Source organism: Tenrec ecaudatus, chromosome 6 (assembly GCF_050624435.1).
Source record: "Tenrec ecaudatus isolate mTenEca1 chromosome 6, mTenEca1.hap1, whole genome shotgun sequence".
Lineage (NCBI taxonomy): Eukaryota > Metazoa > Chordata > Mammalia > Afrosoricida > Tenrecidae > Tenrec > Tenrec ecaudatus.
The window spans coordinates 3,763,602-4,019,809 of NC_134535.1; the positions used below are offsets into that span (position 1 = coordinate 3,763,602).

Here is a 256,208-nt window from a genome sequence, read left to right on the forward strand (position 1 = left end):
TGGTGAACCTTCCCCCATGGCCTCTCAATAAACACCCAGCCCCCAGACCCCTCAGAGGCAGAGGGAGATCTCTATTTCAGATGCACTCCCGTGGGAAGCCCGAGGACTGGGTGATGGCCATCGGTGGGCAGATTCTGCCATGGCCCGCTCTGCGCAGTGCACCTCTGTGGGCCAGGTGTTTACTTGAAATGAGCTCCAGAGAGGAACAGAGAACAGAGGAAGAGCACAGCGTGGGAGCTACAGGAGGCCAGCCCTGACCACGCTGGACAAGAGGGTCTCTCATTGCCCCCACGGTTCCTCATCCTCCCCGCAACACCCTCAAGTGACCCTCAGCGGTGGGCCATGCATTGGTTGCACCACAGAGGATGCCAGTGGAGCTCAGAAAGGCAGGGCCCCCCCCACCCAAGTGCCCATCCAAGTCCAGGGCTGGGGTCAGAATCAGAGCCAGTTCTGCCTGAAGAGGGTTGGAGCTGGGTGACCAGAAGGAGGGTGCTCCAGCTGCAATGGATTTCCTAGTGGGACGGCGGCGGGGGTGGGGGGGGGAGGGTTCAGGGGGCATTCGGGCCACTTCTATGTGCACATTCAATAAGAAAATGGACTTTTTTCTGCCCCCTTCTTGCCAAGATTCAACCCCATGGCCCCTAATTCTCCCCAAGAAAAGGCTGGGGGGAGAGAGACACAGAGGGGCTGCCTGGAAGTGAGCGGGCCCACCAGCTGTCCCGTAGCCCCAGGACTAAGCTACTGATTCTTCCTCCTGCTCAGCAGGGAACTACAGCAGCGGCCCCAATGGGGTCAAGTGACCAGGCAGCCCAGTGAGCCTCCCATCCTTGCACACGATACCGTCCATGAGAGCCAGGCGGCTTGATGGACCTGCTTGAGCTGATTCCAGGAACGTATGAGGAAGGCGAATTTTGAGAATGATGAGGGCAAGGAATGTATAAGGGTGCTTTACTCAATTGATGTATGTATGGATTGTGATAAGAGTTGTATGAGCCCCAATAAAATGATTTTTTAAATAATAAATAAATATTAAAAAGAAAATGCTCCAGCACTCGGGAGGCTGCGTCCACATCAGGAGTTAGTTCAGGCCGTGGAATGAAGGCGCGTTTTCCCAACTAACTCTGCTAGGGTCCCTAAAATCCAGAGGGACACACTCCCCCAGGTGTCCTTGCTGGATGTGCAAGGACCCTCCTCCCCTGCCTTCCCTTGACACCCAACCACCCACCTGGTAATTAATGAGTCCAATGGGTGCTTCATCCTGCAGACTTTTCCTGGGCTCGCCAGGCCTTTGCTTACAGTGTGTCCCTCCTGCGAGCAGGGTCCTCAGGGAGAATGGTCACTGGGACGAGGAGGATGGTCACTGATGAGAAGGAGGATGGTCACAAGAGCAGCCACCAGTGGCCCCCTCACCAAGGAAGAGGAGGTGCGGGGAGCTCACAGAACTGGGGGTGATGTGGAGCAGCACATCAGGAAACGGACCCAGCAAAGCAGCATGAGATTCCTCTCTGAGCTGTACAGCTGAGAGCCTGCGGGTGAGGTTTGTCCCGTGACTCTCCCTTTCATCAGGAAAGCACACACCTGAGGCAGGTGGGAAGTGGTCTGGGCACACAGAAATAGCAGGGTCACATTTGCTGCAGCTGAGCTTCCACCCCCAGCTGCTCTAAAGCCGGGGTCATGCCCTCTCCGTGCTCATGCTGGGATGGAGGGTTGAGGGAATGAGTGGGACACACGATTGGATGGATGGATGGATGGATGGATGGATGGATGGATGGATGGATGGATGGATGGGTGGGTGGGTGGATGGATGGAAGGATGGATGGATGGATGGATGGATGGATGGATGGATGATGGATGGATGGATGGATGGAAAGCATGAAGAAGAGTTATACTGATTGGAATCAATGGATGGATGGATGGATGGATGGATGGATGGATGGATGGATGGATGGATGATGGATGGATGGATGGATGGATGATGGATGGATGGATGGATGGATGGATGATGGATGGATGGATGGATGGATGGATGGACGGACGGACGGACGGATGGATGGATGGATGGATGATGGATGGACGGACGGACGGACGGACGGATGGATGGATGGGTGGATGATGGATGGATGGATGGAAGGATGGATGGATGGATGGATGATGGATGGATGGATAGATGGATGGATGGATGGATGATGGATGGATGGATGGATGGAAGGATGGATGGATGGATGGATGGATGGATGATGGATGGATGATGGACGGACGGACGGACGGACGGACGGATGGATGGATGGGTGGATGATGGATGGATGGATGGATGGATGGATGATGGATGGATGGATGGATGGATGGATGGATAGCACAAAGAATAATTAGGTTGATTGGAATAAGTAACTAAAGAATGGATGGAAAATAACACGCAGAGGAGTTAGATGGGTTGACTGGGCTAGATGAATTCATATACTAGGTATTAAACGTGGGAAGATGGTTGAGGAGATGGATGCAGAGAAGGACGAAGGTACTCGGTTGACCTGGGCGGGGTCAGCGAAGGTGCAGGGTGCTGATCTGAGACCCTGGATGTGCAGATCAAATAAGGAGCTTAACGACCAGGGACGCTTCTTTACAGAGGAGCGCCTTGAGGTCACCGAAGAAAAGTAGCCCCTGGGCAGGCGCCCTCGTTCCCTGCACGCTGGCCCTGGCCAATCACATGCAGGCACTGAACCACCACGGTCCCTGCTGTGAGAGCCAGAGGCGACCTCGCGGGGGGCCAGGCCTCCCTGCGCACTGGAGGAGCTGACTAAGCTGGAGCAGCTTCCACTGACCGAACCGCTGGAGGCCGCCTAAATAGAACCCGCGCATCACAGCTGGGCTTCGCAGCAGGTGAGACGTTCAACATGGCGGCAGGAAGAGGACATGTGGGGTGGGGCCGCAAAACACCTGGGTCTCCTCCCAGACAACAACCCATTTGAGAGCAGCTGTCATCAGAATGCCCTCTGTGACCTCCATGGCCTTGGTTGAAATCCTTCAGTCTCACCAGGGCCGCGTTCCCGCTCCCTCTCCTCACCACGCTCCCTCCCCCCCCCACCCCCCGTCCTGCCAGACTCCCCAGGCCCTTCCCAAGCAGATTCCTCTGCTCACAGAGATAGCCTTCCTGCTCCTGAGGCTGAGGAGCACCCACTTCTTCTAGGTCCCCACCAAAGCCAGCTCTTCCCCAGATCCCTTCCTGAGGCCCTTCACCTGCCTGCCAGTGTGCCCTGTTCTTCTCCAAAGGACCCGTTAGCACCTCATTGTTAGTATAGGAATGAGCCACCCCAACCCACCTGCAGGCTTCAGGGGTCAAGGGCTGCTCTCCTTATGCATCAGGCACAGGTCCAGCCAGGGACCCCAATGTCGAGCATGAAAGGAGCCCAGCAGCCCAGCAGGGCCTACCCCAAGGGTGACTCCTTGGCCCCCCTGGAAGTATCCTTAGGTCACCGAGGTTGCCAGCTGGGGACTGATGGTCATTGTCTCCGGACAGTCTGCTTCCCCAGGGCCAGGCCGGTGTGTTTTCTGCTGAGCCAGGTCAGCTGTGAGGCTCCGGCTGCCTCAGGCCTAAAGGCCACAGAGCACGCGGTCCTTCTCCGGCAGGGCTTGGTCTCCCATGGGTGGACTGCCTGGTGGTCTCAGAGACTGGGCACTAACCGTGAGTATTCATCAGGGCCCCCATCCATCACACACCTACAACCTGCAGACCCAGGCAAGGACCCCTCTGCCCTCCTTCTCCAGCCATCGATCATCCGTAAACACTGCCTTTGCTGGACTGTGACCAGAGCTGTGGGGACAGGTGAGAGTCCAAGGTGAGTCTTCCCAGCCAGCAGCTCCATCCAATGCCAAGGTCCCAAGGGTCAGGCAGCTCTTCTCCAGAGAAGTACCATGGACTAGGACGGGCTCTGAGGTGACTCCCGCCGGCATCACCGGGGAAGGAACAGAAGGGCCTTCCGGAGCTGTGTATAGCGGAACCTGGAGAAATGTCCCCAGCGTCCTGGGAGCTTCAGTGTCAGCGCAAATGCATGCTTGGTAGATGCCGGGTAGGTGGGAGCAGCTGGCTGGGCTCAACAAGACCTTACCATAGGATTCTGCTCCCTGTGGGTGAGACAAAGACAGAGACAGAGACAGAGAGGGTGAGAAAGGTAAAGGGGCACAGGGAAAGCAAGAGACAGAGAGAGACAAGGGAGAGAGACAGGGAGAGAGGACGAGAGAGGGAGAAAGACACACAGAAGGAATGAGAGAGATAAAGAAAGACTACAGTGGCAAAGACACATAGAGAGAGGCATGGAGAGACAGAGACACGGAGATGAAGAGACAGAGAGAAGCATACACGAAGACAGGGAGACAAAGATAGAATGAGAAAGAGAGCTCTAGTGAGAGACAGAAAGGAGAGAGACAGCGAGAACCAGAGAGACAAAGATTGAGACAGAGACAGAGGAGAGGCACATCTGCCCCCCCCCACCCCACCCCTCGCCCGCTTTGGAATCAGCAGGTCTTCTCTCCATGTGTTCAACCCTGACCACTGTCTCCCCAAGGACCCCTGGAGCATGGCCCCCCGTGGACATCACCGCCCACAGGCCAGCAGGGCTGGGTCCTGGAAAATGGTGTCTGCTCCCAGGGCCAGTGGAGGCCAGGAGGCAGACACATCCGCATCCCAGAGAGCGGCCAGCCCCAGGGCAGAAGTGGGAGCCCTTTGGGGTCTGCCTTTGGAGCTCAGTTCCCAGCCTGGCCCCACCCCCACCCAGCCAGCTCCTGGGGCTCCCTTCACATAGGCAGAGCCAGCTGACTGGGATTTTAATGCTGGTTCCGGGGACTTAGAGAGGCTGGGCCTCCGGCCAGGTGAGGCGGGGACAGCAATGGATGCGTGGGCGGCAGCCTTGGGCACCAGCAGGGCTGTGGGAAAGATCTCTGATGAGAAATTGGAGAGGCCCACAAAGTACTGTGATAGGTCATCGTCGGGAGGTGAATTTCTCTCCGGGAAAATCCATTCACCCCGAGCAATCAGTCCGAGAAAACTGGCCAAGTTTCATTTTCAGGCGGATGACAGAGGAAGGAGGAGGGGCCTTTCACGGAAGGCTGAGCGGTCCTCGGGGTCTGCTCAGTCTCTCCTCAGGGTGGACATCCCCGCTGGCATCCTGCACCAGGCAGAAGGGGCAGCTGGGCCCCAGTCATCCAGCTCTGCTGCTGGCGTGAGCTTGGGAGCTGGCTTGCTTCTGAGGCAGGCCCCCCGACGTGGACAGTGGCCATCCGAGGAAAAGAAAGGAAGTTGTGGTCGTTGCTGCTGGAAGACACACAGCAAAGCACACACCACGCTGGCCGTTTCTTCGTGGGCGATGGCCGACATTCTCCAAGGCACACGTCGTTCCGGCTGTCTCTCAGTGGGGAGCGTGCCTTCCCCGTTACCTGCGCTCACTGCCCCTCAGCCCCGTCTCATCTTCTGACCCCTGTGTGCTGTCCTCAGGGGCCGTCCAGTGGGTTCCGAGCCACGGCGGCGGCAGCGCTGCCAACAGAAGGAAACACTGCCCGGCCTCTGCGCCATCCTCAGCGTGGTCCCTGTATCGGAGCCCATCACTGCAGCCACGGCGTCCACCTGTCTCTTTTCTGCTGCCACTCCACTTGACCGAACACGATGTCCTTCTCCAGGGCTGGGCCCTCCTGACAATGTGCCCAAAGTCTGTGAGACGCGTCTCTCCATCCTCCGCGGAGTGTGTGGCTTCCATCACCGCTGACCCGCACGTCCCCTCCCCGCTGCTTGCCCCTGGTCACCACTGCTCTCCAGACACCCAGCCTGTCTTGCCTGTTTTGTTTTATTTGGTTTGTTTTTATCGACGATATTGTCTATTCGGGGTCTGACCAGGAACCAGTGTCGTCTGGCGGCAATGATGATTGTTTCTTTAAATGTTAACAGTTCTGCTGTCGTATAATTCACATATGATACAATTCAGTGGTTTGCATTTATTAAAAGAGAGCTTTGGAATCATCGCCCCCATCAGTTTCAGAACGGTTTCTGCTCCCTTGTGCTGGTCACCATCAGCCCCCCTCCTTCACCGCCCCCCAAGAAACCAGTCATCCAGGGACCGTCTCTATGGATTTACTTACCCTGGATTTCATACAGAGGAAAAAAAACACACAAAAGCAAAAAGAAAGAGGGGGAAAAAACCCTCTACTGAAAATCAGAAAATAATAAAATTGAAAACAAATTCAAAATGGGTCAAAAGCGAAACAGACGATGAGGCATTAACTTTTAACCTAACTGCATCGGTGGCCATCCACTTTCCAAGGTCCTCTGCCTGATAGCAGGCCCGATTGCATCCCTGGTCACAGGTCAGAGGGCATTCTCCAAGGCTGACCCTATTGGGGGCCCTGCCAATGGGTTTCGTGCTCCCACGGTCACCCCCTAGCCTTCCGTAAGCAGGGTGCTACCTGGTCTTGCCTTTCTGTATGTCAGGCTTCTGTCCTGCTCTGATGACTCACTTCTCCCACAGCAGTGTCCTAGATTTCAAGACTTTGCTTCCCCTGGGGGGTGTTGTTGCTGTTGGGGTCCGGCAAGTCAGTTCCAATCCAAAGCAGCCCCAAGCACCGCAGAACCAAACCCTGCTGGGCCCCGAGCCCTCCGCACTGCTGTTCCCAGACCCGAGGCCGTGGTGGCAGCCACGGGTCCGTCCATCTCCCTGAGGGTCTTCCGTCCTCTGCCCCTCCACTTTCCCAAGTGTGATGTCCTTCTCTCCTGGCAACAGGTACAAAGTACATGGGAGGAAGGCTCCCCACTCTCCCCTCTAAGACGCATCCAACAGCCCTGCTCCTAAACAGACTTGCTGGCTCTTTCGTCAGTCTGTGGGACTGCCAATAGTCTTTCTTCTTCAGCTCCACAATCCAAATGCGTCAATTTTTCTTGGGTCGTCCTTCTTCGATGTCCAGCCTTCACACGAAAATACCATGGCTTGTGGCCAGCCCCAATCACGGTTATGTTGACCCCCTCCCCAAAGGGATGTCCTACAGAGGACAGCCCTGAAGATAGAGCCCAGGGAGAGTGGCGGGTCTTCCCAGACCACACGGGAGCAAACTAACAGGGAGAGAGAGAGAGGGAGAGAGAGAGAGAGAACTGCACCCTGGCCCACCAAGTCCCAAGGATGACATTCCTGCTCAGAGCAGCCAATACACAGAGAGGACTGTAGCACAGGTCCCACCTTGAGACACGACGTCCCCTCACTGCCTCAGGGCACTGCAGGGACACCACTGGAGGCAGTGCAGGGACTGTGCCCAGTTGGATCCCCACACCAGGCGTAACATGAAGGGCGCACAGCAGAGCGGCAACGGGAGCAGAACAATGAAGTCCCCGAGGAATTCTGAAAATAGACTTCAGACCTGCGGGCAGGGCTTGGCACTGCATCAGACCTGATCAGAAAACATTCCCAAGGGTCAGCAGACAGACCTAGAACTATTTATAGGGGTGTTTTTTCATGTCTATCTGTATAAGATAGGCAGGATTGTTTACAATCTTGAGGAGAAAACTATGGGACTGATCATTCCAGGGGAGAGATGGGAGAGGGGGAGGAAAGGGAAAGGGAGGGGCAGCCAACAAACTCAGGGACAAGGGAACAATAAGAGATCTAAAAATGGTGCCTGAGAGAGCACAGAATGTCTGGTAGGGTTTGATCAAGTGCAATGGAGCCGAGGGGAAGTACTGAGCGCCGAATAAAGGCTGAGCATGACAGTGGGACAGGAGGAAAGCAAAAATAAATAGAGGGGAAAACTAGGAGGCAAAAGACATTTATAGAGGTCTAAATACAGGCAGATACTTATGTAAATATATTAATATTTAACGATAGGGATATAAGTCTACATGCATATTTTATAAGGTAAGTATTAAGGTAGCAGATGAACATTGGACCTCTACTCAAGTCCTTCCGCAATGCAAGAACACTTTGTTCTAATAACTCGGCATTCTGTGATGCTCACATTCACTACACGGTCACTGAAGACAAAATGGGTGCATAAGAAAATGTGGTAAAGAAAGCTGATGGTGCCCAGCTATCAAAAGATACAGCATTTGGGGTCTTAAAGGATTGAAGTTAAACAAGCAGCTATCTAGCTGAAAAACAACAAAGTCCACATGGAAGCACACCAGCCTGAATGATCATGAAGTGTCAACAGGATCAGGTATCAGACATCAGAAGACCCAAAACAAACAATTCAATCTTATCGATGCAAATGAGGGGGGTCAGAGTGGAGACCCAAAGCCCATATGTAGACAACTAGGCATCCCCTCACAGAAGGGTCACAAGGAAGGGACAAATCAGCCAGGGTGCAGTATAGCACCAACAGAACACACAGTCTTCCCACTCTTTAATGCTTCCTCCCTCCACTATCATGACCCCGTTCTACCTTACAAACCCAGCTAGACCAGAGCACGTGCACTGGTACAGATAAGAGCTCTCGACACACAGAATCCAGGACCGATAAACCCCTCGAGAACAGCAATGGGAGTAGTGATACCATGAGGGGGGAGAAAGGTGGGGAGAAGGTGTGGGGAGAAAGGGGAAACCGATCACAATGGCCAACTATAACCCCTGCCCCCGAGGGGAACGAACAACAGAAACATGGGAGAAGGAGGAGAGCAGATGGTGTAAGATATGAAAATAATAATTTATAATTCATCAAGGGTTCACAGGGTGGGAGGGAAGGGGATGGAGGGGGAGAGGAGCTGATACCAAGGGCTGAAGTAGAAAGAAAATGTTTGAAAAGGATTATGGCAACCTATGTACAAATGTGCTTGATACACTTGATTGTTTTAAGAGCTGGACGGGCCCAAGTAAAATGATTTATTTTAAAAAGAAGAAGCAGAAAGAAAGAAAAGACCATGACTTGGGTCCTTAAAGCTGCGTCCTTGCTTCCCGATGGTTCTTCTCTGCAGGGGCCCCACGCAGCTGGCTTGCCCAGGGCGGTTCTGATGGAGTAGCCGTCCATCGCAGGCAGGACCAGAGTCTGTCGGTCACACCTTGTTGATGGGCATTTAGCTGGTTTCCACCTTCTGGCTTCTCAGAAGAGGACGTTTCTAGAGCTTCTGCTTTGAGGGTAAGGTAAGGCAGGGCCCTGGTTTCCTGTAGAGGGTGGGCAGGAGCTCAGGAGACTGGCTCCATCCCAGGACTGAGATGATGTTTGCTTGAATTGCAGCTCCCAGGCAGGTATGACCAAGTCGAAGAGCCTGGGACTGGAAACAGGAGCTGGTCTGGAGAAAGGCGTTTGTGGAGGATTTCACCTTGAGATTAAATCATCCCTAAAATCAACAACGAATATCCCAATAAAAGACAGAAGAGGACAAACAGAAGATGAGGGCAACACGGAGGCAGAAGATGGAGTGATGCAGCCACAAGCCAAGGGATGCCAAGTCACCACAGGGAGCTGGAAGAGGTGAGGGGTCTATGGCACTGACATCATCTCCTGTCAACTTGAGGAAGGGGTGAAGTCTAGCCTGTCAATCAGGTGATAGCCAATGAGGCCTCTGTGTGGGTATGGCCTGCTCCTGAGGATTCTGGGAACTCCTGACTTCCTCCCTGGAGGCAGGACACACACACATTCCCTGTGAGACATTCCTGTTGACAAGCCACGTGGAGCTACGCTGATGGCAGCCAGAGCCTTAAAACTGGGGGTGAGGGGGGAACCACGTGGAGACCCATGCCAGTGCTGAGATGCTTCCACCACCAATGGGTCCACGAGACTTGCCACCCACCAGCCTGTGATCATCTTGCATCATTGCGTGGCCGCATGAGTCTGAAGAGGAATTTATAGATTGGTATCAGACCTATAGGCTAATATCAGACATATGGAATTGATCTGGACTGGGCCCCAATGTTTTCTTAATATACAATTGCTCTTTTATATAAGCTCTTTCTCATAACATACGAGTGTCTATGAATTTGTTTCTCTAGGCCACCCAGACTGACACAGGGTCCCTCCCCCAGGTCTCTAGGCATGTGGCCCTGATGCCCAGTTTCAGACTCCTGGCCTCCAGGGCTGTGAGTGAATGGGATGAGTGACTGTGATCTGAAGCCCCCAGTTTGTGGCACCCCGTGATGGAAACCCTGAGGACCTGGTTCAGACAGGGACCCTTCCTACCTTCCTCCAAAATCCCCTGCTTTGTGCCAGGCACCTTTGGGTGCAGGCAGGGTGTGGAAAGATGTGCCTGTTGCCTGTCAACACCCAGGATGTCGCTGGATGCATGTTGTAGTTTGCTGCCCTACTGTGGTGTTCCACGCCTTCCAGTCGGTTCTGACCCACAGGATCCCACGTAGAACACAAGGAAACACCGCCGACCCCGTGTCATCCTCACAATGGTTGTGATGTCTGAGCCCATGTGTCCCTCTATCCCCTCAAGAGCCTCCCTCTTTCTCACTGCCCCTCTACCAGGCATGACGTCCTTCCCCAGGGGCTGTCTCCTCCTGTCAGTGTGTCCAGCATACGTGAGACTGAGACCAAGTCTCGCCTGCCTCATTTCTAAGGAGCATTCTGGCTGCACTTCGCCCAAGATATCCGTCCGTCTGTCCTTCTGGTAGCCCATGTAGATTCAGTACTCTGTGCCAGCATCTGAATTCAAACCCATCCATTCTTCTTTGCCCTCCCTGCGTCACCGGCCAGTTGTCTTCAGCTCGCACGCGGTGATTGAAAGACACCGTGGCCTGGGGCGGGCACCGTGGTCCTCAGCGTGACATCTCTGCTCTGTTAAAAGCTGTTGGGCCCCAGATCATCTTCGTCACCCACCTAGTGGCTGCCTAAGCAGCCCTACCACAAAGGGGCAGCTTTGTCCAATAGAATCGTGCCCTCTCGTGGGCCCGGGGCTGCAAGTCTGAACTCGGGGGACAGCTCTTGGGGAAGGCTTCCCCTGGGTGAGCTTTGGGGACTGCCCTGGTCTCTCTTTGGCTTCTCGGACATCACCGTCCCTGCTCTGTGCAGAGTGGCTCCTCTTGGGGCTCAGAAGCCCACACGCCCACCATGCGCCACTCTGGCCTCGTTAGCAAAACATAGGAGCCTCCGTGCACCCGTGGGATTGCATCCACAGGCACAGGGGTGAGGGTGTGGGGACAGTGAAACGCCTCCCAGGAATGCAAACCCCCACCCTGCAGGAACAGAGGCCCCTGGGGGAGGAGGCCGGGGGCAGGGGGCCGGTGGGAAAGGGGAATGGAGCGTGACCCCCGGTGACATGTGTCCTTAGACTCTTAGGGACCCCAAGATGAAAGTGCTCTCCTGTAAATGGAGAGATCACCCATTCCAACTCACCGACACCCCCGAAAGAGATGGCCACCGTGGAAACCCCGCATGGCAGTTCTATGGGGTCCCTGTGAGTCGAAATCGATCCCAGCGCAGCGGGTGTGGTTGGAATTAGGAGCAGCTATTAATTCGTCTTCAAAGAGCCATTGCCTAATTTTTAAAGACTGTTTGGGACAAGCGGGACAAAGACCACCAGATTGCCCTAACGCCCTGTGTGCTGTGTTACCCAGAGGGCCGGCCGGCCAGAAGACAGCCTAGCCTCTGCTCAGCTCTCCTGGAGGGACCCCTCCGAGCTGGCGGGCTCAGCACGCACCTAGAGCCCCCCAGGCCCCTGCCACAGGGCAGCCCATTGGACAGGATGAATCCAGATGCAGGACATCGAGGGGAATTGTGGGAGCCAACAGGCCAGGCCCTGACCTCCCCGCCCAGGCTGGCTCCCTGGCCTCCTCCCATCCAGAGCCCTCTGGTCCCCCCCACCCCAGTCTCTGGGGGGCTCTCCTGCCCGCCTCGGTCTCTCTTACCAGAATAACAATTGCTCACTATTCTCCCAAGCTTCTCAGGGTTCACCCAGCCGTGAAATCACAGGGCTGTGAGCCTGCCGATGAACTGACCGCTTCTTCGAACTGCCCCGAGACTGCAGCACCCCTGTGGAACCCCGCAGGGAGAGCCAGGAGGGGTCCAGCAGTCACTGTCCTCCCTCTCTTCGAGGCTTAAGCTCCTCGTTGGACCCTCCCTCGCCTCGAGTGGAGTGGCGTTTAAAGCCATTTTATCAACTCTCTCTCCAGCGGGGATTGCCTTGATCCAAAAGCTAATTGTATTGACATTAACCTGTTTTAACAGGTCTACAGTATCAATAAATCATTTTTTAGTAGGTCTTCTTATTACAGCACTCCGTTAATGTATTGCACTTGAAGTGACAAGTAGCCCGAGAAATCATTGCTTTCCTGTAATATACTTTGTCTTTTTAAGTCTCGGCTTTCCCCCTGGTAGTTCCAGATACTTCTAGGGTCGATTTAGCTGTGAGTATAAGCCAAGGACTGACCGACGCTGCAAGCTGCACGGACATCCCCAGGCATCCACCCGCTGGTATCCCGCCACTTCCAGAAGCATCCAGGGAGGGAAGAAGGACAAATCAGTCTTGGAAGGAGTACAGCCAGAGGGTCCCTTCGAGGCAAAGATGGGGAGACTTTGTCTGCTGTGCTGTGGGCAGGCTGAAAGGAGAGACCAGTTCCTGGTGAAAGACATGACACTTGGTAAAGCAGGGGGGCAGCGAGAGGGTACAAAGGAAGACCTCAACCAGATGGATGGACACAGGGGGACAACAAAGGACTCCGGCGTAGGAATGATTCTGAGGTGGCTCAGGACCGGGCTGTGTTCTGTCCTGCTGTCTGTAGGGTTGCTATGGGTCAGGACCGACTCACTGGCACCTGATCACCGCAGCCACAAATGGGGATGGTCCGGTAAGGTGCGGAGTCAAGGGCATCCATGTAGCACTCAAGGCAGCTGAGTGGTAAAGAATGCATCTTCACTTGGGCCGTGGCAGTGACATCATCTGGTGTCAACTTGCAGAGGGGCGGAGTCTAGCCTGTCAATCCGGTGGCAGCATGATGACCTCATTTGGAGGCGCCACGGAGATAAATAGCTCACAGAGGCCAGCTACACACAGACTCTCTGCTTGGTATTCCTGATGACAAGACACGTGGAACTATGCTAGTGCCCTGGAGCTGGAGGAGGCTTAGGAAGACCCACGACGCCAGCGCTGAGATGCTTCCACTACCACTGGATCCACAAGACCTTCCTCCCACTGCTCTGTGATCTCCCTGCATTCGTCATCATTGCATGTATTGCAGGAGTCTGAAGAGGAATTTATAGATTGGTATTGGACATGTGGTCTAATATCAGACTTATGGACACAATCTGGACTGGGCTGGGATGTTTTCTCAACATATAATTGCTCTTGTCTATAAATGTCTTTGTTATCACATGTACGTGTCTATGAATTTGTTTCTCTAGTCCACCCAGACTAACACATGGGCTCTGAAACACTGTCGAAATCCAGAGGCAGGTAAAGTAATAAAATAAAGGCCCTCAAATCGTCAGCTCCTCTAGAAGGAGGTGGGGGCATCCCACTAACGGCATCTATACTCACTAGCATCACACACCTTACTGAGCAGAAGCATGGCCAGCCAGCACATTCTCAAAAGGAAAAGCAAAATTTCACACCCTGCCATTGATTGAATCCCGGCTCAGAGAGACACCCCCCCCCAACCCCCCAGAGAAGGAAAGCACTGCTGGGTGGGTTGCCGGGACTGTAATTCTTGACTGGAGTAGAAGCCTAGTCTTTCTTCCTTGGAGGGGCTGATGGTTTCAAACTGCTGACCTTGAGGCTAGCAGCCCAATGCATAACCACTAGGCCACAAAGGCTCCTAGCTAGCATCCCCCACCTCACCAAAGGGAAGTCATGCCAACCATCGCATTAGGGATGAGTTAATCAAGTGTTTGGCCAAATTTGTTGTTGCTGTTAGGTGCCAGGGAGATGGTGCAGGCCCATAGTGACCCTGTGCACACCCTGCACCATCCTCGGTGTTCCCAGACTTGAGCCCATTGTTGCAGCTGCTATGTCCATCCATCTCCTGAGGCCCGCCCTCTTTTTCTCTGTTCCCCCACTTTATGAAACACGGTGTCCTTCTCCAGGGACCGGTCTCTCCTGACAGCACGCCCCAAATAATCCTCTCTGTCTAACGATCACTCTGGCCATACTTCTTCCAAGACAGATCCGTTTGTCTTTTGGCAGTCCATGATACTTTCAGTGCTGCTTTCGCCAGCACCCAAGTTCAAACGCACTAATTCTTCTTCGGTCTTCCTTATTCAATGTCCAATGTTCACCTGCATGTGAGGCCATTGAAAATATCATGGCTTGAGGACGCCACATCAAAGTGTGGTGAAGAAAGCAGATGGTGCCCGGCTATCCATTGGAATAGTGTCTGGGGTCTTAAAGGATTGTATCCAAACTAGCAGCTAACTAAGTGAAATGTCAACCAATTCCACATTAAAGAAGTACTCCACCCTGTGTGAGCCAAAGATGACAATAACAAAACCCAACTATGACAACAGGAAAACTGTCAGAACCTAAATTGTGAACACCCGAATTGTAGAAGGCTGTGGAGGACAGTGGGAGCCTAAACTCCAGTTTTAGACTGTCTAATTGGATTGAGCCTCTGGCAGATCCCCTCTAGCCACAGCCTAGGGACTAAAACAGCCTTATGATCAGACAGATCATTATAAACTTGACAATGATGCATCATGTCAGTGTTGTGTCCCCCAGGCCACATTTCTGTTATTCGACCTCGTTGGGGCTGGGAGGCTATAGCCAACCTTATGATGGGTTCCCTCTTTCTCCCCCTAGCCCCTACCCACCATGCCCCTATCCTCGTGATATTGTTGCTCCCACTACTGTTCCTGAGGTTCTCAATGTGTCCTGAATTCCATGTATAGAGAGCACTTTTCTGTACCAGTCTAGCCGATCCATAAGGTGGAACTGGGGCATGGTAGTGGGGTGGCAGGGGAGGGGGACGGCATTCAGGAACTAGAGGAATGATGTGTGGTTCTTCAGCATTATCCCACTGCACCCTGGTTGAATCGTCCCTTCCTTGTAACCGTTCTTGGGCAGGGGGGATACCCAATTGTCTACAGATAGGCTTTAGGTCTCCATTCCAACCCTCCTCTTTCTCATGATATAGTTATTTGTTTTGGATCTTTTGATACCTGATGCCCGATCCTGCTGACACCTCATGATCACACAGGCTGGTGTGCTTCTTCCATGTGGGCTTATTTGCTAACCTGCTAGATGGCTGCTTGTTTAACATCAAGCCTTTAGGACCGCATGGAGGGGTTTCAGTTTGCTTGTTTGTTTTTGCCCAGAAAAAAGAAAATGCTGTGGCTTGGGTCAGGTGCACCTTACTCCTCAAAGTCACACCCTAGCTTCCAACACGCTGAAGAGGCCGTGGGCAGCAGATCAACCGAGGGCAGCGCACCTTTTCATCGCTTGGCTGCAGCTTCTGTGAGCATTGGTTGTGAATCCAAGCAGAACAAAATCCTAGGCAACTTCAGACGTCTCTCCATTTACCACGGTGTTACCTATCGGTCCAGTGGTGAGGATTTCTGTCTTCCGTACATTGAGTTATCATCCACACTGAAGGCTACAATCCTTCTTCTTCACCAGCAAGTGCATCAAGTCCTCCTCATTTCAGCAAGCAAGGCCGTGTCCTCTGCACAGGGCAGGTGGTTCATAAACCTTCGATGCCACATGCTTCTCCATAGAATCCAGTGTCTCTAGTGATGTGCTCAGCCTACTCCCTGAATAAGTATGGTGAGAGGATCCAACAGCTTTCCTGACTGCAAGCCATGTAGCATTCCCTTGTTCTGTTCTCACAACCTCCCCTTGATCCATGTACAAGTGTCGCAGGAGCACAATGGAATTCCCATGTTTCTCAGGGTGAGCCATCATCTGTTATGACCCACACAGTCGAGTGCTGTGGCGCAGCCAATAAAACACCAGTACACATCTCTCTGGTACTCTCTGCTTTCAGCCAAGACCCATCTGACATCAGCAATGATAGCCCTTGTTCCAAGCCCTCTTCCGAATCCGGCCTGTACTCTGGCAGCTCCCTGCCACTGCCCTGCTGCCACCATTGTTGGAGGATCTTCAGAAAGGTTTGTCGACATGTGACTCAGAGATCGCATTCTATAATATGAGCATTCCGTTGGGTCGCTTCCCTTGGAAGGGGTGCAAATGTGGATCTCGTCCAGTCAGTTGGCCAGGTAGCTGTCTTCCAAATTCCCTGGCATCGACGAGTGAGTGCTTTGTCAGTTTGTTGAAACATTTCAATTGGTGTTCCATCCATTCCTCGTTTGGGGAAAATGCTTTCAGTGCAGCTTAAACCTCTCCATTAGCACCCTTGGTTCTTTCTTTTTTTGCCTTTTTAAATCATTTTATTGGGGGCTGTTACAAATCTTATAACGACGGTGGGCTGCTGGCCAGCTCTGCGTGGCACCGTGACTCTGGATTCTGTCCATCTTCTGATGCTTATCGCACCAGTCAGTATCTTGCCCGTAAAATCTTTCAAAATCGCAACTAGCGTGCCTTTCGTATGGCCACGGTTGCAGTATTGCCGCCGAATGTTCGTTCTTGAGTTCGTTCATTAAGAGATATGCTGCGCGTGTTCTTCCTCTTCGATGTTCCAACTCTCGGTAGTTGCACGTTTCGTTAGAGCATTTGACGTTTGGTCTTCTCGAGCTGCCCTCTGAAATGTTCTGTTCAGACCTTTCACCTCATCATTCCTTCCAAGCGCCTTCGCTGCTCTGCCAGTGAGAGAGAGCGAGTTTCAGAGTCTCGTCTGACATCCGCCGTGATCTTTTTTCTTTCCTGTCTCTTTAATGACCCCTTGCTTTCTTCAGGAACGACGGTCTTGATGTCTCCCCGCGGCTCAGCAGGTCCTCTGCCATTAGTGTTCAGAGCATCACATCTCTTCTTGAGGTGTTCTCGAATTCCAGGTGGGATAGTCAAGGTCATATTTCGGCTCCTGTGGACCCGTTTTCATCTTCTTCGGCTTCCACTGGCACTTACATCTCAGCAGCTGATGGGCTGCTACACAGTTAGTCGCTGGCCCGGGCTCAGCGGCTGATAGTGAGCAGCTCCATCATCTCCTCCACCAGATGGAGTCCGTTTGATTCCTACTTATTCCATGTGGAGAAGTCTGTGTGCGTGTAGGCGCCTTTTGTGTTGTTGGGAAAAGGTACTTGTTGTAACAAGTTGTTGATTTTGCAAAAATTCTATCATGCGCTCTCCAGCTTTGTTTCTATTGCCAAGTCTGTATTTTCCAACTACTGTTCCTTTCTCTGGTCTCCAACTTTGCATTCCGATAGCCAATAATTATCAAGGCATCCCGATTGCGTGTTTGCTCCGTTTCCGTTGGTAAAATGCTTCCATTTCTTCATCACTAGCTTCAGTGGGCTGTGCGCAAATTTTATTAATAGTTGTCGCGATTGAATTTCCTTGAAGGGACAGATGGCACGGTGCTTCCTCATAGACTTTGCAATGTTCCCCTTGACCGTGAGTGCCCCTCCGTTCCCCTTGACCGTGTTCTTCCCGGCAGAGTAAATCATGTGGTTTTTCTGATTCTAAATGGTCGATGCCAGCCCACTTCAGCTCACTGGCACCTGGGATTTTGGTCTTTAAGCGTTCCATTTCAATTTTTTTCCGGACTTGTGATTTTCCTAGATTCAGGATTCGTACATTTCAAGTTGTGATGATGTGCAGATTTGTGCAGCTGGTTTGCCTCACCTGGATTGAGTCCCATCAGCAACTGAAGATCCTAAAGATTTCACTCTCTCAACCTTCACGCCCTGCACATCCCCAGGATCGACTCTACTTTGAGAAAGCAGCCCCTCCTCCATCTCATCTCAAGTGCCTTCTTCCTATGGGGACGGACCCTCCTCCGGCCTGGTCTCAGACCACGTGCTTCCATCCATTCGGCCCTCCGTATCTGACAATGTCCCCATGCTATGCATAAGGTTTTCGGTGGCCACTTCCTCCAAAGTGGGACAGCGAGTCATTCTTCACAGTCTGTTCTTAGTCTGGAAGCTCCCCGAAGTGAGCTCATTCGGGGTGCCCTTGCTGGCATTTGAACTATCCATATCATAGCTTCCTGTATCACAGCAACATTGTATGTCAGACCGCAGTACAACAGACCGGCAGACATGGGGTGGACCCATCCTATAGGGTCTCAGAACTGGGACTTCCATCCAGGACATCCGGTGTGAATCCACCAAGGGGGTTTGGGAGAGGGTAGAAGTCAGTAATAAGGGTCTGCTCTAGGAGGGTTGGAACAGGCAGACCCCTGGAAAGTGGCAAAGGTGGGTGACTGTCTGTTAGCTGGAGTTATGGGACCCAAGAGACATGAAGATGGAGACCCCGGCCAGTCGCTGGCATGATGCCATCCTTTTCACGAGAGACCACATGCCAGGTGACACTGGCCCCCAGGTGTGACCAGTCTGGGCTTGGGTTGGCCTCTGAGCACCTCCACCCACAGCGAAAAGGTCAGGTCTCACCCCACCCCACAGAAAGGTTCTGCTCTGACCTGTTCCTGACATCCTAGGACCCCAACGACACCACCAGCACCCCCAGATACTGAAAAGAGGGGAGAGCCCTGGGCTCCCAGTTCAGAATTTCTCCATGGGCTTCTCCAAAAGGGGCTCTTGAAAAACCCCCATGAAGCTGGAACCCCAAACCTCTTAACCTCAGTCTTCTCCCATGTCCCCTGTCTCCCGAGACAGCATTGCCCTTTCTCATGCCATCAGGGCTGGGCTGCCCCTCAGTTTCCAGCAGGGCACCCCACGGCATAACCAGGATAAGCAAGGAGGTGACTGAGACAAATGAGGCAGGGAGTTGCCTCTGCAGGACTAGGATCCCCACTCCACTTATAGAGCCCTGCATATCCTAAGCTCTCACCACCCATCAGCCAGGTGGCTGTACTGGGGTGCCCTGCCCTGCAGGTTGCTGTCTGGAAACCATGCCACCAGGATTTCAAATCTCAGCAGGGCCACCTCAGGTGGATGGACAGGTTTAAGCAGAGTTTCCAGACAAAGACAGACTAGGAAGAAAGGCCTGGTGAGCTACATCTGAAAATCAGCCAATGAAGACCCACTGGACCCCCACCGCACATTGTCTGATGCCACCCAGGGCGGGAGAGCACTCTGACCGCAGCGCCTGCTCCACAGGCTCCATCCAGCATCCTGGTGGCTGTGGCATGGTGCAGGGCCAGCAGCCGGCGTCCCATTGCCCAACAGCATGTTATAAACACACCACAGAAGGAACCCCTTAAAGCCCCGGTGAGGCAGCAGTTACGCCGTGGGCTGCTAACTGCAAGGTCAGCAGTTCAAAACCACCAGCCGCTCTGAGGGAGAAAGACGGGGCGTCCTGCTCCCCTCAAGAGTACTGAATTGTACATGTAGAAGTTGTTGGATTGAAGGACGTTGTGTTATGTATATATTTACCCCGATTAAAAATAATAATTATACGAATAATGAGCACAAGGAAGAAGAAAATGTTCTGACATTGACTGTGGCCGCGATCGCCCAACTCTCCTTGATGTGAGTGGGTTGTATGGTGTGTGGATGAAGCACCAATTTAAAATGTTTTTAAAAGTTACAGTCTCGGACACCCGCAGGGAGAGTTCTCTGTCCTGTTGGGTCCCTGTGAGCTGGCATCCACTCGCTGGCAGTGAGCTTGGTTTGGGTTTGGGATCCTGGTCTCCCTTATGGCCCAGCGAGATCTGTGCCCTAATTACCAGAGAATCCCTCTGCGCCGCCCCGCCACCTACGGGTCCCAAGTGCAGGGAAGGCTGAGGGCTGAGCTTGCTCCAGACCCGGAGGACCCTGTGCTGGGGGAAAGGGAGGGGGACAGGAAGCCCGGGGCCAGAGAAGAGGTGGAGATAGAGCTGCTTTTCCTGCAGGGTAGCAGAGTCCTGCCTGGCCCATCATTTCACACACGTCCAATTCTGCTGTCAGGAAGACAATGCCAGGAGTCCGTTTTCTGACTCAGATCCGAAAGAACTCAAAAGGGACACAGGAGGGGACTGCAGTCTTTTTATTCCATGTTTCTATGAGAGTTTGAAAGTCCCTCCTGGAAGCCAAGAGGCATTCTCCAAGGTTCCCAGTCTTTTGCCAAAGAATTGGGTGCACTGTGAGAGAGAGACTCAGCCTCCGTGGGACAGAGAAAGGTGGAACTGAACTGCCCCCTGTGAGTTTGCAAGATTGTCACTCTTTAATGGAGTAGAAGGCCCCATCTTTCTCCCTTGGAGCAGCTGGGGGTTTCGAACTAGTGACCTTGCAGACCGCAGCCCAAGGCATAACCACTATGCCACCAGGGCTCCTGATGGTAAGTAAAAGTCGTGCTTAATTCCCAGATCTATTCATTCCTTCAGTTACAATTGCCTTTGCACATCCCAAGTTCTCCACAATAAAATTAATTAAAAGGAGAAAGAAAAGAAGAAAAACTAAGGGAAAACTACAAGGACTCCAGGAAAGAGTGTCTAATTTGTCATCACTGTCAATAAAAAGTAAATTAGGTGAAAATCTTAATTACAACGACATAATGAGTGCTAGTGCTGAAATTAAGGCAAGAAACTAAATTTTATAGAGCGGGCGTGAAATCATTTAGGAATTCTGCATGCTTTTGTTTTATTACTCATCCAAGCATTATTGTCCATCAATGAAACACCCAGGCATATGCAGTAATAATTAAATTCCATTCCCTTTGATAGTTTGCCAACTTTGGGTTATCAAATAATAACCCATCATTTTGCATACCTTCCTCCATGGTGTTGCAATGAAGGTATACTTGACCAGGCTAGAGGCTATGAGATTGTGTACATATAATCAATCTATATATAGAGATTCTATAAATATATAATCAATACACACACACACACACACGAGGTATCCTGGTAGCGTAGTGATTATGAGTTAGGCTGCTCACCACGAGGTCAGCAGTTGAAAACCACCACCAGCCGCTCAGTGGGTGGGAGAAGCACCGAGCTTGCTTCTCTTGTAAAGAGTTGCCATCTCAGAAAGTCACAGGACCAGTTGGACCCCGTCCTACAGGGTCCCTACGAGTCAGAATTAACTCAATGGCGGTGAGGTTTGTTTTAGACTTGAGATTATATGAGTGTGTGTGTGTGTGTGTGTGTGTGTGTGTGTGTGTGTGTGTGTGTACATATAGATGCTGTTGTTTTACTGAAGAGTTGGTTACCTTGATTTCTGATTGTACTGAAACACATGGTGTGTGGGCCCATGCCCCACAGACATGAGGGGTGTGTCCCAGATGGAGGGCGGTTGAGAGAGTCAGGTGGGCATAGGGAGAACTTGGCCTCGTTAACTCCCCTGGGATTACATCCACAGGTGTAAACCCACTGCCTTGGACTCCATCCTCCCCTGGGATTGCATCCACAGGTGTAAACCCACTGCCTCGGACTCCATCCTCCCCTGGGATTGCATCCACAGGTGTAAACCCACTGCCCTGAAGGCATCGCAGACTCACCTCAACCCTATGGGACCAAGTGGGACTGCTCCTTACTGTCAATCTTCAGACAGCCTCGGCTTTCCCCCTCAGAGCAGCTGGTGGGTTTGAACTGCCCACCCTGAGGTTATCAACCCAGGGTTTAACCCACTGCACCACAAGAATCATCCATAGGCATCCCTCCAACTCATGGCAACCCTGCAGGACAGGGTGGACCTGCACCTTCTGCTTTGTGGGACTGCACATCTTCATTGAAGCAAGCAGCCTCTTCCGTCTCCCTCGGAGAGAAGAGAACAAAACAAGACTGCTGACATGGTGACAGCGCAGGAGCCCTTGTAGAAGAGGGGACCATGAGAATCCAGCCCCACCCTGGTGTAAAGAGGGCATAGGGGGCTGGGGGAGGGGGTGGGGCACCACTACACCTCTGCACCCATACCAGGTGCTGGGTATGCATGAAGCACCCACCAAGGGACGACTGGGGCATGCACGCACCCAGGGCACCCACTCTGGCCTGGGCCCTGGCCTCATAGGGGCATATCCTGAGGCAGGCAGGGAGCACGGATGACCACAGGAGACATGGGAGTGCAGGGTCCTGTGGGCAGCCAAAGAGGGCTTCCTGGCAGAGGTGAAGCCTTGGAGCTGGTCCTAGAGCACAGGTGGACTGCAGACACGGGGATGGGCGAGCCATGGAGGGAGGCCCTTCACTCACTCACTCATCCCTTCTCCCCTCAGGTATCCTGGGGGCCTGCCCAGTGCCCACACCTGGGGGCATGACCAAGGAAGGCTGGCTGGGCATTGTCGGGGCTCCGGCCCCACCCAGGAGCTCTCTGCCTGCTCTTGTGCCAGTTTCTGTAGACCCGATGCTTCCCAGTTCCCAGCCCCTCGGGGAGAGGCTGGCCACCCCCAAGAAGTGTCCACACCAGGGCCTGGCCAGGCCCCCACTCCTGTTCATCAAACCACTTCCTTCTGACTCATGGTGACCCCAGGGACACGGAGCAGGACTGTTCTGCGGGGAGTTTGAGCCTGGGCAGGCTGTCGGGGATGACTTTGTGTCCATAGAGAATGGAGTCGAGGAAACCTTCTGGGACAGGTCTACTCTGTCAGCTGGCTCTGAGGACACCAGCACTGCCGTGGTGACCCTGGCACTGCCCTCGGCCCTCAGGAACAGCCCCTGAGGGAGGTCCACTCCCGTATCTGCCCACAACTCCAGAGGAGAAAGCCATTGCCACCCCTCATTGGCCAGCAAAGCTTGCCGGGCTTCTCTGTTCATCTCCTCTGTCTGAGTCACCACTGCTTCCTGCTTCAACACGGGCTTGGTGTTGGGTCTTCTCCTGGCACCCCTCCAGCCAGGTGAGTGATCCCCCAAGGTGGGCATCTCTCTGATGCCACCCATATTCTCAGAGATGGCACCCGCCTCTCTCAAAGCCCCGAATTCACTGCCATCAACTCACAGTGACCCCACAAGACAGGGTAGAACTGCCCCCGTGGTAGAAAGTCCATCCTGAGGAGCACCTGGTGGTTTTGAACTGCTGACCTTGTGGTTGACAGCCCAAGAGATAACCACCTCTGTGCCATCAGGGCTGCTTCGTGGAATGAGGGGGCTTCAGAAAAGCCCATGGGGAGATGAAATCAAAAGATCGTGGAATTTTTCCCACCAATTTTTCGAAGCCCCCTGTGTGCTTTGCGCACTGCCAAGGCGGCCAGGTGGCACACTGGGTTAAGCTGGGGTGGACCTGCCAAGGGCAGTGGTTCAACCACCGCAGCTGCTCTGCCTTTCTGGGTGGACTGGCGGGCACTGAGGGAGGGAGGGAGGGAGGGAGAGAGAGAGAGAGAGAGAGAGAGAGAGAGAGAGAGAGAGAGAGAGAGAGAGAGAGAGAGAGAGAGAGAGAGAGAGAGAGGATTTATCTTTCCAAACGGCAAGAGAAAACAAGAACCACCATCTGAGAGGGGAGGCTACATGGCCCAAGCTTCATGGATAAGAGGCTCAGATTGGCACGATTTCCGCCCACCCCCCCACCCCTGCCCCTTCCCTGTGTTACAGCTTACAGCCCCAGGATGGGCAAAGGGTCTGCCGGCAACCTGCCTCTAAAGATGAGCTGTGCACATGACCCAGCAGTGCCTCTGGAGGAGTGCGGGCCACCTCCCGGCTAGGACACAGCAGCCGAGAGAATCCTGTGAGGCACGGAGTCACTCTGAGACACGGGGTGGAGTCACTCTGAGACACCACTGGGTGGCCGTGAACAGGCAGCGCTGGGGTGGCCACAGGTTGGGCAGAGGGTGGGCAGCAGAGGGTGAGCCTGAGAGAGACTTCGCAGCTTGTCACATGATAGGCTGTTGTGGAGCAAATGCTCAGGGCAGCAGCTCACAGTTGGAAGGACGACAGGGGGCTTTATTCCAAAGCGAAGATTGCTGCCTCCTTGGGCCAGGCTGGGTCTCAGGCCCCCGCCTGTGTCTAGGGCAGGGAGGCGCGGCCACCAGGAGGGGGCGGGAGGCAGGCCTGCTCCCTCTCTCTCAGATCCGTTTAATTAAAAGCAGGATGGATGCCTGGCTCCCTGGGAGACAATCATTAGACAATCAAAGTGCTTGGGTGCAAGGAAGTAATTGCATTCTGCAATGACCCTTTGCCAATCGATCAATAATTAAATAAGAAGTGGTAATGAGTTCTGGGGGCCCAACACTTACGCCCCTCTTCTCCCCGCCCCACCCCAGCAGGACACAGACCTGGAGAGACTGCCTTCCCAGCGCCCCAGGTCTCCCACCTGAGTGCAGAGAGACCGCCCGCATTGTTCCCTTCCTGGGCGGGGAGGGGCTGGTCTCCGTATCAATGGCAGTGCCCACATCACCCCCATCAACAGCACCTTGAGCCTTCATTCGGGTGGCAGCCCCGCCCACAAGAGAACACTGTCTGAGACTGACGCCGCCACCAGGCTGCTTCCACTGGAAGATGATCACCAGCCCTTTCTTCCTCCTGCGTCTGAGTCCGGCACAGCAACCAAGAGCCTCCACGGACGGGCGGCGGCGGCTGCACAGAGGTCCCCTGGCCAGGAGTCAAAGCCAGGTGTCAGGTACGGAAGGGGAGCATTCTAACATTGCCATCCCCCAAAGATACTGCAGTTGTCCGACAAGCCTCTCCAGGGTTAGGAAATGAGGTGAGCAGGAGGCCATGGCCACGATATAAATGATATCAGGAGCTCTGTGGTACGCAGTGGCCTGGTCGGCCAGGTACCCAGCAGGGGTTCGGGGGTGGGGGGCGGCCTGGCTACCTGCTCCCCTGAGGGAGAAAACCCGTAGCCCTGCAGCCGATTTCAACTCCTTTTGACCCTCTGGGACAGAAGAGAACCACCTGCAGGGGTCCCAAGACTGTAATTGTCACAGAAGCAAGTCCCTACCTGGTCTTTCTCCCAAGGAGCCACTAGTGGATCCCGCCCACTAGGCTTATCATCCAGAGTCCAGTGCTTAAGGGGATACCAGCCGGACTCCTCCCCAGAAGGACCACAGTCTAGAAACTTCTGCGGGGCAGATGGACTCTGGCCCAGAGGGTGTCCAAGTGTCAGAAATGCAGCCCCCCACCCCGCTAACAACCCAAACCTCAGGGAGCAGTTTGAACAGCAGGCAGCTATTGCGGCTGGGCTGGAGCAGCTCGGCGGGTCTTGGCTGGGTCTGCTGCCAAGGTCACAGGGGTGGGCTGGCCAGGCTGGCCAGGGCAGGAGCCTGGGCTGGGGGGGGGGGGAGGGAAGCTCACGCTCATTCTCCTTTCCGCTCCAGGCACTCAGGAGAACTTGTAAGGCCCGCTTTTATCTACACCCACCCCTCCCCTGCCTCTCAGTGCTCTTTATCTCAAAGCCACAGCCTGGCTGCCTTTGAAAGGCTCTGTGGGGGGCTGCTCTTCACAGCAGAGCAGAACATCCCTTGTCCGTGCTGCTTCCAACCGGTGAAGACACAGTGAGCACTTTGCCCAGGCTTCCTGAGCCAGAGCCCAGGCGGTGGGCAGGACCGGGGTGCAGGAACTTCCCTGGGTCTCTTGGCTCCCCCAAATAAAATCAAAATCAAACCCATTCTGACCAGCTCATGGGGGCCCACGGGGCTTTCTTGGCTGTGAGCTCAATGACATCAAGAGGCCGCAAGCTTCCCAGGCTCCAAGGGTTCAAGAGACCACATCCTGAGGGGATTTCCAAAACCAGACTCACCGCCATCGCTGACTCAGGGAGACCTTGCCAGGCAGGGTGGAACTGCCCCTGTGGGTCTCTGATACTGCCACTCCTTATGGGAGGAGAAATCTCTGTCTTTCTCTCTCAGAGCTGCTGGCAGTTTCGAACTAATGACCTTGCAGTTAGCAGCACAGTGCGTGACCACTGTGCCACCAGGGCTGCTGTGTGGCCTTAGGGGACAGAATCGCATTTTCTCTGCATTCTGGAGACGGAAAGACCAAAGCAGGGAGGCAGCCTTCTGTCGGCTTCTCCCCTGGTTCCTGATGACAGCCTGCCACAGAAGGGACGCTTTGAGGGCACTGACCAGCAGCCTCGGCCATCACGCCATCACGGGTGCTCCTGTGTGCCTGTCCCTCGCCCTGCCGGTTCTCCCCCTTTCAAAACACCACCCAGAAAGGACTCCGGTTCGAGGCCACCCTGCTCTGTCCAGACCTCGTTAACAAACCAAAAGAAGAACTCTCATGTTCATGTGCGTGGGTGCAGAAGTTAAACACTCACTCACTGCCATGAAGTTGATGTTGTCTCACAGTGACCTTATGGAACAGGGTAGAACTGCCTGCCCCTGCGGGTTTCTGAGACTGTCACTCCTTTGGGGAGTCAAAAGCCTCGTCCTTCTCCAGCCGAGCAGCTGTTGGCTTTGAAATGCTGACCTTGCACCTCCAAACTCCTTGACACGGAGTCGATGCTGACTTAGGGCAACCCCATAGAACAAGGTAGAACTAACTGCCCCCATGCGTTTCTGGACTCCTGACTGCTAATGAGAGCAGAAAGCCTGTCTTTCTCCCGCGGGGTGCCCACTGGTTTCAAACCATGGGCCTTGAGGATCAAAACCTAATGCGTAAGTGCTCCACCACCAGCGCTCCCTCGACCTTTCGGTGCAGGGCTTTATCGTTGACCTGACTGCTGGCTGTCTGCCCTCGGCAGCAGGCCCTGCAAAGGTGGAGTCACGCAGTCCGGGCTGACTCACTGCGACCCTGGGAGCCACAGCCCAAGCCCTGGCCAGGCCTGCACCAGCCTTGTCACATCGGAGCCCCTGGCTGCAGCCACGGCCTCAGTCCATCTCCTTGAGGGTTGTCCACTTTTTTGGTTTTGCTGATGTACTTCACTGAGCATGATGCCCTTCTCTGGGGGCCTGGTCGCTCTGGAAGGAAGCTGAAAGGCCCTGCGGACAGTTTTACTCCCCATCACCCGGGGTGACTGTGAGTCAGGGTGGGTTGGAAGTTGTGCAGTCTTTAGTGGAGAGGCAATTGTAGCTACAGCTGGAAGGGTTTTGTTGCCAGGAATGGAGGGGAGGGGGCTTGGTGCAGTGGAACCAACCAAGACCCCAGAACCAGATCTGTTGAGGGGAGACTAGAGATACTGGTCTCTTTTCAGGTGCTCTGCCTACTTCTAAGGTCACCTGGGTCAGGGGCCAGCCCGCCAGGGATGCCCCAGTATGACTGGCTGCATTCCCAGAGGCACAGGGCAGTGTGTGTGGCCTACAGGTGACCTGGGGCACACCTCTGTCACCAACCCTCTGAGCTCTCTGTTCAATGCACAGACCCATGGGGCCACACAGGGACTCCAGGGCCACCTGCTCTCCTGCCATCCCCAGGCTGCCTGTCCTGTCCCCAGCCTCGGCCATGCCTGCCCTGCACCTGGGAAAACACACATGGGGTTTCCCCTGCTGCTCCATACTCTCCTCACCCCTGGATGGGAGGATCTAAGATAATGAGGGAGTTTGATCAGTCGGGAGGGGGACACTGATGGTGGTGGGCTCCGGAGCCCCTCCCAGCGCTCTGGGCTGGTGTTTGGAACTCTGAAGGAGACAGAGTGACTTGGAGGACAGGCATACCTAGCCCACAACTCCTCTGTCTCCGCAGGTGGGATGGGAAGGCGGGGGGCTCCAGTAGCTCCTGGACCCTGTGAAAGTGACCAGAGCCCCACGTACACTTGCTAATAAAGACCCGGGACTTCCGTATGGATTGAAGTTCAGAGAGCAGGTGACATCAGGGTAAATGGAGGACAGACTGAAGTTGTCCAGGATTCTATCCTGCTTAGACCCACCACCCACATCACAGCTCCATTGCGATAGTTTATTGTGCCAGCCTGGCCGATAAACACAAGTAGGATTTACTGAAGGGCAGAGGGATAAATGGCTCGGTGAGCCTCGCCTTGCTTGTTCTGTGCCTCAATTTAAAGGGGTACACTACCTGTGGGATGCCTAGCCTGTGAACTGTGTCGCTGTAAGTTGAGGTCCCTTTAAACCCACGTGATTGGAATGTGCGTCTTTGGAGCTGGGGACCGACAGTTGATGACAGTTGGGGACCTGCCTTGCTATTTGCTGCCTGGATATATATAGCCCAGCTCTCTCTACAGAAGGGGACTGGCAACTGGCGGCTCTCAAGCCTTAAAGGACTGCTAGTGTCTCACTGCTTTATAATTTAACTGTGAATTTCTTGTATTATCTATCTGTATATAATTTAATGGTTCATTTCTTGTATTATATATCTATCTTTATAAATATATTTATATATAATTACTAGCAATCTGGTTTGTCTCTCTAGAGAACCCTGTCTAACATATCCACCCACCATCCACGCTTATGGATCCACCACCCACACTCAGGGATCCACACTCAGGGATCCACCACCCACACTCAGGGATCCACCACCCACACTCAGGAGACCAAAGGAGGCATTGCATTTGGTCAGTCTGCTGCACAAGACCTCTTTAGAGTGTTGCAAAGTGTGTCCGTTACATTGGGGATGAAGGTGCACCTGACCTAAACCAGGTGTTCTCAATTCCCTCACAGGCACGTGAAAGCCAGACACTGAGTAAAGAAGACCGCAGAAGAATCGATGCATCGGAATTAGTGCATAAGCAAAAATATATATTGAAAAGACCATGGACCACCGGAAGAAGGAGTAAATTTGTCTTGGAAGAATTACAGCCGGAGCTCCTTAGAGGCAGGGATGGAGGGACTCTGTCTCACATACTTTGGCTGTGTCCCGAGAGACCAGTCCCTGGGGAAGGACACCGTGTTTGGTAGAGCGGGGGGGTGGGGGGCTGGCGAAGAAGAGGAAGCCCTTCAACTAGCTAGACTGGCATGGTGGCTGCAACAATGCACTCAGCTGTGAGAGCACCCACTGCCGTGAGGCCGGTGCCAGCCCGCAGCGCTTCATCGTCTTGAGTGTGAGGTTATGATGAATCAGAGGCAAAGAGGGCACCGGACAAGAACAAAGTGTCTGTGAATGTGACCGACTGGGGACAGATGTTTCTCTGTGATACTAAGGAGGTCGTGCCTGTGCGGGCTGGGTCCCCGGCCCGGTCACTCGCTCTGGGCCCCACGGAGAAAGAGACACCAGCAGGAGAGACAGTGTCCCACGCAGATGACCACCAGCTTGCCAAGCGGAGAGCACGGCCTTCCGGCCCAACACAGAGAGAGCTAGCCCCCAGACCCAGACGTCTAGAGAACAGCAGTCTGTTCTCTGAGGCTACCAGGTGTGGTACTTCTGTCCCAGCATGCCCTGCTCTCACCTCCCAAGGGACCAGGACCAGGAGAGCAGCCGTGGGCCTTCAGCACAGTCTGTCTGAGTGCCTGCCGGAACCCGGCACGTGGCGGGCATTGAGAGACTGGCACAGAGGAGTGGACACGGCTCCTCCAGGGAGCCAACAGGGAGGTCCAAGCTGCAAGCCAGAAGGAAGCATCTGGAAGTGTCTGCAGAGTCCAGAGGCGAGATGGAGGCTGATGGAAATCCCCAGACTGGCTGGTGACCCCACATTGCAGGCCACAGGCTTGGGGCCTCCTCTGTCTGCCACGTGGAAGAGCTGAGCCAGGTGTATCTCAAAGGCCAGAGGTTCCTCCGAGGGGCTGGCAGTGAGCTGAACGGGGGAGGCCTGTTGAAACTGGAGAGGAACTCCAAATGAGCCAACCAGCAAAGCTGCCTGGCCTGGTGCAGCCTGATGGTGGAGACGATGACCCTCAGAGGCCCTTCATGCCTCACACTGAACCACCCCCGTGGGTCAGCTTACAGCCAGACGCTGGACAAGTCCACGGTGTGACCACTCACCAGGGAGGTGCCGCCCCGAGAACCAGCCACTCCACAGGATCGGTGGGCACCGTGGGCCCAGGGAGAAAGTGCCCAGCACTGGAGGGGCACAGGGGGACGCATAGGGGGAGGGAGATGGGCAACACAGGGAGGGGGTGCGGAGGGGGTGCCCATGCACTGTGGGCACTGCGGTCTGTGTCACCACGCAGTGTTGACTGGAAACCAGCTTGTTCCATAAACATTCACCCCAGTCGCAATAAAAGCAGAGGAGGAGGAGGAGGAGGAGGAAAGGGGGAGTATTTCCAAAAGAGCGAACTGCCCAAGGCCAGGGCTTGGAGGAAAGAGAAAAGAACTTCACGTGATGGAAATGGCAAGTCCAGAAGAGCCTGAATTCTAGGCAGGGAAGGACCGAGGGTGAGGGTGAGTCTGAAGAGAAGATCAGCGATCCGGGGGACCGGGGACTGGGGTGAGCCCTGAGCCTCAGAAAGACTCACTTGGACACTCAACAAACATGGCGGGGACGGGGAGGCTGTCAGCTTTCTCATCAATGAGGAGGTGTAGCATTCCACACATCAGTTATATCCAGCATATTTGTACATATGTTGCCATCATCATTTCCGCAACATTTTCACCTTGAACCCGTGGTGTAAGAGCTGTAAGAGCCCCCAATAAAATGATGTAAAAAAATTAAAAGAAAAAATAGTAACACTATATAATTTATTGAGGGTTCTCCAGGGTGAGAGGGAAAAGGAACAGATATCAAAGGGCTCAAGTAGAAAGAAAACATTTTGAAAATGATGATGGCAGTATATGTACATGTTTGCTTGATAGAATTGATTTATGGATTGTTGTGATATCTATAAAAAACCCCAGTAAAATGATTTTTTATTTAGAAGAGTGAATCCCCAAAATCCAACTATTGAATAAATCACAACACCAAACTCAAAAAATAATAATTAGGAGGCTGTCAATCAAAGCAGCCACAGCCCACCATTTTTTGCTGGTGGAACGAGGAGACAGATGCAGACTGGCAGAAACACCTGGGTTCTGCTGGGGCACTTCTTTGGGCGTAGCCACCCCGAGAGCCGGCTGGCATCGCGTGTTGGGAGGGAGACACGCATACAGTCACACAGCAATTACGGGTGTCCGTGTATACCTGCAGGGGCGCCTACAGGGCATCCGGCCCCCTCCTAGACATGCTCACCCCTACAGGAAACAGACTGTGGCGAGGCAGGCTCAGCCCCGTGGGCAGCAGCAGCAGCGCGGCAGGATGCCAGAGAGCGTTGTCAAGGTCATGGACAGAGCCGCCACAACACGCGGGATGTGGAGAGCGCAGCTGGGGCACACCGAGCAGAGGTGTGTGCACACTGGCAGGTGTGCTTGGCTTCGCACCAGCTCCTGTGATTAGAAACTCTGATCTGGTTCACAATCCCGGGCCTCTTCTCCACAGGGTAGGATAGATTCAGTTTACACATAGCATCTCTTCAGAAACCAACGCAGAGTAAACGCTTGTGAGTTGAAAAGTGTTTTCCACTTTTCCACTTTGATCCTTTCCACTGCCATAAGAAGCTCTTCCCCCAGAAACATGCTGAGAGGTACTGCCTTGTGCCTCCTTTCGAAGGCCCTTTCTGGGGCCAGCTTGTTCGTGACAAAACATGTCAAATGCATGTCTGTCGGTGAGTCTTTTGTCTGACTGTACCACAAAGCCTGGGGTCTTCTCGGTCTGGGCCCAATCAGGGCTTCATCATAAAGGTTTCCAATGAAGCACGTCAGTAGTCGTCTGTGTTGTTATTGTTGTTGTTGATGATGTTGTTGTTGTTGTTGATGTTGTTGATGATGATGCTGTTGATGCTGTTGATGTTGATGTTGATGATGATGTTGATGGTGTTGCTGTTGATGTTGTTGATGTTGATGATGCTGTTGATGCTGTTGATGTTGTTGATGTTGATGATGATGTTGATGGTGTTGTTGTTGATGTTGTTGATGTTGATGATGATGTTGATGGTGTTGTTGATGTTGTTGATGTTACTGATCTTGTTGACAGGTGCCATCAAGTCAGTTCAGACTCACAGAGGCCTGATGTACAACAGAACGAAACACTGCCCCGTCCTGCTCCATCCTCACAACCCTTGTGAAGTTTGAGCCCGTTGCTGCAGCCACCGAACCCATCCATCTTGTTGAAGACCCTCCTTTTAGCTGCCCCTCTGCTTTCCCAAGCACGATGTCCTTCTCCAGGGACTGGTCTCTCCTGATAATGTAGGACAAAGTCTCACCCTCCTTGCCTCTGAGGAGTGCTCTGGCCGTCCTTGTCAGGCAGTCCTTCTGGCGGTGCACGGTACTTTCAGTACTGCTGTCACTCAAAGGCACCCATTCTTCTCCAGTCTTCCTTACTCAGTGTCCAACTCTCACGTGCCCCCAGAAGACTGAGCCCCCGGTGCTCCAGCCCAGGGAATTGGTCAGGTTTGCCGTCCTGCTAAGCCAGAGGTCGGCAAACTTTTGAGATGGGAGAACCAATCCTGTCCTTCACAATTTAAAAATTATTCCAAAAAAAGGAAAAATAAAACTATTCGAGAGCCATGAATGTGTCTACAAACAAATGAAATCACCATTACCTGATTAATACCCTTTACATTTTTTTTAACTTCACTTCAGAGTACTCAAAGAACCGTATACGGCCCTTCAGCCAAAGTTTGCTAATCCCTCTGCCAACCCCATGGAGCTCTGGGGGTGTTACTACCATCAAGAAGAGCCTGGGCAGAGCACATTCTCTGGGGCCAGGGTCCCTGTGCTGAGAACCTCTTCCACCCGGATGGCAGGGAAAGGCAGCTACAGGAGCCTTGCCACCCACCGTGAGAGGGTAGAGCTCTTTGGCCAGGGGCTGGGTGCCCGTGGGCAAGCCAGGTGGTTCTGGGAAAGGTATAGCATTGCGGGCGTGGGCCTGACTGTGCCCCATGACCGCGCATCCCCCAGGCAGGGTGGCCAGAGACATGGGAGCTAGGGGCAGCCTGGCCTGAACCACCATGAACCTGCGCGGTGATGTAAGAAAAATTAAAAAAAACTCCTGCCATCGGGCAATGCCGACTCACAGCGACCCCACGGGACAGGGTGAGCTGCCCCTGTGAGATCCCCAGACGGTCATTTTTGGAGGGGTTAAAGGGCGTCACGGTTCCCCCACAGAAAGGCGGTGGTTTCCAACCGCTGGTCTTGCCATGACCACTCGCTACCCAGGTTCCAGTGCAAGAAGGGAATGGGCGATGGGGGAAACAGAAGTGGTCCTCATGGGGGCGGGGGAGGGGTATCCCGACTGACAAAAACAGACAGGAGGCTTGTGTTAGTCTGGGTACTTTAGAGAAACAAATCCACAGAAACTTAGGTATAAGAGAGAGTTTTATATAGTTAAGTGCACATCACGACAACATCCCAACCCTGTGCTGCCCAAGCCCAGATCCACAAAGTCCTCCTCCATCTCACAAAACACACACTATGATGCTGACTGCAGAAGGAAAGCTGAATCCGTGAACTTGTAAGCCTCTCAGCACTGGCAGAGGTCTCCACACAGCTGCTCCAGCACCCAGGGTTGCATCTGGGTAGGTCCATGTGGCTTCTTGTTGGCGATGTCTTGCAGGAAGTGAGCCTTGCCAGCTGAAGCAGGGAACTGGCTAAGGCAGCTGCACCCTGGTCCGACCATCAGAGAGCAAGAGACCCGAGAACTAGAAAGGCGCGGTTCACCGAGCCATTTATCTCTCTGCCCTTCAATTAACCCCACACGTGTTTATCGGCAGGTTGACACAATAAACCTTAACTATCTCAAGGCTCTACCAGGTTCCCAGGTCAAACACTAATAGCCGTGGATCGGACGCCGTAACTGGGGAGGAGGGACGTGGTTTGCTGTGCCGTACAAACTGCTTTGCTCTGTTTAATGCCATGTGCATGTGTGTCTGGGTGTGAACCCCTCCGGGCGCCTGTTCCTGACAGCACAGTGGACAACCATGCTGTCCTGCACCCAAATTCTACACGGCCTGGTAGTTTTTGTGTAGGGGCACAGAGGTGGGACCATTGGGGCCGGGGCTGGTGCTCGGCCCGGGAGCCCGTTGTGGTCAGCTGCTTTCTCTCTGAGGTGAGAGTGGTCAGCAGCATCAGCACTGCCAATGTGAGACCCCAGGAATGGAGGGGGCAGCGGAGCGCGTACCTGGTCCTCGTCCCCGTGCCTGGAGCAGGTGCTGGCCCAAACCGGCTCCTCTTCCTGATACACCGTCGCCTGCTGCTCTTCTGTTTAAACGCCGCCCGTTTCTTCTCGCATCCTCGCCCTTGTGTCCCACAAAGATTCCTCCCGTTCTTGGTGAGTCCGCGATCTATTGACAGGGAGCCAGCCTGGGAAGGGCACATTTGTATTCAAACGAACGCATGTTCTACCAGAACCCTTCCTTCTAGCGGAGGCCCAGGCTCGCTCCAATCCCCCTGCCTCATTCTGAGGCTGACAGCAAGTCTGGGTGCCCCTGTGGTCCCCCTGCCTGCACTGTGCGCCTCTCCCCACCCCTCGTGCTTCTGCAGAGATAAATCAAACGCCAGGCTGTGTTACAGCCTGGGCAGCACCCTCCTCCCGCCTCGGCCCTGCGTCTCCAAAGGCGGCCCCTCAAGGCTAGATTGATGCCGGCCATCTGCGCCGGCCTCGGGCCTGCCGGCTCTCCGCTGACGACCGTGGGCGGCCAGCTGACCAGCTGTCCTCGAGCACCATGTATCAGCGGGCTGCAGCCCTCCCTCTGTGTCCCACTGCCCGGAGAAAGCCACACTCCTGAGCTTCACCCTCACTCGGGGAGGACAGCTTCTGCAGGCCACCGTAACCCCCGGATCTATCTGCCCCACTCCCTCAAAGCCCCTGGATTCGGACGGAGCTGGGGCTGACCACGGCGGCAGAGAGAAACTGCTCTGGTCCCCCTTCTCTAGAGATAGCACAAGGGGGTCAGTTTAGCCGACAGAAGCATGCTCTCTCACGGTTTAGGAGAGCCGCCGTCCACTGCTGCACCAGCACCTAGTGACCCCATCGGACAGGGCAGGGCTGCCCCTGTGGACCTCTGAGGCGATCTGTCTTCCAGGGAGCAGCCCACTGGGTCAGAAGGCAGTACGGGAGCAGCTGGTTAGGTGGGGTTGGCAGTCCCTGTGTGCCCCACTGCACCAGCAAGGGTCCTGTGTCAGAGGAAGAGGTCTGAACTCAGGGCATCAGCTCTAGGGGAAGTGGGGCTCGGGTCCTCATCTTCTTCCTGCATCAGTAGACCTGACATCCCATGGAGAGCTCCTGGTGTCTTGGCAACAGTCGCCACCTGGGTCTAGGTCTCAACACGGGAGCCGTGACCCCTTTGGGGGTTGAACAGCCCTTTCACAGGGGTCGCCTAAGACCATGTTTCTGATGGTCTTAAGAACTGAAACACCGCTCCTCTATCTGTCACCAGGCGGTCTGCCCACATGCAGACACACCTACATACATGCAGATACGCCTACATTCCTCATACAGCACACGAGCAACAGTTCTAAAGGGTCACGGCATTGGGAAGGTTAAACCATTAGTCTAGGAGGTTCTGAGCATAGGGGCCCTAGGTCTGAGGGGCATGCCCTGCTCCCCGCTCTTCTTTCTGGATGGAGTGGGTCCCTTTCCTCTCTGCTGGCTTCTCTCTGGTTTGATCTCTGTGAAGGTGACAGGTGACCCAGGCCACACCCCAGAAGACGCCCCTCACATCAGATCAGTGGGTGACAGGACTGAGGGTGTCACATCCCTTACTCCTCTTACAACTGATTGGCTGATCACCTAAGATTGTATTGTGAGGGATCATTACATAACTGCCTTGTGACATCATCACATAAATGCCATGTGACATCATTACATAGCTAACTGCCTTGTGACATCATCCCATAACTGCCATGTGACATCATTGCATAATTGGCATGTGTTATTCATCATTACACAGCTGTCATGTGGCATTATGGCATAACTGCCACCTGAAATCTTCACATAGCAGCTATGTGACATCATCACATAACTGCCACGTGGCATCATTGCACAGCTGCCGCCCTGCAACTGGGAGGTGGGCAGGACCTGGCCATGTTTGCTTCTGCTGTTGCTGGGGTTACCAGGAGAGGGAGGCAACTAGATGGTACCTAACACCACCCCCACCCAGAGGAGGGCCGTGCTGCTCTCCGTGATTCACTGGAAGGTCTCCTCAAAGGTCCCGGGGCCCCTGCAGAGCTGCTGCAGGGCCTGGGGGAGGGGAGGAAGGGGTAGAACCTCTGAGTCACCAAGCACAACCTACCTGCTCTTGGGCCTAGGCTGGGGGCCTCCTGCTCCTGCTGAGAACATTCAGGCCTGGAAGCCCCACGGGCTGGCCAGACGCCCCTCTTCCGCATCTCCAAGCATGACCCACCTCCTCCCTCACCTGTCTGTGATCTGACACGCAATCTCAAAAGAATTCATGGCCAGCAAGCCATGCTGACTCATCGGGACCTCTGTGGGCTTCCCAGGCTGTAACGGCTTACAGGAGTAGAAAGCCCAGTCTTCCTCCCAAGGTCTGACACCCACACTCAACCCTAAAAGGACACAACCCCAAAACAAAGCCTCTGGGGGTGGGGCCAGAGCTGGCTGTGGGCAGGAGTATGGCAGGAGGACAGCTGGCTGCGGACTCATCCAGGGCTGCCCGCAGAATGGAACTGCCTGAGCCAGGACTTGGACCAGGCAAGCCAGCGGTAGAAGCCGTGCTGTCCACCACTGAGCGATGCAAGACAAGTGCACACCTGGGGCCTTTCCCCTGTGCTCAGCCAGCGGTTACCCACCACCACCCCAGCTGAAATGGCCTCTCTAGACACCCTCCGATCCCCAAGCCCAGGACACTGTGGTGAGCCCATCTCCACACAGCCACCTCTGTAGGGCAGAGCCAACAGGCTCCAGGGTCAAATCGTTCCTGAAGCCTGAGACCCCCACGCAGATTGAGCCTCCATTATATATCCTCGGACCGTGGACCGAGAGCACTGGGGTGTCGTGGGTAAGCATTGGGCTGCTAGCCACAAGGTCAGCAGTTCAAAGGCACCAGGGCTTCCCACTCCCATACAAAGTTACCAAAACTCACTCCCATTGCATTGCAACCAACTCGGCGACCCTGTGGGACAGGGTAGGGCTGCCCTTGTGAGCTCCTGAGACTGTGACTGTCTGACCGCTGGCTGTCAGGAACGGTGTTGAACTCCTGGACACCACGTTGGTTCCTCCTGGAAACGGGCAGATCAGCATAAACTCTAACCGGTGAGCATTCAAGGGATCCAAGCGGCACTCACTTCAGCCAGAAAGAGGCCCTGGTTGCTGGGTTTTGCAAAATCGGGTGCCCAAGCCCAGAGACAAATGGGGTGTGAAGGGGGCTGTGCCTCACAGCCCCTCTGCAAGGAGTTGATCTCCTGGTTCACAGACACTCTCCCCCAGGTCCTCATGGACTGGGTCCTAGGGGCTTAACTATGGAGTCTTCTCCCCTCCCCCAACAGATTCCCTCCCTCCCACCACGCCTCTTTCTTAAATCACCTGCTTCCCACATGCCAGACCCCAGGGCCAGGGTTAGGGACTGTATTATCAACTATCTAGTAGTGTCCTGGCTACTTAGTAACTGCTGATGCTGGTTCCTCAGTGCTGAAGGTGGACCAGCCCGGGACCTGTCTCTCATTCTGACCCGGCGATTGGATGGCAGCCCAACATGTGACCCCTGTACCGCCCACCTGGTCTCCCCGTAAAGAGTCATGAAAGGTAGCTACATATAAGGGGGTGTCCCCCACCGTCTGCAAAGGCCCCCCTAGAGGAGGTTGGAAGAAACCAGGCAACCATTAGACACCTATGAAGACCCCAAACTGGGCATGCTCACACCCAAGCCCCCAGCCAGATGGGTGGTACACCTGGACCATGGAAACTAGGCCCAGATTCATGACATCACCAGGTGGGTTCAACCCAGTCAATGGGATCATCCAGTACCTTCAACCACGCCTTCCCCCAGCCAGCAGGTGGGCCAGACTAAAGGCAGGGCGCACACACCGGCATGCTCTCTCACCCCCTCACTCTCTGTGCCCCAGTTCCGCACGTGAGGGTGCTCTTTTCCACGTGGTCATTGGGGCCCAGGTGTGAACCCCTTTGAGATTGTAAATCCTGAAACATGTCTTGGATCACAAAACGGGCTTCAACGTGAATTCTTTCCTCGTGCCGCTTGTTTTCCGTTTGGATCCACTCTCCACGGGCGCCGTGTCTGGGGCTCCTGCTCTCTTGTGGGCGGGAGGCTCCCCGACTTTTGCTTTGCTGCTGCTGTTGAGGTGTTATATGATTTCCCCTTTTACTCATTTTTAACACTTTCATTGGCGTACAATTCACATGTCATGTAATTCCGTGGTTTAGGCCGTACCTAGATTAATGGTTCCTCGGGGTTACGGCAAGGGAGGCTCAGGGGATGGAGGACGGAGGATCCAGGGTATAAAAATGAAGAAAAAGTTCTAAAACTGACCGTGGTGATGACTCTTTTAACATGTTGGAACTAGTGAGGTGCATGGGGAGCCCATGATATGCCAATGAGAAAGTTTTTATTTAATTTCTTTATTCAGTAAAAAGAAATAGGGCCGCAGACAGCCTTGTCTTTCTTGGAACAGCTGGTGGTTTGAACCCCGCTTAATCAGCTGTGCCACCATGGCTGCGTTCACCCTTCCCCTGATACCCTGCCCAGGTACCCCCTCCTCCGGAAGAAAGTGTCCGCAGGCATTTCTCACCGAATCCCATTGTCTCGTGTCTGCAGCCAGGTGGCACGCTCTAGCCCCACCGTCATCACCTGCTGTCCCAGGTCGCCGAGCCCTGGTCACGATGCTTCAGATCTCCACCCTGCGGACCACCGCCCACCCCCCACCCCCAGGCCTTGGGGACTGGACAAGAGGCTAGAAAGCCTCCGTGGGACACCCCCACCCCTCAGCCCACACTGAGGTGGGGCTCCTCTCCTCTGTGGCATGTAATCAGGTCACCGCTGTTTCAAACACCATCACGGCCACCCAAATCAAGCAGGCTTCAGCAGAGCTGCCAGGTGAAGAACAGACAACGGACGAAGCCAGTCCAGAGTCCGGACCTGTCCCTGGAGAAGGACATCACGCTCGTTAGAATGGAGGGGCGGTGAAAAAGCGGAAGGTCCTTGTGGTCGTTCCATCATCTACTGCCAACTTGAGGAAGGGGTGGAGTCTAGCCTGTCAATCAGGTCACAGCCAATGAGACCTCTGCGTGGCCTCTCCTGAGGATTCCAGGAACTCCTGTCGTCCTCCCTGGAGGTGACACACACAGTCTCCCTGGGAGACATTCCTGTTGACAAGCCACATGGAGCTACACTGATGGAGCCAGAGCCCTGGAGCTGGAGGAGCCACATAGAGACACACCGGCGCTGAGATGTTTCCACCACCACTGGATCCACAAGACTTTCCACCCACCGGCCTGTGATCTTCCTGCACTTGGTGTCATTGCATGTGTTGCATGGGTCTGAAAAAGAATCTATAGACTGGTATAGGACATATGGGCTAATATCGGACTTAAAGGCTTGATCTGGATGGGATTGGGATGTTTTTTCAATACACAATTACTCTTGGATATAAAAGTTCTTTCTTATGCACAAATGAGTGTCTATGAATTTGTTTCTATAGTCCACCAGACTAACACAGTCCTCGACAAGATGGACGGACGCAGTGGCTACAATGATTAGCTCAAAGGTCAGCACAATGGTGAGGCCGGGCGGTGTTTCCTTCAGTTGGACATGGGTCGCTATGGGTCGGAACTGACTCACTGGATAGCCGCTGACAACAATGACAAGACTATGGGAATAGAAACATTTCTCCAGTTGCTGCTGGTGGTGCCGCTGCCCTGGATTCCGGCTCACAGAGACCCCGCGTGGCTGGGAGTGGAACTGCCCCCAGGGCTTTCCTGGGAGTCCATCCAGGTCTTTGGCCGCAAAAGGGCTGTATCCTCTGCAGTCTTGCTAAGTTCATTGCGAGCAGTCTTGTTGGTAGTGCCCCTAGGATTATCACAGACTCGCCGAAACTACAAAATGCTAGTTGTCATGAAGTCGTTCCAACTCACAGCGACAGGGAAGGACGGCCCGGGTGAGTTCATGAGACCATGACTCCGAGACTGTCACTCTGGACAGGAGTAGAAAGGCCCGCCTTTCTCCCTCAGAGAGGCTGTCGGTGTTGAACTGCTGACCTTGCAGTTATCCGCCCAACAGGTAACACCCCACCCCCACCCCGGGTGCTCCTCCTGAACCCCTACGCTGCAGCTGCAGCTGCAACGGAACCGACCTGGCAGCAGTGGGTTTGGGTCACATTTCTGTGCGTTGTAGAAGCCAAAAGTCTGACCAGTGCTTGTGTCTGAACACCTACAGGGGGTGGGGTGGAAAGATGGGGAAGAGTTGTCACTGGGTCTGTTATCATTCATCGGGGTGCCCCCAGTCACCCAAAGGTGGGGAGACAGCCGGGGAGGGGTGTAGAGTGAGGTAACATTTCATGTCTTCCCTGCTGAACTCCTGACTCAGTTACAGCACCCGCTGAGCCTCCGTTTCCTGGTCTGTAAAATGGTCTGCTTCCTGGAGCCTGTGCCCAGTGTCTGCACTCTGGGCTGCTGGGGCTGATGGAGGCTCAGCGGGATGCCCACAGCAGGGGCCATGTCCAGGGGACGCGCTGGGCTGGGCGCTGGCCATGAGGCACGATGTAGGCCTCTAAGGGAAGGTCAGGCACAAAGGTGGGGCTGCTCAGGGGTCCCGTGAAGGATTCCTCCCATCCATCCTCCATTCTGCACAGGACGCAGTCAGTGTCGTGGGGGCCGGTCGGGTTGAACTTCTCGCCTCTCCTTTCCAGGACCATCAAGACCACGGGGACATCGAAGGCAAGGTCCTAGAGCAGCGAGGGTCTGGCCAGCGCCTGTCAGCTGTGAGGTGGAGGAGGACACCTGCGGGGGGCCCCACAGCTGCCCCGGGTCACCGTCTGGCGGTGGCCAGCTCCTTCTAAGGCCCTCTCCCCACTCCCCTGTGGCCCTCCCCCTCCCTGCCCCCTTCCCAGGACCTTTCTCCCCAACCCACTCTTCCTCCCATGGACATCCCCCACTCCCATGGTACCCTCCCTGCCCCAACCCTCCAATCACAGCTCTCCCTCCCCACTCCCCCTTTCCTCCTACAACCCTCCCCTGCCAAGCCCCTCCTCCCAAGCTGCTGCCACCCTTGGGCTGAGAGCTGCCTCTGAGGGAGGGAAAGGACCCAGGGTGACTGGAGAGTGACAGGTGGGCTGGCCTGGGGATTGAGGGCCACCAAGTCTGCGAGACGCTGGGCCTCCCTCCCCCCGACGTTCTTCAATGTCAGCTGACACTTCAGCTTCCTTGTAGCCTTGTAGCCAACGCAGAAAGGGGAAGAAGAGGCGGTACAGGATTGTGACCATCCTTACATCCATGACGCCATCCCCTCCGCCCATCTCTCACCTGGAGCTCCAGGGCCAGGAGATGCCTACGTAGGACACTAAGACTTGAAGGGGACAGGGACCTGACTGTCACCGCTGATCACCAGTTCGTGATCTGTCCTCCACGGTGATGGTACCCTGCGGTCACTGTCCCACAGGGACTGGCCACAGGTGCCTGTGGACCCACATAGAGCTGAGTAACTTGGAGCCCAGGCAGCTGCCCTCCTGTCTGCCCCATAAGGCCAGCCATGGCCCCTGGCCCCTGGCTCTGTGGCACCCCAGGCCTGGGGCAGTGCTTCCTTCTTTCCTGTGCAGGAAATGGGTTCACACTGAATTGTCACTAGAGTGAGGAGGTGATGGCCGGGGCAACTGGAGAGGAGGGACTGGAACAAGAGGGAGGACTGCTGGGGCCTGATCCATGGCTCTGATCTATAGAGGCCGCTGTGAAACTGTTAGAAGACAGAGTGAGGTACCTCCTGGAACTCAGCAATAAATATGGGGAATTGCCCAGATGACAGAGGGCAGGGGGCTGGGGGTGGAGGAAGATCCGGGCAGATCCCACTGGGTCCTCCTGGAAGCCTCGGGATAGCAGTGGGGACCCTCGGGGAGCAGAAACTTTCTGGGGACAATTCCTGGCCTCCTCCACCAGGGACTGGAGGGAGGAGGCCCAACGATGAGCTCTCCAAGGCACTGTTAAGTCATTCAGCAAAGCCCAGGAGTGGCCAAGCCCAGAGCAGTGCTGAGGTGGCCTAGCCCTTCCTGGTAGGCAGGTGGCCATTCAGGGGACGCCCCTCAGGGGCCAGTTCTAGGCACTGCTGTGGGAGAGGAACGAGACGCCGGGGGGCTGTTGTTGGGTGAGCAGGGGGGTGAAAGGTAAGGCAGGTTGGTCCAGGGCCAGGCAATGGGTCATGAAAATCAGGTGAAAAGCAGAGACGTCCACTTCTATCTCGGGCAGTGGAGGCATTCGTGGGGCCCTGGAGGCGTCGGGCTGCTAATCACAAGATCAGCAGTTCAAATCCTTGACCAGCTGCTCCTTGGAAGAAAGGGCCTTTCTACTCCTGTAAATCATTGCTCTTCTTCTCCGGCCTGGACACCCTCCAGGCAACAAGAAGAACATCCCTCTATCCTCAGGGTGCAAGACTCAGGCCTGGGCAAGGGCTGCGCTCAGCTGCTCCCTGGCCTTTGGCTGTCAGAGGGCCTGTGGGGGCTCTGCCTCTGAGGCCCCAGGGGCAGGAGCAGGCTGCTCAGCATCCCTGCACCGCCAACCCTCCACCTCCTTGAGCAGGGGCCCCAGGCACTGGAATGGAGCGGTGTTTCCAGGGCTGGCAGAGAGGCCCCTGAGAGAGGACGCAGATGAACCACGTTTCCAAACGAGGAAGGATCAGAAGATAAACATGTGTTCTTGCGTGTGACCCGCCGAGACCAGCAGGCACAGAGCGTGTCCCACAAAGCGAGGTAAACTCCCCCAGAGATAAAGCAGGCATGCTACTTTCAAGAGTGCGTCTTTCAAGATGAAAGCTGGAGTGGCCATACTCGGGCACACACGAGGAGAATGTGTGTGTGTGTGTGTGTGTGTGTGTGTGTGTGTGTGTGTGTGTGTGTGTGTACAGACACAAAGAGAACCGACAAAAATAAATCTGCAGCCCCCAAAAGCAAAGAAACAGGCCACCGAAGATCAAATATCTCGGAACCGACAATAAGAACATACAGACGCCCATCAGTCGCTTCATTTCTTCACCCAAAGCTGGAAACGCACCCTGGGAGGGGCTTCGCCATATTTCCCTGCTAGCTGCTCCCAGGGTGGGTTTCCCAGGACAGCAACATAAAATCTATTAGGATGTAGGGAAATAAAGGAAAGCCCAGTCTCCAAGCCGGCAGCGCGTGTCTCTCTGAGAAGGACAGCTCTGTCGGGGGCCTGGTACCGTAGTGGTTCAGCATTGGGCTGCGACCCGTCCAGAGCTCCGGTCTCGTTCCCGATGGACAGAGCAGTGTTCACAGTAGAGGTAGCACCTGTGAGTGCACAGGATGACGACCAGAAAATAAAACTCACTGCCAGCGAGTCGAAGACAAACAAGCACCCATCTAGCTCAGAAGCAACAAAGCCCACAGAGAAGAAGCACACAGCCTAAGCGAATACAAGGTGTTGAATGGACCAGGTAGCAGACACCAAGGAACAAAAACAATCATTGTGTGATCACCTTCCTCACATAAACGCTGAAGATGAATGTGTGCATAAGCAAGTGTGGTGAAGAAGGCTGACGGTGCCTGGCTATCGAGAGATATAGCATCAGGGGCCCTAAAGGCTTGAAAGTAAACAAGCGGCCATCTAGCCCAGAAGCAACAAAGCCCACATGGAAGCAGCACACCAACATGTGTGTTCATGAAGGGCCGAGGGGACCAGGTTTCAAGCACCAAAGGTGGGGTTGGGGGTGGGGGGCAGAATCATATCATCATGAATGAGGGGAGTGTGTGATGGGAACCCAGTGCCCATCTGTAGACAGCTGGACATCTCTTGCAGAGGAGTAGTGGGGAGATGAGTCACTCAGGGTTCAGTGTAGCAATAATGAAACTAACAACATTCCTCTAGTTCTTAAACGCTTCCTCCCCGCCAACTATCATGATCCCAATTCTACCTTGCAGACCTGGTTAGACCAGAGGATGCACAGCGGTACAGATGGGATCTGGAAACACATGGAATCTAGGACAGATGAACCCCTCAGGACCAAGGGTGAGAGTGGCGATACCGGGAGGGAAGAGGGGGCTAGGAAGGGGGAACCAATCTCGGGGATCTACATATAACCTCCTCTCTGGGGGATGGGCAACAGGAAAGTGGGTGAAGGGAGATGCCGGGCAGTGTAAGATAAGATAAAATAAAATAATAATTTATGTTATTAAGGGTTCGTGAGGGAGGGGGAGCGGGGAAGGAGGGGGGAGAAAGGAAAATGAGCTGATTCCAAGAACCCAAGCAGAAGGTGAATTTTGAGAATGATGAGGGCAATGAATGTATAAGTGTGCTTTACACAAATGATGTATGTACAGATTGTGATAAAAGTTGTATGAGCCCCAATAAAATTATTTAAATTAAAAAAAAGAAAGAACTTTATATAAAAAGTAATTCTACATTAAGGAAACACCCCAGCCCAATCCATAGCAAGCCCATAAGTCAGGTATTAACCCATGTGTCTAATACCAATCTATAAAGTCCTCTTCAGACTCACGAAACACATGCAGTGACACTGAATGCAGGAAGATCACAGGCCAGTAGGTGAGAAGTCTTGTGGATCCATTGGCATTATAAGCATCTCAGCATGGCAGGGGTCTCCACATGGCTTTTCCAGTTACTGGGGCACAGGGTCTATTAGCGTAGGGCCATGTGTCTTGTCAGCAGAGCGTCTCTCAGGGAGTGAGCAGAGAGAAAGAACGTGTCTGTGTCTGCCACCTCCAAGGAGGAAATACCAGATTCCCAGAATCCTCAGGAGAAGGCCACGCCCACACAGAGGCCTCATTGGCTATGACCCAATTGACAAACTAGACTCCACCCCTTCACTCTTAATCCTCTCAAGCCCCAAATCGACACCAGATATGTAACTACCACAAATTAGTTCTGACCCGACCCCATGCACAACAAAATGAAACACTGCCTGGTCCTGGGCCACCCTCACAATTGTTCCTGTGTCTGAGCCCATTGCTGCAGCCACTGTGTCAGTCCATCTCCCGAAGGGCCTTCCTCTTTGTCACCGCCCCTTCACTTGACCAAGCATGATGTCCTCCTCCAGGGACTGGTCTCTCCTGACAACGTGCCCAAAGTATGTAAGATGGAGTCTCACCACTCTTGCCTATAAGGAACATCTGGACATATTGCTTACATAAAATACGTAGTTTTGTTCCATTATCTCAATATATACATTAAAGAGTAAGTTGTGCCTGACCCAGTCATCCATCCCACCCCCCACCCCCCCGTGGCCCATGAGTCAGGCTGGGTTGTCTAGAGAAACAAACCCAGTGACGCTCATCCACGTATAAGAAAGAGCTTGGTATCCAGAAGTAATCTTATCTCAAGAAGGTGGCCCAGCCCAGCCCAGCCCAGCTCTACCCCATACACCCGATAGTAATCCATAAGTCCTTGTCTCTTCAGATTCATGACGCTGCAGGCCAGTGATGCAGGAAAGCCACGTGGGATGCAGGGAGATCCCAGCCCGGTGGGACTCAGTCTCGTGGACTCATGTTCCATGGGAACAAGACAGGGCACTGACACCTCCACTGCTCCTGGGGTCAGTGGCCCACCTGGAGCTGCCCCTGGGAAGAGACAGAAAGTTCCAGCAAGGGGTGGGGGGTGGAGGGAAGGGAGAAGTTCCCAATGTCTCTCTTATAAGAAAGCCCGGGGGGTATCAGCTATGATCTGATGGATAGGCTGCCCTCCACGCCCCTACTTCCACACAGGTGCAATTTGACAAGAAACATGACTGCCACAGGCCACAATCTTCCATTCACCCAAGTCAACGCCTGCTAAACCAAACCATTGCGTGGATTTTGACTCGTGTAGACCTGATAGGACAGGGGAGAACTGCCACTGTGGGTTTCTGAGACTGCAACTCTCTACGGGAGTAGAAAGCTCTTTCTCCCTTGGAGGGACTGGTGGTTTAGAACTGCTGACCTCGTGGTTTAGAACTGCTGACCACCACGCACGGACCCCAGTATCAGGTCGCGGTGACTTGCATGCTGCCGTGATGCTTGAAGTGCTGCCACTGGTACCCAGGACCAGCAGGGTATCTGAATGGCTTTCCGCAGAGCTTCCAGACAGAGACTGGGAAGAAAGACCTGGTGATCTACTTCAGGAATGAGCCTGTGGCAACCCTGTGGATCATGAGGGAATGCTGCCCCATAGAGGGCTGGAAGAGTGTGTCAGTCCAGGTTGACTAGAGAAACAAACCCAAGGAGACTCCTACGTGTATTGAAAATAGCTTTATATTAGAGTAATTGTATATGAAGAAGACAGTCCAGATCAAGTCTGTAAGTCCGATATTAGCCCATATGTCCAATACCAGTCCATAAATTCCTCTTCAGACTCATGCAGCACATGCAATGACATGGAATGCAGGAAGATCACAGGCCAGTGGGTGGAAAGTCTTGTGGATCCTGTGGAAATGGAAGCATCTCAGCACTGGGAGTGGGTCTCCACGCAGCTCCTCCAGCTCCAGGGTTCCGGTTCTATCATTGTAGCTCCATGTGACTTGTCAGCAGTAATGTGTATCTGGCCCCAGTGAGCTATTTATCTCCTTCATGCCTCCAAATAAGGTCATCAGGCTGCGACCTGATTGACAGGCTAGACCCCACCCCTTCCTCAAGTTGACAGGAGATGATGTAACTGCCACAGGGAGGGGCCCCCGGTCCAGAAGACACTCATAATCCCCAGTGACCACAATGGACCAGGAGTAGGCCTCAGAGTGGGTGACCTGAGGTTCTGTCCTTCACGGTCACTGGGAGCCAGGGCCTGGCTACCTGCCTGATGGGAACGAAACAGCAGTGGAGACAGGTGAAGGGAGGCGAGAAGGTGGGGGCAAGGAGGCAACCTGAAGCTTCTCATCTTCCCACGATGCCGGATACTGTGAATGCCATTCTCGGTCCTGTGGCACCTCTGGGCACAGCGAGGACGCAGGGGGTGCAGAATGCTCACACTTTCTACCTGGCTAGGCTTCCTCTAGAGAAGCCCCGGTAGTGGAGTGGGTCACGCGTTGGGCTGCTAACCACCAGGCCAGCAGTTCAAAACCACCAGCGGCTCTGCAGGAGAAAGACAGGGCTTTCTACTCCCGCAAAGAGTTACCGTTTCTGAAACCCCCAGGGCAGTTCTACCCTGTCCTGTCTGGTTGCTGTGGCTGAGAACCCACTCGATGGCAGGGAGGTTGGTTTGGGGGGTTGAGTTTGAGTCTAGAGGCTGTGCCCAAACCTGTTCAGTGTCAACACACACATGAGCCTCCAGGGACAGACGGGGTGCTGCATGAGTGGCCCGCTGCGACATCATCTACTGTGAACTTGAGGAAGGAGTGGAGTAGAGCCTGTCAATCAGGCTGAAGTTTGGTGACCTCATTTGGAGTACGAAGGAGATAAATAGCTCACTGGAGGCAAGACCCGCTCTCTCTGCTTCTTCTTCCTGCTAACGAGCCACATGGAGCTATGCTGATTGAGGAGCCATGTGGAGACACATGCCAGCACTGAGATGCTTCCACCGCCACTGGATCCACAAGACTTTCCACCCGCTGGCCTGTGGTCTTCCTGCATTCAGCGTCATTGCATATGTGTGTGAGTCTGAAGAGGACTTCATAGATTGGCATCAGACACATGGACTAGTATCGGACTTATGGACTTGAACTGGACTGGGCTGGGCTGTGTTCTCCATATACAAGTACTCTTTGATATAAAGCTCATTCTTTTTTATATTTAAATCATTTTATTGGGAGCTCATGCAACTATTATCACAATCCATCCATCCATCCATTGTGTCAAGCACATTTGTACATTTGTTGCCATCATCACTCTCTAACGCTTTCTACTTGAGCCCTTGGTATCAGCTCTTCCCTCCCCATTCCCCCCTCCCTCATGAACCCTTGGTAATTTATAAATTATTATTATTTTATCATGTCTTACACTGCCCGATGTTTCCCTTCACCCACTTTTCTGTTGTTCATCCCCCAGGGAAGAGGCTATATGTAGATCCTTATAATCGGTTCCCCCTTTCTACCCCACCTTCCCTCCACCCTCCTGGCATCACCACTCTCACCACTGGTCCTGAGGGGTTCATCTGTCCTGGATTCCCTGTGTTTCCAGTTCCTATTTGCACCAGTGTCCATCCTCTGGTCTAGCGGGATTTGCAAGGTGGAATTGAGATCATGTTAGTGTGGGGGGAGAGGAAGCATTTAAGAACTAGAGGAAAGTGTATTGCATCGCTGCTACACTGTATCCTGACTGGCTCGTCTCCTCCCCATGACCCCTCTGCAAAGGGATGTCCAGTTGCCTACAGATTGGTCTTGGGTCCCCATCCCGCACTCCCCCTCATTCACGATATGATATTTTGTACTTTGATGCTTCATACCTAATCCTTTCAACACCTCATGGTCACACAGACTGGTGTGCTTCTTCCATGTGGGCTTTGTTGCTTCTGGGCTAGATGGCCGCTTGTTTACCTTCAAGCCTTTAAGACCCCAGACGCTCTCTCTCTCGATAGCCGGGCTCTTCCTTATACCCATAGGAGTGTCTATGAATTTGTTTCTCTAGTCAAACCAGACTAACACAGGGCCAAGGCTGGCCGCCCCACCAGGAAGATAAAAGATCCACCAGGGAGCCCCCACTGCCCTCCTGTCCATACCAGACAGCGAGTAACCCTCGGCCTCTGAAGAGGTGCTGACTCACAGCGTGGAACTGTCCCTGTGGGTTTCTGAGACTGGAGCTCTTGACAGGGGCAGAAAGCCTGGTTTTTCTCCCACGGAGCAGCTGGGGAACTTCCAGCATCTGGTGAGCGGTGCATGTCACTGCCAAGACTCCTTTATATTAGGGTTGGGCTCCGGTGGCTGTCTGTGGCATAGTGGTGGGACATTGTGCTGCCAGCCATAAGGTCGGCAGTTCAAAACCACCAGCTGCTCTGAGGGAGAAAGAGGAGGCTCTGTGCTCCTGTGGAGAGTTACAGTCTAGGAGACTCACAGGGCAGCTCTAGCTTGTCCTAGAGCAGAGCTTCTCCACCTTCCTTATACCGTGACCCTTTCACACAGCTCCTCATGGGGTGACCCCCCCCCAACCATAACATTATTTTTATTGCTACTTCATCACTGTCATTTTGCTACTGTGATGAATTGGATCCCCTATGAAAGGGTCATTCAACCCCCAAAGGGTTTGCGACCCACAGGTTTAGAATCACTGTGGTGGTAAGCTTGATTTTTTTTGTTAATCTGTTTGTTTTTCTGGTCTGCTCTCAGAACCTGTAGCCAAGACCCCTGGGAGTCCCTGAGCCCCCCTACAGCACTGTTTAAAAGTAGCACCCCAAGCCTGCTTCCATCGCCATCGCCATTTTCTCATGTGGAGGCTCCCAGTCTCAATCCTGTGTGATGGTGTCATTGGCCTGACATCTAACGGAATGTGCTTGGAAATTCTAGCATGTTTAAGGTAACAGGCTTAAGGATATAAATGCGTGAAGTTTCAGTGCTTCTAACCCACTGCCACCAAGTCCGTTCAGGCTCATCGCAACCCTATGGAGGTGTCCACGGCTGTAAATCTTTATGGGAGCAGAAAACTTCATCTTTCTCCTCAGGAGAAGCTGGTAGATTTGAACCACCGACCTTGTGGTTAGCAGTCCCATACCTATCTGACAACGTCACCTGCAGGTACAAAGGCTACAGCCTCTGGAACATTGTCATCATTGGTCCCTAAGAAAACAGGGGATAAATGTGCTGTGTTGTGTCATCTTTTTAAATGTTGGACAACAACCTTTTAAAATCCTCGGGAAAATTTTCCAGGCTGTTCGATGTCATTAAAATGTTCTGTTTTCTAAGCTGATGAACCTTGATTCCAAAAGCAAACTTTCTTTCTCAACTAATTTTCTTATGTGTTGAGATAGGGGATTGGCTTCAAACAGCGGGGGTCGGGGTGGGATCAGAGAAGTCAGCTCTCAAACCACACCTCCAGCCTGGACGCTGAGGGAGAGGCCACTGTTCCCCAGGAATGAGGTGAAACTGTGGAAGTAGGGGGCAGGAGGCTGGCGGGGATCTGACAAGAGTGATTCTCTGGGCTTTATAGATGTTTATGTTTACTGACGCTTATGTTTTCAGATAGCATTGTGGTGCCAGGTAGGTCTCAGCTGCATTTGGAGAGCAATCATTGGGCAGTGTTTAGAGAAAAAGGAGGGAACCCTTTCCAGGGAGGCGTGATGCGATCTCTGAAAGCCCCAGATTGTGTGTTACAGCTCTTTAGTGTGGGTATGAGAAGCCACTGAGAAGGAGAAGTCTTCCACGCTAGGGGCTAGAGGCGGAGGGGCAGCCCAGGCGCCGTGTGCTGAGGCCCCAGAAGCCTCTGTCTCGCCGTCCCCAACTACGCGGCCCTGCGCCCCAAAAATACCTCACTGCCCCTAACCACGCAGCCCTGCACCCCAGAAATACCTCACTGTCCCTAACCACGCTTCCCTGCACCCCAGAAATACCTCACTGCCCCTAACCACGCGGCCCTGCACCCCAGAAATACCTCACTGCCCCAACCACGTTCCCACTCGCTCAGAATGGTTTAGCTGACCCAACAATGCGGAAACCCACCCCTGAAATACCTAACTGCCCCAACAACGTGGTCACTCGCTCCGATACCTCTGCCCCCAACAACACAGCCACACACCCCAGAAATACCTCACTGCAGACGCACAGCCCGAGCGACGTTTCGCCGGCGGAGTTGTTCTTCCCTGAGTGTCCGCACCCGGGAAGGACGGTCGAAAGGGCAGCATCTGCTCAGAAGCAAAGCCCCAAAGGTGGGCGAGGGTGTGGGGGTCAGGGCAAGCGGACCCCAGAGAGGAAGGGATGAGAGGGGCCGTGACCTTGAAGGGACTGTTAGCAGGGTCTGTGGGCTGTCGAGTGGGAAGTGGATGCGTCTGTTCCATAAGCTTCCATCCGTGCCCCTGGCGTGCACACCTGGAAGTGCCAAGGACTGGGGAAGAACCCACATGTCTGTCCTGGGAAAAAGTGGCGCCAGGAAGTTCCTTAGAGGCAAGGACGGAGAGACTTGGTCTCACGGATGGTGGACAAGTTGTCAGGAGAGGCCAGTGCCTGGAGAAGGACACCCTGCTAGTCAAGTCGAGGGGCAGCGAGAGAGAGAAGGCCCTTGTGGGGGCAGCGTGGGTTCAAACACAGGAACAGTTGTGAGGGTGCCGTAGGACGGGGGTCAGGGATGGGTGGTTTTGCTCTGTGGTGTGCAGGGTCGCTGTGGGTCGGACCTGACTGGATGTCACCTAAGGACGACAACAACCCAATAGCAAGGTTAGAGAGTTCACACGCACACGCGTGCACACACATGGGTGCATGCACACAAGCGGAAGTGTGCTTTTGCCTTACAGGCTTGTGAACCCCATCTTTTTCCTGCACTCCTCGGGCGTCAAGAACTCCGTGTCGCCCACGATCTGTGACCCACTGGCAGCCGCATGGGTGGGAGGGTGGGACATATCCGTGGGATAGCTCTTCCAGCTCTCGTGGCTCATCCTAGGACAACTGTAACACTGCGGGCATCTGCAGGGTGGTGTCCAGGTAAGGGCAGCTCACGGGGACACGGTCCTCAACGCTGGGGACCTAAACACCCAAGCAGTCCTTGTACCCCTTAGGGGTCCCTGAGGGGTACTGATGGGTGGCTGACTGAAGGAGGGCTCGTAGGAGCCCACCCCCATCCCACCCCCGAGAGAGCTTGGACGCAAGGTCTGGTCCCTATTCCTGAAGTCTCCAGCTGCAAGCTGACCTGCAGTCTGCAGAGGAGGGATCCTCGTCTTCTATGCAGGAGCCCCAGGTGACCCTCCAACCCTGAATCGCCTGCTCGGCCACCCCTCACCGGTCAGCAGAACCTGTATGTTCATCATGGTGTCTTGGGTACCTGCTGCCATGGTAACACGCATACCACAAGGGGTGGCTTCCAGGGAAGTCTGTTTGCTCACAGCTCAGGAGGCTGGGAGGCTGGCTTCTGGGCACCAGTTGTAAGGGAAGTTCTCTCCACTCTGTGGGCTCTGAGAAAAGGTCCTTGTGTCTGTGAGCTTCTGCTCCTGGGCGACTGTCGCCTGGCTTGGCCTCTCTGGTCCCTCAGCTCTGCTCACCCACCCACCACCCACCCCCCGCCTTCCCATTTCATCTCTTCAATAGCGCAAAAGAGCTTGGCTCCAGCACCCACTCCTGCACATAACAAAGACCAGCCGAGGGCTTACAACACGTATTTCGGGAAGTGTTGGAGGAGGGTGGGGGGTGGGCACAATCAATCCAGAATCATCCAGAGCAGGTTTCAGCAGAGCTTCCACACCAAGACAAAAGAAGTCAAACTCACTGCCATCCAGTTGACGCCCATTCACGGCAACCTTCTGGGACAGGGCAGCCTCCCGGTGGGTTTTCTGAGGCGGGAATGCCCCGTACGGGAGTAGAAAGTCCCCTTTGGCTCCCTCAGAGCAGCCAGTGACTGCGAACTGCTGTGAGCAGCCCAGTGGGGTCACCAAGGGTCTTCATGGGCAAGGGGAAAGGGCCTGGTGGTCTACTGCCCCAAACCTCACCATGGAAATCCCATGGGTCCCAATGGCCCAGCCTGCAGGTGACTGGAGATGGGGCAGAACCAGGCAGCATTTAGTACAGGGGTGCATGGGACGGGGGACAATATGATGGTGGCTACCCACAAGTCCTGTGCTTTCTTTATCCCCAGGAGGAGTTCACTAACGAAGGCCCCAGTGGGACCCCAGGGCCAACGGGCATAATGTAGCCCACAAAGACGTCAGCTCTGGATTCTACTCCAGGGGGGGCCACTGGGGCCCTAACCACTCGCCCGAGAGCAGCCATCAAGACTGCTACCACTCTCTGGATGCAGGGTCAAGAAGAGTGGAGGAAATGGAAACGATAAATCCATGGACGGAGGGGCCACGCACAGGTCGGTCCCCACGGCCCTGAGAACCAAAGCGCTAGATGGTGCCCGGCTCCCACCACCAACCGATCTCAAAAGGGCCACCTTGAAACATCTTGTGGCTCAAAGGCATAAAAGGGAGGTCAGGCTCTCTGGTCAGACAGAGACTGGTGGGACCCCAAGATTCCTCAAGCACCCCACAGGCCTGCAACCGAACTCACCTCTGTGTTAGAATCATCAACCATGTAAGATCCAAAGGGCAGCATCCACCCCAGGCCAGAGTTCAGAGGGTCAGACCAGGAGGACTGGAAACAGGAAACTCAGGAGGAAGCAGGCTGAGTCATGAAGCATACACTGAGGGGGTCGCAGGGGGCCAGTGCAGAGCTGGTCTGGAAAACAAAATGCTTCGCGGTTGGATGTGAATTGTTGGACGCACAACTAAGCCCCTGCTCTGTAAACCGTCACCTCCCTCACCAGGACAACAAGGGCCAGGGACGTGCCCAGCCTAAATTAGTCTACGAAGAGGGATGCACGTGTAACAACGACAACCCTGACTGCTGGAAAAGAACAGAAGATCCCAATGAAACCTTTTCCTGTATTCAGCCCTGACCCTTGAATCCGTGTCTTTCGAACATTCTGGGGAACCAAATGAAAATCGAAGCTACATCGAAAGCCCTTCTGCGCCCCGCCGAAGCGGGGTGTTGGTCTTGCGGGAGAACCTCCAGGCCCATTTAAAAAATCACGCTGTCTCACATTTCGGCATCATGGCAAAACTTCCCAGTTACCTACAAAGAAAATACCCCCTCTTCGCCATCACGCCTCGCTGTGCCACCTGATTTCCTCCAGCCGTCAAGCAAGCAGCACATTGCAGCTGAGCGCATGCCGAAGCCGCGACAGGGAGGTCTTCCTGAGCCTGAAAACCAGTGTGGTGAACGGAGGCCCCTCCCCTCACAGAAGAAAAGGTGTGGTCGACCCCAACTGCACCTGTGGTTGAAGAGCAAGCCGGGGTCCCTGCTGACATCGATGTGGGCTTCGTTTCCCGTCTTCGGAAGGACCTTGCACCTTCTCCGTGTGTGATACCCTCAGTGTTATCCTCGACCCATCTGGCTTTGACCGTGGGGTTCAATGCATCAAACCTACCCTTCAGGTGGTCTCCACATGGGGGTGGGATACACTCAAGCTGAACTTGTTTGTGTTTCCTTTAAGCTTCAACTTGAACTTGCAGATGAGCAATTGGCGATCTGTTCCACAGTCCCTCGCGGCCCTCTCCTGACTCATGATGCTGGGCTTCTCCATCATCGCTTCCCAGAGAGGCGGTCTGCTGGGTTCCTGTGGATGGCATCTGGTAGGTGCCATCGAATGGGCTTCAACCCCTCGGGGCCCCGTGCCCCACAGAAGGAAGCACTGTCCGGTCCTGCCCAGCCTCACAATGGTCCCCGTGCTGAGCTCATTGTTGCCCTGACTGCGTCAATCCTTCTTCGGGGCGCTCCTCTCCTCACGGCCCCTCTACTTGACCAAGCAGAAGGTCCTTCTCCAGGGAGGGGTCTCTCCAGAGACTGTGTCTAAGGTGACAAAGCCTCGCCACGCTTGCCTCTCAGGAGTGCTCTGGCAATACTTCTGCGCTTGTCCTTTGGCAGGCTGTGGGGCTTTTGATGGTCTTCTCCAGCAGCACAATTCAAATGCTCCCGTTCTTCTTCCATTGTCCTTATTAAAATCCAGCTTTCGCAAGCTTAGAAGGGAAATGAGAATGTCCTGGCTTGGGTCAGACACACCTTAGTCCTCAAAGGAACCTCCTGACTTTTCAGCGCTCTAGAGCTCTTGAGCAGCAGATTTACCCAATGCAACCGTCTTTGGATCTCGTGACTGCTGCTTCCATGAGCATTGATTGTGGATCCAAACAAGGCAAACTCATGGACAACTTCAGTCTTTGCTCCATCTATCATCACCCTACCTATTCGCCATTGTGAGGATTTGGGCCTTCTTGACATTGAGTTGCCATCCGTCCTGAACACTGGAATCCTTGATCTTCATCAGCAAGTGCTTCAAGTCCTCCTCCCTTTCAGCAAGCGAGGCCTCCGCATGCATAGCCACCATTTATGTTGTTGAGAAGGGGTGTTGGCAAAGAAAACGCCGCTGGTCTGGCAAACTTCTATCAAGTGGGTGGTGATTGCGGTCATCCGGGCCATATATTCCCTTGATGGATCCTCCTTCTGTGTGTCCAACTTTCTCATTCCCCAAACCTGGAATTACCGCTATATCTTGATTGCGTGTTTGAGCAATTTCAGGCGGCAGAAGTTAGCAGAAACCATCACTAAAAAGACAAGAAAGAAAGAAAGAAAGAAAGAAAGAAAGAAAGAAAGAAAGAAAGAAAGAAAGAAAGAAAGAAAGAAAGAAAGAAAGAAAGAACCAAGATGAATGCCAGAAGAGGCTCTGAGACGTCTCTGGGCTGTAGAGTCGCTTAAGGGACCAGAAGAGATGATGAAGCCACGGAGCTGGACTGGATGCTTCAAAGGGGCACTGGAGAAGCCAAAGGGAATCGTTGGACTGAAATCTGCAAAGACCTGGAGTTAGAAAACCAGATGGAAGAACATTCCTCAGCATTCCTTAAGCTCAAAGACCCAAAGGCAAAATTCAAGCCTCGGGTTGCAATATTAAGGAATTTGATGGGTGAAATATTGAGTGATTTGGGAAACATTAAAAGAAGATGGAAGGAACACACAGTCATTACACCCAAAAAAAAAGGAATTGGTTACCATTCAACCATTTCAGGAGGTAGAAGATGATCAAGCACCAGTGGTGTTGAAGGAAGAAATCCAACCTGCATTGAAGGCCTTGGCAGAAAGCCAGGCCTCAGGAACGGATGGAATCCCAATGGAAAATGTTCCAGCAACTGGATGCAGCCGTCAAACTACTCACTTGTCGCCGCAAAGAAATGTGGAAGACAGCTACCTGCCAAGGGACAGGAAGAGATTCGTGTTTGTTCCCATCTCAAAGAAAAGGGTCCAACGGGATGTGGGCATCGGCTGACAGCACCATGAAAATGAAACACGTACAATTTTGGTTGAAGGTGATTCGAGAACAGGTGTAGCCGTGCATCAACAGGGAACTGCCTTAAATTCAAGCTGGATTCGCACGAGCACATGGGCTGAAGGAGATCGTCGCTGACAGCAGGTGGATCTTGGCTGAAAGCAGAGAAAATCAGAAAGATGTCTGCCTGTGCTGTATTGACTATGCAAGGCCATTTGACTGTGTGGGTCAGAACATGTTATGGATACCAATGAGAAGAACTCCAGAACACGCCATGATGGGACCTGTGTGTAGGAAAAAGGGAGGGTGGTCTTCCCAACAGGACAAAGGGCTATTAAAGCATCTACTTTGCACACGTTATCAGAAGGGACCAGGCCCTGCAGAAGGACATGATGCTTGCTAAAGTAGAGGGTCAGTGGGAAAGAGGAAGACCTCAGAGCTGCAACACCGGACGCAAGCACACCGACATTTGTAAGGATGGCACAAGACACGGCAAGGCGTGATTCCATTGTATAGAGGACCGTGGGGAGTTGGCACCAACTGGAAAGAAGAAACAATACACCTTTGGTCATCATCCCATTTAGGAATGCTTTTCTTCCTTAGGTTAATGAGACTGTACGCGTGTAGGGTGTGTCTTAAAGCAGTCTCTGGGGAGATAGAATAGAGATTAAACAAGAAAGAAAGCAGAGATTGGGAGAGAGAGATCTAAACACATGAAGATCGCCCAGTGAGGAAAGGATAAACCATGAAGAGACAGGGCCCTTCCTCCGGGGAGAGAACGCCGTCCCCCACCGGCAGACGCCTGCATCTGACTTTGGAGTCTAGCCCCCTACAGTGTGAGAAAAGTAATTTCCGTTTATTAAATTCCCCCCCCCCCCGTTCCTGAGGCATTTTCGTGATAGCAATGCTAAGTAATGAAGACAACCACCTCCTTACTCAGCTTCCGTGACTTTGACAATACAGCTATTTTCATAAAAACATTATCACGAACCCACAGCATATTAATCATGCGAACACGTTATAGGTTGATTATTGTGATTCTTAAATTAAATACTATTTTGCCTGATTTCTACATTTTTCTTTTTAATGCAAGATATATTGCTAGATAAAATGGATGCCAACACAAACCTCGGGGGACTTCAGTCATTTCTAAGGGCTTAAAAGGCACCCCAAACTTTGAGCTCTGCTCATCGAAAGCTAATGGGATGACCGATGCAGACCACACACCTGGCCTTTAAAAGTTACAACCACCACTGAATGGCACGCTTAAAAATGGCGACTTTAAGTTTCATGAATTTTGCCTCCGTTATTTAAACCACGTAAAACACTGGGGGGCGGGGTTGGGGGGGGAGCTACTGAGTCCGATTCCAGATCACAGCGACCCCAGGTGGGTCGGAGGAGAATTACGCTCCATGGAGCTTCCGTTCCTTCCTGTTCTGATAAAAACAGAAACAGCAGAGCCCTTGCCCATGCAGTCATTCATGTCTGAAGGTACATCCACGTCTGCAGGTACATCCATGTCTGCAGGTACATACATCCACGTCTGCAGGTACATCCACGTCTGCATGTACATTCACGTCTGCAGGTACATTCACGTCTGCAGGTACATCCACGTCTGCAGGTACATCCACGTCTGCAGGTACATCCACGTCTGCAGGTACAGTCCTTGCAGGTCAGCATTGGTTACGACCTGAGAGACCCAGCGCTGCTTCACCTGCAGTCTCACAAGTGAGGGGACTAGCAGACAGAAACTCATTCTCCTACAGGTCAAGAGGACAGACTTCCAGGAAAGGGAGGAGGCCGGCCGGCCCGGGGCCGCAAAGAGATCATCCGCACCAGCCCCCCTCACAGGCTTCCCCACGGAGAAGCAGTTCCAGCCATCTTGCCGGCCGGGGCCGCCTCCATGGTCCAAATGCAGCAGGTTCGTCCTTCCGTTAGTAATCTCATCTGGCCTGTGAATGGCGTGGTCACTATCCGCATGGCCCTTAGCAGAAGAAATGTTCCCCACCCCAGCCCTAGGGGCACGTTTTCCCTCCCTGGGGCTGCTCTGGAGGGAACGGCCTTTCTCTCTGACCTTCTGGTCCAGGTCCTTGTCATGTGGCGGAAGCATCACCCTACTCGCCAGACCGCCTCCCTCCCTTGCTCATTCAATCTCTTTTCACTCAAAGGCGATCGGCTCACGTCGGGGACACCACGGCCGAATGGCACAGCTGTCCACCCAGATGGTGCTGTGCTTCCTCCTTTGCTAAGAGGAAGCTTCCTCCTATGCCACCCAAGGCATAGCTGCCGATCTCTCCCCAGTCAGAGTGCAGAATGATGAAAGTCAAAGATGCCTGGAAACAACGGCAGCGAGCAATGGACCACTACACATCAGCCTCCACCACAACCCGAGAGCAGAGGGACTAGATGGTGCCCGGCGACCACGACCAACCCTCTGAAAGGGATCGTATGGGAACGTCCTGGATAGAGTGGCGGGAGAGGGGGTGTAGAGCATCACAACATCATTTTTAAAAGTCCAGGTCGCAGGTCGAGTGAAGATTCATGGAACACGCCTCCCCCCCACCGCCACCCCCAAGACTGTGGCCTTCAGACACCTTTCAGGTCGGAGACTGAGTTTACTTCCCTGGCACAATGCTCAGCCAAACAACAAGCAGGTCTATAAGGTGAGCAAAACCTGAGAGGTGTGCAGTGCGTAGAACAACTAACCATTATGAGATCAAAGGGACAGAACTGACCCAAGGACAGGGTTCAGAGGCAAGAAGGATTCGGAAAGGCGCGGGAACAGAAATGGGAAACGTGCGGAGGACTGGAAGCACCAACCCTGCAGTGAACTAGCTGCAGAGCACGTTCACCGTTTTTAACCAACCAGGCTTCCTCGTGGGGAGTTACTAAATAGTAATGAGCGAAACCACTGACCTCGAGTCCATCCCAGCTCCCAAAGACCCAAGCGGACAGAGCAGAATCACTCCTTAAGGTTTCTGAGCCTCTGAGTCTGTACAGACGCAGACAACTTCGTCTCTGGCCCCCAGAAGGGCCGGTGGGCTTGAACCACCAGCCTTGAGGCTAGCAGCCCAATGCCTCAGCCACAGCGCCACCCGGTCCCTTACAGTAAAGATGGAAACCCAATGAAAAACGACAGGCAATCATATTTTGAACAGTAGCTGCAGGTAATAAAAAAAGAAAGGAGGGGTAAGCCAAAGGCCTTCCTTGTCTTACACATATATAATCTCTAGTTATATCAAAGATTTATTGTAAGCAATGGATCCCACAAAGCTATAGGAGCCCTCGTGGCGTAAGGTAACACAAAGAGCTGCTAACTGCAAGGTCCAAAGTTCTAAACCACCCGCCACTCCTCAGGAGCAAGACAGGGCTTTCTACTCTTGCAAAGAATTACAGTCTCAGAAACTCAAAGGGGATAGGTCTACCCTGCCCTATCGGATCACCATGAGTCGGCATCAACTAGAGGGCAGTGAGTTGGGTCTGGGTTTTGGTATAAGTACAATAAGGAGACTAAGGGAATTGATCTGTGTGTCTCAGACAGCTAGGTCTCCTGAGCACGCTAAAGCACGCTTACACACACACACACACACACTTATACATTTGAACACCTCTTCACAACCACACACTTACACAGACATATGCACTTAGACACACTCTCACACAACTACACACACAAACACACACACATACATGCGCAGAAAAAATTAGGGAGTCTTGGCTGTCGAAACATGTCAGCAGTGAATTTTTAAGTTTAAAAACCTCAGAAGTTGCTGTTGCCGGCTCAGGTGGTCTCAAGGAATAGGCCCCTCCAGGGCTGAATCAATAGTCCCAGTTCATTAAAAAAAAGTTTCCCAATTTGTGGTCTAACAGCATGGAACCTTGAATCTAAATGTAGCATCAGGGTCTTAAGAAACACCACAGGCCAGCCCCATTAGGAATGGAGACACAGAAGCCCACTATGTGTGGTTTTCTGGGAGACAGCAGGCAGCAGGGCTGGGCTGGTCCAGGGATAAGGTGTGGGCAGGTGGGGGAGGAGCAGGGGCCATGTGTGCCTAGGTACATGTGCAGGTGAGGGGACAGGGGCTGAGGGGATACAGCAGGGCCTTGTCCAGGAGAGAATAGGAAGGGCTGGCTGAGCCAAGGAGCCTGGACTGAGGTCAGACATGGAGCTAACCAGAGAATGGCGTGGTTCGCTCCACCAGAGGACCAGGCCAGGGCAGAACAGGAGAGGGCCTAGGGCCCCTGGCTAGTGTCCAGTGGCTGGACTCCAGCGACCCGTCCTGTGGTGTCTGCGGGATGGTTGGGGAGGATGAGGCCCTGTGGTGGCTGTTGGACCATCCATCTCCTGGGGTGTCTCCTTCATGTTCACCGACCTTCCACCGGCCTCAGGCCACAGGATGACGTGGCTGAGTGGCTATTCTTTGGTGAAGATATGGGAGGAAGTGAGCCTGAAGCTGTGTGTCCCTGGGAGGGGTTAAGTAGGGAGTCTGAGCCCAAAGGGGAGTGGGGGGTGGTGCAAAGAAGCTACAGGAAGCCTTCCAAAGGAGGTGTGGGCGAGCCTGTGGGTGCCCGTGTGGGTGCCCATGTGTGTAGGGGTGTGTGTTTCAGCATGTGTTTGTGTAGAGGTGTCTGTCTACACAGAGGTGTGTAGGGGTAAGTGTGTAGGATGTGTGCACAGGTGTGTGTTTGTGTGTGGTTGAGTGTGTCTGCCCACAGAGTGTGTGTAGGTAAGTGCGTCTGTATGTGGGACTTTGTGTATAGGATGTGTGGCATGGGGTGTAGGGCTGTGTGGAATTGAGCATGTCTGTGTGCAGGCTGTGTGTATAGGTGAGTTTTTCTGGGTAAGACTGTGTGTAGGGTGTGTGGTTGGGGTGCAGGGCTGTGTGTAGGTTGTTGGTGGGGGTGTAGGGCTGTGTTTGGTGAGCATGTCTGTGGGCAGGCTGTGTGTGTAGGTGAGTCTTTCTGTGTAAGGCTGTGTGTGTAAGGTGTGTGGTAGGGGTGTAGGGCTGTGTGTAGGATGTGTAGTCGGGGTGCAGGGCTGTGTGTAGGCTGCGTGGTAGGGGGGTAGGGCTCTGTTTGGTGAGCATGTCTGTGTGCAGGCTGTGTGTTGGGAGGATGTTTGGGGCAGGAGAACACAGGAGTGACAGGGTCAGAGTTCACAGATTTGACAGCGGTGGAGAAAACCAGGGGAGGCCAGGGCGGCTCCAGGGGGCAGGTGCTGAGGGCCCAGGCGGGAGATGATAGTGGTTTGACCGTGGAAGCCCTCCCAGGGCTGAGTGGCATCACGGGTGATGCCAAGTCCAGACCTCGGCAGACAGGCAGGGTGGACCCCGAGAGAGGCAGTGTGGTCAAGAGAAGGTGCTGGGCTTCCATCCTGTGGGTGGGGACACAGTGAAGATGTCCATGGGGAGCCTGTGCCGGCATGGGGTTGGGGGGCAAGGGGGGGCCGATCAACAAACTGAGTGAAGGTCTGGGGTCATGTTGAGTTGAGGAGCCAGCCTGTGGTGTGTCCACCTGGGTGGGCGAGCAGGCGAGTCCTCAGGGCAGATTTAGGACAGGCTGTGACTGGAGGCCCACTTTGGGGGACTACACACACTTAGCACCAAAACCATTGGCCAAGTGAGATGTGTGTGGATACAGTGATTCAGAAGGGGCCCGAGATACGGTGGAGAGGGGCTCGGGACGATCCAGTTATACAGGTAGAGGGAGATGAGCCCGTAGGTGCCAGGCCAGGGCTGCCAGGTGCTTGGCAGAGAAGCCCAGAGGCGGGGCTGGGGTTTAGTGAACGTGGAAGAGGCAAAATAATCCAAAGGCCCAGGAGCTCGATGAATAGGGCTCGAACAGGAAGCTGACAAGGAAGATAAGAAGGCAAATCAGAGGGTGGTGGGGGCTTGGCTGGACCCTCCACCACAGCAATGGTGTGGCAAGTAGTCTACGTCATGTATGGTCGGTGAGAGCAATTGTTCCAAAGAGGCTGGAGATGCCCCCACCCGGGGTGGGGGGCGAGGGGAAGCGCCTCCCATGAGTTAGAGCAGACGGTGCAGTGGCAGAGCCCTGGGCTTTTGCGGAGTTACAGCGAAAGCCACGTGTACCCCTCCCCTGGCCGGTTTGGCCGCAGCTTCACGTCACAAAGGCAAAGGGTATCAGCCGTGACAGAAACTGCGCGGCTTCAAACGCGCCGAATATTTACTGCCTGGCCTTTTGCTGGACGAAGTTTCTGGCCTTTGGGTGAGAGAAGAGCCTGGCGGCAGCTCCAGGGGCCACTTCATGAGACACAGAGGGAGAAATAGACAGGAAAAGAGGCTCCGTGGGGCAGCCGAATCCTCTAAATCACAGCTTGCCAGTGACCTGGTGGTCAGCTAATCCCTGATGAAACGGGATTAATTCTGGAAACCGAAGAGCGTGGTAAATTTCTAATTAGCACCCACAGAGTGATTTCAAAAGGATATCTAAGCCACAAAATAAGAGCAGGACACTTTTCTCTTTCTTTCTTTTGTTTTTTAAAGTAGAGGATTAGAGAACAAAAGAGGGGCCCTTGAAATTGAAACTTGATTACTGAAAGACCGAGACTCCATGGAAGCTCTGAATCACACCGCCAAAACCCAATGGTGGATTAGAGGCAAATCCATGAAGTGAGAGCAACGGACATTCTGAGCATGTGAGGTCAAGGACACGCGCAGCGGGCACCAAGGAAAGGCGCTGCCCTCCCCACGGGGCTCAGGGGTTGTGCAGAGGGAAGAGTCCTTGAAGAAACGAAAGATGAAAACTTCCCCTTCAATGGGAAAGAATTGGGCCCTCAGATCCTAGGGCAGACTTAGAAGGGATCATGGCTTACATTCTCATAAGTACCTGACTCAACATTCTTTAAACTTATGGGGCGGGGAGTGAGTGATAGAAGGAATGGAAACCCCTCCCATTGGTCCTCCTCAAGTAGAATGCAGACATGCTGGAAGGCAATGCTTGCAAACCGGCTACAAACCTCAGAGGGATCTGGAGTTCAAAGCTGCACCGAACTCCTCAGCCACGTCGTTCCATGGTGCCTTCGGTACCTGGCGCTGCAGGAAGAGAACGTGCGCCTGGGCACGGTGTAGCAAACCGAGGGGTCCTCTCTCACCGTGTAAGGGGCTGGGCTCTGAGTGCAGGGATGGCTGTCGTCCATCTTCCCCTTGTTCTAAGCGCAAGCATCCCAGGTCCATGGGAGGCACTCCACTCTGCTCTTTTTCTTGGTGGTGGCCAGGTCCCTCCCTCTCTGCTCACTTGTTTAGCCCCTTTTAGATCGCACTGGGCAAATCTGCAGCACGAGCCCTCTCCAGAGTGCTGAAAGCGAAGGTGTCACCTGACCCAAGCCGTGATCGTTTTCAGTCCCCTCCTGTGCATGGGCAAACTGGACATTGGACAGATGCTTTTGAATTGTGGTGCTGGCAGAGACTGTTGGAAGTACCCTGGACGGCCAAAAGGACAAACTACTCTGTCTTGGGAGAAGTACAGCCGGAAGGCTCCCTAGCGGCATGGATGGAGAGCCTGTCATCTCATGTATCTCTGACATGTTGTCAGGAGAGACCATCCCTGGAGAAGAATATCGTGCTTGGTAATGTAGGAGGGCATGTCACAAGAGGAAGGTCCTCAACGAGATGGAAGGACACGGTGGCCGAAGCAATGGGCTGAAGCGTAGGAACGATGTGAGGAGGGCGCAGGACCAGGGGCACTGTCTCCTTCTGTTTCTCATGGGGCCCCTCGGGGTCGTCATCCACTCAATGGCAGTGAACAAAGCAATCACAACATATTGCAATGGAGACGGACTCAAAACACAACCTAATCTCGTAAACGGTATTCTGTCTCACTAACATAATTGCCATAAATCCATTCTGCTTCGTACATATCATGGAGGAGAAGATCAACAACGCGTGCGGTAGTTACATCAGAATACAAGGTTGAGGCTAATGACACAAGCCTGAGCACCGAGGTGCGGCCACACTGATGCATATTTTGGGAGGGACACAATTCAATCTATAGTACATTGTAAACTTTGATACCTATTTTTCTTTTCTTTTTTTTCCAATCATTTTATTGGGGGTGCGTACAACTCTTATCACAATCTATATATACATCCATTGATACCTATTTTTCAAGGGCTCAGGGGACATGCTGCGCATTTTCCCTTCGTGGGGGGGTGGAAACAATTGTGTTGTGAAATTCAGTAGAATGTTAGAAAAAAAGATGACACAGGGCATGAGTAATAACAGCAAGCAAGCAGATAATTAAAATTTACAGTTCAGCCCAAACAATGGCTGAGAAAATGACGTTTAATGCAGTTGTTGGAAACTAATTCCCAAATAGATAAAACATAATGTTCCTAAAATAATTGACATAATCTGAAAGAAAATTAATAACATTCTGGAACTATGATCCCAAACTATTTTGTTGAAATTGTGCCAAATGTCTGGGCATGTTCAAGTGGTAGTTTATGAACACTCATTAGTTTTTGAAATTCATAGAAATATACAGTTTGATATTTTATCAATTACGACTATTTGGATTGCATGGGACAGAATTCAAACAACCCAACTTAGTAAATAGATATGTATAAAGACACTGAGTGTTTCATAGATTCTGAATGTGGCTGCACCCTGGGACAAGTTGAGCAAGGGATTCAGGCATCGTATGCCATTTCTGCATCACTCTCCATCTTCATATCTTCGCACCTCTGCACATAGATATCCTCCTTGCTCAAGAGATGAGCTTCCTCTCCTTCTGAGATCCACCTCTGTAGAACAGGGCCATGAGCAGCCCTTTCAACTTGCGTCTTCCTCCTACCTACACCCCTTGCTGTTGGGTCCGTTCCAACTCATAGCCACCTTGTCCAAGGGCGTTCAAAGAATGCTAGATTCTTTTCTCACTTTGAGTCCCAACATCCCGCAGGAAGACTCTCATTTTCATGGTGCCCACTCCAGAACCAACAAACTGAGGTCACCAGGCAAGATGACATTGTTTACATGACAACACAGGATAGATCAACAAAAGAAGTAGAGTCCTAGAAAATCAGTGCTGGGGTATGCACATCTGTGGTGACCACTACAGTCCGCCCCTTGACTGCCCATAACACGAGCAATCATGCACACCTACATTGACTTCTTTTCATATACAGTTCAAAAAGAACCCCATGATAAATGTACTCACCTTCTTCCCAAAATTGACAATCCCCGTTCCCATTCTGGCCTACTCTTTAGTTCACAAAGCGTCCATCCTAGATGGTCGAGCCCTGGCTTTCAGCAGCTCTTTGTTACCTGCAGGACAAGGTCACTGCTACTTCAAATGTCAACAGGATCGCCCAAGGTGAACAGGTTTCAGTCCAGCTCCCTGACTAAGACCAGGCAACAAAGAAGTCTGGGCTCCACTTCAGAGACAGGAGCTTCTGAAACCCTCAGGCAGAGCTTCGAAACACTGGCAGAGGCTTAGAGCCCAGTGAGTGGAAGGAGAACATTGTCAGAGATGGTGCTGGAAGACGGGCCCTTCGGACCGAGGGTACTTGAGAGTGCCTGAGGAGGACCTTATCTCTCAGAGTGGAGTCGTCCGTGGTGACATGAATTGGAAAAAGCCTCCGAGGTCTTCATTTGCTGATGGGACAAGATGCAAGGTAAGGAGAACAAGCTGCAAAAAACTGCTAATGATCGCAAGGTGGAAAGCATGAAGTGTGAATCTGTGAAACTGGGAAGTGGTCAGAAATGAAGCGGGACACATAAAGATCGACAGCTAGGCATTAGTGAGCTGAAATGGACCGGCATTGACCACTTTGAATCAGAAAAGCACATGATTTACTATGCTGGAAATGACACAATCAAGAGGGGTGCTGTGGCCTTCATTGTCAGAAGGACAATGTCCAACGTGATTCTGCTGTCTGTATAGGATTGCATGGGTCTGCCTTCAAGGAAATCTAATCAACACAACTATTGTTCAAGCTTATGCATCAGCCACAAAAGGTAGGAGTGAAGAAATCAAAGAATTCTACCAATGACTTCATTTGGAAATTTATCAAGCAGGTAACCAAGATGCATTGACAATTATTGGTGATTGGAATGCAAAAGTGGAAAAGAAAGAGGAAGGAAAATTCGTTGGAAAATATGGACTTGGTGATCAAAATGAAGGTGGAGATTGCATGATAGAATTTTGCAAGATCAATGACCTGTTCATAACAAATACCTTTTTTCAACAACATGAAAGGTGACAACACACATAAATTTCTCGAGGTGGAATACACAGAAATCAACTTGACTCCAATTGTGGGAAGAGATCATGGAGATGCTCAATATCAAAATACAGGAAAGAGAGAAAAGACGAACGTGAATGTCAGAAGAGACTCTGAAACTTGGTCTTCACTGTAGGGTGCCTAATGCAAGTGGAAGAAAGGATGAAGTCAAAGAACAGAATAGAACATTTTTAAAGGGCAACCCAAGAAGACAAAGGCAAATATTACAAAGAAGTGTGAAATACAAAGAATCAGAAAAACAGAAGGGGAAAATATACTCGGGATATCTTAAACTCAAGAAAAAATTCAAGCTTTACTTTGCAGTCTTGAAAGATTCTATGGGCAAGATATTGAATGATGCATCCAAAGATGATGGACAGAATACACAGCTACTGTACCAGAAAGAATTGGTCGACATTCACCATTTCTGGAGGGAACATTTGAGCAAGAACCAGTGGTGCTGAAGGAAGAAGTCCAAGCTGCACTGAAAGCATTAGACCAAAACAAGGCTCCAGGAATTATGGAATACCAATTGAAATTTTTCAATACACTAATGAAGCATTCGAAGCACTAACTTGCCTACCAGGACATTTGGAAGACAAATTCTTGGCCAACTGGCTAGAAGAGATCCATCAGTGTGCCCATCCCGAAGAAAGGTGACCCGACTGAAGGCTTTAAGTATAGGACTTTACCACGTAGCACACGCCAGTACCATTTCACCAAAGATGATACAGATGTGTAGCAGTGCTTTGACAGGGAGCTGCCAGAGGTTCAGGCTGGATTCAGAAGAGGACATGGAACAAGGTATATCATTGCTGATGTCAGATAGATTGAGGCTCGACATACGGAATACCAGAAAGATGCTTACTTGTGTCTTATTGACTATGCCAAAGCATTGAACAAACAACAACACACTGTGGATCACAACAAACTATGGATCGCCTTGAGAAGAATGAGAATTCCAGAACATGTCATTGTGCTTATGTGGAGCTTGTACATGGATGAAGAGGCAGTTGTGTGAACAGAGCAAGGATGTCCTGCATGGTTTACCATCAGGAAAGGTGTGTCTCAGGGTTGCATCCTCTCACCAAACTTATTCAATCTGTAGGCTGTGCAAATCATCAGAGAAGCTGGATTCTATGAAGAATAATGCAGCATCAGGATCAGAGAGAGGCTTATGAAGAACCCGCGGTAGGCAGACGACACAACCTTGCGTGCTGAGAGGGAGGAGGACTGGAAGCACTGACTGATGAAGGTCAAGGATGGCAGCCTTCCGTATGGATCACAAGACAATGTAGAGATCAAAACCCTCACAACTGGATCATGATCAATGGGAAAAGTCAGAGAGCTCCTTAGAGGCAAGGAGGTGAGACTTCATCATACATACTTTGGATATGTTGTCAGGAGAGACTCGTCCTTGGAGAAGGACATCATGTCTGGTCAAGCAGGAGGGCAGCAAAGAAGGGGAAGACCCTCAAGGAGATGCATAGACACCGGGACTTGAGCGTAGGAACAATGGGGAGGACGGTGCAGGCCTGGGCAGTGTTTAGTTTTGTTGTACATAAGGTCATTGTATGTTGCAACCAACTCAACTGCTCCTGACAGCAGCATCCATTTCAGCATCCTTGATGACCATGAGTGTCTGCATTCTCCTTTGAACCAAACCCACTGCATCAAGTCAGTGCCGACGCATAGGGACCCTAGAGAACAGGAAGGACAATCCCTGTGGGCTTCTGAAACTATAACTCTGTATGGGAGCAGAAAGCCTGTCTTTCTCCTGAGAAGTGCCAGTGGTTTTTGAATCTCTGACCTTGTGGCTAGCATCCCCACCCGGCACCACCAGGCCACCAGGGCTCCTCTCTCCTTTGAGCCAATCGTCATCCACTCCTCTCCGTTGTCCTTGGGTTGGTTCCAACTCACGGCAGCCGTGTAGGACAGAGTGCACCTGCCTCAGAGGGTTCCCAAGGCTACCTATAAATTTTCAGGGAAGCAGACAGCCTCATCTTTCTCCCACAGGGGAGAAAGCTGGTGTATTTGAACCACCGACTTTCAGTCAGCAGCTGGGCCCATCACCACAGAAACACCAGGTCCTTGCAATTCACACAGAGAACACACACAGTAGGTGGTTTTACAAACTGTGAGGTCCTTTCACTCATTGTTCACAGTGGGCGCGTCACATATTGAGGTCGCAGGTGGACATTGGGCCTCCACTCAAGTACTCCCTCAATACAAGAACACTTTGTTCTATTAAACTAGCATTTCATAATGTTCACCCTCCCAACACAATCGCTGAAGACAAAGCGGGTGCATAAGCAAATGTGGTGAAGAAAGCTGATGGAGCCTGGCTATCAAAAGATACAGAGTCTGGGGTCTTAAAGGCTTGAAGGTAAACAAGCGGCCATCTAGCTCAGAAACAACAAAGCCCACATGGAAGAAGCACACCAACCTGTGTGACAAAAAGGTGTTGAAGGGATCAGATATCAGGCTTCAAAGAACAAAAAAAAAATCGTATCATTGTGAATGAGGGGAAGTGCAGATTGGGGACCCAAAGCCCATCTGTAGACAAGTGGACATCCCCTTACAGAAGGGTCATAAGGAGGAGACGAGTCAGTCGGGGTGCAGTGTAGCAACGATGAAACATACAACTTTTCTCTAGTTCTTAAAAGCTGCCCCCCACCCCCATCATGCTCCCAATTCTACCTTACAAATTCTGCTAGACAAGAGGATATACACTGGTACAGATAGAAAAACAGAATCTAGGATAGATGAACCCTTCAAGACCAGTGGTGAGAGTAGCGATACGGGGAGGAAAGGTGGAGTAGAAAGGGGGAACCGATCGCAAGAATCTACATATAACCCCTCCCTGGGGGACAGACAACAGAAATTTTGGTGAAGGAAGATGTTGGACAGTATGAGACATGACAAAATAAGAATTATAAATTATTAAGGGTTCATGAGGGATGGGGGAACAGCGAAGGGGGGGATGAGGAGCTGATACCAAGGGCTCAAGTGGAAGGCAAATGTTTTGAGAATGATGAGGGCAACAAATGTACAAATGTGCTTGGCACAATGGATGGAAGTATGGTTTGTGATAGGAGTTGTATGAGCCCCCAATAAAATGATTTTTAAAAACCGCAGGACACGTGTCTTTAATGAATTGATGTTTTGTATTTGTATAAGACCAATGATTTGACCCTCTTGGTGCAGTCAACGTGTGTGAGGGGGATCCCTTGGGAGCATATAAGCACCCTCCTCCTTCTCCTCCTCCTCCTCCTCTGTTCATCCACCTGTCCAGTGGCTCCTCCCTCCCCTTATCTTCCTCCTTTCCCTATTCTCCCTCCTCCTCCTTCTCCCTGCCGGGACATCAGGGTCTGGTTCCCAGATGGCCAATCTCTCCTTCCCCAGGGTTTTCCCCGGATGGCTCCAGACTCCCTTGGCTGACCCTGGCTGACCTCAGCTCTGGAGCTAGCTGGCTTTACCACGAAGTCCCCTGGTCTGCTGCCTTCGCCACCCTCTGTCTCCTGCAGGCAGAAGACCGGCCTCACCCTCTGGGTGTGTGAAAAGCTGAGGTCACTCAGGCCAGATGACGCACACTGAACCCCACCAGGCTAATGTCCTGGCTACGGCCACCCCCCAGCCCTCAGCCCTCTCGCTCCCAGAACACCTCCCACTCTGGAGGAAGACCCACACCACAGTCCCATCACGCCACCCCAGCGAGCCAATCGGAGCCCCGGGGGCAGGGGCGAGCCCAGAGGGATGAATGTCCCCCGGTGTCCTGTCCGAGGGAAGGGCTCTGAGGCCTGTGAAAAGCACAGCGATCGTGTACTGACCGGCGCAGCGCACAGAGGCAGCCGCTCCCTCCGCTGACAAACGCTTGAGCTCGGACGCTGTGGGGCTGAAGTGGCGCTGAGGTCACACTCGCCCCACAGGCCCGGCTGCCAGCCACACGTCTCCCGCCCCCCGCCCCCCCCCGCCCCCCCCCCGGCACTGAGGATCATTCCGCAGGGGCGACCTCACTGCCTTTGGTGTGAAGGCGATCTGACAGTTAGGATCTGCCCTTCGTCACGAAGCTGTCTTGTGTGTTTGCACGGCGGGAGTGCCCATTTGGGGAACGAGTCTATTCAGGGCAGCATTTGGAAGACAGGATGAGAAGACCGACAGCCCGGCCTGCAGGCACCCCGGACTCTGAGCCCTCGGCCACCGCCCTGCCCCTCGGCTCTCAGCGTCCCCTTCGGCTGTCAGAGCCCCACTGTGGGGGAATGACAGTCCCCTCCTGCGGACGGTAAGTCCGAGGCCTTAGCCCTCGGAGACGGGATTGGACACTCGACGGCCCACAGCTGAGTCCCGCTTACCGCGCCCCGACCGGAAGGAGAGTATCCGAGGCTGCAAGTCCTTCCAGAAGCCGACAGCTGCCTCTTTCCGACTGCCTTTGGGTTAACTGCCCCACACGAAACCCACTGTGTCACTGGGCCCCTTAAGATGAGATTACTGACTCCAACCTCAGGCCCCTGGCCTCTGAGGAGGCCCACCCTGGGGGACTCCACCCAACCCACTGCTACTTACTGCCCCCACAGGCAGAGTGGGTAAGCCAGCCGCCATCGTGGCAGAGGGGAGGTGGACGGTGTGCTGAGGAAGGTTGGGGTGGGCGTCCACCGGGAGAGCTGGCACCCAGCGGTGGGTAGGGACGGACCTCTGCAAAGAGACAGACGGGTTTGCAGCACTGTGGCTGGGAGGCTGGGAGGGTCCAGGCCCTGGCTGTGCTCAACCACACCAGCAGTTCCCAACCTTACTCAGGCCGTGACCCTTTCAGACAGCTCCTCATGTGGTGGGGAACCCCCAACCATAAAATCATTTTCCTTGCTACTTCATCACTGTCATTTTGCGACTGTTACAAATCGGGCGACCCCTGTGAAAGGGTCGTTCGACCCCCAAAGGGTTCGAGACCCACAGGTTGAGAATTGCTGGTCTACACTGACCAAGGAAATCATCAAAGGATTCCCTCCCAGAGGTAAGTGGGATGTCCCGGGTTCAGCCTGGGGCCTGGCGCACCTAGCTGCTTGAGAAAGGGTCCCCACTCTTACTTCCTGTTTTGCTTGTGACCTGAGCATGAATAATGAGCCCCCACTTTGCTGCTGAGCACACTCAGCCTGAGGCAGTGGGACAAAGGAAGACCCTCAGCACGATGGCCTGCGATGTTCCGTTCCACTGGATGCCTGGGGTCGCTGTGGGTCCAGCCAGACTCGATGGCCCCTGACAACAACCGCAATGCCAGTGCCGGCGCTCAGCACCTCACAGCTCCTAGGGTCAGGGGTTCCGGAGCAGCGGAGCTGGGCACGTCTCTCAGGTGGTCTCAGGTGGAGCTGTTCCATCTAATACCTTGACTGGGGCTGGGCAGCTACAGGACAGCTGTTGGCTGGAGGCCTCTGCTTCTCTGCAGATGACTCTCTGTGACAAGCTGGGTGGACTAGAGAAACAATTCATAGACATGCTCATATGTGTATAAAAAAGAGCTTTATAGACAAGAGTGATTGAGTATTGAGAAAACATCCCAGCCCAGTCCAGAGCAAGTCCATAAGTCCAAAATTAGCCCATATGTCCAAATACCAATTTATAAAGTCCTCTTCAGACTCACAAAACACATTCAATGACGCCAAATGCAGGAAGATCACAGGCCAGTAAGTAGAAAGTCATGTGGATCCAGCGGCGGTATAAGCATCTCAACGCTGGCAGGGTTCTCCACGTGCGTGGCTCCTCCAGCTCAGGGCACTAGCGTAGCTCCGTATGTCTTGTCAGCTGCAATGTCTCCCAGGGAGGGAGCCTGTGTTCCCAAGCGAGCTATTTCCCTCCTTAGTGTCTCCAAATGAGGTCATCAAGCTGCGATCTGATCGACAGGCTGGAGGCCACCCCTTCACTCTTACTGCTCTCAAGTTGACAGCAGGTGATGTAACTACCACACGTCCCACAGTTGCAACTGGAGCGTCTTCACAGCCCGGCCGCTGGCTCAGCCCAGAGCCAGTGATCCAAGCGACGAGGCAGCCACGCCTTGTGTGATCTTGGGGACCAGGCCTTGCCACTGCTGCCCTGGCCTACGAGTTGTAAGCACAGCTGCCCTCAACAAGGGGGGACGGGACTCGGCCTTCCAGATGGGACAGCAGCGAAGAGTCATATAGACAAAGGCGTCACGTCACTGCTGGGAGATCAGGGTCCACTGCCTGGGGTGGGAAGACAAGGATGCTGTCCAGAAATGTGTGCGGAAGAATCAGGAAGAACGCGGCAGCATGGCTCTGGCTGGGCCCAGGACGCTGAGCCCGGGCTTCGCCCTCAGGTCACGTCACGAGTTTAATTGTAAGCCACCACCATCACACACACACACACACACACACACACACAACCAAAAGCACGTGCGAACTTGGCTGGGCCCTGATTCTCAGTGGGTGAGCAATTATGTAATGTGGCCATTCAGTGATGATGTGGCCACCCCCCCCCAATGATGTGGTCTGACGTGGTCAGCCCTGATCCGACACGAGGGGGGTGAGTGGGATACAACCCCCTCACTCAGATCACAGGCCTGGGCCGTGGTCTGCATCATCTTGTATCTGACCCGAGATGAGAGGCGACAAGAGTGAGCAGAGAAGGAGACGTGCTACCCTCCAGAAAGAACAGACGAGAGGAGGACTGGAGTTGCCTGCACAGAGAACCTCCTAGACCCGGGGACAACGGACGCCAAGACACATGGAGCTCTCCAAGCAATGCTGGTCCCACCGACACTGCCGGGAGACACGGACCCGCCCCTGTGACCCGCACTCAGTGTGGGCTGCTGCCCTCCAAACCGGGAGAGAGGACAGTCCTGTTTGTTCAAACTGCCTGCTCTGGCCATTCTGCTGTGGTGGAATAGAGAACTACAGCTGGGGGACAAGGTCACCCAAAACCTTCCCTAAGGCCAGCAGCCCCCTGAGCTAAGTCCACTGCTGGGTCATCCCACTCCAATGCTACCACCCGCCCAGAGCCGGAAGCCCCTTCTGACCCTCATGGGCTCCTGTCACAGAAGAGACACCCACTCTCCCTCGCAGAGTCCACGGTACACAGCCACCGGGGCTCCTGGTGGCTAGGCCTGTTGCCGGTTACAAGGCTCAGGGGCCCAGGAGGCCCTTGGAACCACACGACTGATGGTCCAGAAAGGCAGACCCATCACCGGCAGGCTGTCAGGGATGCTGCCTCTAGGGTTCCTGCCCTGAGCGCCACAGAACACTGGGGACCTTGGTGCCTGTTCCCTGCGGCCCTGCACCAACGCTATCCTGCACCCCGCCCACAACAGGGCCCCGGCCTGTTGTTAGTCTTTGTACCCAAACTCTGCTTCCTCCATTCAACCACATCTTCCCCGCCACCTGGGCCTGGCAGCAAGGTGGCCTCCTCCAGGGCTGCTCCTATCCTTCCTCCTCTCCCGGCACCACCCGAGCCTAGGCAGGGAGCACGCTCTTGTCCCCCTCTGCGTCCCCAGCACGTGGAGCAGGTTTGCAAGTGGGGAACAAGCAAGTGGACGAGGCAAAGAGAGACGAGATGCAAGCTGTCCATCCATCATACAGATGAGGACACCAAGGTCCAGAGAGGGTCAGCAAATGGTCCAAAGTCACACAGCATAGAGAGACCCATGACCTTCATCTTCAGGCTCCACCCCACCACCCCCTTATTTCGGCCACCTGCCTGGACTCTGACTTGTACTTGGTTTTAAAGGTTGTCAAAGGCAGAACGGATCCTCACGGAGATGTGTGGAACAAAGAAGTGAGCTCTTGTCGACTGCACACACATCCTAAGTGCATGTTGCCCATCTTTCCACATCTGTGCGGAGATGTGGTTGCAAAGGGGCCAACAAATTGTCCATCTTTCCTGATGTCCACTGATGGTGCTTGTCAACCAAGTACAAGGTGTTTCGTCCATCCATCCATCATACATCCATCTCTCCATCCACCATACATCCATCTCTCCATCCATTCATCATACATCCATCTCTTCATCTATCTCTCTATCCATCATTCATCCATCTCTCCATCCATCCATCTCTTCATCCATCAATCATCCATCCATCATCCATCAATCCATCCATCCATCATCCACCCAGTCCCCATCATTCATCATCTCTCTGTCCATCATATATCTATCTGTCTGTCTGGCTGACTGGCTGTCTATCCACCCAACCATCTATAAATCCCATCTATCTATTCATCTATCTATCTAAACATCTATCCAGCTATCTCTTCATTTAGCTAAACATCTATCTATTCAAATATATATATATATACACAATCATCCCTCTATCTGCCCGACTATATATCTAACCACCTGTCTATCTATCATCTATCTTAACAAACACGGTTAAAACACACTGATTCTTCTCTTTACGTGTCTATTTTTACATGGGTTGGAAACAGCCCCCTGATGGTTAAGTGGGCAGACATGAACTGTCACAGACACACACCATTGCAGTCACAAAATCACAACGCAGACTTTCCACCCCCCTCCGATCCCTGATTTCAAAATAGCCCCAGTGCGACCTTGTTCGCAAATGTTTCCCTCTTTTCACACCTTGTTAAAATGCCTGGCTTTCCTTTGAAGGGACGTGTTCAGTGAGCTTCTAGTTTTCAGATAATGCCTGTGAGGTGGCAGCTTGTCCTGACAGTGTGCCTCTGAGATCCCCACGCCTCTCCTCCTGGAGAAGGGACCCGCCTTCCTCGCTAATTTAACTCCCATCTGGGGGGCCCTGGCCCGGGCGGCAGATATTTTCAGTCACTCCTGCTCTAATTACCAGGTCTCTACAGATCTGGCCGCGCTTCCTCCTGGTGCCAGCCTCTGGCTGTTCGGCCGCTTCTGTCTGAGCTGGCCTGGATGGAGTGGACACTGATTTGCGTGTGGTGCTGTCGCCCTGGAATCCTTCCATAAGTTTCTGTCTATACATCCTTCCGGTCAGAGCTTGCCCTGGCCCATGGGGGATGGGGTGGAGGTTGTTTGTTCTATCTTGTTTTGGACAAGACATTGTTTTTAGTACAAAAACTCTTCACTCTGAGAACGTATCTTCCCTATTGCATCTGATGAGGAGTCCTGGTGGCGTAGTGGTTACATGTTGGGCTGCCAACCGCCAGGTCAGCTGTTCAAAACCACCAGCCGCTCCAAGGGAGTATGAGGTGAAAAGAAAGAGGAAAGATCTAGGAAGCAAAGCTATGAATAGTGAGTGGTATGAGCATAGGTGTGTACATATGTAAATACATTGATTGATAAAAGTAGAGATATTGGCCTATGTACATATATTTATATGGCAATACACTGAGGTAGTGGATAGACTTTGGGCCTCTGCTCAAGCCCTCCCTCAGTGCAAGAACACTTTGTTCTAACAACCTGGCATTCTGATGCTCACCCTCCTGACACAATTGCTAAAGACAAAATGAGTGCATAAGCAAATGTGGTGAAGAAAGCTGGTGGTTCCCGGCTAGCAAAAGATACACCATCTGGGATCTTAAAGGCTTGACATTAAACAAGCGGTCATCTAGCAGAGAAGCAACAAAGCCCACATGAAAGAATCACACCAGCCTATGCGATCATGAGGTGTCAACAGGATCAGGTAATGGGCATCAGAAGACCCAAAACAGACAAAGAAATCCATATTGTTGAGAACAAAGGGGGTCGGAGGAGAGACCCCGAACCTGTAGACAATGGGACATCCCCTCACAGAAGGGTCACAAGGAAGGGATGAGTCAACCAGGGCGCAGTACAGCACCGATGAAACACACAATATTCCTCTGGTTCCTTGAGGCTTCCTCAACCCCCACTATCATGACCCCAGTCCTGCCTTTCATTGGAGGTTAGCCCAGAGCATGTGCACAGGTGCAGATAAGAGATAAGAGCTCACAACACATAGAATCCAGGAACAGGAATGGGAGTAGTGGTACCAGGAGGGAAGGGAGAAGGTGGGGAGTGGAGAGGAGGGAGGGAGAACCGATCGCAGGGATCAACACATAACCACCACACACACATCCAGTGGGGATGAACAACAGAAACATGGGTGAAGGGAGACAGCAGTAAGTGTAAGATATGAAAATAATAATCATTTATAGTAGATCAAAAGGTCATGAGGGGGAGAGGAGGGAGGAAGGGAAAAAAGAGGAGCTGATACCAAGGGCTCAGATAGAACATAAATGTATAGAAAATGATGATGCCAACCTATGTACAAATATGCTTGATACAATTAATGTATGGATTGTTATAAAGGCTGTAAGAGCCGCCAATAAAATTATCTTTAAAAAAAAAAGTTACTACCTTGGGAATTCACTGGGTCAGTTCTACCCTGTCCTGTAGGGTCACTGTGAGGATTCGATGGCAGTGCCTTTGGTTTTCCTGGTTTACAGCATCGTACCTTCCCTTTCTGCTGAGGTCTGGGTGGCTGGAGACTCCAGCAGGGGTCTCTCTGTGTTAGAGTGCCTGACCTGCACCCTGCTGCCCAGCACCCCTGTCCTTCCTTGTGGCCTCCGACACTGCGTCCTGGTCTGTCTACAAGGTCACAAGGTCATTACCAGCCACCCTCCCTTTGACCAACTGTGGGTCTTCCACTGCGTCAGGAACTGCGGGTGGCTCTAAGGCCGTTCTCGATTGCAGCCATCCAGGCTGTTCTCACGCAGGGCAGCCCCAGGGGTGTGGGCACAACTCTCCCTGGGGTGCCCAAGGCTGCAAGCTGGTGGGAGCAGGTGAGGCAGCTTGGAGTGAGTTCTTGGGGTGAGGCGGCTCCAGATGCCCAGTTCACAAATTCAGAAGACGGATCAGCAGGGAGGGGGAGGCTGGTTCTGTAGGTGTCAGAGAGAGAAAGGGGGAAACCAGGTCCCAGGACAGGCGGACCCGGCTGGGGTGAGAAAGTCTGACAGCAGGAAGACTGATGCTCAGGGGTAATGGGGTGAAAGAACTAGGGGCCCTCGCTCGGGGCTGGGGGCCTACACCAGTCAGAAAGAGAAGTTAGAATTCCCGCAGCCCCCGAGGTGAGAGCATGGGGCTGACAGCACTGAGGGCTCCCTTCCCAGAAGAGCGGGCTGTCACCAGGAAACAGAGATGGGGGTGGGGGGAGCCGCTGACCCTGTCCTCCTGTCTGTTCACAAGATGACCGGCCATCCCCAAGGCCTCCATCTCTCTGCACAGAAGCGGCTGCCATCCACCTGACTGACGTTGGCGGCCGAGCACGCAGGGTCAGAGTGGAGCTGTGCCCCACAGGCCTGAGGCTCTCTGAGGGAGTGGGTGGTGGGGCAGACAGGGGGGACAGGACTCCAACATTCCGGATACCGCGGAGCGGAGCCGCTGAGTGCACTGACCATTAATTACCCCACCCGGCAACGCCCGCTCTGATTCTCTGACCTGATCAGAGTCTGGGACTACATCTGGGCGTCCTGGCCATTGTCTGTGGCCTGGGGGCTATGTCTGAGGGCCCCAGGGACTGTGTCCACGGGTCCCTACAGGTTATATTGGGGGGGTCCCAAGGGCTACATCTTGGGGTCTTGGAGGCTACGTCTGGGAGTCCTAGGAATTGTGTCTGGAGTCCCAGGGGCTACATATGGGCCCATCTGGGGCACATCTGCAGCAGTAGAGCCCTGAGCCCACACATTCCCTGGGCGTCCAGGAGGCAATGGGAGGAAACCTCGACACAGAGCTCCAGCTGCGGCAGCCCAACCACAGGGACAGAAGGCCTTGTCACCAATGGGGACGCCAGCCCGCGTGTGCACAGGGACCTGAGGAATCAGGGTGAGCCAGTGTCTCACCTTGGCCACGGCCACGGCCACAGACACCACCTGGATCCTGCATGCCTGCCCCTGCTCCTCCCTCTCCAGAACAGGGCCTGTGCCTTATGACTTATGGGCAGTGGTTTCCCTGCCTCCAGATGCTGGACCTGCCCTCAACACACACACACACACAGAGCCAGGGCTTAGTTCCTCTAGCTGCGATCCAGAGTGACCAACCCTCTTACCAGTTCATCTGATGAAGCAGCTGCCCGGCTCTGAAAACTTACCATCGTACAAACTTCACCCCGAGAAGCAGGAGGCTCAACTCCATTTCACAGATGAGAGAGTCGGGGCTCAGAGAGCAGACCTGACTTGCCCCAAGTCACACAGCTGGTCAGTGGAAAATGAGGAAAGTCAACCCTACTCTGTCCTGGCCACGGCGCATGCTCTTTGCAAACTGCTGTCCTGGGTCCATCGCCAAACTCACCGGTCAGTCCAGTTAGCCCAAGGCTCTTGGGATTTTCTACCCTGGGAAGGACAATTCTCTAAAAGTTAGGATCAAAGGTGAATTTTCTTTTAGATGTGGAGACTCTTCATGCAAATCAATTCAAAAACCCGAAGACTCTCCTGACTCTGTCCGTCTGTCCGTCAAGCGTGGCCTTCTGATCACCCTGCAAGGAGCCTGAGTCTCTGAGTGGGTCCAAGCCCTCAAGGGGGTCAGAGAACATTGATTGGCCAGATAAGTCTACAGCAAGCCTGGAGACAAAGCCTTAATGAGCAAGAGACACCTTCCCTAAAGATTAGTCCCCAAATAATTGACCAGATGCCTAAGCCGTTCTAGCGTAAAGAACTTAGTATCTCAGCAGACAATTAAGCAATCGGGGGAGGAGCGGGGCTCTCGGATCCCCACGCAGTCATCAATGCTTGGCAGTGCGACCATCTTCCTAAGTATATGACTTCATGAGGACATGCTGAAGCACAGCTTCCTGGGTGGTGGTGACCCTGGCAGGCCCAGGGGGGATCCTAGACCCAGTGACCACTGACAACTGACACACATGAGAGTGTCTCCCCAACTGCCCACATCAGGCAGGACACATGGAAGTGGAAGGCCAGGAATTGAGGACACAGGCCCAGGGAGAGGGTGAGCGTCCTGGGGACCTGAAGGTAGGTCAAACAGAATGGAGTGGGCAAAGTCTGGAAGAGGGAATGTTCACAGGGAGGGATCCCAGCCTTCAGCCACCTGAGAAATAAGGAATGGGTGGATTCTTGAGCTCCCAGCTAGCCACCTAGCCACCACCTAGCCACCTAGCCACCACCCCCAGGTGGAAATGAGCAGGGAGCAGATTTCAGGAAGTGCCTTCAGGCCATGTGTGAGCGGACTCCAGCAGCAAGAGCGACCACGGGGGTTAAGAACAAACCTGGCCGCACCAGAAAGGTTGGCTCCTGGTGATTCGGGACACTGTCTTTGAGAGTTTAGAGGGTGTCGGAGGAATAGAGCCTCAGGTAGGGGGATGGGGGCCCTCGATCGTAGACCCCAGTGAGGACTCTGTGCACCCTCTGCCTGTGCTGCCCGCTGGGCTGTTCTGGATCTAACCAAGCCAGCTGTGATAGGTAGGCCTATTGTGCCAGCCTGGCCAGTGAACACACGTGGGATTCATTGAAGGGCAGAGAGATAAATGGCTCAGGGAGCCTCACCTTTCTTGTTTCTTGCTCGCTGATGATTGGACCAGTGTGCGGCTGCCTTAGCTTGTTCTCTGCCTCAGTTTTCAAGTAACACTCCCTATGGGACACCCAACCCGTGGACTGTGTCACTGTAGTTTGAGGTTCCTTCAAGACCTGCTTCGTCATGCTACCAGTGCATACATCACTTGAGCTGGGGACTGTCGGACCCTGTCATCTGACTGTTGGCGACTTGCCTTGCTGTTTGCTGCCTGTGGCCGGAGAGCCTGAATTGCTCCACGGAGGACTCAGCTGTCTGCTTCCTTGACTTGCACCCGGCAGCCCTCAAGACTTGAAGGACTGCCGGTGTATTAGCTGTCTCATGGGAGTGAGTTGCACCGAGCCAATTGTACTGCTCTATTGACTGATACGCTGTTTATTTCTTATGTTATATAATCTATCTATATAAATATATATGAAGTCATAAGTGTCCTGGTTTTGTTTCTCTAGAGAACCCCGTCTAACATAACAGCCAAAGACATTCCAGGAGCACCTGCTGCATGCCAGGCGCTGGGCTAGGACAGTGGACAAAATGGGGAGAGAAGGAATAAGTGAGTAAATCGAGGATGTGTCCAGGGGCTGCAGGGGAATAGGGGAAGGGAGAAGGCAGATGCCAGAGAAAGGGGTCGAGAGAGGTGGAGGCAGGGGCTGCCTGAGATGGATTCATCACAGAACTCCAAACAGGGGCATTTGGACAAAGAACTTAGAGATGAGAGGGTGACCCCTGAAGGCATGTGGGGGTGTGGGCTGCAGGCAGGAGGAGCAGCATGGAGGACTGTGGGTTACAGTGACGTGAGCAGGAAGAACAAGCAGCGAATGAGTGAGGAATGAGAGCGACTGAGTGTGGCTATTGGCATCAGAGCCACCAGGGGGGCGGGGGTTCTGGTCAGAGAGCATGCCGGGACACAGGTGTTTGCACGAGCACTCACGCTAGCTGTTGGGTCACAGATTTGAGGAGCAGAGAAGAGCAGGGACAAGGGAAACATGCAGCCGTAATGCTCAGTGGGCAGGCATCGGCAGGAGTGACCATACAAACTCGATTCCTGAGACTTGATTACACTGCTCTTAACGTTGGGGGTGAAGTTCAGGAGTGTTGGAGGTGGAACATCATTTGCCTTGCTCACATAATGCAGCCATTCTCCACGGGTGTTCCACGGACTCCTGAGGGACCCTGGAGACACTTCCGGGGCAGCTGGGGGGGGTCATATCTATTTTCATATCCATCCGAAGTGTGATTTTCCCTTTTCATTGTGCTGGCATAGGCTTCGAGGCTATAAAAGCAAAGAGGTTTCGGGTGGCTGGGTCTGCGCATCTGTGGGGAGCCCTGGAGGAGGGAGCACTGGGCTGCTAACCAATCGGCGCTGTCAAAGCCCTCCGCTAGAGAAAGGTGTTTTCTACTCCCATCCACGGTTACGGCTCAAAAACCCGCAGAGGCAGTTCTAAGGGGGCGATATGAGACAAATAGAAATGACTCCATGGTTTTGAGATTTTTTCAAACTTAAGTTCAAGCAGTGTGGCCTCAAACCATCCTAGCGGCCATTAATGCTGGGTGCCGTTGAGTTGGTCCTGACTCATAAAGACCCTCCCGACGTGCTGCAGGTGGAAAAGAAATGCTGCGTGGTCCTGGGCCAACCTCCCAGTTGCTCCCAGGCTTGAGTTCAATGTTGCAGCCACTGTGTCCGTCCATCTCCTTGAGGGCTTTTTCTTCACTGCCCCTCCGCTGTACCAGGCATGATGTCCTTCTCCTGGCACTGGTCTCTCCTGATGTTATGTCCAAAGTACATGTCCACCATCCTGGCCTCTAAGGAGCATTTGGCTGCACTTCTTCCAAGACAGATGTGTTTGTTCTTTGGCAGTCCACAGTATTTTCAATATTCTTCACCACCATAATTCAAATCCATCGACTCTTCTTTGATCTTTATTCCAGGTTCAACTTTCACACACATATGAGGCCATTCAAAATACTATGGCTTGGGTCACATGCACCTTGGTCCTCAATGTAACAGCCTTGCTCTTCCACACTTTAAAGATGTCTTGTGCCGCAGATTTACCCAATGCAGTGCATCCTTGGATCGCCTGATGGCTACTTCCATGAGCACAGATTATGGATCCCAGAAAACAAAATCCTTCACAATGTCAATCTTCTCTCCATTTATCATGATGGTACCTATGGGTCCGGCTGTGAGGATTTTTGAATTCTTTACATTGGATTGTAATCCAGACTGAAGGCTGCCATCCTTGGTCTTCATCAGCAAGTGCCCTAAGTCCTCCTCACTTTCAGCAAGCAAGGTTGTTCCATCTGCATAACACAGGTTGTTAATAGCCTTCCTCCAGACCGGATACCACATTCTTCATCATATGAGCTAGCGTCTCTGATTATCTGCTCAGCATCCAGATTGAGTACGTATGATGAGAGGATGCAACCCTGACACACACCTTCCCTGATTTCAAACCATGCGATGCCCTTGTTTCATTCTGACAACTGCCTCTTGCTTCATGTCCAAATTCTGCATGCGCACAATTAGTGTTCTGGAATTCCAAGTCTTCTCAAAGTTATCCATAGTTTGTTATGAACTTGGCATAGTCAATTAAATATAAGTAAACATCTTTCTGGTATTTTCTGTGTGTTAGTCCAGGTAGACTAGAGAAACAAATTCATAGACACTCATATGTGTATAAGAAAGATATTTATATACAACAGCAATTGAGTATTGAGAAAACATCCTAGCCCAGTCCAGATCAAGTCCATAAGTCCAATAATAGCCCATATGTCCTATACCAATCTATACATTCCTCTCCGGGACTTCTGGGAAGATGTCAACGAAGTAACACATGCCAGAGGGACTTCACAGAATTCAGCTCAGGAGAGTTGTTTAGAGGGAAATTCAACACTACTGGAATGCAGAAGGAGCATCATAAAGACAAGTAGGCACAGACCCACAAGGTTTTGAGGGGCTGGGGGCTTTTGCCTTACCACAGTGGAGGCAGGCTGGCGCTTGACCTAAGCCCCGCCACTGTCTGCCAGAGCCTGGACCATTTAGAGACTTTAAGGGGGCTTAATCTTAACACAGGCACAGTTTACCGCCTGCCTTGGGGCAGGGACTAAACCCTTGCAGCTCCATGGACAGTGATGGGGTTCAGCTACATTGTTATTTTTGTTTCCCCCTCTTCTCTATATCCCCCTGACCAGGGGCATTTTCTCAACACAGCCACAGCCTGCTGCCGCTGCCTGGGGGCAAGAGCTGCCTCAGGCAAGGACTAAATGCTCTCAGGTCCACAGGCAGGGATCTGGACTCAGCTATATTGTAACTTTTATTTCCTTCTCAGTCTCTATATTCACCCCCACACAGTTTCAGCAGGCTTACTTAAAAAAAAATTTTTTTTTCTTCTTTGTCTCTTTCCTGTTCTCTCACACTCCACTTCTGACCAAAAGCCCACTCCCCTTAGCCTAGGGCATTTACACCTGTGCCACACCCAGCTAGGTGAGCTACACCCTGTGTAGATTGCCTGAGGCTTGGGAAAGCCCTGCCGACCTCCACCAGGGGATATTCTGCTCAACTTCCTACAGGATAATTCCTGCCTGTGTGCCTGGGGGCCTAAGGCAGCTCAGCCAACACTCATCAACATTCTGAGCTGCTTCAGGAACCTCTGCCCAATTCCGCAACACCAAAGCAGTCAACCCACACGCCTTCTGGGAATACCCCCTGAGAGAGAAGCCACAGGAAGACAAAGTGGTTGGTTAATTTTATAGTGGAAAAATCTGTAGGCAGTTCGAAGAGGCAATCCTACAAGTCTCACAGAGAGGGCCAGTGCTCTTCGACTCCCTGGAAAATGGCACCTGGCTCCTCTAAAACAACAAAATGCAAACAGCCATCAGCCCCAACAACCTCAAAAAAAAACAGGAGAAACAAAAGGCAATGGCAGAAGATGTCCCAAACATAATGACATGCATAGAAGAAGCAGACATTGAGCTGCCACAGAAAGAAATTTTCAGAATGTTGCTTGGAGTCATACAGGATATGAAGGAAACAATACAGAAAAGGGATGAAATGATAGAGGAGATAAAGGCCATACACCAAAGGGAAATACAGGAGCTTAGGGAGCAGATAACAAAAACCAGTAGCAGAAACACAGACCTCGAGAATCGACTGGAGGAAGCAGAGAACCGCATCAGCGACTTGTAGGACAGCCAAGCAGACTTTAACAAACACGAACAAAAATCTAATAAGATCATCAGAGAAACTGAAGAAAACCTAAGAGCTATGTCTGATGCTATGAAGCGGAACAACATAAGAATTATTGGCTTACCAGAGGAAGACACAACAAAGAAGTCATCTGCAACAATAGTGAGAGAATTCTTGGAGGAAAACTTCCCCAGCTTAATGAATGAAAACCAGGCAACCATTCAGGAGGCTGAAAGAACACCAGCTAGACTGAATCCCAAGCAGAAGTCACCAAGGCACATAATAGTTAAACTATCCAACTTTGAGGGAAAGGAGAAAATCATGAGAGCAGCTAGGGAAAAACAAGCAATCACATATAAAGGTTCCCAAATAAGAATATGTTCAGATCTATCAGCATAAACTATGAAGAAGAGGAGAGAGTGGAGTAACATATTCCAAAAATTGAAGGAAAACAGTGGAAACCCAAGAATACTCTACCCAGTCAAATTATTGATCAAGATAGATGGCGAAGTAAGAGTCATCCCAGAAAGGGAAAACTCAAAGAATGCGTTAGAAGAAACCCAGCCCTACAAAAGTTCCTTGCCGACCCAATATGGGCAGAAGAACAACACTCACCAAGCATAAATAAGAGACTGACACATAGAACAACCACACCCAGAGAGCAACAAAGCAAAAACAGACCCCAAGATAGCATTAGCTTAAGGATGGAAAGAACTCAAGAATGATACACACACACACACACACACACACACACACACACACACACACCAAAAAACACTAATGAGAAAGGAAAGTAGGAAAAACACCCAACACAAAAGGGTATAAAATGACATCACAGAGTCCGCAGATGGAGATAATAACCCTAAATATCAACGGCCTGAATACAGGCATTAAAAGACTGAGACTAGCAGACAGGCTTAGAAAACACAACCCATCAATCTGCTGCCTAGAGGAGACACATCTTAAGGCTACAGATCATGAGTCCACTGAGGTAAGCTTTTAAAAACTTCAAAGGGGGCATAGGGGAAAAGCTACTGTATACAAACATTCCTGGGGTGAGGACCAGGTAATAGGGCAGGGACCAGACCAAATACAGGAATACATATGGTAGACAACTAAAAAAGGAGGTGGGGAAAGGAAAATAATAATAATAAAGAAAAGGGTAGCGGGGGCACAGGTCACTAACCCACCCAGGGGGAGGGTATTGTTTATATCTCCAAAGGGAAAGAGGGACCAGACTTCAACCCAGTGCTCCAAGATGTGAATGCAACATGCCGGCGTGGAGCAGGGAACCAGTGGAGAGTTCTGAGGGGCCGGCCCTAATCCCAACTACTAAGTGGACACCTGCCCCTCCCCCCAGAAGAATTTATTTCAAAGGATGGCATTGAATCTGCAGCTCTGGGAGAGGGACATATCTGATTGGAGTACATGGAAGCAGATGAAGGGGGAGGAGGAGAGAGTGGAGCACATCCTGGCCCACCAGGCCTTGAGGACGATATTTCTAATTAGAGCAGCCAGTCCACAGAGAGGACCATATGGCCCACCTCACTACGAGACATGATGTCCCTCACTGACCCATAGCCCTAAAGGGGACAACACCGGAGGCACAGTGGGGGAATTGCACCCCATCTGATCCCACCACCCCGAGGCAAAACACTAAGGGGGTGCTGCAGAATAGCAAGGGAATGGAGCGATGAGGTCCCCATGGAATGCTGAAGGTGGACTCTGGGGCCAGGGCATGGTGCCCCATCAGACTGGACTGGAAAACACTCTTAAAGACCAACAAACAATCCTGGAACTAACTACAAGCTTTTCTTTCTTGTTGTGTTTTGTTTTGTTTGTTGTCATTGGTTTGTTGTTGATGATGTTTTGATGTATATTGTTGCTTGGTTTTGCTGTCTTGTTTTTGTGCATGTTATTATCTCCACAGGTCTGTCTAAATAAGATAGGCTGGATGAACAATCTGAAGGAGAAAACAATGGGATCAATAGTTTCGGGGGGACATGGGAGATGGGGAAGGTGGGGGGAAAGGTAGTGGTATTAACAAACCCAGGGACAAGGGAACAACAAGTGATCCAAATTGGTGGTGAGGAGGGTGTAGGAGGCCTGGTAGGGCATGATCAAGGGTAATGTAACCAAGAGGAATTACTGAAACCCAAATGAAGACTGAGCAAGATAGTGGGACAAGAGGAAAGTCAAAGTATATAGAGCAAAGAGCTGGGAGGCAAAGGGCATTTATAGAGGCCTAAAATAAATCATGTACATATGCAAATATATTTTTATATGAGGATGGGGAACTAGATCTATGTGCTTATATTTATAGGTTTAGTCTTAAGGTAGCAGAAGGACATAGGGCCTCCACTCAAGTACTCCCTCAATGCAAGAATATTTTCTTCTATTAAATTGCCATTCTATGATGCTCACCTTCCCGATGCAACCGATGAAGACAAAGTGGGTAAATAAGCAAATGTGGTGAAGAAAGCTGATGGTGCCCGGCTATCAAAAGATATAGCATCTGGGGTCTTAACGGCTTCAAGGTAAACGAGCGGCCATCTAGCTCAGAAACAACAAAGCCCACATAGAAGAAGCACAGCAGCCTGTGTGATCACAGGGTGTCAAAGGGATCAGGGATCAGGCATCATCAGAACAAAAAATCTTATGATAAATGGGGGGGGGGGCGGAGTGGAGACCCAAAGTCCATTTGTTGGCCACTGGACAACAGAAGGGTCTCAGGGTGGAGACAAGCCAGTCAAGGTGTGATGTAGCAAGGATGAAATATACAACTTTCCTCTAGTTCCTAAATGTTTCCTCTCTCCCTACCCGCTCCGCCCCCCCAGCTCACTATCATTATCCAAATTCTACCTTACAAATCTGGCTAGACTAGATGATGTACACTGGTACAGATAGGAACTGGAAACACAGGAAATCCAGGGCAGATGATCCCTTCAGGACCAGGGGTGTGAGTGGCGATACTCAGAGGGTAGAGAGAGAGTAGGTTGGAAAGGGGAAACCAATTACAAGGATCTACATGTGAAAAGTGGGTGAAGGGAGACGTCCGACAGGGCAAGATATGACAAAATAATAATTTATAAATGATCAAGGGTTCATGAGGGAAGGGGGAGCAGGGAGGGAGGGGAAATATGATGCCAGGGGCTGATGCCAGGGGCTTAGGTGGAGAGCAAATATTTTGAGAATGATGAGGGCAATAAATACACAAACGTGCTTTACACAACTGATGTACGCATGGATAGTTATAAGAGTTATATGAGCCCCTAATAAAATGATTTTTTAAAATTCCTCTTCAGACTCACGCAACACATGCAATGACACTAAATGCAGGGAGATCACGGGCCAGGGGATGGAAAGCCTTGTGTGTCCAGTGGCAGTATAAGCATCTCTGTGCTGGCAGGGGTCTCCATGTGGCTCCTCCAGCTCAGGGCACTAGAGTAGCTCCATGTGTCTTCGCAGCAAGCATGTCTCGCAGGGAATGAGCATGTGTCCTGCCTCCAGTGAGCTATTTATCTTCTCAGCGCCTCCAAATGGGGTCATCAAGCTGAGACCTGATTGACAGGTTAAACTCTACCCCTTCACTCTAAAACTCTCAAATTGATAACAGATTGTGTAACTAGCACACTTCTGCTTTGAGCCAGGATCCATCTGACATCAGCAACGATATCCCTTGTTCCAAGCTCTCTCCTGCATCTGGCCTGAACTTCTTACAGTACCTTGTCAATGCACTGCTACAACGGTTGTTGGAGGATCTTCAGCAACATTGGATTGGCATGTGATATCAGTGTAAAGGTTCCGTAGCTTGAGCATTCTGTTGGAATGCTTTCTTTGGAATGGGCACAAATATGGGTCTCTTCTAGTCAATTTGCCAAGTGGCTGTCATCCAAATTTCTTGGCATAGAGGAATTAGAGCTCCCAGTGCTTCTTCAGATTGTGGGAACCTTTCAGCTGGTGTTCCATCCATTCCTGGAGCCTTGTTTTGGCAATGCTTTCTGGGCAGCTTGAACTTCTGTCTTCAGCCTCACTGGCTCTTACTCATATGTAAGAAAGAACGTTATGTACAGAGCAATTGGATATTGCGAAAACATCCTGGCCCAGTTCAGACCAAGTCCATAAGTCCGATATTAGCCCATATGTCTGATACCAATCTATAAAGTCCTCTTCAGACTCACACAACACATGCAATGACGCTGAATGCAGGAAGATCCCAGTCCCGTGGGTGGAAAGTCTTGTGGATCCAGTGGCGGATCCAACATTCCTCCTGAAAGGGCGGAATGTTGACTTGCTTTTTGTGTACTTTTTCCATCTTCTCGGATGCATCATTCACGATTTTGCCCGTAGAATCTTTCAAGGTTGCAACTCGAGGCGTGAATTTTCTCTTGAGTTCTCTCCGTGTAAGATATGCTGAGCGCGATCTGCCCTTTTGGTTTTCTATGTCTAGGTGTTTGCACACTTCACTACAGTTGGCTCCATGTTCGTGTGAGCTGCCCTTTGAAAATGTTCTATTCGGCTTCTTGACTTCACCCTTTCTTCCGTTTGCTTTAGCTGCTCTATGGGAAGAGCTGCCATTGACCTTACTTTCCTGACTTTTTAAAGACCTTTTGCTTTCTTCGTGAATGATGGATGGTCTCGATGCCCTCCCACAGCCCGTCAGGCCGTCTGTCATTGGTGTTCAGTGAGTCAAGTCTGTCCTTGAGATGGTCTCAGAGCTTAGGTAGAATAGACTTAAGGCCACATTTTGGCTCCCGTGGATTTGTTTTAATTTTCTTCAGCTTTGACCTGGACTTACGTATGAGCAATTGGTGGTCTGTCCCACAGTCAGCCTCTGGCCTGGTTTTAGCTGCTGACGTCGAACCCCTCCATCATTTCTTCCCACAGAGGTCGTTGAGTTGTTTCCTGTGTGTCCCGTCTGGAGAGGTCCATGTGTGTGCAGGCACCTTTGGGGCTGTCGGAAAAGGTATTTGCGATGACCAAGTCGCTGGTTCTGCAGAATTCTGCCATGTGCTGTCCAGATTTTCCTTCCTCTCTGTTTCCTGCTTTGGCATTCCACTCGCCAATAATTATCCATCCGTCTTGATTGCATGTTTGCTCAATTTCAGACTGACGTCAGAATCCTTCCATTTTTTCATCACTAGCTTTTGTGCTTGCCTCATAAATTTGAATCGTAACTAAATTGATTGGATTTCCTTGAAGGCAGCTAGATTTAATCTTATCACAGACAGCAGTGTACGTCGTGATTGATTTTTCAATGTCCCTTCGGACAATGCATCCCTCTTGATGGTGTGGTTCCCGGCAGAGCAAATCGTGTGATTCTCTGATTCAAAGTGGCTGGTACTAGTCCAGGTCGGCTCATTAATGCCTACGATGTCGGTCTCTGTGTGTTGCACTTCATCTTTGACCACACAATCCAAGTGGCAATCAGGAGCAGATTTTTGCAGCTTTCTCCTTACTTTGAGTTTTGCCCCATTAGCAAATGCAGATCCACTAGGCCCCGCTCCCACAGGCGGAGCCTATGGCCAACTCCACTCTGAGAAAACAGCTGCTCCTCAGTCAGTTTGACTGGGCTCAGCCTGAGGGGCCCATCCCTTAACATTATCTCTGATCATCTTCATTCCCACTCGACAAACAAAACAACTCCACAACTCCCCGCCATATGGCCAAGTCAGATTCACAGTAGCCCTATAGGACAGAGTAGAACTGCCCCTGTGGGTCTCTAAGGCTGTAAATATTTATGGGAGTAGAAAGCCTGTCTTTCTCCCACAGGGCACCTGATGGTTTCAAACTGCTGACCATTCAGGTTGCAGCCCAACACATAACCACTATGCCACCAGGACCTTCAGTGTCTGGCAATGCTTCGAAGCTTCATATAATATCTCCAACAGCTATTTCTTCCAAAGTGAGTGGCCGATTCCTTCTTCATACACTACTTTCAGCCTGGAAGCCCCGCTGAGATTTGCTCACTGTGGGTGACCCTGCTGGCATGTGAAATGCCAGGGACATAGCTTGCAGCCTCCCAACAACACGCAGGTCACCACAGTACGACAAATGGACAGGCAAGCAGTCGATGAGCTTGATCACATCGCAAGATTTACAGACATTTCCAATGAGCTCATTGGTGGAAATAGGAAAACAGGTTGGAATACTGTCTAATGAAACACATCATCCTTTGGGATGTTTGCATATGTGGCGACTCAAAGAACACATTCAAATGCAAGACAGACCCATGGTTTTTAATAGAGCCGGAGGGTTATACACCATGACAACATGGAGTGTACCCCAGGACTGCATGGCTACACCAATGGAGCGCGCGCTCCCTATGAAGAGACGAAAGGAGGCGGGGGCGGGGGGAGGAGTGATTATCTCACCAGAGAAAAGGCATCTGAAAAAAATCCAACACTTGTTCATGATAAAAAACACTCAGAGTTCTAAGAATAATCAGGAATTTCTTCGACATGATAATAGGACTCTGTGAAGAACCTGTTAATATTGCACCAAATGGCAACTGAATGAGCCCTTTCCCAAGAACAGGCACCAGGCAGAGAGAGCGGTTTACTCAGCACTGGGCTGAAAGTTGTAGCCAAAGCAATTAGGCTTGGAGATGGAATGCATGCAAACTGGAAAGGAAGACGTCAAACGATATCTCTCTGAAAAGATCATGATACTATAAATAGACCATCTCAACAACAACAAAATCCACCCAACAACTACAAGAGTTCACAAACAAAACCAGCAAGATGGCAGGGTACAAGATCAACCGACAAGGGTCACCTGCGTTCCTATAGACCAGCAAAGCAGCCATGAGCCATCTGAGAGAACAACATAAAAAATAAGTGAGTCAGAAAGAATGCCTGGGAATTGATGTAAACAAGAAGTGAGCACACACACACACGGGGATTCTGAAAAATAATCAGCTGCCCGCCATGTACACTGATTGCGCTATCCCGGTGGCTAGCAGCCACCACTGCCCCCGACTCCGAGCTCCAGGTCCAGCACAGGTGGGAAAGCTTTCCCTTGGCAGGTGCTCATTTGCCATCTACCGAGGCACAGTACAGGGGCAGCATTCTCACCTGCCAGTCAGGAGGCCCAGGTTCAAACCCAGCCAGGGCCCCAGAGGCACACCCACTGGCCTGTCAGCGGGCTCTCTCATGCAGCTCTGAGGCTGAAGGGGGCAACCGAGCCTCCAGACTAAGACGGACCAGGAAGAGGGGCCTGAAGATCTTCAGTCCATAAAAGCCCTGTGGGTTTGAAATGGCCTGATCCCGAACCGATGGTGTGGACAGCCCAAGAGCGGGACCTATTTCGTTCCAGGATTCATGGCATTGCCATTGGCTGAGCGCAGACTCCATGTAAGCCAACAGTAATAGTAACTCACGGCGGCACAAGAGAAGCCCAGGACCTCTCCCACAATGAGCGTCCCCTTTCCCAAAACCACACCCACAGCGGCTCACAGGGACCCTGGAGGACAGGGCAGAAGTGCTCCTGTGGGTTTCTGAGACGGCCACTCTAGATGGGAGTGGAAAGCCCCGTCTTTCTCCCTCAGAGGGGCTGGTGGTTTTGAACTGCCGATCTTGCAGTTAGCAGCCATGGCATAATCATGTAGACAACACCAAAGTTTCGGAGCATTTGCTGTTTCTCTCTGGTATCTCTGGGTCCTCTTTTGCCACCCCAGTTTCCCCGGGGGACAGGGCGTGTTGCTGTTTACGTCAAGCTACTGGAGACGCAACAGTGGGCCTGGCGGGAGCACGGCAGCTGGAACGAGCCCCTGTGCTTGACCACTCTGGTGTCCGGGACGGGCTGAGCGATACCAAGTGCACCATCAGGGTGCGCTCCCGGGAAACCTTAGCGCCCAGCTTGTTGAGACAGATGCCACCATTCTGTCGCCATTCAGTGTGAGCGGTTAAGTCTCACGTAGGGTGGAGCTCATCAAGTAGCCTCTAACACGCAATAGGGCTGCCATGTTGGTTTCCCCAATGACTCCGCAGGTGTCCCTCAGAGACTCCCAGAAGTCATTTCCAGACAGGGGTCATGACTTCCGGACATCTGCTTAGTGTCCTCACTGAGACCGGTGCCGGGGGTGAAATCCCGGAGCTGCGGGTCGGGATGGCCTGAGCAGACACCCTGCTGTTCCCGAGCTGGACCACAGCAGCGTGGGCCCACGGGCCAGTGCAGCCACACGGGAAGACCGAGCGGAGGGACCCAGGCCTTTCTACCCACCTCTGAGCTGCCCTCCTCCCCAAGCGTCTCAGGTAGCCCTGGAGCTGAGCAGCACCCATGCGTTCTGAAGGGTGGCGGGGAGAGGTTACCCCAGGACAACAGCTCCCTGGTCTACGCTCAGTCCGCTCAGACCTTCTCCCGCTGTTTTACACACAGAAGAGTTTGTGGTTATTTCCCAACCTGCTGTGCATTTTTAAAAAATGAGTCCTTTTCCTGAGGCAAATCGAACTTGTCAGCCAACTTTCCACGGGCTGACGGGGTCATTCACATGCCTTCAGCCACCACGACGTGAGCGGCCCGGTGAGCGATGGGCGGAACCCATGCTGACTGGCATCAGGGTCCGTGAGAGTCACCTGTGACCTCACTGCTTTCCCTGGCCCGGGCAGCTGAAGGACGCTGGGTAAGGACTCCGGCACCCCCATCATGTCATCCGGAGGCTGAAGAACCAGCCTCAGCCTCTTGGTCACTGAGGAGCCTACAGCCTACCTGGTCCCAGGTCACTGGAGAACCCACACCCCACCTGGTCTGGGGTCAAGGAGGAAGCCAAGCTCACCGGTCTGGGGTCCCTTAGGAGCCCACGGCCACTCTGGTCCAGCCCATTGACAAGCCCACACTCCCCAAGAACCGCCATGCCCCCTCTGAGTGGGCCTCCAGAGGAGAGGCGAGCGTGGGCCAGCCTCTCGTACGTGACCCCAGCTCTGGCGGATGATGGCCCAGCAGGTGGCCATGGATGGAGAATAGGTGCCATGCTGCTGGTGGCCTGGTCAAACTTGGCCCTGGTGACCCCCCAGCAGAATCCGGGTGCTTTGTGCATCCTCCTGAGTGCCCTCCACTCGGGGTCTGTGCTGCCCCACCACATTCAGGAAGGACGGCTGGGGTGGGGGGCAGTGAGCTACCTAAGGATCAGGCTACATTCACAGGGCAGCCAGGTGGAGGTACCCTGTAGCCTTGGGGTCAGGGTGGGGGGAGGCTGGGGACAGAGAAGAACAACCCCTGAGACCCGGGCGCTTTCCAGACTTCGACTCTTCACAGGAGCAGATGGCCTCAACTTTCTCCCTCGGAGCCGCAGGTGGGTTTGAACAGTTGACCTTGTGGTGAGCAGCTCCATGCACCAGCATGGCTCCTCGAGGGAGCCTCTGCCCACCGGAAACATGTCCTTCAGGGCTTGAATGCAGAGGCATGGCTGGGCAGGCGGTCACCGCACCCTGGCCCTGCAGAATGTAAGGCAGGGCCTCCTTCCAGAAAACCCGGAGGCCAGCAGCTGCACAGAGCGGCCTCTCACGGCGCCTCCCAAGAGCTATGTTGGCTGAACATCTCACAGAAAGTGCCGGAAGCCTGGGGCCCACCCCCACCCCCACCTCCGCACCAGTGCTGTGGTCAGTCCCCAGGCCCCAGCGCAGGCCGAGCCGGCAGTATTTATGGTTTGCAGATGCGTTTGCACACACTCCTGCTGTCGGAGCAGCTCAGCTGCAGAAATGAATAAATAACCTGGGGCGACGCAGTCTCCTGCCAGGGGGATTCTGCAGGTCAGCAAAAATTACCGTAGAGATGCCAGGGGCCCAGGTGGGGACGGGGCTCCACCAGGCGGGGCTGCCCAGAGGCAGCCTGTCCCTGCTCCTCCCGGGCGGGGCCGAGGTGGGCCTGGATCAGAGCCTGGTCCCCACTTTTACTCTGACACTGCAGTGTCCTGGGAGTGACCTAGTGACAGGAACCTCCACGGCACACCTGTGGTCACGATGGCCTGGATAAGCTAGGGTCGGCGGTTCAGAGGAACCCATGTATCTGTCTAGAGTACCGCAGCCCGGAACCTGGCCGGTAACTTTCTCCTCCGGTTTGGTGTCTGATGGCACCACACCTGCCCAGGGGCATCTGGGGCACAAGTGTCAACCTCCCACTTCAGCCCTGCAGCATGTGGGGCCGGCCACCTGCCTGGGGCCCTCGTCCTCCCCAGCACCCGCCATGCACCCAGGGGCCAGACAGCAGCCCAGGGAGCACACCTGAGGGCCTGGCCCATCCACCACTCCCGCCCAGACCTACCTCCAGCCATACACTCCCCAGCCTACTTCAAAGGGTCAGATAAGAGCCAGGGAGGCCCAGGGGAGCAGCAGGCACACCCAGAGCTGGTTGCCACTCCTGCCCAGAGTTAGTCTGGTAGGAGGACAAAGGGAGGTTGGTCTGGGAACTGCAGGGCTGGCTAAGTCAGCTCGGTTCACCACCACCCCATCCATGATGCCACGCCCACCTGCCCTGAGGGTTCTGCCCTGCCCATCCAGCCCACTCCAGGAGCTAACTCCTCTGAGTCAGCCCCTCACATGGGCTGGGCTGCAGTGCCCACTCCCATCTCCAGTGAGACTCCAGAGCTCCTCTCCCGCTCCTGCTGTCACCACAGACCCAAAGGCGGACGGAGGCCTGAAGCCCCGGGGCTCGTCCCGACCGCAAAGCTCCCCACCCTCTGGCTAGGCCTGCTAGACCTCGAGTTGGATCCTCTCCTCCTTGTACATGCCCTGTCTCCCACCCAGCAAACTCTGCTCAGGTTCAAGGCCCAGCCAATGCCCCACCAGGGTGCATGACTCTCCAGGCCCATCATGTCACCCCACCGCTCACGAGTGACAATCTCAGAACTCGCAGGGCAGTTCCGCCCTGTCCTCTAAGGGTCACTGTGAGTTGGCACTGGGTCGATAGCAGTGAGGGCTTGGTTGGACCTGAGGGCAGAGACAGTTAATAAAGCTGATTCACCTGAGCTGAGGCAGTGAACAGTGGGCAGGCTGGCAGTAGAGGCCCAGAGTGGAGCAGGCTGGTGGCAGAGCTGATAAACACTGAGCAGGCTGGGAGCCGGACCCTTGAGAAGCAGGAAAGCACAGCCAATGGCCTGTTGGCAGACCAGCCACTGAGAGCCCGCTGACTGCTCCCTGCTGGGAGCTGGGCGGCAGAGAGCGCTGACAGGCCTGGTCAGAGCAGCCCCGCAGGAAGCGTCCACATCAGGGGCCCTCGTGCTTTCTGACCCTGACCCTAAGTGTTTCTGTAACTTCCACCGTGGTCCTGATCCCAGGTGAAGTCTGTGGCTTCCTTAGCCAGCCACATCTCTGCGGCAATGGTCCCCAGTTCTGCATGCCGCTGGGATGAGCGCAGCAGGGAAGGAGAGTGGGTCCTGCGGTACTGGCTGAGTGAGAAACCTCGAGGATGTGGGAGAGGGGAGGTGGGTCTGGCCTGCATCTCACAGGAACTAGACCTGTGCGGACCTGAGCCACATCCCCCGTGAACGTAGGCAGTTCCTAGTGTCACACTACTCCAGGGCCATGATGTCACCCCACGCCAGGGCCATGATGTCACACTACACAGGGTTACAGTGCAAGAGACAAAAAGGTTCTGAAGCTGAGGCCACACCCAAGGTGTGTGTGGGGGAGGGGGGACCCAGAGGAGATGGGGGAGGGGTCATTGCCCTTTCTTCTTCCCACTACTCTTGTTTCTAATTTTCCTTTCTGAGCCTCTACTGCTTTTGTCATGAATAAAACTCATGCACGCACACATACATACAGACACGCAGGTGAGGTACAAGTGCAAAGCACACCCCTCCCACTCAGACTGCCTCTGAGCCCAGCTAAGGGCATCTGGGGGAAGGAAGCCCCACCAAAGGCCTGTGTCCTGGGCTGCAGTGGTCCTCAGCTCTCCCTGCTTCTCTTTCTGAGCTCCAGGAAAGAGCTCAGAAATCTCCTCCTTTGGAGATGGGGCTGCTGGAAACCGCGCTGTGCAAAGTTGTGCTTCTGGGGGCTGGCTGGCCGTGGTTCCTCCCTGTCCCCACTAGCCGCCAAGGAGCTGGGAGAGGCCACATGCTGGGCCCTGCCCGTGGGGATGAGCCCAAGTCCCCACCCCCAGCGCCTGTGTGTCCCCAGGAGGGGGATGACACAGGGAGGGCAGAACAGCGGGGAGCCCTGGTGGCACTCCGGGTTGGGCAGGAGCGGTTCCGGGCACCGTCGCGCCGTGGGAGACAGCGAGGGCTGCTGCCCCTGGACAGCTGGCAGCTCAGACACTCCAGGGGCATTTCTGCTCTTCCTTTCGCCCTCTGGGGATCAGACGACTGGATGCCGTGGGAGGGTGGTTGGGCGGAGTCAGATGGGGAGGAGGGGCTCCACGTAAAATTAGGGGGACAGTTTCCCCAGGTGGGGGCTGAGGAGATGCTGCCACTGGGAGTGGGGCGGCCACTGTGGCCACCTCAGGCCGCCATCCCTCCCGCGCTCCCTCCTTCCTCCCTCTCTTCAGCCCCCGCCCCACCTTTCTCTGTCGAGAGCACAGTCATCCGCGGACTCACAAAATTAAATATCTGAAAGATGTTAGAAACTTATCTTGGTTTCTATGGCAACGTGAGCATAATTCACATCTCCCAGGCAAACTGAAGACGAACACATTTTTTCTCTGTGTATGGGTGACCAATTATTTTTAATAGCCAGGTCAGCAGTGGCCGTCCCTGGTCCCAGTCCCCATTAGCATTCCCAGGCGGCAGCCTTGTGAAGACGGTGGTCACCGAGGGTCTAATAAGGGGCTCTGGGCTGGAGAGAGGGGCAGGGACTCACCTGATGGTCTGCATCCTGCCAGGGACCTGTGGGAAACACCAAACTCACTTCCCTGGTGTAGATTCCAACTCAGTCCCCCGTGACCATACAGAACAGGGCTCAACTCCCCCAGGGGTTCTGAGACTGTAACTGTTTATGGGTGTAGGAAGCTCTGTCCTGCTCCTGTGGGGCAGCTGGTGGCTTTGAACTGTGGGCTTTGCAGGGAACAGCCCAATGTGTAACCACGAGGCCACCAGCGCTCCTGTCCAGGGACCAGTCGGTGCTCAGTAAGTGCTCATGGAGACAACAGGCTGCTGGTCAACAGCCCCCTTGTCCGGCTCCAGCCACACTGCTCCTGGGCAAAAGCATTCCTGGGCTGTTGGGGCCACAGAAGAGGGTTCAGGGGCTCACTGTTAGGAATACTGAGGCCAGAGCAGGGCCAAGGCGTCCAATGTGCTTCTTAATTTCTTGCCAGTCAGGGGTGCCCTCTGTCCCTCCAGCTGAACTTTCTGTGAGCTCACTGCCGCCCTCAGTCCAGAGCAGACCCGATCCCAGTCACCGCCCTGGCCTGGGATCACCAAATCCCAGCGGCCTGTCCCGGAAGGTGCCTTGCACCCTGGGGAGAAAGTTCTGCCCTGTCCTGCGTGTGAGACTAAAACTGACTCTGGCTGGAAGCAGAGGTGGGGTCCCTGAGCCCACCACACATATACACACGTGCACGCACACACACACACACATGCAGAGGTGGGGTGCCTGAACCCACCTCTCTCTCTCTCTCTCTGCACCCAATCCATTCTCCCTCTTAGTTTGCAAGTTACACAAGGGGCTGCAAAATGTGCATGGAAAACAGAATGGAAAGACAGTGGAATTGCCCCACAAACTTTTTGAAGCTCTCTGCCTCATATACTCTACTCTCTTAAAAGTCATTCTCTGGGTCTAAATAACTTTAGAAGGCTACTCCCCCACCCCCCAAAGAGCCTCTACAGGAAACAAAGTGAGCAGGTTGGCACACAAGTTCAAAGTACTGAGGGCGGGGCCTGAGGGCTATTCCCTGGCTCCTCTCTTCCCTCTTCCCTCCTCCTCCCTCCCCTCAACCCCCCGACCACGGATGGTCTGAAGAGTCTCCCGACTGGAAACTTATTAGGGAAAAGCATCCAGAGATGTAGATGTTAATCACAGAGCCATTTACAACGGGAGGAAAATGGAAACAACTTGATGTACAATAGGGGAATAATTAAATGGATTATGCTAATCCATCCAATAGAATATTGTGCAGTCATTAACATCGTGTATTTGAAGAGTTCTAACATGAGAAAATGCTTCTGACATTAGCACAAGAGGCCCCAAGCAGGCTCTGCCTGTGTTGGCCTTGGTGACGGTGAGGGGCCATGCTCTGAAGAGAGGGTGCACCCATGCCTGAGGTCAAGCGCAAGGGGGTCCCAGCAGGACCCCTGGAAGGAGATGGGCTGGGAACACTTCTGGGGCAGTGTGCGGTCATGTCTTAGGACTAAGAGGGTCAAAAATGACACATTGAGGGGAGGCTTCTGAGAAGCTCATGGGAGACTTTCCATTATCTTTCAATTCCATGATTCCATGAGTTTCTTTGAAGCCCCCTCATGGGTACACAGAAATGTCTGTCAAGGAAGTCACTCAGGCAACTCTGAAGATGGGTTCCCAATCCGTGGGTCAGGTGGCAGACTGGCAATCGCTGCTGGATCCTGGCATCAGGTGTCATCGGCCAGCTGCAGCTCATGGCACAACAGGAAGGAATACTGCCTGGTCCTCCCAACCACTGCCTCGGCGAGTCCATGGTTACAGCCACCGTGTCCACCCACCTCCTTCTCGCTGCCCCTCTACTTTACCAAGCATGTTGTCCTGCTCTTGGGGGCCCAACCTCCTGAAAACATGCCCAAAGCGCAGGAGAGGCAGCCTTGCCCGGCTCATTCCCAAGGAGCCCCCTGATGGCATTTTCTCTGAGATAACTTTGGGATCAAGGGGGCTGGCACATTCCAAGTGTGCAGATCCGGTGTCGGGTCGGAGGCTTCTGCAGGGGAAACTGGACTGTGCCAGACCACCTATTTATATACGAGGCAGGCCACGCCTCCAAGGAAATGCCCCACCCCACTGACTGGCAGCTCAAAGCAGACGGGACTCTACAGATGCTGCCTTAGGAATCATGCACCTGTTACCTCAATTTGAGTCTTGCTGACATTCCTCGTGGGCTATGTCAGGTCAACTGACCTTGATGTCCCCAAGACCGTGGCCCTGATCCCCCAGCCCGGTGACTCATTCTCTCACGGCGTTGGGTGACATCTAACAGGTTTTGCTGACTTGGCCCCTCCCTGTGTGCGCCAACAGGCACGGCTGCAAACAAGGGGCACGCCCATGGACAAACAGCGTCTGTCAGACCTCTGCGTACGCACTCGTAGCTCTGTGCCCACACCCGTCCAGTCCGTGTGTGCAGGCCAGCCTCTCCTCGTAGATCAGCGGTCCTGCACATCTGGGGAGGTATCAGGGTAGTCTGGAGCTTCCTTTAGCTCCGGCATCCCTCCTGTCCCGTCCTCCAAAGGACGCAGCACAGCCCTGGAGTTGACGGTTCGAGAAAACTGAGAATCATCGTACTGAGTTCAGGAAGCGTTGTGCCCAGGACTGCTTTTCCACCCATCGTCGTGACAGTGCCCCTGCCCGTCCCTCGAGGGTAGTGCGCGCTAGTCGGGGACGATGTGACAGTCCCGTTGAGAAACGTCACCTCATCCACCCTCAGGCCTGATCTGGTCCCTTCGACTCGTGTCTGTCCCCCAAACACAGAGAACACTGGGACGGGGCAGGACTTGGTCCCTTGGGGATGCGCAGGCTGTCCCCTGGACGGGGTGTGAGTCAGAGGGCAGTGTGTTCTCCGGGGAGCGCACGGAGATGGAAGCAGACCTGGATGGAGGACATGCAGAGGAACGGCAGCTTCGTGTTGGATCTTGCTTAACGACGTTTGCGTTGTTCTGCAGCTGCTGTGTGTCTGCATTCATCTTTTATCTGCAACGTGGCGAAGGTGGCTGCATCTGGACTTGTCCAGATTCTTAGGGACTGGAGCAGGGATCAGCCCAAAGTGAACTTCCATGAGGAAAAGGGCTGCCACACTCCTTCCTCGGATCCTCTCTGCTCCCTGGCTCAGTTCAATGTCCACTGACCTGGCCGCCCGGGGCGAAGCAGCCTTACAGGTAAGGGGTTTATTTAAGGAGGTAACCAGCGGGGCATGGGGTTAGATCAGGAAGCATGCAGGCCCTGGAAGGCTCCCCCAAGGTGGTGGGGGGGCGCATGGCTCTCCATCCCTCTCTGACGTGCACGCAGAACCTTCTCTCTGTCCTGTCCTCCCTGTGAGACCAGACCCCCTCAGCCCCCTGAGGTTAGGCTCCTCTTCAGACAGTGAAGACGGGCCCCTCTTTCTTCAGCCTCCCTGCTGCTGGCTTGCCCACTGCTAAAGACCCAGCTCACAGCCGTGTGCAGCTCTGCCAGCTCTGGGCAGCATGCCCTCTGGACAGGGAGCCGCCCTGTTCCAGCACGGGGCCGTGACAGTCCCAAGAGCTTCCTCTTCCTTCGTCCCACCATCTGAATGCATGCGGGGCTGGCTGCGTGGATGGATGGACCGGGTCAGTTTTGAAGCACGGCCCTCCCAAGAGGACAAACTGACCAACTCCTCCTGCTATCAGCAGATGCTGCTCCATTGGCATAGCCGCAGTATGATGAAAATCCCTCTCCCTGGCAGGCAGGCTGCGGCCCGGGACCTGACAAAGTGTCACAGCTGACCCAAGAAACCCAATCAACCTGGACTACAGTAGCCAATCCCCTGGGCAGAAAATTTGGGCAGACCGACTTAAGGTGGACATCTCTCCAGACAGCTGTTTTGCTCCAAAGAGCCCAAGCAAAACACCACCTACGGGAGCTCGTGCCCCACTCTCACGGCTCGCAGCAACGCTGTCAGAGTCCAACGCCCCGAGGACGTCAGGTCGACAGGTGTTTTCTCCTGAGGAGCAGGTGAAGGAGTGGTCAGCCACCAGACCTCCCTCCTGTCCCTGTCACCCCTGCTGCGGCAGCAGGTGCGATGCTGTGAGGTCACACCTCAGCAGGGCCACCTAGGCAGATCCCCAAGAAAGGCCTAGAGATCCCCTTCCAAAGCTCAGCCGTGGAAGCCCCCATGGGTGACAGTAGGGGGATGCTCTGAGATGGCTGGGAGGTGGGCCCCGGCGCCCCACCCAAGTGAGGAGGGCGGCATGCTGGACGGTGGTTTGTTCTGTTCCGGGGGTACCTCCTGGTGTCAGGCTGACCTGATGGTGACTACATTGGGGCACAGCCACAGGCACGGCACCCCACTGCCGGGCCATTATGGACCAGTCAGAAGCGGGTCACAGCGGACAGGTCCCACAGGGAGTAACTTCATTCAGGAGTCAACCACAGTTCCCGCTTCTGTGTTAGCCTCCAGGGTGACACTTGCAGAATCCAGTGTTGTCCACTCGTCTTTCCAACCAGAAAAGGCTCGTGGAGGGCATTTCCGTACGTCCCCAGCAAGATCTGGTTGTGCATGGACTGGCACAGCGGCTCCAATGAGGGCGCAGGGCCGGCCCAGGTTTCCTCTGGTGCACACAGGGTGCCCCGGCTGGGGCATCCAGGGCACCGCGGTGGAGAAGCAGACAGGGTGCGCAGCTGCTGCGGTCAGGCCCGTGGTTCACCCCACAACCCCCTGGAGCGGCGGCACTCAGCCCTACAGGGCCACTGCCAGGTGGGAACGGGCTTGGCTTGGGTCTGACCACAGGGGTCCTGTTACTTTGAGCACGTAGAACTGGTGGCGTCCTGGTTAGCCGCTGGGCTATTCCAAACCACGGGCTGTTTCTGGGGGACACCGGGGCTGTCCACTCTGTGCATAGTCAGTCTCAGACACCCTCGGGGGCGGCAGCTCTGCGCTGTCCTGTGGGGTTGCTGGAGCCAGAAACTACTCGCTGGCAGGGAGTTGGTTTGGATCTAGGCGACAGCCATTTCGACTGCCACACAGGGACCCTGAGGGTTACAATCTGCTCGGTGACATAGCAAGTGCTGGGGTTTTTAACTGACAAATATTAGCCCCCCCCCAACCACGTTTTTAGGGTGTGTTTGTTTTTACCACTGCGGCAACTGCTGCAAAAGCCCTACGAAGAGGCTTCCTTTCACGTGCGACAATTTCAAGATAAACAGTCTGTTGAGAACTTTCCCTCCCAAGCGGCCTTCTAGACGGAAGGTGAAGTCCCTTGTTCTCAGCAACCCAGGCAGTAGGGACCCACGGCCATTTTGCAGATGTGGCGACTGCAAGACAGATTCGTACGCACCCTCAGCCGCCTCTGAGTGACATGGCCAGCACACTGGCCCCAGGGGCTTGTCGGGACTCCTCAGCTCCCTGTGCCGCATGCCTTCTTGACTGATTCGTGAGGAACGCAGGGTGCGGGGTTCTGTGGGAGGAATCCTTGTGCATCGTGTGTAAGGAGCTTTGCATTGGAGCCCCCCGTACAAGCAACAGGTATTTATCACCCACTGATCCCCCTGGCATATTCCCCCGCTCCCTCACGCCCCCAACAGGTGCTGACTTCACAGTGCCCACCTTGCTCTCGGCCTTCCCCTGAAGGTCGGCGTAGCACTGCCCCTGTGGGCCTCGGACACGCTAGCTCCTTCTCCCTCAGAGTGGCTGGTGGTTTTAGCTGGTAACCCAACCCCCAACCAATGTGCCACGGATTCTACAGTGCCCCCGGCACAACATGCCTGCTTTTGCTTTCAGTGAGTGTGCTGAGGGGCGTGCTCATTGTTACACGGAGTCAGTGTTACACAGAGTCAATCCCCTCAGTGAATAAACCGCTTCTCAGACAGGGTAGGTGGTTCAGGAGGGCCACGTCGTCTGGAGCAGCCAGTGTACTCAGGTGCTGTCTTCAGTGGAGAGCCTCGAGTTGGAGGCTGTGCTGTCTGTCAGAGGACCCCCATGTAAGCAGACGCTACGTTGGGAGCTACCCTGTGACCAATCCTAGGTGTGAGTGAAGGCTGTCAGAGGCCCGATGTGGCCAGCTACCAGCTGCCAGTCTGCCCAGTCAAGAACTGCTCTGAGCTCTGCTGAGTGTGGGCAGTGACTTTTCACGGCCGCCTGCAAGACTGCCCTTCCGCCTCGGGCCCTGTGAGGTCTTCGTGAAGACCCCAGACTCAGCCAGGGCATTCTTGGTTACCAGAGGTGGCGGTCCTAGATCTTGCTGCTGAGTCTCCATGGGGTGTGTTCTTGGCAGGGGGCGTGGGGATGTGTAGGATGGGCAGGTGTCCTGGGTGAACCCATGGGGAGCCCACACATTACTCGGGACAGCCGTGGTCACCCTTCCTCTGAGCATGGCTCCCTGTCCTGAGTCCCAGGGACCGCAGACGCAGCTCAGGGTTGGTGGAAAAAGGTGCCCTGGTCCTGGGTGGGAGGGGGACAAAGGTCGGAAGGCAGGGGCAGGAGACAGAGGTGGCTGCAGTGACTGGCTCCTGCTGGCGGCAATTTGCTGGGCCCAGAAGGTGGGGATGTTCTCTTTCAGCCTCACAGCGTGCTGCAGGGAGGTACAGGTCCACTGGCTGCTGGTCCTGCCCCAGGGGCTCACCCAGAACCCCGCCCACCTCCACACCTGGGGCTCCACCCAGGTCTGCCCCCAGGGCCATGTCCAACTCCACATGTGGGGCCCACTTACCTTCAACCCCTGGCCCCACCTACCTCCATACTCAGGACCACCCACCAGACCTGGGGCAACCCATGCTCCCTTGTGCACTAGGCTGAAGCCTGAGACTGAAAACGTAGGTGGGTGACATACGTCCCACAAGCCACCATGGGGCTCAGCCACAGAGGGAACTGCAGCATGGCCAGCCTGGATGGGAGACGAATGGCGGCTGAGTCACTGAGTTTCCTGTTACTTTATTCTCGGCTGGCCGCACGGGGCAGGCCCGCGTGAGGGCCCCCAGCAGTCTGCCCTGGGCTCTCGGCCAGTTTGGCAAGGATGCCCAGTGGGCCGAGCTCTTTGGTATCCTGGCAGCAGCAGCCCTCGGGCCAGCCCCCATGTAGGCTGGTGGCCGTCCGAGTCCAGAGCTGGAGGTGGGTGGCCAGAGGCGGCAGTCAGCTCACTTCTTGTAGTGGTTGGGGGCGTCGGCGAAGGCGTACTTGAGGCGGTAGGCCTCAGCCAGCAACAAGCTCACGTCCTCGTCCCCCCAGGCGGCGGTGGGCAGGTTCTGGAGGAAGAGCAGCAGCTCCTGCACAGGGGGAGATGGGAGGGCACTCAGGACACTGGGTGTTGAAGGGAGCCCAGCAAGGAAGGGGCCTGTGCTCTCTAGCCCCAACCCCAGCACTGTGCAGGGAGACCCCTGCTCTCTATGCAGATGGGGCTGTGGCCACTGGGCCTACAGAGCTTATCCCTCAGTCCAATCCTGCCATCCCATTCCCACCCCACCATATTCCCACCCCCAGGGCAGGAGAGGGCAGAATGCAGAATAGGAACCCGGGAGTCACGGGGGTGTCAGAGCATGGTGCAACGAGCTGGACTCTCCAGGGGAGGGTGGGAGGGGTCACTCCCAGGAGCTGGCCAGTGCTGGCTATCCCCCTGCCGTGGTGGCGCAGACAAGTCGGGGTCCTAGTAGTGGCCTATAGGGTTCTCCCCAACTGACACTCACTGCCTGGTCCCACACCTGCCCTCTCATAGCCTGGTCCCCTCAAGCACTCAAGGAAGGCGGAATGGTGTGACCCTGGAGCCAACGCCCTTCCCGGAGCCCCTTCTCAGCTGTAGGACAGGGACAGGGGTCTCTACCTGGACCTCACGGGCAGCTTAGCTCCTTGAGCATAGCTCCTGCTCCAGTGCTGGCTGGGGCTGGCCCTTGGCCACAAACATGTCACCTCCCGTCCCTGTATCCTCCTTTGGGGGTCTGCAGCCACACGTCTCCCATCAGCGCCCCCCGCCCCCCCCCCCGCAACTAACTGCTGCTTTGTTGTAGTGGTATGAGTGTGTCCCCTCCCTCCGTCCCATCTCCTCCTGCATTTTAGATACTTTCTGCGGGCCTTTAAATTGAATTCACGAAGCCAATTTCCCCGGCAAGATGTCCCCAGGGACATATCAACATCAATCTGTTGTCTCCCACCATTAGATGCGACTTACACGGGTGCCAATCCAATTCCGAGCAGGTCATAAATAAATACCTTTGGTTTTATTTTTAATCCACTTCGCTTCATATTATCATGACCTCGCTCCTCGCAAGGTGAGAAGCAATACCCCACCAGCCCGGGAGGGCAGCGGCTCTGCACACTCAATTTCAGAATCTATTTAGTGCCGGGGCTGCAGGACGGAGTGGGAATGGAAATGGCCGGGCCCGGCGCCCGGGCTGCCAGGAGGGACGGTCCACCAGCTGACCTTTCCACAGGCGGAGAACACGGCCATCCTCAGGCATGGGTTTCTCTGAATGTCCATCCCAAGGGATGCAAGACTGGGCAGCGCCCCCTCTCCCAGCTCCTGAGACACCTGCTTCTCACCTGGCTTTGTGGAGGTGCTGCCTCAACTCCCCAAGACGCCCCACTTGCCCAGAGCTGTGTGCTGCATGTGTTCTGAGCCTCCTGCCTTTCTCCACACGAGTGTGTGTACATGTATGTATAAAGGTGCACATGTGTGTACATGGGGGTGACTGTGCCCATTAGCATGTACACGTGTATATATACAAGCACCAGCGTGTGCACAAGCATGCACGTGTGTGCATGCAGACACCGTGTATGTGCACATGTAAATACAGAGTCAGAGCAGAGAATGGCTGGCACCTGTGAGCAAGCAGGGGACAAGGTGGCCGGCCCCAGCAAGGTCACCCACTCCTGAGATGGCTCACGCACTCCCACACAGGACGTTCCGATCCCACCACCCAGAGTGAAGAAGGGGCAATGTCATGGGCACGTGCAGGAGGGAGCACGGCTTCCCTCTGTCTAACGTCTCTGCTGGCTCCCCTGCCTCCGCCAGACACCCAGGACCACCACGCCAGCTTCATGGAGACAGAGGGATACAGGCATGCATCTGCCCCCACAGCTCACCACACAGCCCTGCCTTCCTCTCGGTCAGTGCAGGGAGGGGCGAATGTGGGGTTGATCCCACAGTGACTCCCACGTGAGCAGAGAGCCAGGCCTGTCTGCAGAGGCATTTCTTAGAGGGTTCAAATTGCCTGCCTTTGGCCAGACGGCCACCGCCCCCAGCGATGCTCCCAGTGAAATGCTCCCCACCACACCCCCCCCCCCGCTGGCAGAGTGGATACAGGTGGGGCTGCTAACTGCAAGGCCAGCAGTTCAAAACCAGCAGCTGCTCCTCAGAAGCAGTCCATGACACAAAGTAAGTCGCCATGCATTGGGACTATGTCATAAAACAGGCTTTACTAGAGGAAGTAGGTCGCTGAGAGGGGAGGTCACCAGTCCAGGACTTGAACCTGGACCTCGGACCGAGAGCCACAGCCTGGCCAGGCAGCACACAGGGGCCCGTCTCAGGGAGGCCACCTGCAGGCCCGGTGCAGATAACTGCTCCTGGCCTCACTGAGCTCCGTGCCGTGACGGGAAGCCCCCGAGTGCTGAGGGCATGCTACGACAGGGAAGCAGCTTTGGGCGGTTTGGTGACTGGTCTCAGGGCTCACCCACTCTGTTCCCTGTCCCTCACTCCGTGAAAGTCACACACTTTCCCCAGGTACTCAGTCTGTCCTCTAGCCTACGAAGCCAGTACGGGCAGTTCAGGGTGGCGAAGGCCTCCCGAGGGGACCTTAAGCAACAGCACAGAACACAAGGGCCACGTGACCACAGCAGGCACCCTTACAGAAATGAGGGGTCCCTCAGAGGTAGGGCGTGGACTCTGTTCCAGGTGTGCAGACGTTCCTGGAACCTCACCCTCCAGCTATCTGGTGCCCGGGCCCTGCCACTGCGGGAATGCCTGGCCAGGCTGAGGGCCCCGCTACTGCCCGCTGCCCAGTCCAAGCCTCCAAATGTGTCACAGACTTACACGGGAGTCTTCTCACCGTATAGCCCAGGGCAGGGCCAGGTGTCAGGTGAAGCTCCTGTGGGTACAACTCGCCAAAGCTGAGGAAAGGGAGTGGAGGCCATGACTGAGGCTCCCACCGACCAGCCAGTGGGGGCAGGCGTGAGCACAGCCTTGCTGGCCACTGAGGTCACCCTTGCCTAGGCCTTTCTCGCATCTGGCCAAACCTGCTTGCCCTAGGGGGCACCCTCTGCAGGCCTAGCCACCCCACTAGGCTACAGGGGCAGCTTGGTCCTAGAGAGTGTGTGATAGTTGCCTCTGGCCGCCAGAGGACAACGTGGCCAGTAGGTGGAGGGGATTCCCAGCAAGAATGGCCAGCCCATGACCTCAGTCTGGGCCCAGTAGACAGGCCTGCTTCAGAGCAGGGAGTCAGACCCCTGCAAGGGGCTGAGAGCAGGGAGGGGAGGCGAGCAGACCTGCAGGACTCACGGTCCGGAGCTCAGAGACCCCATGGTCCCTGGGCTCCTGGGAATGACACGCTTGGGTGCGGAGGGCACCACAGTGGCCACACCCACAGAGGGGATGGGGGGAGAATCACACACACATGCACGTACACACATGCACACCTGAGACCAATCGCAAACGTGTCCCTTCTAAAGCACCCACCACACCCAGCACTTTCCATGACCTTCCACCTTCCTGGAAGCTTCACTGTGGCTAATGCTGTGGCCTCAGAGTGCTGGGTTCAGTCTGTCACTCAGCGCCACTCTGTCCCTGAGCAAGCAGGACACCCAGCCTCTGGCCGTGCCAACGGACTCCACTGTGAGTGGCCCCAGGAACTCACACTGGGGTGCTGCTATGGGGCCGGGGCACAGGGGGTGCCACACCAGCACTCCACCAGCCCCACCAGTCAGGTGCCACACCGCCATGTCCCTGCGGACACGGATACACAAGAGAAGAACAAACACCCCTTCTTTGCAGGAGAAATTACAGGGTCCTCTCTCCTGCACAGAAAACAAACCCCGACAAGAGGGCGTCCGCCCCCTGCCCCGCCGTCGTTGCTCTGAAATGTGCTCACGCTCTCAGGTGACAAGGGGGGGCGTGGCTCAGTGGCTCCCTGGGTCCCCAACACTGATGTGAGGGTCTCGCTCTCAGCCTGTCTGTCCCAGAGGGCCGCACTGAGGCCCTGGGTTCTCAAAGCGCCCCTTCCTGTTGATCTCTAGAGAGCCCCTAGTGGCCCTCCCTTGGCCTTGGGGTGGGAGGGTACAGAGCCAGAAGCATCCCGGGGGACATGGGATGTTGGGGGCTCCTAGGCTCTGGGGGTACAGAAGGCGAGTGGGGTGGGGTGGCTGAGCTCCAAATCTGGGGGACATTTGACGTCCACTTTAGAGCCCCCAGACACGAAAAGCCCCACTCCCGTCAAGGCTGGCTGTGGGGCTATCTCCCTCCTAGGGACATTGCCGTCATCAGAGGCATGAGGGGCACCATCTGACGGCCTACAGCCAGGTTACAGCATGGAGACAGTGCTGAGCGGGAAGGAGGCTGTGCAGGGACTACGGGGACCTGGGTGGGCCCTGAACTGGGGGTCAAAAAGGAGGGGCTGAGGGGCTGTGGGTGTCTCACAGAGCTGCTGAGCTCAGGAAAGAGGGTGGGCAGAAGGGGCGAACAGGTGGGCAAACAGAGAGGCCTGGGCAAGGGTCACCAGCCCTGGATTTGGAGTCCCTGCCCAAACCTCGTACTGTGGGTGCATGCACAGCAGACCAGGCATGGGACGAGACACAGCAGCCAGGAGGGGGTCCAGGGTGGAGCTGTTGGCTGCAGCCTCCCCACACAGCATCCGCACCCCGCCCGCTGCCTCTCCTCGTGGCCTGCCCAGATGACCCAGGAAGCAGCAGATGCCGTCCCCGCTGGCCCACCCGGTGGCCACATCCTGCAGCGTCCCCACCAGCAAACCCATCCCCGTCCCCACTGAGTCTGCACTCAACTGGCACAATGTCCTCAACAGATGGCTCCAAACCCATACACCTGCAGACGCGACCCAGTTTGTGTACTAGGTGCTAGGCGATGTGTTTGGGAAACCAGGTGCATTGAGGGTGTGGCCTAAAGAACCACTTGTGGGACACAAATGGGGGAAGGTCAGGCCTCCTGCAAGCCATTCAGAGTCAGAAACAGAGAAGGGCCTGCCCCCAGGCCACAGAGGGCGGAGCTTGCCCCACTCCCCAGCCATGGTAATGGAGGAGGGAGCCTGCCCCATGCCCGACCCCCTGCCACACCACCACCACTGGCCAGCTGATGAGGGAGGCTGATGAGGGAGGCTGCCACCTTGGCCCCTCTCCCAGCCTGTGCACCTGTGTCGGCCCTGTGCTGGCAGGAGGGGCGGGGTGGCCCTGCAGGCCCTCTAGCCATTCGACACAGCACAGGCAAGGCTGGGCAGAGGCTGTGAGCCGAGGTGAAGATCTGAGGGCCCAGGCTGTAATTACATTCCTTCAGGGCCTGAACAGATGAGCTTCTCAAGTTTATCTGCCTCAGATATCAAACACCATTAATGAGATAATAAGGGCTTCCCAATTAATAATGTGAATGGTGGGTGCAGCTTTTTCTGTAATGGCAAGACTAATTCATGGCAGAGAAGGAGACAGGCGGGTGGCATGCTCTGCTCCCGGCTGCTCCACTTCACCTGTAGGTGGGTTCTGGGGGGCGCAGGCGGGAGCTTCCAGAAGGCAAGAATGCAGGGACCCAGGAGGGAAGGGGGCCCAGCTTCCCCAGCAGAGCTCTCTGGGGCGAGGATGTCCCCCTGTAAGGGCTCGGAGGGGAGGGAAGAGAAGAAGGAGGGCGTGGGCGGCGTGTCTGTCCTTCAGTGGCACCTGTGACAGCTGCTTGGGGAGATGGAGGCTGACCAGAAACATCGCCCTCCAGGGACCCAGGGGTCAGGTGAGTGGCGATGGCACCCCACAGACTCAGCAGCAGCTGGGCGTGGCCAGGTCTGAAGCGGGCCTGTGGGCTCCCCACCCAGCACCCCCTGGTATTACCCTGCTCAGCTCACAGAGCCTGCTGGCCCCATCTCTAGGGTACCCAGGGGACCTTCCCTGCGACCTTGGAGGACTGGCTGGTCCCCAGGAAAGTGAAAGGCACTGCAGAGAGATGATTCAATAAAAGCACAGTGTGTCAGAACAAAGTCAGGGCCTGAAATGGATTTTCTGCAGGAGCACAGACCATGTCGTAAAGGGACAATGGTCACAGGCCAGCATGACCAGAGCAGCAGGGGGCTCGCACCCTCTTCAAAGGAGTCAGCTCCTCCACGGGACAAGGGAGAGGGCCAGGGGCAGACCAGAGGACCGGGGACCAGGAGCATGGGGCTTGTTGCCCTGTGTACACCCCTTGGCACGCTATGCTTTGCTGTGCTGTGCGGTGTGGTGTGGCCTGGAGACCGGGGAGGAGGTGGTCTGGTAGTGCTGGCACGAGTTCTCTAGTTTCCCCAGAGAAACCCTGGATACTCGGGCTCAGAGGGCCCGTCCACCACCCTTTGCCCTGGTCTCCGTTCCGCCCGCTCCTCTCATCAGTCACTCTGCTACCACAGTGCCAATGAAACTTCCCGGTGTCTGCAGTCAGCAGTGACGGCCGTCACCCGCGCGTGACCGCACTGGAAGCCCGATTGAAGAAGGAGGCCGATTCCAGAGTCTGAGAGGCCAACGGCCTGTTGGTATCTGTGTGCGGTGTGCAAGGGCGAGAGCCCTCACCAGATGGCCCGCCCTCAGCTGTCTGCATGAGGGCAGGCGGTCTTCCCAGAGCTTGGGGCATGGAGGGACCCAGAAGGTGGCCTGCAGCTGAGTGAGCAGAGGGCCCAGGAGTGACCACCCTTCCCAATCCCATTACTGGTTGGCCTGCTCCCCAGAGACATCATGGCACAAACGGTAGGTCCTGGTTCCTCCCTCCTCAGGCAGGGCACTATGGGATGGGGGGCTCTGCCACCACTCTTCTTGGCAACAACCCCACCCACCCCTCAGTGCCCCCGAGACCAATGCCAGCCCTCACTACACTATACACCAGACCCTCACTATGCTACATGTCAACCCCAACCCACAGTAGTTGACACATGAACCAAGACCCCCAGTACACCACACGAGGCCAGCCTCACTACACCAGACCCCAGAGCCAACCCTCACTCTACCACTCACCAGGCCAAACCACAGTACACCACATACCAACACCAACCCACACTGTACCACACAAACGCGGCTCCTATGACCCAGCAAACCATGCTAACCCGACACTGTACCACACACCACGCCAATGCCACATGATATTACATACCAGGCCAATCCCAGTATTACACCATACTAGACCACACCAACATCAACCCACACTGTAGAACACATCAGGCCAACCTACAAGTCACAGCAATGCCGACCCCAAGTCGACAGTACAACCAGTCACCCACAGAAGCACACCCAGTGTGGCAGTGACATCATCTTCTGTCAACTTGAGCAAAGGGGTGGAGTCTACCCTGTCAATCAGGTAATGGCCAATCATGCCTCTGTGGGGCATGGCCTGCTCCTGAGGATTCTGGCAACTTGTTCTTCCTCTCTGGAAGTGGGCCACACTCTCGAGCTGCCTTCCCTTTCCTGTTGAGACACTCAGAGAGCCGGAGGAGCCACGTGGAGACCCGCACCAGCCAGCAGTGAGAAGCTTCCACCACCACTGGATCCACATGACTGTCCACACACTGGCCTGAGTTCTTCCTGCATTCTGCATCATTGCATGTGCTGCGTGAGTCTGAAGAGAAATTTATGGCCTAGTATTGGACATATGGGCTAATCTCGAACTTATGGACTTGATTTGGACTGGGCAGGGATGTTTTCTCCATGTACAACTGCTCTTGTATAGAAAGCTCTCTCTCATACACATAAGAGGCTCCCTGGATCTGTTTCTCTAGTCCACCCGGACTCACACACCAGGCACAACTGTCTATTTTAGAGACCAGTTTCCAAATCGACTCAGTTTTGTCTTTGTGTTTTAGGACGATAAAGACTCTTGGTCTTTACTTTGGCATTTCGTGACATTTGCTGCTTCCAGTACGCACCGGATGAAATACAAACCCGAGTGAAGCCATCCGCTATCACGGCCACTCAGCACTTCAGAATGGACGGAGCACTCAGCCACATGGCACCGGGTGCCCACGGTTAACAAGATCGCAAGCCCTGTTTGGGGAGAGGTGAGTACACGGACGTAGAGTGCAGAAGGCCTGGGGCTACATAGGCGCAAGGATTTGGGTTGGGGGCCAATAGGAGACCCTAGACTCTGCCAGAACACCAGTGCAGGCGCTGTCAGGCTCCTAAGGTCCTGGAGGCAGAGCCCCGAGACCCTCCTGGGCTGGGGTCTCCACCTATGCAAATTCCTCGCCCTTCCTCCAGGCTCAATGCTGGTGTTCAGGGCAGCCTATCACTGCCAGGGTCCTGGACGTCCCCAAGGCACCAGTAACGAGCATGGGTGTCAGGCTTCTCACAACAACAGGATGCCAAGGTCTGGGGCCAGCGTGGGGACATGGCCCTGTGTCAAGTCTAAAGGGCAGGCCAAGGAGCTGCTGCCTGAGGCTGCGGGCTGCACACGCAGACTCCTGAGGGCCTTCTCAACACAAAGCCTTCTAGCCAGGAGGGCATTCTCACCAAGAGGCTCTTCTAACTACATGGTCTTCTCACCAAGAGGGTCTTCCCACCAAGAGAGCCTTCTAACCAAGAAAGCCTTCCAACTAAGAGGGTATTCCCACCAAGAGAGCCTTCCCACCAAGAGAGCCTTCTAACCAATAGCCTTCCCAGCAAGAGGGTCTTCCCACCAAGACAGCCCTCGGACATTTGGCTGCTTTCAGATCAAACACCCTGAGGTCTGTGGTGACCACGCACACAGAACTCTGAACAAGAGATTTCGTCCTGTGGGGCAAGGTCAGCAGGCGACCCGAGAGGATGGATTCAATGGATTGGGGTGGCCTAGGAGTCACAGCCCTGAATGTACAGAGTGTTCCCTGGTGAGGCCACCACTCCTCAGAGGTGGCCAAGTGTGGCCTTCACTCAGACCCCACAGGCCTCAGCCTCAGGGAAGGCTGCCGTTGTCTGAAGTCCCGGCTATTCCCCATGAACCCCACCCCTCACTGAGCCGTGAAGCATGGCCAGTGGCCCAACTTGCCAGGGTCTGATGGACACATGGGGAAAGCAGCAGCGACCCTGACCCCACAGCTGGGGAGCACCCTGTGACATCTGATAGGGCCACCTCAGCTAGCTGGGCAGGAGTGGCCCTGCCTGCCCACCCTACCCTACCCCCTACACCATCGATCCTGGCCAACCCAGATAGGATATGAGGCCAGGGAGGGCCAGCCACCAAGAGGGCCAGGGTCTTGGCAGGGATTGGGGTAGGTGGGAAGGTCAGGCATAGGCTTGGACCTTGGGGGACAGAGGGGCACGTTTTTCCCTACTCTGAATGCAGTGCCCACTCTCCCAGTGAGCAGCCCAATAGGGCTAAACACCCCTCTGCTCTGTTCCCCACCATGGCCCTTCAGGATGGTCCTCAGTTCTGCTTTGGGGCATGTGTTTAGCCTAGGGCAAGGACAAGAAGGGTCCAACAAGGGCCGAAGAGCACCCTAGGAATGCCCGGACATGGCAGGTAAGCAGCTGACGGGCAGCAGTGCTTGGAGGGAGAAAGAGCGGCAGGAGGGTGAGCACAGGAGCAGTGACACCCCACGCACACCTGGACACCAAAGGCACAGAGCAAGGTGCCAGAGCCCAGGGTAGCCTGCAGCCACCACCCCTCCCTGCAGGTGTCCCTGGTTGCTGGAGATCTGCATTGGGCTGAGGCAGCAGGGGCACCCATCAACCTCCCGAGACCAGGCGGTACCCGCCCGCCCCTCAGCCTTCACTCTCCCAAGGTGACCCTGAACTTCTGCCCATGGCCTGCCAAGCACGACCTGCCAGAAGCTCACATGGAGGCATGGAGGGGAGGGGAGGGGGCTCACAAAGCAGGCCTCCTGAACAGGGGGACAGGGAGCCACCCTGCTTCCCCACTCCCTGGGCATCAGCAGCCAGGGCATGTCCTCCTCTCAGGGCACTGCCTCTTGGGGCCCTTGCAGGCCAGCGCCCCTTAGCAGCCCCCACTACAGAGTGCCGGCACCCAGGGGGGTTGGGGTGTGTGTCAAGGTGTGGCAGCTCAGAGAGGTGTAGCAACAGGCCCAGTCACACAGGCACCGCTGGGGCCACCCTGTAAAAGCTTCTGAAAGTGAGGCTACAGTGGCCCTGTACGGGCACTCTGGGGGCGCGGGGGCGTGAGGAGTGGTGTGGCTCGGGGCATGGCATGGTGCGTGGCGGAGGCCAGCTTACCTGGAAGTCTCTCTCCTCCAGGATCTGCTGCTTCCACCTCAGGAGGAAGGCCGCGCACACGTACAGGTGGAAATGCGAGAAGCCCTCGGGCTCCGACTGCAAGAGAGAAGTACAGGCAGCGTGGGCAAGGGCGTGGACGTGGGCCAGTGCGTCAGCGTGGGCGCTGCCAGCCAGACCAAAACTGCAGGAGCCATGTGGCCACCTCACTGACCGCCCTGTTCCCTCACTAAACCCATCCCATGTACCTACCATGGTGGTGGCCTTTTCAGTCATGATCTCGCAGCCCAGGATGCAGCTCCAAAAGGGCAGGTGCTCTGTAGCCGCAGCCACGGCCAAGGGCACTGTGCCAGGCGGTCTATTACTGTCACCTCAGTGCAGACCCCGGAAACCACACCCACTGCACCCGAGGGACCCCTGGAGAGAGAGGCTGCACTGAGAGAGACTTGGCTGCTGGCTGCGGACCTGCGACTGCGTCCTTATCAGTTACCGATCCTGTCGGGTGGCAGTCTCCTAACTGCCCTGTCAGTCCGCAGTGGCTCCTATGGCCCCTGCAAGGGAGTGTGGAACCCTGCCCAAAGTTTTCTCTCCTTGTTGCCAGGGCAGCGCCTACCCAGGAAACACAGGTGACAGTGACCACGGGGGGTAGGGCGAGCCACAGCAGAAATACGGGGAGCCAAGTACGGACCTCAACACACCCCAGGAGTCCAAGTGTATGGGGACAGTGCTGGAAGCTCTCACCAGAGCCAGAGTCAAGTCTCACCACTCACAAACCCCCTTCCACGTGGGGTCAGGTCCACGGGTCTGAGATGGTAGGTTTGGTGGGAAGGGAGGGGTCACACAGATCAGCACTCCCTCCACCTTTGCCATCCCCATAGCCATGTCCTTCCCCACCACCGACTTTTCTCTCTCTCCCTCTCCTCTATATTGCCCCCAAGAGTCTGCATGACACCGGGACATCTGTGGGCAGAGATCTGCTCGCTGCCCGGGGACAGGGACTGGGCTCTGTGTAGAGGTGGTCCCCTCAGATCCTGTTTCTACATGGTGAGCAAGCAGTTCGAAGTTGCTCTGTGTCCCTGACACCATGGCAGACACGTGCATGTTCTAGGAATTGGTCACCCAAGTTTCCACATTTGTTCACGGTCTGCCTCCTTTAAGCACTAGCTTCTTGGTCATTCCCAGCCCCTTTTAGGGGTGGTTGCTTTTTCTTCTTACACCCTTGTTAGCCGGGAGACGGTGCATGGGTGTCCCTCTTCTGCTCCCGTAGCACAGTGGTCAGCACTGGCTGTTCCCCAAGAGGCCAGAGGCTCAGCCCACCGGTCACTCGGGGGCAGAAGTTGGAGCACTCTGCCCCTAAGAAGGGGCTGGGTCAGAGTGGATCTGACAGCAGTCAGGTGGCTCGATGTGACTTCCCTTGGGGCCGACCTGGATGGGTACAGGGAGCGGGGCCGTTCTCCCTAGGAGCTGCCGCTGAGGACAGGCCCCGGCCTTCTGGTTGGGACTGCATTAACTGCCCTCACTCTCTCCGCTACTTCCTTCCTTCTGCTTTCATTTCATCTAGCTTTTGGTTACACACACTTTCACACAGACAGACAGACACTTGTGTTTCTTTTTAAAGTCACCGGGCTGCCCTTTTTTCTAACCGGGGCTCCGTGACCACACTGGGCAGCCCTGCCCCGTCCTGCCAGGCAGTTCTGTTCTGTCGTGGGGTCAGAACCTACGGGCAGTCAGTCCGCTGTGAGCGGCCGTGAGTCAGCGTCTGCGGGCCCGAGGCTCACTGTGAGAGGGGTCCGCTCAACGGGAAGGGACTGATCTGCTGGCGTCTTTCCCTGGGAATTATGATAGATTCATCCATGCCCTGCCTGTACCCCCGCTCATTCCTTTTGATTTCTGGGCAGAACAGGGAGTTCCAGCCGCCTCCCCAGACCTCACAAACCCTGCTCAGTCCTCAAGCACTTTCTCCTTCCTTGAGCCAGTCAGGTGAGCTGCCCTCCTTCCGGGCCCTGGTGGTGCCAGGGGAAGGCTGCTGCCACAGGGCCCCATGGACTGTGGGCGCTGGGCCTTCCTCTCTGAGCCCCTCCAGCACCACGCTTCCAGGTGACTGGGCACATGGGCGGCGAGGGCTCAGCGTCCTTAGGGTGTTCTCTTAGGAAGGCTGTCTACATGCTGTTCTTTAACCGACGGGAGCTGGTCGGCCTGGGGTCAGCCCTCTCCCACCCCCTTTCCGGAGTACTGAGGTGGGGGCTCTCCAGGAGCAGATGTCATAGAAGGCGTCCCTTCAGACAGGTGTGACACAGGACCCTCTCTCCAGGGAGCCACGAGAAGCAGCTATGCCCTTTGCAGACAGGTGTGACAGAGGCTGCGCTCTAGGCGGATGTGCGGGAAGGCGCGCTCCTCAGGCAGGTATGAGGGAGGCGCTCTCCTGAGAGAGATGTGCTGAGAGCGGGTCTTTTCAGACAGGTGCCATGGAGGGCGCCCTCTCAGGAGAGAAAAGTGCTCTCTGCAGGCGGGCGGGGAGATGTGACTGAGGGTGGGTCTCCAGGGGAGGGGCTCTGCTGGGCGAGTTAGCGAGGAGAGATGGAGCGTCACAGCCTCACGTCAGTAGCTTATTTGTCTTCTGCGACTCAGTAAGTTAAATTAAAATAGCAATTTAATAAATAAAAATTTCATATCATAAATGGAAAATGGCCTTCTGCTTTAATGAAGCTTAACCTGGACAATGAATGAGGCCTTCCCTGGGAGCCGGGGGGGGGGGGGGGGGGATGGAAGCAGGAGGAGGGTGCTACAGGGAAAGCCAGCTGTGTCCACTCGGGAGCGGACTCCACCCAAGTCAGCCCACTGGCCACCACTTATCTGGCAGATGGGGCGGCAGGTGGAGGGAGTGGTGAGTGGGAGATTCCAGTTCTCCAGGGAAACTGAGCCAGTGCCTTAGAGAGACTGCAGGGGTGACCCAGAGCAGGAGTGTCAACAAGCACAAGCTCACATGTCAAGCTCACATGTCCCACGCACCCGTCACCCTGTTGTCCTGGTTCCAGATGAGCTGGCGGATGGGGACACCTGTGATTGGGACTCAGGCAGAGGGGACAGAGGGGATTGGCCTGAAAGCCCATTTCCCCCACACCTGGGCAAGAAGTCCTGCCTGGCCTGGGCTGCTCAGTCACCAGCAGCAGCGCCCCTTCCTTCCCACCCGCCCTGAGAGACAAGGGCGCCCGCCCCTCAGAGGTCTGGAAAGGCCCTAGATGGCCTGTCACCAGGATCACACTAGGGACACTCACAGAAAGAGGCTGAGCAGCCCCTCCCACCAGCGGCCCTGCCCACCTGACCGCTATCCCTCCCATGAGGCCTGAGTGGCTTTGCCATTTGCGTCCGCTGGCCCTCTAGTCCAGGAAAGAGCCAGCACTGGGTAACACAGCCACAGGGAGCCCGGGGTCTGGTCAGATGCCGGGCAGGGCACACACTGTGAGAGACGGCCTGCAGTTGGGGTGCTCTTGCAGAGCACAGAGCAGGAGGGACCCCGGGCTCTCGGATGGAACAGGGCACTGCCCTTCACAAGTTCCAAAGCAAAGCAATGCCCACCTGTGCCCACCCTGCCCTCCCAGTGCAGCGTTCACAGGGGAACACCAGGCCCTCACATTGTAATGGGCGATGAAGACGGTCATGGTGAGAACAACAAAGGAACAGGCGTCCTGCAAATCTTCACTGTGACCACTTCCCTGTGTTGATCAAGAATTACAGAAACAGTGAGGGCTGGCAACCAAGCCCACTGTGTACCCCAGGATGCTCCAGGGATGGCCAGCAGCCCCTCTGTACTCTGGGAAGAAGGTGGGCATGGGACTTCGATGGGCTGATGTGATGAACGCATCACTCATCACCGAGACAAGACCAGGAACTCCCCAGAGGGGGGGGGCCTCACCCTCGGGCCTTGGAGTCCTGCACCCTGAGGCTTACCCCCACAGCTCAGGGTGGACCAGAGTCAGCCTGGAGTCGGACCAGCTCTGTCCTGCTTGTCCTCCAAACACCCCCCTCAGTTGTACCCCACTTCTGCCTGTCCAAGTCGGTCTGCCTGCCCAGTACTTGGCCCTCTCACCCCAAAGCCTGAAGCCAAGGGTCATCTCAGGATCCTTCTTCCTCCAGAGAAGACACAGCAGACCCCTCCACCCTCAACACCCCCACCGTTGGCTTCCCAGGGTACACCTCACAGCATGGATGGAGCCAGGAAGTATCACAGCCCGCACAGCTCACTCTACTCTAAAATGCCCGTTAGGACGCTTCATGTAAGAGCCCAGATGCCATCACAGCCCCGCCTGGAGCGCCCCCCGCCAACGCCAATTCACTCAGACACGGTGTGGCCATCGGTGGCCCTCCAGTTAACTGCCCAATAAACCAGCCAGTGAAAACCCGTATCATTTCTGGGGCCCTCCAACCCCCAGGCCGAGGAGATAAGGGGTACTCTGCCAGGTCAGGCTCTGGGAGGCCCTTCCCTGCAGGGTCCTCACAGTGGGAGTGAGGGGAGCACCATGAGCCGGCAGACGCTGGGAAAAGCCGAGGGAGCAGCTGGTCCCAGAACAGAGACTCAACCCAGAGAAGATGCCAACTGCCTGCCAAAGTCAACGTCTTGTAAGCCAGGAGAGGCGGATTCGACATTGGATACTGAAGGACAAAGGACCAGGGATAGAAGGGGACTCCAAGGAGATAGAGGGAAAGGTACCACCTGAACATCAGGCCACGTGTGGCTATGACGCAGTCCGCGTGGATCCAGGGCTGGGGGAATTAACGTCTGGCTCAGAAACTTCCCCTCCTCCTGTGGGAGGTAGGAGGGGGCATCAAATGAGGAAGGGGGGGGCGCCTATCTGACCTCCTCTGGCTTCCCTGTTGCCAAGAGACATGCCTCTACCCTCCATCCTCCTTTATCTGCTTTTTCTGAACCCGCTGTCCCTCCAGGGCACTCGGCTCCATGCCGGATTCCACACTCCGCTGCAGTGACACTCACAACTCACAGACCCGCTCAGAGACGGGGTGCTCCAGCTGCCACAGACAGGTCCGTAAATCACAAGGACGCCCAGCAACGCTTGTCCTCAGCCGGCAGCCAAGCCGCTCCAGTCCTCTCAGCCACACGGTCCCTCTGCCTCTGCCTTTCTGGACCAGGAAGCCCACCTGGCCCCCGGTCTCACAGTCCCTGGGCCTCTGGCACCTCTGGTCTGGGCCTCGGTCCCTTTAGACAGAGATCTGCAGTGGGTTCTTCCCATGGTCCTGGGTTTCTCTCTCTGCTCCTGCTTCAAAGACGGCTCATCCTCACAGCCAGGGGGACAGAACAAAAACTGACCAATGCCCTCTATTTGTGTGACACATGCCCTCTTGAATAGTCCCACCCACTCATGTGGTACGAGTTAGAGATTCTCGCAAAGTCTCAGTATGATTTAATTCCGATCTTCTGCAAACTTCCTGAAGCCCTCTCGTAGCAGAGACAACAGGGTGTCTTCCTGGAGCAACCATCAGATCCCTGCCTCACACAGTAGACAAAGCCAACCTCCAGGGGGCACGAAAGCCAGGTGACAAGGCAGCGCCTGAGAAGCATGAACTTTAAAAACTGAGCCACTTGACCAAAGAAAAAACTTAAGTGCCCAGCAAGCGACCTGCCCTGCCCGTAATTAAGGTGAAAACGCAAGCCCTAGGAGAGGGGCTATTTGCAGTGCACATGACTGGCAAGTGGTCTTATCCAGAGTCTATCTTTTAAGAACACTTCTAAGAATCGATGAGAAAAAACAAACTCGCTAATAGAAAATTGGGCCAAGGCGATGGGCAGCCAGAGAAGTGGCCTGGCCTCAGGAAGACGTGGGATGTGCAGTGGAGCAGTAACGAGATGTCAGTTCCCATTTCTCAGAGAGCAGACAGGGAATACAAGGATAGGGAAGGGCCTGGAGGGGCCAGCCCGGAGGGGCCGGCCTGGCCCTCTTAGACACCTGTTGGGGGGTGGGGGCCGGGGACAAGCTGGCACTGTCTAGCTGATTGTTTCACGGTGGTGCGGGAGGCTGCCAGGGGCTTATTCCTCCAAAGTGGGCAACCTCTGCCTTCTTCCTTACCTATTCTTGGTCTGTCCATTAGTCTGAGTGACTAGAGAAGCAAATCCAGAGACACTCATCTAAGAGAGAGCTTTATAGCAAAGACTCATTGCATACGAAGAAAACGTCCCAGCCCCGTCTAGATCAAGTCTGTAAGTCCAATAGCAGCCCATAAATCAAATACTAGTCCAAAAATCACTCTTTAGACTCACGCAGACACGCACAATGATGCAAAATGCAGAAAGATCACAGGCTGGTGGGTGCAAAGTCTCGTGGATTCAACGGCGGTAGAAGCAGCATCTCAGTGCTGGCGTGGGTCTCCCCATGGCTCCTCCAGGTCTCTGCGTGTGACTCTTCAACAGGAAGGTGAAGCAGAGAGAGAGCTCTCCCAGGGCTCAGCAAGTCTCCACGTGGTTTGTCCAAAGGAAGACGAAGGCAGAGAGAGGGAAAGTTCCCAGAATCCTCATGAGCAGGCCACGCCCACAAAGAGGCATCATCAGGCTGTGACCAGACTGCCAGGATAGACCCCACCCCTACGCTTATTTATCAAGTTGACATGGAATTATGTAACCACCAGTCTGAAGCTCTGCTGAAATCTGCTCCCCAGAGATGACCCTGCCAGTACCTGAAATACTGGTCAGGTAGCTTCCAGCATCACAGCAACACACTGACAGGCCGGCAATGCCCTGCCACAGGCACACACAGTAGGGAGCACAGCAGAAAGCTCCTCAGAGGAAAGATGGTGAGACTGCCTCTCACACTCTGGACATGTGGTCAGGAGAGAGCAGGCTGCGGAGAAAGACAGCACGTTGGTAACACAGAGGGCCAGCAAGAGAGAGGATGGCGATGACGTGCAGGACTGACACAGTGGCCACGACAGCGGCTTCAATATAAGCAGAGTGGAGATGGCGCAGGGCCGTCAGCATCCTGTTCTGTCAGGCGCAGGACTGCGGGGCAACACACGCGTACTTGCGCTTATGCCCAGGCCCGTGCTTGGACACAGGACCCCACCCTTCCTCCATGCTGGTCATCCACCTGGACATGAGGACACTCCCCCGCTTACCTGGGTCCCCAGAGCATCAAGCACAGGGTCTCTGCTTGGAGGGCAACGGTGAACCACCATGAGGCCCCATGCTGGGCTCTCTGATGGCCCCCTGAGCCGCTGGTTCAGATCCACACTGCTCTGAAACTACTCTGACAGAGAAGCCAGGTTCCCAGAACCAACAGAGGGAGCAGAACATTCCAGAGGGAGGAGAATCTCGGGTGAGGCAAAGCGAGGGCAGCCACACAGGTCCTACAGCCAGGGAGAGATGGGGGCTTTGCAGCAAACTGTCCTGGCCCTGACCAGGCCTCAGCACACGTATGTACACACATGCACACACACGTGGGCGTGTGGATTCCACAAGGGATCCCCAAGGGGAAAGAGTAATAGCGAGAACCCCAGGCAACTAGCGGGGCCCCCCAGGCCCCTGCGTGTGGGCAATCCCATTTCATCATTACCAACAGCTGCCCCAGACACAGGCACACCAGCGTGCAGACCCCAATCCAATCACGTGGTCTCCGATGACCCCGGCCACATGCGCTGTCCAGAGTTAGTGCCAGGACTCTCAACAGGAGAGCTGCTGTGGTCTAGTTCAATGCGCGAGCAATCCCCTAGTCAGCCCCACGCTGGGCCTGGCAGCGTGCCTGTCCCCCACTTCCGTGCCCATGTCTGCCCACACTGCCCCCCTTCCCAGCCTTTCCTCTGCCCCAGACTCCGAACTCACTGCCCCCGAGCCCATGCCACCTCACAGAGACCCTCCGGGACCGGGAGAAGGCCCGTGGGTTTCGGAGGCTGTCACTCTTTACAGAGCAGAAAGCCTCCTGGTTCTCCCTCGAGCGGCTGGGGGCTTCAAATGGCTGGCTTTGTGGCCAGCAGCCCACCATGTAACCCATATGTGAGTCCAGGTGGACTCGAGAAACCAATCCATGGACGCCCATATGTGTATAGGAAAGAACCGCTGAACACAGAGAAAACACCCCAGCCCAGTCCATAAATCCGGTATTAGCCCATATGTCCGATACCAGTCTATAAATTCCTCTTCAGATTCACGAAATGCATGCAATGATGCCAAATGCAGGAAGATCACAGGCCAGTGGGTGGGAAGTCTTGTGGATCCAGTGGCATTGTAAGCATGTCAGTGCTGGCAGGGGTCTCCACGTGGCTTCTCTGGCTCCAGAGGTCTGGCTTCATCAGCCTCTCTCCATGGGTCTTCTCCACAGGGATGTCTCACAGGGAGTCAGTAGAGAGTCTCACAGGGAGTGAGTCTAGAGAGAGAGGGTCTCCCACCTCCAAGGAGGAAATACATGAGTTCCCAGAATCCTCAGGAGAAAGCCATGCCCACACAGAGGCCTCATTGCTGTATCCTGATTGACAGGCTAGACTCCACTCCTACAGTCTTAATCCTCAAATTGAGACCAGATTATGTAACTCCCACACCCACTATGCCACCAACTCAAAACCAAACCGACGATTCAGACTTGAGATCACATCTGCTGGAGCTGCGTTCTTCTCGCCCCACCTCCAGTGGAGCCTGGGACCAGCTGGCCCCTCCCTGTGACGTCACACCAATCAGTCCGGAGTCCTGCTGGAAGAGCGGATTTCAAAATGGGCACGAGCCATTGCGCAAGAGGAAGATCAAGCTCAGAAATCCCGTGGGCAGTTCTGCAGCGTCCCTGTGAGTCAGAATCGACCCGAGGGCAGTGAGTGAGGGGCCGGGTGCTCCAGGCGACTCTGAGCTTTCTCCAAGGTTGGAGAAGCCACCAGGAAACCCCCCTTCAGCCCTCAGCAGAGCGAGCCAGCCATTCCTGCATCTCTGCCGCATTGGCGGCTGGCCTCTTCCATAAGGGACAGCGAGGCCCAGGTGATCCCCATGCAGCCAGTGGTCCCACAGGCTCCAGCAGGGAGCCAGGTCAAGTGGAATTCCCTGCCTTCCTAGAGTCCATGCGCTCCGATGTGGACTACAGTCCACTGCCACTTGCCACCCTCGTTCCCCTTTCTGCCGGGCAGGATCCCCTCCCCGTGGGCTGTGACACCGCCCAGGCAGCTGGAGAGACCGTCCCGGTTACTTCTCTCTGGGGTCTGGCACAGGGCCTGGCAGGGAGCCTGTGTGTGTGTGTCCGTATACAGGAGAGCTACATCAAAACTAGCTCACACCATTGTAGAACGAGATAGGTCCAGTCTGTTCGTGCCAGGCTTCTCTGACTGGCAGACGTTGGCGAATAGGAAGCAGGGTGGTGAAGCGGAGAGGGGCGGGGAGCCACAGGCTGGTGTATGTAGAGGTCCGAAGTTGGGTGGATGAATCCACGGTTGGTCGTCTGCAAAAGCCTTCTGGGATCAGTAGAAAACATAACAAGAGATCCGGAGCCCCAAGCATGACCCAGCGTTGGTAGGAGGCGCAAGGCCAGAGGATGTCCAGCCAGCCCACCGAGGGCCTTCCTCTTTGTCACGGCCCCTCTACTTTCCCAACCACAATGTCCTTCTCCAGGGACAGGCCTTTCCTGACAACATATCCAACGAACGTGAGACCAAGTTACCTCTAAGAACTATACTTCTTCCAAGACAGGTTTTGCTTCTCTAGAGAACCCAATCTAACACAGGTTGAACCTCAGGCCCGGTGTTCAAACCCACCAGGTTCTCCGTGGGAGAAGGGTGAGGCTGTCTACTCCCATAAAGATCTAGTAGTCTCTGAAACCCCCTCAGGCCACTGTGGAGGGGAACCCACCCACGGAGGAGGTGGGTGTGGTTTGCTGGGGCGAGTCAGGCTTCTCCACGTGGACGACTGGCCTGCCTTCCTAAGCCAGGCTCGGGACGCAGCGCCACTGCACGCACCTCGGTGGGCCCGGATGTGGGGGTCAGCTGTGCTAGGGAAAACCTTTGCCTCCATCGTGGGGCCCATGGCACACAGCGCTCACGCCACGCCTCGCCGGCGCAGTTCGGGCGTCTGTCTGGTAACTCGCGGGATGACAAAGAAGAGTCAGAGTTCTTATGGTAATGGCAATATTTTGGATTGGGACTTCGTGTTTTCTCATTTCTGGGCTCAGGCTGTATCGTGTTGTTACAGTAAAGTGCCTCTCTTTAATTAACTCAATACATGTTTCCTTGAAAACTCATTTTTTTAATCTGCATATTACCACTTCTATTTGTTTTGCTCCTGCCAGGTCTGACTGGGAGAGCACTGCCCAGTCATTAACTCTAAACCCACGAAGTCACAAAAAACAAACAGAGGCCCCGTGTCTGCTCAGCCTCACGGCAAGCCACTAAGTTCAAGCAACCTTGCTGTTCGGAGCCGGTGATGTTGGAAGCTCTAGGACAGTGGTCCTCAAACGACACCGGCTGCTGGGGTCCCCGGGGCTCTCCTCAAGCTGATCTGGAAAGGGCCCTGGGACTTGCTTTCCTAACCAGTCACCAGGTAGAGCCCAGGGACCATCCTTGAAGAGCCACAGGGGTGCCTGCTGCCTTGTGACTGCACTGTCATCACACTCTACGTCATAGGAACTGACAAAGCCCTGGGGGCACAGCACTGGTGCCCTGAGCTGCCAGCTGGAAGGCTGCCGGTTCGAACCTGCTGGCCTGGGCAGTTTTGCCTTCTGCTGCACACAGGGTCACTAGGAGTCAGAGAGCCACGGGACCAGACCAAACACCAGCAGCAGCAAGTGCAGTCTGCAATCATCTTATCCATATGGCGCTGGCTTCTAAATGTTCCCTCCTACTGATCCACTGCTAGCATGGGAAACACAAGGTATTTCCTGCGAATAGCATCATATCCTGTATCCTTTTAACTTCCATTTAAAGGGGGGGGTTCCTTTAGAATCTTCACATGGGTGCTCAATGAGGACCATCTCAGGAGGTTCCAAGCCATCCCGCTAACCCTGTCCACCCTCAATGAGGAAGCTACTGCCAGCTCAATCTCGTGCGGTTCAAGTTCAGGCGGAGGCCAGCAAGCATGGCAGGGTGCCATGAGGGCTGTCCGGTAGGTCACACTCAAAGTCCCTGACTCACATGGCAAGTGGCCTCTAGACCCGTGTCCCCCAAACTCCTGGTGAGCACTTTAGCTTCTTCTCACATGCTCTGTGTCCCCAGCCTCCCGGGCAGCTGAGAGCTCTGAGGCACAGGCTGCTTCCTCAGGCCCTGCACCCTCACCGGCTTGGCCCGCCCGCCCAGCTGCAAGGCATGAAGGAGGCGGGGGACACAGAGCCTGGCTGGGCTCAGAGACCTCTAGGGCCCAACTGACGAGTGCGGCTTCTCTGGTGGGCCCCTGACCTCTACGAGGTGGCAGGGGCATGGGTGCTGCCTGGACAATGGGGTTGTCCCCCGTGCGGGGGCTGCTGTCTCCCGAGGAGCCAGGGTTCAGCTAGCTGTTGAAGAGAGTTCTGAAGGCGTGAATGACAAAATCAGGAGAGACCAGTCCCTGGAGAAGGACATCGTGCTTGGGAAAGTGGCAAGGCAGCGAGACGCGGAAGGCCCTCAGCAAGGGGGATGGACACAGTGGCGGCAGGAGCAATGGAGTGGACAGTGCAGGCCTATGCTATGTTCTGCTCTGCTGTGCACGGGCCACCCTGAGAACAGCAACAGAGTTAAGAGGGGCACAGAGAGAGCTGCCATTGCGGCTACACCTCCCAGCCTGCACCCAGAGCTGACCTGTCCCCCAGCAGGCGTGCTGAGCATTTGTCCTCAGGGACAAGATTTGAGCTCGATCTGGCAAGAGTTAAGATGGGAATTAACACAGGGTCAGCTGGCAACCCCCTCCGGGTTGTCATGGTGACACACACAGCCGGAAGTCATCACTCAGCCAGGCTTCTAGGCCAAGCAGGGTGGATATTCAAACAAGCCTCTCAAGGCAGGAAGACAATTGTCATGGTGCCCGCCACTGTCCAGGGCAGAGCAGGGCTGCCCCAGGGCTTTCTCAAGGCTGCAGTGGGCACATGCTAGACTGCCAACCGCAAGGTCAGCAGTTCAAAACCACCAGCCGCTCTGAGAGAAAAGGATGAGGCTTTCTGCTCCCATGAAGAGTTCCAGGCTCAGAAACCAACAGGGGCGGTTCTACCCTGTCCCATCAGACCGACAGGCATCACCCTGATGGCAGGGGGCTTCATCTTTGGGTCCTCACAGAAACAGATTGTTTCCCATCGTTACTGTAGCTGACAGCCTCTTCTTCCTCCTGCAGAGCGGCTGGGGCTTTGAACCACCAACCTCGTGGTCGGTTAGCAGCTAGCAGAAGCTCCCGTGGAGCATTGGTCACCTGAGAGGACCACCATCACGTCCCTTGCTTCAGAGTAAAGCCAATAAACAGGACGTCAAATCCGAATCACATTCTTTGACACCACACTGTGCGGAGGCCGATCCGACCCTTGGAGACACTGAGGACAGGGCAGAGCGGCCATAAGGCTTTACAGGACAGGAAACCTCGTCTTTAGCCCACTGAGGGGCTGCTGGGTTGGAACTGTTGACCTTGCCGTCAGCAATGAGGTGCCGCCAGGGCTCCCTTCTTTGAATGTTGTCAGGTTCCACCCGAGACCCGCCCAGCCCTGCTCCAATCTCACCACCGCTGCTGGGCCCGAGCCCACGGCTGCAGCCACGGTGTCCATCGTCTCAGCCATCTTCCTCGTTTCCGCTGCCCCTCCACTTTCCCAAGCACGATGGCCTTCTCCAGGCCCTGGTCTCGCCTGACATGGCCAAAGTCAAGGTCGCCTTGCTGGCTTCTAAGGGGCCTCTGAGCGTGTTTCTCCCAGGACAGACGGGTGTCCTCTTGAAAGCCCACGGTGCGGCCAACAGTGCTCGCCAGGACCACAGTTCAAACGCCGCGATCCTCTAGGCCAGTGGTTCTCCAACTTCCTCATGCTGCGACCCTTTCATACAGCCCCTCGTGTTGTGGTGACCCCTAACAAATATATTTTCATTGCTACTTCATCACTGTCGTTTTGCTACTGTGATGAATCGGGCAACCTCCAAAGGGGTCGCGACCCACAGGCTGGGAACGGCTGCTCTAAGGTCTTCCTGATTCCGTGTCCCACGCTCACAGGCCCAGGAGGCAACTGAAAGCACCAGGACTGGGTCGGCACACCACAGTCCTCAGAGCCACGTCGCTGCTTTCCAACGCACTGAAGAGGTCTCGTGCAGCAGGTCTGAAACGCTCCCCACGAGACACAGGCACACACACAGCTGTGGACCAGGAGGTGGTGGCGTGAGCCCACCCTGAGGTGCCCGGGAAGAATGACCTAGTGATGGAGTTCCAGGGCCCCACCCCTGACCAGCGCCAGGTCACACTGCCCTGGGTGCACCGGCTAGTGGGTCACGGGTGTGGCTGGGACCCTGTCCTGACAGAGACTCCAGGGCCCCTGCCCAGCGTTGTCACTATAGAAACCAACTTCTCTAAGCCCAGAGGGTGGCGAGGGTCTGATGGCTCCCCAAGGCACTCCAACCACCAGCCTCTGTGCTCCTCCCCTCCCCAGCTGCTGCTCCCGCCATTGCAGGGTCTGTCCATGTCATTTTTCCTGGAATAATTTCTTATCCATCATTTTTATGGCAGCATTAAATTTTAAGTGTGAGTTGAGAGAGGGAAGAAACCGACTGCATATTCCACCCCCAAAAACGACCTTAATGAAGTCAGAGCTTCGCGTCGCACAGGCAAACATGACCCCAGGCCACACTACCCAGCCACGCGGTCTGGCCTCCGTCCAGGAGTTGGGGGGGTGGTCCGCTCTTGGTGGCCAGCAGGCAGGCAGCTAGTAGGTGGGACTCTCGTCTGCCCGAGTGGACCTGGCTGGCTAAGGCGGCTGCACACCGTCAGGGCGCAGACGCTGACTGGCCGGCTGGCCGGCCATGAGTCCGGTGGCCCGGGGTGGAAGGGAGGGGGACAAGAGCACATCAAGGAACGAGCACTCCACAGCGGGGCTGGGGCAGTACTGTGTGACTCCCACCACCTGCCTGTCTGGCTGTGGCGGCCGAGAGTGGCCATGACGCTGGACACGACGTCACCGGCATTGCAGAGACCAGCAGGGCTGCCGGCCTAGGAAATCAGAGGAGGCTGCCTTTCGGCTGCTGGGAAGCTCAGGGAAGGCAGAGGAACACTGTTAGATGCCGCAGCCAGGCTGGCCAGCCGGAGCTCAGCTGTACACAGGCAGGGTGGCTATGGGTAAGATCCAACTCAAAGGCTGCTAATGACAATGGTCAGACCCCTCCGCCCAGCATACATGTGCACAGCTCCACGGCAAGCCTCTCCCCTGCATGCAGGTACAGCGCTGTGGGCCCTGGGGAGGCGAGGGCTGGGCCCAGCCCAATGCCCGGCCTGTCACGGAGAAGATGGGCCATCCTGCACAGAGCACATCCAAGAACACACGGACGGGGCTGAGTCCCTGGTTCCGAGCCCTAAAGCTTCCGTCAGCGATTCTGCGGCTCAATGGAGGGAGGGAGACGGGCATGGGGAAGATAGGGTGGCCCCTCCCTTCAATGTAGAAGAGGATTGTCTAGCTCCCTGCAAGCCCTGGGGGAGCACCCAGCACCCACAGTCCAGAAGGTCTAGAAGCTTCTACTGGGAAGAGCACGGGTGGTGTCGAGGCTGACCCGTCCCCTCAGCTGTTGGGCTCAAGTCAGTGAGACCCTTTCTTGAAGGCTCGTGCAGCGGCTGTAAGGCAGGAAGTGATGATACACTCCTGCCAGCTCCCTGGGGGGAAGGCAGGCTGCTGGGCAAGGAAGGTCCACACCAGGGATGGCACCCGGCAGGCCCTTGCTGTAATGGTTCCTTGGTGGGTGCTAACCAGGTCAGCAGTTCAAAACCACCAGCTGTTCCAAGTTACAATTTCAGAAACCCACAGGGGCATTCGACCCTATCCTACAGGGATCGCCACTCTAAGTTGGAATCAACTAGATAGCAGTGAGTTTGTTTTCTGGGGGGAGTTCATTGACCTACTCAAAGCCCAAGGTCAGCAGTTTGAACCCAGTTCAGAGCCACCAGCTGCTCCGTGGGAAACAGACAAGGCTTTCTACCCCCCATAAAGAGTGACAGTGTTGGAAACTCACTGCGGCAGTCCTGCCCTGTCCTATTGGGGCTCTGTGAGCTGGAACCATCTCAAGGGCAGTGGCTTGGGGGTTTTCTACCCATGAGATGAATGTGTTCCATCAAGAGAAAAGACACCACTTGGAGGAAGGACGCGAGTGTGCGTGAGCCCAGCCTGGTCCTCGCTCTCCATCACCCGGTCTGCACACCCAGGCTGGAGAGCCCATGCCTCTTCATTAGGGAGAGGAAGACCACCTACGCTGTGAGGACGGTCAGAACAAGGACGGGAAACTCTTCACAAGAAGCACCAGACGCTCCTTCGGTGAGGCGGGTGCAGCTCCTACCTCAGGCGCAGCGTCAGCAGAGACCAGTGGACAGATCAGGCATGCTGCTGGGAGGGCAGAGGTGCGTGCACATGACGAGCGTCCCCAGGGCAGACCAGCAGAAAGCATGTCCTTCCTCCTGTGCCTCACACTCATTTCGACAGTCACCAGTGACCAGGCCACCCTTGTCACTTTCATCGCATAGTTTGGTTTTTAAGTTTTCAAAAGTGTATCCATCCACCCATCCATCCATCCATCCATCCATCCATCCATCCCAGCTATTTCTCTCTCTATAGAACAGTCCTGGGGAGTTTCCCAGACTGAAACTCATTACTGGGACAGAGGCAGTGCGCCCATTACAACACTTGCTCAGGTGGGTGCCTGAGGGCTGCCCACTCTGGCCAGACCTTCAGGGTGGGCACCACAATGACCACTGTTCCAACACTAGGTCAACTATGGCCACAAGCTGGGCCCCTACAGTTCCGGGGGCACCCATCGGGCTGCACTGAACGCAGACCTGGAGCTCAAGGGGAAAGAGGGAGCCTTGGAAGGTCACTGTCTTCCCAGCAGAGTGGGGGACAGAAATGGGCCCCCCAATCTGAGTGCCACTCCCCAGGGAGCCTCACAAAGCACTCATGAGCTGAGCTGAAAGGTGAAAGTGGGGCTGATTAAACCGTGTTTGCATAGGTGTGCTCTGTTTCACATCCAAGCACTGAAGACTTACAAGACTGTCTTAGTAATTCTGCCTTAGTTCATACTTGGATCTGTCTTTGTATGAGGAGCCTGCTGTGTTCTTGGGGAGGAGCCTCCCACCCAAGCCACCTGGGGAAGAACTGGCTGTTTAGACAGGTGAGGAGGGTGATTGTGAGGGATGAGCGCCTGGGGAGGGGGGGAGGTGCACCTGGGCTGGGGGCTCAGTTCAGTACCATCTGTCCTGGGGCTTCCAGAAGACTTCTCTCTGAGGAAAGGCCTCCCCTCCAGCAGGGACTTCAGCCCCACAGTCCCTCGCAGTGCGCCTGGCTCAGCGGAGACCGTGGTAGCTCCAGGACACACACAGCTGACAGCATGGGAGTGGACCAGCCACACCAGCAGAGTATGCACTGCACACTGCCGACCTCACCTGCACACACACGTTCACATGCACCAACACATGCACACGTAGACACACACACAAGCATATATGCACACACATATACCCACTCAGGCACATATGTATGCACACAAACACACCGCACATTCGTATGCACACATAACCATGCACACACATGTGCACACGCTATGTGGACACATGGTGGGTGTCACTGCAGACCCTCACTAATGTATAAGTTGGGGACAGTCTGCCACCCGAGTTACCACCTCAACCTCAAGTCTCATGAAGACCACGGGGCATGGGGCTGCACAGGTAACATGGTCAGAACTCCTCTGACATGCCCAACCACTGCAGGGTCCCTCCCGCCAGCAAGGGGGCTCTGCCCCAGGACTCTGACGAGGTGAGCCCCTCTGACGTGGGGCAGGCAGGTGCCCCTTTTAGAAATGGCCGTGGCCGGTTCCTCGGCGCTGAGAGCCTGAGATGGAAATCTGAGCTGCTCACAGGGCACCAAGGGCACCATGGACCCCACTTGAGCACCCAGTAGTCGGTCCTACGTGTGGCTGTCCCAGCCAGCGTCCAGCTGGGCCTCAGGTCAGGGACAGGGAGGGAAGTGACCTGGACCGGGCAGCAAGCCACACCCTTCTCCAGCTCAGGGGCTTCTGATCACAAGGACACCGCAACATGAGGGGACAACTGGCAGTGGCCAAGAGTGGACGGGGGAAGCCCCACAGCTGGGACTCACGGGCTGAGGGTCTCTCGAGAGGCAAGCAGCCCACCCTCTATGGGGCACCCAATGCTGGTACCCACCTAACAACGAGGCAGGTGAGGCATTACTTCACACAGACTCCATGAAGCAGGGCTCCCCCTTCGTTTGGGGGTGCCTGTATGATGTCATGTTGAGAAAAGAGTAACCCAGGAGAGGGTATGCCAAGTCCCTGGCCGGGGAAGGATGGGCATAAGGGCCTCCAGGTGACAGAAGTCCCAAGAGGGTTTTCAGCTAACTCTGGGGGAGGGAAGAAGGAGTTGTTCGATCAGACACTTGCCGGCTAATGTGCACTATTTAGGGGGCTAATCCCTGGATGGCCACTTCGATTGCTGCTTCCTCACTGCCAGGCGCAACCTGATGTCATGGTTACCTGACCCTGAGAAACAGTAACACCCTTCCCTCCCCTCCTCACCTTGAGCACAAAGAGCTTATGCTGGGTCCTGTCTGCTCAGGGCCAGTCCACGGTGCAAGTGGGACAACACACAATAAATGAAGCTCAGGGAAATTAGCTCAGACTACACAGCACCTGTGCAGGGCTGGCGAGCAGAAGACCCCTTTCCTGGCTCCTCAAAACACGCCTGACTCAGAACCTCATTCATTGTTAATGGAGGCAGTCTCCCGGGGGTCCCTGTTCAACAAGCGGGGTCAGGTCACCCAAACCAATCACAGGAGACTGGATTCTGCTCCGCGTAATTGGACCAGGGCCCATTCTCCTGTCTCAGGCTCAGAGTGCCGCCCAGGCCTGGCCTCCGGCCCCCTGCCCCAGCAGCCCCTGCCTGCCTTCAGTGGGACACAGGGGCCCAACAGGGTCAGGGCACTGGCCAGGGAGCTGAATGGCTCCTGTGGACATGAGCAGAGTGAGTGAGTGGCCAGCCAGTGTGTGACCAGCACTGGGCACTCCCTGCCCGACCCCAACCATCTTTTTGTCGGAAGGGAGGGCATCCCAGGGGGGCATGTGGTCGACCATGAAGACTGCATAGCCTTCTCTGGCCTCTCCAAGGTCCCCAGACACCACAGGCTAGCCTCTGGGGGTAGAAGCCTGCAGGGGCTCCCAGCCAGCCTCTCCCCAAGCAGCAGATCCCTGAGTCTTGGCAGTTGAGAGCTGGTTGCTGCAGAAGGAAACCTCAAAGCTGGGCTTTGCTGAGTGTACCCCTAATCCCACAGAAAGGGAGGGCGTTTTGTCGTTGGCCACAGGTGGAGGGGCAGCACGCTCCCTGCATCTCGGCCTCCTTGTCAACCAACATGCTGCCGAGGTGAGGAGGTGCTGGGGTACGTGTGGGGACCCTCTGGGGACCAGGGGCGGCTTGTTGCAGAAAACCCTATCTTAGGAAGAGATGGATCCAGCAGCTCTGGAGAGGGGGCTGCAGCACTGGGGAGAAGGCTGAGTCCCTGGGGCTCTTGTACATCTTTGTCACAGGGATTGGAATGTGGGCAGGGCTGAGGCACGAGGGAGACCTTGCTGGACATAAGCGAGTTGTTGCCCCTACTGGTGGACGCTGCCCAGGCAGGGGGTGAGATGTCCTTGAGGATGGTGCTGCTTCCCAGCTGGGATCAAATCTACCAACAACAGGGGCTCCTGTCCCATAGCCAGAGGAGGCAGGGGCACCAGGGACGGACCTGTCAGGCCTCACTCCCGCTGAGCCAAGACCAAGTGCAGCACCAGACCCTACACGGAGGCCCCTTGGCAGGCAGCGAAGTGGCGACTCACCTGGTAGGTGTCCCAGAGGCGCACGGTGCAGGGCAGGGGCAGCTCACGCATCAGTAGGTTGTTCATCCAGCGGAAGGCAAACTGCAGGTACTTCACATCGTGCTGCTCCAGGTGCCCATGCACGCGCTCTGCAGAGACAAACAGGCCCAGCCGTCAGGGTGCCCCAAGCTCCCCGCATCACCCACTCCTGGTCCCATGGGATTCCCAGTTCACTGCAGCACCCACTCACACCATCAGGGTGCCCCAAGCTCCCTGCAGCGCCCACTCCTGGTTCCATGGGATACACACTTCACTGCAGTACCCACTCATGCTGTCAGGGTGCCCAAGCTCCCTGCAGTACCCACTCATGTGCTTGCAGAGCCCCCAGCCATGCCCTCCAGAGTCGGGAGGCTGTGGGCCCCAGGGTTCAGAGAGGATGAAGACGATGATGCGGGGCCCCTTTAGAACAGTTGGCCCTTACAGAGGAGAGTCCTGGGGGGCAGCTCAGGGTGGCAACTCGTTCCTGGGAGCACAGACATGAGCATGTCCTATCAGTACCACCCCCCCCCCAAGTCTGGCCAGAGGCAGAGGGCAGGCACCCAGCCCCTAAGGCTGACTTTCATGTGACCCAGGAAATGTTTGCTGGCTCCCTGACCCAATGGCACGTGGGCTTGTCCCTGGCGGGGGGGGGGGGGGGGGAGGGACAAGGTGTTCATGCAGACAGCTGCCCTATGACACGAGCAGGCTCTGCCAGCAAACTGTGCGCAGTGACCCAGCACCACGTCCCACCTTGCACGCAGCATCACGCCCCTGCCTGAGTCTGAGATCCCCAAGTCCCTCTACGGCCTCCCCACAGAGACACTGACACCCTGCAAGGTCGGCTCCGAGTCCCTGCTCAGACTCTCTGTGACACCCCATAAGGTCAGCTCCACTCTAGGGGGTGATGTTTCTGGAGCACGTCACCAGGCCTTTCTTCTGAGGCACCTCAGGGGGATTGGTGAGCAGCCAAGCCCTTCAATGCCTGTGCCACCAGGGCTCCTGCCGGTCAGATGTGGGTCAGAGGGTGAGTGAGAGATAGAGCGAGCAGGAAAGCACATATGGGCGCGAGTCCCAAAGCACACAGACAGGCCCGAAGTCCCAGCCCGCTCCCAAATTCTTCCCATGAGCAAGGCCATTGAAGAAGCAACGCACAGGGTACAAGCGGCTCCTCCTGCAGTTTAAAGAACTACCTCTGACCTCAAGTGATCAGCAGCCACACACAAAATGCATGCCAGGCACCTCGCGTCCACCTGACCCTGGCTGTGCCTCCTGGGCTGCACCTGCACACCTGCAGCACGGAGTGGCATGGCTGGTCGGGGGGGGGGCTCCCTCCCGCACGCCATGGAGGGTGACAACATCGATGGGCTGGGGAGGGGCTGGCAGAGGGAGCCTCTCAGACACCCGATACACAGGCCCCCTTCCAGGGAGGGGCAGGACCTCCCGCTCATCAGCTACATCATCTGGAAGGCACTTCTAGAAGGACTGGGAGTTGGGGCAACACACACACATGTACACACACACACACTCACACTCACAGCCATCCAGCTGGTGCCCATGAGCCCCTGGGGACCCTCCCTACAGGAGGGGGTAGAACCGCCCTGGGAGTTCCCAAGATCGTAATGCTTTTTTGCATTTTTTATTTTAATAATCAATACTTATCACAATCCATACAGAGATCCATCGTGTCAAGTACATTTGTACATTTGTTGCCATCATCATTCTCAAAACATTTGCTTTCTACTTGAGCCCTTGGAATCAGCTCATTTTTCCTCTCCCTCTCCACCCCTCCCTCCCTCATGAACCCCTGATAATTTATATATTATTATCTTGTTGTGCCTTACACTGTCCAACGTCTCCCTTCACCCACTTTTCTATTGTACGACCCCCAGGGAGGAGGTTATATATAGACCTTGTAATTGATTCCCCCTTTCTAACTTACCTTCCCTCCACCCTTGCAGTATCACCACTCTCATCACTGGTCCTGAGGGGTTTATCTGTCCTGGATTCTGTGTTTCCAGCTCTGATCTGTACCAGTGTAGCCAGATTTGTCAGGTAAAATTGGGATCATAATAGCGGGGCGGGTAGCATTAAGGAACTAGAGGAAAGTTGTATGTTTCATCGTTGCTACACTGCACCCTGACTGGTTCGTCTCCTCCGCGTGACCCTTCTGTAAGGGGATGACCAGTTGCCTACAGATGGGCTTTGGGTCCCTACTCTGCACTCCCCCTCATTCACAATGATATGATTTTTTTGTTTTTTGATGCCTGATACCTCATCCCTTTGACACCTCGTGATCACACAGGCTGGTGTGCTTCTTCCATGTGGCTTTGTTGCTTCTCAGCTAGATGGCCACTTGTTTACCTTCAAGTCTTTAAGACCCCAGATGCTATATCTTTTGATAGCCGGGCACCATCAGCTTTCTTCACATTTGCTTATGCACCTGCCTTGTCTTCAGCGATTGTGTCAGGAAGGTGAGCATCATGGAATGCCAGTTTAATAGAGCAGCATGTTGCTGCATGGAGGGAGTACTTGAGTGGAGGCCCAATGTCCATCTGCTACCTTAATACTAAACCTACAACATATGCACATAGACCTGTTTCCTCATCATCATATATAAATATATTTACCTATGTACATACCTGTATTTACACCTCTATAAATGCCTGTTGCCTACTAGTTCTTTCCTCTATTTCCTTTTACATTCCTCTTGTCCCACTATCATGCTCAGCCTTCATTTGGGTTTCAGTAATTCCTCTCAGTTACATTGCCCTTCATCAAGCCCTAACAGGCCTCCTACACCCTCCTCACCACCAATTTCGGATCACTTGTTCCCTTGTCCCTGGGTTTGTTAGCACCACTTCCTTTCCCCTCTCCCATGTCCCCTCTTCCCCCCCAACCATTGGTCCCATTGTTTTCTCCTCCAGATTGTTTATCCCGCCTATCTTATCTAGATAGACCTACAGAGACAATAATATATGCACAATAAACAAGATGGAGCAAAAGAAAACAACAACAACAAAAATGACAAAAAAAGAGAAAAACCTGTAAATAGTTCAAGGTCTGTTTGTTGACCTTTAGGAGTGTTTTCAGGTCGAGTCTGGCCCCAGAGTCTAATTTTGGTATTCCCCAGGGACTTTCTTGCTCTGCTCCCCTTGCTGTTCTGTTCCACGCCCTTAGTGTTTTGCCTCGGTGTGGTGGGGTCAGATTGGGCTCAATTCCCACACTGTGTCTCCAGTATGGGTCAGTGAAGGATGTCATGTCTCATAGTGGGGCCGGCCATAGGGAGACTGTAGCTCTTTATGGGAGGAGAAAGTCTCATTTTTCTCCACAGGAACAGTTGGTGATTTTGAACTGCTGACCTTGTGCTTGGCAGCCCAACCCACTATACCACCAGGGATGCTGGGGGTGGAGGCAAGGAGGCCTTAGATCCTGTCCTTGAAGGTGTGCGCCTGTGCACCACAGCTGCCCACTCCATCCCACCCCTCGTCCAAGCCTCCAAGGGAGCAGGGTCAGTGCACAGCAGGCCTCGGGGCTGCGGGGTTTTCCATCGCTCAGCACCAGGGTGTGTCAAGGCTCCAGCAATGTGCCTGGTGCTGGGGGGGGGGGGGACTCCTCCCGCCACGCTGTTTCAGGAATGGTCTGTGAAGAGTTAGTGTTACCTTCCTGCAGCTTGAGCGTTAGTGGCTCACGTGCTTCAGAAAAGGGGTCGCTTGATCGACACTGACCACTTCATTGGCATCGGGCCCCACGGATCTTTCTTTCCCTGTCCAGTCCGCATCATCAGTAGTGGTAGCACGGACAGGTGCTGGGCATGTGTCTTCACCCCTTCAGTTCCGGTCAGTCTGGCTACATGTGGACCCTTCTGTTCCTCTTCTCAAATGCTTGATTTCATTCATTTATGGCTATTCCGTGTTTTATTTCTGTGATTTCTGCTCTATACGTTATTTCTCCTCATAGTAGGTTTCTTTTTTCTTCTTTCTATAATTTTCGAAGGTGGGAGCTCGTCATTGATTTGAGACTCCTGTTTTTTAATGCCCCCCGCCCCGCCCAGGTAGCCCTAGTGGTGCTGTGGGGTAGCTGGACTGCCGACTGCAAGGCCAGTGGTTCTAACACAGCAGCTGCCCCTAGGAAGGAGGGGACGGCCCGCCCTGGGGAGTCCATGTGGAGGGCAGCCAGGTGGCAGACCTTTCTTGGCAACGCAGCTGGCATTTCGTGCTGGAAGTTTCTCTCTGATGTTGCTGCATCTGCATCCCACACATCTCAGACCCCATCTGTGTTCTGTCCTGCAGTTCACAGTAGCCCCTAATTCCATTTTAAGATCCGTGGGTTGTTTAGAAGTGTGTGAGCTTAGGAGTGGTTGGGGATTTTTCCAGATCTCTCCGACTGAGCACACATTTAATTTCACTACACGCAGAGCGTGCCCTGCATCCATCTCGCACCCTAAAAACGAAGGCGGCTCTGCTGGCAGTGCTTCTCCAGGCCCCACGTCCCCAGGGATTCTGCGTCCGCTTGTCCTCGCAGCGTGGGGGGACTGAGATGGCGGGCAGTGGCACTGAAGGTCCGTCACATACTGTCTGCATGTCCTGTCCCTTACAGAGGGGAGGGGACTGTGATCTTGGGCTGTGACAGGGCACTGGTCCATCTGTCCTGGAAGGTCCACCACAATGCACAACACCTAGAACGATGCATGCCCTTCAATACGCTTGAACCAGTTAACCCTTTCCTCGTGGGAACCACCTCGACACTTGGTTTTCACGGAGCCCCAGGCAAACACCCAGCAGGCTCACTCCTTGGCTCCCCCCCCCCCCTCCAGGCTGTGAGGTGAGAATTTATGCTACAGTAATGTATCACACAGTGATCAGGTCTCCAGGTCTCCGCTGCCTCAAGCAGCTACAGCAGAAACACTGTAACAACAAACAGACTAGTCCTCCCTCAGTTTAGGAGCCTAGAAGCACAAGTTCAGGGGCAGGCTCCACAGGCAGGCTCTTCCTGTCTGCTCTGGGGGATCCTCATCTCAGCTTCCCCACGGAGACCCCAGGGGGCACCTAGGCCCCTTCCCTCCCTGCTTCCTTCCTCGTGAGCCGATCTGCCGTGACTCTGGGACAAGCAGCCCTCGCTGGCTCTCAGCTGGAGCCACATGTCCCTTGCCCCAAGGAGTGTCTGCTGCTCACCATCCCAGACCCTATGGGCTAGGCGCAGGCCACAAGCAGGCTCCGACACAGGAGTCTCTCGAGAGTCTAACCACCACAGGGCGCTGCGCGGGGAAGAGTCTGACCAGACGAAGGGTCAGAGGCATCATGGACCCCATCAGCATGAGGAGGAGGGGGGGGGCGAGTGGGAGGAAGAGAAGGAGGAGCCAGGATTTCCAGAGACACCAGGTCACCCAGGCACAGCTGGGAGTCAGCAGAGAAGGCCAACTCTGGCTCATTTGACTTCCATTGGGTTGATGCCGACGCACTGCGACACTGTAGGACAGGGTGGGGCTGCCCTGGGGTGTCAGGCTGTCATCCTTTAAGAGAGCACAAAGCCTCCTCTTGCTCCCCAGGTTCCAGCCGCTGGCCTTATGGTGAGCAGGTGAGCGGCACAGCAGCCACCCACTGCCCCACCCGGCTCCACGAGCAGCAGGCCCTTTGCCTGGGGGAGCAGGCAGCAGTGGAAGGGACCCGAGGACGGGAGAGCTGGAGGGAAGGCTTGGCAGGCGTCGATTGACAGACAGAGAGACAGATCCAGAGGCGGATGGGTAGAATGGACAAGCCTATTAGAAAAAGCCCTCTTCAAAGCAAATTCTAGAGCTCTGCTATTTTCCTCTTCAGAAACCATTACTGAGCCCGGAATCTAGGTAAGGGGATTGATTGATTTTGTTTGGCAGGAAAGAGGGCATTTCATTCGGTGTTGGTGAGTAGACGGTAACGTGCAAGCGCCCAGCACTGTCCAGCACTGGACAGAAAGCGCCCAGCACTGTCCAGTCTACCCCCGTCTCTCGGGGGGAAAGCAGCCCGGCACAGGGAGAGAGCGTGCTCACAGCGTGTGCTCAAAGGCACACACGGGGAGACCAAGAGGCTCTGAGGTCGGCCGTCCAGCAGGAAACTCACAGGCCAAGTGAGCGCAGCACAGGCTCTTCCTTGGGCTCCTGACAACTCAGATGCTACTTTCCATGGCAGCTGACAGCCCCCGCCACGCCAAGCCTAGCACAGTGGACAGGCTAGGTGACCTTGTGGAGGCCCTCAGGCCTGGCCCCTTCCTGCTCTGCCTCTGTAATGGGCTTGTGCAGGCTCTCCAGGGACAGGGCCCCCGGGGGCAGTAGCATCTGCCAATTTGGGGGCACAAATACTGTTGCTTCCCAGTGTTGCAGAGCCGGTTCCAGCTCACAGAGACTCATGCTCAATGAAACCAAGCGAGCGCTAGAGGGCCTGCATTAGCCACCCTCAGGCCACATGTGAGCCCACGGTCAACGCATCTCACGGAGGGTCTTCCTTCTCGCCGACCCTCCACTGGACCAAACACAGTGGCCTGTCCAGGTCTCTCTTGAAAACAAGGCCAAAGCGCACGAGGCAGAGGCTTCCGTCTTGGATTCTAAGGAGCATCCTGGCTGGACTTCTTCCAAGTCAGACTCCCGACCAATGTCAACCACACCGCCACCCATCCCGCCTGCCTGCCCCGCTGCAAAGGCTGGCTCCTATCTGAAGCAGATCGGTGACTCCGTGGCTGGTATCCTGGTGGCCCCAGCTGCCTATGCACACAACACAATGTGTCTGGCAGCACTGCCCATCCTGAAAAACGTTGCTGTGTCCGGGGTCCACTGTGCCAGCGTCTGGCTGAGAGGGTTTGCTCCCTGTTCACGAGGGAGAAGCCTAAAGCCAGGTCTCTACGTTTTTCCAAACATCTGAATCTGCCAGCAGCTCCTGGGGTGGCTCCACTGCATGGTCTTCCCCAAACTTGGGTCGGCTTGAACGATCTCACTGGAACCAGAGAAGCAGGTGAGCGGCAGTCCCGACAGGTACGCGTCACTCACAAAGGCCCCCCTCAGCTTCTTCGGAAACAGTCCCCTGTAGACTGCTCTGCGGGACCTCCCAGCAGCTTGAGTGAGCCGCCCTGCCTGTGCCCCGGGTCCCCACAGTGAGGCCAGGCTCCCAGGAATCACTGATACATGGACTCATCTAGACAGCAGAAACCGCTGGGCTCCCCTCTAGCTGCTGTCGGGCCACAAGTCTGCTCAAGGCACGAGGCGTACTGGGTGCCCAGACGCTGAGCTGAGGGGACGCCAGGCAGGATTTACTGGGGAGCACCGGGTGATTGGTGGTCCCGGGTCTGTGCCACGTTGAGGAGCAAGGAGGATCATCCCAGTGTGGCCCAGGCTGCAACCCGGCTTTCTGGACACGCAGGCCACCACGGATGGGGTGCAGCACAGGAGGAAGAACCTGCTGGGGTTCTGTCTCCGAGCTCCCAGTGAGGCGCGGTGTTCAACTCCTCACAGGGAAACGGGGTGAGAACCAGTGGGTGCAGAGCGGGAAATCAGACTTGATCAAGGAACAAGATGGGGTGTGTGATCTGTTGACTCCGCTTCACAGGGCCACTTGGCTGGCGGCTTCCACACCCAGGGCCATCCTGTGACGGTGCCCCGGGACGGGGCAGCCAGCCGACCCTGACAGAGAGGTCACACCTACATTTTGAACAAAGCACAGTGCCCGACGCAGGGGTGGGTCCAAGGGACCGCAGGAGCAGCCCCGAGAGTGGTGGGCCCTCTGTCCCTCCCTCCCAGCCTGCTCACCCTGCGGGCTAAGTGCTCAGTCAGCAAACGGCTGAATTCCCTCTCGGCTTCCACTGCATTACAGTCGGCCACCAGGGAAGATGGCCTGATGGATGGAGCTAGGTGTGTTTCAAAGATCCCGCGCACACACACACACACACAGCAGTGATGTGCGGCAGAGGCCCAGCACACAGCGTCACTGCTCCCTCTCAGCTGGTGGTTAGGGGGATCCAGCATCCTGGGGAGCACCATGGGCTTCAGGCCAGGGGCAGCCACACGACCACTGTCACAGGCGCACTGGCGCTCCCACCGCCTTCTAGCGAGCCCATCCTCCTCCTGCCGGACCCCCCTCCCCTCCACAGGCCCAAGGAGGGAGAGGATGCTGGCTCACCATTAATGCGGCTCACAAGCTCCTCCAGCATCTTCACCTTCATCTGGATCCCAGGCTGCGCAAAGGTGTAGTTGTCCTGGGGGAAGATGTCACAGTTACCAATCACAAACCAGTGTCCCCAGGGAGGCGCCCTGTGGGTTGGGGCACTGATGCTGCAGGGAGTCACATGTGCACAGGGACGAGGGTGTCTGTCTGTCTCTCTCTCTCTCTCTCTCTGATGAGGCAGTTAATGGCAGTGTCAGCCCAGAAGATGGTCAGGCAGGTACAGCCGGGTGCTGGGGCAGCTCTCCTAGGTGACCTCCAGTGGTGGCATGGACACTACAGTTACACCACGGAGGGGACACCTGGGTCAGCCCGCCCACGCCACTTCATCCCAGGCTGCCCCTTCTGCTCTGTCTCGTGGTCTCTGTGCCTTCAGATGGATCACGAACTTGCCTTTCCTGTGGTCCTGGGCTCCCGCCTCTGTCCCCTTCTCCCCATTCCATTTCTCCAGGAGCTTCCTGGCTCCCCGGTGCCGAGAGAGGGTCTCAAGGGCCGCCCTCCTGTTACATATGTCTCGCTGCAGCTGAAAGGATCCCATGCCACCGTGGCACAGAGCTCAGCTGTGGACTGGGGAGCTGGAAGTTCAGCCCCACCAGCCGCTCTGGGAGAAAGACGTGGCCACCGCAGGCACAGACATTTCAGCCTGGTGGCCAATGCTCTCCTGTAGGGTCAGCAGCAGGGCTCCTGCATGTGCCCCCACCCCCGTGCATGAGACTTCTCCTGCAGAGCCTCGGGGACTTTGTGGGAGGGCCGGCATTGGCGAGGGGCGGCTAGCATGGGCCCTGCTGCTGGCTCTTAGGGTAGGCAAGTCTGGGGACATGGTCCACTGGGTTACCTGGCACCTGCCGCCACCCCGATGGACAGCAGGTTCTCGTCTCCTGAGGGTGCAAGGTCAGGGGTGCAGGGAGGCTGGGCGAGGTGCCCCAAGCACATTCTTCCCAGTCCTCAGAGGATCCTGGCTCTGGCAATTAAAAAAGCCTCCTCAGCACAACTTCCCCAGCTTTTCCTCATGGATTCCGTCTCCCCTTTTCCTACAACTTCATCCTGAGCTCCTGGGACTGGCTTGTCCTTTGGGAAAATCCATCATTATTTCTTTGGAATCCCCAAAACAGCGCCATGGGCTTCTGGGCTGCCAGCTCTGCAGGGCTGAAGCCCCTGGAGCCTGACTGTGCGGGTGGCGTGAGAACCCACTGACGGCACAGACCCGTCTGCACACACTTTGTCCTAACCAGCCCTGCACGTGGACGCAGACCTGGAAGCACACCCTCCCATGTGCTTTCCCTGTGGTTGTGAGGGGCCCGCAAATGGGTCCTGAGCCACCACGATCTCATGGGCAGCCGAAGGAAGCCCCGCCCACCTGTCCCACTCCTGTGTCTGAGCCCAGGGCTGCAGCCACTGTGTGCGCCCATGCCGTTGGGGGTCATCCTCTCCAGTGCGTGCCGCCCAGAGGATGCTGAGTCTCCCCTGGGCTTCACTGGTGGACAGTACTCACACGTGTGCCCCTGCCCCGTGCTGGAGGGCCTCCCCGCGTCCGTCCCGTGGGGTTCCTCCAGAGAGGACTCTGGGAAGTTCTCGTTTGGTTACTGAGCCTTCGCCCTTAGAGGCTGGGTGGGACCCTGGTACATCGCTACCAGGCCTACTACTGAGTCCCGGGCCCCAATACTGACGGTGAGAAAGGGAGGCAGGCCTGTGGGAGCTGGGAGGACGGGCTGGCAGATGCTGACCAGGATCTGGCATGGGGCCAGCCCAGCAGGAATGGAGCCTGAGCTGAGATGGGAGGGTTGGCCCCGCCATGGGCAGGAGGGCGGGCATCATATCCCAGTGTTGGGACAGAGGCCAGTGGCGAGAGTTAGGAGTGTGACTCTTGCCACGCGGCTGAGGAAAGAACAGGCCACCAGCTGGGACAGCAGTTGGCAATCTCGCAGTCCAGTCACCATAGTCAGAGTGCGTCTCACAGGCCATTCCAGGGTGGCTGGGACTCCCAAGCTGAACCAGGGGCCCTGTATCTGTTCCGATGAGTGCCCTCTACCGGGCTCGGCTGAGCTCCCTGGGAATCCCAATTTTATCACACTGGAGCTCCTGCCGTGCTCAGAGGCCCCCCAGAGCTGGACCCTGGCCACCTTCATGTGCTCTCTGAGGGGGGCAGGGATGACAGGGACAAGGAGAGGGCCTGGTGGGGGCCTTGGAGACCACCCACAGAGGAGAAAGAGGCTGCAAAATGGTGCCGGGCCTGGTTTGACCCCTCACTTCCCTCTCTCATCTGAGCTTTTGTCTGTGACCAGGGAGGGGTGGGGACATCCTCACAGGGCACCGGCAGTGGCCATACAGAAGAGTGTCCACACGACACGCGAGCCTGCCCTGATCCCCCAACTTCTGCAGCTGAACTCACCGTGGAACAGTGGCCAACACTGAGAGCCCCACCCAGCCTGCAGGTAGGTGGAGCCTCCGTGTGAGAGATGGGGGCCTGGGTGGACCCCTGCCATCCTGTAGCCTACAGAGTGTTTAAGACAAGATGTCTACATTACAGAGGGGCCGTGTCAGGAGTGAAACGTTCCTCCTAAATAGAGAACTCTATGGAAAATCCCCAGAGACGGAAACATCACTGAGGGCACCCCTAAATGACCTATGGGGTGAAGAAGCAATGAAGGCCTACAAGAGAGCCCGTTGACCCATGACATCTGTGGGGTGCAGCTGAAATAGAGCTGCGGGGGGGGGGGGTCAGCTCAAAATGCTTATGTTACAAAAGAACACAGATCCACTGTCAACAATCTGTTTCCAGCTTGAAAAGCGAGAAACAGAAAGGCAGATTACCCACAAAATAAGTCAGCGAACGGAATGAAGAAGGGAGGGCCTCGCTGTGAGTCCTATGGGGCATTGAAGGAAAACACACTATCAGTCTCGCACAGCCCTTTGAGAAAGCACAGGCGCATTTAGAAGGCTGGTACACGTATTTAATTTCCCTAAAACCAAAACAACAGAAGAGAGAAAGCAAACAAAAGATCAACATTCTTTATGAAGTGAGAGGTGGGCATCACTTAAAGCACGTTGCCAAGGAGCACCCAGCAGGATGCAGCACAGTTCATAGCTCCAGACAAGGTGAGGTTTCACTCAGGGCTGGTTTGGCTTTTGTCCTCAGGGGTCCCCCATACGGTCAACTGAGGCATCGCCGCAATCGCTGGCATGAACTCGAGCCCTCAGAAAACCGCACCATCGCCTCAGCAGAAGACGGATCTGTGGCGCTCAAAAACTCGGCAAACTCCCACCTCAACCCCCTCAGCAGGTTTCTGCCTCGGCTCTCTTCACCCAGCGCCTGGCCGTCAACCTCTCCGTCCCCTGGAGAGAAGACAAAGCAGCTTCCCTCTAAAGGGAAATGCTCAGCTGTCAGAAGACAATGCTCAGAGAGTGGGCTGGCTGCAGAGCACCAGAGCACCGACTTCTCAGAGGGAGCTGGAGCACAGGGCGACGGGGGCGGCACTGCTGATGATCAGTGAATATCGCCCCGTAAGCGTGCTGGGGCCTGGGAGTAAGCTGAGAGGACATCCTGGGCAAGGGCAGCTGAGTCCCCAGGAAGAGAAGAACAAAGGCAAGGCCAGCCTGCTTCCTGAGAAAGTTCCAGAGAGGAAGCCCAGCCTGGACTTCCAAGAGGGGTCTTCACCTGGGGTCTCCTTGTCCCCAGGGAAGACCCCTCCCTCCATCCAATGAAGGCTCCGCCTGCACCCAGGAGAAGAAGCCTTATCTCCAGCTGAAAACTCCTCCCTGGCCTCAGGTGAAGACTAAGCTCTCTTCAGGTTGACAGATCTAGTCCAACCAGTCATTGGATTTCATTGTCCCCAGTCCCTTCCTGTTCTCCTGCCCCTAGCGATTATTCAATAAAGTGATTTGGTAGCAAAACAAACTCATTTCCAGGTAAAGACTCCTCCTGTCCCGGGTGGGCTCTCCTAGTCGAAGTGCTGGGCTCTCTCTGAGGCTCATCCAGGCAGCAGGCAGGCCCCTCCTTTGATCTCGAGCAGGACAGGTCTCCGCTCGCTCCTGGGGCTCCCGGGGCACTGCCACCTGCTTGACTGCGGAGGGCCCATGGCCACTTCCACAGCCGGTTCCTCGGCTGCTGGGCTTGCCCTGCTTCCTGTGCTCCACCAGCCGCCCTCTCCGCACGGCGTTCTCCAAGGTTCACTCCCAACAGCCATATTTCAGAGGCACCCCACCCCCAGCCAAGACGCAGTCCCCGGAGCGCGGGCATGGCAAGCTTCTCTAGAAACGTCCCCATTCCACCCGCCTGGCCTTTTCCATGCCGAGCTCTGAGATAATTGAGTCGCTCTGCCCATAGCCTGCCACTCTCGGGCACCAGCCGGGTCTTTGAATTGAATCATTCTTCCCCGGGGAAGGGAGATGTAAATGGCTAATTAGAAAAGGCAACGCTCTTTTTCGACTTGGAGGAGCCAGTCCTGCTAAGTAATGAATCTTAGAGTCGCTGTGACTCCGGGCCAGGCAAATATGGAAGCTGTAATTCAAGAGAAGGCTCAGTGGCAGCTCGGTGCCCGTGTCCCTGTGAAACACAAGGGTCAGCAAAAACACATGGCGGTGCCAAGGTCCCCCTGCAGACGCAGGAGACAAGCCCCTGACCTCAGCGGAGGGGCCCAAACAGCCGTGTGGGCAGCTCTGGCCACCAGGAAAGACTGCAGTGGGGCCCAGCCATTTTCTCTCAAGCAGTCAGCCAAGTAGGGCTGGAGGGCTTCTGTGAGCCCACCTGCATCAGGAACCACCCAGAGGAGGTGCGGGGCCGGCCCACGAGCAGAGCTTGCACACTGAGGGCCCGGGAAGAGCTAGGAGGCCCCGGACCTCTCAGAAATGGAAGCTCTTCTGTGGCCCCTGCAAGGGCTTGTGGAACGCAGCCAAGAAGTGGGGAGCGTGGGGCGCAAAGGGTGGTACCAGAGTGGGCAGGGAGGGGCGGGGCATGTGGGCCAGGCCTTGGGTGGGCGCAGAGTTGGAATTTCCTCCCTACTAAAGTGGGAGGGGGCGGGCACAGCCTCCCTGCTGTGGCCTCAGATAGCAAGTCACCTGCGCATGTTTCTGTAGACTCTACGAAGAGGGCTATTCCATCTAACAGCTACAAACTACTCTGTACGAGAAACATCAGCCCCCAGAGCGCTGAGCTCCCGGCTGCTAAGCTCACCCTTGCCTTTCCCAGCGCTTCCCTGACAACTCCGGCTTCCGTGAGCTCTAGGGGAGTGTGAGACCAGTCTAGGAACATTTTAGGGGCGCATCTTACCAATAGCATTGAGCTGGATTATAATTTTCAACTCCATCTGGCCTCACGTTTTTGTCTCTGCTTTTCAGAACATTTGGAAACTTTCTTCTTGTCTTTGACTCGTGTGTGTGTGTGTGTGTGTGTGTGCACGTGCACACCTATGTGCTGAATGCCCCTTGTTTTGATATTTGTAATGTTCAATGAAGATAAGCAACATCTTGCACCAGGAAAACTCTCTGACCTTGTTCCCACCAACCCTGGTTCTGAGTCCACTTCCCCCACCCTTTCCTATTTCCAGTCTTTCTCTTAAAGTCCACTCAATGATTCCCTCAGATCTGCATTCCCTTTAACTGACTCTCTCTCCTGCTGGGTCTAACTAGATGTGCATTTCAGTGATGCAATCCTGTAGGTAATTTTTCTCTCCTGCAAGCTCTTTTCATGGGCTCTTGGTTTGGGTTTCAATCCCAATCTCCCATCCCCCGTTTATCCGTAGAGTACAAAATGGGTGATGGGCAAAACTGCCAGTAACTTAGCTTAAGCCAAGACAGGGGGCCAAGACCCACAGATAGCAGTCCTCCTGGGAGACTTCATCATGAGCCAGCCACACTCAGAAGCAAGCACTCGCTTAAGGGTATCTTTGATGAAGGAGAAAGTGTGAACTCGATCACCGTGGTCAGACGTCACTGAGTGACTGCACCTTGAAGCAGTCCGTCCTGCGCCATCGCCCCCGCTGTTCCCAGGTTTGGCACAGTGCCCATGTAGCCACCGTGCCAGTCCATCTCCTTGGGGGCCTTCCTCTTTTCCACTGACCACCTACTCTACCACCGCCCTGCTCCAGGGGCTGGTCCCTCGGGATGACATGCGCACCGTGTGTGAGACAAAGTCTCACCAACCTGGCAGCTCAGGAGCATTCTGGCCATCCTTCTTCCAAGACAGAGGAGTTTGTTCTTCTGGCCGCCGTGGTAGGTTCAAGATTCTTCACCAGCAACTGAACTCAAAGGCGCCGATCAGCTCTCCAGTCTCCTCCTTCACTGACCGGCTGCTCTCACAGGCACAGGAGGAGACTGGGAGGACCATGATGTGGTCAGGTGCACCTCGGCCCGGGGCATGTCGCCCTGATCCTCGATGCTTTCAGGGGATCCTGCTCAGCAGACGTGCCCGGTACGGAGTCTGTCATTTCCTGCCCGCGGCCTCCCTTTATTCAATCCTGGCCGCTGAAGAGGTAACAAGATGAGGAGGACATACAGCGAGCCGGGCAGCATGACCAGCACCTGCTGGGTCCCGTGAGGGAGGCCCGGGGCGGGGCTGTTGGAGCTGGGAGCTGAAGGGGGCACGCCTGCCAAGAGCCGCCGTTTCTCTGTGGAGGAGAGGCTGGCAGACAAAGTGGGCATGCGTCTCGGGCCTCTGGAAGACATTTCCCAACCACGAGCAGCATTAACCTGCTGCTCCCTGCAACAGGATGGCGGATTTACTGCTGGTGGCGAGAGCTGTGCTTTGGAGTCCAAATTCAACCTTTGGGAGACTTGCACTCACCACCGGAGCTCGGCAGTCCCCCTGAAAGCTGGGCGGAGGGAAAGACCAGGGCCACGGCTGGATACTGTAAAATGGGTGGTGTCAACACTTGGGAGATGGCCACTGCCTGGCCTTCCAGTACCACGGAGACAGCAGGGCCACTGGAAGGGCAAGATCAGGCCGTGGCCTTGGTGCAAATGTTCCCTGGCCTGGTTTCAGGTCCCACAATGCAGCTAACTGGCCAGGGGCTGCCATTTGTCCGCCGGTGGTGGATGAATCCACAACGATCGGAAAGAGCTACTCGGGTCTCCCCCTTCTCCTCCTGCACATCTGCGAGAGGCTGGGTTTCTCTCGCACTTCAGCCAGAAGGAGAGAAGCAGAGAGGGAAATCCAACTGTCGTCGGTGAGGCTGTTCGCTGCAGAGACTGGCAGTAATGTAAAGCACTCAACCGAGATTCACAAAAATGCTTTTCTTTACCCTAAATATTTTCGTTAGGAGGAAATGCTAATTTATCCTAAAAAGATGTTATTCCTGATAACGTGTGATGAGAGTTTATCAACATTATTTAAAAATAAATCCCCAAATATGTTTTCATTTCTCAGTTTTAAACTCTTGATAAGGTAAATATCGGTAGATTTCACCCACATATGTATTAAAAAAACAAAACCTTTGCATCGGGAACTCTGAATGCTTACAGAGCTGTTTATCCATTCTCAACAATTCACGTACACTGTAAGCCAACTCATCGCCGCAACCACAGTGTGACGCCACTCCTCCAGACACCTTTCTCCCCAGCCCTCCCCAACTTTGTCCTTGGGAAAACGTGGTCCTTTGATGTCAAGTGGCTGATTATTCTCAGGAATTCTGTTTCACTAGTCTCATTGCTCCCTTATAGAGCTGTCTATTGTGTGGCTGAAAATTAAGTCCCAGAGGGGTGGGGGTTCCTTTCCAGACCTGAAGGCGGCAGGCTCTGTGATTCTGAGTGTTGTCCCACATTTGTGTCCCTCTCTAACCCCGTCAGAGCAGTGGGTGGTGAGAGCCGGGCACCACCCAGGTTATTCTGGTCTCAGGGCTGTGGACACTGACATGTGTGGCCCATGAGTCCACTGGTTTCCACGTGCCGTGGAGTTTCATCGCTCTTCCCTCCTGGGGTGGGGAGAGGCCAGCTAAAAGCTTCTGGAACTCCAGTGGCCACGCAGCAGTGTAGGGTGGCGAGCACAGTCTTGGTGAGCATGCTGGGCCCACCACAGCCCGGCAACTCCCTCCCTCAAGGTGCTCGGCTACAACCAAGAAGCTTTTGTCACCCGGCCCCCTGGATGCTCCACGACATGCCCGATGTCTGTGTACACAGGTCCCTTGTCAAACTAAGTATTGTACTCGGACTCTCCTGCCCTCCCTCCTCTGCACGCAGTGCCTGCAGAGAAACTCACTGTGCGCACTGCAGAACCGCTCGGGACAGAGCGCCTGGCCAGACAGGAGGACCCAAAGTCTCCGACCATCTGCCCCAGGCCACGGCAGTCATCGCTGACAGTCACCACTCTCCTCTCTGAGCTCAGCTCTCTGCACCTTGAGCAATTTGTGCCCTCAACAGCACGGCATTGAGAAGCCCTGGTGACACCGTGGGTTAAGCACCTGGCTGCCAAACTGAAGGTCAGCAATTCACACCCGCCAGCAGCACCATGGGAGAAACAAGGGCCACTTCCCCTATAGAGTTATCACCTGGGCGCAGATCCACCGTCCTATGGGGCCCCCATGAATGGGGACAGGCGCAAAGCAGTGGGGGGTCGTCACACAGCATGTCCTAGTACCTGTCTGTGTGCCTAGTGAGCCCGCCCTACTGGGCTGTCTGGTTGGACCTCAGTCTGAAGACTCCCCTCCACCCAAGGCTGTGAAAGGCTCATCCGCACAGGGATGGCACCTGTGTACCGACGTGCCTGCCATCCTGGGGCTAAATCACAGGACTCCATCAACCAGTTGATGTAGCGGGCAGAGGTCCACGAACCTAGGGGGATGCACACTACTGCCCTGCCCCCCACCCATCTGCCAAGGAAACAGAGGGCTGGTGGCTGCCTGCTGCCCTCCACTGTGGGGTCTGAGTCCGCAGGCTGGACGTGAGCTCGGGAAGGCTGTAAGTGGGGTGGGACCATGTTGGCTTTGGGCCTCTGATCTGGGTTTGGATCCCTGAGGCACGTGGCTTCCTCTCCCTTAGCCTCTGCCCCTCTCAGACACTCGGGGCAAGGCTAGCTCTGCTGTGAGTTCAAAGGTCGACGACAGGACACGCTCCGAGCGGTGGCTGCCACTGCAGCACCGAGACGGCCGCTGTCGGAACGTGAGCTCAAGAAGGAACTCCCAAACGAGCCCCTTGAGGGAAGAGCCACCGGGAGTCTGGTTTCCTGTCTCAGTTTCCTGGGTGGTGCTCTGACAAGGCACCCACCCAACTTGGCAAAATAAAACTAACTCCCACAAGGTGCTGCGGACGACAGTGGGGGAGAGGTAACTAGACTGAGGACGTGTTTCATTTGACGAGCCTGGACAGGAGTTCATGTTGGAGACGATGCGTAAGAAAGATAATGGCCATCGCTCCACAGAGAACGCCCTGGGCAGAGGGGGCGGCGGGGACCGGGCACCGGCACCTCAGTTGGTTGCTGTCGTCCTGTGGTCTGCCCCCACTCCCAGCAAGCCAAGCACAACAGAAGGAAGCACCGCCGGGTCCCGCCCACCCACACAGCTGGTCCTGCGCTGGAGCCTTGGCTGCAGCCCTGTGCCCGCCCACCTGGTCGAGGGCCCTCCTCTTGCTGGCCCTCCACTTCACCAAGTGTGCGTCCTTCTCCAGGGACTGGCGGCTCCTGACGTGGCTGCGAGCACTCCAGCAGGCCTCCTCTGCTGGCCACCCGGTCCCTGGCACTTTCGAGACTTCCCAGCACCACTGTCCTCAGTCTTCCTTAGCCACGCCCATCCTTCACATGCAAATGAGGTGCCCGCACTTCATCTCTCTGGTCCAATTCCAAATTTGTTCACATCCTCACCTTTATCTCCATGCAAGAAGGCAGCAGGGCTTGTGGAGACTGAGGACATCCCCAGGGGAGGGTCACCTTGGTCACCTGGGCTCATGGGGACCTCAGGAACGACAGAACAAGAGGGTGGTCTTCAGGATCGAGTCCCTCCATGCCCGAGGGCTCCCACCGCCGCTTACAAGATTCATGGGTCTGGCCTGGAGGCACAGCTGAGGGACATGGCACGAAGTCTCCTGTGTCTCCTCCCAGAGGGACTGACAGACACGCTGATTCAGCTTCCATCTGAAAGCCCGTGCCACTATGGGGTGTGCATGTTCCCAGGAGGCCGGAGGCCCGGCTACCAAGGGTCACCGGGGTGGACGGACTTGCCACCCAGAGTTTCAGACTCTGAGGTATGAGGATGGAAGGTCAGGTGAGCTGCTTCCAAAAGCCAGCAGCCCACCGCAGCCCTGTGAACCACAAGCGAACACTGAGACGGCCTTGCCTAAGGGACTGGGGCAGAGCACCCCCCTCCCAGGCTCCTGGGCGGACGCCCTGACACCCAGAGCTCCTCCTCCCAGGACAGGCCTCTGGAGTCCACGGTCACGTGGGCCGGAAGATGGATGCTCGCCGCCGGGTTGCCAGGCTCTGTAAACACAGGCACCAGAGCGGCACTATACCTCACACTTGTCAGGCCTGCCAATAAACCATTTCATCAGAGAGCAGATCGCGGGTGAAAAATGAAAAGCCGGCATCGATTTCATTGTACGGCTGATTTTATTTACAAATAGAAGGCAGATAATCTTGTATTTAAATGGCAGGAGTTCCATCACTCATGATCAAACCAGTGACATTTGAAATTTATAAAGTTTCACATTACGATTCAATCTCTTTTCTAAGAGGGGGAACCTTCCAGGGGAGCTCGGCTCAGAGCAGCGATGGCCGTCGGAGAGGGAGCTGCCCACTGATGCTCTCCACTGGGTGGCGTCCCTGACAGGGCCGACCCCCTGTGGGAAGCTCTCTAGAGTGACACAAACCCGCCCAGCTTCCCGCAGAGAATCAAGCTCATCCTGTAGACGACCCCTCGGGTCCAAGCCTCAGAGGAAGGTCTACAGGCGCCTATGTAGGCTCTCCCACGGAGTGGCACCAGAAAACCATGATAGTGGCTCAGGAAACCCACCCTGACAGCTGGACATGGGGCCATGGCCACGTCTACCCAACAGGAGGGCCTGCGGGCCCCACTCAGGGTAGCCACACACCCTCCACCCTGGTGCCAGCACCTCACGCCAGTTCATATGCCCCTGAGGAACAGACAGCCGGGGCATCTGACGCCAGGAAGCATTCATCCACAGAAACCCTGCCCATCTGGCCTTCAAAGCATGAAGCACGTAAAGTGAGTCGGGACAAAGGGGCAGTCACCGCGTGCTCTGTGCCAAACGCGCGTCCACGGGGCACAAGTGTGACTCAGTGCTGCGCGACTCTCCTCTGACGCAGTCACCCTCCGTGTGGTCGACCCTCAGCTCCACCTAATCCACAGGGGGAGGTCCATCTCTAGTGAGATGCGAAAGGCATTAATAGAGGGAGCATGTCCTTTGGACCGGGGTCTCTGTGCAGAGAGCCTGCCAGACCAGGGGAGCCTGAGGGCAAGGTGCATGCATGGAGCCCTCCTAGGGTGGCCTTCCAGGCCCTGATGCTGAAAGGAGACAAGGACCTTTCCCAGAGTCGACCACAAGGAGAAGAATGCCTTCTCCCGGAGCCAGTACCCCGACTTTCAGAACCTTCAACTAAAGGGGAGTGAAACATGGATTAACACTGTCCCCCTGGGGTGCTTCAGAGAGCTGAGACACAGCCTGGCCCTCGGATGGGAAATTCCTAGAGCTGGCAGATGCAGAGAAAGCAAGATGATTCGTGGTTTCCAAGGGTGGGGAAGGGGTGCAGGTGACTTATTTTCAGGAAGCCCTGGATTTCTGATGCCGTGGTGGCAGTGGATACGGCGACGGTGGCACACCGTGATGACGAAATCGGAGATAACAAACCCGCCCACAAGAACACGCTAACCTGGCAATTTTACACCAAGAGCAGGAATCCAGCTCAGACCTCCTCTGTGTGCGCCTAGACAAGCCCCCTGGGCTGGGGAAGCACAGACCCACGGCCTTAAAGGGGCTGAGAAGCCCCTCTGCGGATGCAGCTCATCGGGCAGCCCCTGCCTCGCTCACCTGGGCACACAGACGACGGCAAGAAGATAAGGACGGGAGTATGAGGACAGGTGGACCTGGCAGAGCACAGCCAACCTGGGGCCGCCCCTTCCTGGGCCATGCCTCCTGGCCCACCAGGCCTCCCTGATGCTCCTTGACCACCGCCCACAGGGCTGCGCAGGCCCTCTGCATGGTTCTCCCTCACACGGTCCCTGCTGCTCAGGTGACAAGCTAGGACCCACCCAGTGCAGCCACAGGGACACCCCTGCACCAGGGTGGGAAGAGCCATGGGCAGCCCTGGGCAGCCCAGGACTCCGTGGGGCCCCCAGAGGGAAAGCTGCCTCGCGCTCTCTCCCACAGCCCCACCGGGGCACACCCTGGCAGCAGTGGCTGAGCAGGCGCCGTCCTGCCCTGGCGGCAGTGGCCTCACCTGGATGCCGTCCAGCAGCCGGCTCATGCACCAGTAGGTGTCCGCCTCGATGTTGCGCAGCACGTCCTCAGGCACCTGGGAGACGTCCAAGGCATCCACGTCCTCCCCGTCTGCAGAGCAGGGGAGACCACAGACCGTCAGCCGTGGGGAGACAAGCTTACCTCACCTGCCGGCGCCCCACAACCACCACCCCCCTCCCACCCTCCTGCTTCACCCAAGGCCCACACATCTGAACTCTGAATCCGACACCCAGACCCTCCACCACTCACTGGTGCTCAGCCTGAACACCTAATTAATATTCTGAATCCACTCCAATTCATCAGCATCACTAGCAGATGGCGGATGATGCCTCCTCGGGCATTTCCCATCTGAGAGAGAGAGAGGCCAGACCAGGCCAAATGCCCGCAGTCCGGATGGATCTGCCTCACCCACCCCAGAAACTGCACTGCTTCTCCCAGCAGCCTCGAGTTCCTCCGTCCGGGCAGTAGGGAGGGTGGGGATTCTAGAGTCCTGTTTATGCGGGGCTTCCTGAGAGCCTGTGGGCATGCAGGCCCCACTCCTGACATGGCACCAGATGGCTCCGAAGCCAGCCGGGTGCCTCGCTGGCTCTTGGTTTATTACTTTTGCCTTCTTTGTTATCTGTCGCTTAAGAAACCTGGACCCTAGAGCACACACGTCTGATAGCGGTAAACGCAGGAGAGGCTTCAAGAAGCAGGGGAGAATGGAACAAGAAGACGGTGGCACTTCCCCACGAACTGTGGGCCCCTGGCATGTGGTGCGCGTCTCTGAGGGTGTGCCAGGGGCAGACCAGTGGCAAAGCTGCGCGTGGTTCCTTGTAACTTGGAGAAGAGGGGGCTTCCTGCTCCCATGCGGCTTGGTGTTGGCAACCACATGGGCAGTTCTACATCGGCTGTGCTGTCACCAGGGGCTGGGATGGACCCCGTGGCAGTGAGTGTGGAGCTCTGGAAACTCTGCCTCGATAGTAAGTTGTTTGTGCTTTTTTTGTTGTTTTATTAGGGGCTCATATAACTCTTATCACAATCCATACAGACATCAATTGTGTAAAACACATTTGTACATTCATTGCCCTCATTCTCAAAACATCCACTCTCCATCCAAGCCCCTGGCATCAGCTCATTTTTCCCCTTCAGCCCTGCTCCTCACTCCCTCATGAACACTTGATAATTTACAAATTATTATTTTGTCATATCTTGCCCTGTTCAACGTCTCCCTTCACCCACTTTTCTGTTGTCTGTCGCCCAGGGAGGAAGTTACATGTAGATCCTTACAATCTGTTCCCCCTTTCCAACCCACCCTCCCTCCACCACCACTCACACCACTGGTCCTGAAGGGATCATCCACCCTGGATTCCCTGTGTTTCCAGTTCCTATTTGTACCAGTGCACATCCTCTGGTCTAGCTAGATTTGTAAGGTAGAATTGGGATCATGATAGTTGGGGGAAGGGGAGGAGGAAGCATTTAGGAATTAGAGGAAAGTTGTATGTTTCATCGTTGATACATGGCACTCTGACTGGCTCATCTCCTCCCCGAGACCCTTCTGTAAGGGGATGTCCAGTAGCCTACAAATGGGCTTTGGGTCTCCACTCCCATTCACAATGATATGATTTTCTGTTCTGATGATGCCTGATACCTGATCCCTTTGACACCTCATGATCACACAGGCTGGTGTGCTTCTTCCATGTGGGATTTGTTGCTTCTGAGCTAGATGGCCGTTTGTTTACCATCAAACCTTTAAGACCCCAGATGCTATATCTTTTGATAGCTGGGCACCATCAGCTTTCTTCACCACATTTGCCTATGCACCCGCTTTGTCTTCAGTGATTGTGTCGGGAAGGTGAGCATCATGGAATGCCAATTTAATAGAACAAAGTATTCTTGCAATGAGGGAGTGCTTGAATGGAGACCCAATGTCCATCTGCTACCTTAATACTGAACCTATAAATATATGCACATAGATCTATTTCCCTATCCTCATATATATATATATATATATATATTTACATATGCACATGCCTTTATTTAGACCTCTATAAATGGCCTTCATCTCCTAGCTCTTTCCTCTATTTCCTTTGACTTTCCTCTTGTCCCACTATCATGCTCAGTCTTCATTTTGGTTTCAGTAATTCCTCTTAGCTACATTACCCCTGATCATACCCTACCACCACCTCACCACCGATTTGGATCACTTGTTGTTCCCTTGTCCCTGGGTTTGTTAATACCACTATCTTTCCCCCCACCTCCCCCTCTCCCATGTCCCTGCGGAACTGTCAGTCCCATTGTTTTCTCCTCCAGATTGTTCATCCAGCCTATCTTATTTAGACAGACCTGCAGAGATAATAACATGCACAAAAACAAGACAGAGCAAAACCAAGCAACAGCATACAACAAAACAACAAACCAATGACCAAAAAAACACAACAAGAAAGAAAATCTTGTAGTTAGTTCAAGGACTGTTTGTTGGCCTTTAGGAGTGTTTTCCAGTCCAGTCTGTTGGGGAACCAAGCCCTGGCCCCAAAGTCCACCTTCAGCATTCCCTGGGGACCTTGTGTTTTCATTCTTAAGGGCGTTAATCAAACAGTCCCATCTTCATCAAACTACTCCACTGATATCGATCAGAAAGACAATGCACCTCAGCGTGTCTACAGAGACTGCTTGGCTCCACCACATGGGTGAGGGATGGATGGATGGATGGATGGATGGATGGATGTTGGATAACTGGATGGATGGATAGGTGGAAGGATAGAAGAGTGATGATGGAGGGAGGGAGGGAGGGAAGGGGGAGGAGTGATGGATGGATGGATGGATGGATGGATGGATGGATGGATGGATGGATGATGGATGGTTGGATGGATGCAAGGGTGGCAGAGGGAGGGAGGGATGGGTGGATGAATGGATAGAAGGGTGGCAGAGGGAGGGAGGGATGGGTGGGTGATAGGGATATAATTAACAGTACAAAGTATCTGAAGGGTTCTCGGGGTCTACGTCCAAAGACAAGAGGATCCAAAAGTGGGACCCTCCCTCACATCTGCAAGGATGATTATCTTCACATGCATAATGTGGGTGGGCACGCATTGAAAGAAGGCAGGAAGTGCTGACCAAGGAAGTGGGGCGATAGGAACCTTCACATACCATATCACCGGTGGGTGGGCTGCGAGGCGTAGCAGTGTGGGAGTTCTCCCCAACTGTGACCCAGCAATTCTGCTTTGGAAGGCCTCCCCAACAGCTAGGGTGCCAGGGAAATGGAGCCGGATCTCATCAGTGTCAGGGAGTGCTCAAACACACAAGAGTTCCAACACGCAGTCCTGTTCCCAACAGGGCAGCTGAGTGGCTGGGGCACAGGGTAGCAACGCCCATGTGCACAGTCCCGGTGCCTCCAGAGGATTCTGCCAAAGGGTAGACACCGTCACCCTGGGCAGACAGCAGCACCTGGGGGTGATGACGATGTTAATCACCCACCCCGCACAAACCCTTCAGTTCTTCACATAACGGGGAGCAGTGTGAGCCCGGGTCGGCTAGAGAACCAAATCCAGAGACACTCATGAGGATAAGAGAGAGCTTTCCATCAAGAAGTCACTGTATAGAGAGGAAACATCCTAGCCCAGTCCAGATCGAGTCCGTAAGTCCAATACTAGTCCATAAGTCCCTCTTCAGACTCACGCAGCCACAAGCAGTGATGCAGAATGAGGAAGATCACAGGCCAGTGGTGCAGCATCCTGCAAATCCAATGCGGTGGACACACCACAGGAGACTGGCGGGCCTCTCTCTCTCCACACACCTCCACAGAGGGTGGCCCTCGCCACACACTGGGCACCGTGTTTGGAGCCCTCGCGCTCCTGCCCGCAGGCTTGGTGCTCAAGTCTGGTGTCCATCACTGCTTCCTGGGGAGGACACGTGTGACACTTTCATTCTGAGTGTCCCTCTGACGCCAGGTTCCTGAGCAGGCAGGGTCCTGCCGAGAGCCCCCTCTTCCTGACCTGGAAAATAGACTTTCTGGGCTCCTGATCATCTCAAAAAGCAAAGTGATCGTAAATCAATCCATTACATTGATTTACTCCCTTGATCTAATTAAGTCTAACTAATTCCTCAAAGGATAAGCAGGTCTTTAAATCACTGTGTGAAATGCTCTGCCTTTGGGCTGTGTACACCACCCCAGCTCCCCAGCCCTGGGAAGGGCCTGCCTCCCATGTTCCCCTGGGACCAGAGCCCAGGCGCAGGGGTGCAGAGTGTGGGGGTGGGAGTGGTCGGGAGCCCCCCTTCCTGTGCGGGAGGGAGGGGCTGAGCCACAGCCGCTGGTGCTGCCAGCTGCCCTCCAGGGGTTTCCGAGCAACCCTGTGCTCCAGTGGAGGAGGCACCACCCACCCATCCATCTCATCAGGGTCATACCCCCTTTGTCCCTGCCCCTCGACTGCTCCACATGGAATGGCCTTCCTGGTCACATCCAGGCCTGTCGGGGTGAAGCCAGTGAGGGGCAGGGCAGGGCTGGGCTCACTATACCGAGAAAAGCCAGGAGCTGAGCGCCCTCTGGGCCTGGTGCTGAGAATCTCCTGGACCCAGGAAGCAGGAGGAACCCTTTGGCCAGAAGCAGCAGCCAGCACAGCAGGGCTCCGGGGCACAGACACAGCAGCATAACCAGGAGGCAGGCTCCAAGCAGGGCAATGGGCTGTGAGCCAGGCAGCCCAGTGGGTGAGCTAGGTAGCTACAGTGGGAGGGGCCAGTGACCACAGTGGGCAGACGGGGTCGGGCAATTGTATGGTCCTGCCACACCCTGGGTGAGACAGCTGAGCACCCTGGACAGAGCTCCCAGGAGAGTGGGCATCTGGAGGCACGCGGAGCAGAGTTGAGCACTTCCCAGGCCTGTCTGAGCAAGGCAGAGGCCAGGCAGCAGCTATCCTGACCCAAGAACCACACGCGTTCTTCCTGTTCCTGCCCATCCATCCTCAACTGCGATCTGTTACCCTCCTAGCAACGTCCATAATCGCAACGTGGTCCTCGGGCCTCGGCAGGGGCGATTCTTCTCTGCCCTCCTGAAGTCGGGCCAGTGGCCTGAGGCCACTAGGCCCTTGCACACGTCCCACGGTTCAGGGTTTCAACCTCCTGGTGTTGGAAGGAGAACTGTGCGTGAAGACGTGCCTGCGGGTCTCCAGTTGGTCTCCAGTTCCCCTGGGACCAGGCGGCTGGGTAGATTTGGGCTTTGAGGAGCCACGGCCCTGTGGGGACCCAGCAGGGTCCCCTTCACTTGGCTTTCTGGGTTCCATTTGCATTTTCACGGCTTGTGATACCAGGTTTCTCTGGTTTGTTTTTGGTTTATTGGTCATTTGTGTTTTATTTTACAGCATCACTCCTTACTTTCCAGAGTTTTCTTCTTGCTGCATGTTTGCTTTTTCACCAACCTAAGAAACGGCTCAAAGATAAACAGGAGCCCTGGAAACAGAACAGGTGTCTGGGCTTGTTTCAAATGTAGATGTGGCACAGGTGGGGGGGGGCATGCTGCCAATCAAATGGGACATTTCCTGTCAGTCTGAAGCCACCCCTTCTACACAAACGGAGTGGGGGGGAGTTATGACTAAGATGATAGGTCTGGAAAGCATTCGTTTTCTGACCTTTGCGCCTCAATTCAACACTGCACACTTCTAATCAAATAGATCAATATGTACTAATTAACCCTGCTTGGGCTGAAGTCAAAATTAACAAACCCCAGCGATAATAAATCAAAAAAATGGTAATTGGTATTTTAATTTTTTATAAGTAACATACCATGTACCACTCGACTGAATATCATATTACCGCCGGATAATTACACCACAACATATTATACAGCCCATCTTTAATGTTGTTATTAGACTCGTAAAATATGCTTCCAAATGAGAAAAATAGCTGTCAAGAGCTGCATCTTATTATTCAACTATTAAACTTTCTTAATCATCAATCAGTTTAATTGCTCCTGACACGGGCTATAAATAACATTTGGTGGTTCCACAAACCACCACCAGGGTAACCCCTTCCCTCCCAAAGCCAAGAGGAAGTCCCAGGGGAAGACCCTGGGCTGCAGCCTTTGCCCTCCACGGGGCGCACTCACAGCCACACCAACTGCACGGGGTGTTTTGAAGCGATTCGCCAATTTGCCCAGAAAAATGCCACCACAGACGTGCAGGACTGAACTGTGCAGCGTTCGCTTCAACTGGGTCTTGGTGGGCAGAGGGGCCAGCTGTGTGCAGTAGGGGCTGCTGGGCCTGGATAGTCCCTGGTCATTCTGTTCTGACGTCCACCTCCACTCAACTCACTGGATCCTTGCTCTCACAGGCGTCAGGGAGCTGGACACTGGGCTGAAGACAGTGGGGTTGGAGACCAGGAGTAGGAATAGACTAAACAGCAAGTGATGACATCAATCTCTCTCTCTCTCTCTCTCTCTCTCTCTCTCTCTCTCTCTCTCTCTCACACACACACACACACACACACACACACACACACACAAACACACACCACCACCCCACCTCGCTCGGCTGTAGATGCAGATCCACCCCGAGGCACCTTGGAGGAAAGGCCTGGCGATATGCTGAATGGCCCAGGGACAGTCCTGGTCTGCACAGTCTGGTGTCACAGAAGCTGCAACCCAGAAGGGAGCCCAAGGGCAAGGGGGGGGGGGCTGGCCTTTGGACTGGACTCTGGCCTTCAGGAGCCCTTGGTCTGGAAGGAAGACCAGGCTGTGAGCCAAGCATGTGAGCGACAGCCCCAGGTCCAGGAAGGACAGGCGGCAGCATGGCCTCAGAGATGGGGAGCAGCCGGGGGGGCTGTCCAGAGGAAGCTCACTGGGCAGCTGAGCAGGTCACCATGTGTCAGCAGGGCCCCTCTGGACGCCTCAGAAGGCAGTAGATCAACAAAACGCATGCAGCTCTGTGCCGGCAGATGCGAGGTTCGTGGCTAGTACGCCAGGCTTAACACCTGCCCCTCCGACCAGGGCCTCCGTCGGCCCCCGTGGCACTAGCCGTGCCGGGCAGTGAGCACAGGACACCGAGAGGAGGCTCTCCTGGTGGTGGTGACCTAGAGCCGGGCTGCAGGGTGGTGCCACGTGAGGAAAGAGCACAACGGGGGCCCAGCGGGTCCTGCTGCTCTGGACCTAGACATGGAGAGAGAGAGGGCCAGCCGAGGGGTGCACTTCTCTCAATGCGGGACACGTGCACTTAGCTCTGACACCTGCCCAGGCTCTGCCAGCCTGCTGCTGCTGCCAGTCCCCACACACAGAGCTGCTCCTGCTGTAGGGCTGGGGGGGGGGGGGTGCTCCGTCCACACCTCATCTCTCTTGGTCAGCCTGGGGCAAGACCATGCTGACGGAGCCTCTGGCTTCCGGTGCCAGGAGGAGCTCCCCAAGTACCTGCACTGGCTTCCCTGTGGCAAAGGAAGCCGGAGGGGGCTGGGAGGTGTGCTGAAGGGGGATGCAGAGAAGAGCACGCCCAGCAGTGGCCTCTGGCGCTGGGCAAGGGGCCACTGCAGGCCCTCTGCCCAAGTTCTCACACCGGGTGAAGCACTGAGCATGCACAGCCTGGTGGTGCTGCCGGTATAGGGCTTGGCAAAGAGGCGGCAGGCCTGGAGAGCCGCTTCTGCCAGGGCCCGGCCCGAGAGTCCCGGAGCTACTCCCCACCCCCACACCTGGGGTCACCATGGACAGAAATGGACTTGACAGCAACTCCTCACAACTGAAAACACACACACACACCACCACCACCACCACCACCACCACCACCACACCACACCACACATGTTCAAATCCACCCAGAGGCGCTGAAAGACCAGCCTGCAGAGCTGCCTGTGGAAGGGCCCAGCCTGAGAGTCGGGAAGCAGCCCCAGCTGCACAGGTATGTAACAGAGTCCATCTGAAAACACAGGCCTACCCCCACCAAAGTCTCACAGCTGTCCCACCAACTGCGTCAAAGCCCACGCTGCTGGATTTGCTGGGTGCCATCAGGTCGGCTCCGGCCCACAGTGGCCCCTCTGTGTACAGAGAACCAAGCCCCACCCAGGCCTGCCCCATCCTCAGCCCTCATCACGGTTCCATGCATCACATCTCTTTGATGTCTAGATGTGAACGGGACTAGGGCATGGCCGAAACTCAGGGAAGGTGTGAGTCCTCGGGGCGGCATCCGCTCACATTTCTATTCCACCTGCACACTGAGCAGATCGTCAGAGCAGCTGGGCGACAGGAGGAACAGTGAGGCCCCAGGACTGGGGGGAGGGTTATTAACAGCCTGCGATATGCAGATGGCGCGAGGAGCCGAGCTGAAAGGGAGGAGGACTTGCAGCAGCTGCTGATGAAGATCAAAGATTGCAGCCTTCAGCATGGACGACGCTGGACCGATGGGCATGGTGAGACAGACAGGATGGAAGTTGTCAAGTACTTCGTGTCACCTCAAGGATCCCCAACCCCTTCTGTTACCAGCTTCCAGGAGCAATGGTAGGGATCCAGGCAAGACAAAACCCTTGGCAGCTTCAACCTTTCCCCCATTTACCACGACGTCACCTCTTGGTCCAGTGGACGGGGATGCCACACTGAAGGCTGCAAGCCTTGACCTCCACCAGCAAGTGCTTCCGGCCCCCCCGCACTGTCAGCAAGCAAGACGGGTCAGCCGCGTATCTTGGGTCCTTAATAAGCCCTCCTCCAATCCTGCTGCTGCATGTTCCTCATCGTGAAGGCAGATGACTCTGAAGGCCGGTGTGACCTATCTGCTTGGCCCTAGCTGTTCTGAGCGCACACTGTTAGCACGTGGGCACCACACGGAGCTCAGACACCCTGTCCAGCAGCTTTCGGCGCTGCCTCCCTTGCAATTCACCTTGAAGCTGCAAACGCAATGCTTTCGAGAACGCAGGTGGCCTGTCATGTTGTTGAATTGCTCCTTAATTGCAAGGAATTTGCATGTTTGGGGAGATAAACACCAGTTAGAATGGCCAAGCCGATGGATGCTTTCACTTCCTCAACTCCCCTCTGGAAAGCACTTGCATGTGCCCATCTGTGGGTCCATATCAAATCCCGCCTGCTCCACACACATCAGGAAGCACCCATGAGTGCTGCCGCTGTGGCCCCTCAGCACGGGGGGCGGGCCGGATGTCTGTCCCGTGGCAGCATGCAGAGACGTTCTTGCTCCTGAAGGATGGCTGGATGAGAAACCAGTTCCTGTCCTTACAAATGGACCATGTGCTCGCTGACGCTGGGCTAGCTTCTCAGAAAATACGTCTAAGACGTCATTTGTGAAGACCCCCTCCACCCAGGCTGAGAAATCCCTCTTATGATCCATTCCACCATCATCATTAGCGTCCTTGGTGCCGCGCCCGGCTCTGCTTTCACCTGAGGGCCATCGGAGAATAGTGGGGCGGCTTGCTCTGCCAAAGTCGCCCGCCTGGCTGCCGAAGGAAGAGCTGGGAGCCCAGGAAAGGCTGAGAGATAACCACAGGCTGCACCCCTGCTTCCAGAGGAGGGGGCTTCACACCAACAGATCACGGACTTTCTCCACAAACTTTCTGTGGTGTGTGTGTGTGTGTGTGTGTGTGTGTGTGTGTGTGTGTGCATATACCTAAAGTCTATCATTATTCACATGACCACACACTTGCAGAATTCAAATGAACTTTCCACCGTCCCCAAGGCCGGCCTACTTCCTCCCTGAGGAAGGACGGCAGAGATTCCCGCTCCTGGGTTTGCAGTTGGAAACGTTGGAGGCCCTGGCAGTGGGCAGTGGACAGTGGCCAGCATGGAGAGGGTGAATATCATACATTCTCTTGCCAGCTCAGTCAGTGCTCAAGACCAGACTGCTGCCTGGCTGCGCCACAAATCCAGGCCGGAGCCCCGGGCACAGATCCTAGGCAGTAAAAAGATGCATTGCCCTCAGCTGGGGGACCAGCCAGTGATCCAGGAGCTGTATGGAACCATCTAGAAGCCACGGCTGACAAGGCCCTACCTGAAGCTCTCCACACACTCTGGGTGGGAGGGAACTCTGCAGTCACCCATGGAGGAGCCTGTCCCCAGCCACTGGAGTGTCTTATACAGAGCACTCATTCATGGGGCCAGTTCTGCAGGAAGGTGGGCCAGGTGGGGTGGGGATGAGCAATCAGACACTGGCAATAATTAACTGCTGGAGAGAGAAGGAGCCACAGCAAGGCCTCCTCCCCTTCATGCAGGAGGTAGGTTCAGGGTCAGCCAACACCCGCCCAGGCAGCCCCCAACAGTGGACGTGTGCTTGTTGCTATGGCGATGAGTGGGTTTGGAGGGTGGCTTGAATCACTATTGTCTCGGTGGCTGTGTGCATGGAGTCGGGTTTTCCAGGTTGTGAAAGACTAGGAAGAAAGGCCTGATAAGCTCCTTGTGAAAACCTGGGGTGTGGCGTAGGAGCTGGGCGCTGACTGGACAGCAGAATACAGCAAGGACAACAAGGGTGTCAAGGTGGTTGCTGAGGAATGGGGCCAAGGACAGAGAGCAGAGCCGGGAGGGAGAGCCAAGCGCAGTGAGCAGAGGTGGGCTGTGTAATTAATAATGCCCACTTGATCTCTAGTTTCCCCTCCGGCTTCTAATATCCATGGCATGGCCACATAGAACTCACAGACAAACTCCATGATGAAAGGGTTATTAAGGAAGTCAACAGGTTGTAATACCAGTGAGAATGCTCAGGACAGAGTCGTTTATCAGGACACGTTACACAGTTCTGTGAGGTCTGCTGATAAACACCAAGAGGGCACACCACTCCATTGTCAGCTTCAACCCAAAGGCATCGACTCAAGCTCCCTGGGTCAGCAAACCCAGCTCCCCGAGTGAAGAGCCCAGAGGGACCCACTCCAGGAAGCCTCAGCCTGAAAGCACTCAGCTCCACTTCCGTGGGTCTGCAAGTCCAGCACCCCAATTAAGTGCCCGGAGGACCCCCACTCTGCAAGCCAGCCTCCTGCACAACACCCCTCAGCTTGACCTGCTCTGTGGGTCAGGAAGCCCGTCACTGTGTTCCCTGCTCTGGCTCCTGGTTCTGCTGCTGCTCCTGAGGGTACAGCTGTCACCTGGATCCACGAGGTTCACTGCACAGGGATCTCTGGTCCAGGAGGCGCGCTCCACTCCTGGCTCTTGCTGGTCATGAGATCCCTCCCCCTGCTTCTCAGAGAGCTCACTTTATACAGCACGAGGCCAGCTTTGGTGATGTAGAGGTTACATGTTGGGTTGTGATTGTCAAGGTCTGCAGTGTGAAACCACCAGCCCGTTCTTGGGAAGAAGGGCGGGCCTTTCTGCTCAGGTAAGCAGTTCTTGGGAATGCACAGGTGCAGTGCTAGCCTGTCCTTTAGGGTCACAGTGAGTCCGCCAGATTTGTGGAGGGACTCGGGCTCACAGTCATTCCCAGGTGACTCGAATCAGTATCCTCAGCACCTTCTCACCAACTCACGCAGGAAAAGGTCACTTGGAGGGAGATAGAGACATTGGCTAGAGAAGCCATATTAAAAATCCCCTTCTGCAAGCTGCGTGGCTCCCTCACGCCATGCCAGATGTATGGCTGCCTCCGCTGCTGCTGCTGCTGCTGCTGCTGCTGCTGCTGCTGCTGCTGCTGCTGCTGCTGCTGCTGCTGTTGTTGCTGCTGCTGTTTTTGTTGCTATTGCTGCTGCTGTTGTTGCTACTGCTGTTGCTGCTGCTATTGTTGCTGTTGTTGCTGCTGTTACTGTTGCAGTTGTTGTTACTGCTACTGTTGTTTTTGTGGTTGCTGCTGTTTTTGTTGCTGCTCTTGCTGTGGCTGTTGCTGCTGTTGTTTTTGTTGATGCTGTATATGTTGTTGCTGCTGCCACTAGGTGCCACCTGGTTAGTTCCCACTCATGCCAACCCCACGTACAATAACAAAATGAAAACCACCAGCCAGTCCTGCGCCACCTTCACAGTCACTGTTCTGTTCAAACCCATCTTGTTGAGGGTCTTCCCCTCCCTCACCGCCCCTCTGCTTTACCAAGCATGACGTCCTTCCTTCTCCAGGGACTGGTCTCTCCTGACAACACGTGCAAAGTACATCCGACGAAGTCTCCCCGTGAGATGGAAGCAAATGAGAAGTTCCCACGCTCGGATCACCAGGCCCACAGAATGGCTGAGCATTTTCCAAGAACCGGGCACCCCTGCCCTGTCTCAGTTCTCCACCTGTGGCTGCCGCACCCCCCTTTCCACCGTGACCTGGGTTCACGCTGCCACTGATGCAAACCACAGGCGACATGGGCCCTGATCAGTTTCGGCTTCCAAAAGAACTTCTGCTCTGCTGTTGCCTGGCTTCTGAGCAAACCACACCATCCAAAGGCAGACATGGGAAGCTCCTCTGGAGGCAGCCACAGCCCTGCATCTGCTGTACCCCTGTGCCCACTAAGGGACAGTGGCACTTCTGCATTAGCCACGTTGTCACTGGACTGATGCCCTGGCTGTGGGCAGTCACAGCAGGAGGCAAAGCTGTTTGGCAAATAGCCACCTGTGTGGTTGGTCGGTCAGCCGGAGACCCTCATGGAGCCACGTGGACACCTGGCACCATAGGCAAAGCTTTGCCTCAGAGAACCATGAATGCTGGCACGCACAGCCATCAGGTCTCTGAGGGGAGGTAGGCAGCTGGTACAAGGAGACAACTGCGCCACCATCTCATGCCCCTCTACCCGCTCCCACAAGGAGCCCTGAAAATGCTGGCACAAACCCCGACTTCCTCTGGTCTCCGGCAGCTGGGCCTCTGACCCACATTTTACACGCGCTGTTCTTCCCTCCATCTCATGAGATTCTTAGGTTTGGGGTGACCTGGGTACCCAAGAACCCCGCGCTTGGCTGCACAAGCCCCATCAGCTGGTGGCCACTGGGCACAGTCAGCTATGAGGATGACGCTCAAAGGAGCCAGGTGCCCGTCCACAGAAGGGCTTCTGTGCTCGACACAGGCCACTCTGTATCAGCTGGTGCCCATTCCTTCTGGGCTGCCCACCCATGCAGACAGCTGGCCAGCTCACCTCAGGAAGCCTATCCCCCACCTCTACCCCCACTCTCACCTCACAGCCCATTCCAAGAAGAGGGTCCACTCAGGCTGGCTGGGGACCCCAGCAGAGTAGCTGTGGGGGCTATAACTACTCTAAGTTCACCATCAGCAGCTCTGGCCGTGGTCCTGTGTGCATGGTGACCAGTCTGATTTCTCCTGGTAAGTTCCCAGATCCTCTGTGTTTCTGCTGCCGTGCCGGCTGTGGTGGATCCTGCATCCTGGAGGGGTGGTCACTGTGCAGGGCTGGGTTTGGCCTGACACTTAGCAGGATGCTCAGAACACGCTCCAGGGGGGATCTCCGTGGCCTGCCCAGCCCCACACTCATTCAGAGCTCACCGGGGGCGGGGTCTGAGAAGACTGCGGTCCCTCCACTACTCGGGAAGCCTTCAAGTGTCCGAATCCCCTCTCAGAAAGCAAGGGAAATCGCCAAGCTCCAGAGTCTCTGCACAGGAGCACCGCCGAGTTGGTTTCCGGGTTATCAGAAGACGACGACAACGAAGACGGTGCCACCGATGGGAGAGGGGGCCAGAGGGGAAGGGAGCGGCTGTGTGACGCCCATCACATCTAGCAGAATTGTGCACTTACTACCACCATCCGTCTAAACATTTCTTATCGACATGGACTCCACCATCGCTGTGCCCTCCTCCGCCCTGAGCCCGTTATTGTACTTGCCATCTCCATAGGTTCATCAATCCTGGGTTTCATGTGCCGATACATGAAAAGATACATAGCACAACTCCAACAGGGCGACCCCAATGACCTAACGCCTCTGAGACACCCCTAACAGCTACTAACAGACACTAAACAAAACAATACAAACCAAAATCACAGGCGATTTTGGAAACCGGATGAGGTCGAGCCTGCATCACAGAGGGCTCTGCCGACAGTCCTGACTGTTCAAGCCAAACAAACACGCGTGTCTGACCTTCTCCACTCACAGTGCGGGCCGCTCGCCCTCGGGAAGGGAGTGCGGAGGTGACTGGTGCTGCGGCAAAGTGGGGCCCGGCTATCAGATAAAAGAACGTCTGGGTCTTAAAGGCTTGTGCCCAAACAAGCAGCCACCAAACCGTGAGGTCAACTAAGTCCACAGGGCGGAAGTACCCAACATCAGGCACCGAAAGACTGTGAAGCTCATAATGGGAAAGCGGGGGAGGGATTAGCATCAGAGCCCAAAGTCTGAGAATCTGGCTTGCGGAAGGCTGTGGGGGACAGTGGACACCCAAGGTGCACTGGTGGACAACGTAGCAAATAGGCCTCCAGTGAACTCCTCGACCCCCAGCGAAGGGGTAGGAGGAAAGCGGGTCCCTCTCTTGTTTATTCCCGAACACCTCCAAACACACACACGATGAGCGTGACATTTCCAGGCTGGGCTTTTCCAGGCTTAAATTGTTAATTTTTTTTTCCATATGAATTCACCCTTCAGTGTTTTCAAAATATCAAATTATGTGGCAATTTCAAAACCCACAGCCTGCCTTCCAGTCAATTCCGACTCCCAGCGAGGCGGTGTGGCTTCTGAACCTGCTGGTCTGTGCGAAAGCAGCCAGCCTCAGCTGCCTCCTGTCGGGCGGCTGAAACCACCGGCCCTGCCATGATCCCACAGCGCTACCGTGAGCAGAGGCTCACTCCACAGGCAGGCAGGAGTGGGGCCAGCTCAGACGCAGGACCAGTACTTGTGCCAAGCCAGGGGGGATGTGGGGGGGGGGGAGCTCGGGCTCACGCTCACCTCTGCAGCAGGAGCACGTGCAGAGCTCCAGGGCTCCCACTGGACTCTAGGTCTTTATTCTGCACACACCCCCGTGATACCACCGAGTTCTAATGAGGCCGCTCAGCATGCTGCCTCCAGACTGAAAACGCAGACGTCAATACGGGCAGTACATTAACTGTTCCCTCCATGCCTGAACCCCTCACTGGGTCACTCTGCGCCCCCAGCTCCTGCCCAGCCGCCACCAGCCCAAGAGTCTGCCAGGGTCCCACCCCCACCCCGGGCCTGGCTGCCCCAGTCCTAGTGAGCCCCGCTGTGCAGGGCCACCCCAGCAGGAGCTGGTGAGAGTGGACTCTGTATGATCTCCTTGAAGACAGGGTGGGGAAAGGGCGTGGCCACACATGCATGGACTTGGATTGGGGACACTGCCCGCTGCTGAGTGACAGCCACCAAGCCTTCTGCTGGGCCTCCGAAACCTGCAGATCTTGGCCCCGCCCAAAGAGGGTGGAGGAGCCTTCTCCTGTGGTTCTAACCTTCAGCCCCCAAACCCCACCACTCTGCTGGGTGAAGCCATGTCCCTGTAGCTCTCAGAGCTGGCACCAGGTTCTTTGACCAGCATATCGCCCCACTCTGGGCAGCGTCTCTGCAAGACACTCCACCCCCAAGCACCCAGTCCTCCAAACTGTCTCTCTGGGCCTGGCTGCCCCCATGGACACAAGCATCCTGCGTGTGGCCTCCTGTCATGGTCTGCAATGTCCTTCAGCCATCAGCATGACAGCATGCCCCAGGAGCCCTGGCAGCATCATGGACTATGCATTGAGCTGCCAATCATACGGTCAGTGGTTCAAACCCACTAGTGACTCCGGGTGAAAAAGAGGCTCCTGCTCCTGAAAAACTGACAGCTTCGGAAACCAACCAGGGGCAGTTCTGGTTATGGAGTGACTACCTGACTCTTGGTTCTCAGTGTGCTGAAGGGGGCCAGCCTGGTGACTTGTCCTCTTTTTGAGGAAACTGATTTCACAGACTGTTCTTGGCAGGGCCGCCCGGCTCTATGTTTCCACCAGCCCTGGACATGGCACTTGGCAACTAAGCACAGAGGCGGCAGCTCACAGGACCAGGGAGACATGGCCGTCTGCTTCCGGTCGACTGGCAGCCCACAGGGCTGCTGCGAGCCAGAGCCAGCTTGGAGGATGGTGTTCCAGCACCAATGCAAGGATGCCATCTGCCAGCTGTTAGTGACGCCATCACTGGTGGTGCTGCCGGCTAGGCACTAGATGCCTAACAGCAAGACAGGCAGTTCAAACCCACCAGCCGCTCTGCTGGAGAAAGACGAGGATCCCTATGTATTTGCAGGCTCAGAAAGTGCAGGCTCAGAATCTCCCGATGGCAGCTTTCTGGTCTGAGGATGAAGGGCCACCAGTCTTCTGTCCGTCGGTCCTCTGTGGTGGCTGGTGAGTTGCTCTGATGCTGGAAGCTACACCACCATTATGTCCAAGGCAAGCAGGGTCACCCATGAAAAACAAGTTACAGCAGAGCCTCAGGATGACGAGCAGGGGCGGGAGGCAGCAGAGAAGTGGCCTGAGGAGGCAGCAGCACCGGCTGGCACAGTGGAGACACTCCTGCTGTAACTGGGGAAGAGCAGTCCCCACAAAGCGCCTCCACCTCAATGAAGCGGGAGAGAGCAGCGCTCTGGGGACCTTCCTTTGTTGATAGGGCACAAGGCAGGCACTGAGAAAACGTAGCTGCAAACGCCCATCCATCATCGGGACGTGGGATGCACACAGCACGGGTCAAGGGGAGGTGGGAGTGGCCAAGCAGCCATGGCACACTTGGGGAGTGGTGGCCAAGGCGTCAGTAAGCTGCAGTGGCCCGGCACTGGCCATTTTCAATCAGATGAGCGTGTGAGTCGTGGGAATGCTGGGAATGAGCAATGGAAGGAAAACGAGGTTGCCTTTATCATCACACAGCGCAGTCTTCCAAGGTCTGTGCTGGAGAACACTGCCAGTCCCAGGCGACGTCTACATGCCTACACAGAAGGCCAAGCTACTTAGTTCTACCTTACACCCCAACCACGAAATGCCAACGCTAAGGAGATGGAACAGTTCTGCCCAAGTGTGCCATGTGGGTGCCCGCAGGTAGAAGACCCACCAGCCTCGCTGATGGAAACAACAGAGATCACCTGCCGGAGCCCTGCAAGCCCAACTCCGCATCCATTGCAAATGCCTTTTCTCAACACCACCAACTGCGACCAGAGACCATGCAAGCGGAACTCTCCAGACGAATTACCAGGAATCAATTGACTCATCCACCAGGAAGGTGGTGGAGAAGTTCAGGCCAGGGGCCGAGGGCAGAACAATTACATATACCCAAATGCGGTCTGAAGCCAGAAGAACTTAACAGCAAAAGGCCCGTGAGGCTAACGGTTTGACCTCGAGCACACCCTCCCTGGACTCAGAGACCATCTGAGAACAGCTGGGGCACATTTACTACAAAAGAGCACGGCCAGGCAAGTGGAGGGATGACATCAAGCCATGAGACATGAAGAAAGCAAAAGGTCATTAAAAAGGGGGGGGGAACCCTTAATGGGTGTGAGGGGAGACTCTCAAACTTGCTCTTGAATGAAGAGCAGCCACAGTGGATGACGGAACTGGTGAAGTGAAAGAGCTGTGCTCAAGGGCTTCACGGAGGCTGAAGAGGACAAAGTCCAGCATTCTAATGAGACCCGCAGACAGCCCCGCAGGTAGAACGCCACAGAGGAGAATTGAAAGAGCCCAAGAATTCTGTGGGGAGCAAGAGAAGACGCTGGGAGGGACACACCACCGCAGAGAACTGGTTGGTGCTTGGCCATTTGGAGTGGCATGGGGTCAGAAGTGACCTTGGACTGTGGCGGTGCTTAGACTGTCCACTGCAAGGTTGGCAGTGCACACCCACGAGCTGCTCCTTGGGAGAAAAGTGAGGCTGCCTGCTTCCATAATGATGCACAGCCTTAGAAACTCTACACAGGGCCCTGTGAGTCGAAGTGCACTCGATGGCAGTGGGTTTGAACTTCTTAAAGGGGACGAAGAATGGGTGAGGCTGGGTGGACCAGAGAAACAAATTGAGCGACACTCATATGTGTAAAAAAGAGAAGTGTCTATCAAGAAAGTGTCCCAGTCCAGTCCAACTCAAGTCCTTACGTCCAATATTAATGCATAAGTCCCTGCTCAGACTCAAGCAGCCACAAGCAACGATGCGGAATACAGGAAGATCACAGGCTGGTGGGCAGAGTCGTGTGGATCCAAAGTCAATGGAAGTGTCTCAGGGCTCCGGTAGCTCTCCAGTCAGCAAGTAGGAAGGTCAAGGAAGAGAAAGAGAGAGAGAGAGAGAGAGAGACCTCCAGAGAAGTAGGTATCTCAGTTGCACCTCCAAAGGAGGTCACCAGGCTGGGACCTAACTGACAGGCTGAACTCTACCCACATCTGCTAACAGGTGCCATGTTGGCACACAAAAAGACTAACATCACAGAGAATCAAACGTGACGCTGTTTAAGGCCGATTCTTCTGAGGCTGAGGTCAGACATGCCTCTGCTCTCTAACCTTCTTTACCGATTCTGATGGCAACCGTCTCTCCCACTGCTCTCTCTGCCTCTTGGCTGGGTTAGATAACACGCTGCAATGGGCACATGGAACTCAGATACCACACGCATGATTATGGGGCCTCTGAGGGAAGTTAGCAGGCTACGACTCAGGATCAGAAATGCTTAGGACACAGTTCTTTGATCCATAGCGTCCAACATGCCCCCTAACCACTGTCCTGCTCTGGCAATGATATAAAGCTCTTTCACTGCTGCCTGTAAATGCTCAGCAGGCACTCCCTTCTGAGGCCTGAGTCTCAGCCCAAAGGCATCGAGCCCTGGCTCAAACCTCGCCCTACCAGGTAAGTGCCTGGAAGCACACTCACTCCATAAGCAAAGCTCCTACCGCCCAGGACACTCAGCCTTCTCATTCTGTGCGCCCGGCGACTACTGCCCCGACTCCCGCTCATGCTCTTGGTTCTGCTGCCGCTGGGACCACCGCTTCTCTGCTCCATCTCCCTGTAGCTCGCCCTGCCACGGCTCTCTGCCTCCAGGATTGAGGAGGCCAGGCACAAAGCTATCTTGGGTTCCAGAGAATGTGCTCTGCTCCGGGTTCTTCTTTCTGGACGGTAGTGAGATCCTCTTTCTTCTACTTACAGACCCGGTCAGTTGGATCAGGAAGAGAGAAGCAGAATGGATGCGAATGGATGACGGTGCCAGGAGATCACTGAAAGTACCATGGGCGGCCGGAAGAGCCAACAGATCTGTCCAGGAAGAGGTGCGTACAGCAGCAAGGATGGGGAGCCTTTGTCTCATGTACTTTGGACAGGTTGTCAGGAGAGACCTGAGAAAGACATCGTGCTTGGTCAAGTGCAGGGGCAGCGAAACAGAGGCAGGCCCTCGATGAGAATGATGGACACAGTGACTCCAGCCACGGGCTCAACCATCACAACAATTGTGCGGATGGTGCATGCCTGGGCGGCACTTTGTTCTGTTTCACACTGGGTCGCTGTGAGTCGGGTCCACACCCCCTAACAAGAACAAACACGGCGGGATGGCATGAGATGGCAAAAGTCTGCCTGTCACCGCCTGCCATGGGGCCATGTACCTGATTTACATTATGAGCAAAGTGTCTAATCCAGTTGCCGGGCGGCCACGCTGCACACTTGCAGAGTCCTGCGCAGTCATCTGGAAGGAATGACAACAAGGAAAGCTCCAGGAAGAACTCACCTGCCCGGCGGCGGCGGCAGCAGCACGTGACCCGGAAGCAAAGGTGCGGAAGGCAGAAGTACTAGCTGCCCTGGCTGCGGTCACAGGGCCAGGAAGTGAAGGAAGACCAATAGCTATGTCTCAACAAACGATGCAAAGCTGGCCGGCTCCCCAGCCTCGGCCGACCAGTTTGAATGGTGACCACCTGGCCCACAGATCGGAGAAGATCCACCTGTGTGCCCATTCCAGAAAGGTGAGCCAGAAGACTGTGGAAATTATCAAGTAATATTATTAAGCCACATGCAAATAATATTTCCCTGAAGATAGTTCAAAAGTAGTTGCAGCAATCTAGCAACAGGGCACTGTCCAGAATGCAAGTCCCATTCAGAAAGGACTTGGAAGAAGGATGTCATCGGTGAGACCTGGTGGATCTTGATTGCAAGCAGAGGCGTGTACTTGTGTTTTAATGACTATGCAAAGGGGTTTGGCTGTGTGGGTCATAACAAATGATGGTTCACATTGAGAAGCCTAGGAAGTCCAGAATGCTTCATTACGCTCATGCGGGACTTGTACACAGACCAAGAAGCAGTCGTTCAATCGGAAGATGCGAACACTCGTGGCTTAAAATCAGGAAAGGTGTGCACCGGGGTTGCATGCTTTCTCCATAGCGACTCCATCTGTGAGCTAGGCAGAGCACCCGAGGAGCTGGAGTCTATGATGGGCACAGCAGCAGGACCGGAAGAAGGCTAGGTCACCACCTGTGACATGAAGGTGTCACAGCCTTGCTGGCTCAAAGGGACGGAGATCAAAGACTACGGACGACAGGTCATCACACAGCGGCAGAACATCCTAACCACAGGGTCAGTAGGCCCCATCGAGCTAAATGGAGAGAGGAGTGGAAGTTTCACCAAGTTGGAGGCACAATCACTCAAGAAATCAAGCGGCGTGTGGGATTGGGCAAATCTGCTGCAAAACACCTCTTTGAAGAATTAAACAGTGCCCTGGTGGAAGACTGGGTTGTGTGTTGGGCTGCTAACAGCAAGATCAGCAGTTCAAAACCACTAGCCACTCCGCGGGAGAAAGATGCGGCTTTCCACTTCCTGTGTAAAGATGTCTCAGAAACCCACGGGTCACTCCCTGGGAGGGGGAGCCCCTCAATGGCAGTAGAGAGTGTTCAACAAGAGAGGTGTCTCTGTGAGGACTAGGGGTGTCTGAGCCACCCCGCCGTATTTCCAACAGCCTCACGCGCATGTGAGAACTGGGAGTGAACGCGTAAGGCCTGAGGAGACCAGATGCATTCGAATGAAGCTGTGGAAAGTAGCACGGATGGCCAGACGACAGACAAATCTGTCTTGGAGGAAGTACAGCCAGAATGCTCCGTAGAAGCAAGATGGCAAGGCTTTGTCTCAGGGAATGTGGATGTTATCAGGAGGAACCAATCCCTAGAGCAGGACATGGTGCTTGGGAAAGTGTAGAAGACACTCGCTCGACGAGACAGGCAGGTACAGGGCGGCAGCACGGCGACCGTCGTGGCAGTGGCGCAGGACCAGGCTGGGCTGTGCTGATGTGCACTGGTCCCCCTGCACCAGAACCAGCCTGACGGCACCACCAACAACAAGCAATGGGGTGGGTTGTGTTTGTTCCTGTACTTCTAGACACTTGTGAGTCTTTACTTAGGAGAAATGTCTATTAAAACTTGGTCAATTTCTTTATAACGTGGGTATTCCCTTTTTACTATTCGTGTGCTAGCAATTCCTCACATGTTCTGGACACAAGGCCCCCGCATCGTCACTATAATGGTTTAGCCATAGCATTTTTTCATTGAAAAGTACGAATCTCTAATTTTGTTGTTCATTCGCAGGACTTGTTTTGGCTATATTCTTGGTCCCTTGAATTTTAAAATGGATTTTAAGTTAAGCTCATCAATTTCTACAAAGAAGCCAGCTGGGATTGTGATAGGAATTCACAGATCAGTTTGGATATAATTTCTACCTTAACAAGATTCAATCTTCTAATTAATGAGCACAGTGGATTTTTACATTTATATAGATTTTTCATTTCTTTCAACAATGTGTTGGGACTTCCAGGGCGCAAATATTGAACTTTTTTGTTAAATTAATACTTATTTCATTAATGTTATTGTGAGTTGGATTGTTTAATTTCATTTCAGATTTTCATCACAGGTATAAAAAAGTACAACTGATCTCTGTAGTAGACTTTGTCTCCAGAGGCTCTGCTCCATCCCTTTATTAGATTGCTCCGGTGCGCGGTTCGGATTTTTCTGCGTCAAGGCCATGTCGCTGACGGAGCAGATGCAGCTGTTTTCTCCTTTGCAGTCTAGGAGCCGTTTGTTTTGCTCCTGTCTGTCCGTCTGATTTCTTCCTGCACTTCCTTGGAGGGAGCCTCCAGTGACAGGCTGCATGGAAAAGTGAAGAGTCTGGAGCTGCCTGTCCTCTTGGGGATCACGGTGCGACCAGGAAGTCAAACGGGAGCTGAGAATGCTCTTGACACGGAGGGAAATGGAGTGAGCTAGTCTGCTGGTACAATGCTGCTGATAACTTGGTTTATGGAAAAAGCCCAAATGCGACAGCCAACCCGGTCCCCTCCTGGCAGTAAAATTCCCTTTGAAACTTAAGAATGTTCTAATTCAGCAAGTTTGGAGGTACAAAGCCACCTGGGCAGGCAAGGCCTTTGGGGAAAGGCGTGGAGCTGAGAGACCTTGAGGGAGTCTCGGGGCGGGCCTCCTGGGTCCATTGTGAAACTCCTCGGAGCCCTAGTGGCCTGGCCCGGTGGTGCCAGCACAGAACTCGCTTCCTCCTCCCTGAATCTCGGGAGCAGTTTAGGGAGGTCTCAAGACGCTGCTGTCTTCGGTCAGGCGCTTGCAGAATCAAACTTAGAATGTCTCGAATCAGCCTGGCCTCTGTCGTTGGCTGACACAGGGGCGGGCGTCCTGGGTGAGAGCGGGGCGTCACTCTTTACTAAGAAGGAAGCCCCTCTACCCTCCGTTTGCTCCGTGTTTCTGTGGGACTTTGTCAGGTCTCTCTGCGGCATTGCCTGAGATGGTCATGTGGTGTCTGTCCCCTGTCCTGTGAATATGACGTGCTACACTCACTGACTCTCACGCATGAAGCCGATCCTGGCTGGTGGACAGAGATGACATGGAGAAGTCTGCTTTTTCGAGATGTTGCTGCATGTGGCATGTCAGGGCAGTGCTGGGACTCTGCCATCAATGACATCACAGGGAGTGGGGACTGGCTTGCTGGTTTCGTTTCTTGTGATTAAGGTCCGTGTCTAATCTTGGCATCAAGATGATCGTCAACTCATAAAACTAGAGTTAAAAAGCGATTCCTCATGTGGTTTTAAAAGCTTATGATGGATCACTGTCGAGTCTATAAACATTAAATAGAACTTACCACAGTAAGCCATCGGTCCTATGCTTTTCTTTGTAGAAGTTTTTAATTACTAACTTAATCTTTTTAGTATTTGTTATACCTCTATTCAAAATTTCGGATTTTCTTGAGTTACTTTCATTAAGTTTTATTTCTAGGAATCTTCATTTCATCCACGCACCCCGCGTTGCGGGTGTTCAAGTGCTCTGAGTCCTCCCAAATCAAACACCCCCAAACCAAGCCCACACAGCTAAGAGCTGCCGCACTGGACTTCCAGCTGCCCCCATGATCGCAGGAGCCAACCACGGGACCCTCTTGTAAAGAAGCTGGTGTGTTTGAACTGCTGACCTCGGAGCTAGTAGCCGGTGCTTAGCCACTGTGTCACCAGGAGTCCTGCTGTCTCCCCACAGAGCTGCGAACATTCCTACAATTCTCCATGACCTTCATAACTTGAGGCGCATCTCCTACTCCCCTTGGTCCTCTGGCCAAAGGCTTATCAATCTTTTTTTTAAAAGTCTTTCAGACAGCCGACATTGTCAGCGCTGGTTTGGTCTATCTGCGTGGTTCTAGGGTCTCCACGTTGCTCTCTTCCCCTTTGTATCCCTTCGGTGCTCCTGGACGAGGGTTTGCAGATCCGTCCTTTGTGCCGTTTCTTAGACTGGGAGCTTAAGCCACTAATCTGACAGCTCAGTTAGCCCGGCATTACAGCGAGAGCCTTCTCCCTGTGTACGACTCTAGCTACTGCCCGTAAGCCTTGGCGTGTTCTGGTTTCATTTTCATTCATCTCCGGGGAATTCCTAATTTCCCCTGTGACTTCTTTGACTCGCTGCTACTTCAGAAAAGCTACAGAAACCCCACTTGTTTGTGAATGGCTCCAGTTTCCTCCATCACTGCCTTATAGCTGGTGCTGCTGCCGGGTGCCATCCGGTAGGTTCTGACCCATGGTGGCCCTGTGTACCCAAAATGAAACGGCCCCCTGTCCCGGCCTGTCCATACAATCACTGCTTTGTCTGAGCCCATGGTTGCAGCCCCTGTGTCCGCCCAGCTCATAGAGGGCCTTCCTCTCTGTCGCTGCCCCTCTACTTTACCCAGCATGCCGTCCTTCTCCAGGGACTGACCACTCCTGACAGCAGGTCCAGAGTTTGCGAGAAGGCATCTCAGCCATCCTTGTTTCTATGGAGCATTCATTTCCAAAACAGATTTGTTTGTTCTTTTTTTTTCTAACCATTTTAATGGGGCTCCTACAGCTCTTATAACATTCCATACATCAATTGTATCGAGCATATTTGTATATAGGTTGCCATCATCATTTTCTAAATATTTACTTTCTATTTGAGCTCTTGGTATCAGCTCCTCTCTTTTCCCTCCCTCCCCCTCCTACCTTTGGTAAATTATAAATTATTATTGTTTTTACTATAATTTCGCCCCCTTGATAAATTATAAATTATTATTTTCATATCTTACACTAGCCATTGTCTCCCTTCACCTATGTTTCTGTTGTTCATCCTCCTGGGGGGAAATTATGTGTCAATCATTGCAATCAGTTCCCCCTTGTCCCCCTGGTCCCCCCACCTTCTCCCTACCCTCCTGTTATCGCCACTCCAATTTCTTTTCCTGAGGGGTTTATCTGACCTGGATTCCGTATGACCTGAGCTCTTAACTGTACCAGTGTACATGCTCCAGTCTAGCCAGAACTGAAAGGCAGGGCTGGGGTCATGATTGAGAAGGGTGAGGAAGCTTCAAAGAACCAGAGGAATATTGTGTGTTTAATCAGTGCTATACTGCGCCCTAGTTGACTCATCCCTTCTCTGTGACCCTTCTGTGAGGGGATGGAGCAGTGAGCAAACAACGCCATAGACAGGGAACAACCAGGGAATCAAAATTAACAATGAGGAGGACATAGATATCCCAGTGCTGTTGCAGTGACAGAAATCTAACTGAGAGGAGGCGGAGGAAGGGTGAGTGTGATGGTGGGGAAGGGGGAAGTTGAAAGGAAATAGAGGAAAGATCTAGGAAGCAACGCTATGGATACAAGTATAAGCATAGGTGTATACTTATGTCAATATATTAATTCATAAAAATAGAGGTATTGGCCTATGTGCATATGTCAATACATTGAGGAAGCAGATGGACTTTGGGCCTCTGCTCAAGCCCTCCCTCAACTCAAGAACACTTTGTTCTAATAACCCAGCATTCCGTGATGCTCACCCTCCCAACATGCTCTCTGAAGACAAAACGGGTGCATAAGCAAATGTGGTAAAGAAAGCTGATGGTGCCCAGCTACCAAAAGATTCAGGGTCTGGGGTCTTAAAGGTTTGAAGTTAAACAAGCAGCCATCTAGCAGAGAAACAACAAGCCCACATGGAAGAAGCACAGCAACCCGACGGAGTCAGGTGTCAGACACCAGAAGACCCAAACAAACAATCACCTCCATGAGAACAAGGGGGGCCAGAGAGGAGACCCAACGCCCCTCTGTAGACAGTGAGCTCTGTCTGCGATATTTGATCACTAGAGTCCATCATGGCCAGGGGGAACCTTCAGTTTGATGTCCATCCTTCTCCATTTACTGGACTCGTTTTATGGCCTCGCAGAGTCCATGCTGCGAAGTATCCCCCCACACACACGGAAAGAACATGTCCCCGCTGGCGCTGGTCACCACACACGTGCTCGGTCCTGTGAGTATGACGTGCTGCGCTCAGGTTAGGGTGGTGTCACCGCCACACGCACCTGTCTGCGAGAACCGCTCAGAGAAATCCTTCCTTCAAAGAGGAGCAGGACTGAGCTCAGAGGCTCTGCTCCACGGAAGCGGGAATGGGGCCAGAGGCGGATAAAAAGGCTGGAGGGGAAGCCTCCTTCTCCCATGGCCGTTTGCTGGCCGTGATGACTGCAGCAGGGTGACAAGGGAGGAGTGGACGGAAGGAGAATGCTCCCTGGGTGGTGTGGTCTGCGAAAGGGGACTGGGATGTGTTGTAAATGCCTGTGGAGAGTTCTGGGTCAGCTAGCACGGGGTTTCCTAAGGAGTACAGGTGGGGATTGACGGCAGAAAAGGAATCGTAAGAAATGCTCACGTGTCACCACCCCAAGCAGAAGAGGAGAAAAGCTAGAAGGGAAAGAGCAAGAAATGCAGAACAGTCACAATCACGGCTCGGATTAACCCCGCAACATCGAGGCAAGCCAAGCTCACTGCCATTCAGTGGCTGCCATCTCCTGGCGACCTTGGACGACAGGGTAGAACTGCCCCTGTGAGTTGTCCGAGCAAGGCTGTAACGCTCTCTTTACAGAGTAGAAAGCCCTGTCTTTCTCCCTCGGAACGGTGGGTGGTTCCGAACTGCTGACCTTATAGTTGGCTGCCCAAGCCATGACCACTAGGCCAGGGTAGCTGTAATCACGAAGCACAGTGGATCGTGAAAGACAGCGGCAGCGGGGTTCGCTTTAAATAACGAGACCCACCTATACGTTGACTCCAAGGAGTGACCAGAGGAGGAGGGAGGGGGCAGGGCAAGTGGTGCCTCACTGGCACTTCTCCAAGCAAGCTGGGCTTCCCAGACAAGGGGGGGCGGGAATGGACAAGGTGGAAGCAGGACCAGGGACCAGGGGAACTGTCAATAAAGGAAGGCAGGCCACAGGCTGCCGAACACACAGGCCGCTTCCCCCGCAGCACACACAGGCTTTGACGCAGATGAGCCCAACAACGCAGCGCTGAGATGAACGATGCAGAACATGGCAGAGCGGCGAGGAGAAATACTGACTCCCCGCAGAGTCAGAGACCTGGACGCGCTGCTACCAGTGCCTGATAAGTAAGGAGGGCAGGGAGTCAGCGAGGACGCGCCTAAGCTGAAGAGTTCCACCAATCGATGGGGCCTACTGGACACTGAGGAAACCTTCCGGCCACGACTGCAGAGCAGCGTGCCGCTCGGGCACACAGACACGCACACACCAAGGTGGACCACACACCCTCTGCCACACACACACCACGCACAAAGGGGAAAGGATACAAAATATGCACTTAGACCATAAATGGAATTAAACTTAAAACTGGAAAAATTGCTTTTTTTTAAATCATTTTATTGGGAGTTCGTACAACTCCTATCACAATCCATCCATCCATCCATTGTTTCAAGCACATTTGTTCATCTGTTGCCATCATCATTCTCAAAACGTTTTCTTTCTACTTGAGCCCTTGGTATCAGCCCCTCATTTTCTCCCCTCGGAAAGACAGCTTTAAAATCTTAGGACGCTTAGAGATTAAACAGAAAAACCATCAGTAATACAGGGGTCCACAAAGGGTCTTTTGAGAAGGTTGAAAATATCTTGAACTAGATGAAAAGGGAAACAGGGTTGATAAAATAACCCGCACACACACACACACAGCACAAGCGGTTCCAAGAGGACAGTCCTCAGCGCGGGTGCGCGTCTCAGAGAAGCAGGCTCCAAGGCTGACGCAGGCTCCAAGGCTGACGCAGGCCTCGCGGACCTGGAGGGCCTGTCTCAAGCACCCCCCCCCCCCCGGGAAGGATCTATCGCACTAAAGCCGGGGCAAGGATGTTTGGTGTTCTTGGGGCGCATGGAGCTGTGTTGCCAGGAGACCGCTGTCGGATGGAAACGTGAGGTGCCGGGAGAAGGACCACGTGCTACAGAGGCAGGACGTGGGCACGCGCTGCTGGGAGAACGGCGCCAACCGACATGCAGGTGGCAGCCTTGCCACAGAGATGCCCATCAAGCCTCCAACCAGGCCTTGCTGGAGACCAACAGACTGACTCCAAACTCGGAACCAGGGAGATCATGACCTGACCTGAGGCCTCGCAAGAACTACAGCCATCCAGATGGCACGGCAGTGAGGAAGTGGGTCACCAGACCGAAACAGACCCACACAATTGCAGTGACTGGTCTGGGCATGGCGGTCCGTGCTGGGCTGGGTCAGCAGTTCAAACCACCAGCCACAGTGACAAACAACAGAAACGGGGGTAAAGGGAGACAGCAAAAGGTGTAAGATATGAAAAGAGTAATTTATAATTCATCAAGGGTTCCTGAGGGTGGGAGGGTGGGGGAGGGAGGGAAAAATGAGAAGCTGATACCAAGGGCTCAAGTAGAAAGTGTTTTGAAAAGGATGATGGCAACAAATGCATAAATGTGCTTGACACGATGGATGTATGGGTTGTTCTAAGAGCTGTAACAGCCCCAACAAAATGATTTTTTAAATCACCAGCTGCTGAGCGAGAGGAAGACGAGGCTCTCTGCCCCTGTAAAGAGCCACTGTCTTGGAAACCCGCAGGGGCGGTCCCGCCCGTCCTGCAGGCTTACCATCAGTCCACTATGACCCAATGACTGGCTGGATCTGGAGCTGGGAGGCGGTCCTTACAACTTTCCAAAAATGTACCTCGGACTAGATCTGACACTTAAACGTGAAACACAAAACTACAAAACTGCTGGGAGAAAAGTAGGATATGCAAAAAACCAGCATTTGACCCCAACCCTGACTCAGATGGACTTGGCCCCAAGTTGTTTGGTTTGTAGATCCCCTGGGCGGAGGGGGGAGGGAGGGAGGGAGGGAAGAAGGGAGGGAGGGGGAGCGGGAGGAGGGCAGCAAGTAGCTGCAGTACAATGGAGAAAGGAGCCCTGTGGCACAGTGGGTTGGACACTGGGCTGCTAACGGCAGGGTGGGCAGGTCAAACCTACGAGCTGCCCAAGGGAAACCAGGCTGCCACCTCCCATAGAGAGTTACCGTCTCATCCATCCATCCATCCATCCATCCATCCAGGATTGCTGAGTCGGTATCACCTGGACAGTAGTGAGTGGGTGCTGGCCAGTGGAGGGTCCCCACAGCCCCTGGGGCACAGTGCCCCAGCTCAGAGCCTCTAGGCTGCAAGGGGGCCAACCGCCCCAGGGAAGGAGTGGATGTGCTTTGGCGCCAAGATGTATGCAGGGTGGCATGCCAGTCCCTCCCCACACAAGCTTCCTGCAAACATCACTTTGAGGGGAAATGACAGGCGGAGTCTAATGGACTTAATTTAAACGTACTGAGAAGCCCAATGCGCTCAGTAGGTCCCAACTCCTGACAAGCACGCCAGCCAGAGGCACTGCCTCTGAGGGTTTCCCAGACAACATGGAGTGCCGGTGGGCTGCTCAGTGAAGTTGTGCCCTTAAAACCTGCCAGTCGTTCATCAACTCGGGACTGGGACCCTCGAGGGCGCTGTGTGCGCAGAACCCAACCCGGCGTGGGGTCTGGGTAAGAGTGGTGCTGGACTCTAAAGCGCACCGCCAGGCCTTCCCAAAGGAACAGCTGGTGGGAATGAGCGCACACCGCTCCTTGGGCAGCCAGGCACCTTAGCCACAGTGCCACCCAGGCACACAGTGAGAACTGTCCTCACGCCACCGCCAGGCTGCTCGGGGACATGGCACCTGTTCCCCAGACAACATTCAGTGACACCCAAACCCACATCTCTGCTTCTGCCATGACCCATGGTGACCAAGAAGGCCGTCTCATTTCTAATCCAAGGTCATGCTCTAAGAGGCTGATGGCAGATGGCCTGGAACCACAGTCTCGATGCAAATTTACACACTGCCGGGGAGTGGGGTGGGGTGTGTGTGTGTGTGTGTGTGTATACCCACTGGTGGCGGCGGCCTGCAGAGCAGAGGAGGAGAGGTGGGGGCAGGGCAAGGTCCTCTGAGGTGACACACACAGGACGACCGCGGGGCGACACTTAGCCTTCTCCAAAAGGCATGTGTTTCAGAGGAGAGCTGGGTCCGTGCCCATGCAGCTCTGTCCCAGGTACAACCCTCTGACGGGTCGGGGGCGGGAGGGCTGTGAGCAAGGGTTGTCACTCTTTCTTCCTTATATTTTATTTTTCATTTTTGTCATTTACAGCGACACAGCCCGACAGCGTGTTCTTGTGCGTGCACGTGGTGCATGTAGTTCTGATATGTACCTGTGCATGTCTGTGCACATGGTGCTGCACGTGTGCATGTGTCCCTGTGTGTGCCAATACGCACATGTGCACACAAGGCTGGGGGGGCATGTGTGTGTGAGCAAGTATGCACATGGCCATACATGCATTCTTGTTTGTGGGTGTAGATACACACAGGCATGGGTTGCACGGGGTCCCTGGGCTGCCCGAGGATACCACGTGTGGCAGCTCACCCCCAAGTCCCTCCCCTGGACGGCTGCTTGCCAGCAGAGGCAGTACTCAGCACGCGCTGGGGTGGCAGAGTGGGCTGCTGGGCGGTAGTTAAGATCCATTCAGTTACCGTGGAATTTCCATCTAATCGCATCTCTGTCCTTCAATTAGCACTCAGCTTGGAGGCCTGCTGGCAGCAGAGGCCCCAGGTTGTCGCAGTGAATCTGTGCTACCAGGCGAAGTAGGAGGCAGAGCGGCAGAGACCTCAGAGCCCCACCCACCACTGACATGTCGTTAGCTCCAGGTGACAAGCCCTCCCAGGGCATCATAAATGGAGAGCCATGCAGCTCCTCTGCCATGGCCCTCCTCGGAGGGCACTCTGCCTGGCGACCCAGCTCTCCACAGCCCAGAAGGCAAAATGGTGAAAACCACCATCACACAGGAGCCAGCCACTGCCGAGCAGGGGTGAGGCAGGCAGTGACGTCAACCCAGGATGGCGTGAATGGCACCAAAGACAGGGTGTGGCCCACCTGCTCTGCCCCCAGAATCGTGCATGGTGCACAGACAAGAAGGGGCTCATTCACTGATGGCCAAGAAGGGTCAAGGTGCACAGGAGGGAGAAGACCAAAGGGCCTTATGAACCAGGGAGCATCCAGCCTGCACATCCAGACCGGCACTGTGCCCGCCGGCACACCAGCATCCTGCCAGGGCTCTGAAGGTGTGGCGAGCAGGGCAGCCAGCACTGGTGAAACGAGCACGGTGGGCACCCGCCGAGCTAGGCATCGGCTAACTGGAGCAACGTCAACAGCCGGAACTCACGGCATGTGCCCCAGCCAGGCGCTCCCGTACAAACTTCAGCGCAGGGCCTCAGGGTGGACAGCCCGACGCTGCTGTGGGACTACGCCATGAACTTACCTATGTGCTCACCGATGAAGACCACGAAGAACGGGGTGACGAGGTCGTTTATCCCCTGGACGTAGCCACTGGCAGGATGACGGATCGCCCAGATGAACAGGATCCTCTCGAAAATCTGAAAGAAAGGGGAGTAGGAGGGTGAGCACACGGGACACCTGGTGTCGTCCTCGTTGTGTCTGCGCAGAAGCTGCCGTGGTCCAGGTCAGGTGACGTCAGATGCACAGGCAGTGCTGCGACAGCCCTGGCTCACACCTCCCGCTGCCTGGATGCCCCGCCCGCCTGCCTAAGACCCAGAGCGCTCAGCAAGGCTCTGGAGGCTCTGGGTACCATCTGGTTCCCCATGGGTGAAGATCAGTGAGCAGGTGGGTGGACAGAAGGGATGGATGTGTGTGTGGTGGAGTAGGTGTGTAAGAAAGGGATGGCTGATTAGGTGGGTGACTCGGTGGGTGAGCAGATAGATGGGGGTTGGGTACGTGGGTAGATAGAAGGATGAATGAGTGGGTGGATGGGTGCATGAATAGGAGGGGTGAGTGGGTGAGCATACAGATGGGTGCTGGCTGGCGGGCCAAGTGTGTGCTCTGAATTTCTCTCATAAGGCAGGTTGTTGTTTTAAATTCCTGGATAAGCAACTCTAGGCCCTGGGATAGAGTAGAAGCAAACTATGAAACGAAATCAGAAAACCAAAACCAACCCGGGCTCCCCGCCAAACAGAGGCAGGTGGACCCCGAGACTGGCCTGGTCCCCTTCGGGTCTGGGCTTGCACTCGCCCCAGCGCAAACAGCATGCAGGTCTGAAGGGGCGCGGGAGAGGGAGGGGCTTCCAACCTCAGAAGCCCACAGAGGCAGCTGGACTCGGTCCTCAGGGCCTCTGTGCGTGGGCACAGACTGGATGGCCGTGTGGGAGGTGGTCCTGACACATTAGGAAAACCGGCCACTGGAGAGCCTCTGGGCAGCACTGGCCCAATCCCCAAGCCTGGAGAGTTAGCACAAGAGGGCTGGGACCAGCAGGCATGGGAGGGCGTGGCTCCGTGAGGCAGACAGAGTCAGCTGCTCGGGAGAGCCAGCAGGCAAGGCTGGATGGAAAGCTGATTTGCTTTAAGCCTTCACCTGGCGACTGGTGAGGATTAAAAAATCGTAATAAAGGTAAAAACGAACCCCCACCCAAGCATCTCCCATCACACGCACTCAGCTTAGAGACCTCCCCAGCCTCCCCCTCCCACAAGGCCACACCTACAGCTTGAGGAGCCACTGCAGGGGGTCCTGCCCACACCCACATTCCCACAGTAAACTGCCTGGTGGGCTTCCACACCTTCACCATGAAGAGTCCACCCCTCCCCCACCGGCCTGGCTTCGAAGCCCTTTACACTGTGCTAAGCTCTGGGCCCTCACTGACCCCGCCCACCCTCACTGACCCGCCCACCAACCACCTACAGGTGGAGACCTGAGGCAGCTCCATCACCTGCAGGAATAGTGGCATGTCCAAAGGAGCCAGACCTTCCAGAGGTCACTATATTCGTCCCCAGCAAGTCTTCCTACATCACCCAGGTTCCCACAAGTGCCTGGGTTTGGTGACTAGCATCCTCTGGGGGGATGTTTATAAATGAGGAAGGGGGCAAACCAGCTGACGCGCCTCAGCCCCAGCACATAGCCAACTGAAGAAAAACCAGCCCTGGAATCCAAGGCCCGGCCTCCAGCCCAGCCTGATGGCCGTGGTCACTCCAGTATGCCCTGTAACCCAGTTCTGATGGCCACAGTCACTCCCAGGTGTCGCCAGCCGGCAGCCCCCCAGCAGGGCAGGAAGGACACCAGAGAGCGAGCAGCACACTCTGGCTGGGCAGTCTTGCATGGTTTCCACGTTGGGCCAACAGCAATCCCGAGAGCTAATGTTTAAACAAGATAAAAACAGCTCCATCTGCTCACCCACTCACCCCTGCTATTCACCCATTCATCCTTCTATCCACCTACTTACCCAACCCCTATCTATCTGCTCACCCCCCGCCCCATCCACCTAATTGCTCAACAGCGGGTCTAAGTACTCCTCACTCAGTGACTCAAGGAGAGTGACACTGGCAGTACGGCCCTCGCTGGGAGGCCTTGCCGGCTGGGGAGGAAGCCAGCCATCAAGACAGGGCCGGGGCCATCAAGACAGGCAGGAGTGGACTACGGCACATCACTACTTGACCGAGGTCAGAGACCCAGCAGCCACAGTGCTAGCAGGCCCCACCGAGCCAGAGAAGAGCAGGCCAAGTCATCTGCAGGCCAGAGGCAGAGGTGGGGCTATGGGACAGGGCTATGGAACAAAACAGGGAGTAGGGCTCTGGGGCAGGGCTACAGAACAGGGCTCTGGGGCAGGGCTGCAGTGTAAGCTGGGGTAGAGATAGGGCTATGGAGCAGACAGGGAGTTGGAGCCCTGGAGAGGATTCCATGAAAGACCAAGCCCCGACTGCTTGCCAGGAGGCTCAGAGTCCAGAGTAGGCTGGCAGCAGTGACCAGCAGGGACTCCCAGAAGACTGGCCAGGAGAGGAAAGGAGCTTGGGACGTTCTGCAAGATCAGGACTGCACAGGACCTGGGGCTTTATGGATCATGCCTTGAGCTGCCCTCAGAGAGGGCCACGGAACAGGGATAGAGGGCTGCAGGTTGACATCAGACCCACAACCACAAGGGCGTGTGCATGCAGATCCTGTCCCCACCATACCCTCCCTAGTCTCAAGGGAGCAGGATGCCCATGTGGCCCTGGGGCCGTGGGGCTGCAGAGAGGCTGGGCACAGAAACAGCCCCTAACACAGTGCATAGTGTGGAAAAGACAAAGAGGGACCACCCAGGAGTCAAAGGCGTGTGCTTGGATGGGAGGGGTGTTCATCTGTCAGTCAACAGGGAGAAATTCCGAAATGATGCAGAAAGAGCCAGTGCCATGCATTCCAGCGAGCTAGCCTGCAGTCAACTGACTGTGGCTTCCTAAGAGCCCAGCGACTGTGTGTGTGTGTGTGTGTGTGTGTGTGTGTGTGTGTGTGTGTGTGTCTTGTACAAACTTGCCTGTGTTTGTGTCTGTGTCTGTACCTACGTCTGTGTGCTCCCGTGTTTGTCTCTGTAGGTACACCTGTGTCTGAAGATGCACACACATCTGCCTGTTTGAGTCCATGCATGAATGTCTGAGAGAGGTGGGGATACAAAAAGAGCCCCCTAAACACCACTCACACTGAGATGAGCAGACCAGGGCCAGGCGGGGTCTGAGGTAAGACGGGACGGGATAAGAAGGGTTCTCCTGTATCAGTTAAAAGTGAGAGATGTACAGACATGATGCCCCATTGAGCAGTGGACCTCGGCCCTGGGACACATGCCTGCACCCACCCCACAAGCCCACCCCCAGAAACGTGGCCTGGGGACATGCACACGCAGTGCAGAAGACTCCGTCAGGAGAGCTCCCAGCAACACAGTGGAAGCCGGTCCATGGGCAGCGACAGCTTGCAGATGGGCACTGGACCTGGCAGCTCAATGACAGAGCACACGGGCGGCCGCACAGCAGGGAGGAGCCGTGACCTGTAGCAAACAGCACTAGCAGCTGGAAACCTGACACTGTGTCCTAGAAGCACTGCACATCATTTCATTCAACCACCCAGACCCACAAATGTAAGCCTCCAAGCTGAAACGACACACAGCCGCAAGGAAATAATTCACCAAAACGAGAGTTACGGTTTGGAGAGAGGCCGGAAAGGACTTAAAAGGCAGTGACTGTCACTGGGTGCCATGGAGTCCGTCCTGACTCACAGCGACTCTCCGTATGACGACTACTCTCTCGGAGCCATAGGTGCAGCCCCTGTGCCCATCAAACTCGATGAGGGTCTTTCTCTTTTCTGCTGACCCTCCACTGTCTCAAGCCCGATGTCCTTCTCCAGGGACTGGCCCCTGTGGGACGGAGCTGCCTGTTCTTCTGCCCCCCGTGGGACCTGCAACGCACTGCACCAGCACCATCGTTCAAGCGCATCCATCTTCGATCTTCTTTACCCAGGTCCAACTTCCACATCACTAGAGGTGACGGAAAATAGGAATTGGGCCAGCCGCCCCATGGCTCTGAGTCCCAGTGTCGCTCTTTAACACGGCAGTGAGGGGCCTGTGCAGGTCTTCTGCCCCGTTAGCGCAGGAGAGAGTGTGGGTCAGGGGGTTATTTCTTCTGTTATGATGTGAAATTTTAATTTGTACATTCTGGACACCAGGCCATTTTAAGTTGTATGTGTTAGCAATGCTTCCTCCCACATTGTGGGTTATGTTTTGGGGGGTCCCCCTCCCACATTTCAGGAGTCTCTGGATTTCAGTGTGGTTTTTATTTACAAGGAAGCCTTTAAACAGAATACAGCCTGCATCCTTGGTCTTAGTCTACCATGTCATGTGTGGATTCTGCATTGCCCTTAAGAGTCCCTGCCCCGTCCGGGGTTCCAGAGATGGACTCTATAATTGTGTGTTCTTTTTCTGAAAGGTTGAAAATTTCACCTCTCACATTTAAGTCTTCAGCCCTGGGGGTTCACTGTTCATTTTCCTGTCTGACATCAATAAAAGATCTGCTGTTTGTTTTTTTAACAAATGAGCAGCATTCCTTGTTTCGCCCCTGACCTCCGGTCACCCCTTCCAGAGCGGCTACATCACCCCCGGCTCCGGCTCCTGGCATTCTACTGCTCCACTGGATGTGCCTGTTGTCGCTGTCAGTCCTGTCCAATCCGTTCCGACACCTTCATGCAAGTCACGTGGGTGCTGGAAAGAAAGCTCTGGCATCCTACAGGGCAAAATCCATCTTATTCTACAAGCATGTCTTCCCTGCCCTTGGCCCCTCTACACACTGACAACACAAGCTGACACACACACAAACACCCTACACACACAGTAGGATCAGCTAGCCAAGTGCCATTTGGAATCCTGGCTGGCACTGTTGTGGAGTTACACTGAAATTAATAAAGCAATCTGGGGGAGTGCGAGCATGTCTGGCTCCCTGGTGGTGTCGTGGTTACACGCTGGGCTGCAATTCACATGATCGGCAGTTCAAAACCACCAACAACTCTGTGGGAGAAGACGGGGCTTTCTACTCCCACAAACAGTTACAGTCTCTCCAGCCCACAGCGGCCCCACGCACAACAAAACGAAGCACTGCCCGATCCGGCACCGTCCTCACAAGCCCCCAGGCACAGCCACTGTATCCACCCATCTCGTCAGGGGCCTTCCTCTCTTCCGCTGCCCCTCCTCTTTCCCAAGCATGATGTCCTTCTTCGGGGACTGGTCTCTCCTGACGACATGTCCAAAGGATGTGAGAGGATGTCTCGCCTTTCTGGCCCTCTAAGGAGCACTCTGGACTCCTTCTTCTCAGAGAGATGGGTTTTCCCCATGGCAGGCCGTGGGGCTGCCACATTCTTTACCAGCACCTAGATCCCTCTGCGGTCTTCCTTAGCCGATGTCCAATGTTCACATGCATGTGAGGTGAGCGAAGGTTCCACGACTTGGCTCTGGCACACCTTAGTCCTCAAAGTAGCATCCTTGTTCTTCAAAACTTTAAAGAGGTCCCTTGCACCAGATTTAACTAGTGCAACACTTCTTTTGATCTCAACTGCTGCTTCCGTGATCACTGATTATGGATCCAAGTAAGACAAAAATCCTTCACGGCTTCAACCTCTATGTTTTGGTCTTCTTGACCCTGCGTTGTAATCCACACTGAAGACTGCAGGGTTAGTCCGAGTTGACTAGAGAAACACATTCATAGACATTCATGTGTGTATAAGAAAGAGCTTTATATAAAAGAGCAATTGTGTATTAAAAACATCCCAGCCCGGTCCAGATCAAGTCCATACATCCAGTATTAGCCCATATGTCCGATACTAGTCCATAAATTTCTCTTTAGACTCACACATCCATGTGATGCCGAATGCAGGAAGATCACAGGCCAGTGGGTGGAAAGTCTTGCGAATCCAGTGGCAGTAGAAGCATCTTCGCACTGGGAAGGGTCTCCATGTGGCTCCTTCAGCTCCAGGGCTCTGGCTCCATCAGTGTGTCTCCATGTGAATTCTCAACAGGAATGTGAAGCAAGAGTTTGTCCCGCTTTCGGGGAGGAATACAGAAGTTCCCAGAATCCTCAGGAGAAGGCCATGCCCACACAGAGGCCTCATTGGCTATGACCTGATTGACAAGCTAGACTCCACCCCTTCGCTCAAGTTGACAGGAGATTATGTAACCGCTACAGCTGCCATCCTTGATCTTGATCTTTGAAGACGTTCCAAATGAGCACAACGGAGTGTTCCGAAATTCCCATTCTTCTCACGGTTTGCCACAGTCTATTTTTGTCCAGAGTCGATGCAATACAAGTAAACATGTTTCTGGTGTTCTCTGCTTTCAGTCAGGATCCATCTGACATCGGCCATGACATCCCTTGTTGCACAAACTTCTGAATCTGGCTGAACTTCTGACAGCTCCCTGTCAATGTCCTGCTGCAGCCATAGTTGGATAATCCTTTAAAAAAATGTACTGTGCGCGATGCGATGCCATTATGGTACCTCGGGAGTGTGCGAGCACTCTGTTGGCACACCTGTCTTTGGAGCAGCACCAACACGGGTCTCGTCCAGTCGGTTGGCCAGGTAGCTGGCCTCAAAAGCTCCTGGCCTAGATAAGTGAGTGCTCCCAGTGCCTCTTCAGCATTCGGAATCATCTCAACGGGGGTTCCGTCAGTTCTCGGAGCCTTCTTTCTGGCTAATGCTGTCGGTGCAGCTTGAACTCGGCAAGGGCAGTCAATTCTCGCTCCGATGCCGCCTCCTGAAATTGTGGCTGTCAACTAGCTCTTGTTGGTACAGTGACTGGGTACACTTTCCAACCTCTCTTGATGCTTCCAGCATCGTGCCACCACTTGCCATTCAGTCTGTTGTGCTATGGGGCTGGTGTGTTGCTCTAGTTCTGGGAGCTGTGTCACTGGTTATTTCACAGGCCAGCAGGGTCGCCCGAAGCGTACAGGCTTCAGCAGAGCTTCCAGACTAAGAACAGACAACAGAGAAGAACTTTGGAGAAATCGCCGATGGAAACCTAATGAGAAGTAGGCTGAGAAAAGGAAAGGCAGGCTGCCACCGTCTGAAAACAAAGACTCAGTTTCCACCATCATGAACTCTCCTCAGAGACAGACTCGCAGTCAGCTGATCGTTTCTGACCCACAGTGACCCTGCAGGTCAGGGCAGAGCTGCCCCGTGGGCTTGAGGCTGGACATCTGAGGGGTGCGGAGAGCCTCATCTCTCTCCCTGGGAGCGGCTGGTGGACTCCAACGACTGACCTGCGGCTAGCCGCCCAACATGGACCACCCCACTGCTCTTCCAGGGCTCCCACACTGACCACGTCCAGCCATGGTGCAAACGGACCTGAAGAGCAAATAACAGAGCAAGAAGGCTGGGCACTGACCCTGAGATACAGGGGAGCAGCAAGGATCTCTATGCCCATCCCAAGGACCACGGGTGGTAGTGGCCACTTCTCTCCCCCGGGTCTACAAAGACTCACTCCAAAGGAGAAGTCTCCAAGGGGCCCAGCCTTCAGGGAAGGTGGTCCGACTATGGAGTGAAGTCCAGGAGATATGAATGACAGATGCCAGCACACCCACAGACACGCACCATGGGGCCAGGATGGCTTGGGGTGGCTGGTGACCATGGGAGGCCACCTGAGCACCACCGTCGACTACAGAGGCACACACACGTAGGTGCAAAACTTTACACCTTCTGGACAGAAGCAGGCATGAATACTTTTATGAGGTCTCTAAGGCGTTCATGAAGAAGCCCATCCTGCACTAGAGACGAAGGCAAACCTCAAAGCGGCAGGAATCAGTGGAATCCAAGTGAGAGGCTTCTACAAATGGACAGGTGGACGGACGGACAGATTGACGCAGCACTGGAGATGACTTGAAGATGGCTACTGGCCAAAACGCCTGGGAGAGCTCCAAAGAGAGGTGGCCCCACAGAGATGCCAGCTCACCACGACCCTCTAAGACAGGGCAGCACTGCCCCTGTGGGTCTCCGAGACTGGCCCTCTTGATGGGAGTGAACAGCCTCGTCTTTCTCCTGGGGGGCAGCCAAAGGCATAGCCCCTGCAGCACCAGGGCACAGATCGTACACACACACACACACACACACACACACACACACACACTCACCATATTCTTCAGCTACGTATCATAAAGTTATTTAAGACAAACTAGTGACTCCCCCCAGGGATTACATCCTCCTGGCCAGCCTCCCCAGAGCGGGCCGGCCCGAACCATTTCCAGGTGAAGCTCCTGGGCTGCACCCGTCCTGCTATAGCTCAGCACCCTGACTCCCACGAGGGAGCTCCGGCGGGCCTCTGCAGCCCCACTCCTCACCTCTGTCACTTTGGGCTGCAGAATCAGAGCCTCCGGGCTCATCCGGGGGATGTCGATGTGGATCTGGAGACGAGAGAAAGGGAGGTGCTTTAACAGGGGCGAGCGTCTACGAGCACTGTGAGGGCGGTGAATTGCTCGAGATCTCAGCCGTCCTCCCCGGAGACAGGAGCCCTTTTCTCCTGCTTCTCAGGAGCAGGGAGAGGACATCCAATGCCTACTCTATCTCACAGGGCTCATGTGGGCAGGGTGAGGCTCCCCGGCCACCCCCAGCCTGCATGCTCGACACCAGCCTGCGCTGACGGCTGGCCGCTGCCTGGCCTGGTCCTCCACCCGTGCTGCATGGGAAGCAGAAGGCTTCCCTCAGCTGTTCAGCAACAGGGCCCCCTGTCATTAGTGACCACTGACTTCCAGCTTCAAACACACCGACGCGCCCACACTGTCAGTGGTGCAGCTCCTTCTGGCAAGTCCTTGGGGGACCCGAGAGCATGTTGCCAGGGAAGCTTGAAGGGTGGCCCCAATTCCGGCCACCCTTTCTGTTGTCGTAATAGGAACTGCAGACAAGCGAGGTGTGGTGACCAGAAGAGGGTCATCTCCTGCCCTCTGTACACGGGGTGACCCATCCCAAGGCAGAGCCTGCCGCCACCCACCTGGCCAGGGGCCCACGGCACAGCACCCACGCCCCCATGAGGAGAGAGGCGGCATCCATCCCACCTGCCGGTACGTGTCCTGGTGGACTTCATCGTTCCTGGAGTCGTAGTAGTGCTCGATGAACGCAAAATACTCCTTCTGCTTTCTCTGCAGAGTGGCCGGTCTCCGGTCCACGTTGGCAGGAAGGTAACCCTGGAGAGAGAAGAGACACGCAGGCCAGGTGAGGGCGAGCTCACAGAGTCTTGATCCATAATGTGAAACTAACAGGTCCTCAGGGGCCGGGTGGAGCTGTGGAAAGGGAGAGGGAGTGGGCAAGAAGAACCAGGACACACCGAGCATCACGCGCACCCCCCACCCCCACTCTAGGCCCGGGGCATCCGATGCTTCCACCTCCTGGGACCACACTGGAGCGGGACGGCACCTGCTGTCAGGGGGCGTGGGTCCAGCACTCAGGGTTAGCAGAGCCCCCTCTCTTCTGCATCCCTCACACTTACAGGCTCTCGGAGTCTGTGCAGTCTTATGGTCTCACACTCAAAAACATACATACGTGCATTCTGGGAACACAGACATGCATGCAGGGACTTCGTTCCCAAAGAAACCCCACTCTCCTCAGCTCTTCAACTGCCCTCATGCATGCTACAAAAACATGAATCATCGCTGTAAACCTGCATGCGCCCCTGACCCGCTGCCCCCCGTATGTCCCTGTCTTGCTGTTCTCCAGGCCCTAGCCCCCAGAGGTGGCTTTCAAGATGCAACTGACCTCCTGCTTTACCAGGAGGGAAGGCTGTGCCACTGACCACAACAGCTCAAGAGAGGGCCAGGACTCACCCTGTCCACCTCCACCCCCGTCCTGTTCATGGTCCTGGGGACAGATCCTCTCTGCAAAGAGGACTCCTCCTCCCCAAGGCCCACACAGCTGTGCAGTCAGCAGACCCCACGGTCGCTGGGCCTCTCCCAGGCTCCTCTGCATCCTGGTCCAGCTCTGTCATGAGTGAGGAGCCCCTAGGTGGCACCAAGGCCAATTTGTGAACTACTAAACAAAGTCGTGGGTGGTTTGACTCCCTCACCCCCCAGGAACCTCAGAAGCCAGGTCTAGTGTCAGACCATCACAGACACGGGCCGCCTTGAGCCACAGCCGACTGGATGGCAGCGTGCAAAGCAGCACCTGCCAAGTAGAGGCCAGGACACAGGCTAGTGAGATGCGAGGCAGCTGGCACCTGCCCCACGAGCATGCCTGCACCCGGCTGGGAAGCGGCAGCCAGGCAGCACGCACTGGGGCTTCTGCCCAGAGCAGGCAGGCTGTGTGAATCAATACAAAATGGTTCTTCATCAAAGTCCAACAGGTCAACCTGGAAAGCTTGGGACCTGGAATGCAGACATGGCCAGGACCCCCTGAGCCAACAAGGCGGGCGCTGAGGCCAAGGGGTGAGCAGCAGAGAAGCCTGGGCAGGGGCAGCAAATCGCATTCCAAGGCCCGAGAACCCACCATCGCTAGAGCCACAGAGCAGGCTGGGTCCACCCTGGTGCCCAGGCCCCGGGCCGCCATAGGAATAGAAACCCGTTAGGAAGCGAGTCTGTCCAGCACTCAAATCAGGGTCGATCCAGGAAACACTGCCTGCTCCCCAGGATTGAGATTCAGCCCCCCGCCCCCCAAGAACATGGAGGGCGCAATCTGTGCCAGGGCTGAGGAAGCCACCCTGCCAGGGCAACCAGTGACTGTTAACATCAGTGCCATCTTCTGACGCCAGCACTTCCACTCACTGTTCTTAGAGCACCAAGTTTGCGGAAGGCTGTGGTTTACTGAAGGAGCCCCAGTGGCCTAGTGAGTTACAAGTCTGGCTGCTAACCACAAGGTCGGGTGTTCGAAACTACCAGCTGCTCCCCGGAGAAAGATGAAGCTTCCTGACAGCTCACGGCCTTGGAAACCCGCAGAGCAGATCTTCTCTGAGTCAGGGTTATCTTGAGGGTTTGAGTTTATGGTTTACAGAGCAAGCCCTAAACCCAATTCCAAGTCTCCACGTAAACTGAGCCTTCCCTGAACAGGAATTCTTTTTGACCACATGGGAATGGCCTTTCCCTTAGGTGGCAGAAAGTGGGTGAATGCCACTCATCTAGGCAGTCCAGGGTGGGGCAGCTGAGCCCTCAGGGTACCTGAGAGTGACATTCACAGAAACTGGGGTGGCAGCCTGCCAGTCAGAGGTCACGCCTCAGTGCCTTGGTCAGAGGGCCCTGGACCAATCACATGCAGCACAGGGGTTGGCACACTCTCAAGACGGAAGTCAATGCTGTCCCTCACAAAATCTAAGAACTGTTCGAGAGCCACAAACATATTTTTTACAAATGAGGGACATTAAAGCAACGTCCTAATTGAAGCAGTGACTGTCTTAGTCTTCATTTTCAAGTTCTGAAAGAGCTGCCCGCAGGGGGCTCCACCGAGACCAGCAGCTGGCAGACGCCGGGTGCCAGGAACACAATGGCTACAACAGTGCAAGGTCGCCCACCACTCCCTGGGAGAAAGACAGGGTCTTGGAGCCACCTGGCAGTCCCAGCCTGTCCTGCAGGGGTGCTGTGAGCCGGTGCCCGTGGAGGGCAGTGAGTCCGGCCTGGCTGGTCAGGCATACTGTGCGTGTCCCTAGCCCAGGCCCTCCAGCTTCAGAAGTTGCTCCCGCCTACAGCCGTGATGTGCGGATCTTCCATGGCAGCTTCCTTCTCCTCCCTGTGCCACTTCAGTGGCTGTTCTCCATGGATCCCTGGATGCCATGAGGACCTTGAACTGATGTTCCTGAGCCCAGGGGCAGTGTCTGTGCTGCTGCAGATTTACCGAACAGGCTTCAAAAGTGAAACTGAGATTTGGGTCTCTTTTGTCACCTGCACCCCACCTGGGTGACACTCCGCTATCACTGACTCCTCCCACATGTGAATTTAATACAAAGGTTTGGGTTTTTACCCTCGCATCAGAGGAGGAGGGCACAGCTGCCAGATGACGGCACAGCCTTGCTCACTGCCACCTTGTGAAACCAGGCTCGAAATATGCAGAGGACAGAAAAAGTTGTCCCTGCCAAAGGCAGTGGCTGACGGAGAACCTCGGCCAGGAGGCCACTGCCCCACCCCGAGAGAAAGAGGGGACTTACCGAGAGCAGCTTCCATGTGATGGGACGGACAGGCTTCGGGATCCCAGACCAGCTCAGCTTCCGCAGCTCCTCTGCCAACAGCACAGGGGACAAGGAAAAGCACAGTCACCAAGAGTTGGCCAACGCCCTGCCCAACGCGAGGGTGCCCAGGGAGAAAACACGCAGAGTTAAGGGACCTGCCACCATGACTAAAAGGGTGCTGGATGGTGTCTCCCAGGGAGAAAGGCCGCGGGGATGACCATGACAGGGTCCCGGCGCATCACACAGGTTCCCTGGGTAGTGCCAGGGAGGGCACACCTTCTCCCTTCCTTCCAAGGGGGGGGAGGGGTCTTAGGAACTGGGCAGACAGACACACAGACACACACACGGGAAGACAAAAGTCACTGCGAGAGGGCCCAGATGACTCCTGGCCAGGACGTCAGCCTCTGCCTGGCACCGAGCCCACAGCAAATGCCTGTACCCAACAGCCACCCGTGTCAGGAGGGTCATCCAGAAGACCCCAGAGCCAACTGTTCCCACCCATACCTCCATCTCCCAGATGACATCCTGGGAGCATCCTAGGCCAATGAGTACCTGACCCAGAGGAGCCAGCTTCTGGCCACTGCCCTCCTCCCAGCTTTTCTGTCCAGCTGTGGGTCTGTCTGTCTGACTGGCAGTGACCTGGGGGTAATTCCCGAACCCCACCAGGCCCTAGGTGCCTCCCTTCCATCTGCAGGTTGACCAATACCCATCCCATCCCACAGACGCTGAAGCAATTATTTCTGTCCTATAAGTTAGGGACCTATCAAGAGACGCGTCTATAACTGCTAGGAGCTAATGATGAGTACTAGGAAAGAAATGATTAAAAAGAAGGCTTTGGTAATCTAATCAACAAAACGCGATGTCCTGACATCTAATCTTTTCCCAATTACAACAGCCTAAATAAGATGAGGACGGAATAATTGGGCAAGAGGATGGCGACAGCCTGAGCTCCACTGCAGTCCCTCCCAAAGCTCCCTGATCTCACAGCCCCTGGGGGTGTCCTGACAAGCCTGAGCTGAGCATCTGAGCACCAACCTTGTGCTTTCTGCCCATCTTGCTCCCAGAGCCACCCACCCACCCCCACCACCAGCCCCGAGCCCTGGGAGATGTCAGCTGTTAGGGCCCCACTCCAGATCTGTCACTCAGCAGGCAGGGCTTACAAAACTGCCATGTTGAAATCTCCCAGCAAGCCCCAGGGCCGACGTGTGAGCATCGGTGTTTAGGAAGTGCTTTCCTGGGCAGCCCCAACCCCACCTGCCCGCCCGGCTCCATGCAAGGGATGGGGCACTCCAACACCACCCTTCCGACCACATGGCTTCAAACAGTCACCAGGCACTGGGGTGAAGTTATGCAAATAGGGTGTGGGTGGCCAACCACGAGGATTGGATAGCTTGCTATTCACACAAATAAGGTACCAGGAACCCTTGTGGAGGTGAGTCCATGCAGATAAGGTATTTCAAACTCTAGTGAGAGGACTGGCCAATTTGGCCATCCCACTAGGCTTACAATAAGCTCTCCAGAGGACAAAGCCGAGAGCCTCACTACATCAACAAGAGGTACCTGAGGTCCCTGAGCTGAGAACCTCTTAGACCAGTGCTTCTCAACCTTCCTAATGCCACGGCCCTTTCATACAATTCCTCATGTGGAGGTGACCCCCCCAACCACAAAGTCATTTTCATGGCTACTGCATAACTGTCATTTTGCTACTGTTATGAATCAGGTGACCCCTGTGAAAGGGTGGCTCAACCACCAGAGGGGTCACGACCCACAGGTTGAGAACCACTGTCCTAGACCCAGGAGCCCGAGCACTGTGGCATCAGGCACAGCAGTGGAAAACAGCAGCTGCTGGGGCAGAAACAGGGCTCTGGCAGGCACTGCCCCACGGGGCCCTCAGCACGGAACTCCTTCACACTGGACACTTGCTGGTGGAGCGGGCACCTCTGGGCACTTAGCACATGCTAACCAGCCAGCAGAGAACGAGCTGAGTGTCTTCAAAGTGAGGCTTGCAGGAGGTCCTGGCACTTATTGATGAAACTATAGAGTTTTGTTAACACATGTCTGTGCAGGGGAGAGGCCCAGCTGACCGAGTGGCCTGAGGGGGCTGAAGAACTGAGGGGTCGAGTCCAGGAGGACACCTGTCTGCAGGCACAACTGAGACGGTGTACTGACCAGAAAGCTGTATCCTAAACATTTCTGATCCAAAGCTATAACCTGGTACTTCCCTAATCAGCCCTGTAATTGATGGGGCTCTTGCAATGAATCACTGGACCAGGCAGGCGAGCAGAGAGGGTTGTGGTGTCAGAAATTAAACAGCTGGTGCAAGAAGGCATGTCTGCCCTCCACCTCATGGAAGTAGGCCTGGGAGGCAGCAGCTGCTGCTACTGCAAGAGGAGGAGGCCGGCCCTTCCCGGGTTTCCATGCCGTTTGCAGCTGGCCTGGCCGTGGTGCGCAGGAAGGCGGGAAGGCTGCACGCTGAGTGCAAAGCTTCATGCGCAGTGCAGCCAGTCAGGGGACCAGGCTGAGGCGTCAGTTGTGAGCAGCCGCTGTTTCGGTTCCTCCGAGTGAGGCACATTAACACTAGAGGGCAAGTCAGAGCGGACACCCCGGGGACTGGCTGTACCTCAAGCCTCAAACCAACATGAACTGACCAGGGTCACGGCCCAGTTTGTATGCGAAAACGGTCTCAGAGAGGTCCAGTGGCTCAGCCACAGCACACAGAGCTGAGCATGTGGCCAGGGGACCCTCAAACACCAGGGCCTTTAACTGGGCGAGTGTCCAGAATAAAAGAGGCTTTGGGTAACATAACTTTCCCAGGCTGTCGATCTCTGCGGGAGGGCGGCTGGTGGGTTCAAATGGCTGACATCAGGTGTGCTGCCCCACCTGGCTCCTGGAGAGGCGCACGGGCTCCCTCCACTCATAAACTATGTGAAGACCCTTCGTATGGAGGAGACAAAAGCAAGAAGATGCCCCTCCCAGGGGGACAGACAACAGGCAAGTGGGTGAAGGGAGACATAGGTCAGTTAAAGACATGAAAAAATAGTAATTTATAAATTACCAAGGATTCATGAGGGTAGGGCGGGGAGGAAGGGGGAAAATGAGGATCTAATATCAAGGGCTCAAGTAGAAAGAAAATGTTTTGAAAATGATGATGGCCGATCCTCTCCCACACACCAAGCAGCAGGGGTTCTCCCCTAAAAAAGTGGGGGCATCCCCAACCTACAAGTGACTGGGGGAAACGCCTGACCACTTGTGGGGCTCCATGCTACTGCGGGAACTCTCCCAACCTCCAAGGCAATCTTTCTGTCTTCGGCAATCCCCTGCCAGCGACAGAGCTCTACACCAAGGAGGATATGCCCGCACACCCTCCTCGGCACTACAGCTGCAGAATAAAGCACCACAGGACAGCCGCGGTGCCCAAGAACTGTGAAGCCTACTTAGAGATCGGCCAGGGAAGCGACGCCATCGTGGGCCCACAGCAATCCGACCAGTGCCACATGAGAGGAATTTCCAACACGCATTTCAAGAAGCAGATTTCTGGATGGCTAGGGTAAGAGTGAAACCACAGGAAGATACAGCGTAGTCTGACCCTCCGTCCAGCTACCAGCAGGTAGTTCATAGAAGGACTCATACAGATCCCCCAAGAGAGAGCGCAGGGATCTTCGACTCAGGAAGATGGCGCCAGGCTCCTCTAAAACAACACGTAAACAGCAACCAGTTCCAACAGCTTCAACGAAAATGAAGATGGCAACAGATGTACAACTGTGCTTGACACTATGGATGGATGGATGGATTGTGATGAGTTGTAGGAGTCCCCCAAAAATTGATTTTTAAAAAACAAGATGGAAACAAAGTATCCCTGCAGCACAGGCTGAAAGGCATACGTTAAGCACAGTCGGACACATGAACAGGAGAAGAAAAAGAAGAAAGGAATGCTCTCAGTCCATGCAAAGCGCCCGAGGTCCCAGGGGCGCTGCTGCAAGTGTCTGAAACGGAGCTGGTCCTGTGTGCGCCTGGAAGGGAAGTGCCTGCAAACAGCTGACAACACCTTCTGCAAGAAGGCTGCGGGGGCCACGCATGGCAGAGAGCGGGACTCCTCAAGGAGCTGCAGCGTGGGCTCAGGCCGGGGCAGGTGGAAAAGCGCACACTCATGCCCGTGCTCACAGGAGAATCAGGATGTTCCTCAAGGCGCAGATGTTGGGTTTTTCAAAGGGGAACTCTGACCACCTGTCGCACCATAAGGAGCCCTGGTGGCGCAGTGGGTACACAGTGAGCTGCTAACCACAGGTGTACAGGTCCAAAGCACCAGTAGCTTCGGAGAAGAAAAAGGAGGTTCTCTAAGTCCATAAAGAGTTACAGTCTCGGAGCCCACAGGGCAGTTGCACCTTGCCCTAGATCAGTGGTTCTCAACCTGTGGGTCTCGACCCCTTTGGCAGTGGAACCACCCTTTCCCAGGAGCCGCCTTAGACCACTGGAAAACACTATAATTGTGTTCAATTTGTAACAATGAAAATACATCCTGCCTATCTGATATTTACATAACAATTCATAACAGTAGCAAAATGACAGGTAAGAAGTAGCAACAAAAGTAACTGTATGGTTGGGGGTCACCGCCACATGAGGAACTGTCTTAAAGGGTTGCCGCATAAGGGAGGTCGAGAACCAGCGCCGTAGATGGTGGCGGTGCGTTGGGGTGGCCTTGGTCCGGTTTCCGGATCTCACCACACAAATGACCTGAGAGTGTCGGGAGCGTGTGCTGCAGAAAAGCATGACAGAACGGTTGGAAAAAGGCTCTCCTAGGCGAGACACAACCCCCGGAAGCTATCGATAGAAGGACAGACAGACTGCACAATTTGAAAAGGTGAGACACAAAGTACGACTCTGAGACTCCACGTGGCTCGTGTCGTGGAAAGGCCCGTCTCCCTAGGGCGTGACAGGCCGGGACATAGAAACGGCAAGCGACCCAGAGAAGGGTGTGGAAAGCCGGGGCCAAGGAAGCAGGCGGCACTGATCGGACGCCGTCCCTCGGTGGCACATGCGTGGAAGCCGGAAGCCGTCCATTCGCTGGGAGAGCTTAGGTGAAGGGGGGCAGGCAGCCTCCGTCTGCACAGCTTAGGGAAACAGCCCCTGCTGGGGTGTGGTGTGCCTGCAGTGGAGGCCACGCGTGCAGGGCGTATTCCAAATCACACTCCACCTTAGGGCCTGCAAAGCCAGGCCCACTGCGAGCACTGGGGCAGCGCGGGTGGCTGTGGCGACTGCAGGGGTCCTCTGGGAGGCACGGGCCACCAGGACTGATCAGGAAGGAGCCCTAAGAGAGCAGAGAGGCCCAGCTGTGGACTGTTTTCCATCTCAACAGGGCACCTGCCCGCCCTGCAGGAACATCACAGGGAGGTCTGGCACCATCCACCCAACGGCCCGGATCCTGTCCCTCCAGGCTGACCCCCAGAGCTCGTCGGGGTGCCCACAACACAACACCGCCCGTCCACCTCCATGAGGAAGCTGCCACCGGCACCCCGGGGCACAGAGCCAGAGGGAGGGCGTGTCAGGAGGCAGCAGCTCCGCATATGGGTTCTTGTTTAGCGCAGGTGGCTGTGACTTGGCAGCAGTGCTTTCTGAGTGGCTCTTGTGTGGGTGCAACGCTTGCTGCTGGTCGCAAGTTAAAGGCATGGTGCCTCAGAAGGAGCGATGAGCTCCCTGTGTCTCCGCGGGTGGCGCAGTGCTGGGGTCTGGCCGGCCGGGGGCGCTGGAGAGCAGAGAGCCATTCCAGCACCTTCTCTCCAATCTACACTTCCCGGCCCTGGCACCAAAGGTGTTCACCACTGCCTTACTGATCGTGGGACTGTCAAGTCCGAGGAATGCGCGAGGGTTCTGATGGGCTCGGGGGCCAGCTCAACCCACAGCCCAGAGGTCAGCACAGACCGCTCTGGAGACTGTCTTGTGGAAGGCACAGGGGCCCCTGGGAGACTTACCAGGAAGAAGTGGCAGGCCTGTCAGGTTGTATCTCTCGAGACCATGTCACGGTGTCCCTGTCAGTGCCAACACACAGCCACTACCTGTGCACGACGGAAGGGAGCACAGCCCAGTCCTGCGCCAGCCTCACAGCTGTTCTCACGTGTGAGCCCGTGGTGGCAGCCCGTGTCCGTCCACCCATCGAGGGCCTTCCTCGTTCACTGCCCCTCAATCTACCAAAGTGCTGGCCTTCTCCAAGAGCCGGTTTATCCTGTCATGTTCGAAATAAGAGTTATGAGTTCTCACCACCCTTGCTTCTAAGGAGCATTCTGGCTGTCATCTTAAGAGGGGGGGCGGTGTGTGTGTGTGTGTGTGTGTGTGTGTGTGTGTGTGTGTGTTTGTGTGTGTGTGTGTGTGTTTTCTCCTTCGGGCAGGCTGTGGTACTTTCCATATTCTCCACCAGCACCGTCATTCAAATGCACCCACCCTTCTTAGGTCTTCCTTATTAACAATCTCACGTCCATTATGTATGTGGGGTAGGAGCACCTTAGTGCCCAAAGTACAGTTCACCTAAATTACTGGCATGAACTTATACATTTACATTACTGCATTCCCTTTTGGACCATATCATTTTTATTCCTAGGATGGCCAAGCCCAACACCTCGTGTCACAGACATAGGAAATGCTATCAGGAGAGACTGGTCCCTGGAGGAGGACCGCATGCTTGGTAACGTGGAGGGGTGGTGTAAAAGAGGGGGCGCCGGACAAGAGGGATTGACCCAGGTGCTGCACCAAGCCTAGGAGCAATGGTGAGGATGGTGCAGGACGAGACAGCGCTCCCTCTGCTGTGCAAGGGTGGCCGTACACCGGACCCGCAGCAGCTGCCAACACGTGACCAACTGCTCCCTTTCTCTCTCTCTCAGCACCTGACACAGAACTTTGGCTGCGGGTCGGGGAGTCCGTTTCAACTGCTAGACACTCTGAGATGTGACCCCGCAGAGTGGGTCCACACTGCCAACCTCTGGTCAGGAACCGAGTGCCACCACACCAGGGCTCTTCCTGGATGCCTCGTCTTCTCCGTGCCTGTAGCATCTGTAGTGATGTATACCTGGTCTTCTCTGTGCCTGTAGCATGTGGAGTGATGTATACCTGGTCTTCTCCGTGCCTATAGCATGTGGACTGATGTATACCTGGTCTTCTCCATGCCTATAGCATGTGGAGTGATGTATACTGGTCCTCTCCGTGCCTGTAGCATGTGGAGTGATGGATTCCTGGTCTTCTCTGTGTCTGTAGCATGTGTAGTGATGGATGCCTGGTCTTCTCTGTGCCTGTAGCATGTGTAATGATGTATACCTGTCTTCTCTGTGTCTGTAGCATGTGTAGTGATGGATGCCTGTCTTCTCTGTGCCTGTAGCATGTGGAGTGATGTATACCTGTCTTCTCTGTGTCTGTAGCATGTGGAATGATGTATACCTGTCTTCTTTGTATCTGTAGCATGTGTAGTGATGGATGCCTGGTCTTCTCTTTGTCTGTAGCATGTGTAGTGATGGATGCCTGGTCTTCTCTGTGTCTGTAGCATGTGGAATGATGTATACCTGATCTTCTCCGTGCCTGTAACATGTAGAGTGATGTATACCTGTCTTCTCTGTGTCTGTAGCATGTGTAGTGATGGATGCCTGGTCTTTTCTGTGCCTGTAGCATGTGTAGTGATGGATGCCTGGTCCTCTCTGTGCCTGTAGCATGTGTAGTGATGTATACCTGTCTTCTCTGTGTCTGTAGCATCTGTAGTGATGTATACCTGGTCTTCTCGGTGCCTGTAGCATGTGTAGTGATGTATACCTGGTGTTCTCCGTACCTGTAGCATCTGTAGTGATATGTCCCCTTTCATTTCTGGGATGAGAAATCTGTGTCTTGTCTAGATGTATGTTTGTTCCCTGTTGACCAACCTAGCTAGGTCTTTTATCCTTCAAAGAACCAATTTCAACTTGTGTGTATTTCTGCTCTTATTTGCCCTTTTTCCATTTTACCAGTCCCCTTCCCATCACCCCTTATTTATTTCCCTTCTATTACTTGGCTTGGGTTCATTTCTTCTTCTTTTACCAGCTGCTTAGGCCAAAAGCTGAAATAATTAGTTTGAGATCACTCTTTACTTGTGTTTTCATCATGTAAATGTTGGTGTCATGGTCCTTGGGCTCAAATTATTTTCTAATTTTCCTTGTGCTCTCTTTGACCCACAGGTTACTGAGATGTGAGCTGATAAATACCTAGATGTTTGGGGAATTTCTGGACATCTTACCGTTGCTGGTTTCTAATTTAAAGCACTTGGTCAGGTGAACTTGGAATTGACTCAATGCTCTGATATCTATTAGGATGGGAAAATGGCCAAGCATATGGCCTACCTTGGCTAACATACTGCATGTTCTAGAAATGAATGTGCTCCTCAGTTGGTGAGTGGGACACGCTGAAAATCGTTGGATCCAATTGGTTACTACTCTGGTCCAGTTACACCAGTCGCATCAATCAGTAAACAGAGCCCTGGTGGGTAGGAGGATCAAGTGTTGGTCTGCTAACTGAAAAATCAGTAGTTCAAACACACCAGTCATGCATCAGGAGCAAGATGCGGCAGTCTGCTCCAGTAATCCCACCTCCAGCACCCCCTGCAGCCATCCACACTTCTTCCACCCACGCGCCCACGACCACCATTAACTCAATGAACCCAAGATTAAGAGGGCACTGCTTCCAGGCGAGGCCCTGGGCAGACAGAGAGCCTTGGGGCTGGATAGCTCACAGCCCAGATCCAGAATCAGTGGACAAGGCACCGATGCCCAATCAGCAGCTGATGTGGCCTCACACAGGCACCTCCAACAAACTCCCGGCGTCTCAGCAAGATGGGCAGTCAAGGACCTGCCCCAAGATGCACAACCAGCTACCCATGTGTTGGGTACTGTAGCCAGCTGCCGAAACATCAAGCCAACACCAAGATGGCAGCAAAGGGAGGGATGGGGCCTGAATCCAGGTTCCTGGCCGCCCCTGATCTCTGACTGGCAAGTGTCTACAGAAGACACACAGCCCACCTGAGGAGAAAGGAGTCACATGAACCTGAGACGGTGGCTTCTTTCCCTGAGGTCCCAAGACTGTGACAGATGGGAAGGGGCTCCTATCTGCTGGGTCGCCCCTGGTAGGAGAGCACGGGCAGCCCGCTGCACCCCAGGCCCTGGCTGTGTGCTGACATTTTACATACCTGAAAGGCAAATGTTTAAAAGGGGCAACAATTAACATGCAGAAGTAGTGCGTGCCAAAAGCTGGGCCACAGTTAATTCCAAAAGCATTTTAACATGAGATAAAACGCATTCCTGAAAATGGAGCTGATTGCTTGGCTTCCAAAATCCTCCCCCAGGAAGGCTGCTCGGACAAGGAGGTGTCCCCCAGCTTCTCACACCCACTGCTGCCGCAGGCCACACCCGCAGTGTGCCAATGGGCCAGCCACACAGCCCCTGCCCACAGGCTGGGACTCGGGACTAGGGGACAGGTCCACGCGGCACAGGATCGCAGACGTAGACACACACACACACACACACACACACACACAGAGGCACAGGGATCGCAGACACACACACACACACACACACACACACACACAGAGGAGCGCTGTCCAGAAAGCAGGCAGAGCCTGGAGGGTGTGCTGGGCAGCAGCGTGCCTTGCACTTGGCTTTCCGTTTACTTGTGCTGCTTTCTTGCGCAGGTTCTCGAGGTCGCAACGTGCACCCCACAGTGGTCACTGTCTGCTTTACTGTGGGGGGGGGTGTCCTTTTCCTATTGAACATCATTCAGCTCACTCATTCACAGTGGGGACCGCTGAGTAGTGACGGCTGCACAGCACGGCACACACACTGAGAACCAGGGATCCTGCTCTGTGAGAGGCGCCACCTCACACAGCGGTCAGAGTCCTGGAGAAGCAGGCTTTAAAGGGAGTCTTACCACCCCAGCTGCCTGCTGCCTGCCTGGCTGACAGGAGGGGCATAGTGGCCTTGGTGGGAAGTGTCCAGGACCAGCTCTGGGTCAGCCGGAGAGACCACAAGGTCTCTGAGAAGGCAAGGTGGCAAGCAGGCAATGAGAGGCCCCCCTGAGAGCCCGGAGCCTCCAGCAGATGAGTCACACGCTTGCCCAGACTTGCAGCTGATGTGTGCAGCCTGTCCACTCCTGCTGAGGTAGAGACCGGCAGTCTGGGCAGTTACGGCCCGCCCTCCAGGGTCACTAGGAGTCAAAATCAGCCTGATGGCAGATTTGGTTTGTGGGCTATCTCCCACTACTGTACAGCGGCTTCCACCACGGAACCGACCAGACCACGTGTCATGTGTGATCACAGCACAGGAGGTCCCCGGCCCAGCTCAGCTGACACCCAGTCACCAGCAGGCGCGGGGGATGGGGAAACCTTAACCCCCCACTGAGAGGAGTCTTTCCTTGTGTTGGGTACTGCAGCAGGGGAGCGCTGGTCTCACCCCTTGCCAGTGATGTCCAGTAGAAGGGGAGCAGATGCGGGGTCACACGCTGAGGGCAGCACCACAGGGGCATCTGGAAGCAGCAAGGACGTGACAGGACGCCCTGAGCCCCTAACTGGGGGAGTGGCCCCAGAATCCACAGACCTGGGAGAAGGCTTCCCTGTGCTTCAGCACCCCCAGCCTCGAGCTTGTTGGGGAAACACTGGATGGAGAAACCCTGAGGAAAGCAGCTGCCTGCCTAGGGGAGGACACGGGGCTTACCAGACGCTGGCCTCACTGCTGGGGCCTGTCTGGGAGGGACAGCAGAGGCTGTCAGGGACCCTGTAGGCTGAGACCATGTACACAAGGCCAAGCCTGTCCCAAAGGCTGTCTCTGTCAGAAGCAGGAGTAATGGCACCAGCAGGCCACTGCCTGGAGCAGCCCAGACGGCAGCACAGCTGGGGCCAAAACCACATCACGGCAGGGGCCTTCTGCCGCCAGCACAGGCACCAGGACAGGCTGAAGCGGTAAAGGGCCCACAGAAGCCCGCTGCCACACAGGGTGGTCCTGGCCAGGAACCCTCCTGCAGGGGCCTCACTGCAGTAAACAAGTGGCACAGTGCAGCCCTGCAGTCAGCGCTGGAGCAATATTGATGACTGTTTGCAACAAAATTAGCAGACAATAAGAAGCCATCCCTGTAACAGACACTTGTCCTCCTGCCTGCCTCAGGATCACCAGGAAGGTGCTGCCCTGGGTGCCAACAAGAGTGTGACCTCAGGTGCCCAGCCTTCCCTCTTCCCTTGGCACAGGGAACCCCGCCAGCTGGGGGCTTCCCTTCCAATCCACAGGTGACCTGCCCCAGGAAGCCTCTCCCTGCAGGTGGGTTCAGATACCTGGGCACAGCCTTTCTCTGGCAAGCCCCTCCCACCTTCCCCCTCTGCCCTCAGTGCTGCTGGGGGGCTCACAGACCCATCCCCTGGGAGGCAGGGGAGGAGTATCGCTACAAACAGGAAATACAAATAGAGCGGGCAGTGGGGCCCCTTCCCTGCCCCCCACCCCGCTGAGCACGCACCCTCCACCCCAGACCTGCCCAGTCCATCTGGGGTCTTGCAAAATGTAGGACTGACTAGGTATCTGAAGGGCAGGGGCTCAATGTCCTCGGCCAGGGTCCGACCAGAATGAGCCGGCTCCGAGCCTGGTTTCAAAATCACGCTGGGGGACAGAGGTGAGGGGAGACATACAGCTCCCTGAGGCAAGGGCAGCAGGCTGTGAAAGGCAACTGTCAGAAAGAAGACCACGGAAAGTCAGAAAAGCAGCACAGGTAAGCGGTGAGTGAGGAAGGACAAGCCAACCACCAGACTCAGTGACCACCGTGTGGGCTGGGACCCATCTGCTGGTACCCGCCACTGTGTCCACTGAGGGCTGGGTCCAGCAGACACGGGCTGTTGAGTCAGCAGGTGGGCAATGGTGCTGCTGCCAGCTGGGCTGTGGCCTGGCCCCTCCTCGGAGGCTTGGCAGCCGAGCCAGGACGGGCCTGCGACAGCAAAGGACTATGTCCCGGGCTGGCACCGCCCCGTTCCTGAAGAGCAGAGCTTCTAAGCCCCCAGCCAGCCCGGGGAATTGGCTTAGGTCTTGGGCACAGCAGGTGAGTTACCTCTAACTGACCTGACACCCTGGTCCTTGGCGGCCTGGAGCCCTCGGGACTTACACACACATACACACAAGACCCACAGCGACACCACCAGCACCCCCTCCTCCTGGGTGCATGGCAGGGAGACGACGCACTGCACTGCTCCCTGCAGGCCAGCCTGGTAGGTGCACAGCCTGCTCCCTGCCCCAGAGGGCACCTCAGAGCACGGGCAGCACTGGGCGCCCCCTGCAGGGGGGCTGCTGTCTTGCATGGTGGGTTTGGAGGGGGTTGGGGGAAGCCGCCCGGCTATGACCCCTTCCCAGCCCGCTGCACCTGCAATGAGAACGAGTCCCAGGCTTGAACGAGTACATGATCATCATTCTATCCTTTTCCAATAAAAGAGCCTAATATTTTGAGCATAATGATTTTAAGGAGCTCAACAATTTCTTCACATGCATTATTCATCGGGTGACACAAAACTGTTATTTCACTGAGATTACTGTAAATCGCTACATGAAGAGCTGGCTTGCATGAACAATTAAATGATAGATATGATAAACTAGATTTATAAGCTTTATGTTCCTATAACATAAATTCCGTGAATGATTTAGCTCCGCAGAGCTGGAAGAGTCTTCCCGGGCACCGACGTGCAGGCCTGCAGCTCCCCCAGCTGCCTCGGCCGTGCACCTGCGGGCCTGCGCGGGGGGGGGGGGGGGGGGGGGGGGGAGGCTGGAAGTGACTGCGGTAACCACAGCAACTTGCTCCACAAATGAATCACGGCTGTTAGCGCTTCCTTCCTACAACTGTTTCAACCGAGGAAGGCTCTTCAGCTCCGGAAGGAGAGCAAAAGACGTTTCTGGGCGCCCGAGCACAGGGGACTTTGGATGCGGGCCGGCGGCTGAGCCCCCACAGGTGAGTCTGGGTCCAGTCGCCATGGGGAGTGAGAGGTGAGGGTCCCTCCTGCGACCAACGACCAACGAGTCGTTATCTGGCTGCAGATCTCGTGCAGTCTTTCCCCAGCCCCACCCCACCCCACCCCACCCCTGGGAAGCAGCAGCCCGGATGCCCATCTCTTCACACCAGGCAGCTGCCATAGACCACACAGGCACCCAACACCAGTGCCCCGGGGGCACGGTTGCCAAGCCCGGAGCCGAGCCCCTCACCAGGTGGCGTGAGCCTGTTGTCCGAGGCCTGTGCCTGGGAACAAGAACTTGTCTGTGGGGGCGCCTGAGACCCCTTCTGCACTCCTCCGTTTGTGGTCAGCACTCGGGCCTCCCCGTGCTGGGCCTGTATCGGGCGGTGTCCCGAGCTGACATGGAAACAGCTCCAGCAGGTTTGGCTGGGACCAGCCCACCGGCCCTCTCAGGCCTCCAAGACCCCAAGCACCACCTCAGTGCACCCCCAGGCCGCACTCTTTCCCCCTGCCCACTCGCTCCTGCTGACCCTACTGGACACCGGTTCAGCCACTGGCCATCTCCCACAGGACTTGGGCCTGGGCTTCACGCTGATGGCAACATGGCCAGGACAGGGCAGGGGCCCCCTGCACACCCACAGAGCGTGCACCGGACCACGGCTGCGGCTGAACTGCATGAGAGGTGGCAGGGCAGGCGGCCGAGCGTCCCACGGCACAGGCACACAGAGCCCAACAGCCACCCGCAGGGTGCAGCCCCTAGAGGCCCCTCCCAGGCCCGAGCCCACAGCCATACCCACCCTCAGGACACAGACCGGTCTCACCTGGCAGGTTGCACGGCTGGCGTTCACCAGCACTGAACCTGTGGTAGTTACATAACCTGTTGTCGATTTGACAGTATTAGTGTGAGAGGGTGTTTTGCCTGACAGCCAGGTCACAGCTGACTCACTTGGAGGCACTAAGGAGATAAATGACTCACAGGAGGTGGAACACATACTCACAAGACACACAGACAAGACACACAGAGCTACGTTAGAGTCCTGGAGCTGAAGGAGCCACGTGAAGACCCCTGCCAGTGCTGAGATGCTTCCACTGCCACTGGATCCACAAAACTTTCCACCCACTGGCCTGTGATCTGCCTGAACTTGACGCTATTGCCTATATTGTGTGAGTCTGAAGAGGACTTTACAGATTTGTATCAGACATATGGGCTAATATCGGGCTTGTGGACTTGATCTGGACTGGGTTGGGATGTTTTCTCCATACTCAATTGCTCTTGTATATAAAGCTCTTTCTGATCCACATATGAGTGTCTATGAATGTTTCTCTAGTCCACCCAGACTAACACAGACCCACACTCAACTCCTCTGCCCCCACACTCAAGGCAGGGAGACAGAACAGAAAAACACTCCGCCCACCCCAGCACACCTGGCCTAGCTCAGTCCAGACCTACACCTGGCTCAGCCCAGGACAAGATAGCCCAGCCCAGTTCACTCAGCACAGCCCAGGACGGGGCAGGCCATGCTGTCACACACAGAAACCCAAAGACAAGAGTGTGGCCAGTCAGGGCTGAGCAGTCCACAGACATCTGGTCAGGGTCTGCTGATAGCTCCCCGTCTGCTCTGGCCCCTACCTGTCCTTGCTGGGGGAGCTATGGCTGCGTGTGACAGCACAGGTATTAGCCCATGACACATACTCTCTCGGGACCTCTTGTCCCCATTACCAGGAGCCTGGTCTTCTACACACAGAGATCTGAGGAGCTGTGGGCCTCTTTCCCTGCTGACCCTGCCCCTCCTATGCTCCAAAGTAGGGGTGTGTCACCTGGGGACCCATGAAGCCCCTTCCCAGAAGTCCCAAGGAGCCAGCCCCCAGCACAGGCCCTGAGCTGGGCAGGGTGGCCAAGGAAGCAGGTCACAACAAATGGGCGCCAGGGGCAGCTCCCCACCAGGGGGGGAAGGTCCAAGGAGACACTGGCCAGCCCAACCCTACCCATCCCCACCAGCCCTCCCCCTGGGCAGAGCAGCCAACACTGGCATGGAGGTGATGCTGGCTCACAGCGACCCAAGAGGGCAGGGCAGGACCATCCCTGTGGGTTTCCAGGACTGTGACTCTTCACCTGGAGAAGAAAGCCTCATCTTTCTCCTAGGAGAGACTAGTTTTAAACTGCTGACCCCGCGTACCCACAATGACCCCAGGGCTCCCAGCTAAGATGCCTCCTATTGGTTAACTAGTCAACCACAGCTCTATGTGTGTGTGTGGGGGGGGGGGTGTCATTCTGGCCAGCATTGGCAGCAGCAGTCATGAAGGAGGACGGAGCCCTGCTGGGAGTCAGTGGGGTCTCCGCACACAGGTGGAGGTCGGGAACCTCCCCAAAGAACAGGATGGCAGTGACCTTGGCAGTGATCAACAGCCATCAAGCCAACTCCTGGTGTCCAGTGTAGATTGTACCCCCTTCGGCCCCATGGGTGTCAGTGCAGGACGGGCCCACAGGGACTCAGGGCCCATCTTCCAGAGTGGACTGCCAGATCTTTCTCCCGCAGTGCTCTGGGTGGACAAAGACTCCAAGCTTCTGGTTGGAGCTCAACCAGAACCCATTGACCCCTGACCCGTAGGGACTCACACAGGGTTCTGAAGGGAGGGGCTGTGCTACACAAGGCGGAGGGGCAGCTGATCTGTCATAGCACAAACTCAGAGGAGCACAAGAATTCCTGAACGCTGCACAAAGGAGCTTTGTCTATTCCAAAAAGATAAATAAATGAAAGTAAATAAAAAACAAATGAGTTCCAATTCCCACCTTTACAGAGAGAGTTCTGGTGTTTTCTCAGCCCCGAAGTCCCGCCCCCCACCCCATACAGCCACAGCTGCCGTGGCCGCACACCTGAGAGTATACGTGTTCTGAGGATGGCGAGATAGGTCTACATTTAAATTAAACGTTGGTTTAGACAGACGTGCAGTTTTAATAACAACTTTAAGTAAAGATCATTTTCAGAACATCATGCAGCCATTAAAAGGGATGGATATGGAGCTGTGGCAACACGGGGGCACTGGTGGCACATGGGAACAGGAAGATGATCACAAACCACGTGCACCTCCCCCTGCCTGGGGAGGGGGGAGATCACAAACCACACAGACCTCCCGGTGCCTCGGGGCGAATGGGAACGGGAACAAGATGGCGACGGAGCAGCCAGCTGTCGCTAAGGGCCACTGCGCATCTGCCAGCACTGCCACACTTGCATGAGCTACCCGTGCTGGGATGCTGGAAGGCACAGCCCTGGGACTTCTCAAACCAACGGGGCCACCTGGAGTGGGCCGGATTCGGCAGAGTGTCCAGCTGAGGCTGACCAGAAAGCCGGGCCTTGTGGTCCACTTCTGAAAACAAGGTCCTGGAGCAGTCGTCAGCCAGAGGCCCATGGGGCGTCCCAGGCCAGTTCTGCACACGCTGCCTCATGGTCCCCCTCAGGGCAGTTGCTAGACTCGAACCACCAATCCCTCAGTTAGCAGCTGAGCACTTAACCGCTGTGCCACCAGGCCCCTTTCCGGACCACCCCCACCCCCCCCCACCCCCCCGCCTGATAGCTGCTTGAAACAAAACAAAAACCAAACCCAATGCCTTCAATGCCGACTCAGAGCGACCCTAGAGGACAGGGTTGAACTGCCCCTGGGGCTTCCAAGTCTGCACTCTTCATGAGAGTTGAGAGCCCCGGCTCTCGGAGGGCGCAGCGGGTGGGTGGTTTCCAACTGTGGACTGGCCGGGGGCTGTTATTGGGCATTCCCTTCATGGGAAAGACAAGGACCCGCAGTGACAGGATGGATTAGGACGCCGGGTTCGAGTTTGTGAACAGCGAGCAGTCATACCTGCAGGGGCCTTGCAGCTGTGGTGCACCCACTGAGAAGCAGCCAAGACACTGTCCCCACAACCTGGTCAGGCACCTCAGCGCCCAGCCCAACTGGGTACGTCTCAGGGCGGTGGTCAGGAGGCCAACAGGGAGCAGCCCCTGGTCAGCTCCAGTGCCCAGTTGCAGGTGTGGGGGCAGTCAGGAGCCCGCTGGCCAGGCTGTGCACCCACTCTGACAGGAGTGCTCCCTCTGAGTCCCACAACAGGGATGGGGCTGGGCCTTCCTAGGTCTCCGCCTGAAGACACCCCTCCCTGCCCCCCAGGAATACTGACCACACCATGGGCGCACACTGGACTCAGGAGCCCAAGACCAAAAGAATGGGGCTACCCGAGGAGTGGACAGGGCAGGGGGCCCAAGGACCTCACCGAAGGAACAGCGGGGGCTGTGGGACAGGGAGCAGCTGAGGGACCATGAGCAACACCACCACAGCAGGCCGATTGGCTGTGGGCAGGCTGCTACCCTAGAAACGGCCACCAGAGGGCACTCTGGGAACTACTGGCTGCTACTCTGCAAGCAGGGAGCCAAGACCAGCCTAGGGGACGCCACCTTCGGAGCCACCCCACAGGGCCTGGGAGAAGGAACCATGGCCTGGGCCACCCAGGATACTGCTGGTCATACCGGCCGACTAACAACTGTCACCCACAGGCTGTGAGTGTGAGACCAGGGCCCGATATACCCCCACCCTGTCCCCACTCCCTTCCAAGCCCCTCAGGCTCCCAAAGCACCTGCGGCACCTCCCCCATGCAGCACCCCACGTGGCGCCTCAGGGTGCAGCTCCCAGCACAGCCTCAGACAATGTCCCCAGGGCCGTCTGCAGCTGACTGTGATCACCAGGCCTTTCTTCCCCATAGGTCTTCGTCTGGAAGCGCTGCTGAACCCTGTCTGCGTGGGTGGCCCGGTTCCCAGGGGCACAGCAACGGGAAAGCCACAGTGGTCAAAGACCTGATGGGGTGTTGGCGGCAGGGATGTCCTGCCCTCTAAACCCTGGGTCTCTTCTGGGGAGTCGGACACGAAGCCAGGATTCACAGCAGGCATGGCACGGAGCATGCCTGGATGCCCCCTTCACCCAGCCCGACAGGGCCCCTAGTTGTCCTGTAACAAGCCCTGCTGCAGACACACAACTTGGCTCCACTGTCGCTGCCCCCCCTCAGCCCCTGCCCCCCACAAGACGCCTGACACCCAAGCACACCAGCCAGCTGCTCCGCCGGGAGCCTGGCTTACCCTCTCTACACTGGGCCCTCCTGGCGTCCTCCACACCAAACACAGATCCTGTCCACGCCATTCCCCTCCCAACAGCCTGTGATAGGACCACGAGAGCGGCTCCCAGGTGTCCCATCAAGCACGAGCACAGGAAAGCTTAGGAGGCTGGCTGGGGCGTGGGGAGCATCCCTCTGTTGAGTAGACGGTCACTAGGGGTCGGAACACACCTGAGGACACGTGATGACGGCGCAGCACATGCTGCTGAGCTGCAGATGGGGCAAGTCCTAAGCGACGGAGCGCCAGGTGAGCTGGCTGGTTTTGAGAATCATGAGCATCAAAAGGCTTACAAAAGGACAGGGCAGATGGTGGGCAAGGGGGGAGGAACACCAGGACACGGGCAGTGGGGATGGGCCTGAGGCTGCGTTGTCAGGCTGGATGGTGGGACGTCCTGCGGGACATGGTGGCGCTGTCCCTGCGTTGAGCCTCGTGGGGAAGAAGTTTGTGCATATGCTTGGGGGAAGCCCACGCGGAGGTGACAGCAGAGGCGGCTAGGAGCTGACCACCCCTCCACCCACCCCACCCCCCGCCGCATCAGGATTCTGTAACAGGTACACAAACAGGCTTTCGAAACATAAACTGTCCAATGACCGAGCCACCAAACACCCTGCCAAGCTGCTTCCAAACCAGGGAGCACACAGCCTTGCGCATGGCCTGGTAAGAATGGGAACATGAGCTGGAGCTGGGGCCTCAGAGGCCCTGCCCTGTGGAGAACGGCCCTGGGCTGGCCTGGAACCCGGAGCCTCACTGCACACTCCCCAGGGGCTCCGGGGCACAACGGCCAGGCACTCAACAGCTCCCAGGGGAAGGGCCTGCAAGCCGGCCCTGCTGTGGCCAGCTCCACTGCCCACAGGGCAGCGGGCAGCAGACTGCCTTGGCAACTCCAATAGGGGCCATATCCTGACGGTGAGTGGCCTACCCAAAGCAGCCCCAGCTCTGTGTGCGGCCCATGTGGCCCTGTTGGCCGTACCCCAACACCTCGCCCTGGCAACTCTGCAGGACCTGAGCCTTTGCTGAGCACCAGCACCAGCAAGATGCCAGGCCCTCGGAAGCCCCCAGCATCCACCCCCAGCCCCAACGGAGAGCAAGCACGTGGCCAGGCCGAACTCACAGCAGCCCCTCACTTGGGCGGTGGGAGAAGCCAGAGGAGGCCGCCAAAAGCCCAGAGGCAGGCCACAGCACATCGGGCCCGACAGCACTGTCTGCATCAGCCAGTGGCCAGTGCTCCAGGGCCACCCAGGCCCACCCTGGCTGTGGAGGGGGTGCAGTAGATATGCGACGCAGTCGTAAGTTCAAGAACCCCATGACCTACCCAGAGCCCTCCACTCCAGCCCCGCCACCCCACAGGCCACGGCCCCTGCAGAGCAGACTCACCGAGGTCTGTGTGGGGGCCCGCGAGCAGCTGCTGGAACTTGTCCATCCGAGAGGCCTCCCTCTCTCGCAGGGCCGAGCCGCCAAGAACACCGTGGTCCTGGTCCGACACCCCGCTGCTCAGCACCACAGAGGTCGAGTGGGGGAGAGACTGCGACCGCTGCAGGGGGGTGGACTCGCTGGCACCCTCTGCAGAGGGGCAGAGAACAGAGGGTCAGAAGGCAGAAGGACAGGACTCATCCCAGCATCTCGGTGGTGGGCTTCTCATGACAAGGGGCCCACAGCCCGCAGACACACTCCAGAAGCAGGGCACAGGCTGGGTGCACTGGGGCCTCTGGACTCATGGCCCTGACTGTGGACAGGAGCATAATGTGACCTGCCAACAGAGGCACTGCTGCCGTGCAAGTGCATGGGAGCCACACTAGGGAGAGTGCCCACGCCACTCAGACCAGGCCAGCCCAACAGACACGGTGACCTGAGGCAAGAGGGGCCTGGTCCTCTGGCCTGAGCAGTGTAGGCCCACCCCCCACCAAGTCCCACATGAGAAGGAGGGGAACCCCCAGAAAACACTGGAGACCCCACTGCCCAAAGCTGACCCCTGCCCAGGCTCCACACAGGTGGCCAGCCCCACGGATGTCCAGACCCTGTAAGCAAGCCAACGAGGAAGCAGAAGGTTGGGACAGGCCCCACACCTCACCACCCCTATACCCCACCACATGACAGACAAGCAGGGGCCCCAATTTCGGCATGCCCAAGGCTCAACACCCTCAGGCAATCTTTCTTATTTAAAACTCAAGTTTAAAGAGTAAAAATAACCCCACTAAATGGGGCAGGACAAAGCCAGTCTACACAAAGCCTGACGCCCACCCTGGCCACTGCAGCATGTGGGCAGCAAAGCCACTGCTCCCTGGGTGCCCACATGCCCCCCAGCAGAACCTCTGCAGACCCCACAGACCCACACACATAGCCCCCAGCAGCCCCCACCTCGTCTCCAAGAACCCCTGCAGCCCCCACCTCAGACCTTGCATACCCTGCAGACCTCTCCACAGATGTGTCCCAGATTCCCTGTCTCCCCTAGCTGTGTCCCCCACCAGACCTCCTGCAGAGGCCCCATACCCCTCAGAGGCTCCCCACGTGCCCCCAGAAGCCCTCCTCCAGGCTGCCTACAGAACCCCGAGGCCCTCATGCAGGTGGCCCCAGACCCTCCACACATGCTCCCTACCCCCACAGCAGGGCTCACAGCACTGCAGAAGGGAGGGGACTTCACACAGATGCCCGGGGCTACAAGGAGCCAGCTACCAGCCCCAGGGAAGACCTGGCCCAGTTTCTTCCCAGAAAAGCCCACAGTGGCACCCTTGCTCCTCCTGCAGGGCCCAGCCAAGTGCCCTGAGTTGCCCCCAAGAGACCCCGGCCTCCAGAACAATCTGGAGCAGTGGGGGAATGGGGCTGCAGGGCAGCATGATCGGACAAGGCCTCCCCTCGGGCAGGAAGCCAGTGGCCACACCCCATTACAGATGACTGTCTTCAGGGGTGACCAGTTAGACCAGCAGCACTCAGGCCTCAAGGAGCTGGGCCCCCAGCCCTAACCTGAGGGGAGGTGGCCAGGCTGTAAGGCGACAGCCACAGGGCGCCCCAGGGGGAAGCAAGCATACTGCCAGGTGACACGGCTGGTGCGGAGAGAGAAAAACTGAGATCTTCCACCAGCCACTGTCCAACTGTGTTAAGGGCCCCTTGGCCGCCACACTCCCAAGAGCGGGTGTCTGTGCAGTGAAGCCCCAGGCTTGTGCCTGCCCCAGGCAGCCCGGTGCCGCTCGGAGCTGGTAGGCGGGTCGTGGAGGTTTTCACCAAGATGGCGAGGGGCCGGCATAGAAGAAACGGTTGACGGTCAGAGGGCCTGTGGCTTGCTGGACACTGCCCCAAGCCGGGCACTGCACCCACTGTGTCTGCCACAGAAAAAGCTGGGCACTAGGCAGCAAGGCCACATGGACCGGATTCCCCCCCACCCACCCATCACCTCCTACAGAAAGAGCCTGTCTCCCCTCATGCAGGCGTCCCCTGGGTGTCGGCCAGGGCAGGGCCAGCCAGGTCCAGAGGTTCTCCAGACCCTTGAGGAGAATTCTGAGCAGAGAAGACGCCAAGGACGGGCAGAGGCAGCAGCCCGGGGTCCCTGCCTGCAAGGGACTGACAGAGGGTGCTAAGCCAGCCCCCACGCTCATGCCAGCGTCCCTGCCCTCCCTTGGCCAGGGTGGGAATCTCCCCCTGGGACTAAGGGCAGCGGCCCCTGCTCTTGGTCACAGCGGGACACCCCCACCCACCCCTACGCCCTGTCATGTGAGGACCACATCACCCCCCACAGACCCAGGTGGGAAGGCCAATTCCTGGTCACCCGTCCCACCTGCAGGGCGCCCCGTTTGGCTCTCGCTGACCGACTTCACCAGCCGGGGATCACTGGCAGGGGGCCCCGAGGGAGGCTCTGGCCTCAGCCGCCGCTGCCCCTGCCGCTGGCTATGGTCACGCAGGACACGGTGGGCCGTTTCCATGACGACCTCAGAGTCCAGGCTTTCGGCAGCCATGGCCAGCAGCTCGTCATCATCCTCACCGGCGTCCCAGGCGTCGCTGGTATTGCTCTCAAACTCCTGGAAGCTGCTGCCCCGCTTGCTCCTCTGAGGCGTGCTGGGCAGCCTGGGGGGCGGCCGGGGCAGGCTGTGGAGAGGATCAGCCATGAGCCAGGCAGCGGGGATACCCAGCGTCATGAGGGCCGGACACACACACACACACACACACACACACACACACACACACCCCTGCCTCTCTCCCTCGGGACCACGACAGGGAAGGAAGTGGATTCCCAGGCTGAGGGAACAAGCTGTGCTGTCCATGCCGTCCCCATCCCTCCCCTGCTAGTCCAGAGCCCACAGTGCCTGCCCCGCTGGGTCCCCTGCCCCACGCCCCTTCCCCTCTGGGTCCAGTGGCCCCTGCATGAGCTGAAGCTGCCCAGCCTGCCTCCCACAAAGCAGTGACCCCAGCAAGACTCTAACCCATGTCTGCTCAGAGAGTCTCTGCCCAGCGGCAGGGCGGGGAGGTGGAGGCATAGCAGGGGAGTAAGCAGGAAGCAGTGGGCTACCAGAGTCCCACAGGTCCTCAGGTCGGAGTGACTTACGTGCCATGCAGCAGTGGGTCGAAAGGGGGGTGCTGAGCCCCATACACGTGCTGGATGCTACAGGAAAAGAGGCTCACATCAGCATCTCCTGGTCCCACCTGAGCAACCAGCCCCCCAGTGACCCTCCAACAGGGGCCACTCCCCAGCTCTGCACACTATCCTCTGCCACCCCGACCACCCTGGCTGAGGGACCAGTTTCAGTGTTGCTCACCACCCCGACCACCCAAACCAGAGACCAGTCCCCCACACTGCCCGCAACCCCAACCACCCAAACCAGGGACCAGTACCCCATATACCTGCCACCCTGAACACCCAAACCAGGGACCAGTACCCCACGCTACCTGCCACCCTGAACACCCAAGCCAGGGACCAGTCCCCGGGGCGTTCAGTGAATCCACCCACTCGCTACGGCCAGCCAGGCACATACACAGCCGTATGCACCACCGGGAACTTGAGGGTGGGCACAGGACCTCCCTGTACATGTCTTCGTAAACTTCCACTTTTCAAAAAAAAAAAACAAACGGTTTTAACAATTGCTCTAGGTGGATGAGCAGCAGCAGCCAGCTCTGCGGTGCCCTGGACGACGCCACCTCTAACCCGGTGCTGCCCAGCCGCCTGGCTGCGCTCCGTCAGGCTAACCTGTGGACCCTTGAACAGGGGGCGCCTAAGACCATCAGAAAACACATAAGTATTTCATAATAAATAATTACAAACTGTTTTGTGATTAATCACTATGCTTTAATTATGTTCAATGTGTAACAATGAAAATACATCCTGCATATCAGATACTTACAAGACAATTCTGAACAGCAGCAAAATGACCGTGATGAAGGAGCAACGACAATAATTCAGCGGTTGGGGGTCGGTCACCCATCACTACATGAGGAACTGTTTGAGAGGGTCGCGGCATGAGGAAGGTTGAGAACCGCTGATCTAAGAGCGTCTGTGTGGGTCTGCTTAGAACAGCCGTGTGCACACAACCTCGGGCGCTGCCGTGCGAGGGCATGTCCCTGGGGGAAGGGTGGGGCAAAGGAGCCCCTCCCACCCCCCCAGCTTCTACACTGATGAAACCAGAAAGCAGGGGCTCCAGGGGCGCATGCACTTCTCTCATTGCCCACAAGGGGGAGCACCGTCTTCTTTCTCAGGCGCCTGGTGTCTCCCATTGCCCTGATGGGGTGCGTGATCTGAGCATGGGATGAACAGTTTAAAGGTGGTGGGTCAATGGTACCGGCATCATCACGGACACGCGATGCGCACACCCACTGTGGGAAGCGTGCATAGAACAGAACTCTAACCACAGCAGACGCAAAGAAACTTGGGCTACAGGACCAACTTCACGAACACGGTGACGGGAGAGAAACACAGCTGGAGATTCTCAATGGGGACGGTAAGGAGCCTCTCCTCCCTGACACTGGCTGACCGCACCACAGGGGCAGGGGGAAAGGGGACATGAGGCCAGCTAACTGAGCACCACCCCCACCCCCCGCTACGAAGCCCTGGGCAGCTGAATGCCACTCTATGAAGCTTGGACCAGGTCCTGCCCTGAAGAGCAAACTGCAAAGGTGTGTGATCAACCCACAAAACGAAGGGGAGACAGGGTCGCTTCACCCTCGATCAGAGAGCCGGCCCTGAACACTGGTGGGCTAAGATGAGGGGCTGGTCTTCTTGTCGCTCCACTTGTCAACCGACACATACGGGGCAGGGACAGCAGCTGGGGTCTAGTCTGAAAGAAAGGGCCGCACAGGGATTCCCCAGCGGAGGAAAGGAGGCCCACCACTTGGTGATCGGGCAGGGGGGTGGGGGGGAACTGCCAGGCCCCCTGGGTTGTGCTGCTCAAGGGCTCCTTCCTGGCAGGCAAGGAGGCCCATTTGTTTGGGGGTTTCCATCCATCGAGGTACATCAAACTAAAGCAGTGCCTGGGAAGGGAAGGGGGAGAGTACTGAAAGGCTTGTGAAGCAGGGGCTGCAACTGTGGGGAGGGAGGGAGGGATGAAGGGAAGGAGAGAGGGAGGGAGGGAGGGAGGAAGGAAGGAAGGAAGGGAGGGAGGGACAGCAGGGTGTGGATCATGAGGGAAGGCCAGCCAGCGTTGGATATCAAGTCACAGGAACCACACACACACAGCAGAAGGCAACACCGCCCGATCCTGCGCCATCCTCAACCCTGATCCCCTGACGGAGCCTGTGGGGTCCGCCCCGCTCATGGAGGGCCCCCTTACCAAACAGGAGGCCTCACCGGGGAAGGAGTGGCAGGGTTGGTTACATGCAGGGCTCAAGAAGTTTCCTAAGAGTTGAAGGATGCTGGGACAGGGTGGGTGGGCCGCAGACAATATGCAGGTCGAAGTCATGGTCACGTCGATCAACAACCCGGGAGATGTCATCAAAGGGAGAGTCGGCAAAGGTGAGGCAGAGCGGGGCGGAAACAATCGATGACAGGTGACTTTTAAGAAGGGGCAACAACAGTAACCAAATGTGGACAGAAAGCATGGTCTCAGTCAAGCACAAGCCCACGGCCCTGAGTTCATGCTGACTCAGCGACCCTGCAGGACGGGGTAGATCTCCCCTAAGGGTTCCCAGACTGGACTCTCTACAGGAGCAGAAAGCCTCGTTTTCCCCCTGTAGCGCGGAAGGTGGCTCCGAACTGCTGACTCTGCGGTTAGCAGTCCCATACGTCACCAATGAGCCACCGGGGCTCCTGCAGCATGGTCTAAGATGAGGAGCCAAGGACAAAGACCAGGGGCGGGTGACGGGGACCCCTCAGGGATGAGGCGATACACAGCGAGGGGGTGGGCAGTCTGGGGAAGTGTGACGACAGCCTGCAGAGCAGCCCGGAGTCCGGGATGGAGAAAGCCCCTCCCTCTAGAGGTGGTGGGGTCTCTGGAACAAACCAGCTCTCCTCAGGCAGGCTGTCAGGAAACGTGAGCCGCAGTACTGAGTACAGGCCTCCTGCTCAAAGGCAGGCGGGATCGTCGTGGGGTGGGCGGGTACCAGGTCAGGTCACTGCACAGGTGGCCAGAAGGTGAGACCGCATGGTGATCTTTCTTCACAGCCAAAGCCTTCTGAGGACTACGAGCTAAGGGACATCGCCTGGCCATGACTGAAGGGCCTGGGGCAGGAAGGTGACAGAAGACAGACTGCCTCTCACTTCCTGGCTGTGTCTTTGTCAGCATGTTGAGAGCTTGGCTGGCTAAGTGCCTCTTACTGTGACACTTGGAAGGTCCTCCTGCAGCCTGCGAGCACACATCCCTACCTGCCTTCTCAGCAAGGCCCCAAGCCTGCCGCTGGGCCCTGCTCTGTGGCTGTCAGGGGCTGCAGCGCGCGCGGGGCAGGAAGCCGGCTGAGCCGCAATACCCTTGGGGGCTGAATGCAGAGCCTCACTGGGAGGGGAGGGCAAGGTCAGCAGTTCGAAACCACCAGTCACTCAGACAGGGTTGTCTACTCCTGTGAAGAGTGACAGTCTTGGAAACCGCAGAGGCAGTTGCACCCTGTCCTACAGGGTCACTACGTCGGTGTTGACTCGATGGCAGTGCTTGGGTGTCACTAGCAGCAGCTACTAGGAGACAGAGACGGTCGAGCACAGGGGGCCGGGAGAGGGAAGGCAGCGTCATGGTGAGGGGCAGGCCGAGGCTCACACAGGCTCCAGTGGGGACGGGGACTCGGAGAGACGAGCAGACACTACAAAGCTGGGTTCCAGGCCTGGTCCCCCGGAGGCTGAGTCCTGTGTGGGGCTGGCAGGGCTCGGCCCACAGTGAGTGCCACCAGCAGCACTGTCCCCCAACTCAGAGGGCCAACCCCAAGGCTGGTCTAACAGCCCAACACGTCCCCCATGTGACCTCAGTCACCTTCCCCATTTGGAGCTAATTTCCATGCAAATTCCAGAAAAGAGGAACCAGCCCTTCAGATGAGGGGGAAGGACAGGCTAGGGTACTGAAAATGCAGGGCCCCGAGATGCTGGGCGCCAGAAACGGGAAGCAGCCCGGCTGTCGGCCCCAAGGATTGGCCACCCCGTACTCCTTGTGAGAGGACTGCTCGGCACCCCCTAAAGGTGCACCCCAGAAGCAGGACACACAAGGCACCAGAGCCAGAGCACCCACTGCCAGGCCCCAAGACTTGGCAGCCCCTGCTCCTGTGGGAGGTACGTCCGGGATCCAGGAGCACAGGGCACCAGGCCCAGCGAGCCTCTCCCGCCACCCGCACCCCTGATCATCCTCGGCAAAGCTCAGCATGGCCAGTGTGAGGCGCTGGTGAGCTTTCTGCCCCTCTAGGTCTTCCTGCGGGGCTCAGACTTCCAATGGGTGAGAGGGCTTCCTCAGCTCTGAAGTCCTCACCCACGAGAGAAGAGATGCCCTGCCTGGAGGAACACAGCCTGCTGCCCTGTGAGCCTGAGCAGCCCCTGTGTGAGCAGGCCTGGGCCCAGGGTGGGGATGTGGTGACTCCTGAATGGGCGGGGATTGTGGCTGTCAGGTGCGGTTGAGTCCGTTCCCACTCACGGGCCACCCGCGCCCAGCAGAAGGAAGCACATCCTCCGACTCGCTGTGGTCTCAGAGCCCCTAGTCGCAGCCCCGGGTTCCTCCTTCTCACTGTCACGGGGAGATAGTCAACCAGCCCCCACACACCCCCCTCCGCCTGCCTTGAACCCCGGCCCACAGACCTCTCACCCACTCCCCTAGACAGTCACCCAGCCCGCACCTCTGCCCTGCAACCCAGGAGACCAGCCCCTGTGCACTCGTGGGGCACACTCAGCCCCCACTGCCACCCACGGCCTGCACAAGCAGCCTCTTCACTGACAAGGGGCTGGTGAGCGGTGAGCCCAGGATGGAGCCTGCCTTCGGGGGAGGCAGAGGGCATCCCAGCCTGTCCACTGGGCCTGGCCCCTCCAGTAAAGAAAGCACAGGTTCTGTGGGTTCCATCCCCAGCCTCCCGACCCACCACCCACCCCCATCCTGAGAAGGTTTAAGAAACGCGGCACACCTCCTTCTGAGACACCTGTCTACAGACGCTTCCTGCTGCTGCGTTTCCAGCTCGGCCGGTGGGCTCGTGGGCTCAACAGACTCTCAGCAGAAGGCCAATGCTCGCTCACTGTGCCCAGGAATCCTTAGTGACGAGATCACGAGGAACTTGTACTTCAGCGTGATGGGGAACAACCAGGGCATTTAAATCAACAACAAGGAGGACAGAGGGAGCTGGGGGTGCTGGAGCAACAGCAACCTAGCTGAGGGGAATCACAGAGGCAGAAGAGGGCGAGTGTGACGGTGGGGCAGGAGGAAGGTGAAAGGAAACAGAAAAGATCTAGGAAGAAAAGCTATGGACAGCGGTATAAGCATAGACGTGCACTTACGTAAATACATTCATTCATAAAAATAGAGGTGCAGGCTTATGCACACATATTTACATGGCAATACACTGAGAAAGTGGATGGACTTTGGGCCTCTGCTCAAGCCCTCCCTCAACATAGGAACACTTTGTTCTCACAACCGGGCATTCTGGGATGCTCACCTTCCCGGCACTATCACTGAAGACAAAACGGGTGCATAAGCAAATGTGAAGAAAGCTGATGGTGCCCGGCTATCAAAAGATATAGCACCTGGGATCTTAAAGGTCTGAAGTTAAACAAGCGGCCATCTAGCAGAGAAGCAACAAGCCCACATGGGAGAAGCACACCAGCCTGTGTGATCACATGATGTCAATGGAAGCAGGTATGAGAAGTCCAAAAACAAGCTATCAGATGGACATGAAGAAGTGGAGACAGAGTGGAGACCCAATACCCACCTGTACAAGAATTGGACAGTCCCTCTCAGAAGGGCCACAAGAAGGGATGATATCCCCAGGGTGCAGTATGGCACTGCTGAAACACATAACTGTCCTTTAGTTCTCCGATGTTTCCTCTCACTATTACGGCCCTAGTTCTACCACATTAATATTGTTAGACCTGCGTATGTTCACTTGTATAATTAAGATCACTTGATGCATGAAATCCAAGACAGAGAAACCCTTCAGAAATAGTAATGAGAGAGAAGATTCCCTGAGGGTGTGGGGAGGAGGAGCTGATAGCAAGGGCGACTGTGTAACCCCACTCGAGGGGAACGGACACACTGGATGGTGTAAAGATGGCAAAGTGATAGTAATGACAAACAATAATGATACATAACATAATAATAAGGGTTGGGGAGCCAATATCAAAGAGTTCAAGAAGAAAATGTGTAAAACAGATGGCGGCAGCAATTGTACAATTATGCTTGATCTAAGTGAATTATGCATCCAGATGAACCAGAGGCACTTGGTACCTTGAGCGGCGGCAGCAGCAGCATGGGAGGTGGGGGGTACCCCTCCTTCAAACACAGTCGCACACCCATTCTCCCACAACATTATGTACATTCTTTGACAACACATGCTTTAAATACATATGTGCATTATAACACGGGTGTTCCTTACGACACATGTGCATTCTAAGGGTCCTAGCACACTTGTTCCCTTAAAACATATTCACGGACACGCTTACAATGCACACTTATTCTTACACACATTCTGCTGTAACACATGTGCATTCTAACACATTTTCTTATAACATGTACAAGTATACTCGCACAACACACGTTCTCTCAGAAAACACAACATATTCTCTAAGGCCTACATGTCTATTCTAACAGGCACTCATACTCTCATATAACACACACACATCCTCTTATATGACATACACACTCTCACAACACACGTGCTCTTATAACACATATGCACATCATTTGATAAGACACACACTCACAACACACATGCTCTCTTCTAACACAGGCACAGTCCCTTACAGCACGCACACCCTCTGACAACACGTGTAGCCTCCTAGACCCAACGCACGCCCATGTTTTCTCTGATCACGAGCCCTCCTGCAGCACCCACAAGTGTCACTGTGCAGTTGTGGAGGGCGAGGGCCAGCGTGGCCACCCGGGCTGCAGTCCAGGGGCTATGTTTCCGGGGTTCCTTGGTGACAGTCCATCTCCTGTTCGTGCAGGGTGTGGGCAGAACCCTGGCCTCAGGACTAAATGACCCGGGTCTTCATCTGCCTGCTGGATGCCACCAGGCCTCCAGCTTCTGGAGTCCTCCTGCGTCTCCTGCCTGGCGGCCCCTCGCACGTGACTGCAGAGCAGGGGCTCTCGCTGGTGGACTGCGCCCCGGCATAAATCGGACAGCGCTGCACTCTAAGGCCAGCCGTTCCCCAGTCTTCACTCCATCTACAGGAGGCTTCCCATGTGGACATCTCTGTGGGATATGACCGTGCCAGCCACACCCCACTCCTCAGGCCGACCCCGTGTCCAGCCCGCCAGGGGGTCCTGTGAGTTCTACCTCAGACACGCACCTTGGGCCTGTCCTGCCCCTCACCCGACAGCCACTGGTGCAACCTTAAACTGCTGCCATGCCTCCTGGCAACATGCTCCCGCCGACTGCGCCACCCTCTGCTAAGAACCTTCCAAGCTTCATCTCGGCTCCTGGGGCCCAAATCCCCAGGGCCTCTGGAGACCTGTGTGCTCACAGGCCCAGGTGGGGAGCTCTGCCCCGCTCAGACAGCCTCTTCTTTCTCCAAAGGAGAAACTGGTGGGTTTGAAGCACCTGTCGTTGGCAGTCCGGCGGAGATATTCAAACGCAGTAACAGTGAAGGGCAACTTCTGACGAGACTGGAATCTGTAGGTCGATTCTAGAAGTTGTGTGTAACAGTCCTCAGTCAATGTGTGTGAAAGTTTGTTATGCAGCCATTCACTGGACGGACAGATGGACGGAGAAGCTGTTGCTTCTGCTAGAGCAGAGGAAGGGTGCTGTGGGAGGACATCCCAAACATGCACCCGACAGCCCTTCACCCCTGGAGTCAAGGCGCATGAGGACAGGTCCAAGTGCAAGTGCATTTGGAGGCATCAAGAGGAAACGCACAACTCTTTTCCCTCTGCAGGCATAATCCCATGCTCGTCAAATGCCCACGTCTGCAGTCCTGATGAAAGCCCTTCCTTCACCCGGAGAAGCTGAAGGAATGTGCCAGGCACAGGGCGTGACTGGGGCTGTGCTGCCGAAGCACTTCTGCTCCTTATTTCCCTCCCAGCGCCGTCTCTTCCCAGGGAAGGACGCTGCGGCAGGTGGCAGGCGGCAGGCAGGCTAGTTTGGACCAACACATCAAGTACAGTCCAAAAGTCGGGTCCCGACTCAGGCCTGGCTGTGGCAGAACCCGCACTCCCTGACCACCACCTTCAGAGCGCCAGCAGGGGTCCCTGATGGCCACTGACCACAGCTCACCCCGCCCCACCAGCCTCTGGAGTTGCTGCCATGGTGCCCAGCACAGAGAATGAATGGATGACTATACCCATCATTTCTTCTCTGGCTCATGTCTGCCGAGTGCCTTGCTCAGACCCCACGAGGCCCTGGCACCCCCCAACCTCCACCCCCACCCCCACCCTCACCATGTTCAATCTGGGCCTCCCTCACAGCCCTCCCACAGTCAATGCCACGCTTGGCATGGCCAGCCGCCCACAGGCCTCCTGCTGGGAGCACTCGCCGGTCTGAAAGGCCGCCTGTGTCCTCGGCCTGGGGAAGGGCACTCGCCTTGGCATTTAGTACTGCCAAAGCCAGAATCACAAATGTGACCACAGAGAAACAGCTGCCCCCGCTGCACAAACCAGTGGCCGCAGAAAGAACTGGCTGCAGGGTGTTCTCTCATTCCTCTCACCTCCCTCCGTAAGCATCCAGCGCTTTCCCGGCCCTCACTGATGCCCCCTCCGCCCCACTCCTGCCTGAGCCTCGCTCACCCAGGCCTGGCCTCCGGCTCCTGCCCTGACTGGCCATCATCCGCCAACATCATGGGGGGCATGACCCTCGGGAGGGCCGTCTCAGGTGTGACACTGCCCCCGTCAGGCCTGAGCCCCCTGCTGGGCCTGAGCAGGTGACACCCACGCAGCTGCAGAGACTCAGGATTCGCCACCTGCACTCCTGGGCCGGGCAGAGCCACGGACAGCCGAGGCACAGCAGGTGACCACGCTGAAGTGTCCACCCAGCTGGTTCTGACGGGCGTCCCACAAAGGTTTTCAAGTTTTCACCCCTATGCCCTTTATAAACCCGGTCTGTGACATATGCAAGTGACCATCTAAGGGTCACATCAATCATGCTGTGCACAGCGCAAGGAACAACCGGGGACGCACAGGCAGCCAGAAACCCACCACGGCCGGCCTGGCCTGTGCTTCTCTCCGGGCCTCTCAGCGCTCACGGCTCATGCCCCACACCCGCCACCCAGTGGGTCACGAGAAAGACTTGTATGGGGAGCAGGGGGAGAAGGGAGTGGAAGCATCTCCCCTCTTCAGGGTGGGTCTGGTCACGCCTCCCAGCCGGCACACCCCTGGAGGATGTGCAGACCTCCTCTCAGGCCCTTCAGTCAGGCCCCTCTCAGCCAGTGAGGACAGGCCCCTAAGCCCTGAACACAAGCCCTATCCTCTGGGCCTCCTCAGTCCTGCCCCTGCCACCACAGACTGTCCCCGGGCTCCATCTGAGCCTCCCGCTGTCGTTGCTGTCATGGCTCCTTGAGATATGCCCCCTTCTCTCCCCATTTCCTACTGCTTCCCCCAGTTTCTGGTTACTCCCCACCCTCGAGTTCCTCCTTGAAGCTGCATCACTTGAACCCTTGGCTCCATCTTCACGTGGCCGTCTTCCCTGTCCTGCTTCATCTCTGGTCCAGACCTCCCTCCTCTTCCCTTTTAAAGACGCTGCTGCCAATGAATGTACAGATGTGCTTTACACAATGGATGGATGTATGGATTGTGATAAGAGTTGCATGTGCCCCTAATAAAATGATTAAAAAACAAAAAAAGATGCCAATGCTCGGTGTCACCGTGGAGTGATTGCCTCTCGGAATCCTGGATTCATCACATCTGCAGCTGTGCACATCGGGTCTCACTGAGCCGTTCCGTATCCACGTGGGGCCGGGTCTGGGCAGTGCTAGTCCGTGTGCATATATCTGCTGAGGGCAGCATGGGGGGGGGGCTGGGAGATGTGGCTGGAGAGGGAGCAAGTGTATGTCATATGGGGCCTGAGGAACGTGCACGTTCCTGCCTGCGTGGCAGTTCAAGTGACACGCCGGCACAGGGTGGCTGGGAGGACAAAGCGTGTGCTTTGGGAACTGGAACACTTGAAGCAGCCATAAGGGAGACGGAGCTTGTGAGGCACCAAGAACAGAGCCCGGCGAAGGGAGGGTGCTTCATGAAGGCCTGTCTGCATGATGATAAAGCACCTCTGAGGGCTGTGATAGGTAAGGGTCCCCCCTCCAGACCAAGGTTCCAGCCTTTGTGTTTGGGATGATGGGTGTGTGCTTCCTACACCGAGTTTCTCTGTGCTGCGGTCTGTACCCCCTCCACCCACCAAAAACTGTGAAACAATGATGGGAACCACTTGACTTGACACAGTTGGCAAGGCTGCAGGAACTCTGTTAAGGAGCTCAATACCATACACATGTCCAAGGTCAGTCAGGGGAAGGGTTTCTCCAGATGGGAACCCAGCATAGCTTCACAATTCAGCCAAATGCCAGCCTACCCCTGAAAGACCAGCACTGTTATGGGGGGTGGGGGGAGCCACTGGGGAAAGGGACAGAGCAGCAGCGTAGACCTCTCCCTGAGTCCTGGCTGCCCCTCTCTGCCCTGTCCCTCCACAGAGACAGCCCCTGCCAGTACCCCTGTATTCCACTTCAGTTTCTCTCCCCCAGAATCATTCTCAAAAGGGTCCGAGACACAGCATGGCTTGCAGATGAAGGCAGAAACAGACACAGAAGAGGGCTAAGGGCCAATTACCAAGAGATAGGCATCAGGTCAAAGGTTGCTCACAGCAGCTCTGCCACCGTCACATCTCAGTTGCCCAAGAATTAGTCATCAGTCAGGACGGCTGCTGTCATCGGGGTTAGGTACCCTGAGTCGGTGCCAACCCAGCGACCCTACATAAAACCCAACGAGACACTGCCGCAGCACCTGCACTTCAATCCACGGCTGCAGCCACCACGTCAATCCTCTCTCTGGAGGGTGTTCCCACTTAGACTGGAGTGGAGGGGACAAAACCCCAAGCCCCACCAGAAGGCCCCTTCCTGTGTCTCCTTCCTCAAGTCCCTTCCCGATCCTCTGCGTATCCCCGTGTGTTCCCGTCGCCACAAGGCTCTCCTGTCTCTGCCATCCCCGACTTCCCACTAGCTCTGATGGAAGCTCTTGCTAGCCTTCTGCCAGGCACAAGCTTGGGGAGGGAAACAGACCACGACACCTGTGGCACCTGCCTGCCTCCCAGTCCTGGAGACTGAGTGGCTCGTTCAGCTGCCCCTTCCAACCTGAAGACCACTGAGAAGCTCAGGCTGTTCTGACTGGACTCAGACAAGGATGTTCGGGTCCTGCCCCCTCCCCACCTGGGGGCTCCAACAGACTCCACTTGGGAAGGAGAGTAAGTCTATGTCACCAACCTTCCATTTCAAGAGAAGTTCACTTCAGGACAGAACTAATTCTGTATGGCATTCTCAAGGCTGACTTTTGTCACTGATCTTTTCCACCGCTGGCTGATTTTATGCAAAGCACTTCCGGTGCTCCTGTCTCCTCCTGCCCTGGGGCCCTGGCTGGGGTTCCAGTGTCCAGCCACCAAAGCCAATCAGACAGGACTTGGGAGCTAGACAGTGTCCACGATGTCCCCAGCACACTGGGCACTGAAGGTTTTTTAAATCTTTTCTGTGTCTGGTCAGCTGGCGCTGTGTCACAGCCAGAACTCCCCGACGCCTCTCACTCCCACCAGCGCTCACACCACAGCCCAGACGAACGCAGGGGTCAGAAGCTCCCCCACCCCCTGCAGGAACGGCCTCCCTGCCGGCGCAGCCCCGTCCCCACCCCGGTTTCCTGGCGCCCCCAAACTTCCTAGCACGACCCGAGTCGCTTCCTGCCCACTCCCCGCGGGAGCCCACGAGTTTGGAAGAAGAGTCAGCGGCTCCGCCTACGGGCAGCCCTGCTACCTCCTGGCCCCCACGCGCGACCCCCATCGGGTCCCGCGAGCTGCTTCCCCGATGCCCAGGTCCCGGCTCCGGGACCCGAACCGAACCCGCCGCCTCGCAGGCGGACGCGCCCACCGGTGCCCTCTGACCCCCGACCCGACCCCGCGCTCCCCGTCACACCCACCTGCCCGGGACTTTGCTGGTGCTGCGCTTCCAGAACTGCTTCCTGGCCCCGTCGCTGGCCATGGCCCCTCTTCATCCCTCAGGCCCGCGGCCCGACACCGCAGCGTGGCCGGCCCGCCCACACTGGCCAGCTCCTGTCCCCCGAGTGGCCCTCCAGCGGTCCCGGGACTCCAGAGCGCAGAGCCAACAAGCTCTTCCGCCTCTCTCCGGAAGTTGTGCCTCTGCGAGTCCGGAAGTCCCGCCTCGTTCCCAGGCGGCGTGCGACGCGCGGCTTCTGACGTCAATAAAGGGCGACGCAGACGACGGCGCGCAAGGAGCACGGCGTGGCCTCTACGTTCCTCGACGGATCCCTTGTTTCCGGCTAGGCACCGACCTGCGAGGTCTGTGTCCGACGCTGGCATCTTTCCTGGACGGCTTTGGAGGGGCCCTGGTGGTGCAGCGGGTTAGGCGTTGAGCTGCTAACCACCAGGTTGGCGGTTCGAATCCCCCAGCCGCCCTGCGCGAAGAAGAGGTTGTTTGTTACCGTATGGATTGCCAGCCTCGAAACCCCAAGCTTTCTGTCAGCCAGGATCCACCCTCGGCCGTGGTGGGTTTCTCCAGGAGCCGGTCCCGGACGGGAGGAGGCGGGACACCGATGCGGACTCCAGGGGAGGGCGACCTGATGTTCAGGGCCGAGTGTCAAATACGAAATCGGTGAGACAGTTGTAACGAGGCGAGGTGATTGGGGGATGGAGGCGGGGGTTCAAACCAGGCGTCAGTGGGAGGGCAGTGGAGCCCAGAGGCAGGGGGCTACCGGCAGCCCCTGGCCCTGCAAGAGGCCCCAGGGTGTCACAGAGGGTTTGCCTCCCAAATTAGCCAAAAGGTTGGTCTTGAGTAAAAAGAAAGGCCTCGTCATGGCCATCTGTCGTGGTTGCAGCAAGGAGCATGTCATGCAAGGTCACTGAGTTACATGGACCCAACAGCCACAGGCTGGTGAGTTTGGGGAGCCTTGGTGGCACTGTGAGTTGGGCACTGGACTGCTGACTTTGTGAGGTCAGTGTTTCAAGCCCATCAGCTTCTCCATGGGAGAAGACGAGGCTGGCTGCTCCCATAAAGGTTGACACCCTCCACAGCGGTGGTTCTCACCCTCTCATACCGTTCCTCATGTGGTGGTGACCGCCCCCCCCACCATAAAATTATTAAATTATTTTTGTTGCTACTTCATCACTGTATCTCTGCTTCTGTTGTGAATCGGGTGACCCCTGTGAAAGGGTTGTTGGACTCCCCAAAGGGGTCACGACCCACAGGTTGAGATCCGCTGCTCTATAGAATCTCTAAGGCAAAACCAACTGGGTGCAGTGGTTTCAGAGTTAGGCTGTTAACTGCAAGGTCAGTGGTTCAAACCTGTTGCTGCCCCTCGAGAGATGAGGCTGGCCATTCCCATAAAGATCGATAGCCTCAAACATCCAAAGAGGTTGGCAGTTCAAGGCCATCAGCCACCACAGGAGAAAGAACAAGACAGCCCGCTTTCACAAGGAACCCCACAGGGGCAGTTCTGTGCCCTGTGGGGTTGCTATGATCCAGGATCTGCTGGGTGGCAGTGGGTTCAATTTTTTTATTTGGTGGCTTAGTGGTTAAGCATCCAGCTCCGAATCAAAAGGTCAGTGGTCTGACCCTACCAGCTGCCCCCCAGGAGAAAGCTGTGGCAGCCTGCTCCCTTAACACTTCCAGCCTGGGGAAAGCACGGGGCCAGTTCTCTGGCCTCCGGGAGTTGGAGCAGGCTGGATGGCAGCGAGTCTGGTGCCTTGTGTTGTTCTCAGGCGGGTATTGCCCTCGCACTTGGTCTGCTCCAACTATCTCCCCCATGGAGACTTGCCCACTGTCAGCAGAATCAACGTCCTCAAAATGCCAACTTTAGGTCCTGCCTCCTCTGAGCAAGACCCTCCCAGCTCGTCCACACCCCAATGGGCGGGACCTGTGTCCTGTCTGACCACAGCCCCAGCACAGTCTCAATACCTGTCCCACTAAGTGCACAGTAATGGCTGGCACCTGGGCAGCAGCCTCAGAAACCCCAGGACCACCTGGAGTCCCAGCCATAGAAACTGCAGGATTCTGCTTTGGAGGTGATCGCAGTGAATCCTTAGTGACCCTTCCTAACAACTCGGTAGATACCTTGGAGTCCTACTCTTGCATACCCTCGGGGAACTTCCTGGATCTTCCTGATACTACTGCTTCAGTAGTCCTTAGGATCCCTCCCTGGTAGCCTGGAGAATCCCGAAGGACCCTCTCCTACTGTAGCTCAAGGCTCCAGGGACCATCTCCCATCAGCCCCCGGGGCCTCCTGCTTAGACCATTAGGGGGTGAGCTCAGTCTGGCTCCCTGCAAGAATCAGATGGTGGGGGGACAGGAGGAAGGGAGTACCGTGGAAATGTGCAGCAGGAACTGAGGGCTTCCAGTGCCTGGCTGGATGTAGATGCAGCACCTGAGAGGTTCTGCTCCCTGCATCTGACAGTGCAAGATCCACCAGCCAGCCAGGGAGGAGGGGGTCCATGCTAGACTGACCCACCAAAGCCAGAGTGCAGGCAGACCCAGCCTTCCTCCATTCCCCAGATACTGCTGCTGAAGACCACGCAAGTCCCTGCCCATGTCCATTCTTGCTCCATTCCAAAGTTCTCACCATGCCGCGGCCCACAGCCAGATTACAATGTGTTGCCAGCGTCATGTTCATGCGCTGGGAGACTAGGGCCCCTGGGTTCCTCACCTACCACTGGCTCAGGCTTTATTTCAATCTGGAGCTGAGCCCCCAGCATCTCCGAGGTGTGTCCATGGTCAGAGATCTGAGGGCAAGGAGGGCACCTGCCCAGGGTACAAGTTCCCAAACTGGCGCAAACCTCAGGTGTCAAGCCAGAGTCAGGATGGAGAAGGAGTTAGTCCACAAATGAGGTGAGAGGCAGCCCAGTACAGGACCAGATAGTGTGTCCTGAGTCATATCACCCCAGAAAGAAGGCCGTGATGCTGCGTCCCAGAGGGGCGGGGACCGTGGGAAGGAGGGAAAAGCGAGGGCATGGGGAGTAGATCTGAGCTCATGGAAATCCATCACTGACCTCATTCCTGGTGATCCCACAGGCAGCCGCCCCCCCCACCCCCAGCTGCTGCACCCACATTCCACTGGGTGTTCCAGGAGGCAGGGGACCACCCAGAAGAGTAGGAACAGAGCTTCCACGGGAGTCAAAGGACACAAACCTGATGCCACTGAGTGGACTCGGACACAGTGACAGTCCCACTGTAGGCAAGGAGATTCCAACCCATTGTGCCCGGTCAAATTCAGAACTGCCTCCTGGGGTTTCCAAGACTAGTCTTCCGGGAGCAGACTGCCCCGTCTTTCTCCCGCAGAGCTGCTGGGGGTGGGGAGGGGGTGGGGGGGACAATGACTAACACCTTTTGGTTAGCAGTCAAGCCCTTTAACCAACAGGGCCCCTAGCAACCCTCTCCCCTCCAAACACACTGCCATCCAGTCAAATCCAACTCACCGCGACCCTATAGGACGGCAGAATGGCCCCTGTGCATTTCCGAGACCGTCACTCTTTATGGAAACAGAAAGCCTCCCCTTCCTCTCATGGTGTGCCTGGTGGCTTTGAACCACCAGCCTTGTGGTTAGCAGCCCAACACCTAACCCACTGCACCACCAGGCTCCTTTGTGACCCTGCCAAGAGAAACAAAGGTTTTAGAAACGTGAAGGCAGATGGCTGACACCATGGCTGTGAAGGGCAAGCCCGCGAGCGAGAGTGACTCACAGGCGGGCTGCAGCGATGGACATGACGTGAGAACCCCGGAGGCAGAGGACTACCAGCAGGGCATCCATTCGGCGGATCTCGGGCCTTGGCGTCCACAGCCTGTGCCCACTCCCCCACCCCCACCCATCTCCACTTCATCATCCTGGTCAGGTTCCACAGTCTTCTGGTGCATCACCTGCCGATCCCAGAAGCCGTCAGCTGACTGCTCTGGCTTGAACAGGCCTGGATGCAGCTCTTTCTACAACTGTGAACCATTTCTGATCGTAAATCTCTTCCTAGACACAGCACGTGCCAGCATCACTGGACGGTAGTATTGTTTATCCAGAGAACCCAACCTGACACCGCCTCCTGTTACCACAGCCTCCCTTAGCGCTGCCCCAGGTCCAGACCTTGCATAGGAAGTGTACACCAGATCCCAGCAAGGAAAGGGGCCTCCCCCCACCCCCATCCCCAGAAGGCCTCGGGATGTGGCTGAAGGAGAGCGTGCTGCCGCCTACAAGAGGCAACAGGGAAGAAACAGAGCCAAGTGTAGACGCTCAACAGGGCCCCGGAGTTGGTTGTGTTCCCCACTCCACCCCCAGCCGCACTGTCCCTCGGTCTTACAGTGCGTCTAAGTCCACCACTTGAAACAGCGGCTACCAGGCGCTGTGTGAGGCCGGGTAGACCAGAGAAACAAATTCTGAGACACTCACATGTGTCTAAGAGCAAGCTTTATAGACCAGAGAAATTGAACTGTGAGAAAACATCCCAGCCCAGTCCAGATCAAGTCCAATATTAGCCCATATGTCCGATACCAATCTACAAATTCCTCTTCAGACTCACAAAACACGTGCAATGACGCCGAATCAGGAAGAGCACAGGCCAGTGGGTGGAAAGTCTTGTGCAGGGGTGCTCAATACGTTGATCCCCATCTACTAGTCGATCACAAATGTAGTGTGGGTAGATCGCATGGCATTTAAAAAAGCCTATCAATCCCGTCACTTAATTGATAGCGCAGCCAATCAGATGCAATCTTAGGTGTCAAACAACTGCGCTAAGTGCAGCAAAACTGACAAGCTGTTATCACCAATTTTTATACCTTGGTTTTTTTCTCTTAAACATAAGAAAGGGTATTAAAATGAGCGGGGGAGCTGGACCAAGTAAGACAAAAACGTATCACTTTCACACGGAATGGGAGATTTTGACACTACAAGCCGACATTCAGCAGAAGTCCAGGCCTCGTGAATAGTTCTGGAACTTACTCGCCCAAAGATGAGAAAATGTGCTACCTCCTTGACTGCATGATTCAGCTCTACTTATTTATGTGAGTCAGCCTTTTCCCACCTAAAGACCATTCAGACCAAGTACCGTCCACCAGGACTGATCATGTGGAAGTGTGCCTGAGGCTGGCTGTCAGCAGCTACTGTCCGGACTGTGCATCCCTGGCTCATTCCATTCAGGGAAAGTCATCAGTAAACTCAGGTAATGACAAAAACTGTGCATAGTTAATTGTGTTGTGCAATACGGACTCATGCAATTGTGCAAGGTACATAAACATTGTACATATATAAAGAATTCTCAATGCAGTTATGAATAAATAATAAAATATATGTTTTGCATTTTTGTAGTTGGTAGATCATTTTGACTTGATCATTTTATAAGTAGCTCGAATGCTCAAAAAGTGTGAGCCCCCCTGGTCTTGTGGATCCAGTGGGCTAGGCTGGGGAAGCAGCTCAGTGCTGGCGTGGACCCCATGTGGCTCCTGCAGCTCCAGGAGTCTGGCGTAGCTCCACATGTCTTGTCATCAGGAAGATGAAGCAGAGAGGGTGTATCTGGCCTCCAGTGAGCTATTCAGCTCCGTGGAGTCCCAAATGCAGTCCTCAAGCTTCCAGCCCTTCTCACGTGGACAGGAGGTGATGTAACTACCACAGGCTCGATGATGCCCCAGGGGAGAGATCCGGGATGCCTTCACGAACCTGTGAGCTGCCCACCCAACATGGGACCAGCTGGTCCCAACCCTGCGCCTTCCCTGCCCTACCCCTGCACACTGGGTGCCCTGGGAAAGCTCACACCTTGCGCCTAAAGTAACCCCACCTCTCCCTGGGAAGGGACCTAATTCTGGAGGTGGGTTTAAGGCAGCAGTTCTCAGCCTATGGGTCACAACCCCTTTGGGGGTCTAACGACCCTTTCACAGGGGTCACCCAATTCATAACAGTAGCAAAATTGCAGTTATGAAGTAGCAACAAAAATAATTTTATGGTTGGGGGGTCACCAGAACATGAGGAACTGTATGAAAGGGTGGGGGCATGAGGAAGGTTGGGAACCACTGGTCTAAGGGAAACCTCTCCCTGTCAGTGTGGAGGGGGCATGCTTATCACATCCTCTCCCTGTCTGATCTCTTCCCTCTCGGGCTCAGAGGCAATGGGCTGTGGTAGCTACATAATCTGGTGTCAATTTGAGGATTAAGAGTGAAGGGGTGGCGTCTAGCCCGTCAATCAGGATATAGCCAATGAGGCCTCTGTGTGGGCATGGCCTTCTGAGGATTCTAGAAGGCTGATGGAGCCAGACCTCTGGAGTTGGAGAAGCCACGTGGGGACCCACGCCAGCACCAAGAGGCTTTCAACACCACTGGGTCCACAAGCCTTCCCACCCACTAGCCTGTGATCTTCCTGCATTTGGCATCATTGCATGTGTTGCAGGAGTCTGAAGAGGACTTTATAGATTGGTATCACACATACAGGCTAATATTGGACTTATAGACTTGATCTGGACTGTGCTGGGATGTTTTCTCAATATTCAATTGCTCTTATATATAATGCTCTTTCTTATACACATGTGAATGTCTCTGAATTTGTTTCTTTAGTCTCCCCAGACCAGGGGTCCTCAAACTTTTTAAACAGGGAGACCCGTTGGAGGGCCAGACCATAGTTTTTAAAAAAATAACTGGACAAATTCCTCTACACACTGCACAGATCTTATTTTGAAGTAAAAAAACAAACGGGACAAAAACACCCGGCGGGCTGGATAAATGTCCTCGGCAGCCACATGTGGCCCTAGGGCCGTAGTTTGAGGACCCCAGAATAACACAGTCTGAGACAAAGCTAAATGCTGGTAACGTCTCCCCCTGAAGAAAGCCCTGCTCTGAAGTGGCTGACTGCCAGCAGAGCAGGGGTGGGACCTGCAGTGGGGTGGAGCCTACAGTGGGATGGATGGGGCCTACGGCTGCCCCAAGCCCCAGCCACTCCCGAGTGGTGACCTCAAAGTCTGCCCAACTCTTCCTTCTGGAAAACAGTGCTTATTGGGAAGACAGGGCCAGAGGTTGGGTGGGGCAGCCACCCAAAGCTGGAAGAGATGGGGGTGCCTGGGCCTCATCTTCACCATCTGTAGAAGGGGGCTGACAGCCTCAGTCCGTGCATCTTGTGAGGCTCTGCTGTAGTCCAGGAGAAGGGGGAGGGGGAGGGCTGGTGGGCACTGTTGCCCAGGGCCACCTTTGGGCCTCACCCAGGCTGCGCTCAACTCATGTCCTGATGGCAGCCCCGCACCCCAGCCGAGCCCTGTGTCCCCACCTTGTCCCCTGTCTGACTGCAGCCCCACACCTCGACTGAGCCCTGTGTCCAGGTTGCAGCTATGGGCTCCTGGCCAAGGCCTGGGGCATGTGGGGATGGCTGAGTGCATGCCTACCCTCCTGGCCCTGCCTATTTCCTCGTTGGCCGATGGCAGCCACTGACCCTGGACATTCTGCCATGCCCGGCAGCCGGCAGCTAGGTGTCCTGCTCGTGCTGTCGGGGCATTGACTCCTGGCAGGGGTAGCTCAGGAGCCTTGGGCCCCCCACGCTCCCACTCCAAGCTGGCTGTTCCACCCACCCTCCCTATGAATCAGATGACAGCACTGCCCTGCTAAAGGTCCCTTGGTGGCTCCCTCCATCCACGCCCCTCACCCCGAGACACCCAGCCAGCCTGGGTCCCAGAATGCTGCCTGTCCCATGATCTACATTCTTAGGATAATCAGCTCCAGACCAGGCCGACCCCACCACCTAGAACCCTCAGCACCAGTCCAAGCTTGGCCCTGGTGCCCCCTCTCCTGGCCCCAGCCACAGGCACCCCCTCCAGGATGAGGTCCACACAGATGTGAATCCCAGGTCTGAGCACCGCAGGGCGCAGGGCACCCAGAGGCCCAGGAATGGGGAAGTGGCCAGATGCTGACTCTGCAAATTCAGGAGTAAGCCTCCCCACCAGATCCAAACTCTGCCGTGAGGCCGCTCCTGGGAGCTACCCGCTGCTGAGCCCTGTACACCCTGACTGCCCTGAACACGACATTGCTCAAGACCAAGGCCCACACACAGGGGCAGCTGGAGAACCACCCAGCAGGACCTCAGTGAGAACTCGGGGAGAACCCCCCACCACTGCTCCACTCCAACAAGGGGTCTGCAGTTGGCAAGGCCAGTCTGCAGGCTGCCAGCACAGCCCACTTGTTTGCCCAGCATGGCAGCCCCGCCCCCCAGAGAGGCACCATGGGGTAGTACAGTGGGATGGCAGTGGGATCCAATCGACTTCTCAGATGGCCCAATGGGCTTCTCAGATGGTAGGAGGGTCAGTAACAAGGGCTGGGGTCTGCCGGGCTAGAGCAGGGGACAAGTCAGCTCTGGGCACCTTTTACAGCCCAGCTGGCTTCTCAGCTGGGAGGATACAGGGGGCCACCTGGGGGCAGGGGGGACGAGCAGGAGCTACATTGGAGGCAGTCAACAGGCCAGATACTGAGGGGCCTAGCGGATGGTGGCCAGCAGGGGCCCTCAGCTCCCACAGCCTGGGTTCGCTGCAGTACTCCTGGGGACGGGGCACCCAGAAAGGGAGGTGAATGGCCACGGAGACATGAGTGCCTGGATGGGAGAGGTCCCTGGCTCCCGCCTGTGCCTGACAGTGTGCAGTGAGCAGGGCCAGAGGCTGGCTCTCAGCAGTCATGACATGTGGCCAGCCCCACAGCACCCCTGTACCTCTCAGCAGCTGGGGGCCGGGCCCAGAACAGAGCTGACAGAGCAGTGAGGGGACCACAGGGACAAGATCACCCGGAAGCATTGGACACAGAGACTTGGCCTACAGTCCTGCCCAACCTCCCCCTACCCCCTACCCCCTAAGAAGAGGCAGGCCTCCCTGCCCTGCACTCTCACCTTGGCCTGTGACCGCCTTCATGCCAGTGTGCAGGGGAGACGGGCATACACTCTGCCTCCCATCCCTGGAAGGTCCTGCCTGCTTGTTCCCAGCCTCCCTGGGGTCCACGCCTGGGTGATTCTCCCAGGGAAGCAGGACCGGTCAGAGCAGCCAGCTCTCTTTCTGCTCCAAGACGTCTCAGGCTTCCTGGGGGCCCAACCAGAGCTGAGAGGTTTCCTGGGAGGCAGGGCTTTGCGTGTTAAGTCCAGGACCATCCTGACTCACAGGCATCCCAGGGCCATCAAGGCTGGCTGGCCTCAGGGTGAGCTCCTGGCAGGGCATGTGGTTGGCGTCGGGAGAAAGCTGAAGATGGAAGCCGATTCCACCGGGGCTGGTCCAACAGCTCGAGCTTCGGGGGGAGGAGGCTCCCAGGGCCCAGGGGGGGAGCTTGGAGGAGCTTGTGATGGGCTTGAGGGTCAGGCCAGAGACCCCAACCCTACTGCGAGGGGCCACATAATGGGGACCCTCTGCAGCTCCGATACAGCCCTCTGCCTCCATCACCAGGGCCCCGACAGTCCTGGGGGACCCCGACCTGCCTGGTGGCAATAAGAGGTTTAAGCAGTAGGCTCCCACTTCCTGCTGCCTCCCCAGGCCCACTGCACCCCATCCCTCCAGGACAAAGCCTGTGCTGCCTGGGTGCACCAGCGTCCTCCGACTGCCTGTCTGCACACTGCCCGCTCTGCTCCGCCACTGCCTCCAGGAAGCCCTCCCTAACTGCCTAGTGCAGGCCAGTGCCCAGAGCCAGGCAGCACTGTGCCCACCCCCTTGCCTCGCCTGGCAGGAGACCAGCATATCCTCTGCGGTGATTGTCTCCAGGGACCTACACAGTCCTCCCCTTGCTAGCAGGCCACTGGCCTGGGGGCCCCTCCACGTGCAGGCCAGGCCCTGGGGGGCAGGTGCTAAAGGAGAGCCGCTGCTGGTCTGGGCGCCTGTGGTCTTGGCCCTCAGCCAGGGGCTCTCATGCAGCAGTACTGACCCCTGCCTCTGGCTTGTGGACCCCTGGGATGGACATCAGGGCTCAGGGAGGTTCAGGCCAGGGTCCCATCACTCCCCTGCCCTAAGTGCTGCCACCCTGTGGACGCTGACATCCGCTGCCGCCCTGCTCCAGGAGCCGGAAGTGTCCATCCACAGACATCGGCTACACAGCTGAGGTCCACCCACCCAACACAGCATCACGGCACCGTGAAGAGAAGCATCGCCTATAATGGGCCTGACCCCGTTGGGGCAGATGTCCAGAAGGGGCAGGACCACACGGCCGTCTCTCCCCGTAGAAGCTAAGGCAGGCGGTTGCCTTTGGGGATGGCGAGAACGTTCTGGAACCAGAGAGCGGGTTACAAGGAGCCCTGGGGCAGAGTGGGCTATGCACTGGGCTGCTCCTCCATGAGGAGGAGAGGGGGAGGCTTGCTTCCCATAAGGAAGGAGTTCCCGAAAAACCAAGGTCAATCTACCTCATCCCATGGGGTCCCCATGAGAAGCAACTAACCCAATGGTCATGTCCGTCCACACGCACGTCCTCAAAAAGCAGAGAAACGAGAGTGCGGGGGATATCGACTGGAAAGGAGGGGAGAAGGGAACGCACACTCACCCACAGAGGAGGAGCAGGCCAATGGGTGGGGGGGACTCCGCTGTGAGGATGGGCAGTGCCGGACCCCTGAAATGGACACTCTCAATGGGGTGTGAATGACACCCCAACAGGCTGTTGCGCCAATCCACGGTCAAGACTCGGGAAGCAGCAGTCCGGGAGCCACCGGCACATTCCCTTGGGTGAATCTGCTACACAGACCTGCAAGTCTTGAAAAGCCAGGACCAAGGTGCACGTGACCCCAGGTCATAATATTTCCCACGTGCCTGTGAGAGCTGGACCCTGAAGAAAGAAGACCGAAGATGAATCGATGCGCTGGACTTGTGGCCTGGGGGACACTGTGGAAAGTCTGGGGATGGCCAAAGGAAGAAACGGATGGGACCTGGAACGAGTGCGGCCAGAACTCTTGCCCCTTCGAAGCAAGAATGGCAAGACTTTGTGTCATGTCGTTTTGACAAGTCAGGAGGGACCGGGCCCTGGAGAAGGACACCCTGCTTGATGAAACGGAGGGGCAGCGATTGGCACAGTGGCTGCAACCACGGGCTCCGCAGGAAGTGCCGCGAGGCTGGCTCGGGATGGGGTGGTGTTCCGCTCCACCTTACACCGGCAGGGCCGCTACGAGTCAGAACTGACACGGAGACACCTAACGGCAGCAGCATCCACGAGAGAGCCATTACCCTCAAAACGCTCGCTGCAGAATGAGATCTCATACCCCACCCGGCCTGGCCTCCACTGGCCAGTGACCTCTGCTGGGCCCCCGTCACGTCCCTTAATCCAGAGTTCCACACTCACATTCCCACTCTCACACACACTCGCACACCCACTGAGAGGCAGTCAATTAATATCGGCCTTCCAGCCATCGGCCTTACGGATTATGACGGAGTGTGATTCTGGGCGCTATGTGGGCCGTAGTCCCACTTTAGAGTGAGTTCTCTGCTCTGCTGATGGACAGGACTAAGGGGGGATTACATCTCTATTAGGGGGTGTGAACCAAGACACTAAAGACCCTTTGCTTCCTTTGGGGCCTGGCCTCCTGAAGGACAAAGGTCACCCCCCCCCCAAAGCCATTCATCATGGGCAGGAGCCATCTCTGACTCAGAGAAACTCCAGGACCATGCGAAGAAGAGTGTGTTTGAGATTGCTGTCTGAAGCTGCCAAGCCCAAGACCAGAGACACCAGAAGCTGAGACACGGAGACCACGGGACAGAGCAGAACAGGCAGCCTGGGATAATAGGACTGTGAGGCAGGGCAGGGAGCTGGCTTGCTGGTCCACGGAGGCAGAGGCCCAGGCACCATGTGGCCGAGAGGCTGAGGACCAGAGAGACTTGGCTTCTGGTTCAAGAGAGACGCTGAGGTGGACCAATGTTTTATGCCCGTGACTTGTGGTGACCCGTTAGCTCCCCCAATAAGCCCCTTAATCGTGAGTGTTGGCTGTGAGTCTGTGTGCCACCGCAATGAATTATCCACCCCAGCAGAGAAGCAGACTGCCGACGGGAGAGCGGTGTCAGGCGAGAGAAAGGGAGATGGAGGGGGAGGCAGGTCTGAGCCCTGCCTCTTGACAATAGGGAAGCCAGGGGAGGATAGAGAGGCCCCTCACCACTTAAGTACTCCCACTCAACTCAGACACACATACACATCTGTATACACATGCTCATAATCACACACATTCACATACATACGCACACTCTAACACAAACACACACCGCACCCGCTTCACACACACACTCACTCACTCAAAATCACTCACACACATTCACCCATATACTCACAGTCTTAACACAAACTCATACACTCTCGCACACACATTCACCCTCTCACTTTCTTCTTTTTTTAAAATCATTTTACTGGAGGCTCTTACAGCTCTTACCATAATTCATCCATCCATCCATTGTGTCAAGCACGTTTGTACGTATGTTGCCATCATCATTTTCAAAACATTTGCTTTCAACTTGAGCCTTTGGTATCAGCTCATTCCTTCCCCTCCCCCTCCCCCCATGAACCCTCAATAATTTATAAATTATTTTTGTCATGTCTTACACCGACTTCTGTCTCCCTTCACCCACTTTTCTGTTGCCCGTCCCCCCAGGGAGGGGGTTATATGTAGATCGTTGTGATCAGTTCCCCCTTTCTCCCCCGACCTTACCCTCCTGGTATGGGGTTTATCTTTCCTGGATTCCCTGTGTCTCGAGTTCTTATCTGTACCCGGCTACATGCTTGGGCCTAGCTGGATTTGTAAGGTAGACTTGGGGTCATGATAATGGGGGTGCATTAAAGGACTAGAGGAATATTGTATGTTTCATCGGTGCTATATTACACCCTGGTTGGCTGGTCCATTCCTTGTGACCCTTTTGTGAGGGGATGTCCAATTGTCTACAGATGGGCTTTGGGTCTCCACTCTGCCCTCTCCCTCATTCTCATCGATATAATTGTTTGTTCTGGGTCTTTGATGCCTGATAGGTGATCCCAATGACATCTCACGGTCACACAGTCTGGTGCGCTTCAACCATGTGGGCTTTGTTGCTTCTCAGCTAGATGGCTGCTTGTTTATCTTCAAGCCTTTAAGACCCCAGACATTTGCTTATACACTCATTTTGGCTTCAGTGATCATGTCAGGAAGGTGAGCATCACGGAATGCCAGGTTATTAGAACAAAGTGTTCTTGAGTTGAGGGAGGGCTTGAGTAGAAGCCCAATGTCCATCTGCTGCCTTAATACTTAACATATAAATATATGTACATAGATCTATTTCCCCATCATTATATATAAATATATTTACATATGTACATGCCTGTATTTTGACCTCTATAAAGGCTCTTTGCCTCCTAGTTCTTTGCTCTATTTCCTTTTATTTTCCTCTTGTCCCACTATCATGTTCAGCTTTCATTTGGGTTTCAGTAATTCCTCTCGGCTACATTGCTCTTCATCAAGCCCCACCATGCATCCTACACCCTCCTTGCCATCGATTTTAGGTCATTTGTTGTTCCCTTGTCCCTGGGTTCGTTGACACCCCCTTTTCCTTTGCCCCACCTCCCCCTCTCCCGTGTCCCCCCATGGAACCTGTTGTTTTCTCCTCTGCATTGTTTATCCTGCCTATCTTATATAGATAGACATGCAGAGATAATAATAAGCACAAAAACAAGACAGAGTAAAACAAAACATCGATGAAGAAGAAAGCCCTATAAATAGTTCCAAGTCTGTTTGTTGACCTTTAGGTGTGTTTTCCGGTCAAGTCTGACGGGGCGCCTATTTTTGGTGTTCCTCGGGACTTCGTTGCTTTGCTCCCCTTGCTGCTCTGCTGCGCGCCCTGAGTGTTCCGCCCCAGCACCACGCTCTCACTTTCAAACGCACATTCCCATCCTCACACTCACTCGGGCACACACACATACTCACACTTGAACACACATGCACATCCTCATCACTTTCAACACACACACTCTACCACATGATCACACCCACATTCCCATCCTCCTTCCCATCACACGCTGTCAAACTCACACCCCAGCACACTCACATTCTCATAGACTCACCTCCGGGGGCGGGGCTCCCCACTGGACCTCCTCCACCTGGGCTTCTTGGGTGACTGTGGAGCCCTGGACTTTGCCTTGAGACTCTGAGCCAGGGGCTGCTGTGTTTCCTGCCAGACTGCCCCCATCCCAGCGGCTCACCCCCTCACTCCTGACTGTCCCTCCCTGAGCATCTGTCTGGTCTCTCTGCTCACTGTCAGGATGTCCATGTGTCCGTCGTGCACACACGCACCTGCTGCGGGAGCAACACCCTCCACTGGAACCCTTCACTGCGAGTCAAGCGCTCACACACAGTGGGTTTGCCAAGATTGCCATCCTCCGAGTGCCCCTCTCGCCCGTCCCTGCCTCCCACCCTCCCTCTCCCCTCACCCCTCTGGACTCTGTCCTGGGGTCAGCGCTGCCTTCGGATTGCCCACAGTTCATGACTCTGAAACATGTGCCCCTCGCTGCTGCCAAGGTCCCCCTTACAGCCCTGTCCTCGGCTGGGCTGGACACTGGTCCACAGGAGTGGGTCCTCATCCAGCCGGGAGGAGCTATAGTTGTGCGGGTTTCCCAGTCTATCCGACCATTAAGCTCATGAATGTTTTACATTTTAGTAGGAGCTCTGACATATATTATTATGATCCTTATAGTCCCATTAGATCAGCGGTTCTCAGCCTTCCTCATGCCTCGACCCTTTCATACAGTTCCTCATGTGGTGGTGACCCCCAACCATAACATTATTTCACTGCTTCATCACTGGAAGTTTGCTACTGTTCTGAATTGGGTGACCCCTTTGAAAGGGTCATTCGGCCCCCAAAGGGGTCTCCACCCACAGGTTGAGAACCGCTGCAGTAGACCAAGCGTAGTTGTACAATTGCTGCCTTCGTCATTTCCAATACATTCTTCTTCCTGAACGCCTTAAATACAGCATCTCTCATTATTGTTGTTGCTGTTTTTTGAAAGCTGATGAATTTTTCTAGTCTTGTTCCCTTTCAGCCTGCCCTGGGCTCTAGCTGCTGCAGCCACCTCCCACCAACACCCAGGTGAGACCTGACCGTGCCAGGCTTGGCTGCCCCGGTGGACTTATTCTCTGGCTCCAGGCATCGGTCACCTGCAGAGGCCACCCCAGGCCACGGCGAGGGGAGACGAGGAGTCTGTGGAATGCCTCTGCTTTGTTTTCCAGTGTTTGGGGGGCAAGTCCGGCCGGCCGCCAGTGTACAGAGCTCCAGTGTTCCACTCAGCACTTTGTACACATACTGTTGTTACGTTTCTTGCCCATCCTTTTATGTGTAATCTGTTTGTATCCTTCTTTGCTTCACAGTTTTATTGGCGCCTAATCCACGCATCATATAATCCAATCGTTCCACTACATCCAGAAGAATTGTGCAATCATTGCCCAGTTTTACAACATTTTCTTGTCTTTGTCGCCACCCCCTCCATGGTCAACGCGCCTTTCAAACGAGTTGTGTCATCACAATCCGTTCCAGCCCTCCCCCGTGCACACCCCCCCACGTGTTGTTGTTTCATCTTCGCTGCTGCTGCCCCTCAAAGCGCCTTCCTGCTTCCACTTCCTTTCCTGACCCTGGGGACTTTGTCTTGACAGCACGTGTGTCCTGTGACCTTAAATGGCCGATTTTTCCTAACACAGCGGAGATCCGCTCCAGAACCGAAAAGTGAGTGGGGACCAGGGTCTCAGAGGCCCGCCTGTCTCTATCCAACCTTGATCGCCAGTGTCATTCAAAGGAGCCCTGGTGGGGAGGTGGGCTGCTGGCTGTGAAGTCAGCTGCTCAAAACCCCAGCTGCTCCTTGGGACAATGAGGAGGTGTTCTACTCCCCTAATGAGTCACAGCCTCAGTGTTGTTAATGGGCGAGAACAACCGCACCAGGATCTTAATAATTAAAGCCTTTATCAAACAGCTGGGCCAAGAGTAGGCTAACGCCTGGAAACCTCTCCATCCAGAACAAAAGAATTCCAAACTTTTTATATTTCAAAACAGGGGGCCTGGCTCATGGGAAGCAACATTCTAGCCCTTACATTCTTGTCGGGTAGGCAGGGTAACAGGACTGGACACAACAGCATACCTGCAGGTGCTGGCTCCAGGTGGGACAAGAGGGTGTACAGGTCATGCTGGCCGGGCAGGCAGGGTTCAGACATCTCGGAAGAGTCAAGGTCTTGTTGGGAGAGCCAGGAGAGGGAAGATGAGAAATCAGGGCTAACTGCTAGCAGGGGTTAGAGCAGCGGTTCTCCACCTTCTTCACGTCTCGATCTTTCATACAGTTCCTCATGTGGTGGTGACTCCCCAACCATAACATTATTCTCGTTGCTACTTCATCACTGTCATTTTGCTACTGTCATGAATTGGGCGACCCCTGTGAAAGGGTCGTTCATCCACTAAAGGGGTCGCGACCCACAGGTCGAGGACCGCTGGGTTAGAGGCAATCCGAATAAGATGGAGTTCCTTACCTTAAGCTAGGCAACGACATTGGAAAGCCACGGGGGGCAGTCCTACCCGGTCCCACAGGGTCACTGGTTTCAATCAGCTCAATGGTGGTAAGTTTAAGTTTCACTGGTGAGTCCTGGTGGTGCAGGGGGTTGCAAGTGGGGCTGCTGTGTGCAAGGTGGGTGGTTTGAACCCCCCGGGCATCCCACTGAAGAAACCGGAGTTTGTCTACTCCCATGGAGAGTGACAGTCTCAGAAACCCACAGGACTGGCCCAGCCTGTTCTATAGGGTTGCCGTGAGCCAGCATGGACTCCATGGTGGTGAGCTGGTTCTGATTCGGGGGCTACAAAGGGGGTGGGCAGTCAAGCCCAGCCCGCTCCCTGATGTCCCACCTGAGCCACATCACTGGCTGAGTGTGGGGAGAATGCTCTGGCAAGAGGAACAGACAAGCTGAAAGTCCGCCTGATGTAACCATACTGTGCAAGTTCATGGTCTGGCTGGGAGTAGCGGGCAGGGGGCTGAGAGAGGGCAGGAGGGGGGCTTGAGTCCCCTCAGAGGTGCCTCAGCCAAGCCCTGGTGGCAACGTGGCGTCTCAGTGGGTTGCTAGTTCAAGGGCGGCAGTTCAAACCCACGAGCTGCTCCTCCACTGGATCAAAAGGAGGAGGTTTTCCAACACCGGTAAAGAGTTTAGTTTTCGGAAATCCGCAGGGGCAGTTCTACGCTGTCCGGTAGGGTCGTTGGGAGTTTTTACCGGGTGGGAGAAGCGTCCTTTTCTTCTTCAGCGTGGTGGAGAGTTGTCAGCATGAAGGAGAAACAAACCAAGCTCAGGGACCATATTGGGCTCTTTTCCAACACCGTGGCAGCGGGTTTTCCGTTTGCTGTCACGCCCCTCTCTGTCGGAGCACACCTGTGGGCTGGTCCCCGCATGACCCCCTTCCTTGGGTGGCCTGCCGCCGGCTCTTCCTCCACACATGTGGGCTAAAGCAGTCGTCTCGGCCCTGCAGTCTCTCTGGTTCCTGGTCTTCCCACCTGGAGCCGACCTTGCACCGTTTGGACTCAATGTTCCCAGGAAAGGCTGCCAAACGCCCTGGGGAGATTCCGGTTAACATTCCGGACCCGCCGGGCCTTTCTGAAGCCCTCTCATTCCTTCTTCTTGCCTGCTGCCACACCAGCTGTCTTTCCACCAGGAGGCGACATCGGCTCCGAGGAGAAAGACCAGGCTTTCTATTCCCCTAAGGAGTCTCAAAACTGGAAACCCACTCTACTCTGTCCTGTGGGTCCCTGTGAACCAGCATCTGCTTCATGTCAGTGAGTTGGTTTGGTTTGTATTTTGGGGTGGGGGGTTTTCTCTGAAGTGGGCTGCCTTCTTTCACTGGGGTGACTGGGCTATGCGAGCGCCTTGCCTCTCCTCTCCCAGCCTGCACCCACATGAAGAAAAGTGACAGCTTGCTCCCCACACACCCGATTCCACGCCCCCCAACCTCCCCCGCCCCCGCCCCGGCTGAATCATCTCCACTGTCTCCAGGCCTGTGCTTGGCTGCTGTCTTCTATAGGCAGAACACGACCACCCCCACCGACCAGGCAACCCATTCAGAATCCCAGTTCCCTGCACTAACCCTGAGCCATAACCTTCTCCCTGGTCACCTCCAGCTGGGTTCCAGGTCAGGGTCCCCACCCCCTGCCAGAGGCTGAGCAGAAGCCACTCAGCAAGCTCCCAGCTGAGTCACAGCTGTCACCCTGATGGGGGTCTCTAGGGCATCTCTTCCCCAGCCTACCCTCCAAATGGGGTCACCCCTAGAAGGTATCAGAGAGAGTGGGCAGGGGAGAGGCAGGCACAGGCACCCTCCCACTGCCTGCTCCCTCTGGCAACCTGTTGCTGGGTACTCGTGGGCACTATGCCCTCCACAGCGCCTAACCACCCACCCCGCCCCCAACCAATTGTCCCTCTCCTGCTCTGAACAGGGCTGCAGAGCCAGATGGGGCCAGGCTCCCCTCTCCCCTGGACCACCCCAGAGTGCGCCCAGCAGGCATGGCTTGTTTCCAGGAGGGGCTACCATTGAGGAAACTTGTCCCCAGGAGCAGGGTGACAACTCTGATCTCTGGGAGCAGTGCCCAGGGGGCCCCGAGAGTGCCACCTGCAGGATTGGACAGTGAGTGGTGCGCCCACAGCCCCGCATTCGGGACTGCCCAAACCCCCTGGGATGCCAGTCTCCCCACCTGAGCAGGGCCGCCTTGGGAGCTAAATGAGCCAGCACTCAGCATGGTGCTAGAGCTTCTACCAGTGCCCCTCACCCCCTCCCGCAGAGGTGAGCCTGTCTGGAGCCGGCTGCCCAGATGCACCTGGTCCCCTCCCTACACCTTCCAGCTGCTCGGGCTCCTTGGAGGCCTCAGGCTCCCCAGCCCCCAGGGTTCGGGGAGGGGAGCAGGGGACATCCCCTTATAGTGGGCTTTAGTGGGCTCAGTGTTTCCATCGGTGCAATAGGGTGAATGATGTCTATTCCTAAGCCCATGGCCTGAGTCAAGGAGCCCTGGTTACACTTTAGGCTGCTAGCCACAAGGTCAGCAGTTCTAAACCACCCACCGCTCCCAAGGAGAACAATGAGGCTCTCGACTCTCTAAAGCAATGGTTCTCAACTTCCTAACACTGCGACCCTTTAATGCAGTTCCTCAGGTGATGGTGACCCCACAACCATAACATTATTTTTGTTGCTACTTCATAGCTGTAATTTTGCTACTGTTATGAATTGTCATGTAAATATCTGATATGCAGGATGTATTTTCATTGCTACAAATTGAACATAACATATAGTGATTTGTCACAAAACAACATGTAATTATATATTGTGAAATATTTCTTTCGAATGACAAATAAATAAAATTTTGTCTTGAAGCATGGTGTAGTGTGCGATACAAAAAGACTGTTTCCCAGCTTGACTGCCCCCAAAATATAATGTTAGACCTAGGACACTGTTTGCAACTAATGGTAAATGATTGTCAGGTTATCTCCCTGAAGACAGCAGCCACCCAGAGCAAGCAGACACCATTGTTTCTCCACAATAGGCAGGGCTCACTCCCTGCTGTTAGGGACAGTGGATTGTTGTCCCCTGACTGCTTAGGCTAAATAAAGTCCCCAGCTTTGGGCAAGCAAGGTAACTTAGGCTGCCATCATGAATCTAGGGTTCGCCCATCTTATCACGTGTACCCCCAATACCACCCCTTCCTATTGTATGCTTACTCCTATATCGTCCACCTCCCATTACTGTAGGACCTATAGCACTACCCCTTCCTGTGACGTTTGTCTTTACCTGTAATTAGGGGGCATATATGCCCCCAAAGATATATAAGCTTCAATTAGCAATAAATCGCGCTCTCCCTCGCGCTCTCCCTTGTGCTCTCTCCTGCCTTGTACCACCAAGAGGAGCTGGGGTGAGCACGCTACCATGAAATGTGTCTGACTCCATTATTCCTATCTCTCTTCGCTCTCTTATTCTCTATGACTTTACTATAATCTCTACTTATTATCGCTGTACAATTGCGACTACCAGACCCGTGATGGTTTGTTAGGGGCTGGCTCCCCTGACAGTGTAGCATGGGTAACAGTCTTCATGCCAGGGACTTGTATGTGGGCCTATCTGCATGTGGGTGAACCCTCCTGGAGACGGATAGAGGAGCGGTGTCTCGGTTCCAAAGACCATCAGAAAAATGTGTTTTCCAATGGTCTTAGGCGACCCCTGTGAAAGGGTCATTCGACTCCCAAAGGGGTCGAGACCCACAGTTTGAGAAGCGCTGCCCTAATGAGTCGGCAGGGCAGTCTGGGACAGCCCTTCCCCCCAGTGGCAGTCCTCCCCTCCCCTGTCCTGCAGGGCCCCAATGGCAGGAAGTTGGTTTGGTTTGAGTGAAGAGCTGGGGATATGACATGACGGAGGCAGGGCTGGCCGAGGGCATGTCCGGGTCAGTCTCTTGTGAGTGGGGACAGGGATTACACAAACCAGCAAGCAGAGCTGCCCCAGTGCTCCTAGGAGGGAGGGCGGGAAGACTCCTTCTCACATACTTTGGCCATGTCCTCCAGAGAGACCAGCCCTGGAGAGAGACATCCCGCTGGGCAGCCCCAAAAGAGGAAGGCCCGCCAGAGACAGACGGCACAGTGGCTGCAGCAGTGGGCTCCAACGTAAGAACTACTGTGAGGACGGCACGGGCCGGGTAATGTTCTGTTCTCATGTACGTGGGGTCGCTATGGGCGGGGACAGACTGGGGGGCTCCCAACCACAGGCAGAGAGCAGGGAGGGGAGATGCCACACGATCAGAGACTAGGACTTCCTGCCAGCCGCCGAGAGAGTGAGAGAGCCAGATCCCCTGTAGCAAACAAATGAATGAATGTTCAGGAAGAGCCACCCCTTGTGGTGTTTCTGCTAGAGCCCCTCTAGGAATGGGTCACCGCCAAGCATCTGGGCCTCTGGACGTTCCCCACCACCACCACCACCACCCCAGCCTTCAGCTGAGCCGGCTAGCCCTTTGGAAGGACTAAGGATGGTGCAGAAGGGCAGAGGGCGAGGCAGCATTCCTGGCTACCTGGAGCAGCTGGTCCTGTGCTCCTCCACCGCCCACCCAGCAGTGTTCTGACCCAGCTAACCTGGAGGAAGCTGCACTGGGCACAGCCTGGGCAGCCCTCAGAGGCACTGGGGACTGGGAAGAAGTAGGTCAGAGGACACACAGGGGCTCGTGCCCCCAGCTGCCCCAGCTGTGTGACAGTGATGAGCTCCAACAAAGGACCTTCCAGCAGGGTGGGCGGGGCACCCACACACCACATAGCCAGGGCAGGCAGAGCCCAGACAGTGGGCGCTGTCACAGCTAGGAGGCGGCCAGCCTAGCCAAGCTGGCTGGGCTCCTGACCCAGGGCAGTCAGGCCACTGGACAGCGACCCAGGCTTGCAGAGTGGGCATGGAACTGGGACAGGTGGCCTGGCAGGACCTGAGAGGTGGGGGCTCGGATTGCTGGGCTGAGCCAGGCTCTGACCTACCTGGCAGCTCAGGCTGGGCTGGCCCCACTGAGCAGCTGTGTGCCCGTCTGGCCTGGCGGCTGCAACAGCCTGGGAGCTCACAGGTGGATGTGCAGCTGGATGTGGTGGGGGGGGGGGCGGGACTATGCAAGAAGGCAGGGTGGAAGAAGGAGGTGAGGGGCTCAGGCAGGACCCAGAGAAGGAGTACGCAGCAGTGCCTGGTGGTGAAGGGCAGTCCGGCTGACGGGGCTCTTGGCCGACTGGCACTGGCCACCCTGCAGTTGTCTTCACAGACAGCTCCCAACAGGAGTGGGGCCACGCAAGGCTTCGGCGGGTGCTCCAGGCAAGTCTCCATCACACCCCCAACCCACACGGTGCTCGGAGCTGGGGGGCCCCGGCCCTAAACCTGCCCTCCTCCCTCCCATCCAACCCAAGGGCAAGGACAGGGCCTGTTCTGAGCACTCGGTGCTCCTCACATCGCCTCCACACCCCCTTCCCAACCAGCAGGCCTGCTCTGAGCAGACGTGGGGGCCAGGACAAGCTTAGGGGCCAGGCAGCCTGATGTGGGGCCTGTGCAGAGGAGGCGGTGGTTATTAGATGTTGTGGAGTAGGTTCCAGCCCATAGCAACCTTATGTAGAACCAAACAGAGCAAAAGGCCACCTGGTCCCACCTTACCCTCACAACTGTGCTACGTCTGAGCCTACGGTCACAGCCACGCTGTCAGTCCACCTGGCGGGTTTTCCTCTTTTCCACCACCCCTCCGCTCTGCCAGGTACGAGGCTCTCTTCTGGGGACTAGGCTCTCCTGACCATGTGTCCAGAGTATGTCATTTGAAGTCTCCCGTCCTTGCTTCTCAGGAACATTCCGGTTGCACGTCTTCAAGGCAGATTCATTCATCTCCTGGCAGTCTGTGGGATTTTCAGGATCTCCTGCCAACGCCAGGCAGAAGGGAGGCTCTGGGCAGAGGCAGGCCCTAGCTGGCCCAGGCCTTGTCCTGCATAGGCCAGGCATCCCGCCAGGCAATGCCAGGGCCGCAGTTCTCTCTCTGGGTGGAAGGGCTGGGGATTCCGGGCCAGCCCTGTGGATGGTGAGCCCAGAATGAAGGAGGCCTTGCTCACACATCCCGCCCGCCCCCCAACACACACACCACCACCACCACCACCCCGGAGAAGCTCCGGCAGGGGGACTTCATGGAGCTTGCTGAGGGTGGGATAGGCTGAGTCCTCTCCGGTCCTCAAAACCCAAAACCAAAACCCGAACTCACTGCCATCATGGCCATTCTGACTCACAGTAGCCCTGTAGGACAGGGTAGAACTGCCCCTGTGAGTCTCTGAGAGTGTTAACTCTTTACGGGAGCAGAAAACCTCATCTTTCCCCCTAAAGAGCGGCTTGTGGTCTTTGAACTGCTGACCTTGAGGACTCCATACTCAGGCTACAGGGCAGGTGGAAAGGACTTTAGGAACGGGCACCTGACATTTGGAGTGTCATTCACTGCCTAACAGAGGAGTCCTTCCCCCCGTCTCCCCCCCCCCCCCCCCCGCACGCACGCCTGCGCGTACACACACAGACAGAGCCAGTGAGGGAGGACACAAAGGCAGAAATGAGGGAGGGGAGGTGGGGGGGCACTTCCTGGCAGGAAGCACTGGGGTTCTGAGCCCCGCCCCAACACAACTGCCTGCCCCCACATGCAGTGGTGACAACAGCTTCCAAAGACATTCCACATCCTCATTCCCAGAGCCTCCAGGCAGCCTGTGGGAGGGAGCAGCAGAGCGCAAGCTTGGAGGCTCTCTCCTCTTGGCACTTGGAGATCAGGTCTGGCTTGCCCAGGGTGGGGCTGGAACTCACACCCCCTCCTTCCTAAAGGCCAGGAGGAGGAGGAGTGGGGGTGAGTGCTGAGCTCCAAGGGAGGTTGAGTCACCGGTGGAGGCCAACGGGGGAAGGTTGTACAGGTAGCCACCTGTGTCGGGCGCTGCTATGAAAGCCACGTGGCACAAGTCAGGGCAGGCTTCCAGCAGGAGTCAGGACAAGCAGGACTGGGCAGGGTGGCTGTCAGCTGTCAGGCCAGGGGCAGGGGGCGCTTGGAGCCCTCACCTGCTGGTCTGGGCTCTCTCGGCTTCCCAACCCAAAGAGCCTTCACGGTAATGAATGGACGGAGGGTGTCCTTTAAAAGGGTCTCAATCGGTTATGAACCAAAAGTTTGGGGTGGTGGCACCGAAGAGAAGCCTGTCAACTTGCACCCAGTGTGCACACAGCCAGGGCACCCCCAGGGAGTAGCTCCTCTCCCACCCCCGTAACACAGTGGCCAACATCTCCCACGTCTCCGGTGACAAACTCACTGCCATCCAGGGACCTTGTCATTGACCTGATGGCAGTGAGGTGGACAGGCTAGAACTGCCCATGTGGGCCTCTGAGATGGTCACTCTTCACAGGAGCAGACAGCCTCCTCTTTCTCCTGTGGAGTGGCTGGTAGTTTCAAGCTGCCCCACCAGTAACCATGACACCACGGTTCCTTTGGTGGCGAGGGTTTATTACTTGTTTAACTTGTGTGCTGGGCAGTGTGAGGTTCCTGGGGGTGGGCATGGAGAAGTCCAGGGCTCTGTGGCATTCCGGTGGGTGGACAGTTGACATGGAAATGAATAAAGATGATTACAGAGGTTGGTTTGCACGTATGTGTGTGTGGAGTGGGACAGTGGGGGGGAGGGTCTGGTAAACCTGCCCATCCCCTTCTCCCCCAAGCAGGCATCAGGTTTACCAAACCCCCCCCCCCACTGTCCCACTCCACACACACATACGTGCAAACTGTCCACCCACGGGAATGCCACAGAGCCTGGAACCAAGCTCCTTTGGGCTTCATGTCTGGCTATCTGACCCCTTGGAACCCGCCCACGTGACTTCAGCCCCACCTCACCCCCACCCAGAGAAGTGTACAAGCTCTGCTGTGCCTTTGGGGGGTCCTCTTAGCACAGAATGAAGGTCCCCTCTTCACGGGCTCTCACAACTCAAAGGGTGGGGGCTCTCACAACTCAAACTCTTGGGTGGGGGCTCCCACATCTGACACCTGGGCTGTAGGCCCTGGGCTTCTGAAACACCCCATCACTCAACCTGCCCCAGGGCACACTGGGCTCTGGAGACCCCAGCACCACAGCCACAGAACACCCTTTAACACCGGGGGCCTGGGGCCTGGCCCAAGCCCTGGCCCACCCTGCAAATTGGTCACCTCACACTGGGAACCACCTCCCCACCCCCACCCCCAGCAGAAGAACATGGATGGTCATGAAGGTGGGCCATTCTGGCACCCTGCACTCAGACACGGTGGCGTTCCCCTGGGGGACTCCCAGGAACACACACACACACACACACACACACACACACCATCCACCCACCACCACCACCCTGCCTATGATTAGAGGTCTGTGCTCTTAGCGCTAACAAAGCCCTTGAAACAGATAGAGGTCAAGGCCAGCCAGCCTAGGTCAGGACACAGAAAGGCGGGGTGGAGCCGCTGCCGCTCAAGGTCGCGCCCTGTTGGGGTGCGGGCCCTGCGGGGCGTCCACAGCACCAGCCGACGGTGCG

General features: G+C 55.4%; 1 protein-coding gene across 2 annotated transcripts; it reads right to left on the bottom strand.

Annotated features, from left to right (window-relative positions):
- Window positions 1-103,299: 103,299 nt before the first annotated feature.
- Window positions 103,300-231,360, bottom strand: TBC1D22A (TBC1 domain family member 22A). Of its 2 annotated transcripts, XM_075553486.1 has the most exons (13): window positions 231,155-231,360; window positions 219,004-219,060; window positions 218,239-218,546; window positions 215,847-216,032; window positions 196,335-196,405; window positions 193,267-193,395; window positions 192,556-192,618; window positions 184,194-184,308; window positions 153,293-153,402; window positions 140,875-140,950; window positions 132,719-132,846; window positions 113,741-113,836; window positions 103,300-103,647 (listed from the first exon to the last, which is right to left on the bottom strand). In XM_075553486.1, exons 1-13 carry the CDS (start codon window positions 231,214-231,216, stop codon window positions 103,519-103,521), a joined length of 1,530 nt encoding a protein of 509 aa, XP_075409601.1. In that variant the 5' UTR covers window positions 231,217-231,360; the 3' UTR covers window positions 103,300-103,518. The 2 variants fall into 2 exon arrangements, with proteins under 2 accessions (XP_075409601.1, XP_075409602.1); XM_075553487.1 differs by lacking the exon at window positions 219,004-219,060.
- Between the last annotated feature and the right edge of the window lie 24,848 nt (window positions 231,361-256,208).

What these genes read in the sequence shown, in the direction of transcription:
- TBC1D22A (XM_075553486.1), bottom strand. Translation starts at nt 231,216, where the DNA reads ATGGCCAGCGACGGGGCCAGGAAGCAGTTCTGGAAGCGCAGCACCAGC. An exon ending in GACCCACTGCTGCATGGCAC is followed by an intron (nt 218,547 to 219,003) that starts GTAAGTCACTCC and finishes TCCTCTCCACAG; the next exon opens with CCTGCCCCGGCCGCCCCCCA. An exon ending in TGGAGGAGAGAGACTTCCAG is followed by an intron (nt 103,648 to 113,740) that starts GTAAGCTGGCCT and finishes CCCCCTGTGCAG; the next exon opens with GAGCTGCTGCTCTTCCTCCA.